Source organism: Rattus rattus, chromosome 11 (assembly GCF_011064425.1).
Source record: "Rattus rattus isolate New Zealand chromosome 11, Rrattus_CSIRO_v1, whole genome shotgun sequence".
Taxonomy (NCBI): Eukaryota; Metazoa; Chordata; class Mammalia; order Rodentia; family Muridae; genus Rattus; species Rattus rattus.
In genome coordinates this window covers 60,607,801-60,896,158 of record NC_046164.1, presented here as the reverse complement: position 1 = coordinate 60,896,158, position 288,358 = coordinate 60,607,801, and positions in this window count along the sequence as shown.

Sequence of the window (288,358 nt, the reverse complement as noted above, 5' to 3'; positions counted from 1 at the left end):
CAATATCCATAAGGGAAAATGGTCTGAAGTTATCTTTCTATGTTGAGTCTTTGTGTGGTTTAGGTATAAGAGTAATTGTGGCTTCATCTAAGGAATCCAGTAGCACTGTGTCTGTTTCAATTTTGTGCAATAGTTTGTACAGTATTGGTATGAGGTCTTCTATGAGTGTCTGATAGAATTCTGCACTGAATCCTTCTGGACCTGGGCTCTTTTTCGTTGGGAAACTTTTAATAACTGCTTCTATTTCTTTAGGAGTTATGGGGTTGTTTAACTGGTTTATCTGTTCCTGATTTAACTTCAGTACCTGGTATCTGTCTAGGAAATCTGATGATTATTTGAATTTCCTCTTATTCTGTTGTTATGTCTCCTGTTTCATTTCTGATTTTATTAATTTGGACACACTCTCTGTGTCCTCTAGTTAATCTGTCTAAGTGTTTATCTGTGTTGTTGATTTTCTCAAAGAACCAACTTTTGGTTCTGTTGATTCTTTGTATAGGCCTTTTGCTTTCTACTTGGTTGATTTCAGCTCTGAGTTTGATTATTTCCTGCCTTCTACTCCTCCTGGGTGTATTTTCTTCTTTTTGTTCTAGAGCTTTTAGGTGTGCTGTCAAGCTGCTGACATATGCTCTCTCCTGTTTCTTTCTGCAGGCACTCAGAGCTATGAGTTTTCCTCTTAGCACAGCTTTCATTGTGTCCCATAAATGTGGGTATGTTGTACCTTCATTTTCATTAAATTCTAAGAAGTCTTTTAATTCTTTTATTTCTTTCTTGACCATGTTATCATTGAGTAGAGTATTGTTCAACTTCCATGTATGTGGGCAATCTTTCCTTATTGTTATTGAAGGCCAGCTTTATCCCATGGTGTTCTGATAGGACACATGGGATTATTTCTATCTTTCTGTATTTGTTGAGGCCTGTTTTATGCCTGGTTATATGGTCAGTTTTGGAGAAAGTACCATGATGTGGTGAGAAGAAGGTATATCCTTTTGTTTTAGGATAGAATGTTTTATAAATATCTGCTAAGTCCATTTGGTTCATAACTTCTGTTAGTCTGTCTATGTCTCCATTTAATTTGGTTCCATGTCCCTTGATGAGAGTGGGGTGTTACAATCTCCTACTATTATTGTGTGAGGTGCAATGTGTGCTTTGAGCTTTATTAAGGTTCCCTTTATGTATGTAGTTGCCCTTGTATTTGGAGCATAGATATTTAGGATTGAGGGTTCATCTTGGTGGATTTTTCCTTTGATGAATATGAAGTGTCCTTCCTTGTCTTTTTTGATGAGTTTTGGTTGAAAATCGATTTTATTCGATATTAGAATGGCTACACCAGCTTGCTTCTTCAGACCATTTGCTTGGAAAGTTGTTTTCCATCCTTTTACTGTGAGGTAGTGTCTCTCTTTGTCTCTGAGGTGTGTTTACTGTAGGCAGAAAAATGCTGGGTCCTCATTGCATATCCAGTTTGTTAATCTGTGTCTTTTTATTGGGGAATTGAGTCCATTGATGTTGAGAGATATTAAGGAATAGTGATTGTTGCTTCCTGTTATATTCATATTTGGATGTGACATTATGTTTGTGTGCTTGTCTTCTCTTTGTTTTGTTGCAAAATGATTATTTTCTTGCTTTTTCTAGGGTGTAGCTTGCCTCCTTATGTTGGGCTTTACCATTTATTATCCTTTGTAGTGCTGGATTTGTAGAAAGATATTGTGTAAATTTGGTTTTGTCATGGAATATCTTGGTTTCTCCATCTATGTTAATTGAGAGTTTTGTTGGATACAGTAACTTGGGCTAGCAGTTGTGTTCTCTTGGGGTCTGTATGACATCTGTCCAGGATCTTCTGGCTTTCATAGTCTCTGGTGAGGAGTCTGGTGTAATTCTGATAGGTCTGTCTTTATATGTTACTTGACCTTTTTCCCTTACTACTTTTGATATTTTTTCTTTGTTTTGTGCATTTGATGTTTTGACTATTATGTGATGGGAGGAGTTTTTTTTTCTGGTCCAATCTATTTGGAGTTCTGTAGGCTTCTTGTATGTTTATGGGCATCTCTTTCTTTAGGTTAGGGAAAATTTCTTTTATGATTTTGTTGAAGATTTTTACTGGTCCTTTGAACTGGGAGTCTTCACTCTCTTCTATACCTATTATCCTTAGGTTTGATCTTCTCACTGAGTCCAGGATTTCCTGTGTTTTGAACCAGTAGCTTTTTCCATTTTACCTTATCTTTGACAGTTGTGTCAATGATTTCTTTGGAATCTTCTGCTCCTGAGATTCTCTCTTCTATCTTTTGTATTCTGTTGGTGATGCTTGTATTTATGGCTCCTTGTCTCTTCCTTTGGTTTTCTATATACAGGTCGTCTCCCTTTGTGCTTTCTTTATTGTTTCTATTTTCATTTCCTTCACTTGTTTGATTGTATTTTCCTGTAATTCTTTCAGGGATTTTTGTGTTTCCTCTCTAAGTGTTTCTGCTTGTTTACTTGTGTTTTCCTGCATTTCTCTAAGGGAGTTCTTTATGTCTTTCTTAAAGTCCTCCATCATCATGATCAAATTTGATTTTAAGTCTAGATCTTGCTTTTCTGGTGTGTTTGGATATTCAGTGTTTGCTTTGGTGGGAGAATTGTGCTCTGATGATGCCATGTAGCTTGGTTTCTGTTGCTTTGGTTCCTGTGCTTGCCTCTCACCAACAGGTTGTCTCCTTTGTTACCTTGTTCTGCTATTTCTGACAGTCACTTCATTGTCCTATAGGACTGTGTGTCAGGAGTGCTGTAGACCTATTTTCCTGTTTTCTTTCAGCCAGTTATGGGAACACAGTGTTCTGCTTTCAGGCCTGTAGTCGTTCCTGTCCACTGGCTTTCAGCTGTTCCTGTGGGTGTGTGTCCTGAGTTTACCAGGCAGGTCACTTGGAGCAGAAAAGTTCATCTTACCTCTGGTATTGGGCCTGAAGTTGCTCCTCAGGACTCGGTTTCAGCTCTTAGTGAGGGCAGAAACCAGAAGGGCCTGCCCCTACTTCTGGGTCCCTTTGCTCAGGGGGCCCTGATGGCGCTAGGTGTTTTCCTCTAGAGTCAGAAATGTGGGCAGAGAGTAGTCTCCTCTGGTGTCCCAGGCATGTCTGTCCCTCTGAAGGTCTAGTTCTCCCTCCCACGGGATTGGGGTGCAGGGATCTGTTTGACCAGGACCGTTCAGATCCCAGCACAGTCTGGACCGCAGGGCTCCTGCAGCTTGACTGCCCCTATTCCCTGTTCCCAGAGGCCCTATACAGTTTCCTCTTGGGCCAGGGATGTGGGCAAAGGTGGGCAGAAGTGGAAGTCTCTCCTGCCCTGCAGTCTCAGGATTGCCCACATGTCTGGGCAATGAGCTATATCTTCCACGGGGTTTGGGAGCAGGGAGCTGTGGGCTGGGATCAGCGAGGTTCGGGCGCCAAGGTCCTATTTCTTTCTTTTCTTTTCTTTTTTCTTTTTTCCGGGGCTGGGGACCGAACCCAGGACCTTGCGCTTCCTAGGCAAGCGCTCTACCACTGAGCCAAATCCCCAACCCCCAAGGTCCTATTTCTTAATTGTTGGTCCTAATAGCTATACTAATTTAAGTCCTATTCAGAAAGACTTTTCCTGTGCTGACGAGTTCATATGTATCCCTTACTTTATCCTTTATCAGATTCAGATGATCAGGTCTCATTTTGAGATCCTCACTATATTTGGAGTTGAATTTTGTGCAGGGTAAAAGAAAATGATCCAGGAACAGGAAGAGTTAGATGGGAGTTCAGGATGCAAGAAGGAAAAAAGGAGATACATGATCCAAAAGACCATTGAAAAAAAGCCATAGAGAAACTCACTACACAAGGAACTTGCTTAAATCTATGGACACATACTAAAAGAGTTAAAATAGAATTGTCTTTTAATTGGGCAGTAATCTTTCTACTAGATACAACATGCTAATCAATGATAACCCAGTACCAGGCACGGGAACGTTTCCAAGAAGAGTGAAGCTCAGTCTTGCCCAGGAAGAAAAGGATGATGTATTGAGAGAAGAACCATGTGAAAGACCCTTTGCAGAGGGCATATAACAAACCTTTTTTTGTTGATGAATTGGGTAGATGGCATCCCAGAGAAAAAGAAGATTCAAGGAATATTCCCAAATTTGTGTATCAACTAGGATGGATAAAGAACCACCCAATGAGGTTAAAGGAATGGAGAAGACCAGTTGGCATGGGGTGACACACTGGGTCTACACTGGGACAAGAGTTCTAATTTGTCATTGTTGATATACTAGGTATATAAGGTTTACCCATTTTAAATTTGAGGCATTTCATCTCATGAGACTATTTGGCTTGTAGTGAGAGATAACATATGCTGCTCCTTCAGAATGTGAAGGTATGGCACTGCCCATCAAGACCAGGAATTTAATTTACTGCCCTGTGAATATGACTTTAGATGTGTGCTTTGCTCTAGCCTCATAGGATACCAGAAAATATGACTAAGCACAGTCTTGGAAAATCTCCCTGGTTGTTGCCATGATCATCACCCATGGAGACCAATTGGGGCTAGCTTCTCAGTGACAGTTAACATGTACCACAATGATGTCATTCCAACCACTAGACATGAGTCAGGATACCTTGTGTCATACAGATTGCTGAAGCCAGCCCAGAGTGGAATGTGGCAAGCAAAGGAAAAAGTATTGGAGTCATTAAGTCACATAAGCAACATCTAAATGATGTATATGCCTATATCCAGGAAAGAAGAGATTCCAAGTCAGGGACTATAGGTTTTTTTTCACCTAAATTCCAAGTTCACAGCTTTCCCATAATTCCCAGGTTAGGTTATATTCATATATTAGTAGACTTAGGACCAGGAGCTGCTTTCTTAAAAGATGTGAGTCTGAAGACCGATTTATTTGGTAAAAATAAAATTCCCTCCCTCCTTACCTCCCCTTTTCTCTCCTTTCCTAGTTGATGAGACAAGGTTGCTGTAAAAGCAACCAACAGAAATCCAATTCAGTCTCCAGGGAAATTTATAGAAAAAATTTTTGCTATGCCAGTGTTTTTCCATGGCAATAGGAAGCACATGGGACCTCAGGAGGAACATCTATCACAGTGTGTTGCATTGCAGCGCAGGACTTGGCATTTTCTCCAATTCTTCAAAGCATAGTTAAGGGCAAAATAAATGTAAAGATATGAAATCCAGGCTACTGCTGACATGCTGTCCCTTTAGAAGCAGACCACTGGCTTAAGAAAAAGCAAGAAAAGCAAAGTCCAAAACTAACCTCCAGAAAGTAAGGGACATTGGGTTTCAGAGGTCTCTGGGCTAAACACACTCAAAGCAAGGTTCAAAGTTATACATAGAGTGAATAGGCTCAGCCACTGAAGCTCACACAGACAAGGAAGCAGGAAAGTGTGACTACCCAGTCTGGCTAAAGTAAACTCGGGTCCTGATCTCTGGACCCTGTTCTGTCACTGTGAGTATATGACACTGGACATGTCATGTCATAGCCATCAAAGGAAAACCCATTGAGGTCTTGATGAACCATGAACATTTCCACACTCAACTCATTGTTTATAGCCACAATGAGTGCCCAAAGGGCACAATTCACTGAACCATGGTGCCATGACATGCAGAAAAGTAACAGAGTAGGGTAGCCTCTCTGACTTTCTTCTGTCTGTCTCTCCCAAGCAAACCATGAATGAATCCTTTGACACTTCTAAAGTAGATATTAAGATCCTCATTCTAGAGGTTCTTCCCTTTGTATAGAAGAATGGAACACACTTATATCTGAGCTTGTAGAGGCACCAAGAAGAATCTGAACAGGCAGCACTTGCTAAGGTCTGATTACCCCCAGTTTATTCCTATTGGACATTCCCCTTCTCCAGACATGCATACCTACAACTATCTACTTTTCTACTGGATTTAACATAATGACATGTCTCTTCCTGCTATGTGGGCTTTATTTCTTAAGTTTGTGTCCTTTAATTTCTTAAATATGTCTTCACACTTTTGTTTATCTTCCATTATGGGAAAATTTAGCCATAGCTTAACGATAGTCAAAAAAAAGGTGTACCCCTTTTTACAATAAAAAGGGTCTAGTGGTCCACTAAGCACAAGGGTACAGTGAGTACCCCTTATCAGCCAGGGACCAGAGGAACATGTCAGGTGACTGGAATTTAGACATTGAAAAGAGACAAATTCTAGAGGACGAGATCTGTCATTCATTGTAAGTGGCTCTACATAGTAGTAAGTGACTCTCATTCAATCCGCATCCATGGCACAAAGGGTTTCTCTACATTACTTACTAAAGCCTGACCACAGTACTACAGGGTGAAGGCCAGTCCTTTGGTACCTCTGCTGCCTGTGGTGAGATTGAAATGAAAGGGTCATGTGGCTTCTCAAGCCCCACAACCAGGAAGGGATGACGCTTAGATTTAAAACCAAGTCTCTTGGAGTCTCCTCCAGCTTTTATATTTTTAATCTTGTTGGAATATAAGACATAAATAGAATATCTTCAATGGTGAAAAGGGTAACATGGTGTTTTCTGGGAGAAAAATAGTAGTCAATTATTAAACACAAGTTTAACTGATAGGATGGATTCCTCCTCTTCTTGAACTTGTGTTTACTTAAGTTTCGTGTGACATGGGAACCTTCATATAGAGGCAAGACAGAGTGAAATAGTGAGACATTTCACCACACTACTCGGAATGCTGCAATTTAAAGCACATGGGTTATTTATTTCTGGAATTTACCATTTACTATTTTTAGATGGTGGCAACAGAAACCACACAAAGCAAAACTGTGTGTAAGGGTGGACTATCATACTGATTTTAGATGTTCTTGAAACATGTTAATAGAAGCTAATGCTAAATTAAAAAAAAATTCTCTGACATTCCTAGGAATCAGGAGGAGACTGATTATTAACACACAGAGAACATGAGCAGAAGCCTGTGGCACTTGTCCTTGTCTCCTCTTGAACAAGGCTGTCCCCATCTAAGCCACCTACCACAATACTGCCTACCAAGGTCCATAAACAACGAAGGTCTGCCCATAAACAAAATGGTATGCATGTAGGGATAGTGGGGTCCAGTGTCTTCTCTGCAGCAGGTCATGCCTGCTGTGGGAGGCAGGACTCAGGAAGTTGACCAGCTTACCCTATGCTGTGGCCAGGGATGATGGACTATAGGGAAGCCACAGGACACTGCTTCTGGGGTGGGGAAGCGCAATCTTAGAGACAACTGGAGGTGGTTGCGGTCTCCGAGCTTATGACAAGGCTGAAGCCCATGGTCATTTGGTTCTCAGGCGCTCAGACACCCAGGTACCTCTGTGATTCAACAAAATGCTGAGAACAGAGTGGGGGCCTAGTGGGTGTTGAATCTAGCCCATGGCCGGGGGAAAAAGGGGGAGAAGCTCCAGCTGGTCCTATAGGGGAGTTATTGGCTTGATAGTTTCAGGCTTGGGCTTGGCTTGGTGGGGGTCGTGCCTGGGAACACAGTCTACAGGATATTAGGCTGTGGCTTTATAGGTGAAGGCCTTCTCCACGACTCCCCATGATGGATCCCAATGAAAAGAGACATTTAAGACATTTATTGTCATGGCGGAAAGTGGATGAATAAAACCATATCCCACTTATCAGGGTGGGCCTGAAAATAAATACCTTTTGCAGGGAGGAGTGTCTGAGAAGGAAAGCTTATTGGCTAAGCCCTTCAGGCCTTTAGCTACTTCATTAGAATGGAGATTTGAGCTTACATGATGTCTTCTACCTGTGGAGGGGCTTACGTGACTGTTGGCCACAAATCTATGGAGGGCTGCAGCTAGTGACAGGAGCCTGGTGCCTGGGAATCAGATGAAGTGCCTACCGTCCCTTCAGGGTTTCTGGGGCTTCTAGCCTTAGCTCAACTGGGGACCAAGCTACCTTTCACAGTCCCACATATGCGTAAGGGACTTAGCTCATTGAGCACACAGGGACTCAATGTAATGTATGACTCTTTCCAAAGTCTCTTGAAACACCTCTGAATCTATTCTATGGATGGTGATAGGCCATTTTGTAACCTTCATTGCTAGCCTTCCAGATGTAGCTGCAAGGAAGCTCCAGATTTAAGCTACTATTACCTGTAAGCATAGCAACCATTCCTCTTAGTATGTAAATTTGGATCCTTTAATAATTGGTGGGGGCTTTTCTTTATCAATCTAGGATCTCACTTGCAGGAGCTAGTCTCCAATGTCTCTGACAACCAGACCTCAGATCCTCAATGTAATCCACCAACAAACACTCTAGGCTTTAGCATGCAATACTCCCATGTGAAAGCTATCTCTAAATCCATTAGGGGGATACCCTCTTAAAAGCCAGAAACCACCCCCCATTTAGGGGAGCCGCTTACTGCAGATGAGAGCCTGTGAGCCAGCCTAGCTTGGGGATCCCCCATTAGGTACTGCCAAATTGCCTTTAGGTGAAAGAAAGACAAAGAAATCTGAGGAACCCATGCTGTTTCCGGGCACTCTGGTGCTTGGGTCTTCAAAGCACTCTACACAAATCAACTAATGAACACTTCATCACACAGCATGTTGTTTCTCCAGGGATGGCAAGGCACTAGGCCTCAATTCTGCAGCAGCCACTGGAAAGGGGTTGGGTGATTTGCAGTTAACAATTATGCCCATGATTGTGACTCCCAAAAGAGAGACTTTCAAACCGTGAACCTTTCTCTAAAGAAATGTTTGCTGTATGTTTGTTGAATGACTATCAGAGACGTACTGAAGGCAGATCATTAATAAGGCCTTATCTGGACCCTCCACTTTCCCTAGGTCTCATCAAGGCCAACTTCATTCTATGATGCTCTTTCCAGTAGTGCCTTAGGTCATCTAGTGTAAAATACACAGGACATGGGGTTTCTTATGAGAGTGTGTCAGGAGCTCCCTGGAGAAATGCTCTATCACACGCAGTGAAGGTGTGTGTCCTTCTTTTCAGAACCTCTCCGAAATGCACAGTAAGGCCCTCTGCTAAAGGCATTGTTTGGAACAAGTAAATTCAAAAGTTGGAATATTCTGCTTTCAGAGAAAGATTTGGTTTTTCTTTTCCTTCAAGAAAACATTATTTGTGCAGATAGACAGGCAAAAGTTGGAGGTATAGGTACCTTTTCAGACTGGACATCAAGAACATTTAAAACCATGTGAAAAATATGTTTCTTCTTAAAGCATTAGAAATGATAGTATACTTCCTGGTTGCACCCATTTGTAGTGACTTAGGGAGTTTGTCTTAGGTCCAATTAATGATACATTTTGATATTTGGGAAAATAGGAAGTGAACTGCCTGTCTCCTCAAGGACAGGCTGTGTAGCCAGGGATCAGTTTTCTGAACATCTCCCCTTCAGATCCTATTTATTGATATTGTTCACAAATATCCAATAAATACCCTCCCAACCAAAGTAAACAAGATGTGTTGCCAAGTCTTTGAAAGTCTAGAAGAAACTAGCTTGTGGGCAATCAAATGGAAATAGCTTGCTGTCTGGGAAAACTGAATATCTTGAGAATCAGGCTGGGAGAGAAGAAGTCCTGTTGTTGACCTTCCTTCCAGCAATAGCTCACAGTTCAGAGGATTGAGCTACAGGAGCCTGGAGTGCCCCTGCAAAGTCCTGTGCTGGTCACAAATGCTACTACCATCTCAGGACACTTATAGAGGGTTGCTTTTCCTGAGCTCACCTACCTCAGGGTTGGGTGCTCACTTCCTGGTGACATTTTTGATGGAAAAGGAAAAATTAGAAAGTCTTGGGAGAGTGTGGGGACTGTGAAAGCCAAGGGTAAGGGATTTGGTTGTACCTATAAAGTATTGCACACATTTAATTCCAGAACTGAGGAGGCAGAAGCTAGTGCACCTCCATGAATTTTAAGTGAGCTTGCTGTATATAGGAAGTTCCAGGTCAGACAGAGTTACATAGTGAGACAGTGTCTCAATAATAATAATGAAGGAAACATTTTCCATTCTACTTAACAATCCATCTGAAAATATGCAGCTTTACCCAGGGCCAGACATCTTTAAATGATCCTACTGTTCCATCTACAACAAAAGCCCTGAAGTTCAAGCTTAAGCATTGAAGTGAGGTGAGAAGCCAGGAGGGCATGCATGTCAAATATCTGAGATCCTTCCTCTAACCCACCCTTCTTGCCTAGGTAGACTCAGCCTCCTCTCTATGGTCAAAATGGCTAACTGTGAATGTCAGCATCGGTAGCATTTGAATGTTAAGCCCAGGCCACCTGGCCTGTCCTTCCTGTAGCTATTCGAAAGGCTATGGTTTGATCAAGTTCCTTCCTTATTTTGAATTGAGAGCTGAGGTCAGATTTAGATTTAGGATTTTCATAGACTTTTAGATCCTGGCTCCACAGGCCTACAGTTTAGACAGAGGTAAGTCACACTACAGGAATTCCTATTCTTGATGTTTTCATAATGAAAGGGGATTATGGTGTTCATGTCCAACCTAATGGGGACAGAAGGACTTGGTTATGAAGCCACTCTCCGATCACGAATGGCTTTTCAGTGGTGTTCCAGTAACCATGATCAGTGCTCTGTGGGGACCCAGTAGAGAAAGCTACTTGTCTGGCCAGGGTGGAGATTTAACATTCAAAGCAATCAGAACATCCAGTTGGACTGGTCAATCACCTAGCTAAGGGAATACCCCTTCAGGAAGGCAGAACCATCCCTAGCCATGCTTAGAAGGTAGGTAGAGTATTCAGTTCTTCAGGAGATATTCTATTGCTTATTCCTAGAACATTCTAGCACAGTCTAGTGAGTACCACTTGGTTCATCTGGCTCTGCCTATCTTTCTGAGTTCTGCCTCAGAAAGTTGTGATTATTTCTTTTTCTCCATTTCTGCCAGATTCTGGCAAGAGTCAAAGCATTTTTTGTTTGTTTGTTTTCATGTTTGATACTTAGCACTTTCATACTCTCTGTCAAGCCTGTTCCTCACCACGCCTCTACCCACCACCACGTGGCTTACCTTCATGATGGCCTAAGTTGAATAGCATCGTTTTGTTTATTTTCTTCTCATCTCTAGTCTCTCCAGGTAGCTACCAATATGTATTTTTGCTGCCCCGGAGTTTCAGTTTTAAACCCTAATACATTATCCTTGGGCTTCTGCTTGGTCCATTCTTAAATTTGTTTATTAATAAGACTAAGAATCCCAAGAAGAGATTTCTCTTCCAATTTCTCTGGTATTATTGGCACACACATATACAAATACTCATTGAAATAGGGAGGGAGGGAGGGAGGATGGAAGGGAAGGAAGAAGAAAGGAAGGGAGGAGGAGAGGGAAGGGAGAGGGAGGAAAAAAGGGGGGAAATGAAATAAATGAGAAGGTAAAATATTTTTGTTCATTAAAAAATAAATTAGCATCATAGATTTTGAATGCTGCCTCTGGCCAAGTATTATTATTAGATTATTAGAGGTAATCTATGATTAATCTAAACATATAAACAAATACATTTTGCCCATTAAGCAATATTCTTGAATTCTGTCATTTTAATGTGAATAAAAATCTGAAAGCAACCTTACTTGTATATTCTGAGAAAAAAGTGTAAGAAGGTTGTGTTCAAATTATACGCTATTAATTTTCCTTTGTCAATTTCTGCTATCATGGCTAGATAATCATTCTGGACATGGAGCCAGGTGCCTCATGTATCTGGTGTCACAAAGCCTCACAACAGCCTATGGGGCAAGCACTCTTATCTCCCCGGGTTCTCCAGTGAAGCCACTGTGGTTGAATGAGAGTGGGTCACTCCATATGAGAGCAGCATGCAGTGGAGCTGATCCAAATCCAGCAGCTTCCCACTCTTAAGCCTGTTCAGTATCACACCACACTTTATTGCTTTCTCTGCTCCATATAAAGAAACTACTTAAGATTCCAGGGTAGTTGGCAATATATTGGTTTTTCATAATGCAAGGTTTGGGTTACTGTGAAGGAAATAGACAGCACAGAGACCCTTACCCATCTTAGCCTTCCCCTTGGAAAAACAAGTGACCATACATACACCTTTTACATTTAGGTATTATAAGGCAGACACCATGGAGGCCAGACCTGATTATGATGTAATTTTTAGGAATGACAGTTTTGTAGGAGACAAGGAATGCGGAAGATTGCATTCTTATTTCGGAATATGACAGACACACGAGGCCAGAGGAAATAAATAACCCTAAGGATGTCAGAATGATTCTCTTGAAGAGGGGTCTTTTTAAAGTGGCTTTGGAACATCACATCCTGAAGAATAGGGTCATCTCACTGATGAGTCTGGCAAGGCAGGAGGTTGAACCGATGTGGATGTGTATGTATGATATCCAAGTCGGAGGGCAGAGACATGCTTTGGAGATGGTGGCTTGTGTCAGAGAAGAAAGAGTTTCTCTTCTTTGTATTATAATTACTAACTGAACTCTGCTGGAATTCATGCCATAAAAGAGCGCAGCAATTTTGTTCCCTCCAAAATATGATCATCAACGTTAAAATGTTTCTGTCACATGATAGGTGTCTTAATAAGACTTGATTCCTCAAAAAGGACAAAGCTGTACACAACAGGATCCCCCTTTCTCTCTGTTTTCCACATCCTAACCTTCGGGAGAGATCTCAATGCTTAGAATTCCCTGTTTGCATGTCATTCACAAAGAATGACATACTCAAAGAATTTAACAACTAATGATGAAGGCACCCGTCAATTAAGGGAAGCTGGCGCGTGCTGCCTATGTCTAGCCTAGGGACAATGATACTTGCTTTGTGGTGTGCAGGAAGTTCTGGCCACAGAGATGCTCAGGAATGGTCCAGCAGGCCAAGAGAGGGAACTATGTGTTTCTTTTCTAATCTCGAATCATTTTCTTCAGTGTTGCATCTTTGTACAAGTCCCTCTTCCCAGCCTCAATGGGTTCTAAGGACACATAGCCATGATACAGTTGAAGTGGGGCCATTTTATTCACAAAGATACACATTTTCAGAGGTAGCAGAGAAAGAATTGGGGGCAGAGCTTGGAAAACTTCAGATTACGAATAATTAAAAATACATATCCTTTTTGTATAAAAGACTAAATTTTTCTTATATTTCTAGTGTTCCTTCCTGACAGTAGAGTGTGGAGAGCTACAGACCTCTTAGACCCTCTTACAGATAACATCTCAAACACCAATTTGATTCCATCCATTAGGAGCAATGTTTGAGAATTGCTTGTGGTTGCCAGTCTGTGAGTGGAAGATCAGGGCTTGAAACATCCATTTTACCAGAACAGGCAAATCTTGAATAGCAACAGCTTTGGGAGCCTCCCTAGGTTCTAATCTTAGTCCATTCTCATCATAACTTTGTGCTTATGTTATTTGAGGAGCTTCCGTGGTTTATAAATCATTCCAAAAAGACAACACACAAAAACTAAGCCCTTTTTTCCTAGTACAGCTGCAGGTGACATTTTTCTTTCTCTGTTTCTGCTACCAAGGGTGACAATAACTCTGAGCAGGGAGTGTGTGTACCCTGTGTCATGAAGCCTCACAACAGCCTTTATTTTATGGGTTTATTAATTAGTTTTTTTCATGCAATGATCGAATACCTGTGTGAGGGAACAACCTATCATGCGGGAGAGGCTTTATTCACAATGTGAGAAAACAGAAAAAGGAGAATGCTAGTTTCCCCTTCTCCCTTTTTAATTCAGCCCATGAAACCAGCCTGTGGGGTGCAGCCACTCCTATCCAGGGCAGGTCCTTATCCCTACTGAATCCTCTCTGGGAATTTTATCACAGAGACACCCAAAGGCATGCCTCACTAGTGCTGTGAATGTTTCCTGACCCAAACAAGTTGGCAATGAAGATTATCTATTAGAGTAGACAAACTCTGACTCCTCAATGTTCACACTGGAGTCCTCACCCTCTGAAGTATATCTGGCACTTTATTCCTAATGCTCATTAAATTCTTGAACCAATCTCTTGAGAATGTAGTCAGTAGCTATATCTATATTTCATATATATGCAATAGTTTGTGCCCGATATTCAATGGGGCACCATTTTAAATCAGGATAGACAGATACCATGCAAATACTCACTAGCATGGAATTGGCAAAATAAAGTATTGACATGATTTAATCCTATAGCGACATATTTCCAAATGAAATAGATCCACCTGTCTTGTCATGTGGAGATGTGTGTAATTAATGTTAAGTGCTGAATTTATTACTTGGATAAGTGTATCTACATTCACTTGGACAATGTTACAGGGGACAACTCTACCCCTGCTTCTAGGTGGGTCTGTCCTTGATTTAAGCCTAACAAATCCATGAAGCTCTCTCTCTGAAGAGGCTTGCTTTGATGGGGATGCATGGTCTAGTTTTCTGATATACATTCTAGACATTGTCTTCTTGCTCTGCCTTGATATAGCCATGTGGACATACAACCTGGGGATGTAAGCAAGTGTCTTCTTGCAGTCAATGGAAATCCAGCTTCAGTGTGCACACCAGAAAGGCAGACCTGAATGAGGGAAAAGCCAGAACTCTGAAAACACAGCAGCTAGTCTACTGAGTCAGAGAGCGAACCAAGCTCTTCCTTTGAACCCCACTGACTTTAGTAAACAAATGCTGTTTCACATTCAGGGCAATTGAGCTTGGTTTTTTTTCACAACTTTCAAAGTAATGTGTGCTATAATCAAGTACAGGGGGAAGAAAGAACAAAAAATAAGAGATTGCATTATGCTATTCATTTGAAAAAATACAGTATTAGTAATAGACATGCATATTATATATTTAGCAAAATTATATTTTCTATTACAACATTTTTGTTGATTCTTTGGAAATTTCACATCATGCAATCTGACCACAAACACCATTCCCAGCTGCAGTGGGACTATGGGTCCAGGTATGGCCCTCAGAAACAGCCTGGACACTGGATCTCAATATAGCATCAGTGACAGCACGGGTCATTCAGATAACATAGCTCCCAGTGACAACACAGATCACTAATACCAATGCAGATTCAAGTGGCACCACAGATCATGGACATCTGGCCTTTAGGGGTAGCATAGGTCACAGACATCAACACAAACCCCCACTGCAGCAGAACCATGATAAAGTAATATTTTTATAGATTCATTTTTAATCTCTATCCCTCCCCCTGCCGTGGTGTGTGTGTGTGTGTGTGTGTGTGTGTGTGTGTGTGTGTGTGTGTGTGTGTGCATGTTCACACACACATGCATAGGACATAAGTGCAGTGCCTACTCATGTCAGAAAAGGGTGTTGGAACCCCAGGAACTGCAGGTACACAAGGTTGTGAGCAGCATGTGATTGTTGGGAAGGGAATTGAACCTGGGTCTTCTATAAGACTAGCAAGTGCCTTTAACTTCTGAGCCATATCTTCAGAATCCAAACATTTTTTAAATGATATATACAAATGCACTGGAATATGCACAGGACATTTTTTTAAACACGCACAAGGCTGTTTGTGAGAATTATCTCCAAAGGGTGGGTTAGGAAGAAATAATGTTATAGAGTACAACTTCATTGGTGTTTGTTCTGCTTTGGCTTGGTATTTAAACTAGTCAAGTAAGCCTGTGTTAGTTCTAGTTTTAACACAGACCATTTTCTCACCCAGAAATACCTGAATATAGCCTAAGTCTTCTAACTAACTGCTTGCACAGATGAAAGAAATGCAAAAGGCAGGAAAAGTAGCCGCTCTCCAGATCACATTACTTCTTTACAGATAAGAGACAAGTTAGGCATGGTGTATATACATGGCCCTCAATCAAGAACAATCAGGAGAAGGCAGCAGGCACAAGCCTGAGTTCAGGTACTGCTCTGGTTGCCAAGCAACCAAACCTATATGACCTCATGTCTAAAAACGTCTCACTGAGAAACAGAGCAGGCTACTGACCAGAGGCTGGCAGGGGAGAAAGAGGGAAGGTTTTGCCATAGGACATATATTGTCAGTTATTGTTGTTGTTAATATTGACAAGGTCTCACACCATCTCCAAACTTACTGTAATAACAAATGGCCTTGAGCTTATGGAAATCCTCCTGACTCAGTCCCCTAAGTGTTGGGATTACAGGTGAGAGCCACAGTACCTGGCCATTCCACTTTCATTTTGTAGAATCAGTGTCCAGCATGATGTGCTTAATTATAAACACCCATTATTAACCTTAAACTTGCTAAGAATGTGCACCTTAAATATTCTGACTACATCCACAAAAAAGCTAATTATGGTAATTACTATGATGTGCCAATCACTCCATAATATATACATATATAAAAATGTCACATCGTATACATTTAATATATGAACACTCTGTATGTCAATCACGCCTCAATAAAGGTATGCTCTCTTAATCCATTATCCGTGATTATCATAGACTTTCGGAGACTAGGTTACTTATAAGAAAAGACATGATTATGGCTGTCCCTGTTCTCACATGCCAGCGAATCTCCCTACTTTCCTCTAAACCTGCTCTTGCAAATAGTTCTCTGACATAACCTTTGGAGTTTTGCTTTCTATTTTTATCCGTATGTTTTCCTGCTGTTTCTCAAAGGGAGTGCATGAACTGCCTCTGCACAGCACTTCACATCCATCTTTTCATTTAAGAGCTCAGACTACATTGCGGTCAGAACTACATTGTTTCCCTGTTATAGGTGAGGAATCTGTGTCTCCATCAGCAAATACAGTATGCCATAGACTTGTTTGCCCTTTCTTTCTCTCTTTGTTTCTTCCTTCCTTCCTTCCTTCCTTCCTTCCTTCCTTCCTTCCTTCCTCCCTTCCTTCCTTCTTTCCTTCCTTATTTTATTTTATTTTGTTTTTGAAGCAGAGTCTCCTGTGTAACCCAGACTGGTCTAGAACTCTCTATATAGATAATGATGACTTTGATCTTCGAATCCACTTGCCTCCAGCCCAGACTGCTGGTTTTACCCCTGTGGGCCACCACTTCCTGTTTGTGCTATTCTGGAGATCTGACCCAAGGCTTCATGTACGAGAAGCAAGCACCTTACCAAGCGACCCCTACTTCCACCCACTCAAATGGGTTTTCCTAACAACACTGCTTGTCTCCTTCCACAGGATGTTAAGTGAAGTCACAAAGGAGCAGCCTGAGGAGTTTGGTATAAAAGAAAAGCCTATCACAGTGCAGCATTTGGAGGGCAGCATTGGGCTGTTTCTATTCTGAAGCATGCAGGCAGAAGTAAAACATCCCTTAGTCCTGTGCCCTCATCCTCAGACTCAAGACTGGCCAGAACCATCCCTGCCCCAGCCCTCCTGGATCTGGAGGGAGGGAATAAAACTCAAAGACACTGAGATGTAGGCATTTGTACCACAGATATTAAATAGGACCCTAGTCCGGATTTTGTTTCTTCACACAAGCTCTTTCTAAGATGATGTCTTTGTTACTTATTACTGTAACCAAAATGACTCCATAGAAACCTCTTAAAAGAGGAATGACTGATTTGGGCTCCTGGTTTCAGAGGATTTTTCCCACCATGGAGGGAAGGCATGGTGGAGCAGTAGAAACATGTGGTAGAGACTTAGCCACATTGCACTGGCCAGGAGGCAGAGAAGGCAGAATGAGAACCGAAGGTGGCTCGTCCCCAGTGCTGACAGCCGGGCACATCTCCTGAAGGCTCCACAGTCTTTAAAATGATGCTGCCAGAGGAGAAACAAGCATTCCAAATGAGCCAGCGGGGACATTTCAGATTTACACCAGAACAGGGAATATTTTTTTAAAAAATCACTATTAAATATAACTTGCCTGTAATCTGACAATTCTACTTCTGGGTATGTAGCCAAGGAAAATGGAACGAATTATGTCAAAGGCATTTCCATGTTTATTGTAGCACCATTCAAAATAGCCAGGGGATAGAAACACCCTGTCTGTCAAGTGATGAATAAATTATAAAACACTGTGGTAAATACACACCATGGAATACAATTCAGCCATAAGAAATGAAAGCCTGTCATATAGGATCATAAAAGAATTAAATATTATTAAGTAAAATGGACAAGGCGCAGAATGAAAATTGCCTGTGATCCCACTCATATGTGGAATCTAAAAACATCAGTCTTGTAGAGGACAGTAAGAGTAGAATGGTGGTGACTCTTGCCCAAGGCTTGGGTGGGAGGCCAAGGGAAATGGACTAATGGGTACAATGTTACAGGATAATTAAATTTTTATGTTCTATTGAAGAGCTGCCGCTGAATACACTTTAAAAGTTGTATGAAAGGGATTTGAAGATTTTCAACACAAAGAAATGATGAGAAGGTGGACATGTTTGCCTTGAGCAGTACGCAGGACACACCTGCATTAAAACATCATGCGCAAACACAGATGTTGACTTCTGGTGTCTAGTAAAAAATAAACAAATAAAAGTTCATAAGTGCTAGAGTGTGGAGAGGAGTGCTATGACCCAGGGTCAGGACCCGCAGAGGCTGTGGTTGCCTCCACCGAGACCTGCATAAGATGAAGCTAGTAGGCAGAGGGAGGACTCCCAAAACCCTCACCCCAACAGAGGAGCCATTGGTGGGGATGGATGCCAGAGGGGGAGTGAGCTTTCTTCACCAGTGAAGCTCACAGTAGGTTGCTCGTACCTCATTGAATGGCCCTGTACTTGCAGACATTTAGGCTACAGTGAGTGTACTTGGTCAGTTATTTTAAAACAGGAGGAGAGGAAGAGGAGGTGATGGAGGAGGATAAAGAGAAGAGTAGAAGGGTGAGGAAGAGGAAAAGGGGAGAGGAGGAAGATGGGGAGGAAGAGAGGAGGAAGAAAAGAAGGAAGAGGAGGATGAGGAGGATGAGCGGGAAGATGAGGAGGAGAAGGAAGAGGAGGAAGAGGATGAGGAGGATGAGCAGGAGGATGAGGAGGAGAAAGAAGAGGAGGAAGAGGATGAGGAGGATGAGCAGGAGGATGAGGAGGAGAAGGAAGAGGAGGAAGAAGAGAGGAGAAAGAAAAGAGGAAGAGGAAGAAAGCAGGAGGAAGAGGAGGAGGGAGAGGAGAAAGAGGAGGAAGAGGAGGAGGAGGAAGAGGAGGAAGAGGAGGAAAAGGAGGAGGAGGAAGAGGAGGAGGAAGAGGAGGAGGAGGAAGAGGAGGAGGAGAACTGAGAGAAGAATGTGAGAGGATAGGGAGGGGTGGATGAAGACGTAAGATGGATGTGGTCTAAATATATCGCACTGATGTATGACATTATCAAAGAATCTATAATAATACAAATGAAATAAAATTAACTTTACAGTGCACAATAATATAGCTTTAGGTTAGATAAGGCTATCTACAAAGCTAAGGTGCTGCAAGCAGATCCCCCCCACCCACACCTGTGTGGGAGTTAGAGAGGTCAGGGGGCTAAGGCAGTGAGACCGACAGACTGCAGTTGTTGCACCTATTTCTAAACAGACAGGAAAGAAAAAGAAGCCCGAATGGCACTATTATGGTGGCTAATTAAATTTCTTCTTTGACGTTACAATGCCTTCTGTTTTGAGGATCATTACTTTTCTTGTAGCCTCTTTCAAGAGCTCAGTTTAAGGTTTTAAGTTAAGAAAACCACAAAGCAAGCCTTAAAGCCGCAGGCTGCCCTGCTGCCCAGATGGAAACCGCTCCGGGAGCAGAGGGAGGAAAACAACGCATGAGCTGCTGTATCTTTGGAAATCCATGAACCGCGAAGGAAAAGGAAATAAGGGCTGTTTTACAGGAGGCCATCCCACACATTTATAGTGTTTACAGCTGCGGGCGTGCTTGCACGTGACCTTCAGCTAATATTGAAATGCCAAGATGTTCGTCTCCTATTTAATATTCATTTATGCAGCCAGACATTAGGTTCTGCCTGAGATGGGCCAGGATTCTTATGTATGTGTAGGAAAGCGGGCACAAAATGAGTAAGGCTAGGATGGCATTGGGGTAGCCAGGAGCTGGACAGAGTAGAACGGGAGGTAGCAGATAGCGCAGCCCGGTGTAGTTCCTTGTTTGTAACTTGAAATGGGCTGTTGTCATGGCTTCTTTCCTTTGCCCTTAGAAAGCTGGGCAAAGAAAGCAAAACTTATTTTGCTCACAGGGTGACAAGATTATCTGACAGAAGCAACTTAAGGGAAGCAGGGTTTATGTGGGCATGATAGCATGACTTCCCATCGGAGTACAAAGGCATTCTAGGAAAAGCATCCTGGAACCACCCATAGCATATTGGTGCTGGAAAGATAGCAGGACCCCTAACATCGGCAGGAACAGGGAGCAGAGATCAGACAGACCCCTGTTCAGTTCAGTTAGGCCCAGTGTCCCAAGGATTCTATTACTTCCCCAGACAGTGCCGGCTGGAGATGGAACATTTCAGACATGTGCCCTTGTTCAGGACACTTGATCTATACCAGTCAAGCAATCAGCATCCCGTTGGACACTGAGGCAGAGAAAGAAAGGGTGTCTCATTCAGATCTTTGGTCTGTCACCATACTGCTGACATTTGGTGAATAAAGGTTGTTGACTGACAAAGCTGAGGACTTCCCCAATTACTCTCCTCTTTTTTCAGTTATCAGTAAATGTAAACAATAAGCAATGATACTCAACTAAAACACAGCTGCAGAAACAGGTACCGAAAGCCTAGAGAAACAGCAGAGAAAGCACACTGCAAGCATAGAGCCCTGTGCTGCCTAAGGTTTCATGTGACCATAGATAGTTGTCACGCGATTATAACGGAGCTGTAAATTTTCTCAACTCTTTCAGCGTGTGTGTTTGTGGCAACGCATGGGCTAACCTGAGCTCTTCAGAGGTGTTCAGATACACAGATAAAAATTGGAGTACTTTTCTCCTTGCTGTGATAAGACACTCAACGAAAGCAACTTAAGGAAGGAAAGGATTGTTCTGGGTAAGCAAAGGACAGAATATGGAGGGGAAAGCCTAGTGGCAAGAGCATTGAAGTGGCTGGTCACATTGTATCTGCCATCCGGAAGCAGAGAGATTGATAAGAAGTGGGGCCAGAATATAAAACTCTAAGGTCTGTGCCCGATGGCCCACTCACTACATTGAAGAGCTAGCTAGCCTGTAGAGCAGTGGTTCTCAACCTGTGCGGCAGGACCCCTCTGGAGGTCAAACAGCCCTTTCCCGGGAGTAACCTAAGACTATCATTAGAATACACAGATATTTACACCACGGTTTACAACAATAGCAAAATTACAGTTATGAAGTAGCAATGAAAATAATTTTATTTTGGGAGTCACCACATAAAATGGCCATGGCATTATAAGGATTGAGAAACACTGTCTTAAAGTCTCCACAATTTTCCAGAACAGCACCACCAGCCGGGACCAAGCATTCAAGCATGGGAGCCCACAGGGAACAATTTACATTCAAACCACAAGCGAGTCATGTTCCAGTTCCCTGTAGGATCCAGACAACTATCTGTATCCTAGAGGCCACGGCTAATGCCTTATATTCAAGGCACATAGTAGTCTATGCCATGTGCGTTTCTGTAAGTCCATTTTATGGTATTCACACAGCGTGAAACTCCCTGCCGACAAGCATCTCAGAACCCACCTGCATCAGCACCAAGCAGCCTTCCTCCACAGCAGGTGGGGTTCCCACTTCAGCCGTCTACTTGACAAATTAGGGACCACCTAAGCGGCCTGTAAGGTGGCTCTGTGGGTAAAGGTGCTTGCTACCAAGTCTGATGACATAATTTTGAGTCATAAAACCCACATGGTAGAGATAACTGACCCCAGCGGGTTGTCTCCTGACCTCCATATGTGCACCACGTCATAGATAAATGCCAAGAGGAAAGTTTCAAAAGCATACAGCTTTCATGATGCACACCTTGGTGTGAGAATTCAAAGGCTTTTCAGACAGGAAAACTGAAGAAGATTGTGCCTGAAGTGGGTCGCACCGTCCCATAATCAGAATTAGTAAAAGAGAAAGGCGAAAGCCAACTCAGTCCTGGGATGCCCATCATCTGCTTCTTGGTGCCAAGGAACTAAGCTGTCCCATTATGCCTTCTCCACCATGAAGGCCTGTGTTCCTCTGAACAGAGAGACAAAATATACCCTTGCTCCCTTAAGCTGTTTTTTGATGATGTTTGGTCTCAGTCATGAGAGAAGTTGACCAATACAGTCAGTTTTTATTAACTATTTGCATTTTATTTTCAGCACTGGTGATGGATTCCAGTACTTTAACTAGGTGTGAACTGACCAAGTTCCCCCAGCCTTCGATCCGGTCTCTACCGGGCAGCTCAGAGACTGCAAAGGGCGTTTTGGGTGAAGGTTCCCGATTTTGAACTAAAAATCCTTGCTCACTCTACGGGGTCCTTCAGGATAGCGCAGGGCTCCAAAGCAAAAGTGAAATTCTCTATAGCCAACCAGGTAGAGGCCAGACACTATTTCAGCAGATGATAAGTGCAGTTGAAGCATTTTTTAAAAAAATCTGCTGACACTTGGAAACGTGTATTGCCTTAAGTGAATAAGAACAAAAGTGTGTTTCCCATTAGAAATCGAGAGGAGTTGAACACGGGGCTTGAATAATAAGGATCACCCTTATTAAAGTTCCTCCGGCTCGGCTTTACCCTCTCCGAAGCATCCCATTAAAAAGAAAGCATTAAGGAAAGTATTTGGGGGTGGGGATAAAGGATGCAATACACTCACCCATACTACGCTCCACCAACACTGTGCAGCCAACGTACGGGCAGAGCCCGTTCTGAGCCTTCCGTGTGTGGCTCGTGTTTCTCTAGTTCACCAGCCCCCATCCTTTATGCTGTAGCTATGAGAATGCACCAAAGTCAAGACTAGGTTAAGAGGGGACCAAAAGGAATGTTTTAGATGAAATCAGATGTGACCTCTGGCTTTAGGAGCATTTGCTGAGCATGGTTTTAATTACAGGACTCGGGCGGCTTCCCTGTCCCTACCATTGCTGTAGCCAGTGTAGCTCTATAGTTGCGCACAGCCTGCCAGGAGGAAGGGTTTACAGCCTCGCACTCCATTAAAAAAATAAATAAATCAGAAGGCCCCGGGCCATCCACGTGGTTGGGAGCAATGAAACTACAGCCCATTTACCTCTCCTAAGACATTTCAAGTCCCAGCCCAGGCATGGCCTTACAAGCCGCAGCAAACCTTACTGCAAAGGAATTAACATTCTTTTGCTCTGAGGCAGTCTGGTTTAGGGCAAATGGCCCAGAGCTGAAACCCAAGGGCTCATCCCGTGTTTTCTGAGTCTCATAAAATTGTTTTTGCCTTAATGGAAGGGAAAGTTTTGTCTCTTTAAGACCTGTAGATACTTCAGGCCAAGCTCCAGTTCTTTAACGATGCAGTCACTGGAGCGCTAAGGGTTAGGCTACTTCTGATACAAGGGAAATGAAGTTCATGAATGTGGAAGTCAGGGCTGAGTATCACAAGGAGTATAGTCTAAGTCACTGGAAATAAAGACACAAGGGAGCTACGAACCAGGAGTCAAACATTGCCTTCAAGACTAAGAAAAGTTTCAGCACTGGGAAAGAGCAGGCCTAGCCGTGAAAGGTCCACCGTAAGCAGCTGAAGCACTGGTGTGATGGTGATTCCAGTGTTACCTTATTGAGCCCGCAGCACCCAGCAATTTAATCAGATGCCTTCTACTTGATGCCAAGGGTGTTTTGTGTTGCTTTTCTTTGGTTGTTTATGTTTTAAGAGCTAGGGATCAAATAGAGGGCTTTGCTCAGGGTAGGCAAGCAGTCTACCAGTCACGAAAAACTCAACAAATTCCTTTTGCTTTGACTTTTTTCTGGAGTCCTGAAAGTAAGGTGGTGTACATGCATTCCATGAAGTTTTATTCTCTTAAGAATTCTTTTTTGAAAGACAGATCTATCTATCTATCTATCTATCTATCTATCTATCTATCTATCTATCATCTATCACTCATCATCTATCACCTATCTATCTCTCCATTCATCCATCTATCCATCCATCCATCCATCCATACATACATACATCTATCCATCCATCAATCCATTTATTTATTTGATTGTGTAGGTGCATACATGCATGTGTCATGGCACACATATGGAGGTCAGAGGACAACTTAGAGGCCTCAGTTCTCTCTTTTCTCCATGTGAGTCCTAGGAATTCAACTTAAGTCATCTGCCTGGCAACATGTGCTTTTACTGAATGAGCCACCTCACAGGCCTTCCGTGAGTTATTTTAACTGCATTTATTCACTCTTCATGCATGTGCTCACACAGACATGTGTATGTATGCGTATGCATGTGCACATGCAGTTACAGACATAACACAACCCATGGATAGAGGTCAGAGATAACCTTTGGGAGTTGGTTCTCCTACTATGTGAAGCCCAGAAATTTAATTCAAGTCCTTAAGTCTGTTACTATCATGGAAAAGATTGTTTCTTTTTCAATTATGATTGATAGGTTTGCTGGGTATAGTTGTCTGGGCTAGCATCTATGGTCTCTCAAAACTTGTAAAAATATTATTCCAGCCTCTTCGGGCTTGCAATGTCTTCACTAAAAAGTCATGTGTCATTCCAATGGGATTGGCTTTATAAGTTACTCAGTTCATCTGTCTTACGGTTTTCAATACTCTTCGTTGTTGTTCTGTATATCTAATGATTTTATTAGTATGTGATGTGAGAAGCTCATTCTCTAGTCCTGTCTGTTTGATCTGCGTACCTTTTGCATCTTGATAGGTTTCTCTTCACTTAGATTCAGGATTTTTTTCCCCATAATTTTGTCAAAAATTTTTTACATATGATGTATAGGTTTGTTTTAATACAGTTGCAACATGTTTTGTATTTGAGGTTTTGTTTTTGTTTTGTTTCATTCCTCTATCTTGTCTTCAAGATCTGATTGATATTCTCTATCCCACTTGACTCGATCTAATGGTGAGGCTTTCCTTTGAGTTTTTTATTCGACTTCCTGAGGTTTTTTGGCTTGTTTGGTTGGTTTTGTTTTGTTTGTTTGTTTGTTTGTTTTTTAGTTTTATTTCAGTTTGGCTTTTCTTTGGCGATTCTATCTCTACTAATTTCTATATTCATATCTTGAATTGTTTTCATGATCTCATTAAAATTTTTGTGTTTCTACAGCCTTCGTTCAGATATTTACTCATATTCTCTTTGAGATCCTTGAATGCACTTGTAATTGCTATTTTGAAATAACTGTTTTATATATCAGCTATTACAATATTATAATTGGGGTGATGATTTTTAGAGGAGATATATTGTACTGGTTACTCTTGTTTCTATTTTTGCAGTGAGCCCTATGCATCTGGAATTAAGTCATTAGTGTTTCTTAGTATTGGTGCCCGCTCTTGCCTTTAATGAGAGGGTCCTTGGATCTTTGATTTCTGTGATCCCAACTCAACAGGATGTAGGACAGCTTGAGTGGAGTTTAGTTTCCACTTTGATGTTTGGGCCACTCTGTGTTGATGTGAAAATGGGGTGCCATCAGTGGTCTCAGCTCAGTAAAGGAACAGTACAACTTCTGGACCAAGCGTGACTCCACACAGTCCTGCATTAGTAATGTGTGTGTGAGGGCTGACAGAGAGGCAGGTAGGTGAACTGAGTTTGGGATTCTTTACCTAGAATTTTGGTTGTACTCTATGTAGTCCCACATTGGTACTATGGATGATGGATAGGCGAACAGGTTGACTTCTGTTAGGTTTTGTCTCCCATAGTTACCTGCATAGAGACAAGAAACTTTGTTCTCTTTGTAACATAAAACAAAATGAAAAACAACATAATCTTATGGCCCTGCCTTGTACCCTAAAACAGACACAATCCCGAGGTCTCACATAACTAGGAATAAACAATGTTTCCCAAACCAAATTGCTTCTGAAAAGAATAACAAAACCACATTTTTATAAGGCAGCATGTTTTCTTCTTTTATGGCACTTGAGATCTCATTGGAGAGTCAAGATCCTGACAGTAAAACAAGCAGAGCAAGGCCCTTTGTAATTCACAGCCAGGTCTGGCTAAAACGCTCTGCAGGATTCCAAAGAGGCTGGACCTCAGGCAGTACTAGGCAGTGCTTCCTGCCCACTCCTCTCCTCCCTTCATCCCTCTCTCCCTCCCCTCTCCCCTTTCCTTCCTCTCTTTTCTACATTTCAGATTTACTTTGTACCTAATCCAACTCCATTCCTTTGTCAGCACAGGATAAAGGCTTGATTCAAACAAGGTCCTTGACCCTAGAGTGCCTAAGGAGGGAAACTGGCTTTGAAGAATGGAGACTTGAGCTAGGCCTTGAAAGACAACAGCTGAAGGCTACATTTGTATGAGAAACAATAGATTTAACACATTTATTGTAGCATGAATTATGCTGTTGCTTGGAAACCTTGAAGTTTTTAAGTCTTCCATTTTATCTTTGTTAGTAAAGAAGAGTGCTTGTTGTTTGGGTCTTTTTGTTTGTTTGCTTGGTTTGGTTTTGTTTGTTTTGGTTTTCTCCTACAATCAAGTCATAAGCACACAAAGGATCAGGAGCAAGGACATTCTGTGGCAGGGAGGAAACCACTCTCATCATATGTCTACAGTCACTTTGGCTTTTTTTTTAGTCTCTTTTTTATATTATGTGGTAGATACATGCATAAAATTGTATAGTCTGATCTTCTCTTAATAGCTTCTCCAGAATTTTTATTTTATACAATCTTGTGTAAACACATTTTTAAAAAGTTTAAATGGTTAAAAACTACTGATTTAATTTTTTTATCATTTTATGTTGAGATTTTTCCTTGTTTTCCCTTATTAAAACTGGGCTAAGAAAAGCTTTTTATAATCTCAGTATTTATGAGTTTTAGTGTTTCATAAATGAAAAGGGCTTTTAGAGCTCACTGAGTCCAACAATGTCAATTTTCCAAAAAAAAGAAAGAATATATATGGGCAGTTTGCTGGATACCTCCAAGCTGTGCTCATTGGCATTTCCTGTATATGGGAATTGTCTCAGAGTTTTATTAAAATACAGATTGTGATTTAGTGCATCTGGGGTGGCGATTCTGACAAGCTTTGAAGTGATGATCAAGATATAATTTATGCATCAGATAGGAGGATTTGAGGCTGACTGTATCTATTGAAAGCCCCAGTATAAATACATACTCCATACTGCTTCTGCTCCCAAGGGGAAGGCTTCAGTAGCCATCCAGACCATTGTGTAGAAGCTTTCAAAAGTAAGTGAAGTTTAATTCTATTACCTAAGTTTAAAGATATTTTTTCTACCAGCCATTGGAGACATGCAGACCCTTGATGATTAACCAATGGGTAGAAAGATTGAATGGAAACTCACTGATAATGAGGATCATCTAATATCTGCTGACCTTGAGGGTCTAGTGAGGTCAAGGTCAAGGTTTCAGAATTAATATTAAATAATTTGAATGTTTAACTGAACAACTAGTGCCTTGTCTCAATTTTAAGACCTTCTCAGCAAAGTAGCATTGCCAGGCAGAAATACCTGATAACTGGTCTCTTTTGCTAGCCTCGATAGAAGTTATAGATCCAGGAGATAGCCAGCATTGTCATCTGAGAGAAGTGCCCCTCTCTTGGAAAAATAAAATATCACATTTGTGAAATTTTCAGAAACATCATTTGCATTTGAAGAAAATGTCAGAATTCTTGAGCATGAGACAGGAAGCAAAAGTAAAAAAAAAAATGTAGATGATTTGGGTGTCTTGACAAAAGGAAGAGAGCTTTGATAGCTTCTGCTACAGACATACTTTCCTGCGCAAGGTTTTCAGATGCTAATGTTCGTCTTGAAACACACTAAATGCCTAAACCATAAGCTTCAAATGGTTACTGTAGAAGGAGCTTCAGCAACTGTGAGCAAGGAAAGACAGCCTTTCCCTCATGTAAGCCACAATAGAATCCTCCCCTCTCTTAAAATTTTACCTTGGGTTTTCCAAAAGATAGGGGTGCTCCGGCTGTGGAATCAGAATGTCAGAGAAATGTTTGAGAGACACTTCCGGTGTGTAGGAAAGCCAGCGTCAGACTTGATGTTGTACTCTCTTTCCTAGGTGCAGTCAGTTTTGTTTCTCTGAGCTTGACATCTTGAGCAGTCTATCTGTAACCAAGCAGGTTACTGACCTTCCCCTGCTGTTATGGTTTAAACATGTAATATCTCCTACAGGCTCAAGTGTTGAATGCTTGGTCCCCAGATGGTGGCTCTAAGGTTCTAGATGATTTGGAAGGATCCTATCTGGGAGAAGTAGATCACTGTCCTCAGCAACTTGTCTGTCATGGAGTGAGCATCTCTTCCTGCCACATGTCTCTACTGTCAAGCCACTCCTCTTCTATGCATGGGCCCAAATAACGATAGGACAAAGTAGCTAAAACCAGGAAGAAAATAAATCTTTCTTCCTGGAGGTTGTTTATGTCGGGTATGACCCCTAAGAAGGTCCCTCTCATGCTTTGGAATAAATTCATTTTATGTCACCATCCTCTTCCTCAAAGCATTACACTCTGCTCTTGACCCTCATATCAAGACCTGTTGATGTTTCTGCTCCATTGGTTCAAAAATTTAATCCACATGTTCACTGATCAAATTCTAACAGCCTTGGCATTCAGAAAATAATTATTACATTATCAAAAGTTATTTATTTATTGTGTGTAAAAATGCCACAGTGCTTGTACGATAGGAGATCAGATGGCAAACTTTTGAAAGTTGCCTCATTCTTTGTACCATGAAGATCCAGGGAATCGAACTCAGGCTGTCAGGCTTAGCAACAAGTACCTTAATCTACTGAGACATCTCACCAGCCTCTGCCCCAGTGTCATGCTATTTATTCTTCCTAAAGACGAAATATTTTTAAGTGCCAGCTTGCCTTAGACAGGAATCTTTAGTATAGCTCAAAGACCATACATTGTCACTTGGTATTAGGTGTTTTTCAATGCTCCTGGTTTTTCTGGTCCACTTCACCCTCATTGATCTTGCAATACAACCTCACTCAAACACTCCATTCCTGAAAGACACACAAAGGAAGGCATTTTGCACAGTGCTTACAAGGCTTTGATTCATGTTCTAGCTCAAAAATTTCTATGTATGATCTTAAATTTAGGGTAGATGCCTCACTTTTAAATAAGAATATGAATAGTGGCTGCCTTTTATGGTCTATGGTCACTCCAAGGTTTACTTTCAGCTCAGTAGGTTAAGATCTAGAAAGGAGGTTACTTCTGATTGGAGGGAGGGAGAGAGAGAGAGAGAGAGAGAGAGAGAGAGAGAGAGAGAGAGAGAGAGAGAGATCAAGCCATCTACAAATTCACAGCCTATCAGTAATTAGCCAAAGGTGGGAGGGAATTGGGTAGGAGAGGGAATAAGGAGAGGAGGGAGGGACCATCAGGTATAGGGAGAGCAGGAGAGAGAGAATGGAAATCAATGGGGAGGGTGGCATCTTTAGGATGTGCCAAAGACCTGGGCTGGGGGAGGCCCCAGAGTATCTATGAGGGGTGACTGAGAATCCTAGAATCCAGGATATGGATCCTGAAATGGGCACTTCCTGTAGCCAGGCAGGACTCTCAGTGGAGGGATATGGACCACACCTTTAACCCAAAATTTGTCCTGCCTACAAGATGTGCAGGGACAAAAATGGAGCAGAGGCTGAGGGAATGGCCAACTAATGACTGCCCCAAATTGAGACCCGTCCCATGGGCAAAAACCAATCCCTGAAAGTATTAATGACACTCTGTTAATGCTTGTGACTGGAGCTTAGCATAACTGTCCTCTGAGAGGCTCCATCCAGCAGCAGAGACTCACATCCAAACATTAGATGGAGCTCAGGGAGTTTTGTGGAAGCGTTGGGGGAAGGATTGAGGGATCCAAAGAGGACAGGTCCTCTACAGGAAGATCATCAGGGTCAGTTAACTTGGATCCCTAGGGCCTCCCAAGACTGAACCATATATGTAGCAGATGTGCAGCTTGGTCTTCACGCAGGTCTTCCCAACAACTCGAGCAAGGGCTGTCCCTGAATCTGTGGCCTGCCTGTGGATCCTATTCCCCTAGCTAGGCTTCCTTGTCTGGCCTCAGTGGGAGAGGATGTGCCGAGTCCTGAAGTGACTTGATGAAGGGGGTGGAAATGAAACAGGGAGGGCTCCCCCTTCTCAGAGAAGAGGAGGGAGAAATAGGGGAAGGATCTGTGTGAGAGGGTACTGGAAGGAGAGGGGGTGGCGATACTAGGATATAAAATGAATAAATAAATTCATTTTAAAAAAGGAATAAAGTATACTTCAGCATACTGACCAGAGACTTGCAGACCTTGCAAGATGGACATTAAATACACACATTTAAGAACACATAGATGGCACTGATGAGATAGCCTAGCAGGTTAAAAAAACTATTGCATGCAAGTGTGAAGCCTAAAGTCTGTATGAGTCCCAGATAACACAGTGGAAGGAAGGAAGGAACTAGTGCTCAGACTGTCTCTCACCTACACACACACACACACACACACACACACACACACACACACACACACACACACACAAACACACACACACAAACACAAACACAGAGAGAGAGAGAGAGAGAGAGAGAGAGAGAGAGAGAGAGAGAGAGAACAAAGACAGATTTTTGTGGTACACCTATAATCCCATACTTGAGAGACTGAGGCAGGAGAACTATGAGTTTGAGGTCAGCTTAAAACACATAGCCAGACTGTCTCAAAACAAATAAAACCCCAGGCAGATGTGAGCTGTTATGTGTTTTGGTTACACTTTTTGTTTGCTTGTTTGTCTGTCTGTCTTTCTTCCTTTCTTTCTTTCTTTCTTTCTTTCTTTCTTTTTCTTTCTTTCTCTTTCTTTCTTTTTCTTTTCTTCCTTCCTTCCTTCCTTTTTTCTTCTTTTCTCTCTTTCTTTCCTTATTTCTTTCTTCCTTCATTCCTTTCTTTCTGTCTTTCTTTTGTTCTTTCTTTCTTTTTGAGACAGGGTTGCCCATAGCTCTACGCTGGCTTCCAATTCTTAATTTTATTTCCTTCATCTCCCAACTGCTGGGGTAACTGAATCTAATTTTAAAATGATGCCATCCTTTATGGTACATTTCTGTATTCATTTGTAGATGTTCCCGTTCCCCTCCCTGACTTGACACCCACAAGAAGCATGACATCCATACTCTGGCTCTGGGGTCCAAGTGAGAGCATTTCCAGGGTCCATCTCTGGCTACTGTCAGGTGCACTGCTTGTGATATACACTTTGCAGCTCCAGACAAGACCAACAAGTCTCAGTTTATAGCTTCTTATTTTAAAACACATTTCCGCTGCTTTGGAAATAGAGATGACACTACTCAAGGAGAAGAAACCTACCTACTTAAGAAGACACTGGGTCTAGAGATGAGCCCCAGGAAGGTTTTCAACCTAAATCAAACTTTTTATCCAATTCCTCTTCCCCCCTATATCCTCTGTTTTCTTCTTCTCAAGCTATTTAAATTGTATTTTTAAAAACTGCATTGGACATACATTTAACAAGTCTCTTAACTATTAAGTAAGCAGAACCATAAAAATGATATTTGATATTTTGGCAAGAAATGGAAAATGGGCTCTATTCTAATGTTACAGATTTAAGAGTGAACATTTTTTTGTGTCTATGTATGTTCTTGTTAAGTAATATTTTACTTTTAAAATATTATTTTGAAGTCTTTATTACACAATATTTTTAAAGTATTTATTGAATATATTGTATGAGTATGTCCATGCCATAGTACACATGTGGAGGTTAGAGAATGACTTGATGAGATTAATTCTCTCCTCTCACCATGTAGGTCCTGGGAATCAAACTCAAGTCATCAGGATTAGTGGTAGGTATCTTTACCTTGTGAGCCATCTCACCAGTGCTCTATAAATAGTCTTAAAATTGCACATACCCCAACACTCATCCTTCATGATTCTTAAGTAATCATGGATTTGTGGGGAAAGATAGTTAACAGGAACATCAAAACTTGGAAACATGCCAAAGAGAAACTAGATAGTGATATATTTTTACAAAAACAATGAAGCAGATTTACATAATATTATAGATATTGGTGTGATAGAATTTTCATGAATTATTACTAAAGAAAACATAGATTACAAATTTTAGGTATAATGTAGTTTTATTTTTGCACATAAAAGTGTAGATTTGTATGCATGTGGAGAAAAAAATGGTATAATTGTGACCCAGTGCATTATCAGGGGCAAGAATATTGGCACATTTCTTTCTTCGTGTGTATATGTGTGTGGTGTGTGTTTGTGTGTGGATGTTCACATGTGTTGATGCAAGTGCTTGTGTAGGTGTTGTCTGTATGGAGACCAAGACTATTTGGGGAGTCTCCCTTGATCAGTGTCTACCTTATCCTTGGAGGCTGAATCTTTCAATTGAACCCAGAGTTCACCCATACTGAAGAGTCTAGCAAGCTAGCTTGCTCCAGAATTTCTGTCTCCACCTTGCAAGCTAGAATTATAGGCAGACCATCTGCTTACCTGACTTTCATGTCAGTTCTGGGGATCTGAACTTAACCTCTGAGCCCCATCCAATAATAGTCCGTGTCTAAGATTTTTATTACATTACAATGATTATCATGAATTACAAAGTATCATTTAATATTGTTATCAAATTATTAACAAATAATCAATTTTAAATATTTGATATTATAAATTATTTATATTTTAAATATTATTAAATTTGTAATGTAAATATTAATATAAATAAAATTTATAATATAAGTATTATAAGATGTTTATGTTTTATATATATAAATCTTGCATTGTAGAAGTTAGATAAACAAAGGGGGGAAGCACAGCCATTATCAGCCACTGCAATGCAATGTATGATGTAATTGCAATTGCAATACAATTGAACATCTTCCTTTATAGTCTATCTCTAGCTGTTGTTTTTTCCTTTACATTTTAACTACTAGAATAAACATATTTCTACATCTTGCCTCCATCCCATAAATTTTGTTTAATTTTCCTAGCATTGCTATATATCTGTATCGAACATTCATAATGGATAATATTTCACATATTTACTGCATTTCTTTGTCTAACCATTCCCACAGGGTGGACATCCAGGTAGTGTCCAATTATTCAAAAACAATCCATGTTGCTGTGTGTTGTGGACAATCATCTTCTGAGAACAACCTCAGATAAAGACCCACTTTGTCCTAAAAGGAAAAAAACTCTTCTAAAGGTGAAGGACAACTGATTGCACGAAGCTGTCACCTCCTTCTTCCCAGTCCCCACCACATACCTCCGTGTTCCACCTGTCTCTCACCAGTGTTCTTCCAGACTGCAAACATTTTGCAAGCATCCACCTCTGCCCAACCACTGACAAAGATCAATCTTTCAAGCTGGAGGAAGTGGGCAGCTCCTGATACCTGGAAAAAGGCTGGGACCAGGGCCAAGAACATTTGGTAGACACAGCCCTTTCCAGTTACTTTTAAGTACAGCCCAAGGCCTGTGGCCATCATGGAAATCAATATCTGTTCCAGAGCCTGATTTTAAGAGGCACTAAGCCATCTTCTTCCAAGACTAGAAGCTGAGGCTCTATAATGGATGTGACAGAGGCTGGCCTATAGGACAGAATACCACAGTTCCACCTGCTGGATATACACAGTGGGGGGACATAAGGAGAAATTACCCTGCCTGAAAGGTAGAAGTGTTTGAGAGAGGAAAAGGGAGGAGTCCTTTGTAACTCTGGAGTGCTGTACACTTGTGAGGTCCCAAGATCTTTCTCCTTTATGAAGTTGAGAAGTAGCAATGTACTCTGATTGCTATGCTCAAGACAAGAAGTTATTGTTTTATTCTCTATTGCATATTTTACTGAGTATCTGCTGGATACTAGGTCAAATTTTAGGCACACAGGATACAACAGTGAATTAAAAAATAAAACCCCAAAATCTTTCATCAAACCTTACCTTCTAGTGGGAGACAATGATATAAGGACACGATTGAATGAGGTGACTTCAGAAAAATTATATAAGGGAATAGATGATAAAGTAGACTGTGGTGACAGAATATAAAAGAGTGAGCTGTTTGCTAGAGGGTGAACAGGAAGTCCCCAGAGGCAAACATGGTACAGCGGCCTAAGAGTATAAAGGAATGAGCTCCCTGAAGATCTTCTGCTACTAGAAGAAAAGCTGGCACCAGAGAGAAAGAGAACACATCTAACTTACAGGACTCTGAGAAAGAAATGATTACTGTTTAAGTCTCCCAGTCCTTGATATTTTGTTATAGCAACTCCAGAGGGTAAGGCAAATATAATAAGCCCATGGGCCTTTATGGGGGTTTTAAAAACAAACTTCATCATTCCTTGTTCTGCAAAGAACCCTCAATTTGGCAATATATGCTGTATTGGGAGTAATAAACTTTTCCAGTGAAAAGCAGAAAAGCAGAATTACACACAAAAATATCAAAAAAAAGGATTCTTTGAGAATAATGAAAAGCCATTTGAAGAACGCTGAGTTATGTTCAGTCAGTATCTACTATGGGGTCATTCTCCAAGATAAGTGAGAAGCCCCCTTTCACAGGAAATGACCTTGGATTCCAGGCTCTTAGATTCTGTCCTGCACTGGTACTTACTGGGAATGCCTGAGGACCATATAGGAAGGGTTCATCCAGTAGATGGTTTGTTGACAACTAAATCCTTAATCTTCAAAACTCATTTGTGTCAAGAGATGCAATAATAAATACATGGATAGAAAAATTACTACTTTTAATAGATGGGTTAATACCATCTCCATAACAACAGTAGGCTCTTACCTAGCATCTGTGACCTTTCTGGTCACAGGTCTTTGGCCCCATTATTGGTATCAAATATGAGTTCTTGTGGAGTGGGCCTTAAATCCTATTACATCTAGTTGGCTACTTGTATAGCATTCATGCCACTATTGCATCAGTGAGCATATCTTACCAGACCACTCACTATTATAGTTTGCAGAGTTCACCACTGGGTAAGACTGTTGATTGCTTTACTCTCCTCGTAGCATGAACAGCACATTTCAGGACTATGAAAGCTGGCCAATAGGCATTAAATTTCCGGTTTGGTACCAGCTTGATATTTCTAAGTTCTGTGGCTTGAGTGGTATCTTCAGCAACGTGGTCTTATGGTGAAATTATAGAACGTAGCCAAGAGCAATAGCCATACTGTATAATGTACGATAGTTAAAACAGAGGACCAAGGCTAGCCACCATGAAGAGCAGAAGATCCTATGGAGTACTCAGTCCTCCATGGGATGTCATTATCATTCTCACTCCTCCCAAGACTCAGCGATCATCAGAGAACAGAATTAGAATGGTTTTAAGAGCCAGAGCACTGGATGACTATAGCTAGGTAGTGTTTTCTTGAAGTGACACATGAATTCAGTGGTGGTCTATGTGCACAAGAACAAACTAGATAAAACCACAGCACAGATGGGGGAGGGGTTTGGGAAATCCCACCCCCAGGTGAAGAGCTATTGGAAATTGATGATTGTTGGTAGAGAGCAAGTTGGATTTTTACAGGGATGAGGCTGCTGGGAGGCTATGCTCCAGTGGACTTGCACCCACCCATGGGCTAAGAGGACTCAGTGAGTTTAAAAATAAAGGATACATCACTCTTGGAGAAAATATTGGGGGAAATAAAGGAACAGTTAGAGGAGAGGAAATGTGGGATGAATTTGATCATGTCTGCCCCATGAAATCCAGGACTGTCTCTAGTCTTTCTTATTTTCTGGTCCTATTTTAGAAACAAAATTAATTTGCATAGAGTATCAAAGTCTAGATGCTTTGAAGTCTGGAAAGTGAATCGTAGACAGCGCTCCATGACTTAAGTTGCCTTAAAAGTTGTAGATTTATGCTCTCTCTTTGGGGATAATAATCCCAGCACCAGCGACTCTGTCATTAGCCATGCCCTGAGAAATTCTGTCCAAAGGATACCGTGATCCCTCTTCTCGTGGCGCCAGGGAGACAACCAACTCCCTGTATAATTCCCAGGATCTCCTTTCAACCATGCTTTGTTCATTTCCAAGTACAAATGAGCAAAGATAATTTATGTCCTGTTCTCTATACAAAGCCACACTCGGCACTGGAAAGTACTGAGTTGGGAGAAATGTGGTGAAGCATGAAGTTGTTTGACAGAGTGGAGAGCTAGGAATTAGAAGCTTCCAGTCACACCTCTGGTCATGCTTTAATGTAGACACCATAGTGATGACAGCACCTTTCCAATGTGCCTTCACAAACATGATGTCATTCATTCTTATGCTCAAAGTAGGTGAATAAAAATGTCCACAGTCGAGATCTCAATCTGAGCCTTATTTTTTTTCCCTGCCAGCTTACACACATGAATACACAGCTTGCTGTCTTTAAAATGAATTTAAAAAATAAGATCTCACAGGCTACTGGAGACCCTAAAATGTATGCAAAGAGTAAGACAATGTTCTCTCAGGATCTCTTCCCTTCATCAAGACACGAGTCAGCAGCGACGACTTTCTCTCTAAGGTCCCACTATGTGTGACTTTACTTCCCATTTGAGAACCTTAGAATGGTGCCAACTAATCTTACTGATGTCTGTGCTCTCTCAATCTCATAGAGTGAATGAAAGAAAATGTAAACTTTTAGCAGATATAGTCATTTTGATTTTGTTTCATACCCCTATATTTGGTGAACACTCTTCATGTGCCTTGAGGTTTCCTTCCCTGATTGTATGAAATGCTGCTCAAAACGGAAAAGTGTGCTTAGTGAAAGGAAACTTAACATTCTACTGTATTCTTAGATTTCTCACCCTGAAACCCAACTATAAATCTCTCTCTCTACCTTGTGTTATGTGTATGCATACCTTTCCGTCTCTCTCCCTCCATCCTTCTTTCTCTCCCTCCCCTTTCTTTCTGTTTCTGTCTCTCCCTCCATCCTTCTTTCTCTCCCTCCCCTTTCTTTCTGTTTCTGTCTCTTCCTCCATTCTTCCCTCTGTCTCTCTCAATTTCTCTCAGTTTCTGTCTCATCCGCCCTCCTTCTCTTTCTTCCTCTCTTTGTGTGCATGCCTTTCTGTCTCTCTCTCCATTCTTTCCCTCCCCCCTTTCTCTCTTTGTCTCTGTTTCTCTGTTTCCCTCCCCTCCTCTCTGCCTTTCTGTTTCGCTCTCTCTCCCTCCATCCCTGTCTCCCATGGTCTCTCTCATTTTCTTTCTCTGTCTCTCCCTCCTCTCTCTCTCTCTCTCTCTCTCTCTCTCTCTCTCTCTCTCTCTCTCTCTGTCACACACACGTACACACATACACATCTTAGTTTGCTTTCTGTTGCTGCAATAAAGATCATAACTAAAATAAATTTGTGAAGGAAAGAGGCTGTTTGGTAGTCCTGATCACAGTCCATAACTAAAGGAAGCCAAGACAGGAACTTGGAGATAGGAGCAGAAGTTGAGACCATGAAGAAACACTGCCTACTGGCTTGATCCCTTTAGTTCACTCTCCTTGCCTTTTCTGTGTAACTGAGGACTACCTGTCCAAGGGTGACACTACCCACAATGGGTTTTGTTCCCCCTTGTCAGTCACCAATCAAAAAAGTGCCCAAGGACTTGTCACCAAGGCATTCTAAGGGAGGCATCTTCTCTCTTCCCAGATAACTCCAACTTTTGTTGACAACCAACCAGCTGCCCAGCATAGCATGTATAAAGATGGAATAATTATTCTGAGGAAAGCTGAGGGCATGGCTCCGAATCTGACTATGAAGCAGTGAGTCCTTGTTGTGCTAGAAAAGAGCTGGAAACTATTCAGTTTGCCAAGCTTTTTTTTTTCTTTCTGAAATTGACCTGCAAGTGTTCCATAGTTATAGTCATCATTTGAGAAGGTGAAGTGTGAACTTTTGCTTTATGTTAGGGATTGTTGCTCTTCCCCTCCTTCCAAGAAGATCCCTCAGTTCATGTACTGGCCTACTCCTCTCACACATTTTGATTTAGAAGCTGAGGCTTGCCTCCAGCCCATAAAAGCAACCTGTCACTGTGGAATAATTCACCCACAGGTGGGGGATGGGGAAAAAGCAAGTGAAGAAGAAGCCAGATGAGTAAGACCAGGGTTTGCAGAGTCTACTGCACAATCTGTTCAGGCATGGTGCATGCACACTGGCTGGAAATCGGGACTCAGGGATGCATAATGTTTCTCAGACACTTTGGACTCTCTGCATATCAAGAAGCTTCACTGCCAGCTACTCACGCCCCTTGCCTGTTGACCTTTTATGGGCCAAGCCCGCATGCCTGACTAACTGATTTGTTCCAGCTGCAGCTATATTTTCTACCTTCCTTGTTACTTAATTGATCCTGGCTGTGCCTGGTCCTGCAAGGAGCCCTCCCAGACCTTGCAACATGTGCTATATATCCTGTGTGTACTCCTGTGTCCTGACAAGGAACATAAAAAATCAGAGATGGCAGGAGACAAGGGGAGGGGAAAGCGGGACAGAACATTGTGAATGCAAATAACTTGGCTCTCTGTGGATTTCCTCAACCGCTGTCCACCGTGTCTGGGATCAACTGACTTTCTTCCCACTGGAAGCTCATCTCCTGAGATTTGAATTTTTCCCTTTAAACTTTAAAAGCTGTAATCATCAGCAGAGATTTAAAGACAACAGGGAAAAAAACAACTCAGAACAACAAATGTTTCCTTTACTCATTCTTTGTTCTTGTGGCCACATGTATTAAGATCTTTCTAAATCCTTGGCAGAGTCCTGGCCTCCAGGGAAGCAGGTGAACTCAAGAGTCCCTGGCTTGGGCGCAGCTTTCAGTCTTAGAGAAAAGCACAGGCACAAAAACAAATAGCAAAAGTGTTGTCGTCCTTGCAGCAGCCTAGTGCAGAAGTTCCTGATGTAGGGATAGGGGACCTCAGATATTGCCCAGACCCTCTGAGAGGATCTGTGAGGTCCAAACTCTTTTCGCAATAAATCAATCAAGTCATCTGTCTCTCTGCCTTCATTCTCCCACATGTGCAAAGGGAAGTCTCTGGGGATCGTATGCCCTGCAAAATCACCACTGATGGAATCTAGAACCAGAGGGAAGAACACAGCTGTCCTCTACAAAGCCCAAATCAGACTTTACTCTCAACACCTTTGCCTTAGAAAATAGTTGTTCCTCCCAGCATGTGTTATTTTATCATTGATAGTCTTGCTGTATTTAGATGAGTAAACAAATATGCAATGAATTCTCAGAACTAACTTCTAATACAGTGAATACTGACAGATATAGCACAAATCAGCAAAGAGAGCATGCAAACAAACATCTGGGAAGAATCTCAATAATTCTGTCAAGAAGCAACAAAAATAAACAAATAAAGCGGCATGGAGAGAACCTATGTATCTTTTGCCCAGCATATCCAATAGTTCTTTGTCACAGTTTGCAGTTTGACACCAATTCAATACTATAAGCTATATATCCTATTTGTCTGGGTTTATAATACATACATATATACAAATGTATATATGTTTGCGCACGTGCGTGCGCACACACACGTATGCGTCCACTGAATGGACACACCAATTTCTTTGCTCATCACCAATTAATAGACATATAAATGGGTTTTGGTGTTTGATTGCTAGGAATAATTGACTCTGAATATTTATTTATAGATTCTCATGTTTGTTTTCTAGACTAAATGCCCAGAACATGTATTCCATGGCTCATGTGGAAGAATGACTGATGTTTCCAGCATAGTTTTAGTGTTTCTTTCCCCACTGCACTGTGTAAGAGACACACTGGCTTCACATTCTCTTTAATACCTTCTTATCGTCAGTGTGTTTTAATTTGGCTATTCTAGTGAGAATGTGATGATATCTCACTGAAACTGCACCCTGAATACCTAAAAGCTAATCTTACTGGATTTCTTTTCATATGTTTATCCATATCTACTTTGAACAAGTGTTGGGACAAGGCCTTTGCCCACATTTTATCCAATTGTTTATTAACTTACTGCATAGTTCAAAGGGTTCTTTTATATTTGGGATACAAGCATTTTGAAAGACACCATTTGCAACTATTTTCTTCCAGCCATTGGGCTTTTTCAGAAATCCAGCTTTTTGACTATTTCAGTGAATCATGCCTTTGTCATCAAGCCTAAGAATTCTCTGCCTAGCCCTATGTTGTGATGATTTTCTTATAAATGTTTTTTTTAAAGCATGTGAAATATCTTTTTAAAAAGGGTCCAAAAGCTACAAGCCTAAGTATGTGTGTAACACTTTCAAAGTGTAGACGTGGGACCTTGAATTAGAACTTGTTTGTGAAGAAGGAAATGTAGTAAGAGAAGAGGTGAAACCAGGCTTCTCAGAAAAGCAGACTCCCTAGTCACAGAATGATACTTATACAGGCAAGAAATGGCCTCCCTTTTCTGTCTCTGTCTCTCTCCCTCTTTCTCCTCTCTGTCTCTCTGTTTCTGTCTCTATCTTTCTATCTCTGTCTCTGTTTTTCTTTCTCCTCGAGTTCCCTTGGCATTAGATGGGACAAAGGCATCTTAGATCAAACAGTGGAGCAAAGGCCAATGGAGATGAGAACCCATGCTGCATCAGGAGAGCTGTGTCAGAGATACGGAAGCAGATGTCAGAGAGGCAGAGCAGAGGTGGGAGATGGGATTGGTGTGGTGGGGAGGAGAGGTCAGCTCTAAACAGGCTAATCCATATCTCCTTTAGAATAATTTTCCATTGGAGTCAGCCTTATTGCAACTAGTTAATTCCAACAACCATTATTTTTGTCAGATCACAATGATTTTCCAACACTAACTACAGAGTCAATCCTATTTACTTTCTGACATGACTGAAGAGTAGGAGGTAAGCTAAGGAACAGCGTTTAACTTCTATGCACCAGACTCAATATAGCAAACAATTCACAGCTCCCCTGGAAGACCAGTGAGCTTTTCCCCCTGAATGCCATCCCCGTCAGCCTTACTTTTCAGGTTGGTGTGGCAGTGGTCAGGTGACAGTTAAGTCAGGTGACACACACAGACATCTACACTAGCTTCTCTGTTCTCTCTCTTCTGACTTTAAGCATTTCAGTTGGATGACTCTGGTTGTCACAAGACTAGTGGGCCTCTTGCTCTGTTGAGGAGAATAGCTGCTCATGTGAGGAATACCTGTTTGGAGATTTATGTAATCCATCAAGTTTCTAAAAGGCCACTCACAATAGGAATTTTGTTACAGGGACTAGCATGGTAATGCTAAAGTTCCTAGAGAAAAGTGGTCTACTCTGTGTCTCTAGAGGAAAGGGGTCTACTGTGTGTCTCTCCTTCCATACCCACTAGAACTATCTTCACAAGTAAATAACACTGTTTGGTTTGCTTTTTGTCTTTAAAGATCGTTCGTTAGGCATCATGATCATGATCAAACTATCACATGAAATAACAACATAGAGACTAAGAAACCCTACATTAAACCCCACTTTTTGGAGGAGGATCTTTTACATTTGCACAGAGCAAAAGCCAAAACAACTGGTTAGACCTTTAGTACCTATTGCCTGAAACAGCACTGCAGCATCTAGGTCCTGCTCCACTGTGACTGGATGAACTCACAAGCCAGCTGACACTAATATTCCCAATACAGGCAACTGTTCTCCAAAATACAGACCGAGGCCAGCTTTTTTCCAATCTTATGGCAACCAGGATCACTGGACTGAGGTGCTTCAAGTCAGAGGAGAGGGGCAAACAGATGAGTTAATGCAGATGTCTGTATCTGTGTTTGTCACCTGATGGAACCTCCATCCAGATGCCCCTTTCCATACCTACTTGGCTGGCAGAGATAGCATTCTGAGGAAACTCTTGCTAGACCTCGGAGAGAGCTTTGACTTATTTCCTATATTGAGTCTGGTGCACAGGAAGCAAACATGTTGGTTTGTTCCATGTCCTAGGGCCCAATCCTTTTTTTTTTTTAACAGTAAACCCCCCAATTCTCTGGCTCTTACAATCTTTCTGCTCTGGCTTCCACAGTGCTCCCTGAGCCTTGGGAGTGCCTTGTAGATGTATCCATTGGAATTGGTCTTCACAACTTTTAATTTTGACTTGTTGAGTTTTTCTGTAGTGGTCTTGGTCTATTGAACAAAGAGAAGTTTCCTTGAGGAGGGGTGAAGACTACACTTATCTCTGGTGATAAGGGCCAGTTTTTACATATTGTTGGTAGGGATTGTACTGGTTTAGTAAGTTAGTGGCTGTAGATTCTCCTTCAATAACTACAACTTAACTAGCATTGAGAGAGATTAGCTAAGTTTCTAGTTCCACACACTGTTTCTCCGTTGCCTTAAGCAAAGTGCCTTAAGTCCAACTAGAGAGTTATTGGCTACCAGTGAGGTATGCACATGACTGCTGCCCTCTTAGGGTTATCTTTCCATGATGGTTGCTGATATGGTTTATAGGGATCAAAGCTGGAGAGCACTGCTGGTTACCGCCCTCCTTTGGAAGCCTGCATGGTGTCCTCTGGTACCATAAAAAAAAAGCTAGTCCTCAGCGAGGGAGCATTCAGGTCAGTTCCAGATAAGGGTTCTCTGTGGCTCTGAAGTACATGGCGTCTTCAGCAATAGAGACCTACCTTCCACATCTGTACAACCAAAGGCAGCAACAATAAGTTGCATGTTTTTGGAGTTTCACAAACGTCCCTGAACTTAACTCAAAAGAATGTTTCTCATGTTTGTTATTGGGGTTTGTTAGCCTAGTACCCACTCTTTATCAATGACACAAATCCAATGAGATCTTGGCTCTATAACTAGTGTTGGGCAAAACTCAAGTTCAAAATCAAAAGGGCTACAGAAAAATATAAAGATATCTATCACGAGATACAAACGACTTCATATACTCATGCTTTTAATTATCTACTAGCACTTTGTGGTTAAACCTGATTTTGTGATTCTCTATAAGAAGAAAAAGATTATCCTGGTACCCCCGTCAAAGAGTTTCTGTTCAGAGAGAGACAAGCAGTGATAGTGTGTTCTGCAGTCACAGGTGACAGGCAAGCACTTCAAGGGAGTTTGAAGAAAGCTGTGGTTCCAAGTCTATGTCCGTCTTCAATCTTATGTAGCATTAATGCTGAAGACATTATGATGTTTGTTTTAGTTAGTGTATTATAGAACAAAGATATGCAAACAGAGAGCTCTGACGTATCAGAAAAACAGCCTAACTGATGACTGGAGGACCAAGAAAGCTTAACAAAAACAGGGATATTTAGGGTGAATTCCGAACAATAAATGGAAGTCACCAGAGAGGATAGTTCATTCCAAATAGCATGCTCAGTGACATAGTGTGAAGAAAAAGGTGAGTGAACAATTCCTGCAGGACAAGGAAAAGTTGGTTACTGCTCGTGTAATGCTGCAAGGGGGAGCATGAGAAATGCAGAGGTTTAGGGCATCGGTGTGAACTCAGAGAAGACTGCACAGGGAAGGTAAAGTTTGCATCAAAGAACAAAGTAGCTGCAAAGATGTTTGAAGTGCTTTACTTCATTGGGATAAAATTCTTTAATTCTGAGAATTGGAAAAGGTGTCTTGGGACATTTGCTAACATGTGGAGTAGAAATGAGAAGAGATGCTGAGATCAACCAAGGAATGCCAGGGAAGACATCAGGAGAATGAAGTCAGGCTGAACTGAGGCAAAAAGACCAGACTCTTTCACCACAGTCAGAGAGGTAAAAACTTGAGGAAAAGTGCAGCTCATGTGGATAAAGCAAGGGACAATGTGTTATTTCTTTACAGTCACAAATGGCTTCCAACACCTAAAGCAAAAGAGAATCCTTCTGAGGGAAGAGAGAATATTGGTAGATAACCAGAGGCCAGAGGTTCTCAGCTTTGGCAGTTGTGGGTCACAGAAGCAGTGTGTCCACTCAGGATCTGGCAAGAAACTGAAAACATCAGTGGAAACAAAATAGTCACAGAGTAGGCTCAATGTATGACTAGGAATCTAAGCATTAAGAACCTAGAGGTACCGCTGGGCCTGAAACCACAGTGCGGGGGTTGGGGGAGGGAGGAGATTTAAGGCTGTTGAGAAAATGGATTGTCAATTAGAAGATATTGTTAGAAAGGGGCCTATCCATGTCTGATATCTTGCACATACCCTATCTTCTATCTTCCTGCCTTCTCTCCACCTAGTACTTTTATAATGGCTAATATAGATTGTTAATTTGCTAAGACCCAAATGCCTGTGGAAGATTATCTAAATTATGTTAGCCTCTGGGCATGTCTGTGAGGGACCCTCTAGATTAGGTTAATCTACCTAGAAAGACATTGCTTTAACTCTGCTTGGCACCATTCCTTAACCTGAGGTCTTAAACTGAGCAAGGACAAAGCAAGCTAAGCATGAATAGTGCTTGCTCTCAGATCCCTGATTACAGATGCAATATGACTTTAAAATCCTGCTGTCACACCTTCCCTGCTAGGGAGGGCTATTCCCTTGAACTATGCTAGAAATAAATCCTTTCTTCCTAAGTGGCTTTTGCCAGGTGTTTTGGTATAGCAATGAGACAAGTAGCTGATACAATTTCCAGTTAGGAAAAATTGGCCAAGAGCCACAATGCAATGGTGTCCTAAGGTCAGAACTCATGATGAAGGCTTCCTCTTTACTGGCCCTATATCTGAAGTGTAGATGAGTCCACACTCACTTTCATGGAGCTATGCAGGACAACAGTTAAAAATTTTCAAATCACAAATACCTCTGTGAGACAAGATGTTTAGATACATATTACAAAGAGGCAAATTCCATTATGAGAAGAATTCATATAATAGTGGACTTGTTTTTCCACATTTTGTTAGAAGCAGTTCCATTGATAAAAATTGTCTTTGAGAGAATGAGATGACTCAGTGGGTAAAGTCACCTGTGGCCAACCCTGATGACCTGAGTTCAATCCCCAGGACCCACAAAATAGAAGGAGAGAATGGATACTCATATGTTGTCCTTTGAGCTTTATACCACATGCTCACACAGAGACACACACCCCACTAAAGTATAATTTAAAACGTTCACCTTCGTAGACTTTCAAATCTAGAACTAGTCTTTTGAAAGGCCCTGAGTTACTAATTAGATCCACAAAATGGTTCATGGAAATTTAGTTGAGTTTCCTTGAGTGACATATAGGTTCAGATGAGGGACTCGAGAGATGATGGTGGAGGAACAAAGAGGGAGACAAAGAGCATTGCAGAGGACTTGTAGAAGCCTGTCATCTGAAGCTCTGTACAGCCGCCATACTTCTTTGAGCATGCTACAGACAAGGATCCATCAGAAACCCACTAGACAATGGATCCGGACTTCAAACTGATGTTCTTCTAACTCCAATATCCATACTATTTTTACAAATACCACCATGTCTTTGTGTACATGCAATTTCAGCACTACATTTAAAAGCTCCTCTTAGAAAGAAGGCAAAAATAGTTTTTCCTTTTCTCCCTTTGCTGCTCCTAGTCCCAAATTCTATGTGTGCTCAGTTTCTGAAGCATTTCTGGGAAAAATCAACCTTATATGATAAACCATGTATCCTTTAGTTTTCCAATAACTCTTGAATAAATGATTTTATTAAAAAACATTTTTCTATAGGCCCTAACTATACAAAGCATTTCTATAATAAGACAACAAAACCTTGCTTTTATAGCTCCTAGGAAAAAAACAGCTGTAGCATAAAGAGTTATTTCATCTCACCAATATACAATAAAATGTGATCTAAAGGAATGCAAAAATGAGGCATATAAATTCTCTCTTACCTGTTTTAGTTCAAGAGCCATCTGAGAAACTTCTGGAAATTGTTGTCACCCCTGGACTCTTGTGCTGTCATGGAATCCAGTTCTTCCTCACAGGGTTCCCCAGAAGACCACCAATGCAACTATGGTAGGAGAAAGAATCATTTCCACGACACAACGATTTCCACAGGCCAGTAAGAGCCAGCTCTGAACAGCCAAGTCCTCATTAAATCAGGTGCTTCCATAGACTTTTCCTACATCCTCAATCACTCAAGTTCAACTTCTAGGGACTCTATGAAGTAGTCACTCTAAAACTTCTCCTGAGCTTCCCTGTATGGCTTCAAATTAAAAGAACTGACACATGTTGAGGGCTTAGTCTAATTCTATTGTCATTTTTGTTTATCAACTAAATGTTCTTTGGACTTTTTCATCCTTGTGTTTACTGTATTCTAATGCTCTCATCCTACCTTTTTTAATTACCTTCCCTCCCTGCCTACACATCTTCTTCCTGACCAATCTGGTTCCCATAGTCAGATCTTTTTCTTTTGTTTGTGTCCCTAAGTTTGACCATGGCCATCTGTATGTCCTTGGGATTGGAACTGTCCATTAGTACCTGGTGGGTTCAGCAGTAGATACCCAACTGAAGACAATGCCCCCTCCCTTCTCCCAGAGCCTAGAAATATGTAATAGCTCAGAAGTAAGGACAAAGGTCCTGAGCCCCTCTTCCCACCCATGACTGAATATTGAACCCTGACATGTGCAGTCTCAGGATAAGTACTGGAAGCTGCTGTGAGTTCAAGATTGTGTTAGTGATATCATGTTGAGAAGACCGGATGTGACTGTCTCCCCTTCTGTTTGGATCTTATATTCTTTTTACACTTATGCCACAACATTTCCTGAGCCTTAACAATAATGATAGAAATAGCTTGTTTAGGGCTGAGCGTGTACCCATCAATTATTCTCAGAGTCTTTGGCAGCCACTATCCCTCTGCCTCCACTGCTGTCCACTGAAAACAGAGATTTTCTGATTAGGTTATGAGTACCCTTTGTTGTGTTAGCCATGTGGCGTGATGCTGTGGGTGGGGGTCTTCTTGTTCAATGATGTGACCAGGTACTAGAGCATACAATGTACATGAATCCTTCTTGTTACTACTGTTGTCTAGCTCCCTCTAAAAGGTAGCTAGAAAACTCCAAAATTCTTCTGCCTGACTCTATTCTTATTTCATAGATGAGAAATTCTTCCTTCTATCTGGTGCACTTGTTTATCCAATCATCAACTACATTGCATATTTTATGTCCCTTCTCCACACTTATCTTCTGGAGTTCTCACACCAAACTCGAGATACCCTGTACTACAGTGGTCCTGAGTCAGTGCTGTTATGTCTTTGTTACATGCATTAAAATATAGCTTTGATGTGCTATGAGTACATGAGCTGATAGCTATGTTGACAAAATTGACATTAACTGTGCAGGCCAACATAACCAAGTGTCAGTAAAGCCAGGAGATTGTAAAAGGTCTTTGATTAGCACACAACCATTCTTTACTTTTGTTCTTAAACACAGGTAAGAGTAGAAATAACACCAATGAATCTCTGCATCCTACCATCAGCTCACTTCAACACTATCATCTCATGTTCCAGTCTCTTTTTCTCTTGGAGAATAAGCTACACAAGTTGTTCAGACTCTATCCAAAAGGGTCAGGGTGAGTTGCTGATAGGAGTAAAAACGAAAAATGGCAGTTGGGTTTGTTTTTGAGCCAAGTCTCACTGGTCTTTGAGTGTGAGAGAGACAAGAAGAGAGCAAGATGAACTTTACGGGTACCAGGAAGGTAGTACAGGAAAATAGATGGAATCGTAAAGTGCAAAAGTGGAAGCAAGCAATTCTAACTGTATTCCAGGGCAAGCAGAGTTTATCCAGAAAAGAATGCTCTTTATAATGCATTCTTGGCCCTTCATTCACCATGACCCACTGACCTTCAGAGGGGAGGACTAAGCAGATATGTGTTGTCATTTTAAAGGTTGGTTTGTTTGTTTGTTTGTTTGTTTATTTATTTATTATATATAAGTACACTGTAGCTGTCTTCAGACACACCAGAAGAGGGCATCACGTCTCATTACAGATGGTTGTGAGCCACCATGTGATTGCTGCGATTTGAACTCAGTCCTCTGGAAGAGCAGCCAGTGCTCTTAACCACTGAGTCATCTCTCCAGCCCCTGTGTGTTGTGTTGTTATTTTAATGAGCACTATTTATACACACACACACACACACACACACACACACACACACACACACACACATCTCCCACAAATCCAAGCAAATCTAATATGGTCTTTAAGAGTTATTACCGTGGGTGCTCACGCTTTCAGAATAAAAGATCAATGTTTCTCATAGCCATCTTGCTTACTCATTGAGGCTATTCAAATGTCAGAGGTCTTGCACCAAGCTTAACCTTTACAAGTCTGTACCAGAGTTTCCCCCAACACAGCCTTGCTGACTATCTCTCTTCCAGTGGTCAGTGGAAATGTTTAACGCACAGAACAAAGAGTCCGGGCATCAATGTTAGACAGCTTTTGAGACACCCTCTGTGTCTGAGTACTTGCACTTAGCCAATGAGGCTTGCCCATACTCAAATGTTAAGCAAGGAACAGTCACTCATCTCCTCACTTGCTAAACAGAATATTTAGGGGAATACGTAAGGACAAGTGCTATGGAAGCAATAGGGATCAAGACAGAAGAAAAATGAAGAATCTGCCTCCATACAGTTTCTACTCCAAAGGGAGAGAAGATCCACAAAACAAATAATAGATGAAATGGTGGTTAGAGCTGTAGAGAAAAATTAATCATGAAGTGAAGCCTAGAGAACATAGGAATGAACAGAATCCGTGTGCCTGGGGATCACTGAGGAGGAGGGGATCCTATTTTATGTGAGTGAGGAGGAAAGAGCTGCAGCTTTGTCTTTTTGTTTTTCTTTCCCACTTCAGAAATACTGGAGAAACTGGTCTAAATGCTGACGAAGTGCAGATGATCATTATTTGCAGAGTCCATAGTTGTGATTTTTGCCTGCTAGGTAAAATGCATTTCTAACTCCCATGCTATGCTACTTTTTCTGTTCCTGGGATAAAACACTCGAACCAAAAGCAACTTAGGGGAGGAAAGGACTTATTTGGCTTTCACTTTTAGGTCATAGTCATCATTGAGGAATGACTTTTTCAAACAGATGAAGCTTTTGGTTCAGGTTCAGGGACATGGCTTGATGGTCCCCTCACCTATGGTCATGATCAGCTAGTTTATTCATCCTAAAAACACCTGCCCAGGGATGGTGCTGTCTGCAACGAGTTGGGTCTTCATACATCAATTAATAATTAAGAATGTCTTTCCACATGCATGCCCACAGGTGGATCAAACTAACAAATCATTCTTGTGGTACTGTCATGGTCACCTAACGACCTGTGCAGAGTAGCAAAAGTTTTGAGTCCAGGTGTGCACATTGTCAGTCAGGCTCCAGTGAGTGATGCTTTGCCTTGGTGCCTCTCCTATTGTATCATGAGCAAATGTCTTTTTCAGTCTATTTTTAATTAGTTTCAATTAGTTTTCTGTGACAGAGGTACAATTTTAAAATGAACATTGCCCACAGACTAGCTAGTATAGATACACATTGTCCAAGGGCAGGCTAGTATAGAGGCACATCCCCTATAGCTTAGCTAGTAAATACATATTGTCTATGGGCGGGCTAGTAGAGATGAACATTGCCTATGGGTTGGCTAGCAAAAATACACATTGCCTCTGGGAAGGCTAGTAGAGTTGCACATTGACTATGCTAGCTAGTGTAGAAGTTGCATGCACCTTAAAGAGAAAGTGTACATGTTAGGGTAATATGTCAATAACCAACAACATGTCTTTAAGGAAGTAGTTTTTAACCTGTGGGTTGCAATTCCCTTGGGAGTCAAACTATGCTTTCACAAGGGTCACCAAAAACTATTGGAAAACATAGATATTTTCATTACAAATTAGCAAAATTACAACAATATGAGGAACTGCATTAAAGGAATGCAAGATTCAGAAGACTGAGAGTCACAGCTCTAAAGGGTGATGTTTAAAGGGAATAGAGAGATAGCTCAGCGGTTAAGAACACTTATTGGTCTTTCAAAAGACCCAGGTTCCATTTCTCATACCAACACGCTGCATTACAACCCCAGTTACAAGGGGTCCTTGACTTCTGTGGGCTACTGCATTCACATAGAGAACCTACCTACACTCGAGCATATGCGTGAACATAATAAAATAAAAAAATTGTTTAAAGCTGTGTCTTCAAACAAAACTAAATGCAAAAAAAAAATTTGTATGTCGGTGAGTTACCTAAAGAAAAACCAGATCCTAAGTTTTGCCTAGAAAGAGTGGTCTGTCTGTGGTCTCCATGTCATTCTGAAGTGACTTCACAGGATACCATACGGGCAATACTGAAGACCAACTGCAGCACCTCCATTCCCTTCCTATGCTGAGAGGAAGCATTATGTTTTTTAAAAAGCCAGACACTTTTAAGCTCAGCAGATCCAGATCTTAACCTGAGCTCTGCTGTTTATGTCCATGTAATTTGTGGCCAGGTTGTTAATCTTATTGGCCTCAGTTTTATGATCTGTAAAATAGATAAAATGGTGCCCACCTTGCAGGGTCACTGTGAAGGATAAATGCAATAACACATGGACTCTGATTTGAGGGCACGTAGTAGACAACATTTTAATTAAAACCATTTAAAATACCTCAATTTTCTATTTGGTTGCATCTTGCTATTGCAGATTATGTAAGGGAAAACAATCACTTGCATAAATTTTTAAAATCAATCATATTTTAATTGAAAGGTATTGCATGCCCCTCCACAGAAAAAAAATCAAAGGTTACATAGAGTGCCCATGACCACCTTTATCTCACAGATTTTCCTCTAAAAGTTAAGAGTTGTGGCTCATGTTATAGATTTCTAGATGTGTGTACAAACCTAGGTATTCATATAAATACTTCCAGGGGGAGTGTAATTTAGAACCCATAAGCCTTTTCATCTTAGTTACTTTGTGATTGCTATGACAAAGTACTTGACTTCAACAGCCAGAGAGAGGAAGGATTGATTTTTACTCATGACTTCAAAGAGCTCAAAACATGGTCGCGTAGCCCCATATGCTTAGGCAGAACAAGATTATGATGGGACTATGTTGGGAAAGACAGCTGTTCATTTCAGGGCAGACAGGAAGCAGACCACAAAACATGAAAGGGCCAAAGACAAGATATCCACAAGCATCCATCCCCAAGGTTCTAATTTCAACAGCTAAGCCTCATTTTCCAAAGTGTCTAAAACCTCCCAACCAGCTGGGGACCAAGAATTTAACACATGAGCTGTGTGGGGACAGTTCACATCCAGAACATAACATGTTTCTTCATATTTTCAAACCAATGCCCTGAGCAATTCTAGCTCCACAGTTTGGTTTCATCTGTGTCTTACAGTTGCTGGAAGTAACAGAAAGACTTGGCCATTGGATGCAAATGTCTGTTGGTAGTAAAGATAAGTGACATCATGAAATTCACAGATAGAACTGGAAAATATTATGCTGAATGAGGTAACCTAGACCCAGAAAGCCAAATGTCTTATGTTCTCTCTTATGTGCAGATCCTAGCTCTGAATCTTTTAGACTTGAGCATATAAGCAGTAGTAGGCCACAGAAGCCAGAAAAATAGGAAGGTACAATGGGGGGGGGGTGAGTGGGAGGAGAAAGAGCTCTAAAGAGGTGGATAGTAGGATACAAATGCTAGGAAGGGGGAATGTGGGATATGAGGGTTCTTAGGGAGAGAAAGGTAAAACAAAGGGGAGAGAGAAGAGAGACAAAACCAAAGATGGTTGAAATAAATATGTTTGAAACATATTATTCTATACATTTACACACACACACACACACACACACACACACACACACACACACACACACACACACCCCAAAGAGAAGAGATGGGGAGTTATGACACATACTTATGACACATGGTGATCATATCCTCCAAAAAGTCATAGATTATCTAACAAAACTCTACTGCCAGAGACAGGAAACCCCTTTAGAGGTTGTGGTGAGTTTCCAAGGGACTGCCAAAATAATATAGGCTATTTACATTGCCCTTAGTTACCTCCCAGAACTTGACAGTAAGACTCATTGCTGAGTTTTAGACACAGGATTTGAAGAAATCAAGCTGGAATTAACCTGGAAGTCTCCCCACGGACTAGCTCCAACATCACCAGAAGGAATTCTGCAACTGCCAAGGCAGGAAAGGAATCAGTACTCCTGCTCAGCTGTAAGGACTATGAGTCACAGTGAATAGCCTAGCAAGGTATTTCATAAGATGCAATGGTAGCACTTTTATATTGGGGAGCTGTTTAATTATACCTAAGACCCTTTCAGGTAGGAAGATAACCAGAGGATGGAGGTAACTATGAAATGTCTTCTAGATACACCAGGGATGCTGTGAAATCCCAACACCATGAAATCCCAACAATACGATTGCCTAAAAATCAGTACCCCCGCCAGGGACGACTGCAATGGCTTATTCAGTCTCAAGGAGTCAACCCTAAGCATATGTACTTACAAACAACACTAAATGGACACAGTAGGGGTGTGTGTGTGTGTGTGTGTGTGTGTGTGTGTGTGTGTGTGTGTGTGTGTTTACAATTATAACAGAACATTCATTAATTTGAAAGGAAATTAAGGATATAGAAAGAGTTGGAAAGGATATAAATACAGAACTCATGAATGAATTTCTCAGAATAATAAATATTTAAATCTAAATTGAATCATGATTCAATGATTGATTTGTTAGTGGATTTTTTATTCGTTGAGATAACTGAGAGAGTTACTAAGACACAATGACATCAGCAACCCTTCTTCCTTTCTCCATGTCTCCAGAAACACATATATGAGTTGTCACAGATGCTGGGGCTCAGAAAGGGGATTGGGAAGGCAGAAACTGAGCATTTCTCTTGAGAATGAAGCAATGTCCTATTGGTAGGAAGATGTAGTGGAACATTCCTTAAAACATTTCTCCTCTGTAGTTCCAGAAAGTGGTACCAGGACTTGTGAGTATCTGGACACTGGACCCCAGGAGCTGGAAGAGCCCCAGTACTGTGCCTCTGTGTTCCAAAAGCACATTATGGAGGAGAAGACCTGCTGAGTTGGGAAAATGATCTTCATGGCAGAGATGTGATGTCACCAAGTAAGATTGAGTGAAAAGGACATGTGCAGCCTCCGTGATATTAAAAGAAATAATGTGTTATGTTTTATATCCAAATACTGCTGCTAAATTAAACTTCTGTCTGCTTTACTAGAAGCTGAAGGTTGGCTAGTACGAGTTAATTGAGTATAGCTCAAGGGGACAGTGTTATACTTACCAGTCAGTTATATGCAGCAGGGTGTGGGAACTTATGCCTCAAATCCCAGTACTTAAGGGGCTGAGACCGAAGGAGTGACACAAGGCTAGCTTGGGCTACAAAATAATCTCCAGGCCAGCCTGGGATGCCAAGTAACCCTTATCTCATATAAACAAACCAGCCTACCAATCCTCAGCAAAGCATACCTTAGGCATGGGGTCTGTAAGTATAGTCCCAAATATTAGAAGGTAGAGGTTGGAGGATCAGGAGTTTGTGGTCATCCTTGGTACCATCTAGTGGTGTCAAATCTGCCCTGGGTATATGAGACTCTACCTCAAAACAAAGTAAAACAAAAACAGGAAGTCAAATGGTATATACCCGGATGCCCACATACCTCAATTCTGCTCCTTGACAGACATTACTAGTCCTTCACGGCAGTCACCTTGAACTATCTGTTCTTAGAAATCACCATTCAAGATACAACCCGTAAGCTAATGCTGAACGCTGAACTCCTGGACCCTTGAAGTTCCTACAGCTTTGCCATCTCATTGTTGTCTGAAATAAAAATGTCCTGATGTCTTTAGGTTTTCAAGTGTCTGTTTCTCAATATCTTCACTCAACTCCAAGTCTAGACCCTTGGCCTGAAGGACCTATCTTTTCTTCAGCTTACAAGACAAGAATAGAAAATGCAAGAAAAAAAGGAATCCTACTTGTTCAGGCATCTGACATTGATACTACTGTGGTGACTGGAGGCCGCGTGCAGCTGTCAGCAGCATCCTTAATGAGAGGCCTTCCCATGTTCCCTTACATTCCCAGAGTTCTCAGAAGCAATCGGCTTTTTCTGATGTTCTTGTCAGCATTCTTCTCTCCTTAAATTTGTTTTCCTTCAGTTTGTCCACAGCTGCTATCAACCTGGACCAAACAAACCAAATGTAAGGGGCTCTTGCAGACTCCTTCAACCTCTGCGACCCCCTGGGATGTCTAACCTTTCCTTCCTTTTTGTATCTCTGAGCAGCTGTGCACTATGACTTTAAGAAGTGTTTGACCGGACACACATTTTAAACAGCTCTGGATATACTTTTCACCATCTGCTTTTAAGTACTTCAACAAAAATGCCTTTGAGCATCATTTCATATTCTCCTCCCACGTCCCTCTCAACACTGAATCAGACCTATCACCAACTCTAAATGAACTAAGAATAACAGTATTTACAATACAGTTGCATGGATATAAACAATGACCCAACAAAATGGGCACTGCCACCAACCACCATCCTTGACACCAGGGTCTAGCCTTATTATAGGGACTTGGCAAAGTGGGCTGGACCAGGAAACTGTTTACTAGACCTGTTCCTAAGGCAGTATCATCACCACTCAGATCCAAGGGTTTCTTTATCCAGTAAGTGCTTCCATGGATGCTGTTTCCTCAACAGCTACAGGGACAAGACCCAGTATGATCTGAAGAAAAGAAGTGATTGGAAAAGACCAACAGGAAGTAAACAACATCTTTGGGGCCCTCATCTTGAGGAAAGGAATGCAGTGGCTTAGTAGGCTCCTCAGGCTTGGAACTTCTGGGGCTCTATTGGTTAGGAACTGGGATTGAAATATGTCTCGTGTCTGACTGGGAGACACTTATTGCTTCTGGGTCCTTTCAGATGGCCCCTGGAAGATGCGACAGTCAGGGTGATTCAGTGATCTCCCTGCAGTTAGTTCCTTCCTGTCTTCCCTCTTAAATGTGTCAGCTCAAAGTCCGTAGAATCGTGACCTTTCATCTCCCAGGGTATAATGTTCAGAAGTAAACCCTATCAGCTTTGTCCTGTTTGCCCTTTGGTTTGAAGCAAGACAGATTCCAACTGTACTCATGAAGAGAGGGTTATACAGAGGTATGATTCCTGGAGTGTCAAGTAGAATCCTGCCTGTTACAAATACCCCATTTTCCTTTCTGTCTGTGAGAATCCTGACTTCTTTGCAGCCCAGGGGAAAGAGACTAAGGGCGCTACTTGCAGTCAGTGACCTCCAATCAATAAATCTAGAAATATTTGATGACAACATTATATAGTGTATGGATTTTTATGATTGTAATGATGATCATTATGGAAACATCTATGCTGAGCTTTGCTGTTTATAAAAGTTTTCTTCCTGTCCTTTGGTTCGATCCTTACAGCAACCAATGAGGGGAACGTCTTTATCCCTTCTCTTTAATGTGAGGAAAGCGGATGTCGGGAAGTCTTGATGGCAATGTCAAGATGGTACAATTAAGAAGTACAGCTCCATGATGAGACTCAGGAGTGTGTATTTGGAAATAAAACCAATGTACAGTTTCATGGCAAGGCTAGTAACTCTAATAACAATGCATGGGATAAGAACTCTGAGCTGTATGAAGACGGCAGGAGTAAAGGGTTTTGCAAAAGTCTTGTCTAGCAGAGGAGGATTTCGTAGAAAAAAAAAACATGAATTAGATCTCAAAGAACAAAATTCATAAACCTGGCAAGTTGGATAAGGATGTAAGAGATTAAGAAGAGAACGTGATGGATAGACTGGGAATATGGGTACCTGAGTTACTGGGCATGGGAGAAAGATGCCCAGATAGAGAAAAGAGTCTCCTGAACAAAAGTAGAAAATCCATGTGGAATTGTGGATGTTTCTTTAGGGATCTCAAAGTCGTGGTGTTCATGGGCTCCTAAACCTCACTGCTATTCTGAAAAATCTCTTCCATAAGGACAGTCCATGGACCTAGCCACCTCAAGCTAAGGTGATGATGTCCAGTGAAACTTAGACATGTGTCTTACCTGGAGAAGTAACAGTGCAGTAATTATTAAGTAGATCTGTCTAACCATCTGCTTCCTAGGTAGGTTACGTTGATATCGTTGAAACCGTATCTATACACACACACAAAATTTAAAAAGTAGGGTTCTGGGAACTGATTTCCCAATATTCCTCTTATGGGCACAGCCAAATAGATGTTCCACACAGTTACTCTGTATGACTTTTTTCCATTATCGACCCCTAAAAGTCTTCTAAAAAGGTAATTGATATTAAAATTGTTGCTTTTACTATTTGGTCATCAGTGGAAAAAGTGAAAATAAATCCATATGTAGCTTAGGATGGGAGAAATTTCCATAGAGCAGAGTATCACTTCTTATCCTGGAATGTCTGGCTCCCTGCACACATTCTTATTTGTCATGGTTTGGGAGAACTCCAGGCATTTAATGGGTTGAGATCAAGAATATTGCCAAACAGATGACAATGCCTAGAACAGCCCCATCTCTGCAAAATTGACTTGATCCCAAATGTCATCTGCTTGATATGGAGAAACTCTTGGGCCAGAAAGAAAGTCAGGTTCTAGTCTTTGCTCTGACTTGAATCAAGTTTGGGGTAGTCACTGTATTGCAGGGTGTATGTGTATGGTACAGAGTATGTGGGAGTGGCTTCATTCTCATTTCCTGGAATATAACTTCTAAAATACTTGAATACTCCAAGGTAAAGTGATAATACCTTCTTGTATGCTGTGGGGCTGACAGATTGACTGCCAAGAGGTACCCTTCAAGCAAGATGGGAACTGATCATTGTAAAGACCAAAAGATGAGAAGGTTGGGGTTTCCAGTGGGATTCCCCAACCTCTGAGAACAGAAAAGAAAAGCCTCAGGGTAAATTGATCATCCAAGGCCAATCAATGGGTTTAATCAATCATTTCTAGAGACTTAGGGATTATAAACACATGGAGGCTTCCAGGACAGTGAAACAAACACATCTACGTACCTAGAGGCAGACTTTCCCTAACGCATAGACAGGAATTTCTGTGCTTGGAGAGCCAGACAGATCTCTCCATTTATCTATTCATCTAACCTTTCTTTAAATGTTTAAAAATATCCTTTATAAGAAACCAGTAGGCATATTCTCCTGATTTCCAAGAGGCACTGTAACAGATTCCCCAAACCTAAGAAAGAAATTGTAGGAGCCCTGGATTATAGAGGGTTCTCAGAAACACACATAAAAGCTGGTATCTGAAGTGGGGAGAAAGTGGTCAGTATAGGGACCCTCAGCCTAGCAGATAGACAGTGTCAGGGGACACTAAATTGGTGGACACCCAGTTTATTCTCACTTCTTTAGAGCTGCCAGTTTGCTTGCTGATCAGGGGAGAAGTACTCATACCCCCAAGTAGGTGAAGTCTTTATGTTGCTTGGTATGTAGGAATAGCAGATGAAATACAGTATGTTTTTCCTGTACAGTGATATGTTTGACAGAGACTTTAATCGGAGGAAGACTCCAGCTCAGATCTGCCTGCAAATAAAGGAAAAAATCTGTAATAAGTTTCTCAAGACACGTAATGTTTTGCCTTTACATTAATATTCCTTAGATTGATATGATATTGTTCACTTTGTGCAAAAAAGTGATGCCCTTAAATACCCTTTCTTTTAAAAATCTTTGCAAGTTAAAATGAAAAGCTAAAAAAAATAGAAAAATAAAATTGTTTAGAAATTTCAAATTTAGAGAATGTAGCAGTCTACGTGGTTTCAAAGGTCTCTTTCTCCTTCAACAAACTATGATCCTGTCAGAAATAATAAAAGAAAACTATTATTAGGCTGCCTTTCCAGAAAACGTACCGACTGAACCAACATTCACCCAGCAATCCAGAAGCTGCATGACAGATTCCAAAGATCAGAATAACAATGTTCAGCAACTATTGAGACCTGGGCAGTAAAGACCAGAGAAGCAGCATTGAAGACCTCAACCTACTACAAACATACCAGCATGTGCATCACAGTTCATATCTATGTCTAAGGCCCACATGTTAGAGGCTTGAGAAGTATGGGAAAGAAAGCCCTGAGAGGTGTGGCCTACTGGGAGTTTTGGCTTTACCGGGGATTACTAGGGCTTTGTCTTCCTTTCCTTTTTTACTTCTTTGTCAGGTGGCCTATGATTTTACTTGGTAGCTCCCTACCAACACGATATGCTACCTCACCCTAAGTCCAAACCAATGGGACCAACCAATCATGGAACTGTGGGCCCAAAGAAACTTTTCCTCTTTATAAGTTGATTCCTTCAGGTATTTGTTATAGTAACAAAAAGCTATCTCACACAAGGTATTTTTCACTTCTGAGCACACCTGACTCATGTTAAGTAGATATATTGGGTGGGTGGGGCATAAGATATGTGTAATCCCTATTTTTGTATGATGTGGGAATTTTGGAAGATGGTGTGAGGAAGACTGCTAGGTTGACCAAGCCAAAAATCGCCATACATTCACTAAGCAAACCTACTGTATCACTTCTGTGGCCCTATCCACATCCTTCTTCCCTTACTACTGAAGAATTCTGGGAGTCACTCAAGCTTGGGCAACTTATTTCTTAAGGTGTGCTAAGAGAAGGAGGAATCTGGAAGAAGAGGGCTACAATGAGTTAAGGAAATCATCACTGTTTATGTAAATGTTTGATTTAAAAAAAAAAGTTCCTGGCCTGATTTGCAAAAGATCATGGGATGCTTTTTGTAGTTTTTAATTCCCTATTAGCGTTTGACAAGCCAACAAGTCTCTGAGATTCAAAGCCTGTGACCATCACATTAAGCTATAAAACAGAGTTCTGCTGAGGCAGTAATTGCCTGACATGGCTACCTGGTTCAAACTTGTGCTTAGCATGCAAATCTGCTCCAAGAATGTGTTTGACAATCACTTTTCTGTCCACTGAAACTGCCCCTTGACAGACTGAGTTCCAAAAAAAAAAAAAAAAAAAAAAAAAAGGGCGGGCTTTCTATTTTTTGCCTTTTGCAAGTCGGGTGGTAGCTGGGAGCAACACCATATGCTTATAATTAGGATTACCATCAGGGAATTCAACCTTACTGAGAGAAGGGAAAGAGGCCCGCCAAGGGGGAAGCACAAAAGCCCTTGGAAAAACAGCACATGAAACGAGCTTGCTCCATTCCCGGGTAATGGGAGAAACTGGATTGTGAAAAACAGTGCTGGGTCCACTCCAGACTCCCAAGAAAGGTTGCACGGGCAGAACGAGAAATGCTGACAAACAAAATCGAGTTCCAGGCCCTGATTTCCATGCAGGCTGAGGGAGGCTCACAAAGAACCAGGTCTGCAGCCATCAGCTGGCCTAGCAAGGACTTTGAATCCAGGCTGGTGACTTGCTCCAGGCCCTTGTGACCTCATCACTTTCCTCTTGAAGGAGAGGAGAAAATGAGACCCTCTTGTTTTGCCCTTCTCTAATGTTTACTGGATCGAAAGCAGAAATTCGTAAGGATGCAAGCTTCGGATCCCTGCTCTGATTTTGCATGACTTGGGAAAGTGATTTACTTTCTCTGTCAGCCTCTCGAGTTGAAAAGAGGATGCCCTCCTCACAGAACCACTGTGAAAATTACACAATATCGTGCAATGTGTAGAGGAAGATCGGCTACTATCCATTCGTCAAGCAAGACTATAATTATACCTGTTTGGTGTGCTTCTGGGTACTGCTTATGGCTGTGAGTTTTAAACATGTATGAATTAACTTATTTCACCATAAGTGTTTGAATTCCTACTTTGTACCTGGTAATTCTGAGCTGCAGTGGTTCAGAGAACAAATATCTGCCTTCTGGTAGGAGAAAAGGGAGCAATAAATGGGACAGGAAATGAGCAGGATGCTAGAGAAGCACCTAGGAGAGAAACTTTACCCTTTCCTGGGGGATCAAGGAAGGTTCCTGGACAAAGGGTTCTCTGAGACATCTATCATGAGTCTGATCAAGATAAATGATGATGTTGAGGAGAAAAGAAAGGACAGGAGACAATGTAGCTTTAGTTCACAGCAAATGACAAGTCTCTCACTGAAAGACACAGTGGTTCCAGATAAATTAGTCAACAGAAGCCTGGAGAAGGCCAGCAACCAGTCTGTGGGTCACACGGCCAACTAATGGACACATGGGATTAAAAGACACTAGCCTTTCCCAAGTTTGTATACCTGCGGAGTCCTTTTTATCCTAGGAGACTCTCTTCTTCATGCTGTACACTTCATGGTGTTCTTGTAGTAAACCTTGCTTTATTCTCAATGTGTGACATTGAATGCTTTTTTTTCTTTTCATTGTCAGAACTTACATTTTCTATGCTGTTGTGAAAAGATTGGCTACCTTTTATCAGTGAAAATATTCTGAAGAATCAAAAGTAATAACCACATGACAAGTGCTACCAAGGTGAGGAGACAGATGGAGATGACAGGAGGCAGACTTGTTGCTCAAGGTCTATAAATAGACTATAGAGCCCACTGTCTACAAATATTTAAAAGGAATTATCAACTATTGTCACAGACTTATCTTGGCCCCAAGGGTCACTCAAGTAATCTTTATATGCTATTATATAATGCCATTGCACTAAGGCTAATTAGAATTGAAACCCCATTCATAGGAAATCAAGGTCAAGCTACTGACCTAACAAGTGAAGGTCCCTTACTATGTGAGCTGAAAAAAGTACAATGTGTTTAAGAAGCCCAAAGTGTAAGCAATGATCTATGTAAAACGCCGAACACACAGTAGACATGAAGTGAACAAATGACCCCTTATTCTTACCTCTACATTAGGTAAAACCAAAGAAAATAATTTTAAAAAATCATAGTGCCATCTTGGGTATGCATATGGTATCATATGATAGGTAGCATATGATGATAATTTCAACATGAACTTGGAAGCCTGAAGCAGGATGATGGTGAGTTTCAGGTCAGTCTGAGCTATATAATGAAACCCCATCTCAGAAAACAATACCCAAGATAGTATAAAGCCATAATTATTGTCACCTTTTAATTTACTTTCTCCAGCATGTCTAGAATAATCTTCTTTCCCCTTACAGATCACCAATACATTTAGTGTAGATGGTCCACCAAGCCTTCTGTTTCACAAGATGGGACAGATTTGTTTCCTTTAACTTGTGAACAGATTTTTATTATGAACATGCAAATTAGAAGATGAAAAGAAGGAATCTTGGCTGTTTAGCAGGGCAGCATTGAAAGTCATCAGGCCTTGCAGACTTGGGATCAGAAACCAACAGCTCTCAGAATTGAAACCATTTCTTGGCTGCACTGTGTCTCACCAGCAGAGGAGAATCCACTGCCCCTTAGACCCTGCTCACTATGATAATGTGTTTTACCTTCTTGGTTTTCTCTGGGTTTATTTGGTCATTGGATTTCCTCAATGGTTTCCCAAGGCTCTAAATCAAAGTTTAGCTCTGTCAGTGAAAAGGTGTAATTAGCTAGCAAGCCTTTGATGCCCTTGTTGGACCAGCTTCCAAGCCAAGATTGGTTGTCATTATAACCATTGCCTTCTCTAGACTCCTGAAGCCAAAACTGGAGTCCTGGAATTCTGGACTAATAAACTCATTCCTGTTTATCTCAAACTTTCTTGACTTAGTCAATGAAAGTCCTACATCCCAAGAGAATCTTAAACCAGACTTAAAACTAAAAGATCCATATCCTGGGAACTCCTTCAGCCGAGTGCAAATTAGAACAACCAGGGACCCTCTACAGTCCCAAAATTGGGATTTTTGCCCAGGAGATGTGAGTGAAACAGGACTTCTCACAGCAAAAGGATGAAGAGCTCAGTAGTCTGCCAAGGTCTTCCTGACTCCCATAGTCCATCTGTCTTAGAGGACTGTCCTGGAGGTATGTGGATTCAAGTGATCTTTCAAATAAAAATTTTAGAAATATAAATCTCTCATATCTACAAAATTGGAATTTTTTATTATGTTTACTACATTCCAAATTTCTAGGCTTGTATCTAAAAATACTCACTCCCGGTCTCAAATCAAATACACTGTTTGGGTTCAAAAGAAAACTTGCTGACCAAGTCAAGTAAAAAAAAATCAAAAGCAGTTTTAAGGTCTAAGGAACCCATATACACAATACTTCTCAGACTGTGCAAACTGGTAGCTGTGCTGAGTTCCAATATTCATTTTTTTCATTGACTCCTTAAATTGTCATTTGGTAGGGAATTTTGTGTAGATGTCATAGTATATGAAGCTACCCAGAGTTGTCCACAGTACAAGATTGGAGTCTTCTGTCAATTCAACATAAGGCTTAAACACTATTATCAGCTCAAAGGGGATAAGAAATCATATGTTCTGAACCAAACCAATGTAGGTTTTTAGATGATTTGCTTAGCTTTGGGGTTTGAAGAAGCTAGTGCTATGTTAAGTTCATATATTCCAAAGTTTTAACTGCACAGTTGAAATGCAGAAGTGGCCAATTAGTGGCTAAAATGGGCACAAAAAATAGCAAAAGGTAATTTGACTCTAAATCTGTAACATTCCAACTCCACAATCACAAGTTTCAGCCAAATGAACCTTGCAGGATCTTTAACGTAGGTTAGGTTTTCCCTGGAGAATTTCAGTTCACAGGTCTCCGTGTTGACCATGTATCACATTCTGTGCACACAGGGGCTAAATGTTGTTTTATGTCCCAATGTGCTAGGGACTTCATTGCTTGGATCTAGTCAATATGAGACTCAGTAGTGAATTGAACAGTCTTTAAGAGAGAAGATTAGTTGGTAAAGCCATTGGAGAAAATATCACCTTGATCATATTAATTTTATTAACCATCATGATCTAGGTTTGTTGTTTTTTTCCCTACCCTCCATATCTGACATAGCATTTGCATGTGACATATATTAGGAACTCTACAACTAAAATAGAATAGCATAGCCTAAAGAAGTAAAGGGAGGTGACTAGGGAGGCACCATCCCACTCTTAGGAAACCTTCTACTTATCATCATGCTCCTGCATCAGATTAACTATGTTTTCACCAGTGTACACACCCATCTCTACTCTGTTAAGTATTTCTTTAATATTTGGAGGAGTATATTTTAGTTTCTCTTTTGGCCAGTTTGACTTTGTAGTCACAACTTCATGTAAAGTGGCTTGCTCTAATTTAAGAAGGACTGGTCTTTTGTGTTGAAATTATTGTACCTATTATTTGTGGCTAATATTCGTATTTGTCCTGCAATTTAAGTGCTAGACCAATTTTAGCTTGGGGGAGGTTAAGTGGACAGTTGTATTGCAAAAGAAATCATAAAATACTCTATTATTTTATGTTTTTTTCTACTCGAATTATCTCTATTTTATGTATCAAGTATGATGGGGTCAGATTTGTAAGAAATCAAGATTTTGTGCTTTTTGTGGGAATAACCAAATCTTATTCCTTATTTTATAATTATGGTGCTCCTACAAAAGTCATGTTGTGGCAGTGCCTATAACTTCTTAGTGGCAAAATATGAGAATTATTTAGTATTTTTCCCATTTCAATTAACTGAACTATAGACCCTTAATACATCCTCTCTTATGTTACAATTCTTTTTATTTTTTAAATCTTTTATAACATTTTCTACATTAATGATTTTTAAGGTTATGGCTTTAAAATTTTTCTTATAATAGTTACATTTTAACATAAAATTCCTAGTCCAGTATCTATGTCCCTAGAGAATTCTCTTTTGGCTTCAGCATTTGGACAGTTTTCACTCAACAATAAAACAATCTCCTACTGTGTGTATTGTCACTATTTAATAGTGATTACTTTGGTATAATTTGGATAAATGAGTCAACTAAAATATTCTCAAAACCTTGGGTATCACCCATAAGTGCCAGTAGAGCCAAAATTACTCTATAATATACAGAAGTTTGATCAGGTTTCTGGAGGGGAAACCAGAACATGGGGTAACATTTAAAATGTAAATTAAAAAATCCAATCAAAGAAAAATAAAAAAATAAAGTTAAGGCAATGCTAACTTAAAGTATAAAAGACTCTTAAGTTTATTTCCTGAAGTCTGTGGTGCTTGGAAATACAAGGTAGATTTCTTCATACTAAGGAGTTTCTGGTGCAGCATTTTATCCTAAGTAACAAAACCAGTAGTTAGAATTCTCTTCCTCCTGTTTCCCATTACCTTCAACTCACCATGGAAAGACTGTGCAACCAGTTCTTAATTTTTAGTTGTCATTTTCAAAAGTCGTTACAATGGTTTAAACTGTCTCCCTTTAACGGATATGAACTCAGACATTATGGTTGATTACTATGGAAGCCAAAATCTTTAGCCAATGTTAATAATTCACATTTTTTAGTATTCATTTAACTACTAATTCAGAGGACTGGGATTCATAAGGAAAAGAAAAAAATCTATACAATATACCAACTTTATAGACACTTGAATATTTGTCCACAAAAATAAGTTTCATTATTACTGTATGAAATAACTCTAATACAAATTTTTATTGCTAATATGGGAGTTTGTGACAATGGAAAATTTTTACTGCAATGAGAAAATATATAAATAGCACCAAGATACGTTATATCTTGGTGGTTAAAGATATTTAAATAAAATTTAATTATGAGATTTAAAAAATTACATTTGGTAAAAATTAACCAGAAAATCTTTTTAAACAAAATTTTCTGCAATCCTGTAATTTGTTACTAAGATCAGATAAATATTTTATGATATTTTATTTATGTAAATAGAAACAGTCTCTGTATATGGGAGGATTCTAAGCATGATATTTCTCTTGTTCCCTGAATGTCTTTCCCTAACAGAGTTCATACAGTGCATACATATATGCCTTACAATAGTCTGGGAAGCTCACCTCCTATTTCACTCCATTTTATTAGGGCAAATTAAAAATTTATTATACTGTGATTTACCACACTATAGAGGAAAACTATTATTCTGTGGTTACCCTCGTCTCCAGGTAGCTTCCTCTGTGGTCATATAGACTAATGGGTCCAATGGAAGCCATATCATTAGCATAATAAACTATCAGGTGTGGTCCAGGGACCTCCTATGATTTACAAAGTAAGTTAAGTAAATGTTTACTACACACAACCAAGTAATTAACATTTCGTCTTCACCTTACTATTAGTTTTCAAAAATCTGTGGGCAATGGCAAGTGGCCAAGAAAGATATGCTCCTTGGTGCAATACTGAGATGAATGTTATGGGGATAACCAACTACTATCTGATTGAATATAAGGCCCATTCCAGAAAATGGAATTTATGTCTGTTAATGGGTCAAGAACCTGAAGCCGGTTAGGTCATAGGTCTTAGTAAAGAATCTATTGTTGTTATTTTACAAGAAATAGAAACTGTCCATTAAGCACTTATATTTGTACTCATAAATTAATGCATCTCACAATCCTCCTTAGAGAAGCTTCCCCCATACGTATGCACATACAGGTGGTGCTATGTGTATCTAGTGAGTCTAAAATATAATAGAATACATGAAACTGGGAGCAAAGAGTGGTGGGGAAATAGGGGCAGAATAGGAAGGGAGGACATGAGGGATATACATGATCAAAACACATTATCTACATATATGTAATTTCAAATGATAAAAAAAATCTGTGGTTAAACTCTACCGTTATTCTTTTGTGTGTTGAAGGGTTGGAAGCACAGGCTCACAGAGATGAAAATCAGCTCTAACCTAGAGTCAGACTAACCTAGAGTATGAGCTTTTAGTTTTTCTAGAATAGAGTGTCTCATAGCCAGGATTTGTGAGATACTAAAATCAGGAGAGCAGGGGCCCTTTATCCATCAGGGGACTGGCAGAAAACAGAACATCTATACATTTGTTAGTCTTTGATTTTGGAAAAATGTGAAACACAGCAAAAAATGGCACAGAAGCCTTGTATTGAGTAACAGAAGTGGAGGCTGGAATTGTTATTCTAGAGGTCTGATCATCAGGGAGTCTGTGAGAACCAGACCAGGACAATAGAGGCAGCCCTTGGATAGAGAACACAGTAGAAATAGCTCTCCAACAACGTAACACATAAAAAGTAAATGCACAGATTGGGTATCAGGGAAGGAAGTTATGGCAAAACCACCCCTTGCCCATTTGTCTCCAACTTGAGTCCTCCCATTGGTTGAAACTACTAAGATGTTTGAAGCAAGAATGTTCATGGAAACATCTGGAGACATAACACTATGGGAAAGGGTGGAGAGGCAACCTAGAGAGATAAATGGAATGCATTTCACCCTTCTGTTCTCCAAAACTAAGTATAGTAATAAAAAGAAATGAAGAGACACATTATTGCAACAAGAAAATGAAAGTTGGGGAGGGGAAAACTAAAGTATCAGGAGATACTTGAGTCAGTTAGAAAATCTTGAGTCTTTAATAAGAGTGAAGGCATCACAGTAGAACACTGGAAACATAGACATGCCCAAAGAATTTCATTCCAATGGGTTTGTCATAGAAGCCAGAAATAGTACAGAGAAACCCACATCATTCATTGGGCTTGATATGGTCTGAAAGGGAAAGCAGATGCTGATGAGGCTGGGAGGTCAGACAGAGGTCAATACATATCAAGATCTCAAATAAAATATTAAGTAAAATGTGTGTGGGTACTACTGAAATACTGTAAGTAGGTTCAGTAATTGTCTGATACCATTTTTATTTATGGGAGTTCTTTGAGCTGTTCATGGTAGTTCATGCCCATAATGAGACTGAAGTAGGCCACCTCGGCTGTGTTGTGAGGTGCAGGCTAGCCTGTGCTATGGAATGAGACACTGTCTCAAAATAAACACAAAAATGCATCAGGTAAAGTTTCTTCTAGTAGGATGATGAAGTACAAAAATTATGATTTGGTGGCCAAAGATGAGCTAGGGAACTACTATAATGGTCTAGGTGAAGACAATGGAAGGGGCATCTAATAGAGCTCCCTGGGTGCAAAGATAGAGTATGTTAAGAATGTTAGTACTGGGATTGGGGATTTAGCTCAGTGGTAGAGCGCTTGCCTAGCAAGTGCGAGGCCCTGGGTTCGGTCCTCAGCTCTGAAAAAGAAAAAGAAAGAATGTTAGTACCACATAGGAGGGTCATGACACAACAAAAGGGACATCACCAAAAGCTCATTCATATTTGTTGACCATAGGAAGTATCTGAGAAACAATCATTCTTCCAACGTCACATCATAAGATATTCTTTATTTACTTATCTCCTGAGAGAGAAGCCTGAAGGAGAGTATTATTAAGTGATGTCGAATATAAACAGTAGAAGGCTAGTTGGCCACAGGTTCCCAAAACTGTTAAGCCAATAAGAAAAGGAAAAGCGATAGAATGAGAAAACAATGAATAATAAAGGAAGTATAACCTTTCCTTCATTTCTTTCTTCCTTTAATATTGAATCCCCTGTGGTTATGAACAAAATACAATCTTAGTGTTGGGGTAAGCTTTGACGATAACCTACTGTGAACCATTGACTTTGAACTTGCTGTGTACCAGGCTGTATATAGTATTACATTATATTAATTATATTATATTATTAGTCTATTATGATTGGTTTAATCTTTCTCTTCTGAGCTGTACAAAGCTTTTACATACTGTTACTCTGATGCCAATAACATGAAAGGATTCTGTTCCCATTTCCTCTCATTATCTAGGCAATATTTCTATGTGCACAGACATAGTAGTTTAAGGCGAATTTTTGTGGACTAACAATATATGATTGTCTTAGGGAAAAGTTCAGTTTCCAGGGGAAGTTGACACAGTCTAAGAATTTATTTTCTATGTAGAGGGTAGAAGAAAGTCTTTCTAGGAAAACTACCTTTTTCTAATTCCCACAAAGACCCCTGCAGTGGTCTAGATTTAAGGAAGTTGCACTGAGAGACCATTTTCTTAAGATTCCATCCACTATCATCTCCACAGCACATCTCTAGCTCTCTTCTGCTAGATGACACAGCATTTCTTTATTTTTCTTGTTTCTTTTATTAAAAGTTGATTTTTTTCCATCCAGGCAGTGATGACATATACCTTTAACCCAGAACTCAGGGGCAGAGGCAGGCAGATCTCTGAGTTCAAGGTCAACATTGTCTACAGAGTGAATTCTAGGACAGACATTGTTTCCCAGAAATCCTGTCTTAACAAACAAACAAACAAACAAACAAACAAAAGAACAACAAAAACCAACAAAACTATGGGAAAAATAAGAAAAAATTATATTTTTTTTCATACAATGTAATTCTGATTATGTCTTCCTCTCCCAGAATGCCTCTCAGGTGCTCCCTGCCTCTTTTTCCAGCCAAATACATTCCAATTTTTATCTCTTTCATTAGAAAGTAAACAGGTATGTAAAAAAAATAAAATAAGATAAAATAAAAATAAAACTTATTAGGACAAGAAGATGAAGAGGTAGGGGGAGGAGGAAGAGAGAAGGGAGAAAGAAAGGAAGGAGGAGAAGGAGGAGGAGGGTAATAAGGAGAAGGAAGAGGGGGAGGAGAGGGAGGGGAGGAAGAGGAAGAAGAAGAAGAAGGAGAAGAAGAAGAAGAAGAAGAAGAAGAAGAAGAAGAAGAAGAGGAAGAGGAAGAGGAAGAGGAAGAGGAAGAGGAAGAGGAAGAGGAAGAAGAGGAAGAAGACATGTTTGCACACACAGAAATCACCAAATCAGAAAACATAACATATCTATATCTATCTATATCTATCTGTCTATCTATCTGTCTGTCTGTCTATCTATCTATCTATCTATCTCTCTATCTATCTACATACATACATACACACACACACACACACACACACACACACACACACACACACACACACACACACACACAAAGGACTTGTAAGATTAGGGAAAAAAAGGCATTGAGTTCAATTTGTCTCAGTCATCTATTGCTGGGCATTAGACCTGTCCTTAAGAGTGGTTTGTGTATCTAGTGAGACTGTTGCAGTGTTTTCCTTCATGAGTGGTTATCAACTGGAGATAGTTTCTGAGTTAGGGATGGAGCCTTGTGTCTACTCCCTCTGTCAGTGCTGTGACCCCCATCTGGCTGAGGCCCATGCTAGCCCTGAGTATGCTGCCATAGTCTCTGTGAGTTCATATGAGCTTCTGTACTACCGTGTGTAGAAAGTCTTGTTTCCTTGGTGTTCTCAATCTCTTTTGGTTCTTATAATCTTTCTGTATCCTCTTCTGCAGAGTTCCCTGACCCCTGAGTGGAGTGGTTTGGTGGCTACATACCTTTTAGTACTCTCTGCACATCATCCAGTTTGTGGGTCTCTGTATTTGTTCCCATCTACAGAGAAAGAAAGCTTCTCTGATGATGGGTAAGCAAGACACTGCTCTATGGGGTATAGCAGAATGTCATTAAAAGTCATTTTATTGTTATGTTTCGTTAGCAGAACAGTAATATTACCTCTTCCCCTAGATCCATTACCTATTTAGTATCAACTTCTTGGTCACCTGATCAATTTTAGGAGTGGGTTCAACTCACAGGATAGGCCTTAAACCCAGTTGGTTGGTGACTCCTACAATTTTTGCACGATTGCAGCAGCATTTCTTTTAAACAGGTCACCATTGTAGAATCGAGAATTTATAGCTGAGTTGGTTTTTACCTTTTTCCTTTGGTAGTGTGAAAAATACCTTCTAGTATAGTGAACAGTAGTCAGTAGGGCTGTAGGCTCTAGATAAACACCAACTTGACCTCTCCATGTTCAATATGACATTTGGGTGCTGTTTTCACCAGTAAAGCCTTGCCATCAGTTTGTGGAGAACAAAAAATAGCCTTGGCAAAAGCCTGGGTTATTTGTAGGTGTCTATTGGTCCCCTTTGGCCAATAATAAATTATGAACTGAAGGTTATATTTGGGGGCAAAAGGCTTTGTCTCCTCCATTATTTGGTGATCCATTGAGATTTTTTTTATATATGTATATGAAAGAAACTTTAAGAAGCTTTTATTGTATTGGCTTATCATATGACCCTGAAAATGACTCTTAGTTCTAGCTGTCTGTCTCCCTATTTCCTCCTTTACCCCTTTACCCTCTCCCCCTGATTTGATTCTTTCATTTCAGTCCTTGCCCCCTCATCCATCTATAACTATCTATTTTATTTCCCCTTCCTAGAGAGATCCGTCCTCCCCATAATCCTTTGCTCTAGACCCAAACTCTGTGGTCATATGAGTTGTAGCCTATTTATCAAAGACTTACAAGCTAAAATCCACACACAAACTAATATGTAATATGACCTTTGTCCTTTTTGATGACCAAGAGTTTCAAAAATGAGGCCCTAGTGGCTTTGACTACTGGTTGACCTCTTCCCAGTGGACTGGCCACCTCAACTCACCAAGCTGGGCAGGATCTCATGGTCTCTGCTACACTTAAAGCATTTATGCTATTTTAGAACCTTCTGAAATGCTTCTGCCTAAGAGAGGGAGCTAGGACAGTGATGTGAAATCTCATTGGATTTCACCTTGTCCACCTTTCCCTACATTTGGAAACGTAAAGCACAGCCTGTTAAGACTTCTGTCTTTGGGAGACTACAATGCAGGTCATGGATCCATGGACTTCATTAAGCCTCCTCCTTGTCCTCATCCCAAACTGAACTTGTGAAGCCCCATCTAGGTGACCTTTACCCTTTTATGACTCATCTGAAGTATCAGAAAATTTGGTTCTGATCAGACAACAGACAGACGCTGATGAGTTTAAGACTCTTCTTAGGTAAACTGGCAAATCAAGGTACACATCTCGTCTCATGAGAAACAATGGGGAGTGAATACAACACAAACAAGGGTTGGTTAGAAGGTCAGATAGGATCAAGTCCAGGGCCATGAATAGCTGGCCTTGATTCTTGAATGAGTCACTTTGCATCTCTACATCTTAATTGCAAAAAAAAATGTAATACTGAAGATGCCTTTAATTACCACTAAAAGAGGTTATAAAGTGAAATAGACACCCCTCAAGAATACCTACAAAGTGTTTAAAAAGTTCTTGTTCTTGTTGTTCTTCCTCCACCTCCTCCTCTTCCTCCTCCCCTCCTCCCCCTCTTCCTCCTCATCCTCCTCTTCTCCTCCCTTCCCCTTCCTCCTCCTCCTTTTCTTCCTCCTCCTCTTTTTTATTTTTTTCTGAAGACAGTCTCAATATGAGTCTTGGATAGTCTGGTACTCACTAGGAAGAAAAAGACGACATTGAACTCATTGAAATCCACCTGCCTCAGCCTTGTGAGAGCTAGGATTAACATGTCACTCTTGATGTGCCAGGATGGAATCTCTCCCCTATCATTGGACAAGGGGGACGGAGGGAAAGGCTATGTGAGAGGGGTATTGGGAGGCAAGGGGACTGTGATTGGGATGTAAAGAGAATAAATAAATAACGTAATTAATGGAAAAATTAAAAAAAAAAACATGTGTCTATATCCAGTACAAGGAATTTTTAATCAATGCCTTGTAAAGAAGGTAAGCACATGCCCATCTGGTTTATTTCCATTTCTAAATATAATTTCCTCTCACATAGTTAGATATATGATAAAAGGAAGACTTTTCTAAACACTTACCCTAGCCTCTCATATGGTTCCAGGCTATAACAGAGTAAATATATTTGAATGGGCTATGGGTGCCATTTGCCATCAAAATCAGGATAAAGGGCCTCTTACTCATCTGCCTCGTGGAGAAAAGACATTTTGAAATTGAATATTGAGTTCAGCATCTTGGTCTGCTATGTTCATCCAAGTGACCTCTTGAACCCCTTTGAACCTCAGTTTCCCCATGTGTTGTGAAATCAGTGATATGTGCCACAGAGTAGAGGCTGAGCCGAATACATTAAGAATTCTCTTCATTCATTTGAAGGAGGCCACATCAGTTCTGCCACAAAAACTGGGAGAGGATTGCAATGGCACCCTCCACTGTTGTTTCTGATCCTTTCTTCCTGAGAAAGTTCTGGGAAAGGGAATTGTTGATATGCCCGACAAGTTAACAGCACAGTTTTATGAGCTGCCAGTGTTAAACATTGTCTATGCACTTTCGTCCTGTTTTTATTTGAGTTTTTGCATAAACTTCTCTTCTGTGTTGATTTGACCTTTTCAAACCTGCGTTCTCCAAGTGTTTGAGACAAGATGAGGAAATGTGTGGTGACAGTGCTGAACTCCCTCCCTCTGAATGGAGAGGAGAATGAGCCCAGGCATCCCGCTCTCGTGCCAAGGAAGCCTATTAAAATATTAAATGAGGAGTTACTGACAGGTTTAACTAGCCTCTATGGCAAGCCTCCAAATCTTAACTTAGTAAGGTTGGGTTGAGGCTGTAACAAACCAGCTGTCACAAGCTGCATGAGCCCATTAATGATGTCTGTGAGCACTGATAAATTAACACCTGACAGCCATGAAAGATCAGAGGTTTTTACCTTCTTTAGGCTTCTCTTTTTTATAGGAAATTATCAATGGACTAGTTGTATGTGTGTAGGTGAAAAAGTTAAATGAAATTAATGCATGGGCATAGAGTTTACACAAAGAGTACAGGGACATTGGTGACCTCAGCAAACTATTCTCATGATGGGTTATCTTTCCTGACATTTTATAATCCTGTCCTGGGAGACCATGATCAATGGGGCAGATGGACTTAGAAGATCTTTCTTGTACTTTTCTAACCAAGAAATTATTCCGTATATCTGCATTTTAATGATGATGGCTGTTTTTATCGAACAGTTACAAAGTGCTAGCCATCCAATTGTTATGATTACCAGTTTAATTTTCCTACCAGTCCAAATATGATATTAATAAGATGAATAAAATGTCACAGCAAGAATGACTTGCTGTGATCTTAACTCAAAAAATATAGAAAAAAAGGAAGGAAGTTTGAGAATTTCCATTGTGCCCAACACCCTCAAAATAAAGCTGTCTTAGAAACATCTCCAGCTGGCATGGTACCCAATAAAAGATTAGAGGTCTAAAGCAGGATAAAATGGCTCTAGTGATTATGTTTGATTAATTAATACTATGGATGGTTGCCAGCTTACATAGGTAGGCTGGAGATAGGAGATCTCGTGCTGGTAATCAGGAGCATTGGTAGATTGACTGTAGTGATGGCTCCTGTTCTCTCTCCTCAGTGTGATCATTCCTCTTGACATGTTCCTTTACTGTTCTCTTCTCTGTCTTGTTCACAAGTTGAATTATGGACTGGCTTGGTAACATTTGTTAGCTATTGACCTTCTAGCCACAGAAATGAGTTTACCTCAGTTTCTAGCTCAAGTCTTAGGACCTACTCTTATAGTCAGGAAACTGCCAGGGCCAAGTCACTGAAGAAGGAGACAAAGCAGAGCTGAGTCACTTCAGTCATCTTAGTTAGTGCCACCTAAAATTGACCAGCAGTCATCAAACTGCACAATTTGAATTTAGTTCAGCCAATATCTACAGAGGCATTCAACAGACCAGCCAAGATTGAAGGAACCCTGGAAATCCATGAGCCAAATATTCCTTATTTATATTTGTCAGGAAGGACTTATGACTTGCTCTGAAGCATTACTGTGCACACGAATAAATCATATTCTTCTAGAAGCTACTATTTCATTCAAAAGTAACAAAAACAAATTCATGTTTGAAGACCTGCATATGGTTCAGGTCAGAGCATCAAAGAGAGGGATCTTAACATTCATTTGGTTTGTTGGTCCAATCTGAAATACTGGTCCTAGAGCATTCAATTCCACTTAAGAAGTACACATTGGGCATCTATTTATTATATGTACAACAACTTCTTAAGCACAATTCTTATGCTTGGAAATTTGACTCTTAATGAACCTATAACACTAAGGAGACAGAGGAGAATGACCACATTGTAATTTATATAGCTTGCCTCACCTAAATACACTGAGATTCTCTCCTGATATTTCCCTTATCAACTCTGTAAATAACTAACCTCTGTTACTAATGGGAAGAACTGTGTCCTTCAGCTGAACTGGTTGCGAAACATTTGAGACCTGTCAACTTTTAAAGTCGGAGCTAACTTTCTGTTGTCAAACATAACCCTCATTTGTAGAAAAAGGAGGACCCATGTGTGTTATTACAGCCCTGCCTGCCAGGCAGTCAGGAAACAAGTGGCAGCATTCACAAGTGCCTGTGATTTGCAGCCTTGCTCTCCAGCTAAACCCCTCTCAGTCAATGACAATTCACAGATAGGTACAAGCTCTTTTTTGAGCTGAGAGACAATTATTCATCCAAAACACTATACATGGGGCTCTTGTTAATGGATTTGTTCTTTATACCGTAACATGAACACAGCATCACATGGTTTGTTTATGTCGTGTCTTCCTTAAAGTCAAGCAATACAATGAGATTCCTAACTTGGGCATGGACTAGAAGTGAAAATTGGTTTTTCAGTTCACACATGTATCTGAATAACAACCAGAAAAATCAGTAGGGAAACTCTCTAAAATTTCTAGGATGTATTGCTAAGACCTACAAAATCCACTGAAGTATTATACATAATTGTTAGGTTTCAATGTCACACATGTACCCAATAATTTAACAAAGCATGAATCTAGATTCTTGGCTTGAAATTACTTGGGATGTGGCTAGCTTCTGATGACAGGTAACCATCAATAAAAGTTACGTTTGGTAACAGGTGAGCCCACTTCAATTAGGTCAGTATTTTAAGAACACAGAACTAAGGTTTACCAGAAAAGAAAAATTCTCTGTCAAAAATCATGCCTGCTTCAAGCCTTCTCAGTTGTCTTACTTTTTTTTTTTTTTTGATTTGTCAACCCTGTAACTGCATTAGCCAATTCATTAAAATAAGGCCATTCTCTAACTTAGTATGAAATATAGACAGATATCACATGAAATATGTGTCCATATACATATATATCTTAATGTGTTTTCCATGTGTCTGTAGGTGTGTATCCATGTGTATTCATACTTGTGTGCAAGTGCACATTAACATGCATGTACACATATCTACCTATAGAGAGGCTTGAGACTGTCACCAACTGTTATTCTCAAGCAAGTGTCCAGTTTGCTTTATTTTTAATCTGTAAAGTGTTATTTTATTTTTAATTTATGTGTGTGTAGGTGTGCATGTGTGTGTACGTGTGTATGTGCGCGTGCGCACGCGCGCGTGTGTGTGTGTGTGTGTGCGTGCGTGTGCATACATGTATGTACACAGGGCTATGGACAGTAGCAAAACCAGTTGTTAATTCAACTCCTTGCTCTGGTGAAAAGGGCAACATGAATGCTACATCATCATTCCCTCCTCAATGCTCCATTCTTCATGCTATCTCCCAGTTGCTGCCCCTCAAACATGCCTGTCACAGAAGGTTCATGCTTTGTGTTTGCTTTCTCCCTAAAAAGATCCTCCCCTATCTCCATGGCACCTTTCCTTCTCAGAAGCCTTTGATCCAAGTCTTTCTTAGTAGTTAATACCCATTCTGTATATCCTTCATTCTTCTGCACAGTGACTATCACCTCCATGTCCATAGGCTGCTTTATGCACAGTTTTGCTTCTACCAGACTAGATTCACAAGGAATTTTCAGGTATTATCTTTTATTCACATCAACACTAATTACTATTGCTAATACAGAATGTAATATTTCAATAAATATCTTGATGAGAAAGTAAATTTATGTAATGCCAAAGCCTACAAATTCGGATTATTTATTTGTAGTATTTTTGCTAGGATTATGAATGTCTGTTATCTCATTTTCCAGCCTCCCAGTTCCCTTCCCTTCACGGGTAAGCAACATGATGATTTTCATATATGTCACATCACAGAAACATTTAGCATACGTAAGAAAATGTACTTTGTTTTAATATACTTTAATGTACTTTGCATTAATTTTGATGGTTTCACTCAAGTGGACACATACTATGTACACTGTTTTAGTAGCTGAATATTATAACATGGAGTTATTTCAGATAATTCTAAGTGGAAATATTTCATATAAAGAAAATAATACCTACATGAAATGATCTACCATAATTTAATTTGTCCTCCATTCATGAGCACAGAGTTTGTTCCTAGTATGTGCTATATTTGTTGCACTAGCTGGTTTTGTTTATCAACTTGACATACGTTTAGAGTCTTCAGAGAGAAAGGAGTCTCAGTTGAGAAAATGCCTCCATGAGATGCAGCTGTAATGCATTTTCTGAATTAGTGATCAATGGGAGATACACAGCCCATTGTGTATGGTGCCATACCTGGGCTAGGGGTCCAGCATTCTATAAAACAGCAGATTGAACAAGCAAGCCATGAAGAGCAATCTATTAAGCAGCACCCCTCCATGGCCTCTGCATCAGCTTCTGCCTCCAGGTTCCTGCCCTCCTTGACTTCCTCTCCTGACTTCTTCCAATGGTGGACTATGATCTGGATGTGCAAGCTGACTAAACCCTTTCCTCCCCAACTTGCTGTTTGGTCATGGTGTTTTCATCACAGCAACAGAAACCATAACTAAAGAAATTTGTACACTCCTTGATTTGGTCATTTTCAAGAACTGCATATGATCATAAAATTGCACATATTGAGGGTGGGGAATACAGCCCAGTGGTAGAGCATTTGTCTATAATTGCAGATATTCTAGTAATTTTGGCCAACAGTTTCATTTGATTCAATTTACATTAAAAGAATAAATTTCTAGAGATGGAATCCTTAGACTAAAGGTTATGAACATCTATATAAGTGTGGTAGTATTGTCAAATTTCCTTCAAGGACTATGTGCCAATTATACCCTACTCTAGGAGAACTCATATTTTCCCCACACCCCACTGGCTCATAATGTTATAAAATGTTCTTAATTTTACAAACTTGATAGGTAGAAAAATGATACCTCATTGTAGTTTTAATTTGCATTTTCTTTATATTGGGCAAATATTCTTTCTACAGTTATAAGAAGCATTTATATTTCCTATTATATTAACTTTCTATTGAAATAATTGGTCTGTTTTTCTTTCAAGTTCCAATCCTTTTTGTTCATTGATTTGTATATGCTCTCTAAAACACAATGATCTCCATGTTTATAATAAGTACTGCAATATCTGTCCCTTTGTCTTTGACATTATTTTTCTGTGGACAATTCTGTTCTTACATATATGTGGTTAAATTTGTATGGTTTTCATGTTAGTTTTATGTGTTAGGAAATGGCTTCCTACCTCCAAGATTATTTTTAAAGAATTGTTCAATATTTTCTTATAGTATTTTATGGTTTCAATTTGTAGAGAACCATTAAAAATGATATGGGACTCATTTTTTATCTGTGTGGAAAAGTTAGGTTCTGTGTGGGGAACTGTATGAATGAATGAGTGAGTGTGTGAGTGTGTGTGTGTGTGTGTGTGTGTGTGTGTGTGTGTGTTGGGTTTGTGTGTTGTGTGTGTGTATGCAAGAGAAAGACAAAGAGAATATTTTATGTGGCTACCCTATCTTTTCACTTATACCTTTTGAATGTTTTCCCCTGTTTTATTCATACATTATATTTTGTATGAAACTGAGTTTACATTCTAGAACATTCTCTTTATCTCATGGCAATAGTTATACCTACATGTAGCAAAATCATAGAGTTTTAATTAATGAAGATGCACATGTTCTAATATGTCTAATACCCAGAATGTGTCTAAAATTCACCTTTCTGTTTTAACTCTACCCATTTGCCTAATTTCTGTGTTTCTTATATTCATTTATCCACATCTTGCCAAAATTCTATCTCAACTGAACTTAACAAGTCTGTTGTTTATTCATTGATGATGATCTTGACTTTGAAGGAAAAGTGTATTTGACACACATGGTACTATAGTTGTCTGTCATATAACGAAGTACTCAACTCATCCTTTTTATTCACATATTTATTATGATAGACCCTTGAATCTTGTTGAATAGTTCATCATCTCAAGATAATCACACAATTGTTCTCTTTTGATACATTTCTATGATAAATTATATGAGCAGCTTTTCTAACATTTAGCATCCTGGAGTTAATTCCCACTTGATTGTAGTGCATTCACCTCTTAATGCACTTCTGAATTCTGTTAGCTATTCATACAGGTGAATCAGTTTGTTCTGCAATTTGTTTTATTTCTCTGTTTATACCTGGTTCAAGTTCAAATGCGACCAACTTCATAAAATGTGAATTTTGAAGGTTTCCTTATACAGCTATGTTCTGGAACAGTTTCAGCAGCAATGGATCCTTTAATGTTTGCTGGTCTTCGTCTTTGAAGCCACCTGGGATGCTTGCTTCTGGGGTATCACACTTTGAAAAAACTCCTAAGTTTATTGGATATCAGTGAAACTTCAACTCCAGAGCTCATTTCCCTGGTGCCTAATTCATGCTCCAAGAGCTCTCACAATTTGCACATACAGTCCTAGGTCACAGTTTTTGTGACCTCTGCATTGGAAGATGGTTTCTATCTTAACTAGCTCAGGCCACTGTCTCTTCCCTTGAAAGTTGCTGATTGGAGGGGAGGTGTCAACCACAGATATTTGGAGCAGGAGAACTAGCTAAAGATAATTTGAAGGTTCCCAAGTGTACACACAGACAACCTATAGCCATCATTTACTTTGCCATCTTGTTTAGATCTTTTGAGCCACCTTGCTGAGGCAAGCATTCTAGTTATCCACACCCCCTCCCATTTGGTAGCTATTTGAAGAGAATGTAAAGGCTTAGGTGCTTCAGGTCATCTCAGAGATGCACTCCCACCCTGAGTACTGAGGCTGCTCTAAGTTTCTTAGTATTAGAAACTAATGTCTTCTTTAAGGCGGCCCTACTTTGCGCTTTCTTCCAAGCCAGCTGTTGATACCAAATGACTAACCTATACCCTAAAATGCCTCCTTATATTTTCTAGACAACCTGAGCTGCAAGAAGAATGATGACTTTGGTATATTTAACCTTTTTAAAAATGTGATACTATAAATATATACAAACATACATGCTTTTTCATAATTTCTGAAGTGTTTTGTTACTTTGACAGATTTGGAGAATAATAGTGATTTCCAAGTCTAATCTTCCCCACACACTGGCTTTGGTCATCTGTAATTACAACATGAAAGCAGAAATCCGGAGGTTTTCCTAAAAGATAAAATTGCCTTGGGGCACGCAGCTTTAGAAATTTTGCAAGCAGAGGACAAAGTTTGAAGTGTATTGGACCCAAAGGTTAACCTGTAGAAAGCTTCCACTTACAACAAATATAAATATGCAAATGAATAGTGTCTGATTAATATTCAGTCAAATTGGAAGATTTTACTGGGGAGGAAAATTATCAATATAGAACACATCTACTTAATTTAAGTGTCACTACGAAACTAAATTGTGTAGAAAAAAATTAAAGCCTCACCTATGGGGCAAGAGTCTGCTACAGTACTGAAAGTAACAGATAAATTTGTATGTGCAGCCACACACTGCCTATTTATTTATTTCTGAATCTCTGTGCATTGAATTGTACCTTAGTACATCTTAGAAATTCCACATGAAGGGCAGGCCAAATTGCTACCCCAAATTGAAAGAGCTTGAATAAACAAGTATTCCAGTGAGAAAACCACATGTATTTATCAATATCTCAATGCATGTACTTTATGAGTAATTTGATTACACAATTATGCAGTTCAATACAACATAGTAGCAATTTAGAAATGCATTTAAATTGCTCTGGATAATGAGCAACATTCATTCAAATAGTATTTAAGATTAGACACTGCACAAGAAAACATAAAATACCTGAAAATACATCACATCTGTGAAAGAAACTCAATAGTGTTTTCCCCAAATTTGCCAACAATACTATCATGTTTTTATATTATCAGTAATGAGCTGTGAAGTTGAAAGAGTCTATAAAGGAATAACAATAAAAAATTAATTCTTTTGACTATTGCCAGAGGATGGACTTAATTGTCTTTTTCAACTTTCTATGGGAAATAGTGTTCAAAATGCATGATTAAATAAAGAAATAAAAAATATAGGCAGCTGAGAACTCTTGGTGGAAATCTATTAGATATGTATTAATATTCAAAATTGCATTATTTTCCTGGGCTTTATAATATTTCATTGACTTTAGAGTTTTCTTCAGCATCTGTCTTTATGTATTTTAATTCTAAATAAAAATTCATTTCGCTAACATCTGCAAATAAAGACCTCGTCTGTTTTGGTAGGGTGGTCACAAAAGTTTTTAAGCATTAATACAAAAATCCATTTTATGTCCCATATGTGTGTATACATCTTGTGTGTTTTGGACTTTGTAGATTTTTCCATCTCTTCTATGGTCAATTTTAGCAACATGTGTTTCCCTGGGTAGTCCTTCAATCCCTCTCAATTGCTCTTGCTACCTTTCTAGGCTCATACGTTTTGTATTAAAGTTCATTCTTCATCAACCTCCTACATAGTCTTTGCCTGTGCCCTTTGTTCTTCTCCTCCAGCCCAGCTTCAGTTTGTTCACTGAGACCAGACACTGGGGTCTAGTTAGCGGCACTGCTTCGTCCTTGTCTGCTCTTACCTTGCAGGGCAAGAGACCCATGTGTATAACTGCATGCTTAATTAACACAGAGCCTTGGCCAGAGTCCTGCATTCATTTCCCCTCATGTGTCCATGCTTTGACATCTGTGTTCCTTTTCAGGGTCTCTCAAACTAGCTTCTTGATTTTAATTTGCTTCTCATTTGGTCTCTCTGAGTGACTAAGCTGCCACCTTCTTTCTTCCCTGGGAGAGGGAATCTGCCTTAATTATTTCTAAATGGAATTCATCTTTCCTTATAAAACTAATTAATTTTGCAACTACATCTTCGGGATGCTGAGACATATGCCTGGAAGTTCAGTCAATTGCTGAGTAGCCAATTTTCAGCACCTACTCTGTATGTTTTTTAAAAAGCAAGCAAATGAAACTATAGAATTTGGAGGAAAATGATCCTGGCTTCATCACTTGCCTGTTTTTTAGGAGACAATGTTGACTTGCTGAGATCTGATTTCCTCTCTGGAAAATTCTTGTATACTTACTTGAATTATTATGGGAACTAGAAAAATTGATGAGAGTGAAAAATGTTTAAAATTTTAATGTATTATACCAACAGTAGTTTTAATCACCTATGAAATATCAAATTGAATCAAACTCAACCATTGATCTGTTTTAAACAATCAGTATCTTTCTAGAAAATATCAAATATAACCAACCACTGATTTCCTAGCACCCAAATCAACAAAGGTCACAATTTATATTTCTAATATATCCTAAACTTGTTATCTCCCTTTTTCCTAGAAACTTTTTTTGACAACTTCTCTCCCAATACCAGAAAGTGTGAGTTGAGATTGTGATTAGGCTTACAGAATTCAGAATCATACTCAGCAAATGGTAAGACAGAAAGCTAAGCTTACTGCTACCCACTTGTCTTTTCATGTATGAATTTAGGATACTCTTCCCAGTTATAGCCCATAGGAAGCTGTGTATCCGGTCCTGAAAAAGAACCAGACATCCCATTCAATCTGGTGACAGTGGGACACGGGAAATATAAGGTTTATTTTGTGTTGGTCTTTATCATAAGGCCCTGGTGTTCAATTTCTTTTTTTTTCATTCAGGGATAGTAAATTCTAATAAGTAACAATAACTGTTATATTCAAAATATTTTTACAGCTACGCCTTTTAATAAATTAACAAAATTTATATGTTTTAGATTTTTTAAAAAATGCCATGTGGCTCCAATATATAAATATCCAAACTATATGCCAAGTATTTATATTAGTACCACCTTACTTCAGTATAGAAAGAATTTTATTCCTTTCTTGTTAGAATTTTTTAATTTTCAGTCATATTTTTTTACTGTTTCAAAAGTGAATATTAACTGAATTGCATTAACTCTACAAAAGCATAAAGGTACTTAATGTTTATAATATTTGTATAGTAGCTTTAAAAATATTGAAGGAGTCTAATTAAACACAAAGGCACATATGTACTTACATTTTCTAATAAAGCTATGGTTAATATTTCACATGAGACATTTAATATTTTTCTATTTTTTCCATATATACTTATAGAAACTTTGACAAGGAAGATATTTTTAGTCATCGATTCCACATTAAAGGATGCAGAACAACACATTGCTAACTGGAAGAATGCCTCTGTAAAATGACTCGTGGACAAATGCCTAGAATCAACAATGTTCAGAAAGTTCATTTAGATGCATAATGAACAGACTAACACCCAAATGAAAACTGGACTTTAGAAGACTAAGCAGGGATCAGATGCAAAATTACAACTAGCTAAAAATATATACAGAGATATCCAACATCCATAGTAAGTGGAAAAATATAACTCAAGACAAAAACACAATCTCAGAGCCAATTGATTGACAATGAAATTTTTAATATTTTGATTGATATCAAATTTTAATGATGAGAATCAAAGGGAATTTTTTCCCTCTTTGGTCCTTGAGCTTGAACCCTGGAACTTGCACATGAAAGAGATGACATCTATCACTAAGCTACGTTCTCACATACCCCAAATTCTTATGCATAGTCCTTTAGAATAAAACTTCTAGAAACAAGTTCAGCAGTGAGTCAGTACACTTCTTTACTTTTTTTTTTTTATTAACTTGAGTATTTCTTATTTACATTTCAATTGTTATTACCCTTCCCGGTTTCTAGGCCAACATCCTCCTAGCCCCTCCCCTTCTTTATGGGTGTTCCCTTCCACATCCTCCCCCCCATTGCCACCCTCCCCCCAAAATCTAGTTCACTGGGGGTTCAGTCTTAGCATGACCCAGGGCTTACCCTTCCACTGGTGCTCTTACTAGGATATTCATTGCTACCTATGAGGTCAGAGTCCAGGGTCAGTCCATGTATAGTCTTTAGGTAGTGGCTTAGTCCCTGGAAGCTCTGGTTGCTTGGCATTGTTGTACATATGGGGTCGAGTCAGAGCACTTCTAATAATACTTGTAATAAGTAAATAAGTAAAATAAACTTGTAAGAATCAGCAGACTTTCTATACATCAATAACAAACACACTGAAGATGCACTTTTATTTACAACAGCATCGATGACAATAAAATATCTTGGAATAAAACTAACCAAGGAGGTGAAAGACCTCTACAATGAAATTACAAATCTTTGAAGAAAGATTGATAAATCCATTAGAATCAGTTGTGAAAACAATGTAAAATAACCATCCTACTAAAAGAAATGTACAGATACAGTGCAACCTTAAAATATCCACATTCTTGACAGAAAACAATTCTAAAATTCATATGAAATTAGAAAGGATCATAGAGAGCCAAACCAATCCTGAGCCAAAAACAGAATTCTCGGGGAATTGTTAGTCCAGAGTTCCAGAAATAAAGCCATAGTAATAAAACTAGATGAACTAGTACAAAACACATATGTAGGACAGTGGAATAAATTAGAAGTCCCATATATGAGTTCTAATAACTTTATCCATCTGATATTTGACAATGAGGAAAAACTCACTGGAGAAAAAGCATCTAAATGGCACTGGAAAAACTGGATGTCCACATGCAGAAGAATGAAATTAGACCCATCTCTATGACTCTGTACAAAAATTAGATCCAAGTAGATCAAAGGCCTCATTTTGGGATTTTTATTATTTTTTAAATTTACTTATTTGTTCACTTTACAACCCAATATCTACCCTTTCTCTCCTCCCAGTACTCTTCAGGAAAGCCCTCCCTCCCTATTCCACCTTCCCCTTTTTAAAAGAGGAGGGGAAACCCTCTCTGGATATCAAACACCTACCCCAACCCCTGAACATCAAATAGCTGTTGGACTAGATATACTCTCTCCCACTGAGGCCAGACATGGCTGTCCACTTAGTGGCATGGGATCCACAGGCAGGCAACTGACTCAGGAACAGCCCCGCTCCAGTTGTTTTGGGGACCCACATGAAGACCAAGCTGCTCATCTTCTACATATGTGCAGAGGACCTAGCCCAGCCCATGCTCACTTTTTGGTTGGTGATTCAGTCTCTGGGAGTCCCCAGAAGTCCAGGTTAGTTGACTCTGTTGGTTTTTCTGTGAGGTCTATGTCCTCTTCAGGTCCCCCAAGCCTCCCAATTCTTCCTTAAGGCTTCTCAAGCTCCATCTAATGTTTGAGTGTGGGCCTCTCTGTTTTGATTGGCTGCTGAGTGAAACCTCTCATAGGACAGTTATGTTATGTACCTGTCTATAAAAACAACAGAGCATCATTAATAGTGTCAGAGATTGGTTCTTGCCCATGGGATGCGACTTAATTTGGGACAATCATTGGCTGGCGATTCCTCAGTCTCTGCTCTAGCTTTGTCCCTGCACTTCTTATAGGCAGGACACATTTTGGGTCTAAAGTTTTGTGGGTGGGTTGCTGTCTTTATCTTTCTACTGGGAGTCCTGCCTGGCTATAGGAAGTGGCTGCTTCCGGATCCATATCCCTCACTGCTAGGCATCTCAGTCAGCATAGTCAGTCCCATAGACCCTCTATGGCCTCTCCCTGTGATGGTCTGTGTATGTTCAGCCCAGAGAATGGCACTATTAGAAGTTGTGGCCTTGTTGGAGTAGGTGTGTCACTGTGGGTGTGGGCTCTAAGACCCTCATCCTAGCTGCCTGGAAGTCAGTATTCTGCTAGTAGCCTTCAGAGAAAGATATAGAACTCTCAGCTCCTCCTGCTTCATGCATGCCTGGATGTTGTCATATTCCCACTTTGATGATAACAGATTGAACCTCTAAAGCCGTAAGCAGCCCCAATTAACTGTGGTCCTTATAAGAGTTGCCTTGGTTATAATGTCTGTTCACAGCAATAGAATCCTAACTAAGACACTCACCATCCTAGGTCTCAGGTACATTCTAGAGATTGTTCCCCTACCTCAACTTTTCCTTCTCTCTCCCCTGCTCTCCCTACATATGCTCTCTCCCTCCCCTCCCCATCCACTCTTCCACCCAGCTACCTCCTTCTATTGACCTCCAACATCTACTTTATTTCCACTTCTGGAAAAGATTTAGTCATCCTCCCTTGGGCCCTATTTATTTGGCTTCTTTCAATCTGTTGATTATAGCACGGTTATCGTTAACCTTGCAGCTAATATCCACTTATAAGTGAGTATATACAATGAACTAGAAAATATTGTCATGAGTGAAATAACCCAGACCCTAATGACCTCATTTTGAGACATAAAACAGTGTAACATCTAGAGGAAAAATATAGGCCGTCCTGTATAAGAGACAGATGTAGAAAAAAGACTTTCTGAACAGAACACCATTTGCCCAGGAATTAAGGCAACAGTTGACAATCAGGACTAAAAAGGAAAACTATAAAACTTCTATATAGCTAAGGAAACAAATGAATGAAAAAAATCACAAAATGGAAGAGAATATTTGCCACCTATATATCTGATAGGGGATCAATATTCAGAATAGAAGAGTACTGAAAAAACGTCGAGGAAACAAGTCACCCAATTGAAATATTGTCTATGAATCTAAACAGAGAGTGGTTGCCAGCTTACATAGGTAGACTGGAAGCAGGAGACCTTGTGCTGATAATCGGGAACATTGGTGGATTGACTGTAGAGATGGCTTCTGTTCTCACTCCTCAGTGTGATCATTCCTCTTGACATGTTCCTTTACTGTTCTCTGTCCTGTTCACACGTTGAATTATGTGCTGTCTTTGTAACATTTGTTAGCTACTGACCTTCTGGCCACAGAAATGAGCTTGCTTCAGTTCCTAGCTCAAGTCTTAGTAGGCCTAGCTTTTGATAGAAGAAATAAGAATGGCTAAGAAATACCTCAAAGTGTCCATCATCCTTAGCAATCAGGAAAGTAAAAATTAAAACAACTTTGAGATGTCATCTCACCTCAGTCACAATGACCCAGGTCAACAAAACAACTGACAACAAATACTGGTGCGATTGTGCAGAAAGAATCCTTCATTTACTGTTGGTAAAAATGCAACTTAGTACCAGTCATTCTAGAAATCAGTATGAAAAGTGCCCTCCCCCAAAAAAATAACCCTAAAAATAAATCTAACATGTGACGCAACTGCACAACTCATTGGCTTGTGTCCAAAAGGACTCAACATCTTTCTCCATGGATATTGACTCAGCGTTGTTCATAGGCATTCTCTTCAGGATAGCCAGGGAGTGGGAAAAACCTAAATGTTCTTCAGCTGACCATAGACAACAAAATGTGGTACAGATAACACATTGGACCTCATGAAATTTGTAGGTAAATGGATGGACCTAGAATAGATAATACTAAATGAGGAAACACGGGCTAAGAAAGAGAAACAAACATTGCATGTTCTCACTCCTCTGGTTCTTAGATTCAAACCCTCAGATGTGAGTATACTGCACGGAGTAACCACATAAAGCAGAAAGTATAAGTAGATCATAGGTGTGTGTGTGGGGGAGGTGATTAAAAAGAAAATAGCAGCATAAAGATTATGTGATTTAGGGAACAGTAAAATGAGGAAGGTCCCCAACTGATGAGGAGCAAGGGAGGTCAATACAGAATGAGGAAAATAACAAGGGGAAAATAACACCAACGTTTTTTGGTAAAGCCTCAATGAATCATTTTAAATTTACCTAAAATTATATATAATGCATATATATAAATATAATATGTATATTTTAAAAGAATAGTTACACCACTTGGGTTTACTATGTTCTCCACCAGAATCATAGACTAACAAAAGCACTAGGACCAGATATCAGAAACAAGAGACACCCACATGTTAACAGCTATCTAATTGGTTTTAAGGGCCAATCAAGAGGGTGCTGGAAACATAGCCAGCTTCCTAGACCTAGTTAGGTCATGGACCTTAGAAAAGAATCTATTATTACCATGCAAAACAGCATAATCCCCTATCCTTACACCCACAGATAAGTGTAGCTACCATCTGCTGTCAAAAACTCCTCTTTACAACAAATGGAGACCATCACAGAATACCACAACTGGGCACAGGGAATTGATAATAGATCATGGGGAGCGCAGGCCCAGCAAATACATCTATCTCACAACTCCTGGATCTGTGTCTCGGAGCATATCACAGAACAGAGGATGGAAAAATTAAAACCCAGAATAGCAGACTCTTAAAAATGGCTGCATAAACAAGTCTTGAACAATGGCAACACCAGTGGACATGTTAATGTGGAAGGTGGAAAAGTTGGTGGAGGTTGAACTGGAGACAAAAAGTACAGGCAACTAATGACTGGTGTGTGTGTGTGTGTGTGTGTGTGTGTGTGTGTAAGTGTGTAACAATAATAAAGATATAAGGACTGCCAACCTGAGAGGGGGGCATAAGAGGGATTGAAGGGAGGGTACCTGGAAGGAGTAGAGGGGGAAAGGGGGGGAGTGACGTAATTCTATCTCATCTAAAATATATTTTTTGAAAAAGAATAAAAGCTGCCACAAACCTTCAGGAGTTAATTTGGAAATCTCTGACACACATAAACATTTGTCATCTTCCATCAATGTCCTATTTCTCTTCTTTTCCATACTCAAGTGAAGCTCATTCACATGTGTACCAAGAGAGGTGTATAACTGGACAACAGTGTTCTGAAAATGCAATTTGAAGTAGCAAAATGTTGGGAATGAACCAAACTTTCATTGCAAAGTAAACAGATAAACTGTGGTTTAACACACACAAAAAATTTTTTATAGCAACGAAGATGGGTGAGGCATATGTATTTGTTATTCTGGATACTGCACTCTACCGCATTTCAGAACAAAACCAGAGTGGAAAAAAAGGAGTGGAAGTAATAACATAAATAAATAAAAACTAAGTGAGATAAATAATCTGGGTCATGCACAGTCTGTGCCATAGTCAATCGACTTTCTTCTTGCTACAAACACATTTCCAAAGACAAATTACTTCATTATATATGTTTTAATAAAATAAGAAAATTTAACTTCACTTCAGAGGTCAATTTTAAAATTACACACAGAATATATAAATATAAATTACATCTAATGCATATACTATATACCCATAAAATATATATACTGCACACATGGATTTTGTATAGGTTCTATACCTAAAATACACAGTATACATCTTTTATATACACTGCTTGCATACATTTTTATTATTTCTTGAAGAAAATCAGAGGTACTTAATAAATGGTTCTTCCTAGGCTTCTCATAGTTTTTCTGTTGGATTCTCACAAGCCCTTGCCCTTCCTAGACGCAGTCTTACTCTATGGTTATTCTCCATGCTCGCCCTGTTGGAATCTTATCCTGGGATATTGTTGACACTGATTCCCAGGATGTCATCTGACCCTCCACATCCCAGCTCACAATGGTCCACACTCATTTCCCATAGTACAGAACTTCAGGCTCATCACCATCCTAGACTGCTCCTTTCTATTCTTTTAGTTTTCCCTTTCAAAGTCCTTTTTATTCATTAAGATCTACCTCATTCTGATCTCTAGAACATTTTAATAACAACAACAGCAAAATCTGCCTCCTAAAAATACACAGACTCGTGTAATAGAAACTAGAGACATGATATCATAGCAGAAAGAACACAGGAATCAAAACCAACAGAGAGTTGATGGACACCGATTCTAAGTGTTTTCTGTGTGGCTTTAGATTTAGTGCAGTCCTCCCTTCCCCATTCCTTCCTTGCTGTCTTTACTGATCCCTCATTTCCTTTGCATTTTCAGCTTGTTTCTCTTCTATTTCCGGTGATCTCTCTCATTGTACATAAAAAGCCATCTGTGCACTGCTTCAAATACTGCATTCCATCTTCTTGTGAGTTCAGTCTGCTACGGACTGGTGATGGTTTAATTGTGTCCCCTCAAAGTTTCTTGAGATCAGAGGCTAGGTTTCCTGGGTAACAATTTGGGGGTGTCGTATAACCTTTTATGAGTAGTGCCTAATGGAAGAGCTTAGGTCACTAGGACATGTTGTAGTCTTCTTGTGGTCCCATGGTAGTTTCCCAGAGTGGATTGCTACAAAGGAGCAACCCTGGGCCCACTCATCTCTGTTCTGGAATCAGACTGTCACCAGGGGGCTGGATAGGGAGCTTAGCAGTTAACACTGCATATCGCTTTTAAAGAGGACATGAGTTCATATCTGGGTAGCTCAAACCTGTATGTAACTCTAGATCCATGGGATATGATACCTCTCCTATCACACACACACACACACACACACACACACACACACACACACGAAAGGGAAAGAGTGAGACAGAGACAAAGAGAGTCAGACAGAGACAGACAGACAGACAGACAGATAATTAAATCTTAAAAACAGATGTCACCAGTTTGCTCCCACTGCTATCTGCCATGAGTTCAACAGAAATGAGTGGCCCTCACGAGGACCACAAAATGTCAGTTTGGACTTTGAACCGCCACAATTGTCAAAATAGATTTCTTCTTCATCAGGAGTTCAGGTCAGTTATTTCATTTGGGCTGTGAAAAGCTAACATCCTTTTTTAAAAGTAGCCGCATGTGAACCTCGAAGACCATTCTTCCTGCTCAATAGATGAAATTCCAAGGCCCATTGCTCTATGAAGTAACCAAGCTTAGGGTTGAGATACTAAAACCAGAATCCTCTTAGGATCGTGTCTCTTGGAGAAAGAAGTGTGGTGTACTGGACAATGAATGCCATAATCATCTATGTAGATCACTCTACATTGTTTCTGTGGTATCTAGAGAAAGAGACTTGATTGACAGCAGATATTTATTTTCAATTTGCATGCTACGTTTTTTTTAATCGTCTACTTATTTCGTTTTTTCCAGCTGCCACCATTACTATACCTCTAACCTAGACTTAGGTCAGAGAGTTTAAGGCCCTCACTGACCCTCTTGAAGAATTCTTGCCCTGAGTCCTAACCTTCAGAGGGTATTTACTATGAGATACTTCCCTGTAAGAGTCTACATCTCCCTCCAGTACCTGAAACCAGCCTGGATGGGCAGTGAGCAATGCCTAGGCACTCTGGACTGGATGTGGTCCTTAGCATGACCTTACTTGTAATGGTCTGAGCTCCACTACTGTTCCCTGTGTTTCTTTCCCCCTTGCATAACATGCCCTGATCCTTTGTATAAATAAGGGTAACTAGATGCTCCCAGGGACACCAGATCTCCCTTCTTATGAGGGTTTCCTAGGCTCCTCCTATACCTAACATTGGCTTGATGAGAACACATAAAATGTTTCTTCTAGTCGGCAGGACATTTCTTCATAGGATTGTACAAAATTGGCTCTTCAGTGGTTCCTGTCTCCTGGGTACTAACAATAATTTTTTCATGGGTTTGGTTTTTTGTTTGTTTGTTTGTTTTTTCTTACCAGAAATGCATTTAAAAACATATTGATAAGTAACTCCAGAACAATTTTTGCATTGAACTGTGTACCCATTATGGACAGCCAAGCCTCAGACACACCCTTACAGACAGCCAAGCCCCAGCCACATTCCTCATTAACCAAATCATCTCCTATCCTTTACTTTATCACAGAAACCACAGTCAATATTTTACAACTGCTTCTCAAAACAATCTGACTCTGGATGATCACCTGGCCCAATGACAGGGAAATAATAGGTTGATGATTGAGAATAAGTAGTGGCAGATTCCTTAAGATTCCTTAGCACTCCTCCACAGAGGGGATGAAGGTGATCCACTGAATCTGTGATGGCTTTAACAGAACTCTTCAGGGAAGATGTTGCTATGCCAGCTGCCAAAATGAGGCCCTGGAACATTGGCCATCTCTTCTTATCTCTTAAGAACCCACTTCCCATGCAAAATATATTCACAGGACTACTGTATTGTGGCCTTTGAAACCCAATTTTTAAACCATAATCTAAGATTTTTTAATCACCAGAAAAGAATATTATAGGAACCTTCATCCTCCCATTGCGTAGTGTGGTATCCACTGGTCCTTTGCAGATGCTCTTTGTCTAAAGGTCATCATGGTTATGTGTCCCTCAACTTCCCCACTTCACGTAGGCCCTGAGCTTTATCCCTACAATTGAATTGATTTGGAGCATCGCAAAGCTGATTTACAGGCCACACAAAGCAGCCCTCAGACCCACAAATCAAGAGCCAGATTTACAAATCTTCGAAAATGTATAATAAATGCCAAATAAAAACTTTCAATTTACCAATCTTTATTTGTGTGAAGTATAAATCAGCAGTGCAGATGGAATACCGTAGGCTTTATTATGATTAAGTTTCTAAATTCTAATATTTTGTCTTCGATTTATTTTTTCTTTTCAAATATGACCCCTTTACATGAATACACTTCTGATCTTAACAACGGTAAAAATAGAACCTTTGTTACAACTTCGAGCAGAGGCTTGGCTGGCAGATGTTCCACTTAGGTATTAAAGCTCACATGACGTGGTTAACCTTTGTTTTCAACTTGGTTGCATTTGGAATCCCCTAGGAGACACACCTCGGGGCAGGAGAAAGCTGTAGGGTATTTCCACAGAGGTTTAACAGAGATGCCTAGACCCACCCTGAATGTGAGTCTGGAGTCCTAGATTGAATAAAAAGGACAAAAAAGCATGAACTTAACTGAGTGCTGCACTTTAGCATGTTCTGCTTCCTGACTAGAGATGCAACACAACCGTCCATCTCAACCTCTTGCCACCATGCTCCCTCCACCATGATGAACAGTACCCTCAAACTGTGAACTGAGGCAGCCTTTGCCCCTTTAATTTTTTTTTTTGAGTATGTTGTCACAACACTGAGAGTAGTATCTACCACAGAACACTATTTTTAATTTAGAGGACCAATAGGTGCTTTTTCAATTTCTGACCACTGGCTCACTCACCAAGAAGATGTCTTAGATATAGGGTAACCTTAGCCAGGTAAAGCCAAGGACATCCCCACAAGAGTCCTCTACTTTCCTTTAATCGGTTTGTTGCATAGTGACTTCTAATACTCTCCTTGGTTTAATATGATGTTGACTTTAAGGTGTATTTTCTTTAGAAAGAATTTGCAATCTTGGGCTCAGAAGTCATTACGAACCCAACTTCTGCATGGGAGGAGGTAAAAATGTTAGAGGTGCTGGGCAGTCTTGAGTGATCAGCAGCTCTAGTATTGTCCTGGTCAAGGTTCCATGCATTGTGTGTCTGAAACTCTGTTGTAAGTCTCACACACACACACACACACACACACACACACACACACACACACACAGAGAGAGAGAGAGAGACAGAGAGAGAGACAGAGACAGAGAGAGACAGAGAGACAGAGAGGCAGAGAGACAGAGAGAGCGAGAGGCAGGCAGGCAGACAGATGGAGAGATGCAAAATTAAAATTAAATCTTTTTAAAAATGATGATCATCTTAGCATATTATCAACAGGCGGACTTTTATCATCTGGTGACGTCAACGAATATTGTGAAAGGAAAAGAAAAGGCAAAGCAGAAAGAATTTGAGGAGCTCAAATGAGTCTCCCCACCCCTTGCTCATTTTAAGCCAACACCAGAGAAAAACACCACCTCAATGAAGAGGGGCTGTGCAGAACGTCACACATGTTTCAAAATAAAAGCTTCTTGAATATTTTAATTGCAAAAATATAATTTTCAGCCCATGAAACAATATCCATCCATGAATGTCTCCAATTCAAAGTTAATAATTTTATGGACTCCCTATTAAAAATGATGTTTACTAGCTGGGAGAAAATGGCTCAGATGATGCTATCACAGTTTATTCTAGCACGAATGAGCTGTTGTTCTGTTAGTATTAATTGACTGTCAAATTCAGAGTGGGAAACAGCTGTTATGAATTTGTCAATGGGTATTTGGAATGTAAGATATTTGGAATGTAACAGTGCCTGGACATAGGTGGCTTTTCCAGACTGAAAGATGAGGTTTTGCTACATATTTCTTTACCATGCAGTGTCTCCCTTCCCTTTAGCAACTCCCTACAAAATGTATTATTTTATCTGTACAGTACTATGCCAGGATTACAGTGTGGTTGAGTAAATGCAGGTAAAAACATTAATGAAAAATATGAGCTGGGAAAATGGCTTGGCATTTTGCTCTTGCCATACAAGTATGAGACCCAGAGTTTGGATCCCCAAACCAGGTAAATGCCAGCTGGACATGGTAGCATGTCTATAAAGTTCCAACTCTACCCATACACATCTACGTGCCCACACACCTATAGACACACACACACACACACACACACACACACACACACACACACACACAAATTCTCCCAACAACTGGAGCAGGGGCTTAGCCTGACTCTTGCACCCATACCTGGGCTGCCATGTCCTCAGTGCTGGAACTACAAACATGCCTAGTTTCACACTGTCTTGAGGACTGAACCAAAGACTTCATACATGTTATACAGACATTCTACCAACTAAGCTATGTCCTGTATACCTGTAGCCCTTTCTGTATTACATCTGAGGCTTTGACCTAGACCTTGGGCAAATCCTTATGGAGAGAAAATTCAAGTATAGTTATCTGTGCTTTAATTCTACTGGGGGGAGACGTGACTCACAAGTGAAGTATTTCACAAATGATTTTGCTACAAATCAAGTTTTCAAATATGTAGATGATTACATTTTTTTAAAAAATGAATTAGAGTAGGTAGTACTTTGTTTGTGTGCGTGTGTGTGTGTATGTCTTTCTTTCTTTCTTTCTTTCTTTCTTTGTTTTATTTTATTTTTGGTAGTAGCTCCCACTGCCCATTTGAATTTGCCAAGTAAGAGAGAAAAGAAGTGATGGTGAAGTTTCAGTAGTCCTTATAAAATTGTAAGTAATTATTCTGGGGCCCAGTGGCCTGTACCTGAATATTGTTTGTCAGAACTCTTTGTTATACTGGACCAGGAAAAAAATAACAAGAAGCTGGGCTTTGAAGAATTCATCATAATAGGTGGTTCTGTATACAGACATGGTACCTACAGAACGGGCTCTGGGCTTGCTGCAAATAGGTTTTTGTAGTAGTTGTGGAACTGAAAGGACTGTCTTTGCGTTTCAGAAAGAAGAGATCAAAGAGGTATGACCCTGATTCTCACAAGCACAGTACACCCTTATAGGGAATCTCGTGTGCTGGGCACAGGCTCAGTTACAGGAGTGAGCTCTCACTCCTGACAGGAGCTCCCAGGTACAAGGGTAAGAGAGAACCAAACAACTATGCCACAGACACAATGGAAAACATTCAGTACCTGGAGCAAACGGTAGAAGAACAAAGAAACCTTTGCGGATGGTCTGTCTGGGAAAGAAAAAAAGTAAAAGAAAACACAGATCCTGGAAGGTCAAGATGTGTATATTGTGAAGATTTCAGGGAGTCTAACAAATCAAGCAGGGTGGGGGAGCCTAGACAGGTAAATGTGGGCAATTGAAATGACCCAGTACTATGTTGTGTTTGAACTGAATCCTCGTGTTTCCAAAGAAGAACATGTATGGATCCTTGTTGGTGTAAGAGATTATTTTTAAATCTTTTTATTACATTTTGCTTATTCTGTATGGGCATGGGGAAGTGAATGGGCATGGGTGTATATATGCCATGGGATACATGTGGAGGTCAAAGGACTAGCTATAGAAACCAATTTTCTTCTTCTAACCAAGCAGGCTCCAGGGATTGAGCTCCTTTCACTAGGCTTGGCAGCACATGCTTCTGCCCTCTAAGCCATCTTCCTGGCTGTAGAACGTTATGATCATTTCTAAAGCAGTCTTAAAATCATTATTTAATAGCCTCAATTTTCCTTCCCATTGTTTAAAAAAAAAAAACCCTTGAAATCTTCAATTTAAGGATTAATGAAGTCTATTCTTAGGACAAGGGCAAGATACAAACATGAGTAAGTAAATTTATAGGAAATATAGAAGAAAGCACACTATGGAAAACAGCATAAAGTTGGGAAGCTTATGAAAGAAGTCTGGGAGACTCTGTGGTGTAGAGGGAGCCAGAAGTTGCAGTGATAGCACCACAGGACACTATCTATGGGCTTTACAAAGGTCATTCAAGCAGCAGCGAGGCATTGTGGACCAAAGGAGGAAAAGGACGGAGCTCTGAGCTAAGGGGAAAAAAAACCGCAAAAAAAAAAAAAAAAAAAAAAGAAAGAAAATGGAAGCTAGGGACACCTATTTGCAGCAGGACCAGTGTTGACAAAGACTGAGGGAACAGATGTAAATGTGTTGCTGCTGCTTCCTGTCAAATCCATGCATGGCAAACAGGCAGGAAATGAGGAGAGATGGCTTTTTCCCAGGTTGTTATCATTTATGCTTCCTTGTCCAATTACTGGCATTAGAATCATAATGCTGTGTGATGGTGGTGTTTTCTCCCGGTGCCCGGAAGCTGCCTCCCTAAGTGCTCATAAACATCTTTGGGAATGAGTGAGCCACAGACTATGAAAAACACTTCCTGAGTCTGTCATTACGGCATCTGGCCTTAACTGTGAGCCCACTTACAAGTGGCCGCATGCAAAGAAATGACACTTTGAAGTTGATAGCCGCCATCGAGTAGCAAACGGGAGCTAATTCGTACCAGGTAGGTTGATGGTCTTTTAATGTCACTCTCTCTCTCTCTCTCTCTCTCTCTCTCTCTCTCACGACCTGGCTAACCCAAGATTCAATCCTTCCAGCAAAGATGGTCAGTGGGGAGTAAAGAGGTTCACGAGGGGAAAGGAAAAGCACCATTCAAGTCTTCCTGCTGACACATATCTTTATTTCCATTTCCTTTGGCCTTCCAACTTTTTGCAAAAGAATTGCTTTGCCTCTTTTTTCCCAGCGGTATTCACATATTACAGATGCCCTTTCATACTCCACTCTCACAGCCATAAGGAGTAGTGAGCTCTCACATAGGCAGTGGTGTAAGGCCTGGCAAGTAGACTGAGCCCGGGTCTGTTTCTTGTCATTATTCAACCAAGACACACTTTGCGTGGTGTTTAAATGGAAGCCTGGAAAGCTGTAGGAGTCATCAAAGGGAGCAAGAACAAGCCCTGTCTGAAGAAAATGAAGTCAAGATCCTTTTAGCACCAACTGGCCCTTTGGATCTAGTTTCTTTGCCTTGAATGTCCAGTTTGCAGAGAAAATACCTTCCCCAACTTTCTTCTAAAGGCCATTTTAAGTGAGTCTCTGTCACCTGTATAATTCATCACACAGTGAAGCCTAGCTGGGCAGTCCAAATCGATCTGGGGCAGGATGAGTATGTCTCCATAGGAAGGAAACAATAAGGACAGTTTAGCTCATATTTTAATCCAACCCTGTAAGTGTTCACTGCTGATTTGCAGTGTGAAATGAAGTGAGCTGAACAATAGTACACAGGGGAATAGGAATATAGAGGATTTAGAAAAATAAGAACTTGGGAGATAGCTCAGTTAGTTGATCAAGTGCTTGCCTAATATACTTGGGGCACTGAGTACAATACTCAGTATAAGAAGAGAAGGAGGTGAGGTGATGGTGATGCTGGAGGAGGGAGAAGAAGAGGGAGTGGGGAGGATGGAAGGAAGGAAAGAAGGAAGAAAGGAAGAAGGAAGAAAGGAAATGACTTATGTCCTTAAGATGGTTAGAACCCATTAAACCGGAACCAAATGTGTTACCCCTTGATTTGCCCTACTCAAACCTATGCCTTTACCCCCTGCTCTTTCTTTCCGTGCTGCTCTCTCTAACGTGAACAAAGAGCTTGAGACCTCTGTCAAAGGCTCCCTCAATGTCTTTCCCACCGTATTACTCCATGTATGGGTACAATTGGGTCACAGAGAATTATTTTTGTAAGTGCATATGGAAAAACAGACTCTTGAACTGAATGGTCAGAAAGCAGGTTGAGTGGTAAAGTATAAAGGCCACCCTGTAGCCTTCCCTCTTCCCATGTCCTCTTCACTGCATCGTGCTTGGCCTTCTGGGAACTACCCTTTAGAGAGCTGCATAAATTGAGTGTTGCCTGAAATGCTTAGAAAGAAGGTGGGGGGAGAGGGAGGGAGGGAGGGAATATTGGCTGCTTCTTGGAGTTTGTTGGCATGGAAACACAATATACCTCTCTCTGAGCAAAGATTCTAGCACACTGCAATATTACTGTGTGCCAGTCGCACAAAATAAGCACTGGGCAGGGATCTCAAAGTACTAGCAAGGAAAGGCTGAACATAGTCTAGGTAAAAAGTTGGGCAGGTCTCGCCTAGAAATTCTCAGAAAAGCATCCAGGCTGTATTTTGAACTCCGGAAGTGATATCCCAGAGCTAGCAGGAAGAGGCTTTTCCTTGTCTGCTGATCAACCATCAGAAATCAGGTCATCTGCAGATCTAGCCTGTCCTTTGCTCAAGCTCTAAGAGATTTACGCCATTTGTCATTTCTGTATGTGTTGAGGTCTTTTCTCCCTCCCTGAATGCAACAATAAGGTCTGTAAACACAGAGAGAATTTCAGATGCAAGACATCAGGACAACCGCCCCCTTCTTGCTCTTAGCCTAGTGAGGTAAAGGAGCACTTTGTTTGGAACTGTGATCTTCCATCCCAGCCAGGGAGGTACCAGGGGAGGCTGAAAAGCAAGCAGTACTATTATATGACACAATGTTTTTGGAGAAGTCACTTTTGAGACAGTAACAGCACGAAGAATCCCAGAATAAGCAACCCAGGAAACAAACATGACCTTTTTTTTTTTTTTTTTTTTTTAACCATTACCTGTAGACTAACAAGAGACCAATTTTTGCTAGTCTTTAATCATTGCATGCACCACCATGGCTTTGCAGGGCTCTCCACTTCTGACCTGTTTTCAGTTTCCTCAACTTTCTCCTCAGGAGTGAGTTGCCAAAAACATCACAGTAGAGGCCGAAACAGCTATTCACAGAGAACCATCATCCCTCACACAGCCCAGCCAAAAGGTAGGTCAATCAATAACATCATGAAACATTTATATTGAGGGGGAAAAGGTGGGGAGCTGCTATTTTGTTTCTTGTAGCCCAACAGGGTGTAACACTACTTAGGAATGGGGTCTAGTTTCATAATTGCTCTTACTCTCTGTTTCAAGACCCAGTGAGACCCTGAGCTTCTAGAACCTTAGAACCCTCAACAACAGTGAAGTCCAGCCTCATGTCAACAAGGAAATCCACGACTATGATCTCACTTTAGTGCCCAAACCACTGTCTTCTTTGGCAGATTTTGCCCTGTACTACTTCAAAAATTCCCTTGAACTAGTGAAGCTCAGCTATACCCATCAGTCTTCAGATCCACTAATCTCCCCTCAGCTGTCTTGATCTAGCCTCGGCTAGCCTAGATTACCCTTGCATATATTTATCTTCTTTCAACTACCCTCATTCACACCCAATGTACCTTACCTATGTACCAAGTATCCTCCTCTGCCATTATCATTCCCAGCACCCACTTCAAGTCTGTAGTAGTCTTGCCTTCTTCTGTGGCGCATACACGGTCAGGGTCATTATGTCTGTCCTGGTGTGGGAGTGGTAACAGGATTACCATGACGGTACTGTCTCTAGCACACTGCACGTTTTCAAGAACTGTTGTTAGTCTGGTGGACTTACAGAGACCTCCTGACTTAACGGTGGTCAACTTAATGGGTTTTCAGCTTTACAGGGATCAAAAAGAGAGATGTGTTCAGTAAAGCAAGGGCCCACCATGCTGCATTCTTCATTCGGGTCTCATACTCATTATGAGAGATGCTTGGCATTTCACTACGAATAGATTTTCCTTCCATGACTTCACCCCACTGAATAGAACTATTCCTACTGGGTTTAACATAGGCTGGGCTAAGATATAATATGGGTATATTAGGTATATAAATGTATTTCTGCTAACATTTTCAACTTTGACAATATATTATCAATACATGACTCCATTGTAAGATGAGGACACCTTTATGTTTACTGATCGCTTGTGCCTTCCATGGCATTGCCTAGCATTATCATTTAATCTTGCTAAGAAGCTTGCAGAAAATGTGAGATGTTTTTCCCCAAATGAATAAATTTCATGGCTTATGAGAGTGGAGTTGCTCCCCTAAGTTTAGGGGCATATCGCAGTCCCCGTTTGCACTACTGTGACAGATACCATCCAGAATCACACCGAAGTGCATCCAAGTGAGGCGCACACATTTACGCTTGTGCTGTTTTGTCCCCTCTGTCAAAAGAGGAAGCAATCTTGATACAAAAGAACCTGGAGCTCAGAAAGCCACCCAGCCTGCCACTGCCAGGATGAGGCCCCAGCAGAAACATCCTCTAACTTAGGCCAGCTTTTCATATCAGAAACAACCTCATTTCTATTCTTATCAAAGTCATATGTGCTTTTTCTTTTTCATAGACTTTGCATTTGTAAAGGGAAAGGAACATTTTGGCTTCGACATTTTCAATTGGAGGAACTGGCTGAACGAACGTGTGCACAGAATGATGAAGGTCTGTGTCCCCCCCCCCCTTTAAATTCCTCCTTTTACTTCTAACATCGAAAGGAAAATAGGTCAGATATTGAAGTTTTCTGCCTCTGCTACATTCCCCTCTATCTCGGGCCTTTCTCCTGCAGAGCACATTGAGCTCCCTTGAGTTAAAGCACAAGAAATGTGAGATGCTCTGTTATGCAAATCACAGGAGGAACAAGCAGGCTGGAGGAGGGGTAGGTGGAGCATGCTCTGCGGAAGGGTTTTGAATTATTGAGTCGTAAGATAAGTAGAAAGACTAAATGTTGACCTACTTTGACCTCCACAGCAGATGGAAGAATCTTAAGAAATTTCACTATAGAGGGGGGAGAAAACAGAAAGGAAATGGCGATAGTATGAATTAAGGACAGACCTTACAGTAGTTAGAGTGTGAATTCTGCTCCAAGACTGCTTCTTCAACTCCCAGGGCCACGCCCTTGCCCCAACTTACATACCTCTACAAAGAAAATACTGGAAGAAATAGTCCTTGCCTCAAGCAGTGTGTACAACCTCTTCCAAATAAACACCACAGTGTATTTTAAATGCACCACAAAAGCCATCCTTTGTGAGGCCCCTTGTGGCTCTTGGTCACTTCCCAAATGGATAAATAAGGCTGCTTTGCCTCCACAGTGCAACATCTCATTCAGACTGAAGTGTGGGAGAAGAACATCTCATAAAATTCTGTAGAAATGAAAATGAGGAAACAGTGGTGCAGCTGAAACACAAGGGACCTGGGTGTAATTGAGGGTTTTGGAAACACTCATACTGAATGGATGCATTTTTGCATTGCATCTTCGTCTTCCAAAGGGCTGTTAGGTCAGTGAAGGGACTCTAGTGGTAGTGCTTTCAACCCCATTAGAAAGAGGCTCTTGGGGGCTAGGAAGAAGGCTCAGTGGATAGAGTGTCACACAAAGGAAAGGAGTGGTTTATTATCCCTAGCACTCACATGAAAGCTAGGTACACAGCCCCAAGCATCTGTGACCTCAGCACTGGGTTAAGAATTCCTGGAGTTCATTGAGCACTAGATTAGCTAATCGATAAGCTCCTAGTTCAATAAGAGACTCTGACTGAAAAAATAAAACGTGGAGAATGATCAAGGAAAACACGAATGCATTGGGCATTCATGTGTGTACTAACACAGGCATGCATGCACATCCACACACAAATGTGGATATATAGCACATATACATGTACAGACACAAAGGAAAGAAAAATGACCGATGTTGGCTCAATGAGTCAATGAACTGAAGCTTGACAGGGGAGGGTTTCAGAGCCAATTGAGTCAGGACAAAGTATGACAGGTACACAGAGTGCAGTAGATTTCCATCTAAGATGAGGAGTTAATTCGTTGTATCTTACACAGTCCAGTGAAGTAACTATGATGGCAAGTTTCAAAGCTCATTTTACTACTGTATTGATTATTTTCAAGACCATTCTCATCCATTGGATCCAATGAGAAGTGAGGCTGAAAATTATAATTCTCTAAGAGATTATTTTTAACACTGGAGTGTTTTCATTTCACTAATTCTTAAGTGACCCTAATAAATACTTTACAAAAATGTTTGTGACATTCTGACTTTTACCACCTGTTACTGATTTTATTATTACCTTGTCTGATGAAAAAAACCAAACACTTTTATATGCAAGGACAGTGACATTTGAGGGGCAGGGAGGGAGTGCAAAATAGCATTCTCAAAATGGGCTTCTCCAAGTTTGTTATATATTAAAATCACCTGGAAAGTTTGCTTTACATAGAATTTTCTTGTGGCCGTATTTACATGCCATGAAATTTCATGACTTTTATCTATGATTCAATATTCAATAAATGTACACAGCATTGCAAACATTCCCACAATGCAGCTGGAACATGCATAGGACTCTGGGAATTCTCCGACACATCAGAAAAGCTTTTCATTTTGGTTTGGATTTTTTAAACCATTTTAATCTCAAATTAAAATATGAACTACTGGTGACAGAACCATCAATATTTTGCCTTGAATTTATCAATGAAGTTATTCATTTATAAACTGACTTAGTTCCATCCCGGCTGCTAAAACAAAAATACTGTATGAAGGATATATTTTATGAGCAACAAGCTCTTTCTCATAATTCTGGATGCTAGAAAGTCCAAAGTCAAGATCTGGTGCTGCTGAGGGCTGCTTCCTTACAGATGATGCTTCACACTGTGTTCAGCAAAAGGGGCAACACAGCTCTCCTGGATGTCATTTATGAGGGCACCAATCCCTGTCAGAAGGGCTCCATCCTCATGACCAAATCATTTGCAAAAATTTGCCTCCTAATCATAATGTAAAGATTCTCATTGCTTTGTGGATTAAGATTTCAAAATATGAATGGAGATAGAGTCACAAACCTTCAGTCTACAATACATATAGAAAATATTAGTTACTGCATAAGTAATAGCTTCCATAGGACAGATTTGTAATTTTTTAATACAAGGTCTCACTTACATTGACTATTCTTTAACTCAGTTAAGAATGTGTCTATATAATGGTGTTCTACCCAAAAATGAAAACAGATTTTATATATATATGTATATATATGTATGTGTGTATATGAATTAATGTATAATAAACTTTATATGTACATATATGTATACATAATAAACTTTATATATATGCATACATATATATGAATTTTTAAATTATTTTCCTCAAGTAATTAAAGGTCATTATTTCAGAGTGTAAATTTGTATTGCTATGAGAGGGAATTCTGTAAATAGAATTTTTAGTAATAAGACAGATGATTGGCTCTTGGAACCAAGATTGTTGGGGCAAGAAAAATGTATGGGAAATAATGACAATTGAATTTAATTAATTTACATTACATCCTGACATCAGTCTCCCCTCCAACTCCTCCCCGTCTTTCTGCCCCCTTTCCCACTCCTCCCTTTCTTTTTAGAAGGGACATCCTCTCATGGATGGCAACCTGCCTTGGCATATCAAGTTGCAGTAAGACTGGGTGCATCTTCTCCTTTTGAGGTTATAAGAAGCAGTCCAGCAGAGGGAAAGATTCCCAAAGGCAGGCAACGTAGTCAGAGACAGCCCCCTGCTCCTGATGTTAGGAATCACATGTGAAGGTTATATTATACAGCTGCTACATGTACATAGAGTAGGTCAGTCCCATGCAGGCTTCCTGGTTGGTGAGTCAGCCTCTGTGGGCCCCTATGGTCCCAGGTTAGTTGATTAATTTCTTGTGGTGTCCTTGGCCCCTGTGGCTTCTACAATCCTTCCTCCCCATCTTCAGCAAGCTGTGGGTCTCTGCATCCATTTCCATCAGCTGCTGGATGAAACTTCTCTGATGATGGTTTTGCTAAGCTCCTATCCCTGCACATTTGTAGGCAGGACAAATTGTAGGTTAAAGATTTTGTGGCTGGGTTAAGAGATGGCTAGTACCATATTCCACATGGCTAGGAGTCTTAGAGTCACACTCATAGATTCTGGGGAGTTTCCAATGTCCTAGGTTTACTAGTTTGTCCCAGAGATGCTCTCCCCTTCACCCTGATTCCAGCAGTCTCTCCCAGTACTCTCTTCTTTCTTCCTATCCCCACCTGATCCCTCCTGTTTTGATCTAAACATCCTCCCCAATCCAGTCCTTTCCTCCCCATCCACCTTCTAATTCTAAATATTCTAATTCTCCTTCTTAGACAGATTCAACTCTCCTCCTCCATTTAGCACTCCTTGTTACTTAGCTTCTTTGGGTCTGTGGATTGGAGCATGGTTATCCTTTACTTTATGGCCAAGATTCCCTTATAGAGGTGAGTACATATTGTGTTTATCTTTCTGGATTTGGCTTATCTTACTCAGGATGATCGCTTCTAGTTCTGTCCATTTCCCTGCAAAGTTCATGATGTCACCATTTTTAATAGCTGAATAGTACTCCATTGTGCAAACGTACCACATTTTCTTTATCCACTCTTTGACTGAGGGACATCTAGGTTGTTTCTGGTTTCTGGTTATTAGTGAATAAATCCACTATGAATATAATTGAGCAGGTATCCTTATGGTATGGTGGAGTATCCGTTGAGTATATTTCCAAGAATGGTATATCTGGATCTTGGGGTAGATCTATTTCTAGTTTTCTGAGAAATCACCAAATTGATTTCCAAGGTGGCTGTACAAAAACTTGTACTTCCACCAGCAATAGAGGAGTATTCTCCTTCCTCCTTGGCAGCATGAGCTCTTCCTTGAGTTTTTGATCTTAGTCATTCTGACAGGTATGAGATGGAATTTCAGAGTTGTTTTAATTTGCATTTCCCTGATGACGGAGGATGTTGGACATTTCTTTAAGAGTGTCTCAGCCATTAGATTCCTCTGTTGAGAATTTTCTGTTTAGCTCTGAAGTTAATTTAACTTCATTAATTGGGTTATTTGGTTCATTGGTGTATAGTTTCTTGAGTTCTTTATATTTTGGACATCAGCCCTCTGTCATTTGTGTAGTTGGTGAAAACCCTTTCCCATTCTGTTTTGGTCCTTTTGACAGTGTCCTTTACCTTACAGAAGCTTTTCAGTTTCATAAGTCACATCTATTCATTGTTTGCCTTAGTGCCTGAGCTATTGGTGCTATATAATTATAATAAATTATATAAATGATAAAAATATTATGTCATGTGTTCTTTTTCATGTCAATTTATATTTCTCATTTTCTTCTAATCTCTCTACTCCAGAGTATGAATATAACATAATTCATTTTATCCTCATTCTCCTATTAGATAAAAATATAGATTGTTTATAATTTTACCATCTCCAGCAGTTGGCAGCAACCCTCTTGAACCATATCCACCTGCATCTAGATACAAATGTCTGTGTAAGCAGCCATCCTAACACCCTCTCTCCTTCCTACATTCACTACTAAGGATTTGACTTACTAGGTGTAGGCTGAGCCCAGGATTCTGTAATTTTGCCACGCATCTGCCCTGAAGATTCGGATCTAGCCATCCACTCACCATTGGCAATTACTAACATCTAGTCATTGTTTAAGGCAAGCATTAATCACTGGAGTCAGAGAACTATGTGGGTTACATCCCAGCTCTGTCACTGAAGTAGTGTAGTCTTGAAGGTCACTTATTCCTGTCCATGCCATACAGTCATTTATTCATTCCTACCCATGTCCTTGCATATATTTAATCATTCTTTCATTCATGATTGAGTAAACAAGCATTGAGCATCCTTTATATGCTTAAAGTAATTGTCATTCAATGGAGGAGCCAAAGGAAAACAAACAAGTAAATGCAACAGAGTATCATAGATTCTACATTAGAGGGCCAGTATACTGTATATTCAGTTCAGAGTAATAACTAGAAAAGTCTGAAGTCATATAGGAAAAGACACACATAAGGGACCCTTGAATTAAGTGTCGATTTTGGCCTTTTGATTAGGGATGATTCATGAGAGAAAACAAGGGGAGCAATGCCTGGATGGCAGCATGCATATCGTGAGTTCATATTGTGTAAGGTCCAGGGATATGGCCAGAGGGAGGCAGGATTACAGCAGGCTTGCAATGTGTGCCAGAGGTCTCTGAAAGATTTGTACATGAGTATACCATGATGTACTCACATCCTAGTACAGTCTTGGGGCTGAATGCAAAGGAAGGAATAAAGAAAAGAAAAAAAAAAGAAAAAGAAAAAAAAAAGAAATTGGGTGGTGAGATCAGAGTATGAAATTAGTGTGTAGACTTGCCTTCCTGGCCCTGCTCTAAAGGGTGAGAACCATTAAGAAACCAGATGAGGTCTCTTTGGTCTTTTCACTTGTTTAAATAATGGGCTGATAGGTCTTGGCCTTGCTTTAATGTATCACAAAATCCTGTATTGGGTAGTCTTCCTGAAATTGAAAATTCTCACTCAGAAGACAGGTGTACTGGTTAATGTATGTGTCAACTTGGTCAGACCATGCATGTACTCAAACTTCATACCATGGATGTTTCTGTGTGCTTTGGATGAAATTAACATACAAGCTAATGAACTTGAAACAGATTAACCATTTTAATGTAGGAGAGTCTCATCCAGTCAGTTGAAGGGTGATGGAAATGAAGATTGACCTTCCCTAAGAAAAAGGAAAAGGAACAAATTTTGCTGGCAGGTAGAACTGCAACATCTACTCTTCCATGTAGGTCTCTAGCCTACAAGACCTTCCCTCAGAATTGGAACTTCTTACTTCCCATTTCCTTGAGAATTCTCTGTCTATGCCTTTGTCTTTTGCCTGCTCTCTCTCTCTCTCTCTCTCTCTCTCTCTCTCTCTCTCTCTCTCTCTCTCTCTCCCCCTCCCCTCTCCCCTCCCCTCCCTCCCCTCCCCTCCTCCTCCCTCCCTCTCTCTCTCTCTCTCTCTCTCTCTCTCTCTCTCTCTCTCTCTCTCTCTCTCTGTATGGTGTATCTCCTATCTCCCCGTGTGCATCTGTGTTTGTGTGTTTCTTTGAGGGCATGTTTATGAAGGCCACAGGTCAATGTCAAGTGTGATTCCTTATATGCTATCCACCTTGTTTTAGAACTATTATCTCTCATTAGCGAAGTGCTCACCAAGTGGGCTAGGCAGGCTGGCTAGCAAGCCGCAGAGATTTGCCCATCTCTTTCATCCTAACAGAACTACTATGCTTGTCCCACTTTTAAAGCATGGAACTATGGACTTGAACTCTGTTCCTTATCTTTGTATGACAAGCACTTACTGACACAACTATCGTGCTAGTCCCCTCTGACTCATTCCCTTGCCTCTACTGGTTCCATTTCTCCAGAGAACAGAGATCAATGCATCATTGTCCTGAATGGTTCTTTCTATGACTATAAGTAGCCCTCAGGGCCTGATAGGAGTGCTTCTCATGACAGGAACAGCATCTAGAGAAGGCCTTTTCTCGTCATGCTCTAAAGACCTTCATGTTTCCTTAGCAACCAATTTGGAAGAAGAATATTGATGCTGTCTACACAACTCTAACCAGGCCCAAGCATTCCAAGGTTTAGGGACACCAGCTTTCTGCAACATCTTACAGATGTCTCCTTTGCCATCAGGCTTTCACTTTCTTTCCAAGACTGATGCTGGCCTGACCCAGCACAGAGTACCACTTTGTCTGCTATTGTTGTTTGTGGTGTTTACTGCATTTTGTTTTTCTTGTTCAAATAACTAAAGAGTATTCCAGTCTTGTCTCAGAAGACGGGGTCCATTTATTGAAATATTTTACATATCCCAACTAGAGCAAAGATCATAACCATTCTGACATTTTCCTTTTGAGGATCACTTTACAGTTTACCAAATCATACTGAATTTCATCAGCTTTTAGTCTCCATGATGAAATCTGCAGACAGTCAGTATTGTAACTGATAATAACACTATGATAATAGTGTCATGGTGCCTTGAAATATTCAAGGGATTAAGTGAAAATATGCACATCAAATGCTTAGAAGCACATGTGACATCTAATTGTTAGATCTTTCCTCTACATTGGCTCATAAGATTATTCCTATGAAATAATCAAGATGTGACAAGTTAACTCTGTTTTATCAATGAGGATAATGTTGGGAGTGAAGTTCCTTCCTCAGGGCTATCAGGAGTTAATGAGCTAGAACTTGAATTCAGGACTTCTGACAACAATGCCCTTGTTAATTTACACACTTGAGTTATAAGGCAAGCCTTGACTTAGAAAATACGCAAAAATATCTCTGTAGATTAAGGAATAAAAACTGTATATCATAGCACTTTCTAAATGGTGACACACAAATAACAGATGTTAGGTAAAATTCAGTGAAGGGAAAGACTCAATTAATAACTCTTGATTTTGTTAAATTTCTCTATCAAACCCCTCCCTTTAGAGCTCAGAAAACCTGTGGGAGAAGAAACAGAAAGACTCTAAGAGTCAGAGGGGATGGAGGACACCAAGGAAACAAGGCCCTCTAAACACAGCAGGACCAATGCACATCTGAACTCATAGAGACTCAGGCAGCAAGCACAGGGTCCACCCTGATCTGCACCAAATGGGACACCAAATGGAAAAGTGGACTCATGTCTCCATCACTAACCCAGAAGCTATCTCCAATTGATAACCACTTGCAAATGAAATGTTAGTTTTCTCCAAGGGAGTCTCAACGGGGAAACAAACTACTTAGAAGAGTAGGATACATGCCAAGCAGCAGACAGCCAACAAGCAATAAACTCAATGGTATTTTTGGTACTTACTTGTCTGATAAAGTCAGGTCATGGCTTGTTTAAAATAAATAAGTGTTATGTCTATATGTAATTCATATGTATAACTATGTAAATTTAAATATATATGTATATATGTGTGTGCATATATATGCATATTCACATACTCCTTTTTAGCATATAGGTCTTTTGAGTATATATTATGGTTACCAGATTAGTGTTTTTATGGGATTCCTGGATATATGACTGAATGTGTCTCTGTGTATATATTTGTTTCTTGTGCCTTTTGGGGGGGGGGCTTTGTTTCTTCTGTTGGTTTGTTTTGTCCTATTCTGATATGTTAGTTTTTCTAATTTTATTTTAGTATTATTCCTTAGAAGCCTGTTTGTTTTCTAACAAAAGGCAGGATGGAGGTAGATCTGGATGGGAGGGAAAGTGAGGGGGAACTGGGGGGAGTAAAAGAGGAGAAAAATGTAATCAGGATATATGCTGTGTGAAGGAGAAAAAGAAAAAATTCAAATAGATCATCAATTTTTCAAAATTTCCACAGATCTACAAGTTTAGTGTGATCCCTGCTTAGGTCTCAGGTAAGCATATGTTCCAGAAAGCCCAGAACTGCAACTTCCTCTCTGTTGAAATTCTTCATTCACTTCCTGTTACCCGTATCTACTCTCTCTCTTTATTTCTCCTAGTTTCATAGTTGTTTCCCTCATATCACATCACAACCTGCACCTGCTCATAAAAGATTGTTTTCTTCCAAGCCTTTGGAGTAAAGGTCAACTACTCTCCCGCAAGGCCATTCTTCATCCATTCAATCAACAAGTATTTATGGAGCCCTGCAATGTACTAGCTAGGACTCTGCCCTGGTGAAGTCAAAGCTCCCGCCTCTCTGGCATTTATTCCCTAAGGAAATAAAATAAAAAATGCAGTTACTTTCACAATATAGTCCTAGACCATCCCCTGCCTCCACTCTTCCACCCTCCAAGCCACAGCATTTCTCTAGACCTGAGTACAGTGTGTTCCTTCCTACCTCCGTGCTGTTGTCTTTGCTGGTTGTTTTGTTAGAAACACCTTGACTTGTGTCTACTTTTCAATGCATTCTCATCTTCTCAGCTATCTTTCACACCTTCTCCTGTATGAAGGGTTTCATTTTTATTTCCTTATTCTTACATATGCTTCTGTATATCTAGAACTTTCATAGAATGGTCATATTTTTGTTTGTCATCATTTTACTAGGAAGGGAGTACAGTGGAGGCACTGTAGGTTGATTATCAATAATCTCTAGGATTTTGCCCTTCCCATAATATAGATGTCAATGTCAACTTACCTTAATTTAAAAAAACTGTACCAAATAATAGAGAATAAAAAACAGTACCTAGTACTAAAGTATCATTTGGGGTTCATCTGTGAGGGTGCTTCTGGAAGACACTCACATTTCATCAATGGATTAAGCAAGAAAGATTCACATTCACCAGTGTCTACGAGACCTGAGCAATAATGGGATGAAACTTAGATAGAACAAAACGGCAGAACGAAAGTATGTTCTCATTCAGGATACAATAGAATGGCAGAATGTTCTCTCTCTCATGTCTCTCTCTCTCTCTCTCTCTCTCTCTCTCTCCACTCTCTCTCTCTCTGTCTCTGTCTCTCTCTCTGTCTCTCTGTCTCTGTCTCTCTCTCTCTCTCTCCCCCTCACTCTGTCTCTGTCTCTGTCTCTCTGTCTCTGTCTCTGTCTCTCTCCCTCTATTTCTCTCTCTCTCTTTACCTCTCTCTATCTCTCTTCTCCTCCCTTCTCCTTCTTGCCTCCCTCAGTCTTTCCCTGATCTTATACATCCACTGTTTTCTGACGTTTACTCCATGGACCTTATCCGATTCCATAATCCTATCTCAGGTCTTTGGCTTCAGGCTGAGAATTATGTTCTCAGTTCCTTGGTTCTGAGGCCTTTAAGCATGGACTGAATTATACCCTACCAGTTTCCCTGGGATCCCAGCTTTTGGATAGTCTCTTCTCCATGATTGCCTGAGCAATTCCTCTCTTAGTTATCTAATTATCTGTGATTCCTATTGGTTCTGGTTTTCTGGGGGAACCTCAGTTGCAAGCTTCACAATATGATTAAGCAGTCCTTTCTGATCCATAGATGGAGTCATTTCCCATATGTTAAATCTGATATAGCCCTGAACTTGCTTTGGTCTGGAGAAGAGCACAAGGTTCCATTCTTCTTAGCTTTTGCTCTCTTAGGCGTCTACTTTCTCTATGAGAACCCCATACTTGGAAACTTCTGGGAAAGAGACCTCGTGAATCAGAGTCAAAATAGCCTAGTTCTGCCAGTTGCCCAAGGCAGAAGCAAAAATGGCACTTAGCTAACTTGTGGATCCATGGGAAGAATTAAATGCTTATCCTTCTATGAGATTAAGGCTTGTAATTGTCTGATCCATAGCATTAATGTGGTCCCAGAACATTAGAACAAATTCTTTAGGGAATCACCAACTCTTCCTCTCCTTAAATCTAACCATAGCTACCACATCACTGGCTCATTTCACTCCCTCATCATTCATCTGTCTTTTAAGCAGGTTTGTCTACCTACTATGTACTAGGCACTAGAGTATATTTTTTATCGCTCTTTTTTTTCATTTTTTCCTCAATCTTTATTAACTTGGGTATTTCTTATTTACATTTCAATTGTTATTCCCTTTCCTGGTTTCTGGGCCAACATCCCCTTAACCCCTCCCCCTCCCCTTCTAAGTGGGTGTTCCCCTCCCCAGCCTCCCCCATTACCGCCCTGGTACTAGAGTATTTTAAAGATTTGTTTGACACATTCTCTGCCACCAAATGTCAATAAGGTGACTAGCGCGTTTCTTTCTTCTTTAGTGCTCTTGAGTTAGGACCTTGGTAACTGCTCCATCGAGCCTGTTTAGTCTCCCCATGGGTTGCAAAGTTTCTCTTCTTGTTCACCCAACTCTGTTTCTTCTTTCTTTCTTTTTTTTCTTCTGAGTATCCATTTTCTTGTTCAGCTGCCCACGAACCTGGGAAATGATGTTCAGCATTTGCTTCATAAAACTTTTTTTCATAAATTTAAATTCAGTCATTAAGTTAAGGAAACAGTTAAGCCACTTTACATGTGCTGAGGAATTTATTTTGGGATATCTCTGTGGGAAGGGATGTTTAGGATTAATTGAGCTTTCTGGATATCTGCACATGAGCACCAGGGTTTTATATATAGAACCGGAACACCTGATCACAGCACCTGCAAGAGAAATTACTCCCTTAATCTCCCAAACTCCAATCAGAGGGAGGAGGGTCCTGAGGCTCTGGAAGAGAGCCTGCAGTGAAAATCAGGATCCCAAGCTAGAGGCAAAAGGGACCTTGTCATTCCTTAAGTCCCTTTCCACTGCTGTCATTTGAAAGCCACTCTGGGACTGGGTTCTTAATCATATATTAATGCCAGTATTTTTTCTCTGATTCATGTGGGTTCTGTCTTCTATAATATCTAAGAGATTGGCTTTCTAGGATTTTTTTCATAGATTAGTAAGAATAACCTGGTTCTTTTTTTCTGGTTTCTGCCACCATTGCATCTAGAAAGCTATCTTCTGCAGAGATTTTGGTGAACACTCACTTTCCTCTTGCTGCAATAACCATATTCAAATTGCTCCCCACTGGTCTGAGCATGGCACTGTGTCATTTTTTTTTTTTTAAACCTTATATACATTTCAGTTTCCGGTTTCCGGGAAACATCCCCCCCCCCCCTTCTTTATGGGTGTTCCTCCCCATCCTCCCCATTGGTCTAGCTCACTGGGGTTCATCTCCCCAGGGCTTCCCCACTTCCACTGGTGCTCTTATTTTTACCTATGAGGTTGGAGCTCAGGATCAATGCTCAGTCCCTGGAAGCCTTTTCTCATTGTTGTACAGTTCTTCCAGTTCTTTCTCTGATTCCTCAGCCTGTCACTGGCTGTGTCTCTCAGGATCCATCTACATCCGTCCTGTCGGCCTGCACTTCTTTGCTTCATCCATCTTGTCTAATTGGGTGGCTGTATATGTATGTTCATTCCCCATTTTTTATTCACAATGCTGTTTTTCTCACAGTTCTTGTCCTCAGTTGCCCATCACCGTGTATGTTTCATTGTGCTGTTGCTTCTTTGTTGCCATTAGAGCTTAAAACTTATTTTGTGGGCATTTTAACCAAATTTTAGATTTTTTAAATTGAAACACCTATAAGACATTAAAATCTATTTTTGTTAAATTATGTAAATTTTGACAAATATATAGAGTTATATAACTGTCACTATAATCAAGACACAGGGCAAGTTTATCATGGCCTTACACATCCCCTCTGCCCAATTCCTATGTCCCTTAGTAGCCAACCCTTCCTCCCAGCCCTTCCCTGGCATCTAGCTTTACCCCATCCCAGAATATGATAAGAATGAACTCATATGCAATGTAGTCCTTATTAATGTTTTTCCTGTGCCAAAATGCATCTGGGATTCTTCCCTGCCTCATATTGTCAACATATTTTCTCATTTTTTAATGCTAAGAAATATGTCATTTGCATAGATAGTTCCATAGTAAGTTTGAGGGCATTTGCGTTGTTTACAGTTTGGTTTATTACAAACAAAGCTGTTGTAAATATTAGCATACAACTGTTTTATAAACATAAGCTTTCATTCCTCTGGGGTAGATACCTGGGTGTGGGATAGCGATTTCAGAGAGTAAGCATATGTTTAGTCTTAGAAAAAAACCTGCCAAACCATTTTCTGAAACTGCTGTGCTGCTTTGCAATCTCAGTGGCAGTCAGTACGGAAGAGTTAGTCCATAACCTTAATCAGCACTGGCGTTCATTGTTAGTTGTCAATTTTCTTTTGCTTCTTCATGTTCTTTGCAGATACGTTTGTTGAATTTCTTGTCAGTTTTTAATTGGAGTGCTTAATTCCTCATTTCTATGAATATTGAGAGCTTTTTATAGATAGTTTTTTTTTACAGGATACACATAGGTCTTCCATTAGTTATAATTTAAGAATTATTTCAGTACATAGTTTGCCTTTTATTCATTTGATGATGCCAATAAAAATGTTTGTAATTTCGATAAAGTTCAAATTATCAATTCGTTTTTTGGCCATGGTTTTGCTGTTACGCCTAATAAATATTTGCCTAAGCAAGGTTACAAATATTTCCAACCTAGTTTCATATAGCCGTGTTTATAGATTTAAGATTTAATATTATGTATGTGCTCCATTTGGGGAATATTTTTTGTATTATGATGCAAGATATGGATTGGAGTCCATTCCAGGAATGTCCAAATATTTCAGCACCAATTGTTGATAAGACCAGTTTCACTGTTTGGCTTTTCACTGCTGTGTCCAGATATCCGAAAAGGGAGTGCTTAAAGGAGGAAAAGTTGGTTTGTGCTCTTGATTACAAAGGTTTCAAACAATGATCAGCTTTTCCATGGTTGTGCACCTAAGATGAGGAGGGCAAACATCATGTAGGAAGCAGATATGTGTTGGAACAAAGCAGACAGGAGACAGAGTGACACTCAGAGAGGAAGAGGCAGGAGCTAAGACACAGGCTTGAAAGGCACTCCAGCAATGGCCTACTTCCTCCAAGGTGGGCTCATCTCCCGCTGTTTCCATCACTTCCCAATAATGCCAGTGTATTGGCCAATTCATAAGCCTGCATGGTTCAATCGCTGCCACGGAGCCCCATCTGTAAACACTACTGGCATTAGATACCAAGCTTTCAATACATGAGCCTTCGGGGGAACATTTCAAGTACAAACCATAACATCTGGAAATTTGCTTCTTTTTATTGCTATAGTTCACTAACTATAGCCATGTCTGGCACATATCAGATAATCTAATAAATATATGAAAAATTAATGAATTGTTAATTTGGTTTTTTCCTGTATAACCCTTTAAATCATTTACAAATTATTTGATATACTGTAAGAACTATGAATTTAAATGGATTTATTTGCCAAATTATATACATTATATCCACTTGAATAATTTAGATAAAATATGTTTCATTGACCAGCAATTACTCAATCTAGTAATTTTATCGGCCATATATTTCACTGACGAAACTTTGAACTACATGCCAAGTTAAGTACTACAGAAGGAATTCCTTTGGTGAACTCTATAAACTCTGTTGTAAGATCATGCATTGACAAGCATGAATAAAAGCAAGATCACAAAGGAGGTAGATTATATGAAATAGAGCTTTTGAAACATGTTTAAAAGGCCGTGAACAGTAGCATATAGGTTGATTTCTTTAAGTCTCACGATATAGTTTAACAAAAAGTCTAGCAGCTCCCACAGTGTCAGAGCACTGATGAGCTCAAGATATTTTGAGATGACGGCAACAACTTGAAATGTGATAGGAGAACATGGGAGATTTCTGATTCTGTGGTGTGTTTGTTGTCTGTTCTCATGATTGAAGGACATGCTAACTTTCTGTTAAAGATTGGTACAAAGAAAGAAACATTCTGTCTTTGTTCAAACTCCCAGTCTCGTGTATTTCAATTGCAGTGAAAAAAAAAAAAAACCAAATTCCTGAGCTAGAGAGATGCATACATGAATAAAATGCAATTTCTGCTCCTAAAGAAATGGAATTCCAGTGAGTGGCAGAAGACACACCAGCACAAGATGAACAAGCCTTAGCTGAACAATCTGGAAGAGTATGGTGAAGGCTTCAAAAGAATGGAGTTAATCTAAGTCAGCCCTGGAGGAACAAAGCAAGTCCTGCGGTTGCATGAGAAAGAATAATCAAATCTGAAGAAAGGATAGGGAAGAGAGAGAAAGATAAGAACTTCAATAACCAGTATCACCTTTCTCCCCCAAGCCCACCATTACATAATGAGAAGTATTATGCCTGTGTTTTAGGAAGCTTGGCCATTTGCTAAACAATAAAAACAAAATAAGAAAAGCATAAACCATTATTTGAGGCAGGAGGTAGACAAGATGAATAGGTTTTTCTGGGACACAGAAAAGTTTTCTCTCCTTAAGAGGGAGTATTAGGCCCCAGAGTTGTAAGGGGAAGATTTTCTAGCCTCATTTCTGGGGCCCTTTCTTGTAAGAAAGCCCACACCAGGCAATGGAAAGAACGGAGACCCTATATCATCCAGCTGCATCATCAAACTAGTTGTCAGCCTGTATGTTTTAGGCAAGTGATATAATCTCATTTGGTAACTCTTTGCTAAGAAAAATGAATTTTATACCCCTATAGTAATTCCAGAAGAAGAAGAAGAAGAAGAAGAGAAAGACCAAGGTGATGACACACCCAGAATCTCAGTATTTTTTTTTTCCAGCAGAGAACTGGTACACAGAATTCCAGTCTTTTTGATTCCATCTTGCCTCTTGGCTTAAGGATAATCTTGCCCATATCTAGGGCAGACATTGACTGTGGATTGGGGGAGATGACATGGGAAGGGTTAGAGTTCTTTATCTGCCCTCCATCCCGTGTGTATTTATGTAAGTGTGAATCAAAGCACACTCGGGGAAAAGAAATCACACCAGTTATTTGAAAAGGGAGAGTTTAATACAAAGAATTATGAGGCTGTTGCCTAGGTAACTGACAGGATAACAGAATACAGGAGCATTACAGAGGTAGTAACTGCCACCCACAGGCCAGGGCGACAAGAAGAGACTGCTGTATCAATACAACTCAAAAATCTGGAAGAGACTCATGGAGCTGGGATAAAGACCTCTACAGAATGGCACCTATTGGCCTGAGATGATAGGGTCATGGGGAGTATGATGAGACAAGCTGCACAAATGTTAGAAATAGCTTCAGGTTGGAGTTCAGCCCATTCCAGAATAAAAATCTGAGGGTGGGTGGTGCTCATAGGAATGAGAAGACAGAAAGCCCTAGACAGGTCTGGTCTGCCCCTTCTCCCTCTGGCCCTCACCCCTCTCTCTGTCTCTATATCTCTGTCTCTGTATTTCAGCCTCTATCTCTGTCTCACCCCGCCCCCTTCAGTTTCTCTCGCTCTCTCCTCATCTCTCCCCTCCTCCTACCATGGAGCCTCTGACAGTCAAATCACAGACCTAGCTTCATTATCAGAGCTGAAACATAAAGACAAATTTGCACCCACAAACAATAGTAATTCAATGAAGCATGTCATGTGTCATGCCTGTGCCTGTGTGTGTGTGTGTGTGTGTGTGTGTGTGTGTGTGTGTGTGTGTGTGTCCCTATGGTGCTGGTATGAGCTAGGGATGGAACGTAGGAAATTACCTTAATTTACCCTGTTTTAAGGCATTTGGTTTCCTTATGGGACTACTTTATGTTTCTCAGTTAATTAAAAATACAAAAGGATCATGTGACATATCACTCCTCCCAAATCCCAAGAGACTCTCTTGTCCCTTTAAAAACACAGGGAATCAACAAAGGTAGATCTTACTTTCTTCTTTCCTTCCCTCTTCTCTGTATGCTTGATAAAATGGATAGAAAAATTTCTCCCAACAAACTACTTATATTAATAATAACTAATAGAGAGTTAATGCTGGGAAAAGGTTTCTTTTATTTATTCCATTTAATCCTTGCAATAATCTTGCAGGCAAATATTATTTATTTATTATTCATCATTATTACTTATTCCCATTTTACTAAGGTATCTGCAGCTCAGAATAGATGGCAATGAAGCCCAAACCAACCCGCTGAACTAAAATCAAACAGCTGTACTATGTACTTAATTCTTTATCAGTCTTTTTACTGCTGGGCTCAGAAACCCTCCTGAAATTTGATGAGATGCATATGTCTGAAACCTCTGGATTCAGAATATCTAATATTCTCCAGGACCTTGTAGTCTTCACAAACTTTCCACAAAAAGATTCAAAATGAAGTTGAGACTCACTGTTCTTGCTATGTATCTCTTTAATTGGTGATATAAATGTATTCTGGGGTAGGGGAGCAGTTAATTGATTCCCTGATGTATAAGATGCTATTTCTGACAAGATTATTAGAGATTTCAATACCTCTGTTGGTGCTAATTGGAATCATTCTCAAAGTATATCTTGGACCAACAGCATCAGGCTGCCAGGAGAGTGTGTTGTGATAAAGATGGTGGACTGACAGACACAGGAAGGCAAGAGAATGGAAGGCCTAGTGCAATAGACACTAAAGGTTGAGTGAGTAATCCTAATGAATCTTCTAGTAACTATCATCCCACTTCCTAAACTCTTCTCCTTGGATGATCAACTCCCCTATCTATGTCAGCTACCCAAGCCACTAGTTACCTTCCGGTAGGTTCTGACCTTACCAATACCCACACTCATCATCCAGCTATCTCTGCCTTCTCAAGTCATCCTGTTCATCCCTACAGGCACAATCCTTTAGGCCAGTGAGAACATCTATTCAACCATTTCTTCCCCATTTTCATTCTCTTTCATACCACATTCTGATCTAAATTGCTAGATATGTGATCCATGAGGTCCATCACTCACATGTCTTCTTAGTTTCCTTACATTCATTCCTTTGCTATGCTGTGTTCTCAAATCCACAACACTGACAATCTCCACTACTACACTCTCCTGAGCTTGCACGTTCATAGTAAATACACTAAGACAAAGTTCTTACCAAGCTGTTAAGCCTCACATTAAATTCTGTCCTTGAACCATATTTCTTCTGTATCTGTGTCTGTACTTACTCTGAGATATCTTTAAGTTCCCCTTTCTTTATATTGTATGTGCCACTTATCTCCAAATTTGTGTTTATAATTCAAATTTTCCTGACTAAACTCTAGGATCATGTGAAATATTCACTTATGTGTCTACTGGAGAACTCAAACTTCTCTCCAAAATTCCCAATTTCTCTTCTTCAATGCATAATGAGAATATCAGAAATAAAAGACAGAGAAATATAAACATAAAAACATGCTTAAACCACCATTGGAGAGATGGCTCAGCAGGTGAGAACACTCCTCTTTCTTGCAGAGGACCCAGACTTGGTTTCCAGTACCCACATGGTGGTTTACAACCATCCTTAACCCCAGTTTCAGGGAATCTGATGCCGTATTCTACCCTTTGCAGGCACTGTGCACATGTGGTACATAGATATACACACAGATGAAACACCCACACTTATTTATAAATAATATCTTAGTATTTGAAACAATGACTGAGAACTCCTTCAAACTCATTGTAGACAAAAAAACACAGTGATCTAAGAAAGTTAATTAAACCCAAGAAGAATAAATGCAAAAGAAAATAATATTCAAATTAAAGAAAGAAAGAAAAAACAAAGAAAGGCAGGCAGAAAGAAAGAAAGGAAGGAAGGAAGGAAGGAAGGAAGGAAGGAAGGAAGGAAGGAAGGAAGGAAGGAATTTGACAGAAACCTATGCAAGGACTTTCTGGAACCATGAGCAATTAAATAACACAGGAACTTAATACTATTTAAAAGTTTAGGCCTTTAGCTGGGCATGCTCTCAGCTAGCTCAGTCTAAATTTAACTAGACTAACTAAGGTTATGACCTACCATGAGGCTAGCTCTTTACCTCTCTGCTCTGCTCCCTCTGAGTCCTCCTCTCGAATCTCCTGCCTCTGATTTCTTCTCCCAGAGTCCCAATCGCTACATTCAAGTTCCTCCTTCCATTTCTTGCCTAGCTGTTGACCATGAGATCTTTATTAAAGGCAATCAGCAAATGAGGAAGGTGAATGTTTATAAAATATAGGCCAGTGATGGACCATTAGAACAATACCAAGGTCTAAATAGTACTCAGTTCTCTGCCTGTTCAGCAATGAACAATCCACACAATGTATCACACAACAGAAACCTAGGTGAGAAAACACTTTACTGACAGAAAAAAAATTAATCATATCAAGTTTCTTTTGGACACCCAGGTAACAAAAAAATATAATAGCAATGGACTGGAGTAGGGGTTTGAGAGGGAAAATCCCTACCAACATAAAATTCTGCAGCAAGAAAAATTCACTCCATACATAAAGAAAAAACAAAAACTTTCTTAGACACGTAAAACTTGAAGCAATTTGATTCCAGGTCACCTACCTGGCAGAGGGTATTCAGGACCAAACAAAACAGCACTAACAAAATATTACACGTCTTTTCAAGATTAAGAAAAATTATGCCAGAGAATTGTATCTACATGAAAATGACAAAGAAAGAACAGGAAAGACAAAGGCAAATGCTCCTTTTGTTCTTCTTACTTGGTTTGATAGACAGCAGGTTCTTTAGATTACAGCAATAAAATGCGTGAGTGTCTGCACATGAGTATGTGCTTCCACATACATGTGCTTATGTATGGATTTGAATGACAGCAAACATACAGGGAAGGAGGGAGAAATTCCCGTTTGTTTGGTAGGAGGTTCTTTAAAAGTGAGCTTGAGTAGTATCTTCCTCATCCTAGAGCTCCTATGGAAGCTGAAAAAATATAATGTATATGTTTAAAAGGGGGAGGGGAGAATCCAACCAAATAACAATATTCAGTTAAAACTGCAGGAAGCAGAAAAAAGATTACTAGTTTCTTAACAAGGCTATAGTAAAATACCACAAACTGGATTATCTATGAACAACAGAAAATTGTTTGTCCTAGTTCTGGAGGTTGGAAAGTCCAAGGTCAAAGCATCAACAGGTTCAGTGCCTACCAACAGCTATTTCCTGCTTACAACTTAGCCCCTGGCTGCTGCATTTTCAGAAGGAAATAAATGTCAGGTCTTCATAGAGTAGAAGGAATGAAGGGAGTCAGCTCCATACCAAGGGCCTTATCTAACAGATTAGTCTATGTATATGGACTTCATTGCTTCCTAAAAGCCTCACTGTTGAATACTCTTAGGATTTACATAGAAGACATAGAATATTCAATCTACAGTAGAGAAAAAGAAAAAAGGAGGAGGAAGAAAAGAAGAAGAAGAAGAAGAAGAAGAAGAAGAAGAAGAAGAAGAAGAAGAAGAAGAAGAAGAAGAAGGAAGAAGAAGAAGAAGAAGAAGGAAGAAGAAGAAGAAGAGGAGGAGGAGGAGGAGGAGGAGGAAGGAAAGAAGAAGAAGAAGAAGAAGAAGAAGAAGAAGAAGAAGAAGAAGAAGAAGAAGAAGAAGAAGAAGAAGAAGAAGAAGAAGAAGAAAAGAACAACAACAACCAGGGAAACAATAAACGTGTAACAGATATAACTTCTAATAAAAACAATATTAACAATAGTTTTTAACATTGCTGCTCTAAAGTATAATTAAGATAGAGTTAGAGTAGATTAAAACCACACTCTGAGTATATACTGTCCGTAAGAAACTCACTTTAGATATACAAACCGGTGAAGAATAAGTAAATGGATGTATAAATGCCATGATAATACTAAGTCCTTGGAAGGAAGATTAATGATGTTGATTTCATACAGAGTAGGCTTCAGAACAAGAAATATTACCAAAAAGAGGAAGATTACATAATGGTGGTGGGAATTCCATGTTTCCCAACACAACAGAAACCTCTACAGCATAGCCAGCCCCCAATTGACCAGGATTACAATGTCAAACACTAATATAAAATTCATAGAAGATAATGCAGGAGGACATTTAAATTGACTTTAGTTTGGAAATGTCTTTTTAGATAAAATAGCAAGTACACAACACATGGAAGAAGGACCTGGTGAGAAGGAGATTTTTAACATTAATATCTACTGTGTAAAGGTACTGCCTAGAGAATGAACAGCCATTCACCAACTGGGATTATTTATTTATTTATTTATTTATTTATTTATTTATTTATTTATTTACTTTAGTGTCTATTTATTTCAGTTTATATCACCCAGAGCAAGAGAAAATCGGGTTTACATTACCCTCCTTCCCACCCTAGCAACAGGCCTTCTGCGTCTTTATTTCCCCATTAATGTATTTATTTATTCACTTAACATCCAATATCAGCCCTCCTCCTTCCAGTCCTCCCTCACACACAGCTCCTTACCCAACCACTGAAGCAGGGTCTGTCCCTCACTCTGTTGCCTGCCTGAGGAGTTCATTCCTCTAACGGGGCCGGCTTGTCTGGCCTCAGTGAGAGAGGATGTACCTAGCCCTGGAGTGACTTGATATACCAGGCTGGGGTGATACCCAGGGGGGATATTCCCCTGCTCAGGAGATAAAATATTTTAAAAGTATAACTAAAAAAACAAAACTTAACATCCAAATATGCAAGGAACTTTTAAAACACAATAGCAAATTATAAATAACCCACTTTAAAAAAATAAACCAAAGGTCTTAACATATTCCCCAAAAGGCATATGATTGGGAAATATGCACAGGAAAGATGTTGTAAACTACGTGCCATCGGGGAAACATAGACAAGCATGATGTACCATTCTATGCCTATAAGAATGGCCCAAATTCAGAACCCCAATGAAAGCAAATGTGGAGGAAATGTGGCGATGGGAGCTCTTCTTTATTGGTGGTAGGAATAAAAATGGTCAATTACCAAAATACTTTGGCAGCTTTTTTTTTTCTTTTTACCAAATGAAGCATACCATATAATCCTAAAAGCATGCTCCTGTTATTATTTGAACTTCAAAGGAGTTCAAATCTTATGCCCATACAAATCCTACACAAAAATGATGATAGAGGTTTTGTTGATAATTCCCCAAACTTGGAGACAACCAAGGTACTGCTCAATAGACTATGGTGCACACAGACAACAAAATATTACTCAGTGCTCCAAAGAAATGAGCTATTAAGAGAGAAAATGTGTGAAGAGACCGTAAATATGTATTACTGAGGGTAAGAAGCAGATCTGAAATACACAGACACACCCAAAACTGAGCTCTCATGCAAACTATGGGTATTAGGTGAAAATATGTCTGTGAATGTTCATAGATCATAACAAATGTGCTGTGCTGGTAGAGGTCAGTAGCAGTGGAGGAGGAGTGTGTGGTGGTTAAATGGGGATGCAGGAGATTGGGGAGGAATCTTTGTACTTGTCCTTCAATTTTGCTGTGAATTGATTTAAAAAAAATTGACACAAAGCCTATTCAAATGAAAACAAAACAAAAATCTTTCCCCTGTAAGCTCTACCCTAAATCAACTAAAACCAAATACGTAGAAGGGTAACATCCTGGCAAACCCATTCACACCCCTGGTTAGCATCAGAAGGGCCAAGCTGCGAACCCTGATCTAAGCCTCTCAATAAGAAACTCTGGAGATGAGGACCAGCAACGGGTGTTTCACGGCCCTCCCAGGTGACTCTGACCCGCTCTCAAATAGCAGACTCTGCACTGATGATAGAGAGGGAAGCATGTGGGTGGCTGCATTCGGAGGTGTGCAGAGGCTCCAAATCCCTTTTCTCTTTAAAACACTGTCACACCCGAACCTTCCTGTACTCTGTCCACTGTACTGAGGCTACTCTATGTGTTAGCACAGCAGTTCTCAACCTGTGGGTCACAACCCTTTGGGGATCGATCACATATCAGAGACTTACATTATGATTCATAAGTAATTTTTCGTTTGGGGGGGTCACCACAACATGAAGGACTGTGTGAAAGTGTTGCAGTGTTAGGAAAGTGGACAACCACCATGTTAGAGGATCAACAAGTATTGGCTTTCCAGAAAGAGAATACAGGGATTTTCCTTCTGCCTCACAGACCCACCTCAGACAGGGCCTGTCACTGTCACTGTCTTTGCACAGCTGTGGCCAGCAGCCTCTTGCTTTACTGCCATCACCTGCTCAGATGTCCTTTCCAGGCCACTGGACCCTGAGCCTCTCAAGGACAGAGATAATGTCTTTGCTGTCCCAGCATCTAGTGAGGCTCTGACAGTTAAGCAAAAGGTCGATAAATATGAATGAGGTTTAAGTGAGTGGAGATGAGTAAAGTCACCTGACACAAACTGTTATAGTCATCATAATTTATTGACCAGCTTTACCTTCTCGGCGAAGAGCCCTTTAATGATTAGCATACACCATTCACCCACTTAAATCTCCCAACCATACTCAGGTAGTCTTGTTGCTTTTTTTACTTATGTTATTTTTACATCAATGAAGAATTCACTCAAAAATGTCAAGGCTGCCACCATAGGAGGAAGAGATGGAATTCGCATTTCCGGGACTGGGCTGAAATACTGGAAAAATACCAGTGATTGTCAGGAAGGGATTGTCCACTGATGGCTGTTTATACTGTCCTCCAACACAGATTGCCAGTACAGGCCCTTGAGCCTTCTTTTGTTCTTTCATTACCTATAAATCTATTTTGAGACAAGATACATAACCCTTGCTATTCTAGAACTGTCATGTAGACCAGGCTAGCCTCAAACACACACTGATCCTCTTGCCTCAGCCTCCGCAGTGCTGGGATTAAAAGTGAGTGCTACCACACCCGGGATCACTCACTACCTTTAAATATTAACTAATTGTTTTAATAGACCACTGAGTCCACTCTGCACTGCTCATATATTAATGGGTGTGAGTTCTAATGAAAGAGAACATGGAGTTGTGGGGTTGTAGGTGGATAAGGTATACATACCTTAGAGGAGTTAGGAGGGAAAGTGGGATCAAACATGATCATAATTTATTATATGAAATGCTCAAACAATTGATAAACATATTTATAAAAAACTAACATAAATAAAAGTTCAAAAATGTAAATAAAATTTATTTCTAAATGATTTTTAAAACGCTTTTAAAGTGGAACCTAACTTGCAGTCCCCCCTTTTATACATTTTTAATTGAAAACAATTTTTCATACAACATATCCTGCATAGTTTTCTTTTCCCCTTCTCCCAGATCCTTCCCTACTGTCTGCTCACCCAACTCCATAACCTTTTTTACTCTCTCTCTCCCTTTAGAAAACAGACAACAAAAAGCATCAAAAATAAGAAAAGCAGAATTAAAAAAAACACAAGAAACACACATACATAAAAACCATAAAAACACACAATGGAATGAATGGAAACAATATATATATATATATTTTCAACTGCTGAATGACCTCATGGGAAGTAACAGAAATAGGGACTGGAGTTAAATGTCTCTAGAGCCTGCTTACCCACTGATGTCCTGCAGTATGTATGGGAAGAGTGGGCAGCCACTCTTGGACAAGTTCTTTTTCTCTGAGTCTCAACAATGCTATGTGCTATATGAGCTTGTCTGACTATACCAATGTCTCTACTCTTTGGCCCAAAAATTTCCAAAAGCTATTGATTTAAAATAAGAAATCAATGAGTCAATCTATATAGCAAGCAGTGCCTAAGTATTACTTTTAGACACACAGAGAATTTTGGGAGCATTTGTTTCTCAACAAATATTTACTGAGCACCCAGCCTAGGTCAGACTCTGCTAAGAGTTTGATGTGCAGTGAGAGTTACCCTGCCACCGTGCCTTCCTTCAAGTACTTACATTAAAAGCAGGAGTCTCTGTGAGCACACAGGTAAACGCTGAACCTGATGTTGCTTCAAGTGCTATGAAGAAAGCCATCCCTCTGTCCCTACCTCCTACCTGTGTGGGGACAGTACGGTATGTGGAGGCTACTTAGCTAGATTGATGGTCAGGGGAGGTATCTTTGAGTTAGGATGATTAAGCCAAGACTTGAAAGATGAAAAATTGCCAGCCAGCTGTGCGGGGGAAAATGCTCTCAGCATGAGAAAATGCCTCGAAGCTATTGAATTTAAGCAAGCTTATTTTTCCTAAACACTAAAAATAAAATTTCTATCATTTGAGGGCCAGGAATATTTTTTAAGATAGCAAGGAGCCTGACCATATATTTTTCTGGAAAGTAATGTTAGTGCCTATAAAAATCAAGAGCCAAATCACAATAAACTGCTCCTGACCCTATCTCTTGCCTCTATCACAGTCGAATGTGAATAGGAGGTCTCTGCTCTGCACAGTCATCCAGGACCCCGGAACCTTCCACATGCCTCTCCCTTGCGGTCTGAGACCTATCCAGATCTAAGCCCCTCAGAGCAGAAGTGATAAGAAATTTCTTCAGCTCATGTTCAACTGACAAAAATCAGTAGTTCAGCTATAGTTAACCAAAAGACAAAGAACATTTAGCCAAGCACACTAGAGAAATGCCCAATTCTACAGTTAAGAGTGCAAGTAAGGTAGCCCCAATTAAATGCTGTCATTTATAAGGATTGCCTTGGCATGGTGTCTGTTCACAGCCGTAAATCTCAAACTAAGACACTATCTCTAGTATTTTAATATGAGGAAATACTATGTAAGACCGTACAAGCCCATTCTTCCGTACAAGCCCATTCTTCAGGATTAAGATGAGAGCACATCCACTCTGTAGACCACTAGGTAGCTGTCCAAAGAAATTATCTGCATGAGAGATATTTGTGATACATCATCAAATGCAAAAGTAAAGTACATTGTCGGGCACATTGCTCATAACAGCAATGACAGCGACTATAAGCTTCAGCAACTGGTACTAGAAATAAACAAACTGCTCTACAGTTCCTCGTGATATATATTCTATACTGATTAGTCAAGGTTTCAAATAAATCTTCATGCTGATATAAACTATAACCTTTAGACACAGTGAAACACATGTGAATATATGCACATGCATATACATACACATATGTAAACATATGTATAGTATGATACATATATATACATATATATATAATTAAAATCCTGTGTTCTATTATAACATGTGTAAACCACAAAAATACTTAACAGAAAGCGTACAGTCATGGCCACTTCATTTAAAACTGGCTTCCCCAAAGAACATACCTTTAGATATCTCCAAGCTACTGTTAGATATCACTGAGCTTTCTGTTAGCTCTTCTTGCTACAAGAAAAGCACTTTTGTGGTTAAATTCTAATAAGGTCTACAAAAGCAAGTTAAGGAACTGGAGAGCTAGCTCAGCAGTTAAGACATATTCTGCTCTTCCGGAGGACTCAAGTTGGGTTCTCACCATGCACATTAGGCCACTCACATCACAACTGTTACAACACCATCTCCATTCCAGCTCTAGGTCCATCTTCTGACCTCTTCTGGCTTCCTTGGGCACAGCAGGCACATGCACATATATCTATACACAGACATACACAACTTCATTTTTAGATTTGAATTATTTTTAAATTAGAAATTTTGCCCATAACATGAAGGGCCAGAGGAGAAATTGAAAAAAAAAAAGACTTAAAAAGATGACTGAATTTTAGACAAACACAAATTGGCAAATGGCTGGTGAACAAACTGATTATATTACTCCAGACCAGATTTAGACTCAATGATCTATGTACACTGAGCCTGTAGATGCCATCTTTTAAAATTCTGTTTTTCTACTCTTTCTTATTTTAGTTTCTTCTTTCTTTTGTCTTTTACTTTTTTCTCATTTTTCTATCTAAATGGGACTCTTCTCAAGCAATTCAAGAGAACTTTGACACTCCTCAAAGATGAGGAAATCTGGACTCTACAGTTCGTTCCAACTATGACATCATTTTATGAATCCAGCAGGCAAACCCTACCTAGTATATTCTGGATGTTATCATTTAATGTCAATGTTATCTGAGCAGGCCTTCATTGCAAGAACCTAGCAGGAAGGTACCGCAAGGGTGGCGAGTCTCCTGACCCATTGCAGACAGAGTCCTGGCTTAGTGACCAACTCCTGGGAGTGCTAACTCTGCCCAAAGAATCCATTTAGTTGACAGCATGCTGACTTGTACAGCTTGTACTAGGAGTCTGGGAGTCATTATACACCCCTCATTAGCATTGAAAAACCATCTGTTGGTCATTAGAAAGCAAACATTACATATAATACATTAGGCTCTAAAAACAATTTAATTAACATCAAGTTGTAGTCAAAATCCTCCATATCTAGGGAATTGTAAGATCAGGAGAAACTTGTCTTTTTCCTTTATCTCTGGATCAAATGGGCAATTATATCAGGCCGTAGTCAAGCAGGCTCTGGGCGGTGCCTAGCTGGGATTCAGTGAGCTCAAACAAAGGTCACTGACAGGTGATCATTTCATAGAATTCTATGGTCAGCATTTGCAACTTTGACTGTGGGTAAAACATAGCACAAACAGGACAAATCGGCACTCCCTCTGGCTGGCAGAGGATGTGTGTGTGTGTGTGTGTGTGTGTGTGTGTGTGTGTGTGTGTGTGTGTGTGTGTGTGTGTGTATTCCTTCTTCCTTCCCCTGGCCCCTGGCCATGAGGGTACAATAAGGTAGATATCAGGTTAGACTCAAGGATCCCACCTCACGCTTCCTGCTTTGATCTACACACAAAAGTCTTTTATTGGATGAATTTGTCCCTTTCATAGCTTAGTCCTAAGGCACAAACCCTGCACCCCCTTTTCAGGAATTTTACTCCCTTCTCTAGTCATCTGGAAGGCCTTCCTAGTGCCTACTCTTTTGCTCACCATCCTGCTGACACCAGTTACCCAGAGGCTGAGGATCTGCTTTCCCTAGGAGTCTCAGAGGCCAGTGAAGGAACTATACCAACAGGGAACTAAAATCCAATGCAAGGAGTGCTGAGAAATGACGTGTGCTTCTAGCCTTCGCACACAAACTGTAGTCCTGACTCCACTGCAAGCTTGACAAAAAGCCCAAACTCTCTTGGTTAGAGCCTGAAGCTCAGTGATATATTGCTTGTCTGTTTTATAGAAACCTCTGGACTCAGCCCTAAACAAAGTAGCCTGCAATGTTGGATCAAGTCTGAGTGGTGCTGCTACAGAAGACTGAAGCAGAATAGACAGCCATTCTAGTTTGTGTGGGACTCGAGGTGTCTTGGCATAGTGGAGCTGTAGAGACAGAAACTGCATAGTTCTAGGTGATTCAGAATGGCCAGGCACCCTACACAAGATACACACTGAGCTAGACAACCGTGGAGGAATTGAGCGGATTCAAGAAGGATGATGGGGGTGGGGGGCAGGGAAAAGGCACAAAGGTTATCTCAAAGGTAGCTAAGTGTGTCACTTTAATGGCTATCAGGAGGACCATGTGTGGGAACAAATGATATGGCTCAAAACCTTCCACCCACAACCTCTACGAGCAGAAAGGACTGCTCTGGTTGTTAATTTGCATACTGTAAGTTTTCTTTTACACACAACCCGAAACGGCCTGTAGCTAAAACAAAGAGATTTGGAAATCTCTGTTGTAGAGGGGAAATTAGACTTCAGATTGAGGAAAATCTCATGCCAATCCCAAAGCATTTACTGACTGTATCATCACAAGCATATCACATAAATTCTCTGAGCCCTGGTTTTGTCTCTAAAATCTGGGTCATGTTCAAAGTCCCCAGACCAACCACAAGTTTGGTGACTCACTAGAAGAGCTTAGAAATCAGAAATGCCCTTTTACTTCGGTGTTGGCCAGTTACAGCAATGGGAGGACTGTAAAGACAAATATAAAATATAAAGTCACCAAGGAGGAAGATGTCCCAGGTTGCTCTCTCCTCCACAAAAGGTAAGAACAGAATTCCAGTGCCCCATCTCACTGGTGCCATACAGACCTCACGTGACTCCTGACAAGACATCGAGCAGCATGTATAAAGCATGTCAACACGAGAAGCTCCCAGCAGCTGTGATGTCGGAGGTTTTTAATGTGTATCAGCCATGTATGCAAACTTTACTCAGTCTTCTGCATCTCTAGTGGTCAAATCAATACAGACAAGGGGAGAACAAAAGCGGCGGATTACCTTAAATGAATGTGTTGGGCATCCAACCCATTATGCAAATGATCTGCCATAGGGGAGATAGGTATAGGTTATCTCAGAAGCTGGTCCCGGACCATTCTTTGAATGCATCGAGTCTGTTGGATTCACCTGTTGCTACACAGGGGGTAACAGCCTTTACCTTTCAGAGTAATCTGGTGTATCCCCACTGAATTAGTGCAAGGTTTTTATAGACGTTCCTGTTTGTCCTCCTCCATTTTCCTCCTCCTTAAGCCTGTCCACATCTTCCTTGGCTACAACTTGCTTCTTTAGAGTTCTTCTTCAAAGACTTCCCCCATGGGATAATTCCACAGCACCAATACTCTTTCTCTCTCACTCTGGGAACTTATAGATACTTATAGATATCAAAAACATAAACAAAAACAAAACAATCCAACCACAGCAAACAAAGATTAGATGTGCTTTGAGAACTCAAAGAAGGAGAAAAGTACCACCACATAAAAACCTAAACTGGATGACATCATCTCAAATGATCACGTTCTGTGGGTGGTTTGAAGGAGAAAGGTCCCTCCTGGGTTCTCCTAGGTGAACGCTTGATCCTGTTGGTGGAGCTGTTTGGGGAGGCCGTCAAGTAGTGTTGGAGGAAGCATTCCCCTGCAGAGGCAGGGGATGTAACTTTGAGAGGTCATAGTGGCATCTCACTTCCAGTTCTGTCTCTACTTCATTTTCTGTGGCTGTAGATGTGATCTTTCAGCCTCCTGCCCTGACCAGCTGCTGCTACACATCCTCCTTTAGAGTGGATGTCAATCACCCTAGAACCATAATCCAAAGAAAATCTTTCTTCTGTTAGTCGCTTTCGGACATGGTGTTCTATCACAGCAATAGAAGAGTAACCTCTACACACCCTGAACTCATCATTAGTGCTGCAGTTAATAATAGTTCCCCATGGTTTCCTATGTGTAAATTCATAATGCTAGAATGGCAGATTTTCTAAAAATAGAATGATGCTATAAGCGTCACTTCCCCTAAAATGTGTACTCTTATTTGAATTTATCCAAACAAAGAGATTAAAATGAAGCGACATTGTGTTTTTAGGTCCATCAATTTTAGGGAACAAACAGGATTGTCACTTGCAACATTAGGTGTTTCTAACTTACAGGTTTGGGTTTTACAAAGTATTAGCTGACTCTCTGGAACAAGGAGTCTTTAGTATTTTCACGCTTCCTCCCACCAAGCCTCCTACCATCTCCTGGCTTTTGTTAAGGTGTCTGTCACTCTTATATTATCGAGGCTTGTAGTATTTGCATTCTGTTCCATAAGAATAACTCACAGTTGTTTGTATTAGATCTATACTCAAAGATATCCAATCCTCCCTTTCACTGCATCCATCATTCCTGAGTTGAATGCTTTGATTCATCTTGTAAGCAACCCGATTTCATTTTCAAGTAACTCTACCCCCAGTAGTTGTTAACCCTTTCCTGAGCTTGGTGAGTTATATGAGAATACCTGTCCTGTTACTTTGTTTCTGAACAGATGTTTCTTGGGTACATCTGACATGTGTTTTAAAGACCCCTTGTTATTGACTGAGTGTATGTGAGCAGCTACATGTATGTGTGGGCACCACGGGTACATCTGGTTTCTTCAGGGGCCAGAAGAGGGAGTCTGATTCCTTAGAACTGGAGTAACAGGCAGGATAAGGTACCGATGTGAATGCTGAGAATTAATCCAGAGTCCTCTGCAAGAGCAGCAAGCAAGTGCTTTTAGCCAATGAGCCATCTCCTCAGCCCTGTGTGATTCTTGACTCATGCCTCACGCCAGAAAATGCAGTCATTAGCCTGTTCCCTTCACCTACAGAATGCTGCTGTGGTCAGGCTTCTTGTCTCCTTTCTCTGTGACTTAATTCTTCTTGGATGCTGGACAAGCATATTCTTCTTCCTGGAAGCCCAGCAATTGAACAAAGGTATTTTTACATGCTGGCTCTCTTTGCATAGATGTCCTGCATCAAATTGCTTTGGAGCACAGAACATTGATTCAATCTACAGTCTTGTACCTTTTTTATTATTTTTTATATATTTGAATAAATTCTCAGTTCTATTTATTATAGTCTCTCTTTTGAGGACTTCAATTTACATTCACTGATAAGCCTCCAATTTATCTCTTCAGTCAGACTTCCCTTTGAAATCCATCTGCACATCCAACGATCTCCTTGTATCTTTGCATGAATCAGAGTTTAACAGAAGTTAAAAACACACTCTGGTTCCCATCACAAACTTGCTTTTACTACATTCTTCTCAATCTCATGAGAACACAATCCATCCAGACATTCAGGCAAAGCCTTATAGTTATTTGTAAAAATAACTTTTGTTCTCGTGCTCTAATTGTTGTCAAAGGATTGTATTGCTTCAGTTTGCTAACCTAAGCCTAGTCCTGGAAGCCTCTAGCCTCCGGACAATCTAATCTCGGCCTAGAATGTTTTCAGCCTCTGAGACTTGCTACTGAGTAAGATCACCATTCTTGTTCTTTCTGAACTCTGGCTGGCTGGTCAACTCAGCTGTTTTGGCTCAAAACTCCTCTCCGTGCTAACCAATTCAATCTGGCTTCTCCCAACTTCTCCTGAATTCCTCTGCTTGACCTCAAACCAATTGTAGCAACCTGTTCTAGTCTTCTGTCTTATTTTTGTGTTTGTTTGTTTATTTGTTTTTAGGAGTCGGGGTTTCTCTGTGTGGTCCTGGCTGTCCTGGAGTTCAGTCTGTAGACCAGGCTAGCCTCCTCTCCACGGTTATTGTGGTTTCTCTCCAGTTTCTTTACCCCATATCAGATCATTCTGCAAATCCTTATCTTATCCTTCAAACTATTCAGACTTTCTCCAATCCCCATGTATTAGTTCATTTTCTGTTGTAAAAACAGAATTTCATAAACTGGGTTTTTATAAGTAACAGAGGCTGATTACTTGCTTCTGTATCACCATAATCAAATACCTGACAGAATCAACTTAAAAGAATTAAGTTTTATATATGTTGTACATTCGGGGTGGTTCCATCTATCCTAGTGGGTTTGGGTAAGAGGGGCTTAGTCTATTCTGATTGAAAAACTTCCCATCGTGGAAGGACGGGAAGCAAGTATGTAGGCAAGAACCAGGAGGCACACTACAGCCTTCAAAAATCCAGCCCTACTGACCTACTTTCTCCAGCCAGACCCTATGGCTTAAATGGTTCACAGCCTTCACAATAGCACCACAAGCAGAGGATCAAACACTCAAACCATGAGCCGTAGGAAGCACATTTATCTTGTTTTAGCTTGGGTTGTAGAAGCAGGGAGGTCCAAATATGTAGTGTCAACATCTGTGGGCCTTCTTACCGTGTCATAACATGGCAGCAGGGGTTGGGGGAGGTATCACAGGGGAAGCGGGTGCAAGAGGGTTGGGATCCATTCCCTGTTCTGGACCAAGCCTCTGCCCCCTTCTGTAACTGACTTTCCAGTAATGTTGGCCCTGTCTTTACTTATTGAACTTTGCTTCTGGACCTTTAGTGAAAATATTTTATCCTACCATTTCCCCTCTGGGGTGTTATATTCCTTTGGGTGATGGTTTGCTCTTTTGTTTTTTAATTCTCTCATCCTTGAGCCTACTTATTGTATAATGAATTCTCATTTACTGGGCTGTGCAACACCTATAAACACTTGCTCGGGATTGCTTCCTCTTCTTGTGCTGCCTTGTCTTCTTGACTGGATTTCCTATCTGATTTTGAATCTTTTTTTCCTATAATTTATTTGTAGAATGGTCATGCCTCATCTCTCTCTCTCTCTCTCTCTCTCTCCCTCCTCCTCCCTCCCTCCTCCCTCCCTCCTCCTCCCTCCCTCCTCCCCTCCCTCCCTCCCTCCCTTGCTCTTACTAACTAGAACAGAACATCTCTTAGTTCATCCTGGACAGAATCACTCTTAGCTCAGCCAGTCGTGGTCATTTTTTTTCTGTCAAAAACATCCTCTGAGGGTCGCCATCATATATATTCTTTTCAGCACATCCTTTCCCGCTCACACAGGAGCCTGAGGTCTTGTGTGAGTATGAGCAGAGGAGAGGAGTCATCAGTATGCAAACACTTCTGCCAGGTGAAGCATTGCTAGGATCTCTGGTGACATCTCTTATTCCCAAGGGATTGTCAAATGTCCTCTCCTAGCATTGACATAAACACAGAAAGGAAGCCTTCCATGGCTGAGAGGATACCCCAGGCTTCTTCCTTCATCATGGATTCCTGTTACTGGACTTGGTTGACTTGCTTTGGCTGTTTGTTTTGATGGACACACATGATGGGTGGTGCACAGGAGAATTCTGTATTGTGAATTCTGATTCAACACTGATTTTTGTTTTCTGCTACTAGTCTACTTTCAGTATACCAAAAATTAGGCAGTGTGCTCTTGGGCTAATTGTTGGTTTGTGGCATAAAGAAGATTGGTATCTATGTTCCCCTACTGCCCATATTACTGGTCTCTTGTCCTTTTCCCAAAATGATTATAAATTAATAGAAAATTTCTTCTTATTCTTTCTTCTTAGCTTCCATGCTGCCCTAAGTTCTTTGTCTAAATTTATGTATGTTGGGTTAAAATTATTCAGAAATACTTCTCTAAAATACACTGTCATGATGAAATTTACTCTTTGCTAGTAAGAGAGAGAAGAAAAAAGGAAAGAAGGAAGGAAAGAAGGGAGAAAGGAGAGAAGAGAAAACCTGCTCACTGTTCAATTTTCTTATTTTAAGAAAAAAAAAAAAGACTCACATCTGGCCAAGTTTTAACTCTGAACACTTTGCATAATCAGTTAGAAACCTTTTGTTAGCAGGCCAGATGGCTGCTGCACCCACCCTGCAAAAGGAAATTAAATATGTAGGCAGTGACAGCTCTAGGGACGAATTAGAAACTCCTTTCTAAAGAGAAAGAATCTCATCTAAAGCTACCCTGTAGGTGTGGTTCTCAGTGGCTAATGGTTTCCTACAACCAAAGCCCTTTCCCAACTAGAGTCTTTCAGTACAAGATCCTTAAATGATCTCCACAGGCACTGGAGAACAGAATCCACACCCACACAGCCTTTCAGAAGAACAAGAAAGTCCATTCCCACGAATGTAGGAGGATTGACTGCACTTGCAACCTGGTTGGCCTGATGCCACTGATGCATTCACTGATGCATTCATGTTTAACACCAGCCCCCATTCTTATAATCTACAGAGTCCAGGATCCTGGAATATTCTCTCTCTCTCTCTCTCTCTCTCTCTCTCTCTCTCTCTCTCTCTCTCTCTCTCACACACACACACACACACACACACACACACACACACACATGTATATGTGTGTGTATACACACACACACAGACAGACATACAGACATATATTTTTTTCATTCTATTGAAATGATTAAAAAAACAATTAGACCCCACAGAAGGGTTATAGTCTCTAGTTAATTTGTCTTATCTAAGCCCTATATACTGTATTTTTTTAATCTTAGAATGCAAATGATTCCTAGAATCACAAATAGATGAGTTTTCAGGAGAAAAAGATGGAGCGCTGTGAGCTTTCTGAAATGTAGTTCATTCTATACTTAAACCAATTTATTAGAGCCTGGTATTGTGGTGGCCCATGCCTATAATCCTAGCACTAGGAAGACTATGACTGGGGGGATTACTATGAAGGGAGACCAGGATGGGCTACATTATGAGTTTCAGGCAGGCAAGGCTACATAAACCCTGTCTCAAAACCTGATGGTTCATATTGATTGTCAACTTGATGTGCTCTAGAATTATACTAGAGACAAGTCTCTGAATATGCCTGTTAGGAATTTTCTATATGGTTTCTACATCCAAAGTATTTTATGTTCATATGCTCATAATTCAGAGGCTTCATCAAACACAGCTGCTCAACCATTAATATTTTCCCTTAGATGATAGTGACTAACTCAGAATTGATTGGAGATAAGGATCTCTAGAATTTTGGGGCCAATTAATTTAGCTAAATGAGTGAATTTGAGGCTCAGTGAAAGACTTTATCTCAAAGAATAGTGTGAAGAATGACCAAGGAAAACACTTGACTTTGGTTGACTTGTTCCTCTCCATGTACATACATGTGTATAAATATTTGTACATACTCACAAGAGCATGAATATAGCACATGTGCATGTGCACATATGCATACACACACATTCATTCACACATGCACACATGCTTGTGCTGTTCATACACATGTCTGGAAATTTGGGTACAGAAAAGCCAGAGTCTCTGGCTTCCTTCTTTGACATCTGTGCCCTCATACACACATTCACCCTGATGCTATATGCCACGATGTGATATAATACAGGGGCCATCACCAGAACTAGTGCTCTGCCACCTAGACATTCAGACCTACAAATTGTGAGCTAAATAAGTCCCTTTTAAGTATCTCTCATTTGATGACTGTTACAGCACCAAAACATATCAAACTAAGTCCAAATTACCATTTTTGCACACTAGAAAATTCTTATCCTCCTGCAAGTTACAGCATAGCTTCACTTCTAAAATTCTTCCTAACTTCCTGAGCCTAGGTTTCTTTGGATTGTTTCCATCTCCACCGCTTCAGTACTTGGTTTATGCCTAGCTCAATACTAAGAAAAAATGAAATATAAACACAGACTTAGACTTAGTTATCTGTGGCCCAACATACATGGTCCTTTAAGAACAGGGACCATTTATGTTCTTCCATATTCTCCATACTGAGAAGAGCATCGAGTCCAGAGCTAAACAACCGCACAAGGGACAGATGACTGGATGACAAGGTGGTCAGTATGATTGGCTTGGTTCCTGCCCATGGCTTCACATGTTTCCAGTTATTCTCTAAAGTATAATCCTGTTGTTATGAGATGTCCTCTTTACACTACAGAAAGAAGTATAAATACTGACTTTACACTGAAGACAATGAGGTCCATTTTCCATTGAAAATCTGCAATGGTTTCACATCTAGAAGGAGATGGGTATCGTTATAAATGACTCTGGTGGCGTGTTTAAATGCTTCTCATTGTCATGAGCATGAACCTATCTTATTGTTGAAACTAAGAAAAGCTGGGAATGAACCATGTCTTTCTTAATTATAAAATCTAATGTTTGTGTGCAGTGATTATAGCCCTTTGTACATAAAAGATATCTCTCTTTTAAAATTGGTTGAGATGTGCTTCCTTCTGCCTTCAACATCGTAGTTTGAACTCTGTCCTTTCTAGCAGTCCAGGCAAAGTGTTCTTTCTTGAGCATCACTCTTCAAAGATTAGAAGACTCCTTTTATGCTCTCCCTTGGCCTTTTGTTCTCTACATTAAATTCTTTGAGTCCTTTCAACTGCTGCTCATGAGACATGGTCACCAGCCTTTGTGTTTTTTATCACGTATACCATTTTTGATTGAAAAAAAAAAGAAAAAAGAAAGAAATATGTCAAGACTGTAAATGACTAAGATTTTTGTAGCCTTTCCAAGTTAGAATTTAAAGGATCCAGTCAGAATTTAAAGGATGCAGATGGAAGACACAAGATCTCCTGATCAGAATCAAGAAAGTACAGCTAAAATGAACAGCAGGGGTGTTATCATATTCTTGGGTCAGTTTTTTAATTTCTAATTTACAATGATAAATGATTAGGACCAGGAACATCCATACTTGGAGAACACTGCATCAAAGACAAAGAATAACAGGCATGAGGTTCCCAGTCTGTATTATTCTGCAAGCAAGTCTGCCTGAAGGTTGGTTAAAGGAGGACATTATCTTCATCTTCCAAGCCTGTACTATACAAACTTGCTCAGAGATCACTCAGAAAAGTCTGCAAAGGTCTCCGCTTTCACAATGTCCAGAAATGTGAAAACACCATAAAGAATCGCCTTCCAGTACCCACTACACACACCAGCATTCAGGAAATGAAACAGTTATATGGCCGTAAATGGGCCATACAAAGGAGACAAATTGGAAACAGCTTCAGCCCCAGAAAATAACAGTTTGAGCCTCGTCTTCAAGTTCATAGAGCAGAAAGAACCAAACCTCTGAGAAGCCATGGCCTTGAATTATAGAAAACAATAGTCAGTGGACATGCATCTGTTCATTAATTATATATGAACCCTTTCCCCCCAACCCCTAATGAAAAGTGTATTTAGTGAACAGGGTCAGGACCTATGGAATCCCCTTAGGAATGAATTCCAAGTCCCCAGCGGATAGTGACACTTTTATTTATTATTTTAATTACGCTGTTGCAATCAGTACATAAGTAAAGCAAAAGACATGTGTCTGTGAGCTGATACTGTTATAGAAATGGCTGGTGGCTTTTTATGAGCATAATGGTCAAGAAACACCTAAGTCCTAGGCAGAATGATTATAAAATTAAATCAAAGTTCCATCAAGATTTTCAGGATCACTCAGTCACATGCCTCTAGGTTCTATGTATCTGCTTATTCAATAACTATATTGGGCACTAGTAAAAGTGGTGAATGTCAAAGGAAATAAAAACTTCAGTTCCCCGCATAGAGTCTATTTCCTAAAGTTAAATGTCAAACCAAACAAGAAAATACAGGGATGAACAATATTAGGTTCAATGAGTCTATGGAACTAAAATTTCCATTGTGTCTCTCATGTCAAAAGCATCCATTTGAGTAACCATCTTTTATGGAAGAGATACGGACTCCAGATGGTGAGAGGCTGAATCCCCTTCGTGCAGCCCAGAAATGATGACAGAAGGTAGCAAGGACAATTCCTCTTCATACTCTTCTTTCTCCATGCCCCATGCCCACAAAGTGCACTACCAAGGAGATACACTCAGCACAGGAAAGGAGAGTGGAGTGAGCTTGCAGTTTTATTGTGCGCTCCAGGATCAGCTCTCCTCAGCACAAGGATGTCTCTCACACTCCAGGACTAGGCCAGCACACATTTCTCCTGGCTTTCCACCAACTCTACACCAGGCTGGCTCCTAAAAGTCTAAACATCAGCAAACCCTCACAATGGCCCATTCCCTATCACCAAACTGTGTATTCATGGCAGTGCCAGGCCCACTCCAATAACCCTGACTCTGGGGTACAACTCACAGACCCAGGCAATAGCCTGGCACTCACAGATTCAGATTCTGAGGAAACACTTGTAGAGCCAACCTCTAGACTTGTTTCAGCCTTGGCTGTCCCTTGCATCTCCAGGTAAAAGGTATAAATCTGAGAACCCACTAGGCCCATTCCTGTGGATTTCATATCCAGGCTTACTCAAGTGGAACCCAACTCTAAGCTTGCCTCAATCTAATGAAGTGGGTACCAGGCAAGCCCACTTGAGAAGTAAAGCAGAAAATTCACCCAAATACCCTGCTAGTCAGCTCCTGAATAATCACTAAATATTCATCAAAGATGTTCACACTAACATAAGTCAAAAGAACGGTGAATGAACACAGAAACACTGAAGCACCAAAGGGACATAGGGAAGTACCAGAAACTTACCCTATAGAGAGATCTGTGAAATTCCCAACAGAGAATTAAAATTGACAGTCTTTAGGAAACTCAGCGAGCTGTAGAAAACATAGGTACACAGCAAAATGAGATCAGGAAAACAACAAAGCAACAAAATTGAAAAGTTCAACAATGTAGAACTACATAAAAAGAACCACGCAGACATTTTGATATTGACAACAAACATGTCCAAATTGAAAAAAAAAAAAACAGAAACGGAACAAACAAACAAACAAAAACTTTGGAGAGTTTTAGCAGCTGACTAAATCGACCACAGGAAAGAATTTACAAACTGGGTGACAGCTCATCTGCAGCCACCCAGTCTGAAAAATGAACTCAAACAGAAAGAATGGAAAAAGGGAAGAGATCCTATGAGACTCACAGAATGCCACCAAAACGACCATATACTAGACACAGAAAGAGGAATGATTCATGGTCTTGATGATGCATGGAAGCTGTAAACGTCTAAATGCCAGAAACAGGTTATTATAAGGTGCTGCTTATCGGGATGTGGGAGTGAGGAAAGTAAGGAGATGGTGGCCAGCAGTATAAGGTTTGGATTACACAGAATCAATATGTTCTGGCAATCTAATGCATAGTGTGGTGCTAATACAACTCAATATTGATACAGTATTTCCAAAATGGCAACTATGTGAGGGAGTTAGCTTAAATATGGTAATTACCTCAGCGTATACAGATGTCAAGACATCAGCTTGCATGTCTTAAATATATATAACATTTGTCAGTTACACCTTAATTAATCCGTGGGTGACAATTAAGCATTGGTAAGCACAGCATAGGTCATAAAGGACAAGAAGTGGGTAATAAAAGAGGAAAGCTTGATGGTTAAGCCTAGGAGTTATCAGCAACCCTTCTGAGACAGCTGAGTGGACTGCAGGACCCAGCCTGCCTGCAAGACAGAGCATCAGTACAATGATGTGGGTTCGACAAACATTGACCAAGATCAAGGTGGTTAATGTGGAAGAAGACGGAGTGTGTTTGAAGCTGAGGTTGTTTATATTTGTTTGTTTTTCTGTGTTTTGTTGTTGTTTGATCATTTGTTTTTTGAGATAGTATTATTAAAACACATTGGAAAACAGAAGTTTCCCTCCCCACCACCACCACACACACACCCTCCCATGTTAGGAGACAAGTATTTGTTTCTTTTTCCTTACCTGCATCCTCACACACAATTTAAAACATGGAAACTATCACATAATGGTTTAAGATAGTTTCATAAAACTGCTTATATTCCAATATTAAAACTTTTCACTGACTCCCCATTTATTAGCTCAACATATAATCATTTTAGCAACTTGGGCAGCTCTCCAATCTCATCTTCGATGCTACACAAATGTTGTGCCATTGAGTTCAGCTATGACCAAGTACTTACAAATCTTTCACCAAACTACACCCCAGGCTTTCCTTCTAACAACTTTTCTTCCCAAAGTACCTTTGTCTTCTCTTCTCTATGTTTTTCCAAGACAGCCTTCAAGATTTAGCTTGCCTATCACCTCTCTGAAAACTTAGGCATAAGCATCCAGTGTTTGTGATATACCTTGCTATGCCTTCACTACTTTCCTATGTCTTTCAAATTTCAATTTAATTGCTTATTTATTGCTTACCATATTTGTTATTGTGTTCCAAGAAGGAATAGACTCTTGATAAATATTTTTTCTTATGTAGACATTCTTATATACATATGCATTCTTATATATATTCTTTCATGTTAAAAGAGATTTAAAAACTCATTATGAACATGTGTGTGTGTCTTGGTGGGAGTGTGTGTGAGTACAGGTGCCACTGGGGACCAGAAGAGGAATGCCAGACTCCCTGGAGCTTGTGTTATCGGTAGTCGTGAGCCACTTGGTACAAGTGCTGGAAACTGAACCTAGGTTCTCTGGAAGAGCAGCAAGTACTCTTAACCTCTGAGCCATCCCTCCAGCTCCTATATCAAGTCTTAACATGGTGTGTTTCCTTTAAACTCCAAACTCCAAACTGTTTTTGGCAAAAATAAATCAATGAGTGGATGCCACACCTCAGAATGCTTTCTCTATTAGCAGGAAACATTTGAATGTACTCTGGACCGTGGCAGCAGTTTCTCTGATCACACTGACAACACTGCTGAGCTATGTAGAACATAATCCACTAAGCTGTGTTTTGAGAATGTATTAGTTACCTTCTCACTGCTGTAACAAAATACCTCGACAAAGGCAATTTAAGAGGGAAAGGACTTATTTTGGCTCACGGTTGGGGGTGCAGTTCATCATGGCTGCTGTATCTTAAGGTAGCTGGTCATATGGTATCCAGAGTCAGGAATCAGTAAGCTATGAATGCTGGTCCTCAGCTCACATTTTTCTTCGTATTCAGTTCAAGACCACAATAGGATGATACTGTCAAAGGTTGGTCTTTCCACCTCTACTAACCTCATATAGACAATCCCTAACAGGCATATCCAGAGACTTGTCTCTGAGATAATTCTAGAGCACAATTAGCATAAACAATCACAGCAAGATATTTGGTTTTAAGACAAGGTCTATGTAGCACAGCCTGCCTGAAACTCATGATCTAGCCCATCCTGGTCTACCTTCATAGTAATCCCCCTACCCCCGGTCATAGTCTTCCTAATGTTAGGATTATAGTCATAGGCCACCATGCCAGGCTTTAATAAATGGTTTAAGTCTACAGTGAACTACATTTCAGAAAGTTCATACTGCTCTCAGCATCAGTAGTCTTTCTGGACATTTTTCCCCCCTCTGGAAAATTTATCTATTTGTGATTCCAGGAATCATTTACAGTCTGTGATTTAAACAAATAAACAAAACAGTAAATAGGGCTTAGATAAAACAAATTAACTAGAGACTATAATCCTTCTGTGGGTCTAATTGTTTTTTTAAACCACTTCTATAGGACTTAAAACTGTGTCTTTATAGTATTCAAAAGGAAAATGGAAGTCCCTGCCAATGAGCGTGTTAAGTGGTTAAACAACATGTCCCGGAATTACTGCTTAGTAAACAAGACGGGGGTTTTTATTTATGCTTGTTTATTTTGTTTTGTTTTGTTTCAATTTTTGGTCATTTTAGAAACAAAGCTTGAAATAAGGACTTCAGTCGGGAAATTGTTTCCAATATGCTAGGAACCAAGAGATTCTCTCAGGAAGAGAAGGTCCCCGCTAAAGTATGTGCTCTTTGACCAGCTTCCTAAGTGGAGAGTCAGAGCTTCATCCAGGGAAATGACAAGACACAAATATCCTGCTGCAAAAATAAGGAGTCAGATACTGTACAGACAGCCACACCCAAAAGTCATTGGCTAGATTTTTTCAACCTCTAAGTTGATCGTTTTTGCTTCTCACTGTGGCTGGTCTACCTGGGGGAAAGATAGAAAACGTTCTATGCACAGAGGTAGACACTGCTCTACGTATATGGATATGATGCTGCAGTGACTCAGACTCTTAAATTATGAAGAGAAATATGAAGGTTTACTCGAAGCCTATATCTTTCAGCCATACACAACAGTGAGTTTCAGGAGCCAGCACTCTGGTGAGGGAGAAAGTGCTAGCACTCAGCAAACAAAAGCTTTCCATACAATTAGCCAAAACTGAAACAAAACAACAAGGACAAAAACAAATGGGCACCTGGAGATTTACAGAGCCCATCAAAAGCGTTTGGCAAAATGGGAAGAAACATAAATTGGTAAAGATTCAACTGAAAGTGAGCAGTGATTAATCACAGGAGCAATAGCTGGAAAAAAATCAGAGGGCAAGAATGGCAGAGGGCATACACATGTGACCAGGGGCGTGGAGAGACGAAGGGGTGCAAGAGTGTCCGTGCATTCTCGAGATCCTCGGTCAAGCAGACTCAAGGCTACCTCTAACTTTTCACACAAGAGGATATGATGATGGTTGCGAACATCAGAAAGGAGAAATGGGAAAAATGGCGCTTTGGAATGTTAAGTACTTTGTAACAAAAGACATTCAAAGGTCTCAGAAGCAACCACAGTGTCAGGATCTCGCTCACCATGCCTGGTCCTCCTGGCCTTGGCTCATTCTCACTGAAAAGCAGTAACAAAAACCAGATTCTTCTCTAAAACAGAACTTGGAAACTCAGAACCTTCTTCCTCTTAAAAAGAAAAAGCCAGTCGTTTAAAACCATCACCACCAGTGTAACCTTCACCCACCTGTCACAGAGTTGCTCCAAAAGAAACTTTTTCATCTGCTCTTGTCCATTAGTGGGCCAAGAGACCCTTCAGGGGATTTGTGAACCAACCCTGAGAGGAACAAATGCTGTACCTCAGTGATCAGAAGTTTCTAAACAAAGAGGCCTTGCTTAATTCTTAATTTTCTAGGAGGCTCTTCCTCCTAGACAATGCTCATTCTGTCTGGTCATAGCTATGCATAGCTATCTGTGCTTTACTGAACAAGCAGGCTTTCCACTGTGATTAAGTTTTAATTCTGAGGGCTGGCACATCTACTTATTGTGTCTTCTACCTTTTCAACCTGCTCCTTTGTCATAGCAATTTTCACTGTGACCCTTATGGTAAGCCGTATGACAGCAGATCTCCCCCTATCTTCTCCAATATCAATATTAGAACATCTCTTTCTACCTTATCACATGTGTTCGTTCTCTTTCCATGAGGAAGAATGGATCTTGTTCAGCTAATCTTTTATGTTAGCACTAGACTAGAGAATCCTGAAGTCAACAACATACCCAGGTATTGCTATATTAAGATACTGGGTCTTTGAGAACACTGTGATTTTTACCAAGTCAAGAGTCTAGCACCCAGAAGGTACAAACCTTGAAAGTACCTTCTGAACACACACACACACACACACACACACACACACACACACACACACACACACACACACAGAGTTCTTCTGAGCATGCTGGCTTCACATCACAAAGGTTTCCTGAACAGCAGGAATTTTAATTAAATAGGAGAAATCTAATTTGGCCTAAATTGGCTTGCAACAAAAGGTGTTAAGAGGAGCAGAAATTGTTCGGCGACATGGGTGTTTTTGGAAGTGGTGGGCTAAATCCATTGACAACTGTAATGAAAAGTGATGTCAAAAATATGAAGGTACAGAACTTGCTGGAAATTTTATTGATTCTCATCTGTGTATTTTTATAGCAGAAGATATCATATTATAAACATCCATTCCTGGAAATAATTTCCCAGGAAGCAAACCCAGATACCAACGGTTGACCCTTCGAAGAAAAAAATACATATAAACCTGTCATTGTTTAGACTGAATGCCAAGGCTTGAACAGACAATGCTGTGTATTGGCTTCTTTATCTAAGCCATGGGGAGTGCTAGACTGGTAAAAGAATCTTTGCCAGGAGGGAGGAAAGAATGACTAAGTACAACTAGAGAAGTCAAGTAAGAGAATGTGGGTAAATTGAGTACCAGCAGTGGGAATTGATGAAGTTCATGCCATTCAACCAAGACTTAACAAAAGAGAAAGTGAAACTCCAAGAAAAGGAGGGGTGACTTTGGTAGCAATGGGGAACCAGGGAAGAGAGCAGCTGCAACAGAGCTGAGATTTCAAAATATTATCAAAACGGCAATTTAAAAAGAAAACAGGTTAGGTGTTAAAAGAAACAAGTTACTGTGGGACACAGTGCTTGCCATGTTGCAGGTGTAGGATTCCTGGCATCAGATGAATGAAGGGAAGTAAATAGAAAGATCACACAAAGAGACATGATCATGGTGGTCTGGCTGTTGGGTGGTTCATCTGCCCAGAGGCTTCCCATAGTGACTGAAGGAATTGAAATGGAGATGATGAGAGGGTTTGCACAATGGCTAGGGTCTTCTGTGTATACAGGAAAAAGGTAAGGAGTTAAGAAACAAAGACAATAAAGAAGGGTCTGGAAAGGTATCATTTACTCTTGCAGAAACAGGGGCTTTATGTCCACAATTATAAGAGTCCTGATCTAGAAGCAGAAAAAAAAAATCTATAATTGGATCCCCCTGCGTCTTCAAATATAAGAGAAACTCGGCCTTCAGTCAAAGAGGAAGCAAGACTCCTTGCAGGTCCGACTGCTGTGGAGGAGAGATGGGACTCCCCAGTGTGCTCGGCGTGGACTTGTTCCCTCAGCTGTTAGAGGAGAGAACCAAAAGCAAATTTCGTGACTGTGTAAGTCTGAGATACACTGTGCCTTGTTGCTCTCTCCAAGAAGACCATACCACAGTCTAAAGCATTAGGAATGCTTATGGTAGATACAGGCTACCCTATTTTTTATATTTGTTTGTTTATGATCACTGAACCATTGTCTTCAGAGAAATATCTAGCAATTCTGTGCTAAACAGGCATCCTATATGTTCTGTTCGGTGTTTGTCAACTCGACCCAAACTAGAGTCACCTGGAAAGAGAGAAACTCAGTGGAGGAATGGCTTCTATCAGACTGACCTGTGGACATGTCTATGAGGTATTTGCACGATGAATGTATAATATGGGATGTTGCCACCCCTGAGCAGGAGCTCAAAAGTCTGAACAATACATTGAGATCAAGCCAGCAAGAAGCACTCCTGCCCCCAGCTTCCTGCCTTGAGTTCCTGCCCTGGCTTCTCCTCATGATTGGTATCATTTTAAAATGTCAGATGAAGTAAACCCTTTCCTACCCAAATTGCTCTTGGTCAGTGTTTTATCACAACAACAAGGAAGCAAACTAAGATTCTATTGCATGAGGAAACATGAAGGTAAGGGGAGAATAAATACGGCCTTCATGGAAAGGTAAAAAGGTTGAAGCCAGGAAGGCCTGTATGGAATGCCAGTCAGCTTGGCTGGATTTGAACTCAGCTCTGGCACTTGAAGGATCTTTAACCTCGGATAAGCCATTTTACCACATTATGCCTCTGTAACTTTTCTACAGAAGAAAGAGGAGGATGAGAGCCAGGAGCCATGTGACAGGGCGATGATAGAAATTTGATTCATGAACACACAGCAGCTTAGAAAATGCCTAGCATGTGGCATGTGTCCCTCCAGATAAGAGATGCTATTACGGAGTCTATCTGCAGCAGCAGTTATTCTGAATGACAAACTGTTTTCCAAGCAGCAAGAGCTCCTAGGCAGGAGCAACTGCAGCTGCAAAGCGAGGCTGCAGGAGGCCCAGCTCTCAGACGGACCTGAACTGTATAGGAACCCAGATCCCAAGTGCTAGGCTCCAGAAAGATAATTAAAAATCTTAGCTGCCTGCATAGCCTAAAGGCGCACAGTGTAACCGTTTCATACTCACTGCTGCATGGACTGTCGAAGACAAGAGAGATACTTCCCAGTGTCCTGGTCATGGAAACTTCCTCCCACATGAAGCTTTTGTGCATTTTCTTGGCCCATTAGTACAGAAGGCTCCTTAGCGATCTTTCATCTGAAGTAGAGATAGCTCTCCCAATCCTCCACAGTGCCTCTTTCTCTTTCCAGAGCCAAGAGCTGGTCTAGCCCTTCTAGTTGGGTGAATGCCTTCTTCAGAATAGTAAGAGGTAAAGTCTATCAATTATGTGTGTGTGTGTGTGTGTGTGTGTGTGTGTGTGTACATGTGTGTTGTTTCTATGCTCTGTATGACAGACTAGCTTGTCACGAACTTCTGGAGAGTCTCCTGCCTCTACTCTCCATCTTTCTGTAGAAGTGTGACGATTACAGAGGTCTAAGTTCTGCATCTGTTACATGGGTTCTGTGGATTTGAACTCCGGTCCTCATGCTTGTATAGCAAGTTGTTTTATCCACTGAGCCATCTCTCCATCCCTTCAGCCTACTTTGTAATAAGGAAAGTGAGTAATAGATACAGAGATATTTCTAATCAGTCTCTCTTCAGACATTTAATAGTCATTTTTCCTGTTTTTTTTTTACTATATTTTCCCAAGACATTATTGTGGACATCAAGAACTGGCTTTATAGTCAGGAACTGGTTTTAAGGTTGCAGATCACCTCCAAATCCAGTGATGATCGTGACGTCCCCCATAGGTGTCTTAACCCATATGAGACTTTATCGAAATCTCCCGCCTTCCTGTTGGTTGTATATGACAGCCGTATTCCTCTTCCTGTTGGTTGTATATGACAGCTGTATTCCTCTTCCTGATGGTTGTATATAACGGCTGTATTCCCCTTCCTGTTGGTTGTGTATGACAGCTGTATTCCCCTTCCTGTTGGTTGTGTATAACAGCTGTATTCCCCTTCCTGTTGGTTGTGTATGACAGCTGTATTCCCCTTCCTGTTGGTTGTATATGACAGCTGTATTCCCCTTCCTGTTGGTTGTATATGACAGCTGTATTCCTTCCTGTTGGTTGTATATGACAGCTGTATTCCCTTCCTGTTGGTTGTATATGACAGCTGTATTCCCCTGTTGGTTGTATATGACAGCTCTATTCCCCTTCCTGTTGGTTGTATATGACAACTGTATTCCCCTTCCTGTTGGTTGTATATGACAACTGTATTTCCACGGGCAGACCTCTGTTGGTGAGATAATACCTGACTTCAGTATTTCTTTATGCATCAGGACATCTGAAATGGAATAATCTGGGCTTTGGGAAACAGTCAGGGGACTACTTACTGTCTTTACAGAACTGATCACAATAAAGGTGCTGGTTCACTTGGTGATCTGATGTTTAACACCTGCCAGGCGGCCTATTGAAGCACTAATTACCTTTTATTTGGTATTGATGAAGTAGACCATCAATCCTGGGCTTACCAGCCTTTGTACTTGGGTTTATTCTTAGAGTGGATAGAAAACCACAATGAGGAGAGAAAGGAAGATATGGAAGAGGAGTTAAAGAGAATTTAAGTGATGGGAAGGAAGGTGCATAGGTCTATAAAGGAGAAAAAAAAGTCTTTTGTCAACTAAACAAGATTCATCCCTGGTACTCACATAATGTGGTACTCACATAATGAAACAGAAAAACATAGTAAATTTACCAATATTGTTTTTACCGCACAGGAATTTTAGAAATTAAGACATAAAGACCGGAGGAAAACTTCTTGATATAGACACTGTTGCAGAAGGAAAACGGGTTAACAAAAGAAACAGCTGATTTTGAAAGAATTCAGCAAGGCTGTGGCTTGGGCTGTGCACCTCCTATTTTCCTTCCCCAGTCCCCCTGAGAGAGAGGAGGGAAACCCTTGAGACTAAAGTAGCTTTAAAAAAGTGAGAATTGCAAGATGCAGGAAAGTCAGAAAGCCAGCAGACGCTGGAGGTCCCCAGCAGAGCTGATGCAAGCAGAAAATGGCTATTGCAGAAGGGGAGTTGTTAGGGCACAACAACAGTGGGCAGAGAGCTGCTGGATGCAGCATTCATGAGTTGTCACCTGTGATGGGTGGGGCTTTGGTGATGCAGATGTCTCTGAATCATCCAGTGTCCTAAGTAACCCAATAAACACTGGTTCCCTAATTTGACCTTGAATGGAATTTGTTTCCTTGCTCTGCTGCCAGTACCTCTCTGAGGGAAAGCACAATTGTTCAATTCTCTCCAGGATTAGTATCACAGCAGTGGTTTGCTCAGATTCTCCTTGGTCTCCTGTGTGACCTCTTGGGGGTTGGGGGGTAAATGTCTTATGAGGGTGATCAAGAGACAATAAGAGACGGGTCCATGAGAAAACTTCCTAAAATCCCTGGGCCTGCTGTGGAACCAGATTTGGAATTAACATCTTTGAAACCCTAGTAAGACTAAGCCAGATTTTTGGACAAGACTTCTCTAGTCATTTTGTCTCCTTGGTATTATATAGAAAGCCATATCAGCACTTTGAGGCCTGTACATGTCATTTTTTTTTCCTCAGAAGGCCCTCTGATAGATGTCTCTCGATTTTGAGCACAAAATCTACAAAGCAGTAGAGATCTCACTTTGCTTTAAAAGCTAATGCAACACTTCCAACGACCTTTGTCTTGTATTCTCCTCACCACAGCTTTGCAAGTATATACTCTGTTGATGGACTGGGGCCAAGATTTTTATCCACCAAGGCTGTAAGGGAAACTTAATACCAGTTTGTTCAGCTTGTAGGCTCAGTCACTCTGTGGATCCACAAACAAGAGGCTGAATGTGAGAACTTTTGGGCTCCCTTTCACATCTTACCAAGAGCTATCACACAACTCATGTCTGTAATATTAACTGGGGTTCTGTATTGTTATATCACCAAAGGCTTCCATTGCTAAAGAAAAAAAAATCAAAGTCTAGAAACCATAACACTGCACTATGCTGGAAAGACTAGAAAGTGCTTCTCTCCGTAAAGTTGTTGTCAAGGGAAAGTGGTTGTCATCATCCTCAATGAAGTTAGAGTTCCTTAGTTAGAAGTATTTGAGCTCCTCTACTTTGGGGGTTTTAATGTGTAGTCTAGTGATCAAGGACCTCACAGCCCAGTTGATAATGGGCATGTCTATAGAATATTAATCTGGGCAATAAAAACTAGTCAGTCCTTCAAGAGGAATGTTCACATATGGTGGTTTGAAAAAGAATGGCCTGCATAGGCTCAAGGTTTCAAATACCTGGTCATTAGGCTGTGCCATTACTTGACAGGGGTTAGGTAATACGTGGCGTTGTTGAAGGAAGTGTGTCACTGGGGATGGCTGTGAGGTTTCAAATACTTAAGCCAGGTCCAGCTTTCTTCCATGACAACAATGGACTCAGCCCTTGTATGTAAGCAAGCCCCAATCAAATGTTATGCGTTATAAGAGTTGCCAGGGACATGGTATCTTTTCACAGCAATAGAACACTGTCTAAGACACCACCCAAACGTCTATTGAAAAAAAGAGGTCTTTCTAGAAGTTACAGTTTAAAAATGGGTTCTCCAGAATTTTTTTTCTGTGTATATAACTGCATAGGTGGGCTACATGAGTACTTTTGTATGTCTTTCCACATTTGCATGGGATATCTCCCAGAATCTACCCATCTTTAATTTGAAATAAGGTTTTCAAATATGCCAAGTAGACTAGTCTGGCTAGAAAGTAAGCTGTAGGAGTTTACCCACCCCCACCTCACAGTTCTTAGATTAAAAGTCCATGCCAGTACACCCGGATTCTCTCATGAGTTCTGGTGATTGATCAGAGGTCCTTGTGCTTGGAAGGAAAGCACTTTTCCAGCTAAGCTACCCTAGCCTGCTTACCTGAATTTCATGAATTACTTATGTACTATGAGAGAAAAAATAGAAAAAAGTGAAGATGCTCATTCATATAAGATATATTCATGTAAACATATACATATTCATATAAAATATACACATATATGTATATATTCATATAAAAAGTATACTGTGGAAAATAAAATAAGAAAGGCAGTTTAATAGTGTCCACCTTCATTATACCATGTATTATTTATGAACGGCTGTAATTTCATTCTTTAACACATTTAATAACTTGAAACATTTCAGAGACTGAGGTGTGAGAACCCCAAGTTCAAAGACAGCTTGGGCTACTTGAAAGAACAATATAAATTAAAAAGCAAACATGTTTGGAGAGTAAGTAGGCCATACACATGACTCTCTGCATGGAGATTACAAATTTTCAACACCATTCACTGATAGTTGCCTCCACAATTTCCAAGGGGAACCAGTTGATACAACATTTAATCACATGTTCCAAGGCTTAAAGGTCTTGAGTTTATTGACCCTGGAGTCATGATAATAATAATCTCTCCAAAAACTGACACTAGACTTTTTTGGGGGGGAGGGTATCTTGGCACATATGTTCAAATTTAAATCCATCATCTTTCTACTTAACTGAACTCACATCTAGTTCTGTCCATAGTTGTAATCCTCTTGATTGGGAACTGGGAATACGACTCAGGTCCTCTGCAAGAGCAGTTCAGCCCTCTCATCTAACAAACCTCTTAAAGTGGAATATTTAAATTGTTTCCAATTCTCTCTATATAAGCTATTACTTATAGTTCTTTCCCTTAAAATGAAATTATAAAGGAGGAAGTCATATCAAAAGACACTTAAAAGTCCATGTTTTATTAATGTTACGGTGTCAAATTTGTTCATGACAAAGCTCCCTACCAGTTTATTTGATGCCAAACTTGAAGGTAAAATGATGTGTCATTATTTCTAATTATACTTCTGTAAGTTATGTTTTTGTATTTTGAATTATTTAAATGAATTCTTTTGTGAATGACCTTTGCTACACTTTCCTACTGATTTTTGAAGATACCTCAATTTATGAATTATATAATTACCCATAGATGTAAAACAATGACCCATTCTTCAAGAGCTAAGCTTGCTAAGCTATGCAACACACATAAAATTTCAACCAACAATTTTGTCAAAAACGGTCCACTGTTATTAATATTCCTATGTATAGACATTCAGAGTTTTTGTTAAGTAACTAAATATATATAACCTTTTTGTTGCCTCTAACATTATATTTAAGATATCTAATCTTGATGGTCAACTTGCTAGGATCTAGCACCAATCAGGAGACATGCTTTTGGATAGGTTGTAAGAGAATTTCTAGGAAGGACTGCATGAGAGGAATTACTTCTCTAGAGTGGCAGCATCTTCTGGCATGTGGTCTAGATACAAAGAAGTCTGGAGAAACGGCAACATTTCTTGCCTACTTGTCTTCACTTCTTGTTGATAAATGTGTCCTTTCCCCTCTTCCTGCTGCTGGCAGGCTACAGTGACATCATAGTCCAGTTCCTTTGGCTTTGCAAAATGAACTGATGATCAGTGACTGTCTCGGGAACATCTTCAAACTTCAGCATCAGATTGGAACTTTTGAGATTTCCAGCTTGTAGACTGAGCATCCTCAGGTTCTCGGGTCCTTCAGCATGCAGACGGCAGATGGTGCTATTGTTAGACACTGAAGAATTACCCATTGTGTACCTTTTCATATATATATATATATATATATATGATAAATATATTACATATATAATCTATATCATATATCTGATGTAGACTATATATATAAAATCTGATATATAAGATAAACACATTCATATATACATTTATATATATATTCATGCATATATATGGATATTTGTATCTCTATATATGTATATATATGCATATACACAGATATACATATATATCTTTTAGAGAACCCTGCTTTCTATTGACTGTAGCACCATGAATGGGGTCTTTCTTTCAAGGCATCTTTTAAATCTTCCCTGTGCATAACACAGGTGTCTCTTTAATACTGCTAATCTCTTTAACAACTGTAGCTGCTCTCTAACCACCCACCTATGCCACAACTTCCAATTCACTCATTTCCCAGTAAAACTACTGTTTTTCATACCTTCCTGCTGTATTTGATGCTCTCTCACTATAGAACTAGATAAGAGCTATTAGCAGTAACCATGACACAGCATGAATATCTTTCACTCGTGTGAAATATTTTCACTCCACAAAACACATTAGTCCATTGAGTCATTCAGCCTCACCAAGTTCTTTGAACACAGGCAGAATGCAGCCACACTGTTTGCTGCTAGACTTTACCATAAATCCAATAGCCCAATTCCAGAGAAGAACATAAGCCAGACTTGATTGTACATATTTCCTGCCATATTCTGATTTTCTGAACATCCATCAAGATGACCCATCAAACTCTGCAAAAAAAGCATTTTAGATGTTTTCTAACCTTAATCCAGACTGTTCCACATTCCTCACACAAAGCAAAGGTCCATACAGTCAGGTTTATCGCAGCATCAATGAATGTCCCCACATACAGAATCAATTTTCGGTATCACTTTGCTCGCTCTTATGACCAAATATCTAAGAAGATGCAATGTAGAGGGGAGAAAGGGTTTCTTTTGGCTTACAGCATAAGGATACACTTTATCATGGTCAGAAAAGTACAGCAACAGGACATGAAGTAGCTGGGAATTGTAGTCAGGAAACAGAGTAGACAGGAAGTAGAGCTAGGCTATTAAACCTCAAGGTTCACCCCTAGTGACTCACTTCCTCCAGTAAACCTGTACCTCTGAAAGATCTCATAATCTTCCAAAACAAGACTGCCATCAGGGTACCAAGTGTTCAAACACCTGAGGCTGTAGGGGAATTTCACATTTAACCCACAACTATATAATATATACCTCTTTGATCCCCTAACTCCATAAGTACTCATGTATTTTCTTCTAATTTTTTTATCTTAATATTTAAATCTTTAATGTGTTGTATAAGTTGCAAATAGAGCAAAGCAGAGACCTAAATTTTCCTCCAGAATGGACAATATTTGTAATAAGCCATTGAATAATTCCTTTTCATACAAAATTTAAATGCTATGTTTACCCTTATGTTAAGTTCTCGGAAGTGACAGAGCCTGGATTTCATTCCTGTCCCAGCCAACTTGTACATTTCCGAACAGTATCAGGCTGCTCGAATTCTTTTCCTTTTTTGTTCTTTGATAGTTATATTTTACCATGTTTATATTTCTTTCTCTTTGTATTATATGCTTATTTTTCTTATCTTTTCCAATGAACTTAAAGAATCTTAGATTTTCATCTCTTTCAAGAACATCACTCAAGTCTTATTTTTAAACTTATTAATTCATTTAGTAAATGTTAATTGATCACTTATTATAAACTAGGGATCAAAGGTTAATGAAGAGTAAGGATTGAGAAAGCAAACAAATACAGCTGTACCTTCAGGCTTATGCCACAGATGGAAGACTGTCACTTTCTAAAATGAATAAAACTCATATTCTCTTAAAATTAATAATAAATAGGAGGAGAGAGAAATGAGGGAAGATGGAGAGTTTATTTTCTAAACCTTTGCCATATTGCTTTATCCTTATTCATTTTGTATTGTTAAGAACAGTCTCACGGAAGCTTTGCTCATTTCTTTGGATAATTTTGCTTTATTTCTTTTCATTATCATTTTCTTCAGTCAGGTTTGAAGTAGAGTGATGATTACAATTATCACCCATTTCACATTCATGAGAACTCTTTGAAGTTTTACCAGGATGGATTATGCTGGACATTCTACACCAAAGAGAGAAGTAGCGGGAGGAGGAGGAAGGAGAGAAGGAGAAATAAGAAGAAGGAGGAAGAAGAGGGGGAAGAGAAGGAGGAGAAAAAGCAAAGAATAAAAGGAGGAGTTAGTTGTAGGAGGAGAAGAAGAATGCAAATCAATTTCCCCAGGAAATTTAAGTGACTGAAGCTAACTCATGAGATGTTGGTCCAGGAACATCTGTGGACAATATGCTCTTTCTTTCCCCCCTTCCTTTGTATCTGGGATTATATCTTTTATCATGTCTATTGTTTATGTGTGGGTTTTACTGTCCTTTTCTCCATGAGGCTTCCAAAAAAAAAAATCCTTCTTTTATGGGTCTCTCCAAAGAACCATCCCATAAACATTCCTATCATCACTGCCTATCTTTTCTAATTGATTAGTTTCTGTTTTTATCTTTAACATTCCTTGATTTGTTCTACTTTCTACAAGATTATAAGTGAGAAAATGTGTAACCCTTTTGCACCTCCTGTTATCACATTTCACAGGATGCTTGGGGTGATGGTCAAAAATGTAGATTCTGGTGTGGTACCAGTGGTCCAATTTCACCACTCAGCTGTGCCCTGAACAACTGTGTCTTCTGAGTACACAGCTCCACATCTGCAAAATGAAGATGATGATTATTATTATAAAGTAGCTCCCAGGGTTAGTGTGAAGATTACTTGAGCAAAGGTCTGTAAAGCTCTTGAAGCAGGGCTTGGCACACAGTCGCTGCTATGTAATACATGAATAAATTACATTGATGCAGGGCTTGATTCTTTACAAAGCTTTCCACATTAATTTTCTCCCTTAGAGAGCAAGACAATCCCATGAGGCAAGAAGTCTTCATCATGACTTTCTGTAAGATAAACCCTAACTCTAAGCAGATTTAAATTAGTGAGCAGGAAAGCCAGGTCTTAGAGCTCTGTGATCACGACTTTGATTTAAGGCCAAGTGAATTCTTATGCTCTCTTATGCTCAGGACACTTAGGTGGGTCAACATTGAGAAGTATGTGTCTGGCTCAAGTCCAGGCATTGGCAACAGTAGCAGTCTAGGAGCTCCTCCTTGGGACTGGGCTGCAATCTACCCAACACTAGGACCGACAGCTCTGTCAACCACTGTGGGGCTGCCTGGTTCTGCCCAAGTATAGGCAGCTATCCCAGGAAGCAGTGGATGGAGATGTCTGTGGGCAGGAGATATGGGTTTCTGTTGTGCTCCTGCCTAGATTTTATTTAGTGAGCCTGAGATGGATAATTTGCTCCTCCAATCTTAATTTTTTCCAATAAGAAAGGGAAAAAATTATGCCCAGCCTCCTTTTTAAATGCACTACAAAATTCACTGGTGTTGGTATCCAGCCTATGGCCTGTAGCCACATATGTTTCAATAGAGCTATGACTTTGTGTATGGCAATGATGACAACATCATATTTGCAATGTCAAAATGTTGGCCATCACCGTTGTTTTTCACACAAGTGACATATCATATACAGAGATGATATCTATATGGGAAATTTCTTTGCTTACCCAACTTAGGAATGGAATGAAACATGGAAGCAGCTTTCGAGCTTCACAATGGACCTTCCAATTGCAGCCTAGGAAACTTCTCAACTCTTGCTCACACTGAGAGCATTGATGTTCTCATGTGAGAGAAAAGAAAAAAATTCTAACCATACAAACAAAACACAACTTCTAATTGTCTTCTACTTCCTGGTAAACTGTATGTACAACACAAGAGAATTTTCCATGAACAGTTTTCCATGGAACCCCTGCAAAACTAAACAAAAAATGGCTAGGTGCAGAGGGCTCAGTGGTAGAGAGCTTACCTAACATGGACAAGGTCCAAGACTCAATTCTTGGTATCACAAGGAAACAAAAAAAAAATAACAATAACTATGTAAGGGGCTAGGGATAAATGTCTGTGAGCAAGACTGCTTGCTATGGAAGCATTAGGACCTAAGTTTAAATCTCAGGGACCTACAAAAGAAGGTAGCTGTGTTATGCCTATAAGCCCAACATTGTGAAGGGGGGCAAGAAAAGAGAATTCCTAGGCTTGAAGGCTGAAAGCCTAGTTCTAAGTTCATTGAGTGACCCTGTCTCAAAGGAGTAACGTGGACAGTAACAAAGCAGGATGCCTGACATCCTTGTCTGGCTTCCACCTGCCCACAGAGGTATGTATGCATCTGTGCACGCGTGTAAGCATGCACACCACAGAGATACAGAGGGAGACATACACAGAGACATATGTGCACATGCATACACACACACACACACATACACACACACACACACGCACACAAAACCAAAAAAAAAAAAAAACTAAACAAGAAAGATAAAGAACCAAAACTTCCCCTAGCTTTTCTTTGTTATTCCAAGAGTATAACAAAGAAAATTAAATTTAGTGGGGAATGAGATTAATCCACATGTGTTCGTCTGCTACCCATCCCAGAACCATGCCCATTGATATTTATGCCTCTGGATTTTGGGAATTGTCCACTGTAATTCTCTGACATTTTAAACTTATATTTTGGTCTTTATTCTTATAACAGGGGCTGAATCTGTTTACTGACTAGCTTATATTTTCTAGATGAACAGTTAGTTTGACTTTCATAAAATTACAGAATAAAAATAGAAGAAGATGTATAAAAGGCTGGTGGGTGTGGGAGGCAGTGCCTGATCTCTAATTTCTATTCCAAGTATTCTTCCTGCTCAAATATGTGAATATGGAATTCAGAATATTTTCTCCATTTGCAAGCACACACATACACACACACACACACACACACACACACACACACACACACGAATAGATGAGGGAGGAGGAGAAGAGGAGAGAGATTTTTTCTGAGAGCTAAAAGGTTTTGCTTTTATTGTTTTATTCTCTTGCTGTATGGGGAGGCACAGAATGGTGGGAAGGGAAAAGATTAAGTAAGAAAAACAAAGAAATGCATGTTCAAATGGTTTGCTGGAGAGGACCTGGGCTAGATGTGCCATTCAAGGAGTGAATACCATTGCCCTGTGTCTACTGATGAATACACCCAAGCCTGCTCAGGCCATCAAAAGAACCCCAGGGTTGCTTCCCCAAAGCTTCTATGAGATAGGATACTCTTAACCAGATTCAATATATGTCCTTAAGGAAGTTCTTGGCTACCCCATTTGCTCTGCCCTCTCAGACCACCTCAGAGTCAGACATCCACTTGGAGGCCAGAAGGTGGAAAGGAATGAATGCTGATTTGATAGCGACTGTTAGATGCTTATCTATACCCCAGATGATCCCAGGGAAATAAAAACAAAACAACATCTCATCGAACCCACTAGAAAACAAAGTTTTGTCCTGTTTTACTCACTTGACATATAAAAAGCATACAAGCAATGTTTGTAAGAGGAATGAGTCTTTACAACTCAATGGAGATAATTATGATGGTATTGCAGTTCATATATGATGCAGCCCCCCAAATACATGGATTGAATATGTGTGGTCTCTAATGCAGCAGTATGCAGAGGTGACAATTTGGGGAACTGATCATGAGGACTCTACCTACAGCAATGAATTAAGCTATTGATGGATCAAACTTTAACTGATTATTACTGTAACAGAACTGTGGACAGTGGAGCTACAGTAATGAAAGTGTCACTGATAGCATGCCCTAGAAAGATATTCTTATCCTAGATCTTCTTCTGTCACTCTGTCTGCTTCAAGGCTACCATGGTGCAAGCAACTCCTTTTCTTCTACATGCCCTGTCCCTGTGGTGCTCTGTCCTGCCCTCTTGTCAGGAACAACTGGGCAAACCAATCATGGGCTGAAACTATGAGTGATGGCGCTAAATTTTTGCCAAGTGTTTATTCTAGCAACAAAAGGGCAGGCAAATAAAACAAGTCTGCAACATTTCAGAAATGCTAGTGAGTAAAGGCACTGGGATGGGAAGCCAGGTATGTCTGGGCTCTACAATCAATGCCTTTAAGGTACCTTATTGTCCTCACAGAACCATTATATTGCAGAGAGCAGTGTGATCTGGAACTTCAACTTACATTCTCCAAAGATTCGGTGAGGAATGAAAATATTTACCTGAGAAAAGAATGTCTCTCTCAAACTATGCCAAGGCCCTAAACTGAAAGGATTAATCCAAGGACAAATAATTGACAGACATATATACTGTCACCCAGCACTGCCAGTCCTATAACAGACTTCCACATGCCTTTCAGCATCCTTCCCTCTGAATATTTTCAGCAACAGTCCCTGCACAGCTATCTAGAGACTGAAGCAAGATGCTTGATAAATGTTCTTTGAAATCACTAGGCTAATTCCCAATGCCCCTCCTTCGAATTTGTTTTTATCCATTGCTGTTTTTTAAATCTTATCCTTGTTCTTGTTTTACAATGTGAAATAAATCATGAAAGTCTTCATTCTACCCCAGAAGCCATGGCACAAAAGTCCTGGTAGACTCTTGGTGTTTCCTAACAGTATTAAAACTGACTTCCAGATTAGTAAACTTTGTATTAACTACAGCTCATACAAAGGTTGATCACACAAAAAGATACACTGAGATTTAGACAATGACACTCATAAGTACTGCCTTGCATGAGCAAGATAAACAAAGGGCTGGGGCACATTATAGAAGTAAAGAACTAGCTCTGAGCATTGACTTAGAGTCAACATTTTCCTGGGTTCCATATACAGTGAAGACAGCCAGGAGACAAATTGACACATTGAAAATAACATTTTCTAAGCAGCATCATGTTTCAATTTTGGCCAAGCTCAAGGACTATAAAATAAGGGTTGCTTTATTTATTTTTATTTTTATTTTTTTGCCTTAATGTGAGTTTCACAGCTGGGTAACAGGCTTTTGATGGCTTAGGAAGAATAAGAGGGAAGATTCCATATTGATTTGTTTCCAAGTTTACTTCTTAATAATTCTACCAATGCTATAACAGCATAAAGTCCAAATCTCTATGTTTGAATTCCTAGCCTATTTTGTTCTACTCAGGGTTGGTAGTTTCAAACAATAGAAATCAACTCCGATTGACTTAAGTATCAAGTAGGAAGTAAATGCATAGGATGGTCAAGGAATGGATCTGATGAGTGAAGAACCAGGCTCAAGAGCCTGAGCATTATGGGAGCTGACCCCAAAGGTAAGAACAAGAGAGCTGACTCTGCTTCTCACCAGCTGCAGCACTTGAGAGAGCTGGCCCTGCACCTCATCTGGTCAGTGCTGGATTGCTGGTCCCAATAATGTGAGCATTGGAGAGGTGTCAGGCTGACCAACTCAGCAGCCATCCAGGCCTAGATCAAGTCCTACCCCAACATCTACCACATTAATGAACTGCTGTAGCATATAAAGGGGGTGGTCCTCCAGAACCAAAGCTTCAGAATCTCCATAACAGAGGACAACGACAGGATACCCAAAAGAGTCCCAGTGAGGATCCAGTACTGATAATGTAGCAGAAGCCAGAGGGCTCAAACAGACTAATGACGCACTGCAATGAGCATTTGCAAGAAAAGCTGTTTGGGCAAAAGGGTATGCTGTGTGACACACAGTGACACACTGCAGCTTCCACGGTGAGATTCTTTGTCTGTCTGTTTGTTTTCTTTGAGGGAGAAGTTGCAAGGGCAGAGGGTAGACATGGAGGGATGAGTGGGATTGGAGTGCATAATGTGAAATTTACAAAGGATCAATAAAAATAAAAAAAAATAAGGAAGTTATTAAGATGTCCGATCACAGCCCAGATCTTGTGGCATCCACAAAGACCCTGATCTTACTACAGACACCACACCATGAATCTTGTCTGTTTATCCCTATCTCTTTGCATTATTTGTCATAATCCACTCAAAGATAATTACACTCAAAGTTTGGTCCAAGATCTCGCTGTCAGCGAGTAAAGACAGAAAATAACTGTCCTCTTCTTTGGCTTCAGTTCCAATAGGAAAGTGTTTAAGAGCTGAACAGTCCAGATGATGAAATCCTGTTAAAATATGCAAATGAATACAAAGTAAATACTTCATGTCAATGAGATGCCTCTATGACAAGTACCTGTAACTTATTAATCTCTTCAAACTAATGCATTATACAGTATATAATATATTATGTATTATATACATTGAGGCAATGCATTATATATCATATATAATATAAATAATCTTCATTACCTCTTTGAACTCTCTCTACATAGCATTTCTAGTGTGGTAGGTATTATCTCGTTAAGTCCAAGAAAGAGAAACTCAAGGTTTCACTGTCAAGGTTACACAATTTCTAAACACAAGAGCCAGAATTCAAAGAAAATCTTGAAGCTCACACTAGTTCCATAACCACTGAGCCGTACTTTTTCTCAGTGTGCACTGTTGTCCTGTCTTGGCTCTGGATATATGATTGCTGTTGGCGCTTGTGTCTCCTTACAGCAGACACTCAGAGAGTGCTTCCTATGTATAAGTCAATGTTACTGGCACTGTGGGACAGATATAAATATGAGTAAAGCATGTACCAGTACCCAACTACAAAGAAATACATGTCAGAGCCAGGGACAAGACACATTCTACAAATGACTCAAGGAGAAGACTTGATCTTTCTAGTTTAGTCTATATTCTCAGTGCTTAGTAGGATAATTGTCCCTTATAAGATCTTCGTAAATGAATGAATAGAAATATCTAACATTCATTAAGCTTTTAATATGAGACACGCACGCTTCTAAGTCATCTATGAGGTAAGACTATTATCTGCCTTGTATTTTTCCCTCAAGAAGCACATGCAGGTGAGGTCCACAGAGGGAATGCAAATCCTATGAAGAATGTGCCCTACGTAGAGAAGGACCTTTGGCCTCAGATGGGCATGGGACAGCTAACTCTATCAGTCTAGGCCATCATATTTGTACCTTTTGACTTCCGTGGAGGACAGGCTCTTCCAAGAATGGAAAAACTCTCCTCCACAAGTCCACCTTGCATTCCAACTTGCCCTTTTGCCACTAAATGGCAGGAGTAACTCATATATGCACTTCTAATCTACCATCTATAACTGAGGTGAAATTGTGAACCAACAGGCTTCAGCCCAAGTAATCAGTCAGATTAGATATAGGGACATGTTAAGAGGTAGTGGGAATAAGGCTTAATGGGGTCCAGCCCTAGAGTAGGAGGCTCAACTTCCCCTAGAGCTACAGACTGTCTGGAGATGGGTATCTAAAACTAAGTTGCGGTTCAATAGTCTTGAAAGTGCACCTTGTCCTAGCCCTTAAATATATAGTTTACCACCTCCATTTACATGTCTATGATCAAATTTATGTTATAGATTAGTCACAATAAGAGAACAGTAATAACCAACAGAAAGATATGGTAATGGTTTATAATAAGAACTACATGAACATGCGCTCTCTCTCTCTCTCTCTCTCTCTCTCTCTCTCTCTCTCTCTCTCTGTGTGTGTGTGTGTGTGTGTGTAAGTGTCCTTCTGCCACACTTCTCCTTTCTGGTGATGTTGTGAAGACTCAGTGCCTGTGTGGCATAGTGAGGTAAGCCTAGTGGTATAGACATGGTGACATGGGGTCAGTCTAATAGTACACTAGAAGTTCTATGCACATCCTGCAACACTGCAACTTTGATCTGGTAGCCATGAAAGCAACCATGGGGCTAACAAGTTGGTGGCATTTACAGTAAGGGATGGTTCATGTCCCATACTGCAAAGCAGGAGTGTGCTGGATGTCATCATGTTGCTCAGACTGGTACAATGTCAGAGCTAGGGATTATTTACTCTAAAAGTTTACATTTAAAATCTGTGGACCATGGTTGACCATGGTTAACTGAAGTTAAGGATTCAGCAGGGAGATCCTCTCCATGTACTAACTACGTACACTATAACCTCAGTTTTTAAATTCCTACAATATTTCTAATGCTCAGCCAAAATACAAAAGCTACCATAGCAAAGCATCCAGTATCCACCCAGTACCCAGCTCCATGTGCCTTCGACCTACTTTTCTTGCCTCATTCCCAGCCACTGGAGATCCCCTGTCCTTCCAGCCTGAAACTAACTATCCTTTCCTTCTAACCTGATTCTTCTCAATTCCATGTGTTTGGTCAAGTTGCCCTTGACCCCGAAGCTTTGCAACACTCTGGAAGAAAGGTAGCACCTTCCACCAGCTCTAAGGCACTCCCCCTCGCTCTGCTGAGAGTGGATGGAGCTGCGGCTCCCGAGCACTGCCCAGCATCTCTATTATGGGGGCCCTGGAAACTGCCATAGTATTCTCCTCTCCAAGCTGCCCTTGTCCCCAAGACCAGGCAGAGCAGCTGAAGGATAGATTTGGGGAGGCTATTTTTAAAATTTCTTTTTAACATATAAGCTAATGGATTTCACTTTAACATTTTCACACATTTAGATCATTACACTTTATTATCCCCCAACTCACCTCTGGTCCCCTCCTCCCCTCTTGCTGGATCCCTGCCTTCAAATCACCCATGCTTTTGCTTTCGAATAAATATATTCCATTAATCTTTTTTCCCCTTCCCCCTGCCAATCTTCAAAAGACTCACACATGAGCGTGCGTGCATGTGCACGCACACACACACACACACACACACACACACACACAGAGAGAGAGAGAGAGAGAGAAAAGAAAGAGAGAGAGAGAGAGAGAGAGAGAGAGAGAGAGAGAGAGAGAGAGAGGAATGAAACCTAATGCTGTATACTCTCAATTTTCTTCACAATTCAAAGGTGGGTATCTGTTGACATAATCATGTTTGTTTTCTATTTCTCCTTTGGAAAAAAAATACAAATTCTTGGGTGGGGGCATATCTCTTGCACAACCCCACCCCACATCTGTCCTTAGGGCTTAATAAATATTTGGTGAATAAATACAACATCTGGGGTTAACAGCTGCCTGCAAAATCACACCAACCATTTTTTTCCATCCATTCTGTCTCCTTCACCAAGGAAATATTACTGGTATTAGAATAAAGGAGAAACCCAGCCTTTTTTTTTTCCAAGCATCTTTTTATAGCTTCAGTTGGTGCAGAGACACAGACCCGAGTCACGTGATTTTGTATTTAGAATATTAATTTTCCCTAGGTCAGGCAGAAGCAGCAATACTTTCCTTAATGAAATGCTCTTGTACTAATTTCTATTTGTATGCAAAAGACGTCATGGATTTAACACATTGAGACAGTCTCTCTCAGCTAGGTCTGCCTCGCAAAGAAGGGAAAGGCATCTGATTTATTACGTATAAACAAAATGAATAAGATAACATTTTATTAGTTAGAAACCATTATAAAAACAGCAATGAAATGGGGTAGTACAAGTGGAAGACGCCCTTATCAATAAATCCTGGGGAAGTTTAGGACCCTGGTACATACTGGAATAATAAAAAAGATAATTAAAAGGATCACATCGCAGACCTATATCATTTCATCAAGAAGCTTTGAAACAATAGGAAACATCGGGGCAGCTATGGTCTGTAAATTGCTAGCATTTTGGCAAAGGAAAGGCGTTTGCCGTTCAAGTTGGTTTAGTACATTCAAGAGGAATCCATTTTTAGGCTCTGTGGTGTTTGAAACATTCAGACGTAAGTAAGCAATCTCAGATCAGTACATTTTAGGGTCTGATTTCTGGTAGAGAGACAATAATGGCTTTATGAAATTAGCTAGCCTGTCAATTACAAGTGTTATAAATAACAGCAGTAGGTGACAAAGAATTGTTTTGTGATTTTCTCTTGGTTTTTCTTCCCTTGTCTAGGAATCTTCATTTCATCCCCGAAAATCTTTATGACATATGGAAAAATACTTTTTTATATATATATACGAAAAGCATGGCAGGGAAACACAGAGATCTAGGAGGATTTTCATTTCCCAGAGAGCTGCAGTCAGTTTTTAGAAAGTAAATTGTGTCCTGTCCTCCCTCCCCCAGGTCGGTGTCTTCCTCCCTCCTCCTGGTCAGTTTAATATGAGTCACTGCCAGGGCTTTGTTGTGTGGAATAACATTTTCTCCTGGGACTCGGTTCATGCAAAACACACCCTGCTGAGAGAGTGGAAATTTACCCATAAGACATTCTCCCAGCAGCAAGACCCTGGAGGAAACCTGATCAGAATGTTTAACAACCTCACTGCCTCCTTCTCCTTTAAATCCCCCAAATTTTTCATAAGGGGAAGAAAAAAATCCTTAATTCAACCACATATTTAAGGCTAATCATATCAAGTGATAACACATAAGGTGAGATATGGTCTGATTTAGAAAGAAAATGAGTGGATTTTTTTTCTATTGTTTTTCTGCCACTCTGTCTTCTTTGGCATTTTCTCTTCTTCTTCTTTTTCCTCACTTTGGTTTATAGTCACTTTGCAGTCATTCAGTTGATCAATGCCTGGATATTCCTAAAAGAGAAAACGTAACTGCCTCAAACTCAATAAGTTACATTAAGCCAAGCAGGTATTATTCTGCAACATTTCTATAAACTCCGATGTATTTTATGTGCTGTGACATGGATTAAGTAATATATGTGTTCATAAGTGGTATAAGCCACAAGCAAGATCTGTTGAGACTGCCTCATAAAAAGTGTTGGAACAAGCTCATCTTAGCAATGCACACAGACAGAACATAGTTAATAATATAATAGGAAGGCACTCCACAATAGTAATACAGTTATAATACTAGCAGAATTCTGTATAACGAATAGTATGATATAACAATGTAAGGTCCAGAATGTATGCATGCACGTGTCTAGGCACATATACACCTACCAATATACACATTGTTGCTTTTAAGGGGTCAACATAACAATTATAGAAAACATAGGAATGGGAGCACAGCCCAAAAATTGTGTTCCTTTGCCATCAACATTTATGGGATGGTTATGTAAAACCTTGGAAAGAAAATAACATTTTCCCCAAGGCAGCTGACATCTTAGAGAAGGACTTGACCGTGCTGGCAAGAACCAGCACACTTGAAAAGGCATCAAAAGGTTGACTTGATGGTCAATCAGCAGAGGCTTGATAGCCTGTGAGCTAGACATTGCACCATCCCTCCCACACCCCACTTTACTGAAAACATTGTTATCTAGGTTTTCAACTGTGTACTTATGATGCACTCCACCATAGTATGTAGAGCTGCACAGTGTACGCCTGTATGAAAGCCCTGTTAAAATTTTCAAAGTTTGCAAACTGGAAGAATAAGTGAGTGGTTCATTTAATTTATTTTAATCAGTTCTATCAGGAAAATGCAACTCTATTGAAGGCAAACCTTTGCAGAAGCAGGGAGCAATTATGTTTTGCGTGTGGAGTGCTCTTTTTAAAAAGACCATGTGTGCAGCATTAAGAGAGAGAGAAAAAAAGGAAAGCTTAGCAATGTCAATCATCTTGATTTCACATTCCTCAGTGCAGTCCTTAAACACTGCAAAAATTATAGGAAGCAAAAGCTTTCTCCCAAGATTCTGTGCGGCTGCTCTGCAGTTCTTGAACAGGTTTCATAGAAATGCTCTTGCACAGGAACCGGTCCTTTAGAGGTAAAAAAGAGCATGGTGACGCTCCCGTCTCCATTTTAGTAGGTATTCTCTCATACCTTCAAGATAATAACTCACCAAAGAGAGCATGAGTGAGCAATACTCTCACCAAATTCAAGTAATGAGATATCCCCCACTCATGACCATCATGCTTTGCAAGAGTCACCCTGAGGTTGAGAAGTAATGGTAACCATTCAAAATGGCGGCTGTTTCTAAGGAAATGTGTTAAAGTGTTGAGGATGCTTGTGAGAGGTAGGAATAGCATTTTTTTGCTACACATATTAACTTCCAAGGACAGATAGAGCTAAGATTCTATCCCCAGAGAGAGCACAGACCAGAAGATATTTCTTCTCTCTCCACTTTCATGGCTCTGAATGTCCCGTGAGCCAACAAGGTGGCTAAACAAATAAATGTTGTCAAGTCCGACAACCACATGGTGGGAAGAGAGAACCAAGTTCCACAAGTTGTTCTCTGACCTCCATACATGCACACATTTTATGCCCCCAACACACACACACACACACACACACACGCACGCACGCACGTACACACACACACACACGTAAAATAAAACTAATACATGTATGTCACAAAGACATTCATGTTTCCTTTCTATCCAATGTAAGTAAATCAACTCTGAGCTCAATATTGAGTCGAAATCTCTTGAGACACAGTGACACGTATCCTGTCTAGGTATGATTAGCAAAGGCCTCCAATTAAAACAGAAATATTGATGGCTCGTAACTGTAGCTGATTGCACAAGTTCTCATCACTACCTAGCGTCTTAGCTTCAGGTCTTCCTGGGTCCGTAGCACAGGAACCTGTATAAAGTTCATTATTATTAGAAATTCAACCAGCAGGTTGAAACTTTGAACAAATACTTCAAATCTTCTGGAGAAATAAATCACCCAAAAGTAGAGTGAGTTTCCTACTTAGACACCCCCCTCCTCTCCTAGAAGCACACTGAGTTCCCAAAGTCGGTTGGTGAGCCAGTGGTTTAGTATTCAGAGCACATTTCCCAACAGAAACAGTTGCAGACATTACCACAGCTTTCCTAAGTTAGAAAAAAAAAAAAAAAGCCTAGTTAACTCCTAATGAGCCAGAAGACAGTGCTAATACAGCAGTGGCACGGATGTAAACACGTCATTCGGCCATCTTTGTTACTATAACTGGAGAGAGAAATATTTTAATTTGAATTTTACATCAGACTCCTGAAAGCATGTCTCTCACCCTGTCCTCTAGAATCAGTGACAGGCAAGTCACTGAGCAGCAGGGAGGCCCAGCAAATACATTTGAGTGTTGGGCTTGGGTGTTTGTTAACTCTCACAGCCCTGGAATTGCACATGAAGCTGATGCTTTATTCTATGCTATTCATTACCCGTGAGTCAGGTAATAAAAAGACTGCATAACAGACTACCCGTTAGCCCTGTGACCTTGGGCTGTTTAGTTACTCTCTGTGTGCTTCAGGGAGTTGCTCTGGAAATAACCATGATTAATTTTTCTGCCACAGACACTGGCTCTCTGTCATCAGTGGTCTCTCCACCACCTTGAGATGCCTTCAACCTGGTTTTGTTGGGGGTTGGGGGTCGAATACCCCCTCTCTCCCCCAGTTCTTATTTATCTTGTGTAGTTGATGTTCCACCTCCAATGCTAGGATGTGATCTGAGCCAACCAATCAGAACTGGCTTCTGGGGTGGCATCACAGAGATAGCTTCAAAGACAGACAACCTCCCCGAACAAATCCAGTAACCATGAATCTTGGGATGTTTTTCCCAGGCAGTTCTATACCAGACATCTTTGTCACTGAAGGGTCTAAACCTGGGAAGATGGCTTCAAGAGCAACCGAAAGTCATCTTCATTCACCCCAATGTTTCCCAGTGACTCACAGGGAACCCTTAGCCATATCTGGAAACATTTTAGGTTGTTACAACTCTGCGGAAGGGACCTCTCTTCTCATCTAATAAGAAGGGCCAGAGATGACTAAATATCCTAAAATTGACCTCCCCAGCAAAGAAAGTCTCCTTCCACAGTGTCAGTACTAGAACTCAGAAGCCGCCTCTATTTCATTGATAAATTTCACAACACCAAAGAAGCAGAGCTGAAGATCAGAAGGATTAGCACTGCTGGTCACTTCTCTCTGGGTGAAATTATTAAGTGCAGGACTCAATGCCTGCCACTCACTAGGCATTCAATCACTAGTGGCTCTGGCCATTAAAAGTTACCACTCACAAGGTCACTATGGAATCCCAGATCTACCCATACTCAAGAAACAGTTACTGTTTATAAAAGAATCATTTGCTTTGTGCCCCATGTCACACATTTGTGCGCTTGGCTGTTCATGGTGCATTCTACATTTGTGATTCATACTCAGAATAATGCAGACTCATAATATGGTGCCATTAGAGTCTGAAATTCATAGTGTTCTCTGATTTAGGGCTCATAGAATTAACTTTGTGCATCTGATGGGAGAGTCAAAAATAAATAAGAAAAGAAAAGCTATAAATGCAGCAATATCTGTACAAGAAGCCATGATTCTGAGAGGGCATGCAGAGAAGGAAGGGTTTGAGAGACAAGGCAAAAGTGGAAACTATCTAAACAAAATGTCCTCGTGTACGAGAACTCTCTCTCTGACTCTCTTTTCTCTGTCTCTGTCTGTCTCTGTCTCTGACTCTGTCTGTCTCTGTCTCCCCTCTGTCTCTCTCTGTATCCCTCTCTGTCTTTGTCTGTCTCTGTCTGCATCTGTCTCTCCCTCTGTCTCTCCCTCTGTCTCCCTCTCTGTCTCCTTCTCTGTCTCCCTCTGTCTCTCTCTCTCTGTGTCTCTGTCTCTCTCTGTCTCTCTGTCTCTGTCTCTCTGTCTCTCTCTCTGTCTCTCTCTCTCTGTCTCTCTCTCTCTTTCTCTCTCTCTGTCGGTCTCTCAAATTTAAAGATTTATGTTCTAGATTTTTCAGCTCTTGTATTTCTTTTTTTTTCCTTTTTTTCGGAGCTGGGGACTGAACCCAGGGCCTTGTGGTTGCTAAGCAAGCACTCTACTACTGAGCTAAATCCCCAACCCTGCTCTTGTATTTCTAAATTATGTCACAGAAGGAGAAATGGTCTCAGAGACTTATCAACAGGATAATTTAAACATCTTTCTCTCTGTTGTTAATGTTGCCAATTCCCCCAAAGGTGGTTAAATTAAAACATACTTGCCAAGTCCAAAGAGTTCTCACATTTCTTGATTTTTGCAAGTCTGTAGCTTTATGGGCATAAGTTTCACAGCATTTCTGTCCTCTTAACAGTTTGTGCATTTTCATTCCTACGTAATATATGAATATCTTACTCTAAGATATATTATAGAAATGAGACCATTATTCAAGAAGAGAATCTTCTGTACTAACAGAATCACTATTTGTAGCATACAAGACTAAATAAATGTCTCCCATGAGTGAGTAAATGCAAAATAAAAAGTAACCACTCAACTTTAATAGTTTAAAAATGCTATTAAACATAATGGCTTCTTGACATTCAAGTAGCACTATGTTTTAAGTGATCTTCCTTCTTAAGAACTACTTTATTTTCATTTTAAATATTGATGGCAAACCAAGTTCTCCAGAGTATGGAGACATGGGAGGAAACTCTGAGCCTAAAACAAATTATCATGAACCCTGAAGTCCCAAGGTGCTAGGGTTTTGTTTGATTTTGCATTTATGGTTGTCTTCTCCTGAGGCTGTATGATACAATCATATATGAACACTTGAATATGGACAGAATGATCTTTATTTTTCAAGATTTCCTTCTTTCTCCATGGTGCATGCTTTGAATCCCTTCTGTACTTTACCTGACTTTGACCTTAAGAGGATGAGCTCTTATCCTTCATATCAGAAGAAGACCATGATGCCCAATGACTCAGTCACAGAATAAGTTGCACACAGAAAGGCTTGGAGAACAGGAAGAAAGAAAGGGTGTGAAGACTTCCATGGGTCTGTGTCACCTCTGCAGAGCTCTGCACTGAAATCAAAGTGCAAGAAAAAAAGAAAACTTTAGGAACATGGCAGGTGTGCCAATCCATGCCCACAGTTAGCCTGGGATTATGTGATGGGCACTTTGAAGTTCTGTATTTTATCCTACCCTGATTTGGCAGAACAATAAGAGAAAGCCCTGGCTAAGAATTGTGTGCATGTACCTGGAGTTCTCTATGTTACAACAAGTGCATGATGTTATGTCAAGATCAGGCTCGACTCAGGGTGAGCTCAGGCAGAAGCAGGCTCAGGTGAGGACCAGAGTAGTTGACTATGGGGTGATGTTAGGAAAAAGACCCCAGTCTATCTTTTAGACCCTGAGTTCTCTGAAGGCAGCCCTGGGTCAGTATCAGCCCACAGTGATGTGATTCCCAGCGCCTAAGAAAGTCCCCACAGCATGGATGATATATACCCCATTAACAACTTTCTGGAAGAGGAAGAAAGAAACCAACTGCCACTCAACGTTTAGAGCAAGTTGCCAAGTTGCCTAGCCTTCTTAGATTTGCCTTCCTCCAAAGAACTGGATTAAATAAATGAACTATCTCACCCCACAATGAATTTACTAAGTATGCCCTCTTTGCTTTTAGACCAGGATTCAAAATTTTACAGAGATCTACTCAACTAACTGCCTTTGCATTGTGTAGCATCACTCAATGTCAGAGATGAGAAAAGTTATTTTTATGAAAATACTTGTTAGGTTAAGTCATATTTGAAATGACTATCCAAGTTTATTCCATGCCATTCCTAAAGATGGTCTATTGGAGTGACCATCCAACTGGGAGTATTTTCATCTATTAGTGGTCAACAACCACTGTTGGTTATGAGTTGTCAAAGATTTCATTGTCAGTTCACTGACCTGCTGCTATAGTTGATATTATGCAATAAAAAATACCAAATCATAAAACATATACAGAGAACTGACAGGCCAAACACAGTAGTCATTAGAGCACAAACCTTGGCATGAGCTCTGTGGGAGCCTGGACATCAGTACCACACTTGTCCTGCTTGGGTCTCAGCATTCTCTTCTGGGATGGGGCAGCAGCTCTTGCTTCATTACATTGCAGGAAATGATACACGAGAAAGGGCCCACAGCTCGTGGTAAAGAGCTGCTATTGTGTAAGACCCTTCACTTGTTCTGACACAGGAGGAGAGAAATGTAAGCGATAAAAGGGCAAACGATAAGTTCTCTTTGGAAGATGGGAAATTGGAAAAAAAAAAACAAAAAAGAGGCATTTAGCAAATATATGATCTGGGGCAACTCATTCTATTTTCCTCTTCTGTAGAAAAAGATTAATCATAAACCTTAGAAAGGATCCTATAATGTGTGTGTGTGTGTGTGTGTGTGTGTGTGTGTGTGTTTGTGTGTACTGTGTGTGGCGGGGGTATTCATATGCATGTAGGTGCACGTGTGCAAACGTAATATGGAAGCAAAGAGGTCTCTCTCAGGTGTTTTTCTCTATTAATGTCTACCTTATGTCTTCAAACAGGGCTTCTCACTAAACCTGAAGCTCACCAATTTGACTAGACTGGTTGGCCAGGGAGTCCTAGAATCCTCCTTTGGTTTCTACTTCCCAAATGCCAGGTTACAGGTACCCTTGAGTGTCTGTACTCAGGTCTTTTTATACAGACCCTAGGTATGAATTTCAGATTTTTAGCAACTGAGCTAACTCCTTAGCTCCACGCTCTCCGTGTTATGAAGCACTATTCAATTGTTAGGTGCAAATACCATGGCATTGTTACAGTAGTGTCATTCACACCAGTGATACAGATTTGCACAAGTGGACACAGCAGTGCACAGATGGCGAGAGGAAGCTCTGGATTTACATGTTCATGCTGTGGATTTGCGGAAAACTGACACAGGGTTTTTTTCCCTATCTTTTGGCACTTATAAAGCAAAGGAAGCAGAACTAGAACAGGAATGGTTTGTAGGCAATCCCAATAGTGCTACCAGGCTCCGCAACAGTCAGGCAAAACCTGCCTGCACAGGGCAGAATTCAGAATTATTTTCTAAGAGGTAATATTATCATGTCTGATTTCAACACAGGTTTTGTGGCCATTCTAAAATGTTTTATGTACATACATTGTTTTCAGAAGGTAACATACTAACGCTGGCCATAGTGACTCGTGTCTAATCCTAATGCACAGGAAGATGAGGCAGGAGGATTGCTGTGAGTCCAAGGTTCATCTCAACTGCACTGTGAATCCTACCCCTCTACAGGTGAAAGAGTGAGATCTTGTCTCATTTTAAAACATCGCATCCCAAAAGACAAGAGAACAAAGCTTTGATAGCAGAAAACATTATTGTAAGATACTTAAAAAAAATCACACAGAAATTCAGAGAGGAGAGAAGCAAGCTCTTTGTGTACACACCGGGTGTATCAAAGGCTGCCTCAGAGGTTAGTCAGGATATCCTCTTCAGCCATGTCAATATTGCCACAGGGTTTCCAAGAATCCACAAATCACTATTCACAAACCAATCCCCACCAGCTTTGACAAACACTGGAATTCCTTAGCAAGCCAAGGTAAGATGAGGGGTGTTTTGCTGAAGATGAATGGCAAGTCGAGAGGAGTTGGTAGTCCACTGAAGGGGCAGTGGAGAGCCATAAAGCCTAGCTAGTCATTAATCTCCAGGAGAAGGCCAGGGCTAAGGTCATTATTGGTATTATAAAGTAAAACAGAAGAGAGAGAAAGAAAAAGAAGGCATGCCGCTCTTTCCATGGGTGACACAGTTTCAGTTGGTGCATATTGAGCATTTCTAGAGATTTAATTAAGCAATCAGATTGCTTGAGTGGTCTCAATATTCAGCGCCTTTTATAGAGTTCTTTAATGACTATGCATAGAATTATTCTGGATACTTTATGGACCATAGCAAGCGAAGCTTTATATCTTCTTCCCAAGAACACAGTGCATCTTTCTACCACCACTCCCACTAAAACAAAGATGGTTATTGTTGTTTTGATCGTTGGGAAGATTTTAGGGTCATGGTTAGAAAAGTTCAGACAATGAATAAAAGAAAGGTGATTTTGGTAAACAAAAGAACATATGGCTTTACCTCCTCACGATTCAACTGTGAAATTCGGGCAATTTATTACAGGGACTGTGCCAGTATCTGAGAAGACAAGGGGAGGCGATGTTTCCAGCACTCTGGACATTGTTTTGTTTCTTCTCCAGTCAAAAAGATGTAAGCAGTATTTTTAGAATGAAGGTTATACAAGAGAACGGAATCCATGAGACTTGTACCCACACAAAGAGCAAGCAGCGTTACTAAAGGACTTGGGATCTTGGGCAATTTGCTTTCTCTATACCCACTCTCTTTGTCTTTAACATGGGATTCAAAGAATTCTTTCCTCATAGGTTCCTATAAAGAATAAGTGGGGAAGTCTACAGAAGAGCCCTCAAAACAGTTCCCAGCATATAATATGAATTACGTAAGTGTCCCTTAGCAGCACTACATTCTTGCCTTCAAAAGCAAGATTGTCTGTACAGGGACAAATAAATGTGCCAGCTATTTCTAAATAGTAATAACTGGTACCACCCACAAAAAACCGTCACACACTCACACATACACACACACACAGACTCTCTCTCACAATACACACACACACACGCATACACACACATTTGGACACACACAAAGTCATCAATGTACTTGGAGCAGAGTGGCTTTTTCACTAAATTCTTCTCTGAGAAATAGTGGTTGTATTTGGCCTTGGACACTGGATTGCAGGGCTATGCTGGAGAATGAGGTGAAATGGCATGGGAGACAAATAAACTGCCTTAACTGATGAAAAATAACACAGGCGAGTTTTAGGAAAAATTAACTTTACATCTTCCGGGTCAGTCAATAACATGATAAATGCTCAAAAATGAACCAAACCATCAAATGACAATGCAATAGGAAAGGTGATCATATATAATCATCTGTGAAATGAATGGGCTATTTCTGTATGATTTCTAAGTTTCAGGAACTCTATGTTTCTGTGGTTCCAGGGCCTTCGTATTTTACTTGATAGAAAATTCACCAGATTCCCAGAGAAATTGGGTCACATACAAAATTACTTCTGTAATTTCTACTTTTCTCAGCCCTTATGAATATGTACAACTTTGTGAGTATCAAGTTTGGATTTAAACATTTCTAACTTATGGATACAAATACAAGTAGTTAGTTATCTATATCTATATCCATATCCATAACCATACCCACACCCTTATCATATCCATACTTGTATGTAATTATAAATACCCTAATCTTTTGGGCAATCTCTGTGGAAAATTGTTAATGAACAATTCTTCGTTGGATACCACTGGTACACAACATTTAACTTAGTATTCCATTACATCACACACACACACGCAACCTAATTTTTGATTAGTCTGTTGGAAATTGTGAAACACACACATACACACACACACACACACACACACACACACACACACATTCAGTAGTAATAAAATGAACCATTCTTTCTTCTTTCTTTCCAACTGAGTTTATTTTAACTCTCTCTCTCTCTCTCTCTCTCTTTCTCTCTCTCTCTCTCTCTCTCTCTCTCACACACACACACACACACACACACACACACACACACACACAGGCTTAATACATTCTGCCTGTAAATATAATGGACTGCTTCTATATCTCTAATAAATCATTATATTCTTAAGGTGTGAGGGAGCTATGGTTTGACTATGTAATGCCCACCATGAATTCATATGTTGGAGGTGTGCGTTGGTCTTTGGAGAAGTGATTGGATCCTGAGAGCTCTGATCTAATCAATGTTTTTGCCTAGAGGTAAACTTTGGAGTGCAAAAAGACCAAGAAGGAAATTTTCACAAGTTAACATAATGATCAGGAAAATGGAAGTGTGGAAATTTTCAGAAGTTGATAGAGTGATTGTGAAAATAGAGGTGTGATCTCATCGGTTGAGCCGGTAACTACAGGTTGATACGTGTAGAATAGATGGTTATTGGCAGGGTGTGTCCTAGTTTTGTTTCTGTTTCTTTGATAAAACAGTATAACCAATAGCAATTTGGGGAGGCAAGGGTATGTGTGACATACAGGTCATAGCCCATTGTCAAGAGAAGTCAGGGCAGGAGCTCAAGCAGAAACCATGGGTAAGGCTATTAATGGTGTCTTCTTGTGGATACCTCAGTTTGCTTTCTTATACAGCCTAGGACCACCTGACTAGGGGTGGCACCAATGGGCCCTCCCTCTTCAATGATCGAAACATGCCCCCACAGACTTGCTTATGGGCCATCTGCTGGAGGCAGTTCCTCAACAAATGTTCTCTCTACCCAGGTGACTCTAGTTGTGTCTAGTTGTCAAAACCTATCACCGAGGTACAAACTATTAACAGAATGCTCCCTGGACTGATATAGTGGCATTGTTAGGAGATGGTAAAAGTGGGAGGTGAGTCATATTTGGGTGAAGTAGGTCATTGAAGATGCTTATTCTGTTTCCTGCCACTTCCTCAACTCTCTCGGCTTCCTCTCTAATATGAGGAAATACGTTCCGGCTGCCATGATGTTATGCCTCATCAGAGCCACTATGAACTGAACCTTCTGAATCCAGAAGCCAAATAAGTAATTCCTCTTTTTGAGTTGCCTTGTTGCATGTTTACTCACAACAACAAAACACAGCTAACTATCTGACTACTATGAAGGGTTAGGCTCAGATAATCTTGGCTTCTTCACAGCCCCTGGTTGTACAATTGATGGTGAGAAAGTATTTCTTTAATAAAATATAAGTCAGGTCCTCCAGAATCATCCCTGAACCTATGTAAAAACACTGAACACTGTGGGAGTCCATGGTCTACACAGGTCACATAAGATTATTTTGTATTTGAATTGGGTAAAATAAACATTTGTTATTCTAGCATCTCACATCTCTATGGTGGAAACACATGCTAACTAAGGTCTCAGAAGGAGATTTATCCAGACTCTTACATTCATTATTCTTAAAAAGAAAAAGAATACATTTTCTGTGCATAGTTTGGGCTGAAGCAGAGGTAACCATCACTTTATGAGAGGGTAAATGGGGACATAGTGGTATCTAGAGACAACATAATACAGTGTTGAAAATACAAAGATTCATAATTACTTCCAGCTGTAGCATTAAGGGACCTTGGGAGAGTCATCCTCTTCTTTCCCTTGACTCACACATATCTTGGCCCTGAGCCTATTTGAGTTTCTCTAAAATGAGTGTTAGAACTCCATTTGTTTTCTTGTGGTGTCCTTTACCCCTCTAGCTCCCTCAATGTTTCCCTTCATTCTTCCATAAGACTCGCCAAGCTCTGCCTATTGTTTGGCTGTGGGTAAACCGACCTGGGCCGATTGGGGCTCACAGAGACTGAACTACCAACCAAAGAGCATGTATGGGCTGGACCTGGCCTCCCTATACATAAGTAGCAAATGTGAAGCTTGGGCTTCGTGTGGGTCCCCCAACAACCGAATCAAGGACTGTCTCTGACTCTGTTGCCTGTGGATCACTTTCCCCTTGCTGGGCTGTCTTGTCTGGCCTCAGCAGGAGAGGATGTGCTTAGCTTCACCTTGACTTGATGAACCAGGGTGTATATTGGTACCCCTGGGAGGCCTCCTCTTCTCTGAGGAGAAGGGGAGGGGAGAGGGAGGGGAGAAGGGTAAGATGGTGGGACTGGATCATGTTGTCTCTAGATACCATTATGTCCCCATTTACCCTCTCATAAAGGGAGGGGGCTGTAATAAGACTGTAAAATGAATGAATGAATGAATGATACATTAATTAATTAATTAAAAACAAGGATTTGCAACATTGTAGTGATAAAATTATGTTCTATTTAAATTGTATAAAATAAACGTTTGTTATTCTATCATCTTAAAAATACCAAGATATTAAAAAAAATTCCATCCATGGCTGGGGCTAGAGAAAAACCTAAGAGCTTGAAAACTCTTAGGGCTCTGAGAACCCCAGTCCAGATCCCAGCACCCACATCCATGCCTGTAACCCCAAAGGATCTGATGTCCCTTCTGAGCTATGTGGGTGCCTTAATACATGCTTACACACACACACACACACACACACACACACACACACAAATAATCTTTTTACAAAAGGCAGGTAGCCCAGGTTGTAGTAGCGAATCCATAACTCTCCCTCAAATAGCCTCCAAGACAATCTGAGACTCGAAGGGAATTTTCCTCCTCAGCGCTACATTTTTTTGCCGTGTGTCCTCAGGCACACTGATCGTGAGCCTGTTGCCTGCACAGCTTCACACCATCTAAAGTGCTCACACACCCCTTCCACCTAATGTAACCCCAGATCACTTCTAAAGAGACCAAAGGTGGGACGCGGTTAGATTTCCAGATATTAATGACCCAGCATGTGGACAAAGCCAAAGGTTCAGCATTCAAAAGAATCAAGGAGAGCAAAATGAGTTTGAGAACTCTAGCCAGCCTGGAACCTGCCCTTTGCAAATGCTTAAAGAATTTACTTAAGCTCTCACTTCATTCTAGTGTAAAAGGGAATGCTATTATTTATAATTACCATGCAAATTACATGAGAACTCAACAGGCTTAGCTAAATATACAAGAAAGCAGCTAATGCATAAAGTCTAGGGAAAATTGAATCCCAGACTATGTCTTTTTATATTTAAAGATGTTTTATACTATAAATAATATATACTCATGACAAAAAGAACAAAGATAAGAATTAGCAGTTTTTGTAATTACTCTTCATGAGTATATGTATCCTTGTGTTTCTACAAAGTATAAACATCTTAACTAAAATTGGACAATATTGAATACATTTTTAAATCTAACTTTTTCCACACAATATCTAATTATCAGTTCAGTTTAAACTGTACACTGTATCACCATTGTTTTTTTGTTTTGTTTTGTTTTGTTTCTTATGCAAGTCTCGTTTTCCATCCATTGACTAGATGATAACTCTCATGAATTCAATCAGCTATTGTTAGAAATATCAGTTATTTCTAATTTTTCCAAGAGCTATGAAAATAGTTCCAACCAGATCTTTGCCTTCCTTGAGGAATATCTGAATCAAAGTATATGCAAATTTCTTGTTAAAAATTTCAATGTATGGGTTCACAAATCCATCCTTACCTTTACTACACTGTGCACCTCTTTTCACTGTCTTAAAAAGCTGGCTAGTATCATTCTCTGTACTTTAAAGCAAGGTTTTAAAGATTACTTTACTGTCTTTCCATCTCTTTACTGGTCCTCATGTCTTGGGTTCTCTCCTCAAAGGGAGGAACTTTTATCGGGATTTAGCATCAACTCAAACTGTGCTCCGGACCTTGAATTTCCTCCTTCCACTCTGTCACCATGGACAATTTAATAGCCTAAGATTTCACCTCACACTCAAGTTGTGCCAATGACTCCCCTAGCCTAATCCATGGGAACAGATTTTGTCCTGGGATCTATGTTGGATAAACAGTGATCCCCCAAAACATGTTATTGAAGAATCTGAGACTGTGCCTTTATTTGGAAAAGAATATTTAAAAAGTTGAGACCCTTTAGATTATCCAGTTTCTGCCTGCTCCAGAGCTGACCCTGAGTCACAGCTCTCTGCATCCAGATCCCCCTGGGAAAGAACTGGTCTCCCAGGAGTGCTGACAGACTTATAGGAGGGTCAAGCCTCTGTGCAAGACAGCAAGACCAACTAATACCAGAGATAACCAGATATTGAGAGGCAAGTGCAAGAACATAAGCAACAGAATTAAGGCCACTTGGCATCTTCAGAACCCAGTTCTCCCTCTACAGCAAGTCCACGATACCCCAAAACACCAGAAAAGCAAGATTCTGATTTAAAATCATATCTCATGATAATGTCAGATGACTTTAAGAAGGACATAAATAACTCCCTTAAAGAAATACAGGACCACACAGGGAAACAAATAGAAGCCCTTAAAGAGGAAACTCAAAAATCCCTTGAATAACAGGAAAACACAAACAAAGAAATTGACCAAAATCATCCAGGATCTAAATATGGAAATAAAACAATAAAGAAATCACAAAGGATTATCTTCATCCCTGGAGATAGAAAACCTAGGAAAGAGATCAGATTTTATAGATGCAAGCATCATCAACAGAGTACAAGAGATAGAAGAGAGAATCTCAGGGGCAGAAGATACCATAGAAAACATTGACACAATAATCAAAGAAAATCCAAAATGCAAAAAGCCCCTAACCCAAAACATCCAAGAAATCCAGGACACAATGAGAAAATCAAACCTAAAGAAAATAGGTATAAAAGAAAGTAAAGATTCACAACTTAAAGGGCCAGTAAATATCTTCAACAAAATTAAAGAAGTAAACTTCCCTAATCTAACGAAAGAGATGCCCATAAGCATACGAGAAGCCTACAGAACTCTAAATGGATTGAAACAGAAAAGAAATTCTTCCCATCATATAATAGTCAACACACAAAATGCACTAAACAAAGAAAGAATATTAAAAACAGTAAGAGAAAAGGTCAAGTAACATATAAGGGAAGACCTATCAGCATTACACCAGGCTTCTCAACAGAGATTGAAAGCCAGAAGATCCTGGGCAGATGTCATACAGACCCTAAGAGAACACAAATGCCAGGCTACTATATCCAGCAAAACTCTCAATAACCGCAGGTGGAGAAATGAAGATATTGCATGACAAAACCAAATTTATGCAATATCTTTCCACAAATCCAGCCTTAGAAAGGTTAATAGATAGAAAACTCCAATAAAACAAGAGAAGTTACACTCTAGAAAAAGCAAGAAAGTAATCTTCTTCCAACCCAAAAGAAGATAGCCACACAAACATAATTCCACTTCTAACAACAGAAATAATAGGAAACAACAATCACTGGTCCCTAACATCTCTCAACATCAATAGACTCAATTCCCCCCCAAAACAGGGGACTAGCAGACTGGATACATGAACAGGACCCAACATTTTGCTGCATACAGAAAACGCGCCTCAGTGACAATGACAGACACTTATCCAGAGTAAAATGTTGGGGAAAAGTTTCCAAGCAAATGGTCTCAAGAAACAAGCTGGAGTAGCCATTCTAATATTCAATAAAATTGACTTTCAACCAAAAGTTATCAAAAAAAGATGAGGCAGGATACTTCATACTCATCAAAGGAAAAATCTGCCAATATGAACTCTCAATTCTGAATATCTATGCTCCAAATGCAAGGACACCCAAATATACGAAAGACACTTTACTAAAACTCAAAGCACATTGCACCTCACAAAATAGTATTAGGAGACTTCAACACCCTGCTCTCATCAGTGGACAGATCTTGGAAACAGAAACTAAACAGAGACACCACGAAACTAACAGAAATTATGAACCAAATGGATTTAACAGATATCTATAGAACATTCCCTCCTAAAACAAAAGAATGTACCTTCTTCGCAGCACCTCATGGTACCTTCTCCAAAGTTGACCATATAATCAGTCACAAAACAGGCCTCAACAGATACAAGATGATAGAGATAATCCCATGCATCCTATCAAATAACCATGGACTAAAGCTAGCCTTCAATAACAACAAAAACAACAGAAGCCCATATACACATGGAAGTTGAACAATGCTCTGCTCAATGATAACTTGGTCAAGAAAAAAATAAAGAAAGAAATTAAAGACTTTTTAGAATTTAATAATAATGAAGGCACAACATACCCAAACTTATGGATCACAATGAAAACAGTGCTAAGAGGAAACTCAGCTTGGAGTGCCTCCAAAAAGAAACTGGAGAGAACATACACTAGCATCTTGACAACATACCTGAAAGTTCTAGAACAAAAAGAAGCAAATACACGCAAGAGGAGTAGATGGCTGGAAATAATCAAACTCAGGGCTGAAATCAACCAAGTAGAAACAAAAAGGACTATATAAAGAATCAACAAACTGGAGCTGGTTCTTTGAGAAAATCAACAAGATAGATAAATCCTTAGCCAGACTGACCATAGGGCACAGAGACATTATCCAAATTAACAAAATCAGAAATGAAAAGGGAGACATAATAACAGGAACTGAGGAAATTAAAAAAAATCATCAGATCTTATTTAAAAAGCCTATACTCAACAAAACTGGAAAATCTGGATGAAATGGAAAATTTTCTAGACAGAAACCAGGTACCAAAGTTAAAGTCAGGATCAGGTAAGCCATCTAAACAGATAACTCCTAAAGAAATAGAAGCATTCATTAAAAGTCTCTCAATCAAAAGAAGCCCAGGACCAGATGGGTTTAGTGCTGAATTCTATCAGACCTGCATAGAAGACCAAATATAATACTGTCAAAACTATTCCACAAAATAGAAACAGAAAGAAAACTACTTAATTCCTTCTATGAAGTCACAATTACGCTTATACATAAACCACACAGACCGAACAATGAAAGAGAACTTTAGACCAATTTCCCTTATAAATATCAATGCCAAAATACTCAATAAGATTCTCACAAACTGAATCCAAGAACACATCAAAATGATCATCTATCATGATCAAGTAGGCTTCATCCCAGAGATTCAGGAATGGTTCACCATATGGACATACATCAACGCAATCCACTATATAAACAACTCAAAGAAAAAAACCACATGATCATCTCATTAGATGCTGAGAAAGCATTTGATAAAATTCAACACCCCTTCATGTTAAAAGTCTTAGGAAGATCAGAAATTCAAGGCATCTTTTGTGATTGGGTTACCTCACGATTACACTTAAACCTAAACCACACAGACCCAACAAAGAAAGAGAACTTCAGACTATTTCCCTTATAATTACCTCAAGGAATACCCAGAGCCACTAAATACTGAAGACAAAAAGGGGGGCTTAAGGGAATACATGTCTGCTGTTTTCAGCCCCTATATTTTGGTAATTACGGCAGCCCTTTAAAACCTATACAGGAACCTATAAGAAAGCCCTGTCCTGAGTGGTTCTTAGTCACTAAGGGATTGTTAACAAGCAAATGCCACAGCAGTTGATAACCATCTTGGTTAGCCTATCTCACTCGTTAGGTGTGTATTGAGTCTTGTTCTAGGTGCTCAAAATGGAGACAAAAGTGAAGAAGATACACTCATTTCCTTTGAGAAACAAACATTAGATAAATAGCCACTTGTTGTTGTAAAAATATATAAAAATGAAATGGTAAACGTTTTTTGGTCTTTTATCCTGCTAGGTCCTACTCCTCAGTACCCCAGATATCTGCTAGATATCTTGGCGGAAACACAGCCCAGCCACACACTTTCTTACACTCAAACTCTCACATAAAAGAACACACCACACAATAATCTTAGATCCAATTGGTGAGATATAATTGCCCACTTACACATACAAAGCCCGGTACCATCCATCCCTTGCACCTTTTATTTGCCAGGTCTCCAGCTTCTCCTTCTCCCACAACGACTCCTCACTTCTCCCCTCTCTCCATCTTTTTTCTTTACTCACTCTCCCAACTATATCAACTCTTCTATGCTTTAGTTTCTCCTTCTCCTACAACGACTCCTAGCTTCTCTCCTCTCTCCATCTCCTATCTCCTCTAACTCTTCTCAGTTCCCCATCATCTCTCTAAACTGTCCCCTTTTTTCACCTATCTTCATTTCTCCTCTCTCTCCTTCTCCTGTCTCCTCTAACTCTTCTCAGTTCCCCATCGTGTCTCTAAACTGTCCCCTTTTCCACCTAGCTTCATTTCTTCTCCCTCACTCTCTCCTGTCTCCTCTAACTCTTCTCAGTTCCCCATCGTGTCTCTAAACTGTCCCCTTTTCCACCTAGCTTCATTTCTTCTCCCTCACTCTCTCCTGTCTCCTCTAACTCTTCTCAGTTCCCCATCGTGTCTCTAAACTGTCCCCTTTTCCACCTAACTTCCTTCTCCTCCCCTTACTCTCTCAACTGTTCCATCCTTTCCCCCCCTGCTCAGGTTCCACTGGCTCAACTGTCACCAACTGTCCTCTCTCAACCTATTCTCTGAATCTAATCCCCCTCTCGCTCCTGACTCCTCCCTCTGCCCAAATCTAGCGTTCTTCCTTTATTCCACAAATTCAGAGAGAACTCCAAGGCAAACCACAACAGCCACTATATTGCCTATTTCCTGCTATAGGCTGAGTGTATAGGTTAAGTCCATATAGAGTAGCAAGTGTAAAGCTTGCCTTGCCCTAATAGTTGATGGAACTTTAGAGGATTCAATCAACTGTTGCCAACCAGGCTCCTGTCAGACTGAATTTCCTTGACATCTACTCTAAAGCCAGCCTTTGCCCGTGCCCATAGCTCTTAGTTGGACTCATCTGATTCTACATCTACCTACTCTGACTTTCTTTATGGCTAAAACTCGTTCATTCTATCTCCAAGTCTCCACGGTCATGCACAGGGCCAAGTAAAGAGCTAGTTTTAGCATCTGGCCTTGTGTAAGTGCCCATCTGAGTCCAAGTCGCCACATTCATTCATTTAGATTTGTTTATTTAGCACATATTATTTTCCAGTCTCTGATAGTTCAGAAACTAGTAAAATGTAATGGTTGTCTTGAAGATGCTTGCCATCTACATTTTGATTCCTTAGGGTGCCATAATAAAATCCTATAGAACGGATAGCTTGAGTAATAGAAATTTATCTTCTCACCATTCTGGAGATAAGACCAAGCACACAGTGCTGGAGGGCTGGGTCTGGTGATGCATTGAGTGGTAGAAAATCACCTTATCTACTTATATAGAACCATACATCCTTTTCTCTCAGCCTGCATTCTTTTGGCTCTCCTCTTCCATCTATCAGGATACTAATTACCTCACTGAACTAAGGTCCTGTCCTTCTAATCTCACAGAAACTTAATTGTCTCCTCAAAGGCTCTGTTTCTCCAAATACAATCACAACAGCCTCAAAATGAAGTCCTAATTGCCATGGTTGTCTTCCTCTCACTGTAAATAAACACCATGATCAAAGCAACTTGGAGGGAAAATGGTTTATTTATTTCGTCTTACAATGTACAGTCAACCAAAAAGAAGTCAGGGTAAGAACTCAAGGTAGGAACCTGAGTCAGGAACTGAAGCAGAAGCCATCGAGGAGTTCCCTTCCTTACTCCTGACTTACCCCTCATGGTTTGCTCGCTTTGCTTTTTATACAACTTTGGACCATCTGTTCAGTGGTGGCACTGCCCACAGTAGGCTGGGTCCTTGGTCTTCAATCATTAAAATGAAAAATGTCCCATAGGCATAGCCAGTCTTAGGGTGATATTTTATCAGTTTAGATTCCATCTTCCCAGATGATTCTAGTTTGTGTCAAGTTGACAAAAGCTAACCATTCTACTAATAAAATACGAAGCTTGATGGCAAGAATGTCAGAAGACTGTCTACAACCCAAGACAGTCAGGCCACCATCTAAGTTAAAAGGGCAAGCCTAATAACAGACAGCTGCTTTGCAATAGGACAAATACCATAAAGGTGTGGTTACCTCTGTGGTGAAGCATCTCACCCATCAAAGTGTAATTCACAGGGCTGGATGGAGACAGAAAAATCTAAGTGGAGAGAATGATTTCTGTGAAGCACCTATATAAAGCAGCAGCATCTGACGGTGGGTGGCCAATCATTCAAAGTGACCAACAGAAAGTGTCTCTGAGTTCCATGAAGCGTCATGCTGTGTTCTCCCGGAGCCCTTGTTCCTCGGTCACAGCCCAATTGCCATTGCTATAGTAATCATAACTTCTCTTTCTCCAATCATAATACTTATGCCTTGGAGGATTTACATATTTCATAAAGCACTTTAGACTTTGCACACAATTGTTCCATATGACTTGTCCCTCAGTTGCTCCAGTGGAGGACACACATCGCTATTCGCCTCTGTAAGACAAAACTGAGATTCTAATGATAACAAGAGTACCCTAGCTAACAGATGTATTGTTAAAGACCTGACTCGCCCAAAGGCTGGGTTAGAGGTAGCTTAGGGATGAAACCCAGATCGTCCTTTGGACTTAACTGCTTCCTCAGTATTTTTGTGACTTGTGTTCTTCTCTCCTATTTGTTTCAGATGTCATACTTCTCCAGTAATGCATCTATGCAGTCACATCTTGACAGTTTTCTGAAATAACATGTTAATCAAAAGAAAAAAACGTATCTCTCAGAGAGCCCAGAGAGTGTTGGGGTTAAGGTCTTTTTTTTTTTTTTGCCTAGAAGGCCTGTCAAAGTCCATTGACTCACACATCTGCCTCATATAGAGGCAACCCAGAGGGAAGCCCATGGGGATACTTTGCCAAAAGGAGCAAATTAAAGCACTTCTAAGTCAGGAAATGCCAAGTAATGCTTTTCTGTGGTGTTAACTTACAGACCAAAGTAGACCAAATAGTAATTTACCTACAGAGCCTCTCCTGCTTCCCAGAATCCTCCACTGGACCTTTGTGTGTGTTGCCAAGGCAACAGTAACTACTGCCACTATGGCAATTTTTAGTTTCAATCACACATTTTTGTATTGACTTGGCTGAAAGTTTGACACAGAAAGCTTGAAGTCAGTGGAAAGAAAAAGGAAAAAAGTTCCTCCACTTGTAGCAAAACTCTGGTCCACCATCTTGGGTTGGAATTTTTTCAAAAGTCTTCTCTCCTACATGACTTCCTCATACAATCAGTGGGATATAAAATAATTGAACTTTCTTTCTTATGGCTTGGGTGTCAGAGTGACCCTTATAGAGTACAATTCCAACCCTAAAATTATGTCTAAACTTGACTAGTTTGGGCAAGTTCATGCTTCACACTCATTTACCTTTCCAACCTCATATTTCTTAGTCTTTGCACATTCTGTCTGTTCCAGGAACATGGAATGTAACAGGAATTAGGGAACATTTATAGAACATACCATGTTCTTTTATATTTCTGAGTATTCTATACCGGGCAGTCCTTCATCCATCTCTGCTTAGAGCACCGCTTTGCATAGCCTTGTCTCTGAAGCTAAATTACTCTCTCTCTCCTACATACAACCTATCCCAAGTCTTTCAGAAGCCCCTCCCACCATGAGCCCCAGGGCATTTTCCCATAAACTGTGATTCAATATTTACTATTGAAATGCATGATTCTATCCCCTCATCTTGGTTGAGTGACATCTAGTTAGAACAACTGTGTGATCATGTAGGTGCTAAGCTCATAATTAACATTATTGTCAAATAAAACCACAATAATCTCTGATTCATAAACACCATTTATGTGATGTATGTACTATGTGTCAAATGCTGTCATGGGAGCTTCTATATATTTTTCACTTAATTCTACAACAATCCAGTGAAATCATGCTCCAAATTGCACTGGTACATCCCATTTTCCAAATCCATGCAACAGAATAAATAAATCAGCATGCTAAACTAAAAGCAATGTAACATGCTTGATGATCAACTGAAGAGTCATTTTGGCGTTACTGCATGTAGCGGTTGAATAGCAAAGAGTAAAGGTAAACTGAGGGAAGCTAGAACCAAGGAATTTACAAGGTAGGAGATTTTGAGCTAGAATTGGAGGTCAGAAAGATGCTATGTAGAGTCAAAGAGGGAACTGGAGTTACAAAGACAAATATACAGAACCCAGCGTCGGCCGGGTAAGAGTTTTCAGATGGCCTCAGAGCTAAGAAAACAATGTAGGAGATTAAAGCAAGTCACACCATTCCACTCAAAACTTCTTTTCCAGTTTCACAGTCACACGATCCTCCGGGTCTAACTTCTATTTCCCTCCTGATAGTGATCTATGTACATGAAGCATTGTACATTGACTGATGTCCACAGTAGGAGAAACAATGATGCATACATGGTGAAAATGGCAGTTGACCCTAGACTTCTAAGCAGATGCTATCACAGGACCTTGACAGGCTCAATTTCAGGAGTAGGGAGGAGTCTGAAAATCATTTTCAGATGGCAGGAATGTGAGGAAAAGCTGAAAAGTTGTATTGTTATGTGAAATCATCTCTTCTTACAAGTCAGAGTCATGTGCAAAACTGCTTAAGACATTATATAAAACCCAGCTAAGTCATCATCCTATGGAGATTTCTAAAACATGCATTCTGGGGCCCCTCTCCAAAAATGTCTGACTTAGTGGACCTTAGTAGATCTGGAATGTCTGCAGTTTCTGCAAGCTCCCAGGCAATGCTACACTGCCATCACTCAGAAGAACACCAAGCTGCAAGCTACATCCAGTCCCAGATATCCTGCTTGGTACCTTGATCCCGAAACCTAAAGAAAGGTTGTAAGAACAGGAGACAGCACATCAGATCCTGGCCCCAGAAAAGCACTTACCATTTACTCTGGTGAGTCTTGTAGGGAAGGCACTTCAGAATAAAAGATAGAGGAAAACAAACCTCTAAAAGAAAGCTTCTCCATTCCATTGTCAACATAGAAAGTGTTCAAGAAACTAAAAGGCGGACTTACACTCAGCTGCAAATTGGAGAGCCCCAGACATTGGAAGATGAGATGGAAAAGGGATGAGTAAAGCACCTGATATACATTGGTGTGGAAAAGTAAAGACCAAACAGTGGCTCACTAACAATCTTCCACATGAGAGCAGGACTTCTGGGAAGATGGTGAACAGCTGCTCTCTGTTCCCAGCGAGGCTCAGCTAATAGAACCTGAGCTTTCAAAACAGCAGGCGAGGTTGAAGTAGAGAGGGAACTCTGGTACCTACCAGCTGTGAAAGGGAGGTGTTGATTGCCATGGGACCCTCCATCTTTCAGAGCTCTAAATCACATAAGTGATGGGCTCTCAGTGTTCAGGGGCCCACCCCTGTTAGTGTTTTTCAAAGTGCAACACTCCAGCTACTGGTGGAGAAGGTTTGCATGCATGGATAGTAAATGATTCGAACATTTTCTTTTTACCTCAGTTCTCTTTAGTACTTGCATGTGTCAAGGAGAAAGTCTCCCTGATGTGCTGACATTTCTCACCCTGTAGGCCTTGCTCACTGCCTCTTTAATGGATACAGAGAAGACCTAAGTTGGATGATTTGCAGCAGACACCAGACTGATCAGCACTGTGTTATGTTATGATTATTTTTATGGTTTCCTTTATGACACATGTTGCTAGTTTTTTGTTCATCAGAGAAATAGTAATTTTCCTTTTGAGGCCATAGTCCATGGAGTTGTAGAGAATATAAAGTAAAAATACTGATAGGTGATGACCATAACAAAAATTGTGCAAATGGTCCCTAGAAGGATAACATTTTGGAACACTGATCAGTTCTAAGCCTCTCATTTCTATATGAGAATCCTGAGGCTTGGAAAATTCAAAAACCTCCTTAATTTCATTCAACTCACACACATAGAACTTGGTGGCTAAAGATGGGCTTGCCCAGGAGATGGGGAATGGAGCACGTTGACTATTTAAGGTACATCTGTAGCAGCCCCCACTCAAGAAGTATCTGGTCAACTTCAGGCTGTGGTTCATATAGACCTGCCTGAAATGACCCAGTCCTTATGCAGAATACTTCTTGTTCTCAAAGCAAAGTGTCATATAGGGCCATACTTCAGTTAGCTCTGCAAGGTCTCCACTTGTAAAAGTATAAAGGACACCATACCATGTTCTGCCACTGCTTCTCCTAATCTTCATACTACTGGTTTAGTAGCCAAAAAGCAACATCAGTTTTCTCATTGAACTTATGCTACTTTAAACAAAACAAACTCACTTAAATGTAACTTGAACTTCTTCTTCTTCTTCTTCTTCTTCTTCTTCTTCTTCTTCTTCTTCTTCTTCTTCTTCTTCTTCTTCTTCTTCTTCTTCTTTTCCCCCCTCCTCCTTCTCCTCTCCTCTTCCTCTTCCTCTCTGAATTAGCCCTCATTATAAACTATTATTCAGCATGGGCCAAAATTATATGCCTTTTTCTTGGCAGTTTATATTTTTCAAGCATATCAAGGTTTTCCTCATTAAGAGGGCAAGAATGCTTCATAATTTGCATACTCAAATATACTAGTTTCACCAGAGGGTTGTGTTCTTAGTAGGCATACATAAGCATTTAAAAGCAGGTAATGTTGCTTAGAAGATGTATGTTCTCCTTGAAATTGGGTTCAAACCATTCTGATGCATGTTTACCTATCATTTAGCTACCACTAAATGTAAGCTTCAACCTAGGATACGACTAAATAACCACAAACTCCTGGGTGACGTGTTCAAATTAGTAAATTTTTGCTATAAGCATATTAATGATATATAATCAATATAAATGCAGTAAATTTTTTGAAATTATTAGAAAGCCTTCAAGTTCAGTGCAATAAGAATTACATTTGCAGTCAGCCTGCCAGAGATATTTCAGAAACGTGTGATTTCTAGCCTCTGGTCATGTAAACTTGCAGCATTCATCGTATTGTACAAATAGATCAGTCAGTAAAGTAAAGGTTGCTGCCAGAAATAATAACTGCATAAAGGTGTTCGGTTCCCCAGCAAATTAAAGATTGCTGCCTCACTCTCGCTTTCCACAGTGAGCCACACACTGCAGCAACCTATTAATGGCATCGTTAGTTTCAAGGAGGCGGCGAGCATCCATGGAATGCGGATCTTAATGTACAGAAATAGATACTCATCTCCTCTCCAGCAATGCAACAGTCGTAATGCAATAAGCTTTGCAAAATGAAAACCCTGCCCTAATGAAAGTTTCCCCTTTCACTGAAATAAGAAAAGGCTGCCACAGAGTCAAGGCTCTTCATTTACATGAATGATCTCACAGCCCCACTAGAAATGTATAGTTAAGCCTGGGGATTATTTGCTGGAAATGTTAATGTTAAACTACCTGCAGAATACATTGAGCTGTAGATAATATAAACCAATAGACATTGAGAAAAACTTTTCCTGAAAATGGAACTTATAAATATTTATTTTAAAGGGTCAATAGGCTAACTTTTCCGCTGCTGAAGAAAATGTATCACTACCAAGTAGAGTAGCTGAAGCTAAAGAAAATCAGTATTTCAAAATCTGTAGTATGTTAGGTCAGGTTGTTGAATGTAGGTACAGCAGACTTCAGTCCGTGTTCGAGAAATGGATTGTGTAGTCAACTAAACTGCCCTTGGGAACAATGTGTCAGTGTGTGTGTGTGTGTGTGTGTGTGTGTGTGTGTGTGTGTGTGTGTGTGTGTGTGTGTGTGTGTGTGTGTGTGTGTATGAGGGCAGCTCTCTACAAGGATAAAAATACCTCCTAGCAAAGAAAATGGATGGATATTTTTCCTAGTGAAACTGAAATATAATATAATTATAATTCTGACTTATAATTGAATATAAGTGAATATAATATAAAACAAACCCCCTGACACTGTGAAAATGCAACCCATACAGGTTGACCTGTGTGGTCAGCCCAAATGTGGTAACTATTGTCCAAATACCAGAAAGAAACAAGGCTCATGTTGAAGAAGTGCATCCATGGGCTGTCACAATGTCTCAAGTCATAAAGGACACATGAAGAGGTCAATCGCCAAGGCCTAAAAGTGGAAAGAGAGAACTCCCTACTGCAAGATGTTCTATGACCTCACACTCACTTTGTTACAAGTATTTACACACACACAGAGAGGCATGCATACAGGTACATACATGTACACACATGTGTGTACACGTAATCAATAATATATTTTTATTTATTCATATGTGTGTGGATGTCTAGTAAGTGGTATCTGTCACATGTGTGCAAAGTTCCCATAAACACCAGGAGTTGTTGTCAGATTCCCCAGACCTAAAGTTACAAGTGCTTGTGAGTTGCCCAAAATGGATACTAGGAATTGAACCAGGGGCCTCTGGAAGAGTAACATGCTCTTAACAACTGAGTCATATCTCTAGCCCAAATTAATATAATAATTTGTAACTGCATCCATGCACTTTTCCAATGATACTTTGCAGACTTGCCCACCAAGAGGAGAGATTTGTGTTCTCAAAGTATGAATACAGACTGACTTGTGGCTTGTGCTTAGAGCCACATTATCCTAGATCCAATCCTAAGCCCCAAGAACTCTTGTATGCTTGTCCTTTTCCTTGTGTAACAATAAGTCCTGGTATGAGAAAGCCCAAACCATCCCTCCGGAAGGTGAGGGATCAAAGAGAAGAAAGTTAAGCCAACTCAGACCATCCCAGACTAACCAGATCCCAGGCATAATCAGCCTATCCTAGGCTGTAAACTAACAAGTCCGTTGCCTCATGGGCAATCACCAATGGTGGTTGTTCGTAGACACTGATTTGGGGTGATAGTTCATACGACAAAATTTGCTACATCTTGTAACAAGTTCAAAGCTAAAGAAAGGGTCAACATTTGCATTTCATGTCAGGCAGATGGATTGTACTTCAGAAGACATGACACTAAATCTGAAAGGCTTAAGGTACCTTGAAAAAGTCGGGATGTGTCCCTCCTAAAGGCCACATGGCTCGTCTTGAGAGACAGAGAGGCAGCAGCCACTGGCAGAAAGAGATTTTTCTGAAGTTTGCTACAGCAGCGCTAATGGGGTAATTGCAGGATAGAAGGAAAAGAAATGGACTCTTTGGAGTTGAAGTGGGATGGACATCTTCCATAACCTGTTAACCTTTCTCCGTCCTCAAGAAGGGCAATGAAAGCCGTTCCCCACCAGCACCCACTGGTCTCCTTGTCAACCAGGTGCATTCAATAAAAGAAATTTTCTCCAAGTTACTTGGATTAGTATAAACATATCCTAAACATGACAGACCCACTCGTACATGTTGCTCAATATAATCTCCCCGAATCTCACTCACCATCTTTGAGCTTGACTGTGTGAGTGATATTAATATTATTATGCTGTCAGTCTTTTGATCACTCACAAATTTGTTAGCCATGTTTTAAAATAATGCACTGTAATGTATACTTAAAAGAGTATGATAACCAGGACCAGCCAGACACTTGGTAGAGAGTGGGCCAAGTGGCAGCACTTAATGAAGCGTGTGCTGTCAATACTCAGCCAAGGCTGAGATCTACTGATCTGCATTTCCTCTATTGATCTCACCCAATGGCAAAGTCCTCAGTACAGATTTACTCTTTCTCTGACCCATCAAGTCCGCCTGGTTTTCTTAACAAGACCTGGAATTTCTCTTCTTCCAGATTGCCTTTTATCCTTTTTCTTAAACAGTATGCTTTTTAGGCTTTGGAAATGATTTCCATTTAATTTCAACCTCATTAATAACAATTATTTAGGCCCAATTATAAGCTCAGTTGGTTCCTCTGCTCATCTGCGTGTTATTTTTGACCTCTTTTGTGAGTTAATGTGCCAATTGACATATTTTCAGCAAGGACCGGGAGTGGTGTGTAAGATGGTGGTGTTTTCCATCTCATACCTGTAAGCCATGGACACAGTGTCTTCCCAAGTTGGAAATGTTGGTGCTTTCACTGTCTCATCAAGGTACCAGGTCATCTAGCTCGCGCTTCTGCTATGCTCAGCCACTGAGTCCCATCATGGTTTTAACATGGCAGTGGCATTTTCTCAATGTCTCCTTCAGGAAAATAGCACCTGGGAGAAGGAAAGATGCCTATTCCCTTAGGGCTCAAGGAAAACCTTCTCCAAAGCCCTAGCTCAACTCCCAAATGGCTTTGTCACTTAAGAAAAACTGCCATTCCTTTTAAGCCTGAATGGCAGTTTGGGTGGTACATTAGCCTAGGTTACACATGATTCTTGGGATGTCTTCTTAATCATTGATCCACGTCAGCCAAAATCTTGAAAGTGGCTTTGAAAAAGTGGTTTTTAACTTTTTTTTAATCTTCTGTATATATAAATGTGAGTGCAGAGGGTACGGAGGCCAGGAGAGCATGAGACACTCCCCTCCCCCAGATGTCAGCAGAGTTGTAGGTTGGTATGAGTCATACGACACGAGAACCAAGCTCTGGTCCTCTACAGCACACACCCTTAGTTGCTGAGCCATCTGTCTAGACCCGGATATTGAGTTTTAAGGAAGTTTTAAAACTAATTTAAAAGTCGACATGGAAACAAAATGTGTATGGAATAAAATTATTATAGACAACATAGCCAAATGACAAAGCAGGAAGAAGAATTTTAAGTAGCATCAAAACTTGAAGGATGGATATTCTAAATATATAAACATCTTTGTAAAACAACACGGCACACTGAGGCATCTAATTACTATTTCCACTAACAGGAACCGAGGATTGCAGGAGCAGTAGCTCTCTCCTACTCTGGGACAGAAATGTGACAGATAAGCCCCAGGGTGGGAGGCACTTAAAGAGGCTCTTACCAGCCAAGTAAGGGATAATGTGAACTTGAGTAAGAGAATTAAATGCAATGGATTGAAACACATCTGTATATTCAAAGCTATAGAGTTCACAATGGTATTGGAAAACAAACCAAAACTGTGTGAACAAAACATTTTGTTTAAGTCATTGGAAGTAGCTAGGGCAAAGGCCATTTAGTCTAAAAACTAATCACTAAAATAGAAAAATAATACCAGTCTGTATCCACTTCTTTATCTAGTTCCTTATTTGTTTCTCCAAGTAACCAAGAGGTTGATAAAGGGAATACTATATATAAATACTTTCTATTTCCTGGTTGTTCTGCAACAAGGAGCCCCTTCTACCAAGCCTCATTGCCATGATATACTGCCACACTCAGACCCAGAAGCATTGGAGCCAACACAGAAAATTGTTCCTGAGAATTCCCCTGCTTCTGTGACTACCTGACCATGTAGTGTAGAACTTTGGAATTAGTTTGTGGGAGGGATTTAGAAAAGTTGGAGATGCAGACTACAGAAGCCAATGGGTGTTGTAAAAACTGCTTAATGAGTGGTGCTGTGGGACAGACACAGAACACAGAGCACAGAGAGAAACATGGCAGAAAATATGATGGCAATAAGGAATCAGGAAGGAACATGGCTATTAGAAATCAGACTCAAGGTCATAAATGTTTCACTATGTAACAACGTGTCTGCATTTAGCACATGTGGTGAGATCAATCAAGTCAAAGAGATTCTAAGGTAGACCAGACTATGGCATGGGTATTGCTGGCTGCTTTTTGCCAGGTTTTGGTTGTTGTTGTTGTTGTTTACGTGGGGGGGGGAAGGGAGGGAGAGAGGGAGAGGGAGGGGGAGAGGGAATGGGAGGGAGAGAAGGAGAGGGAGAGGGAAAGGGAGAGGGACAGGGAGAGAGTCCTTAAAGGCTCAATGATAACTCAAGATAACTCAAGAGTTGGGAATCTATCATCACAGGCTCAAGGGTAGGAAACTGATTGAATGGATTTGAAAGACTAATGATTTTGTCTAATGGAAAAGGTAGGTGGTCCTTTGACAGAATGAAAGAAGTTCCCAGCATGCAATCATGTACTGTAATTATAGGAGTCACATGAAAGACATTCATGCCTTCATTTAGTGCTTTTGATTTCAGGTGCTCTGGCTACTTGGCATTATCAAGACCTTACCTCAGATTTGAGCTTGCTCTGATCTCAAACTTAATAGCATAAGTTAAGAAAACACAGGTACATCATACTCTCTCACATAAGAGATGAATTGTTAGAAGGTTAGGCCAGGGGCATAGAATTCAGTCTGAAAGCACAGGGTGGCCTCCAATATAGTACCCTGATCAGCTTCCCATCATCAGGTATAGAGTTATTTATATAGCTTAGTTTTTAGGTCATATAGTATTAGCTTAGATTTTAGGCCACATAATATTGTTAATCACACCTTTGGTGCCATTTGGGGAGTGTTGCAAAGCTACGAAAATCACTATTCCTGACTTCTACATTTTGTTTTGGAATCTTTTTCTTTTTAATCTTTCTTTCTTGCTTTTATTCAGAGAAGAGGCTGGACAAAAGTTCCTTGAATCCAAAAGTTTCATAATCATTTTGAGATGATCCATTATTTTAATCTGAAATTTAGCTTGTTTTAGATAACGTTTTACATATAAATAAGTACAATAGCAAATGGTATCAAATATGTAGTTATCTCTTGGCCCTCAAATTGTTCTTTACTTTAATTGTTTAAAATACAAATAGGAGGTTTCTCTTATAACTCATCAGCTATTTAGTTAGAGAGAAGGTCTTCTTTAGCTCAGGTTAGCCCCTAACTTGCTGTGCAGCTGAGGCTAGCTTTGAACTTCTAATTCTCCTGTCCCTGCCTTCTAAGTATATTATTTTGTTTAGATGGATTTTGAATGGCATTATTTTAAATTTTTAAAATTTTCATTGTTGGTACATAGAGAAGAAATTGGCTTTCTGTATCTGTTTCTGTATAACTGATCTTGCCGAATTTACTTATTAATTTTAAGAACATTTTTCCTATATTCTTTACTGTGTACTCTATGTAGAAAATCATGTCATATTCAAGTAAGAAAAGTTTTGTTTCTTCTTTCCTAGTCTATTTGGGTGATGTATTTTTCTTCCCTTCTTGCACTGGTGCACTGGTTAGGTTTTGGTTTTTTTGTTCTTTTTTTTTTTATCTGACACTGAATATGCTCGGCATTGATTAGTGCGTACTTTTATACCTGATCCACACTTGAGAGGCAAAGCATTTAGTCCTCACCACTAACAATAATGCCACAGTTGCTCTGTAGGCAATGCTGACAGCTTTTGCCTGAGTGAGTATTAAACTTCGTCGATAGTTTTTTTTAATGTAACAATTGATATAATCCCGTGTTTATTCTCCTACATATTAGTGTCAACTCAGAATTCTACAGAAAAACACAGCCAGTAGGATGTGCATACACACACACACACACACACACAGAGAGAGAGAGAGAGAGAGAGAGAGAGAGAGAGAGAGAGAGAGAGAACTCCTCGTAGGTGTTACTTAGTGTTATTATTAAGACTCACTAGAGTAACTCTGCAGTGTATCTCAGTTCCAGTCTAAAGGTAGACAGCCTATTGCAAAACTAGAAGAATCCTATGCCCTACCCTGAAGGCCATTACAGAAAAAGATCAGATGCTATGATCTAAAGCTTGTCTGATCCCAGCATCCTCTTCCTCTAGAGATGATCAAACCTGTGTCCTATTAGAGCTGTCAATCAGAAACGAGGCCCACTCTGCAACTTGCTTTCCTCAACCAGCTCTCTCACCCAATAAGCACCCCCACAGGAACACATGAAACAATACGTGGTCTGGGCATGCTATGGTCCTGTGCTCCCCTTTGTATGATGCTGCTAGTTTATTACAGGTTGCCTCTACTGACATTGTTTCATCAAGAGCTACTATCATCTTGCTTTAATCCAGCAGATAATCCCAATGGGCCAGGAGGAAAGGCTAGGCTATCACACAGCCTTTATCCTCCTCTTATCCCCACTGCTCCAGCTCTCCCTCCAGCATAGCTTTCCCTTTGTCTAAAGACATCTCATTAGCAATTCCTAACGGAAGCAGGGAATGAATTCTCTCCTATTACTCTGAGCTGGGGCATCTTTTATGTTGAAGAATATTTTCACTCCATTTAGAATTTCTTCCTTTTTTTTTTTTTAAATCTTTTGATACTTTTTAAATGTACTTTAAAACTGCTGTGTCACTGCCTCCTGGACGCCACAGTTGCTACTGAGAACTTGTTTCGCTTGGTTAATTCTGCTTCTCTAAGCAAGGCATCCATTTTTTTTGTCTGCTTTCTTTCCTCTCTCTTTTCATCAATGTTATTGTTATGTTTTTTGTTTTTTGTTTTTTTTGGGCTTTTTTTTTTAGCATAGTTGTCTTTTATTTTGCCCTGCTTGGCAGCATTTACTACTTTTCTTAACTCTATGAATTGATTTTTTTCTCTCAAAATGAGAAAACTCTCAGTCCAGCTGTCCTGCTTAGCTCCACGCTCTTCTTGAGCTTGAAGACACCTTTTAGCATACACTCCCATCACAAATTGTTCACAGTGAACAATTTCTACCCATCCGTCTTCAAGCTCTCTGAAGTCCCTCTCTGGCAAGCCCATCCTCCCACAAAGCCCATTCAGTCAATTACTGTCTTTTTGTTATTGACTTTGCAGTTGTAAATTCTCCCTTTGTTTCTTCTTAGCTTTCTGCTGAGAACTGCTACCTCTTCAGTCATGTTACTGGTATCTCCTGTCAGCTTTCGCAATAGCTGTTTTAAGTCTTTGTCCGATGAACCCCTATGTCACTATGATTTTCTATGTCACTGTGATTTTAAGTGTTTTAAATTATTCTTCTCTACGAAGATGGAAGTTTTTCTGGTTACTCATATGCAAGGGAATTTATTAGATACACAGAAATAGAACATATATTAAAAACATAATAATTAAAACAATTTTTGCTTACAAAACAAATACATCTCCAGTACAGAAGAATATTTAAATCAATAAAAAGGAAAATAAAATAATCTATGACCCAACTGTAGGAATGGTCATTTATTTCTCTTTATATGTATTTGACATTTGCTCTCTACATAACTGGACATTCTAATGCCTATGCTTTCTAAATTATAGATTTTAATCCTTGAATTGGAATATTAGCTTCCTTGCAAGCCACTCCTTTCCTCACCTTGGTCCCCTTCATGCAATCCTGGTCCCTTTGCACTTTCTTCTTTCCTTTTGAACCTATACTGTCATTTCATTTCTCAAGCAAGAAACTCTCTTATCAGCCTCTGTCCCTCTAAGGACTCTCTTGTCATTATTGAGATTTCCAGAAAGATTCTGGTGTGTCCTGTGTCCAGTGATAAGTCACTTTCCACCTGCACTGCCTCTGAATTGTGAGGTGGTCTAAATCTGCAATAACTCCTTTGTTGTTTTTACTGTGAGCTCTTCCTCCCACTCCTGGCAATGACTTCTATAGCAGTGGTGGTCCTGAATTTTATTTATAGAGCACAGTTGATAGGATACAGTCTGTAACCTATTTCAGCATTCTCTAGGCTGTCCTGTACATTACACCTAGATCTGTTGAAAGTGGAAAGTAATGTTTATAATACACACACACACACACACACACACACACACACACACACGGTGGGAAATACCTCTTATGGGGAAGACACTGTGAATTTAACACTCCTCATTTGACCACACATCTGCGCCCACTAGGAAAGGGTTGTTCACCTAGATCTTTGGTACCTAAAATCAGTGGAATTCTTGTTTTTACAACCATTGCTCCCACTTCCAGCATTCTTCATGTGCTATCTCTCAGAGTCTCTCAGCAACTCTTGACTGCATGCAATGTCCTTAATCATCTTACCAACCCCAAGACAATCAGTCTTATGGCTATCAGAAGTTTCATCCCATATCCTAAAAAGTATGCTATCTTTTAAGGTCAATTTCAATTTTGTGCTGGTTCATAAGAAACTGATCCAGGTGCTAGCCATTTAAAACACAAATGATTGAAGTTATTCAAAGGGTTAGTTTATATCAAGCTATCTCATTACATATTTAGTAACACATTTCATATTTCACAAGGAACCTCAAGAATAAGTCAATAAAATAATTAAGAGCTATCTCCCAAGACCATTAAACTTTTTAGGAGATTAAAGTATATTTTTAAAGAATAAAGAATACTATGTAACAAAGCACAGTACTGCAAACCCAACAGACGACTAGAGCAGACACCCTCAGCATTGGGTAAGAACTGTCTTTCCTCCAACTGAACCTGTTTGTCTTTGAAATTTCCAGGACACAGAGGACAAATGAAAATATAGTTCTGTTATTCTCAACTGCCCAACTAAACCCCTTAAAAAATGTTTACTGTGCCTATGGTACTAAATGCTCAGTGGATGCACCATAGGATGTTATAAGAATTGTTCTATCTTCTTTCTCAGTATTTATATAGAAAATTGAATGTGTGACATCTATAATTTTGGCCATAGATCTCAATATACATGGAAATCATTGGAAAGTATAATTACAAATAATTTGATGAGGGCTGGAAAGATGGCTGGAACTGTACAATGCTTGCCATACATTCATAGGCCAGCCAGACTAGACTAATTGTGAGTTCCAAGTCAATCAGACCTCCGTGTCTCAAAGGAGGTGAGTGGTATTCCTGAGGATGACAGCTGATAATGTCCTCTCACTTATACACATGACACACATATACAGAAGCATATGCACATGCCTAACATAGAAAAAGAATTCAGTGAAGATTCCACAAGATGCCATGTCATAGGTGGTAACTATGTAGCTTTTTCAGTTTAATTTGATCCTTGGATGTAATTCTAACATCTTGGTAAATCATTAAACAGAACCTTTCAAATAATCTATTTATTTCTTCACTCATCCCTTGAACAATATTTTGTGGGTTTTCACCCAATATTTCAGTCACCTGAGGTAACACTCTTACTTTTACTAAATTGTATTTGAGGCAGTCGATGCTCTGAGGACAGAAAGAACACTCAGTCAGGAAATAGATCCATAGGGGGTGGTTGTTCTGAGGAAGCCTGTGTTGACCCATTTAATATCAGCCACTTTGTGGTTGATGAACACAATCACACTTCAAGCCAAATCTCACGTAAAACAGGTGAAAGGGGTTACTCCAATCAAAAGAATCATGTCAGTCTGTTTTCTGTTACTATAACAAATTACCTGAGACCAGTTTATTTAAATAATAATAATAATTAACATTAATAAATAATTTCACTGTTCTGGAGCATGGCACCAGCATCAGATAGGGATCTTCTCAATCCATTGTATCAAAACCATCAAATGGAAAGAGAGCAAATACTATTGTTTAGTTCATTCTCTCTCTCTTTCTCTCTCTCTCTCTCTCTCTCTCTCTCTCTCTCTCTCTCTCTTTCTTGTGACAAAGTCACTGATGCTATTATGGGACTCCACTCTCATGAAATCACTTAGTCCCAAGTACTTCCAACATATTTCATCTTCAGACGATGTTAATATATAAATTTGAGGTTTGAGTTTCCAACATAGGAACTTTCAGTGGTCAGCTAAGCCCTAACCACCCACACTGTCACTGTCTCCTTTCTGACCACACCTCCAGATGAACACTGAAGTGCTCCTTAAGAATTGGTGGACTGTGGGTTGGGGATTTAGCTCAGCGGTAGAGCGCTTGCCTAGCGAGCGCAAGGCCCTGGGTTCAGTCCCCAGCTCCGAAAAAAAAGAAAAAAAAAAAAAAAAAAAAGAATTGGTGGACTGATTCTGCCAACCCAGAGGCCAGAGACCCTGGGCTGTATAAAATAGTTGCTTATGGTTACCTCTCTCTGATGGTGACCATGGAGCAAGCTGTTAGCAGCCTCTAGGGAAGCACTCATAATTTACATTTCTGATTCTTTTGTCACCTTCAGTGGTTCAAATGCAGACAAAGCAGCCAGGCTCTGAAAGCTCCGATTAAAAAGAAAATAAAAGAGAGTTCACAGGAATGAACCCTCCCAAGAAAATACCTAGCAATCGTCTAGCCACCATAACAGTACTCGCAAGCCCACCCACCACAGCACCTAATTGAAATATTGATTCTTTGGTTAGGTCTCTAGCTTAAAATTCCAGGGCAGACAGCCCCCACCATCAGACTCCCCTTCACAGAATCACAGTACAGGCTGCACAGTGTTTCCTTAACATTAAGCTTCCCCAGCCTTTCATTTCAATTAGTCATAAAAAAGAAGGAACGCATTGTCGGGAAGATTCCAGTCAGTGTTTTATTGCCTGAAATGCTTCTCAGGCTTAACTATTTCATGGCAAAAGGAGGATGCTGTTTCCTTATAGGTAGGAAGCTAAGCAGAAAACAAACTAAATCTACTCTCTTTTACATGACTTATCCAGTATGTTTGTATTGCCTAATCTCATTTACGACTCTCTTTTCTTTCTTAACAAGCACCCAATTTATGATGAGAAATTATCGCCAATCCAACTTTTGCTATTCTTATTTTTTTTTCATTTAGATTCTAAGAGCAACGAAGTCCCTTGACATCATTATCTCCTGTGAATACTAATTATGTCACTTCAACTGTGTGCCTGCTAATCTTCCAGAAATAATGTGAGAATTACTGGGATGTGATAGGAACAGAATGGAATTAGAAACCTATTTGTGAATTTGGAAAAAAAAAAAGAAAGGAAGAAAAGAAATCCCAGCTTTCTAAGAGTGGTAAAATGTGCATAGCCCAAAATGCTTTCAGAAAGAGACAGATTATCACGATGGAGAAAAATGCTGGATCCTAATACCACACTCTGAGCAGAACAACCACCCTGGCATGGCAGCTTTCTGAAGGCTCTTTCCTCCTTTCTAGAAATGTAGTCCACAGGATTTTTATCTCCGAGACCAGCCTCAACTCCAGATAAGGTCCAGTTTAATCATGTTTCATAGGTTCTGGTTCCTGGGAGAATAAAAATGAACGTAAAAATCTCTCTAGTAGAGAACAGAGTCAGTGCATCAGCACGCAAAGCACCTCTGGGATGGAAGGATGTATTTATTAAGCATGGCGGAGGCCAGATTTGTTGACTGGGTACAACTTGAGCTTCCCTCAGGTAGGCAGAGATGAACCCTATAGCTCCTTGAATGGTTGCAGTAACACCATCTTCTTACGACACTACAATTGTGGAGGCATCTGAGGGGCACTAGGTGAAAGCATTTACCAACACTGTCTACATGGTCACACAGGGCCAAATCACAGTGGTATTCATTCTGCTCATGATTCTTTTCTATGGAATACAGCATCTCACATCACCTTCAAAGCCAGGTCTTGGGTATTTAACTAAATCATTTCCCTTCACTCTCAGCTCACTGAAGTGATCCAGGCAACTGGTCATCTCATTCTCGTCCCCAGATACAGGCTTCTGCTGGTCCCTCGATCCTAAACTAGCTCTTGTCTCACCACGTACACTTTGACCTCAACCATGCTCCAGGCCTTTTCCTCATCTCATCTCTGACACTCATTTTCATATCTCTGTTCTGTATGCACTCACATGCATGGGTGTGGACACACACACACACACACACACACACACACACACACACACACCCTGTTGGTGTATACATCTGGGTCTATTTTTACTTTTGAGGTCTAATTGAACTCACTTCACATCCACCTGGCTCTTCTCGTTCCATGCCATCATTTCTCTTGCACCTGTTCCTCTTCTTCCCTTCCCAATATTCCAACAGAGGTTAGGTTTCTCTATTTCCCCAACATCTACTACTAATTGTCTGTCCTTGTCATTGAACTATACAGGGACATCGAACAAAATCCTCTTACAGCTGTTATGGGTTGATTACAAAAAGGCCCATTAGAAGCAAACCACTGAACTGAGAATAGGACCCCCGTTGAAGGAATCAGAGAAAGAACTGGAAGAGCTTGAAGGAGCTCGAGACCCCATATGTACAAGATGCCAAGCAACCAGAGCTTCCAGGGACTAAGCCACTACCTAAAGACTATACATGGACTGACCCTGGACTCTGACCTCATAGGTAGCAATGAATATCCTAGTAAGAGCACCAGTGGAAGGGGAAGCCCTGGGTCCTGCTAAGACTGAACCCCCAGTGAACTAGATTGTTGGGGGGAGGGCGGCAAGGGGGGAGGATGGGGAGGGGAATGCCTACAGAAGGGGAGGGGGGGGGACTAGGGGATGTTTGCCCGAAACCGGAAAGGAATAACACTAAATGTATATAAGAAATACCAAAAATAAAAAAAAAAAAAGAAGCTCATGTATTTGAATACCTGGTCCCCAGTCTGTAGCACTGTTTGGGAAGGTTATGGAGCCTTTGAGGAGGTGGAGCCTTGCTGGAAGAAGGGGTTGGAATTTAAGGATTCATAGCCCTGTCCTATTTCCTATTTGCTCTCTGCTTTCCTGACTATCTTGCTGGACTCGTGCTTTTGCTTGCCATGCCTTCTCCTTCAGGATGGATTGTAGCCCTCTAGAACTGGAAACCGAAATAAGTCTTCTCTTTAGGTTGCTTTTGTCAGGATATTCTATCACAGGAACAGAAAGGTAACTAATGTGAGAATACTAATACATGCCTGGCTTCTCCCACTTGCTTTAACCAATAAGTATGCAGGCATCCTTTGAAGCTGCATCTGTTGGCTTATAAATATTGACACAAATGGGTGACAGGTAGTTAGGGAGTGTTTATACAACCTTCCCAAAGCTCTAGGCATCAATTACCCCCATCTCTTTTTAGCTCTGTGAATTATTGCAAATACAGTGCACCTGTGTTCTTTCTGATCCTCTCTCCTCATCAAAACGGAAACTCTGACACAACTTGGCTTCGGATTTTTAAAACTTGAAGTTATCTAAGGATAGCAACTGTAGTTTTCTCTAAAAAGCTCCATCATTAGGCTGAAAAGGCTACTCTGTCTGAGAAGAATGAAATTCTTAATTGTGTTTGTGATGAAATATATGAATAAATAAATAGGACACATTAATATTTCAGGAATGCTGTGGCTAGCTTCTAGAATAGTGCACGTTCTGCCAAGTGCAGCTGGTTGTGTTCTAAGTATCTTTTTTATATGTCTATTTCCCACACTTGATTCCAGGCTAATTGCCTGTTCAAATCATGTGGCCAGAATCTAGCATGGTAGTTGGCACATGATAAAAATTCAATACTTTTGAATGAAAGATTTATATGGCCCTAAACCCTCTATTGAACCTTGGCTAGGCTTAACCACTTGTCCTAACATCCCGATCAAAAGTCCATCCACACGTAAATTCAATTCATAGTCCATCACTACTAAAGTTTGTGTCCTATCAAAGGCACTTGTATCCTGTGTGTCTGTCACTCTGGAGCAGATCTCTGACCTCTTCTCTATGAATGTAAGAATGGTGACTTCTCTGTCAGGCTGACATTTCCCTGATCTTCAGACATCTTCAGATGCTACTATTTGACTGCCCTCTAAAGACCTTTGAGAGATCTCTCTCCCACTCAATCTGTGCCATCTAAATTCTATGCTACATTCCCTGGGATTCTGCCCAGAGCAGATGTCAGCAGAGAACAGTTCCTTGGATATAGGTATGATCCCTTTACCTATGTGCTCCAAGTTCATCAGCTTTTCAAATAACTGCTAATCATATTATTGATGTCCCACACCCCCACTCTTTTCCCATTTCCTGTTCCAAGAAGAGAGATCCCTTCTTGGAATGTCAATTCCTCCCACGTGACTCCTAGACCCATCTCTTTCTGTGTCTCCAAGGAGTTTACACCATCACCCACAGCCCTTCTTGTCTATGGCTTCTTCAACATAGCTTTGAGAATACTCAAGAGCCTCTCATCACACATGCGTGATCTTGACTGTACACATGTGTACATCTTCCATGTTATGTTTGTGGCCTCAAAGCATCTTGCACATTGTCTTCCCAGGGTCCCACATGATTTTGTTTTGCTAAATCCAAAGGACAGTCTAGCTTTTGCTTTTAACTACTCCATCAGACACTGAAAAACCCTTCCCCAGAGTACTGTCTCCCCCTGGCTTCCAGAGCATTGCCCTTCCCAGCTTTCCTTCTACCTCTGGCCACTCCTTCCATTCCATAGGTGGGTTCCTTCACCTAAATCCATTCTCCAAATGGCATGTCCTCTGGGCCTGAACTTGTAGTCAATTTTCATTCTCATTTCTGAGGGGAAAATGTTACATTCCATTTTCTTTATTTTTAAGAATGGTTTTTATTGTTCTTGAGTGTTTTATACATGTACATAGTGAAACATGATCATACCATCTCCACTTTGCCCCTCCAGCATGCCCCATACCACCCCCAACACATCCCTCCTTTCATGTTTTGTTTTATTTATTTTTTTATAACATATTAAGTTCAATCAGTGCTGTCCGTGTTTGCATGAGTTTGGCTACCCACTGGAGTAAGGAAACCTATCAGTGGCCACGCCTTCGAAGAAGAATGATACTCTCTCCTGCAGCAGCTATAGTGTTTCCCAAGCTTCACGCTTACAAGAGAAAGTGAGTGCATGCTTGCTGATCATTCTTTCTTTGCATGTGGCATGCAGGGAGTCACCCCACTCTCTATTACTCTCTTCTGTTTGTCCTTCTCATCTGTCAACATCAATCATACACTATGCTCGCAGAGGCTCACAGGTAAAGGCTCTCAGGACGTTTTGAACGGAGGGTCAGGGGAACTGATGCAGGTGCAGTTGTATGTTAGTTTGACCTTTGCCTCTAACAGTGTCCTGCATCAGACACTGCTTCCTTGTTGGGACCCATCCTTGCCCTGGAGGCAAACTTCAAGCACCTTTGGATCACCGTTCAGTTATAAGAGCTTCACTGAGCTCTGTGTTTTGCTTTCATGTGTTTAAAAGTCCAATTTGACTTAATCAAAATTAAATCTCACCGTTTTAATCCTCTTGTACCAGGCACTGCCTCTGTTTAGGTTTGTTCTCTATACCCGGGATCCATACCAAGGAGAAGAGGCAAACTGGAGCTTTTCTCTTTACATTTTCCCCTGTCTTTTCCTGTGATCTCTGCTTCAGGCCCGTCATCTGAGCACGTGCACGTCACTGTGTGCCTTTAGACTATTAGCAACCATCACTTGGCCTCATTTTCTTCAGAATCGAGACTACTACAGGGTACAGCACCTAGGGACGCTTCCAAATCTACTCTCTCAAGGGGCTCAGTTTCTTTTTCTCTGGTGAATGCAGTTCAATTCTTTTCCCATTGCCTTGATAATTTTGAACTCTGAAACACACTGCTTGGCCACAAGCTCATAAAAAGCAGAAGATCAAATAGGGGTGTTTGTCAGTAAAAGGAAGACATGAGGAGGCTGTGGTGGTCGTCCTGTGTTTCCAAAGACTAGCATCAGCAAAGCGTCTTGTTACCGTTCGTATCCCTCCTGATGCTGTTGGGACTAATGCAGCATTTTTCATTCCGTGTCACAAACGGGTCACATATATTTTTTTAAATCATGATCACACTTCAGATAGGAAAGTTTGCAGCCTCACAGAGACATTGGCAGTAAGTGATTCATTTACCTCTGAAATGGTACAAATGGTGACCCATGATTGCATCAAAACCTTTTTTTATTTTTTTCCAAACGCCTTGACTGTCATGTAATAGTTTGGTTGTTTTGTAGCCTTCCTCTTGTCTGATAACATATTTATGCTTTGGGATTACAAATACAAAAATGATGTCGTTGATCAAACTTTTGTCAGCAGTTGTACAGTTTGAAATAAAACCTTTGATAATCTCAGTGCTTCCTCCTGTGCCTTAAATCACAGGCTCCAGTGTGGCAACATTTCATTCTAGGTGATGCTAATCACAAATTATAAATTTGTGTGTGCATGCCTGTGACTTATTTTAATGTAATTTTAACAGAAATAATGCCTGTGCACAATTTACAAGGAAAAATAGCAGTCCCTTCCTCCATTCCCATTGGCAAAATTTTTCAAGCCTTTTAGCTGTTCTTCAATATTTCTAAATAATATCATAACCATTCCTTGTTGATTTGTTCAACTGCAAACATTACTTCCAGTTTCTGAGTTAGGACATGAGTTTAGATACTATGATAGAGACTAAAATGGCCTGGCTTTAAAATAGAAACTTAGCTTTTTTTTATTTATTTATTTATTTATTTATTTATTTATTTATTTATTTATTTATTTATTTTTACACTCTAGATTTTATTCGGCTCCCAGTCCACCCTCTGACTGTTCCACATTCCACATGTCCCTCCCCGTCTACTCCTTCTCCACAAAGATGTCCCCACCCCACCCACCCCACCAGACCTCTAAACACCCTGGGACCTCCAGTCTCTTCAGCTAGGTTTATCTTCTCTGTCTAAACCCAGACCCAGCAGGCCACTGCTGTATATGTATTGGGGGCCTCATCTCAGCTGGTGTATGCTGCCTGGTGGGTGTTCCAGTGTCTGAGAGATCTCGGGGGTCCAGTTTAATTGAGACTGCTGGTCCTTCTACAGGGTTGTCCTCCTCAGCTTCTTCCAGCTTTCCCCTAATTCACCCAGAGGGGTCAGCAGCTTCTGTTGATTGGTTGGGTGCACGTATCTGCATCTGACTCTTTCAGCTGCTTGTTGGGTCTTTTGCAGGGCAGTCATGATAGGTCCCTTTTTTGTGAGTACCCCATAGCCTCAGTAATGGTGTCAGGTCTTAGGACCTTGCCTTGAGCTGGATTCCACTTTGGGCCTGTCATTAGACCTTCTTTTCCTCAGGCTCTTCTCCATTTCCATCGCTCAAAGGTCTCTGGTACATTCTGGAGGGTCCTCCCAACCTTCTTCCTTCTGAAGTAGGCAACCTCAGGCAGTTTCCATTCTTTCTGCTGGCCCTCAGGGATTTAGTCTTTGTTCCTTACCCAATACCAGATTGTGTTCCCCTCTCCCTCAACCCCCATCTATCTATTTTAATTATGTGTATGTGTTTGTGTTTGACTCTTGCCACACACCCATCCTCTTTCCCTTCCCTGTTCCTCCCTCCCTCCCCCCTTGTGGTGGTTTTCTTCTCCCTCCCAAGTGGAACTGAGGCATCCTCACTTGGGCTCTTCAGCTTGTTGACCTTTTCGAGTTCTATGGACTGTATCTTGGGTATTCTGTACTTGTTTTGTTTTGTTTTGTTTGCTAATATCCACTTATTAGTAAAAATATACCATGCATGTCTTTTTGGGTCTGAGTTATCTCACTCTCACTTAGGATGATATTTTCTAGTTCCATTCATTTGCCTGCAAAATTCAGGATGTCCTTGTTCTTAATAGCTGAATAGTGTTCCATTGTTAAAAGAGCCTTGAACTCATTGGCATAAGGGAAAATTTCCTAAACAGAACTCCAATGGTTCACACTCTAAGACCCTGAATTGATAAATGGGACCTCATGAAACTGGAAAGCATCTGTAAGGCAAAGGACATAGAAATCTTCACTAACCCCAATACAATAGAGGGCTAATATCCAAAATATATAAAGAACTCAAGAAGCTCACCACCAAAAAACCAAACAACCCAATCAAAAAATAGGGTATAGTACTAAACCAAGAATTCACAAGAGAAATCTCAAATGGCTGAGTAGCACCTAAAGAAATGTTCAAAATCCTTAGTGATCAGAGAAATGCAAATCAAAATGACCCGGAGAATCCACCTTACACTAATTAGATCAAAACCTCAGTTAACAACACATGTGGAGAAAGAAGAACACTCCTCCATTGCTGGTGGGATTGCAAACTGGTACAACCACCCTGGAAATCAGCTTGGAGGTTCCTCAGAGAATTGGAAATCGATCTACCTAAAGACCCAGCAATATCACTGTTGGGAATATACCCAAAAGATGCCACACTATGCCACAGTGGCATGTGTTCCACTATGTTCATAGAGGCCTTATTTGTTATAGCCAGAAGCTGGAAACAACACAGATGTCCCATGACAGAAGAATGAATACAGAAGCTTAATTTTCTTTAATGAATGACTGGGCGTCCATTTGTTTAGATGCCTTGAAGATCAGTTGCCACTCTATGATTTCATCCCCATATGGTGGAGAGAATGGAACAGAAGAGTTCATAGCTTCATTGTCACGATGTGATCCAGAAAATGTGTGTGTGTGTGTGTGTGTGTGTGATATTTTATATAATATTATGTATATATCAGGTCAACTTCTTTCTATCTCCTTGCCTAGAATTTGGTGTCATTCATGGCCCCAACTAGCTGCAAGGAAGATGAGAATATTGACCATTGTTCTTGGAAACTTTAGTGTCAGCTACAATTCTCTGACTATAGATGAAAATTGTATATTTCTAGACAACCATTAGCTTCTTCTATATGTTCTATTTTGACCCTTATAAGCAAACCACAAACACATACACACACACACACACACACACACACACACTCACACACACACACGGAACCCCCCCCCAACATACTTTGGATTCTATTCTCCAAATATAGCTATTATATCTTAATTTTGATTAGAAGATATTTGGTGTTAAAACTGAGAAACACTACAACTAAATCATCATGTACTTACTCTCTTGGCCATCAGGAATTGAAAACACTTTGATATCTTTACATGTAGTTATTTCTCCAATATAATTTCATTGTCATAAGACATAACCAGGTTCATCTCTGGTTCATCTGTACTTTATTCTCCTCCTAAGACTATTCAGCTAGCAGGAATATCATCTCTACATGGTGATAGAGGCTGAAGAAGGAAATTAGATATATAAAACCTCATAAACCTTGTCCTTTCTTGAGACCAAAAGAAAGGGAAATGGATGGGACAAATGACACAATGACTCAATTCTCTTTCTTCACCCAGCAATTATTCTGCTGTCTTGCCATAAGCTAACATCCTAGGTTTTTTCTCATTTTCTCCATGTGTTTCCAGAATCACATGCCTCCCTGATATTTGGTTTGCTTCTCTTTTGAATCAATGTCTACCATATTCTTGGTTAAGACAGTAAATGTTGAGTGTTCTGTACTATAGGTCTTGAAGGACTCATGTTAAGGCAATCAGCAGAGACCCAATCCTTTGGAAGAGAGAACCCCAAATATCATCATCTATGAGTTCTTTCTTTAAAGTTATCAATTTCCCTCAAAGCGGAATTTTTCACATTTTAATCAGGGGAAGGTGATGGCTGCCAACATTTTCGTAGCAGAGATGGGAAAGTGTGACGATCGTCATTAAAATAACTCTCAGAAGATAATTCAAGGAAAGGAAAAGGCGCCCATATGGGAAGTCTAAAACTCAAGATGGAATAGTAAGCAAGTGGTAGATCTAAAGCGGGAAGGAGGGACGCAGTGCCAAACAGTGTTCAACAACCGCCCAGTTCCTCACTCCTCAGTGTGCTCCCCTCATGGCAGAAATGCTTGTAGCAGTTTTGTTCCTAACTGAAAAGACAAGGTAGGGATGGAGCAGCAGGATACCCACCAGCAAGATAACATAAGAATTAGGGCTGGGAAGGTGGCCTGCCCTTCAAGAGGGCAGTGGATACAGTCATGTTTTCTCACTCAAATTACTATGAAATAGTAGAGAGCAAGGAAGAAAAGCAGCGGCATAGAACAATGTGTATTCTTGGTAATAAAATATCAAGCTTAAAAATCAAGGCAAAGCCCAGGAGAGATTATAACATTTTAACACACCTAGCAAAAGTTTTTAAGCAAGCTTAATTAAAAATAAATGTTATAGCTCAGTGGTTAAGAACACTTGTTTCTTTTCCAGAGGAAATTAGTTCAGTTCCTAGCACCCATATCAGTCTCACAACTACCTATAACTCCAGCTCCAAAGCTTCTGACTCTCTTCAAGAACTTGATCACATAAGGCAGGTATGGGTGCATGAGCATGCGCGAGTGCACGTGCGCATGCGCACGCGTGCGCGCACATGTGCATAATACATACACACAAGAATAAAAATAGAAATAAATCTGTAAAAATGTTTCTATGCTAATTGTGATTAGATAATTAACACAAAATTCAGAGAAGTATTTCCCTCTGTGAAAGGATAGAAAGAGGGTAGGATAGAGTAAAGTATGTAACAGTTTGTAAGTAATGCTTGAACCATACATTTGGAAGTGGGAATGCAATGTTCCTTATATTATTCTGTTTTAAACTTGTATATATCATTAAATATATGGAAATATTTTGAACACATTATCAAAAGTAAAACACAAGCTAGAAATAAATACTAGAACAGAGTTTCAGATGTTTTCAGAAGATGTTTCTAATACCTTTATAATATTCTGGGTAAGTGTAGAAATGCTAATTTGAAGTCTTTGTCTAGAAATACACTTCAAATTGTAGGAAAACAGGTAAGTAGAAAGAGCCTCACCCTGGAGTGGCAGTGCACACCTGTAATCCTAGCAGTCGAGAGGCTAAAGCAGAAGGTTCACAAGCTTGAGGCTAGCTTGGGCTACATAGTGAGATTCGGTCCCTAAACTACGACGAAAGAAAATTTCAAGCTAAGATAAATCATAGAAAAAGTGTACAAAATAACAGAACAAATTAAAATGCAGAGCAAGTAAAATGTAAAAACGGAATCAATCGGTAACGTAAGACTTATACATATGTATGTTCACCAATTGAAAGGGCTACATAAGAGCTTGTAGAACCCTAGCAAAATAGTATATGAGATAAAAGAATACAGAATGATAGGGAGGGACCTATATATCAGGAAAAAGTAAATGAAAGAAACCAGGCTTTATATCCAAGAAAAGATAAAGATCAAAAGCATCCTTAGAATTAAAAAGCATCATTATATAATAGAAACATTTTCCTTTATGTCAAAGATAGAAGAACCCACCATGACTGGTGAGACATAATAATATAGCCACAAAACTTACTGAGAGAAAAATATATGACCCGTAATTAAGGTGGCTCCTTTCAAATCTCCAGAGAGATGTCATTTTTGCCTTAGACTTATCTATCTGAGATCCATCTTTCTCCCCACCTTGTTCCCCATACCTCAGACTTGCTCAGATGTGCTCTTTCTTGCCAATTGTATTCTCCTAGGTTTCCATGACTGCTAACTTAACCCCCAGGTTTAGCTAACAGGAAACATTTTTTTCATTCCCCATCAAATAAGACATCTCCAGCAACAGAACTCGGAACTTCTTCAGATGACGCCTGTTACTCCACCTCAGTTTCAGAGTCCAAACTGTTTCCTTTGTTACTAGACCCAAAGGGTGTAGTCTATCCCCACTCTCAATAAGACACTTCGGTGTCTCCTTTGAGGCTTTGAGGCTCATTTACCCAAGTACACGCATTATTGAGGTGCTAAGAGATATTCCTGCTTTTGTAGGTGGACTGAGCTCCCATAACAAGCTTTTATGTCACAAGCATTTGAGGACTAAAAGCAGGTAGATTCCATGGTTGCTGCACTCCAAGTCTCACTAGGCTGAAGTTAAGGCACTTCCTGGATTGAATTCTCTTTTGGAGACAAGAGAAGAATCCCTTTGTTTACTAGCATTCATGGTACTAGAAGAATTTCCATGCATGCAGTTATTATAGAGCTCCTGGTCCCTTGCTGCCTGTCACCCAGTGACTGTATTCAGCCCTAAGGGCTTCCTGCATGAAGCTCACAGTCCTTGTCTTCATCTTTTAGGCCAGCATACTGAGGGTCACAATACTATGTATTTCTCCAATTGCTTTCAATTATTTCTCTTCTATTACATTTTTTAAATTTTATGTTGCACAAAGTAGAGGACTTCATCTCTATATATGTCTATAGATTACATTTCTATATATTACATAATACTGTTGACCATACCCTATTGGTAGTTGATGAATACTGAGATAGAGAAAGTCAGTTTTCTTGGGTATGGTCACTGAAAGGTTACTCATTCTCCAGTGGATAGAATTACACTCATGTACCTGTAAGTATGGCTACTTGTATGTGAGCATAGTACTACATAATTGAACTTTTTTATATTTCTCTCTTCTCTTCCATAACAACCCCCACCCCTTATCTCTTTGTCCTTTCTGCATGCCACACTTTCATACTTAAGAAAATAAACACAATCCTTGTCCTTGTGAAAACATTCTTTCCTGCAGTGGAATAAAAGCAAGGGTATATATTTACACTTCCTTTATCCATTCATCCACTGATGGACACCAAGACTTAGCCCATAGCTTGCTTCTGGTGAATAACACCACAAGGAATGTGAGTATTCGAGTGTCACTATAGTAAGCTGACTCGGATACGCATGCAGAACTGTTAGAGCTGGATCATATGGTACTTCTACTTTTAGTTTTCTGAGAAGCTCCCATACTGATCTCCATGGCACTGTGCTGAATTCCATTCTGGTAGCTAAGTCCCTCCCCGCCCCCATCCTTCGCAACATTTTCTACTTATATTTTGTGGGGTTCTTTTTTGTTGTTGCTGTTGTTGTTTTTATGATAATCTTTGTGACTGGGGTAAGATGAAATCTTCATGTGCTGATTTGTAATTATTCTTTGGTAATTTCCTACCCTTTTACTCCTCCGGATAGCTCTCATCAACCCTCTCTGACTTCAGGTCTTCTTTGGTAAACTTCCCTCTGAGTCCAATTAGTGCTGACACATGTATATAGTCCTAGGACCACAAAGCAGCAGGCAAACCTAAGTTGCCACAACCATGATGCAAACAGACTTTCCCTCTTAATCATCTTTCATTACCAATAGTTCAACAGAGAGAAGGGAGTTCGGGTAAGCCCCTCTCCCTTAAAGTAGTTTGGATCTGCCATTCCCTAGTGACTAAGGGTACTGAACATTTTTTCATTTACTTACAGACCATTTGTATTTCTTTGCTTGGAAAAAAAATCTATTCTGCTCATCTGACCATTTTTATATCTGATATCTTAGTGTTTAGTGTCTTCAGTTCTTCACATGTTGGACTCAGGCCCCTGTCAGGTGAACATCGATAGCTGTTCTGCCCTCCTCCTCGCCTCTCTCTGACTCCTCTCTTCTCTACTGATTTTAAGTGCTCATGTATTGGGCCTGCTCAAACAACTCAGAACAACTTCCTGATCTCATGTCACGGGGAGCAGCCTTGATTCCAACTGCAAAGGCCACATTGCCAGGGATCCAAGCTGTCATAGACCTAATGTTAGGAGGGAAAGATCCTGGGGTGGAAAAAGTCCACCAACTAGGGGCATCACATCATTCCTTCTATGTCTTGCTTAGTTGATAATGTCTTGAACTATGCAGGTGATTCCTGCTAAGGCTTGATGTTCAGGGAAAATTACCCTGAATATGTAATGTAGGACCAAGTTGTATATTGTTATCCTAGCCCTCTGGATTCCCCAACTCAGTGGTTCAATATTTAACACCCGCCCTCCCGCCACCACCCCAAACAGCCAGCATCAAGGGCAATCGCAGTGATAAAGACTGATTCTATGCTTCTATTCTTTTTTTCAGCATCTTACATAAAGGATGTAAAACAGGGAGACCAAATTACTGCCAAGATCACAAAATCAGTCAATGACAGAGCAACAAAATTATTTTACGTTCATTCACTTATGTGTCTAATAATGCTTGCTGAGCCCCAGGCTGCTAAGTGCTTATACTTGGGAAACAAACATGAAATCAACTTTTTCCCTCATCTTTCAGAGCCTCCTATCTTTCTTGGATCCAAATACAGGGAATGTGTTTGTATGTTTAATGCTGGGTGTGTGAAATTTCCCATGCATTTTTACACAGGAGTCTCATCTGCTGTAGGAATATCTGTGTTTTCTTTATAACAGTTGTCAGAGTGGTGTGATCACACCCAAATAGAGGCTATGTGTCCTCAGACAATTCACTTAGTAATAGTTCTTCCCTAGTAAAGGTGTTGCAAGCAGGATTCAATTGCTACATGCAGATCACTTGGAACTGGCTTATAAGTCCACACTTAATAAGTGAGAACTGCTATAAAGATGATTGCTTAATCTCTCTTGTCCTGCTTTACTATTTACAAAATGGAGACAGGAGAGTAATAATCAATTTATGAGGTAATGGAAGGATTAAATGAAACTATGTATACATACACATATATACACACACTGCAGTTTGAATCTCTACATTCTTAACGTCAAGATACACTTAAAAACTATGGATTTTATACATAATTTGCATAGTATTTATATATAGCAATAAAATGGTGGACTCAGGAGGGCCTCTAGTAGAAAGACATGCAGCAGGGATTATGAGTTAAGGGTTCTTTAGGAAATCTGGAAATAAGGGTTTTGTCCCTTCTTTTCTTCAGTGTCCTCATCCATGTAGGACAGATTAAGATACTAAGTCCTGGTCCTAGTTAGGATTTCTAATGCTTGGATGAAACATCCTGACCAAAAGTAACTTGGGGAGGAAAGGGTTCATTTTTCATCATCTAAGGAAGTCAAGACAGGAACTCAAAACAGAGAAGGAACCTGGACACAGAAGTGAATACAGAAGCCGTGGAGGGGTACTGCTTATTAGCTTTTCCCCCATGGCTTGCACAGCCTGATTTCTAGGAGAACACAGGACCACCAGCCCAAGGGTAGTCTCACCCACCTGGGCTGGGATCTCCCCCATCAATCACTAATAATGAAAATGTCCTGCATCCAGATCTTAGAGAATCGCTTTCTCAATTGTAGGTCCCTCATTTCAGATAACTCTAGTTCGTGTCAGGTTGACTTACAGCTATTCTAGCACAGTCCTAGAATGCAGAGTTCTTCTATTGTTCCAGAAATGAAACTAGAATGAGTTTTGATCAACTCTGCATTAAGGTTTTTAATTCATCAGAGCTAAAGAATTCCTTGAAAATGAAATTACCAATGTGCAATTGATTTGAAAGTCCCTTTCAACACCAATCTCTGGAAGCCACTCTTACTGTTCACTCAGGTTCCTGCTGGTGTAGCTGCTCTCCCCGGGGAGACCTTAAATGATAAAAGAAGCTAGAAGCCATGTGAGAGCTGGAGAAGCACAGGAACAGACGAGGGTGAGCCAGACCAAGAAAGACTAGCTGCTGCCCAGGGAAGAAATAGCTGAGAGTCTGTGTAGCAGCAGAATGGGAACCAAGCCCTAAGATAACAGAGACTCTTGCTAACACCATCTACCTCTTCAATGCCCACCTAGAGCTCAGGAGCCATGTTAGGATCTCAGACTTCTATGTTAAAAATGCCACAGGCCATTTTCTTGCTGTGGATAAGATAAAGAGCAGCAAGCACTAAGGTCCAGCTTAAACAGGACCAAACCCACAATCAGGCCAGATCAGGGTTTGCAGATTAAATCAGTATTCTTGAAGCAGGACCATTCAATTCAGAGAGGATTCCTTTGGCTTTGCTAGAAGCAGAGGTTCTGTTAAGCCCCCACAAACACCAGACATCTTGTCAGTATATGCGCTCAATGAGAGGGGCATAGTCCCAAAAGCAGCTAGTTCTTCAACTCATATAAGAAGAAGCATCATCAATACTGAGACTTGCCTCTTTCTCCCTTTCTATTTGTGTCTTTTTCTTTCTTCTTTCTTATTTCTTCTGGCACATTCTATGCATTTTCCAGCAAGTTTGCAAAAGGAGCTAATATAGTGATCCTTCTGACTTCATTTGCCCTTGCTTTTCAGGCCAGGTTTCCTGATGACTCAATAGCCAGCTTACAAATTGGTTCCCTACAAGTCAAATGGTTGCTGCTAATCTGATAAAGTGCAACACTCTGTTTAGGGAACCCTCTCAGGTCATTCTGGTGTGGCCCTGATGCCTTCTGAGGTGGTGGTGAATTGGCAATTACTCTGATAAATGTGGCTGCTGGAGACCCATCTCTGTTCACACGACAAACATTAATCAAGAGCCTACAATGGACCAGTGTCTACCAAGACCTGAGCCCTTGGGGTAGATCCATTCCTCCCCTCATATTCCAATAAAGGACAATGCTCAGAAGAAAGAGGATTCATCAATGTATGGATACCATAGAAACTTTTTATCCTAACCTTATGCTTGGCGGAAGGAAAAACCAACAATAATGTAGACAGCATCAGCTCTGAAAGGTATAGCTACAGCAGATGACTTGAGTGGATTTTCAATAACCATTTCATTACATTGATTTAGTGTGTGCGTGCTTGAGTGTCTGAATGTATCTCCTTCTAACGTAGGTCCCAGGGATTAAACTGTGATTATTAGGCTTAGCAGCGAATGTATTTACTTGCTAAGCCATCTTACTGGCCCAACCTGTATGGATTTTGCCAGGACCTAGGCTTATTCTTGATGTAGACCCTGGGGTCAAACTCTATATACTCAGGCCTAGCCAAACTGATGTCCCTGTCCCAACTGAAAACAACCAAGATAATATTCACACTTAAACCTCTTTGGGCATCCATCTCTAGTTCTGCTCTGTTCTCTTGAGCAAGCCACTCAGTCCCTTGGGTTTGAGTGTTCTCATCCAAAAATCCGTGCTAAAATAAACCTTGCCTCCTATATTCTTTAGGCATCATTGCTATGTTTGCCTTTTTCTTATTCTTATTATGTGATCGAACTGGTTTGAATCTTAGATACAATGTCTTTTCTCTTGTGACAGAAAGTAAATCTAGGTTTGACAGAGAGGGAGAAAGGACTTACAGGACATCTTATTTAGGGAATCAAAGTGAAGTAAAGGAATCTTGAAATTATGTGCTCCATGATTTTTTTTCTTACATAGCTCTCCTGGAGACTTCCTGGTACTATGGTATAAAAGAATCAACAGTTATAATAGCCAAGTTCAAGCAGCATTGACTCACAAAATCCTTGGCTATTACAACTCAAAGGAGCAGCAGGATCTCCCCCAGAAAATGCCTGTAGAACAGCTTGTCCATTTTATTATTATATTACACAGACCTCTGGAATCCAAAGATTGCACTGTGGATGAAGGACTCTTCCTTCTCTATCCATGCAACCAGATGAATGGGTCTCCAGTAATTAAAAACAAGATCTCTGGTAGACATATCCTTCTGTTTACAGTATTAAAATGATTCAACAGTTATAGATACAACATAGAAGAAAATGAGGCTTGAGAATGGATTTACCACACTGGCAACAAGTTTTCCAAGAATACCTTGCAGCAAGCAAGCAGTGAATCAGTGCAATGGGAACCCTCAGAGCTCTTTAGTAATTCATGAGAGCAGAGATAAGCACGTTGTGTCTCTCTGCTAACCTGGATATATAGTTGTAGACTGCTTTAATAAAAAAAAAAATAAGGTACTGTACCACCTGCGTGTCCTAAGTAAAGATAAGGAAGGGGTCACGTAGATGATTGACTGATGATCATGTTCACGATGAAGATAATGCTCAAGCAGCAACAGGGCAGAGACTGAGACACGTTGATCTTCTGAACTTTGTACACATTTCTGTAGTGGTTGGGGCACACTCGTTGATTTGTAGAGCTTCAGCTGTTTCAGTCTGTTTACAGTGACCAATCGAATGCCTGTGCTTGAGCTGTGATCACCCTTATTAGAAAAACCCAGATGTCTCAGGCATATCAAAGATCCAAGAGTAGAGAATGTAGAGTCAGCCGCTACTGCCTCGTGTAGCACAAGGTTAACACACGGCTTTAAAAATACCAAGACCAATAGAGCATGATCAGAATGGGCCAACTAAGCAAACTAAAAATGAAACATGGTTTCTAGTGAGTATAGAAGATCTTAACATGCTCAACTAAACCCCCCCCCATTCTGAAATCTTACTATGGTAGCTAATTTATCACTTGCTCTATGCCTAAAATGTCATCTTTCTCAGATACTTGAGATACTTATGATAATATTCAATCTCCATGGAGAACAATCATTTCTGAGTTTAAGCCCCAAATTCTTCCCTGTGCACAACCATGCTATGAATGTTGGCATTTCAGCTTTATTCATGAATTATTTAATACCTTGCATAATGAGATGTTTGGGATAATTATAATGAAATTCATATAAAGAAAACAATTTAAATATCAATTCAATTCACATAGATTAACTCAGCTTAAATATAATTTCATTTTCTTGAATTCATATTGCTATTTGAGTTATTGTTTTTTAATTAATTAAATTTGTTCTTAGAGAATTCTACACATATATACAGTGCATTACTGACCACACTTATTCCCTACTCCCTCTAATCTCTCTACTGCATGTGTATCCATCTTCTCCACACAAATCTGTCTCACATATTGATATCTATTTGTATCGTTTTGTGACTACTGTGTATAACAGGGGTCATCTCTGTGACCATGGCTTTGGAGATATCAGTTGGATGTCGCTGATGGGCTCAGAGTGGTTATATAACTGAAGACAGTGATTCTCACTCTCTCAGAATCTACCAATAGCCAATAGCTCGACTGTAAGGGCTAGGATGCTAGGATAGCCTCCCTATCCCACAGCTGATTGTTAATAGGCCAATCTTATGTGGCCCAGCCTAACTGTCGTGAGCTATATTGTTTGCAGTAATTTATAAAGTCTGAAAAATGGCATTTTATAGTCCTGTACCTTACCTTTCAGCTCTTACATACTTCATACCTGCTTTTCTACAATGTTCCCTGAACCTTAGAGGGACTGCTATAAATGTCTTGTTTAGAGCTGTGCCCATACCTGTCAATAACTCTCATTATCTTAAGCAGCCATGGGTCTATATTCTTACTGCCATTCATTGTAAGGAGGAAAAAAAATCTCTAATTATGGTTGCAAGTAGCTTTAGTCTATGGATAAAAGCACAGATATTTAGACAGCAGTTCGATTTTTTTCTTACCCTTCCTGAGCTGTAAAGTAACAGGTCATAAAATGACCATCTCAGACTTCCATCAATGGAAAATTCTAGAAGCTGTCAGTTAATAAAATAGTTCCAATTGAACTGGCTGTTGAATGAAGTAGAAATTGTTCGGGGTTGGGGGTATTTTGGAATGTAGAGAGTTTATGCCAGAATTGGAAACCAGTTGGGGGAGGGCATGCCCATGTCATGTGAGCACGTTAACTGTGCTGGGGTTTGGTTGAACTCATGTTATTTGTGGTTTTGATGAACAAGATATAAAAATTTAAGAGGAAAAACCATAACATGACCTTGTATTTATTAGATGGTAGATACCAAGCACAATATTTTGAATGCAGTGTTAATATTCTACTTGACATTGTCCTTAGGTATATCCTTAGACCCCTAGCCTTAGACCCCTGTTTAACTCTTAAAGATAAACCCCTGTTAATCCTTAGAGTTAATCCCTGTTTCTTCATTTACACAATTGAGAATAATAATAGTACTTGTTTCACAAACTGGTGGGTCTATGCATAGAACAAATTTTAAAGCATTAGGTGTTGTTGGTATGGCTGTTGCAAGTGATGAAGGACTTAATCTTCATAGTAATCTTATAAGGCGAGTTCCATATGACCTGCTCCTGTTTAAAAGCCAGAAAGCAACAGACCCCACAATCAGACCCCGATCTCCAGGCTCTAGACCTTCTACTATTTTTAGCAATATTTCAAGTGTGCACAATAACATTTTCATCCCAAATCAAGGACTAAAACATTTCTCAAGCCTTGAAAAGAAAAGCCAGACAGTGACAAAAGCATTATTTAAGTAAGAATAGTTTTAAGGAAATTGGGAGAAGGCTCAGTTGGTAAAGTACCACACAAAAACTTTAAGTGTAAAAGACCTCTGTTCAAGTCTCTGGTACCCATATAAAAATTTTGGAGAAAGGGTATGGCATGTGTCTAATCATAGTCCTAGAAAGGCAGACTCAAGAGGATACCTTGAGCTTGCTACCCAGCTAGCTTTGCCAGATCAGAGAGTTCCAGGTTCAGTGAAAGATCTTGCCCCCAAAAGTAAGGTGGAGAGCAATGGAGGAAGACATTCAATGTCTACCTCTGGCCTCTACACATGCACACATATACATAGACATGCATACACACACAAAATATGATTTTTAAAAGCCAAGTTTCACTATCTACAGCTAGCTATATGTCCTTGGGCATGTCCTTTAAGCTCTCCAACCCACACATATGTTATCTTGAAAATCAAAACTTCTCTGAGCCTCAATATTGCATTAGTTAAGGAAATACTGATTCTAGAAGGATTCCTAAAACCTCATTAGTATAGAAAAATGTTAATTTATTAATCATGTAATATATTAATAGAAGCAAGGCAAATGAGAGAAGGGAATTGAGAAACTTTTCTATATTGTGATTTAATAATACAAGATAGTACAGTTCCTTATAAACATAGATACCATGTGAAAGAATGAAAGATCCCTTGGTACACTTTTTATTAGCTAACCACATAGGTTGTCTATAATACTTCCCTCCACATTCTATTGGTCAAAACTCAAGACACATCAGCACAACCAATATTGTTTTATTACTATGATGAAACAGCATGATCACGGCAAATACTAGAAGAAAACATTTAATTGGGGCTTGCTTACAGTTTTCGAAGGTTAAATAGTCCATGACTAGCATGGCAGCAGGCAGGTAGGCATAGTACTAGAGTAGTAACTGAGAGCTTACATCCTGATCCACAGGCATCGGTGGTGGTGGTGGGGGTGACTGATTGGGCTTCCCCCGAAGACATACCTCCTCCACTAAGGCCGTACCTCTTAATTCTTCTCTAACAACTAGGAACCAAGCATTCAATCTATGAGCCTATGGAAGCTGCTCTCATTCAAACCACCACAAGCAGAAATTAGAAAGCAAAAGCCCAATGGATGACAAGAGAGGAAAAAGAAAGTGTTTGCTGAGAGCTAGAAGTCTCTGAAGTCATCAGGTTGTCTTCATCATGCATGATACACTCCCAAATTAAATTCAATATTCCTCAAAGTTTATTGTAATGGTTAAATGAAAGAACATTTTACATGATGTTTGAACATGGTAGATATGTACTAATTGGTAGTTGTGTTTCCCATCATCATCACTATTATTATGACTACATATTATTATTACTACTGATGATGATGATGATGATGATGATAAAAATACGTAAGTAGAACCTATGGCATAATCTAATAGTCTAATATTGTCCTTGCTAGTTTTTAATTGACAACTTATTACAACCTAGAGTCACCTGGGAAGACCATCATAGACTCATGATTTGAATGCTTGGTCCCTAGTTCTTAAAGAAGGATTAGGAGGTGTGGACTTAATAGAGGAGTGCTCTCCCCCCACCCTGTGGTGTGTGTGTGTGTGTGTGTGTGTGTGTGTGTGTGTGTGTGTGTGTGTAAGAGAGAGACCTGGGAAGAGAGAAACTCAACTGCCCCCAACAGATGGGCTTGAGGCCTTGTCTGTGAGAGATAGTCTTTATTTTAATTAATATAGTAGGATTCAGCCCACTGTGGGTGGCACCATCCCTAAGCAAATGGGCCAGGGCTATATAAGAAAGCTAGCTGAGCACGAGCCAGTAAGTGAACCAGTAAGCAGTATTCCTCTATGGTTTTGCTTTTCAGCTCCTGCTTGAGCTCCTGCATTGACATCCTTGCATGATGAGTGATGAGCTAAAAATGTAAGCTGAGTTGTTTTTGGTAGTGTTGTTTCATCACAGCAATAGAAAAGTAACTAGAATAAACATAAATATTTAAAAAAATCCCCAAAAGATAGCAAAGTGAGAATGAGGCAAATTAATTGACCAAACTTTCAGTACATGACAAGCTAGCTACCAAAAAGGAAAAAATCAAAACAGAATTAGAGTACAAATTCTCTTCTATGAACAGCTGTGCTATTAATTTTGTCATTTCAGCTTTATTTATGAGCCACTTAACACTCCACACAGCAGGATGTTTTGGGTAAGTATAATAAATTTTATATACAGAAAATAATTTAGATGTTGCTTAATTCAATCTAATGCACACGGAATGATCAAATTCTTCCCTAAATTTGATGAAAAGGATCAAACTGTGCCTAGGACATCATAAACCTATTGAAAATCAAAGAAAAAGATAAAATTTGAAAGCAGCCAGAGCGAAAAGGCACACTGTAATCAAGGGGACAAGGATGCAGTCATTGCCAGCTCTGCACCCTAATCATCACAATGCACAGACAGGAGGAGGCCATCGGTCGGGGTGTTGGGAGCAAGTACATGTCATCACAAACATCACAGAGCACAGACAACAGAATTGCTTCCATGCTTAAAATATCCGTGTCTAGCAAAATTCTCATCTGAAAAATAGGGGGAGGCAGGGTGTAGGTAATTCTAGGTTAGACTGACTGAAAGATTTAGTTACCGTTAGACATACACTAACCAACAACCAAAAAGGTAAACAAACAAACAACAACAACAACAACAAAAAAGGTATTCTTTGGACAGAAGAAAAATAAATCCAGTGTAACCTCAGACCTCCAAAAAGAGGTCAAGAGCATGAGAAGCTGTAAATAAGTGGTTAATTGTGACGTATGGAGTATTTAGCTGTCGCTTTTGGAATTTGGTTCGGGGATTGAACTCAGGGCCTGAAGCATAACAAGCCATTGCGCATGCACTGAGATACACACCCAGACCCAACACTCTGACTTATCTTTCAGTTTGTCTTTGAAATGTTACTTTTAAAGCAAAATGAAACCAAATCATTGTTTTAAACATATTAATTGATTGCAATTTGACATTATTTTATATCAGTAGTATTAGAAGCATAATCTAAGTAGAATCAATAGATCTTTATGTGAACAAGAGCATAAAGGGGTGTGTTGGATAGTCTTATGTCAAGTTGACACAAGCTAAAGTCTCCTGAGAAGAGAAAACTTCATTTAAGAAAATACCTCCATAAAATTGGGTTATAGACAAGTCTGTAGGGCATTTTCTTAATTAGTGATTGATGGGAAAGCGCTCAACCCAACATGGGCTGGTGGTTCAGGGTTCTATAGGAAAGCACAGTTGAACAAGTCATGGAAAGCATTCCTCCATGCCCTCTGCATCAGCTCCTGCCTCTAGGTTCCTGCCATGTTTGAGTTCCTGTCCTGACTTATGAACAAAAATATGGAAGAGTAAGCCAAACAAACCTTTTCTCCACAACTTGATTCATGGTCAAAGTTCCTCACCACAGCAACAGAAACCCTAACTAAGACAGGGGGTAGAGAAAAAAATGCTTCAAGTTATTACAATTAAAAAGTGGGGAAAATGGAAAAGCCAAAAGCAAGAAGTTTTAAGTGGGAGACGGCTCAACATGGACTAGCAGTGTAGTATGTAAGTTAAGACTCCTCAACACTACGGTGTAATTACAAGAGATTAGCCAAAAAAAAAAAAAAATGAAGTTTGTAATCTAAAAGGTATTAAATAATCATGGAGAAAATAAAGAGAAGAAAATACCAATGAGGGGGGAAACAGAGAAGGAATAGAGAAAGATCTGAGAACAAAATAGTCAGAGCAAGACTCGATAAGGACAATGGGGAAGCTGAATGGTGGAAGGAATGATGGCTGAATATGGTCATCCTATACATGTATGCCGTTTTCAAAAATAAACATACAATTTTTAAGGTCCTTATTAGTAAATTATATGTAAATATACTGTAAGAATTAAAGACTAAAATATGAGAGTATCAAGCTAGTGTTTTCACATTGGTTATTTTATTTATTTACATTTCTAATGTTATTCCCCTTCCCCGTTTCCCCTCCACAAACTCCCTAACCCATCTCTCCCTCCTGATTCTATGAGGGTGCTCCCACACCCACCCATCCACTCCTGCCTCACTGCCCTAGCACTCCCCTACACTGGGGCATTGAGTCTTCACAGGACCATGGGCCTCCCCGCCCATTGATGCCAGATAAGGCTATCCTCTGCTACATATGCAGCTGGAGCCATGGGTCCTTCTATGTGTACATCCAATAGAGGGCTAATATCCAATATATATGAAGAACTCAAGAAGTTAGACTCCAGAGAACCAAATAACTCTATTAAAAAATGGGGTACAGAGCTAAACAAAGAATTCTCAACCGAGGAATATCAAATGGCCAAGAAGCACCTAAAGAAATGTTCAACATCCGGGAAATGCAAATCAAAATGACCCTGAGATTCCACCTCACTTCAGTCAGAATGGCTAAGATAAAAAACTCAGGTGACTGTGGAAATCAGTCTGGAGGTTCCTCAGAAAATTGAACATAGAACTACCTGAGGACCCAGCTATACCGCTCCTGGGCATATACCCAAAGAATGTTCCAACATACAACAAAGTCACATGCTCCACTGTGTTCATAGCAGCCTTATTTATAATAGCCAGGAGCTGGAAACAAACTAGTTTCTTAAAGAGAAAAACACAGCATGTTCCATAAAGACCTGTACTTTCTCTGGCATATTTCTCCATTTCCACCACCTTTCCCTCTCTTGCCCCTTCCTCTTCCTGCATACTGTAATACCAAGCAGCCTCCTTGGCAAAGATTCTCTCACTGGTGCAATCCGGGAATGACTATGACTAGGGTAGCCAATCACTTTAGATTAGACTGAGGCCTGGCCTACAGGAGGAAATTTCTGCCTGGTACTGTAAACCAGATCAAACATCCATGGGGTCTGAGTGGAACATACTGTTGTTGTTTTGCTAAGTAGCCATATTATTAAACTGCCTTCTAAGCATTTATGTTTAGAATCACAAATTTATACGCTCTCAACCACGGTCAGAAAAGCTTCGTTTTGCAGTGGGCTGTGGTTTATAGAGTTTCATAACTAACTAAAGTACTAAAAAGTAAGTGAGCATTGAGTGTTCAGCCATAGATGGGAAATCCTTATCAATCCACAGCAAGGCCCAGAGAACATTGCAGAAGAGGAGGTAGGAAGAGTTTAAGAGCCGGCGGACGGGAGGAGTGCTTGGTTACTTCCACAAGACCTGCACAAGATCAAACCAGTTAAGGTTCTAACCTGAACGGGGAAGGTGATCCTGAGGACGCACTCCTATATGAGGCTATAGGCAGTTGATGGCTGACAAGGGAGGGATTGCCACTTTTCTTTGTGGATGTAATTAGTCAGGTTGCCCAGACCCCAGTGACTGGCCTCACATCAAAGGACTTTTGAACAACACTAATTAAACCCAGTGGGCTATTTTAAAAGTTAAAAGTTAGAAAGAATCTTGGGAGTGGGGTATGTATGACCAAGATACATTGTATACATGTATGACCTTTTCAAAAAGAAAACTATACTTTAAAAAGAAAAATAATGTGATCCGTATCATTCTTCAGACTAAATGTAGAGAAAGCATTTGACAGACTGTAGCACGAGTTGCAGATAAAAATCCTTCCTCAAACTAGGAATAGAAGGAAATGATCACAAATAGTTACCAAAAGATTATGTTTCACTAAATACTCAATAGTGAGCAAATATTTTCCTTCTAAAGATGAGGGGAAAATACAGAAGTATATCCCTTCTAAGTAATTCAAATTTGCTAAGGGCTTGGCAGTACAAAAGGTAGCCATGGTTTTGCTTGTCATACTCGGTCAAGATGCCTCACTAGATACCGTCCTGTGCACTTCCACACTATCTTTCAGACTGTCACAGACTTTGGAGTGAATATAGCATTTTTACCTGTAAAGGAACCATCACTCAAAGAAGCTAAGTGCTATGACAAGTAGGAGGAGGGACTAGAGTCCATCCTGTGTGTTTCTACAGAGCAGGAAACTCTATGACCATAAGTCATGTGCCCAGTGAGCCCAACCACCAGACCAGTTCCTGTTAGATTCATGGGGAAAATCATCAGGTCAAAGTAGAGTGACCTTCTGCCATGAAATATCTGTCAGAAGTCTGTCTTGCTGCCCAGAAACAGCCCTACACTGTTCTCCGGATCATCTAAAGTATGTTTAAAGTGAGTTCATGTGTACCTACTGCAAAGTATTGTGGATAAATTTAGGGACAAAGAAAAGTCAGATAGCGGAGGAAGGACTATCGTGCCTGGTGCCCATGAAGTCTGCTCACAAATTAGTATACTAGGATATTAGCTCACTCTTCTCATTTCCACCTTAGTATATCTTAACCTAATGTGTGTTAAAGACACTGGCAATGTATATCATCTTCTCCGAGTAGTGCTGTTCAGGCAATGTGCTATTTTATAACTATTATTCAGGTTTCCTTTCGGCCCTTTCCTTTTGATGGCTAAAGGAAAGGAAGATTCCATATCATAATTTAAAAAGTAACAGTGCTGGCTGCATTTCCTCAACTGTTAGCTCCTATTGTGCCCAGCAGCCCTCACTTCAGGTAGTAAAACGCAGCTGGCAGTTGTAAAATAATTGTCCCAAAATAGCAATAACCAAACTACTGTATATCAAAAGCCTGTGCTGGAAAAGAAGGAGTAGAGACTCAGACTCGTAAATGCCAGGAAGACGGAGTATCAAAATGTAACCTAGAATCTAAATATCAATTGTTTGCCACCTTGTCAAGCATAATGAAATAAAAGTAAAACCACCAGGCATCACCTTCCCATTTTCCTTCAAAAAGAAGAGCACTCAAGATCACTGTTTTGTTTTGTTTTTTAATGATAGAACTGTTTTTATCATTCCTTTCTTAGTGATAATATGACAACATCATTTCCCCCCTTTCCTTTCCTCCCTCCAAATCCTCCCATTTACCCCTCCTTGCTCTCATTTAAATTTATTGCCCTTTTCCAGTAGTTCTTGTTACATACATTTATGTATAAATGTATATGCATGCCCATGTATTCCTAAATATATAAATACACTCTTCTCAGTCTGTGTAATATTACTTGTATGTAACAGCATCCTTCATAGCCCTGGCTGACTTGGAACTCACTATGTAGCCAAGAAGGACCTTGACTTTCCGATCGTCCACCTCCTGAATGCTGGGACTACAATCGTGTACCACTTTATGCAGTGTCTGTGGTGCTGTAGCTCAGGCCCGGGCTTTGCGTGTGCTAGGCAAGGCTCTGTTAGCTCAGCAACATCCCCAGCCTCACTTCTGAAATGTCCTATTTCATCAACGCCCCATGCTCAGTATAGGATTTTATACCTGAGGCACAGTTTGGATCTTAATGGTTCCCCGAAGGGTAAAGGGGAGTCTGCTTTTCTAGCTTGTGATGTTACTTGGGAAGTAGTAGAACCTTTTGGTAGTGGAGCATCATGGGAAAGAGTTAGGTCATTCTGGGCATGTTTAGGAGGCTGATCTTGAGATCCCAACCCTTCCTGTCCCACTCTTGTTTCCTGGCTTCCAGAAGGTAAGCGGCTTGTGCTGCCACACGCTCCCTGCCCCATGAGGCACTTCTTAGTATCATGGGGACGTGTATAAAAACCTGTGAATGTATGAGGACTTTTGTCCTTTCAGTTAGGTCTTTCAAAGAAGCATCCCAGCGACGAAAAGCTAACTCATCAAGGGTGGATTCTAGAACCTTCTCAGATGCCAGCTTTGCACTGCCTTGTTATCCTCCACAGGATCCCAACTTCCTAACCTGAAAACAACCTGTTACATTTCAGAAAGATAATTGGTCACCTAAAAGAAAGTTTGCGAAAGTTGATAATGGAAGAGTATGCAAGAGGAATAGGATTCATGATGAATAGAAACTTACTTGTCCAGGGAAGGAAGTCCAAGCATGTGAGCCATACACCTCCTGAGTGGACTTTGAATGTACAAGCAGAGTGTCTAGAAGCAAAGTACAATGAAATAGTAATAAAGTAAGTGTCTCATGGAGGTCGAATGAGAGCAATGGAATCAGGAGGAAAACACAGTAGAAAGGCCAAAATATCCCTTTGCCTCAAGCCATCTCTTACAGAGACTAAACATCTATCTTTTTCCATAGAGTCTTTACATTTGGTGACTGCTCTACATATCTCTGGTCCCTGGATCTGGCAGGGCTCCTGGGAATACAGCATACTGTGAATTGTGGTAGACGCTCAGTAAAGAGCAATCTGTCAATGCATCCTTCTGAGAAGGCCATTAGATATTCCTCAGTTGAAAATTCTTTGTTTAGCTCTGTACCCCATTTTTAATAGGATTTTTTTTTTATTCTCTGGAGTCTAACTTTTTGAGTTCTTTGTATATATTGGATATGTTGTTGTAAAAATAAAAATAAAAAGGTAAAGTTGTCTGTTACCCCGCTAGGTCCGCACCACGGTGCCCCAAGATATCTGCTAGATATCTTGGCAGAATCACATCCTAACTCCGCAGAGGTCCATTGTCTCCTGCCGCTGCACACTTTCCTACACTCAAACCGTCACATAAAAGAACACACAACACAATAATCTTTGACCCAGTTGGTAAGATATAATTGCCCACTCAAACATTTGTCAATTGCCCAGTACCATCCATCCCTTAGGAACATTGATAACAACCTGTAAATACACAGAGCAGAATCTTAACATCACCTGCCATGGCTTCTTACCCTTTCCTCTTCCTGTCTCTCTCTTTCTGTGCTAGTCTCCTCCTCTTCTTTCTAACTTCTCTCCCACCCATCCTTCCTTCTCCTCCAATGACAGGCCTCCTTCTATCTTGTGCCTGCCCCTCACCTGTACTTTACAAATTCAATGGGGAGAAGTTCCTGGTGAAGTCACCTGATTCCTGAGTACATGACTAGGCAGCTGTCCTTGGAGCAGTGGAATTAGCATCAAAATACAGATAACTTCAAGGCAAACCACAACATGGATATTAGCCCTTTATTGGATGTAGGATTGGTAAAGATCTTTTCCCAATCTATTGGTTGCTATTCTGTCCTATTGACAGTATCCGTTGCCTTTTATGAGGTCCCATAATTTGCAATTTGCAATTTGCAATTTTATGCCTTTGCAATTTTATGAGGTCTTCATTTGTCAATTCTTAGTCTTAGAGCATAAGCCATTGGTGTTCTATTTAGAAAAATTTCCCCTCTGACCATGTGTTTGACACTCTTCTCTCCCTTCTCTTTTATTAGTTTGAGGGGACTGGTTTTATGCGGAGGTCCTTGATCCACTTGGACTTGAGTTTGTACAAGGTAATAAGAATGGATCAATTTGCATTCTTCTACATGCTGACCTCCAATTTAACCAGCACCATTTGTTGAAACTGCTGTCCTTTTTCCACTGGATGGTTTTAGCTCCTTTGTCAAGTGATCATAGGTGTGTGGGTTCATTTCTGGGTCTTCAATTCTATTCCATTGATCTACCTGCCTGTTTCTGTACCAATACTATGCAGTGTTTTGTTGTTGTTGTTGTTTTGGTTTGGTTTTTGTTTTGTTTTGTTTTTTTTAAATCACCATTGCTCTGTTTTGCAGCTTGAGCTCAGGGATGGTGATTCCCCCAGAAGTTCTTTTATTGTTGAGAATAGTTTTCCCTATCCTGAGATTTTTGTTATTCCAAATGAATTTGCAAAATAACTTCATGAAGAATTGAGTTGGAATTTCAATGGGGATTGTATTGAATGTGTAGATTGCTTTTGGCAATATGGCCATTTTATATTAAAACTGGGAATCCATGAGCCTGGGAGATCTTTCCACCTTCTGAGATCTTCTTCAATTTCTTCTTCAGAGACTTGAAGTTCTTGTCATACTGATCTTTCACTTGTTTGGTTAAAGTCACACCAAGGTATTTTATATTATATGTGACTATTGTGAAGGGTGTTGTTTCCCTAATTTCTTCTCACCCTATTTACCCTTTGAGTAGAGGAAAGCTACTGACTTGTTTGAGTTAATTTTATACCCAGCCACTTTGCTGAAGTCATTTATCAAGCTTAGAAGTTCTCTGGTGGAATTTTTGGGGTCACTTAAGTATACTATCATATCATCTGCTAATAGTGATATTTTGACTTCTTCCTTTCAAATTTTTATCCCTTTGACCTCCTTTTGTTGTCTAATTGCTATGGTTAGGACTTTGACTATTCTATTGAATAGGTAGGGAGAGAGTGAGCAGCCTTGTCTAGTCCTGATTTTAGTGGGATTGCTTCAAGTTTCTCTCCATTTAGTTTGAGGTTGGCTACTAGTATATCATACTGAGTGAGGTAACCCAATCACAAAAGAACACACATGGTTCTCACTCACTGATAAGTGGATATTAGCCCAAAAGCTTGGAATACCCAAGATACAATTTACAGACCACACGAAACTCAAGAAGAAGGAAAAGTCTACATGCTTCAGTGCTTCCTAAAAGGGAGAACAAAATACTCAAAAGAGGAAATATGAAGACAAAGTGTGGACCAGAAACTGAAGGAAAGACCATCCAGAGATTACCCCATATGGGTATCCATCCCATATATAGTCATCAAACCCAGACACTATTGTGGATGACAAGAAGTGCATGCTGACAGGAGCCTGATATAGCTGTCTCCTGAGAGGTCATGCCACAGCCTGTCAAATAAAGAGGCAGATGCCCGCAGACAACCACTGGACTGAGCACAGGGTCCCTAACGGAGAAGTTAGAGAAGGGACTGAAGTAGCTGAAGGGGTTTGCAATCTGATAGGAAGAAGAATATCAACAAACCAGACTCCCCAGTGCTCCCAGGGACTAAACTACCAACCAAGGAATACACATGGAGGGACTCATGGCTCCAGCTGCATATGTAGCAGAGGATGGCCTTGTCAGGCATCAATGGGAGGAGAGGGCCTTGGTCCTGTGAAGGCTTGATACCCTAGTGTAGGGGAAATGCCAGCGCAGGGGGACAGGAGGGAGTAGGTAGGTGGGTAGGGAACACCCTTATAGAAGCAACAGGAGGGGGGATGGGATAGGGGGTTTACAGTGGGGAAACCAGGAAAGAGGATAACATTTGAAATGTAAATAAAGAAAATATCCAATAAAAGAAAAGAAAAAGGTAACTTGAAGAAAGGAAGATGGAGGTGGGGCAGAGGTGCTGGAGAGATGGCTTAGCAGATAACAGCACTTTTTGCTCTTCCAGAGGACCTGGGTTTGGTCCCCCAAAACCCTTGCAGTGGCTCACAATCATCTGTAACTCCAGCTCCAGGGATCTGACACCTTCTTCTGTCTTCTACCAGCATCAGGTACACATATGGTATACACAAAGTCATGCAAGCAAAACACTCATATACATCAAGTAAAAAAACCAACATTTTAAAGAAATTAATAGAACTGAGTATAAAAGCCAGTTTATGGATACCATAATGAGATTTCAGTGAAGAGCATTCCCAAAGCTACACAGGATATAGTTTAAAGGGGAATATACATTTGTCAGAATAGGCTGACATACTAAGGGCAGGAAGGAGGGGAAAGACGATCACTGTTCTATATGTAGAAAGGCTTTGGTTCTAAGAAAGAGACTGGTTCATGTGGCTCAAATTGGCACAACTTAGAAACTTCTTTACATCAAAAGTAATATGCTATTATTATAGAAAGTTAGAAAAGAATAAAATAGGAAAGAAAGGCTTACCAATGAGCATTTTTAAGCCATCCTAAAATCTCACTGTATAAAGTTATTTCAAAAGCATTTTTAAAGTTATAAATTTTAATTTTTTTAATCTTGTGCTTTGCCTGCATGTGTATTGGTTTACTCCTGTGTTCTTGGTCTATAAAAGAGTGTGGGACAAGGTATCAGATCTTACAAAACTGGACTTGCAGTTAGCTATGAGCCACCATCTGGGTAGTAGGAACTGAACCTGGGTCCATGCTCTTTACCACTAAGCCATGTCTCCAGCCTTTTTAAAGTCCAGGTGTCATGTTGCCTGTAACCTTCCCCCTAATGTAAAAATAAGGGTGACCATTTTTATTATATCTTCATTAAGTTACTCAGTTTAAACATCAGATAAATTAATGGGTAATCTGGTTGACGGGGAAAAATCTAAACCTTAGTATCACATAATTTATGCTTCGTTGATTACTGAAGAACCGTGGTATTCTCCCACAGTTATTTGTCAGTATTTTCATACCTTTCTTTTTGCTTTATGTTTTTTCTCCACTTATTTACCTCCACTTATAGGAATTTTATATTTATTATAAAATATTACTCTTGGCAATTTCTTCCATAATTTCAGCTCTAATTTTGTTGATTATATTTTAGTCTTAGTGAAATTTTATCTATGAAAGTTTAAAATTTTCACATTGGTCTGTCAATCAAGTGTATCTAAGCTTAGGAAGCTTTCGTCCCTAAAAGGTGTTCCAGTACTCACTACAGTCATAGGATCCATTATGATGGCTACTTTGAGTGTTCAGTGTTAAACCTAACACATAACTCTTAACACATGGAATAAATTTAGACCCAGGAATTCATTCCGGGTAAATAATCATGATAAATATAGAGATTTACTATAAAGCTATTTCTCTCATCATTGTTTATCATCACTATATGTGAGCCTTTTGCCCAAGACCCACATCATTTACTTCTGTATTGTCTAATAACTCAGGGGTTCTTTCTCATGTTTAACTCTTTAATCCATCTGGTACTTATTCCATTGTTATTTATAATGTCAAAAAATGTTCAAAGGATTTTTTTTACTAATAAAAACTTAACACAGTGTATTTAGCCGACCTTGACATCAATTTTGATTGTCAAGAGGTATTCACATCAAAGGCTGCATGCTTCTTAATGGTGTTTAGTGTTCCTCCTCTAACAGCACAGGGCACAAAGCACACGAGCTTGCTGGCCACTGTTCCAAGTGAGTTTATCAGCATGCTGCATGCCCAGCATGTGGCCTCTCTTTCATTATTAAGAAAAGTAACTATTAAATAAGAGCAGGTGCTCCCCCCAATCATTAGCTGATCCTGCAAGGGAATCAAGCAAGGGTTCTTGTCTCACAGACTTACACAATTTCTCTGACTGAATCATTTAACCACAGAAACCTCCCCTTTCTTCCAATTAACTTCTCTCCTTTAGAAGCCCATGGTGACACATCTGAAAGCACAAGGCCTCAAGAATACACCTGTTTCATCTCTCTCCAAACTGAAACACCGCTACCTTTCCCTGCTTTCTAGCCCAAAGGTCTGGTGCTGTATTGAAAAAGATTTGTGGCTTATTGCTCTGATGGATGGCAGGGTAATGGAATAGCTCTGTGCTGTGTTCTGGAAAGATGGCCAACAAGGCATTGAGCTGTTGATGGCTCACATAGTAATGGAGAACTATTGGGGGGGTTGGATATTTCGATAGCCACTCAGAGGAGAAACAATAGCCACAAGACTGCTTCTGAGGAGGGACAAGCAGACATAAAGGAAAGGAGGAGGGTGCTCTAAAGGAGAAACCGTATTTCCGAAGAGGGAATGCCTACTTGGAGCATATGTTGATATAAAGCTGTTTGTTGGTGAGATTATCTACAGAAGAAGAATAATCACACCACGGTGTTAACCCCACACATACATTGTTAATTTCTACAGCTCCACTAAGTGTGTGACAGACTTTAAAGCCAGATTAGAGTTCCTTTTATTATAAACAACTGTGTTCTGTTTCACACATATGCAAAGAAAGACTGGCAAGGGCCAGTTCTGGTAAATATATCTTGTGTGTAAAACCTGGCAGTAGTGTGTTCAGAAGAAAATATGGAGGCTACTACTACTGGGTAGCAATGGAACCAGCAAGGCAGAGCAATAGCAATCTAGTCAGCAAAGAGAGGGAAAAGTAAGGCAAGAGAATTAAGAAGTCCCTCTTACTGGGTCTACATTAGAAACATACAGGTGTTCCAGTACTCACTACAGATGGATCCATTATGATGGCTACTCGGAGTGGTCAGTGTTAAACCCAACACATAACTCTTAACACATGGAATAAACTTAGATCCAGGAATTCATTCTGGGTAAATATGTAGATTTACTACAAAACTTATTTCATCATTGTTTATCATCACAATAAGTGAGCCTTTTGCCTAAAATGTTACATACTTGTATACCGCGTACCAACCCTAAGTAGTCCTCTTCCAACTTCCCCAGTCCTCAATCCACATACCCCAATCTTTCTATCCTCTTTTTTAAAATCAATGACCCTTTAGGTCCAATTAGTGCTGTGTATGCATGTTTGTGCATGGGTGAGGCTATCCATTCCGGCAAAAGCAACCAGCCAAGGGCCAGATGCAAAATAAAAAGGACCCTCCCCCACCCAGCAGCTGTCATGTGCCAATAGCGTCTCAGCTGGGAGAAGGGCCTCACCCCCTCCTCTGTCTATGCTGGAATTTCACCCATGGATCTTGGACAGGTTGTATGCAGGAAAGCACAACTGCTGGGAATCATGCTCGAAATCTCTAATAGATATTTCTAGGCACCCCTTCCCACTCTTCATCTTTTATATTCTTCCCAGCCCCTCTTCCATGATGTTCTCTGAACCTTGGGAGAGAAGAGATCACCATTTTGCTAATAAAAAATTTCCATACATAGAGATATATTTGTCCAGCTTTTTCTTAAACACCATAGAGTTTTTTTCATTGATGAACACATCAGAATTAAGTACATATTATACCTATATGGATTTAAGGTTAACATTGCATATACCCTTCCTTATGTTTACTAAGTTGAAAGAACGCATTAAATAAAAACCATAAATCCTGTGCAATTCATTTCTATTTCCTGCCTGAAGAACCTCTAGGAGCCCACTCTCCAGAAGTTTCAAGATCTTTATAATTTATTTATTTTATTACCAACAGAATGCCTACTCACAAGATGCTCTCATCACATGCAGTTTGTTATTTAAATAATGTAAGTTTAACCAGGCTCTCAATTCATGTTCCTTAGTGATCCACATACCAAAACATTCTTAAGCTATTATTCTCAAGGTTACAGAAGATACACACAAAAATAAAATTATGTAAAGTATACTAGAATTAGACCCAAGGAAAATGTTAAGATGGTATGACAGTTATCCAGTGCTGTTTAACAAATTTTATAAAAATATAGATGCTTAAGGTAAAACACACCAGTGCTTCAGAGAGCCAGCTTCCCTTTACTGTGACTAAAAGTACCTGAGAAGCCATCTAAAGTGATAAGGGATTTGGCTCATGATGACTTCAGAGATAGACTATGATCACTAGGACCCTTTGTTTCTGGGCCATCTGTGGGTATAGAGTTAATAGTGGGACAGAGCTGCTCACCTCATTTTGTGAGTACACTGTGGCTGTCTTCAGACACCAGAAGAAGGCATCGGATCACATTACAGATGGTTGTGAGCCACCATGTGGTTGCTCAGAATTGAACTCAGGACCTCTGGAAGAAGAGCTGCTTACCATATGACCACCAGAAAATAAAACCAATTAAGTTGTAAAGCTATTGAATCATTACATTCAATCAACCCATTGATGAGTCAGAGGTTTCTTGGTCCAACCATGTCTCATTCCTTAGCATTGCTACATTAAGGCTCAAGCCTTCAGTGCTTGGCATGATGAGGAAGACACTTACAAACTATAACACAGTTTCTGAGAATCAGGAAACTGCTCTTGACTCGGCAGAATGCTCTGGCTCTGACCTCTTGGGAGGCTGCCTTACTGTGTGCTACCCCTTTGGTGGGCATCAAAAGTAAACTGGTAATCAGTGCCAGGTATAAGTTCATTCAAGTGGTTGCTGACATGAATCTGCATGTTTCTTGTGAGCTGTTGACTGAGACCCATGTTCCTTCTCTGACATCTAATGTATAGCTCATAACATGGCATCTGCCTCCATTGGAGTGATTGGAAAAGTACAATAAAAGACAAAAGTTATAGTCTTTTATAGCCGAAATAGTCATTTTTAGCAAATAAAATACCATCTGGGCCATAGAGATGCTCAACGGTTAGGGCTACCTGCCACCAAGCTATACAACCTGAGTGTGATCTCTGGGACTAACATGATCAAGAAGAATGCTGATGCCTGAAAATGACCTCGACAAGTTCGCACACAGGTGCGTGTGCATGCATGTGTATGCACACACACACACACACACACACACACACACACACACATATACACACACACATACACACACACACATACAGCTGGCACTATACCAATATATAAATGTAAAAAACAAAAAACAAAAAACAAGAACATAGGACACAAAATGAGTATTGTTTATAATTTAAATATACACATAAAAAAGGGTAAAAAAAGAAATAGGGTCTGGTAGCACATACATACAATAATGAAAGGCAAGTTAAAAGCTTGCCCGAGTTATATATTTACAACCTACCTCAAAAATAAACATTTTCAAAAGATTGAAAAGAGCAAAATCTCTCTATATGGAAATCTAACTTTATGGCATAAGGAATTAAAAAAGAAGAATGAATGTCAGGGAATGTCAGCAGCAGAAGGGAAATAATACAGAGTGGAGCCAAGGTAAATGAGCTGGAGAACAGAAATGAGAGAGAGAAAAAAATCAACAAATGAGACTTTGTTCTGTAAAAGATTTAAAAATATTCACTAATCTTTACCCCGACTAACAAGAAGAAATGGCTCAGTGGTTGAGAGAACTGACTGCTTGTCCAGAGATCCTGAGTTCAATTCCCAGCAACCACATGGTAGCTCACGATCATTGATGGGATCCAATGCCCTCTTCTGGTGTGTCAGAAGACAGCTACAGTGTACTCAAATCACAAGGAAGCAGAGTCAATGCCCATTTCAAGCAATGTTACATAAGTTAGAAGGATATTCAGGGTTGGGAGCCTCAGTAACAGTCTTACCTAGTGAGTGTGAAGACCTGGGTTCAACCTCCAGCACTGCAAAACACGGTAACAAAGAGGACCATAAGAATATATGACAGACAATTATTTATGCAAAATTCAACGACTTTGATGAAGTTGACAATATCTAGAAACAGACAACTAAGAATAAATCAGGAAGATATTCTTAAAAACTCAAATTGAACAAAAACTAGTAAGAGATTGACATAGCTGTTAAATATCTTCAAGTGAAGAAAAGCCAAGAGCCAGGATGATTTTGGTGGTGAAGTCTATCTCATACCTAAAGAAAGACTTCCAGTCAATCTTCCCAAAACAGCTCCATATTAACAGTCCAAATGCAGAAGTAAAATCTAATCATGTTTTGCAAAATTCCATTCATTGAAAGAAAGTGACTGGGCCTAATCTCGTTCAAAGGGGGCAAAGTTACATAGAGTCACAGAGACCAGAAGACAAAGGTTACCAGAGACCATTATAGAAGCCAACTACTTCTATCCATTACTTTTGCACTGCTAGAAACAAATTCTTGACAGTAAAACTAACTTCTGGAAAAGAAATATTTATTTTAGCTCATGATTTCAGTAGAGTTTATTATGATGAAGACTGTGCTACTGCAAAGTAGCTCCCATCTTGGCAATGTGGAAAGCAGAGAAAATGAATACAGGGAGAGCCTGGAGGCAAGTACAGTCCCAAAGAACACATTCTGTTACTTACTGCCCCCAACTATGACTCACCTCCTACCTTTTGCCACTGCCCATAGCGCTATCACATCAGGAATCAATTAGAATGTTAATATCTTCATTAGGTCAGAGTTACCATATTCTAAATGTTTCTGGAAATATCTTTCACAGACATTTCTAAAATTGTAATTGGTTGATCCTCTAGATATTCTTCACCCAATCATGTTTGTATTAAGACTAGCCATCACAATAAAAGACAGTAAGTAGTACAATAAAAGGCAAGGAGAGATGCATGAGAGTTACCTCTCTTACCAGTGAGTGTACAAATCGTTTGAGGATACGTCATAGAGAAGATGAACTGATAATTTATCATTCAAAGCACAACTCTTGAGATCATGAAATGAGAGTAACTATAAATAACCAAACTAGGCCAACAAGTTTAAATAGGACTGTCCCTGTCAATCCACATATATGGAAATACCAACCAAAGATCATGATTCTGGGTATCTTAGCTGGTAGCACAAGCCAACATGCATCAACTATTAAATATCTACTTGTTGATGGCAAAATGACTCCAAAACATACCAAGTGCTAGTGACAGTAAATATGTGGGAATCTCCAAGATTTTGCCTCACATCAGAAAGAAAGAAAGAAAGAAAGAAAGAAAGAAAGAAAGAAAGAAAGAAAGAAAGAAAGAAAGAAAGAAAGAAAGAAAGAAGGAAAGAAAGGAAGAAAGATCTCCAACCTTGTTGTCCTAATTAACTTTAGCTGTCAGCCTGGCGCTCAACTTTCCTAATGTTTCAACTCTTTAATACAGTTCCTCATGTTGTTCTGACTCCCAAACAAAATATTTTCATTGGAACTTTCGTTGCAACTGTAATTTGCTATTGTGAACAGTAATAGTAATGTAAATATCTGTGTTTTCCAAGCGTTTTAGATGATCCCTATGCAAGGGTTATTCAACACTCCCCAGAAAATCTTGACCCGAGGTTGAGAACTACCGGTCTAGAGTCATCTGAGGAAGTCCGGAAGAATTACCCAAATCAGATTGGCCTGAGGCCTCCTTATCTATGAGAGATGGTCTTGATTGATGATGGGTGTGGAAGGACAGCACAGCGTAAGTAGCACTGTCCCTAGGCAGGTAGACCTGGGCTGTAAAGAAAGCTAACTGAGAATAAGACAGGGAATGACCCAGAAATATTCCCCACATTTTAGTTCCTGGTTGCATCTCTACCTTGACTTCCGGTAGTAATTGTCTGTTACCTAAAAATAAAAGCCGAAATGAACCCTTTCCTCCGCTGTTGTCATAGTGTTTACCACAGCAACAGAAACCACATTAGAGTACCCATCAAACTCTACTTTTCAGTCAGAAATAAAATCTGCAGTGACACAGAGACTTTTCTCTAGGAATGAACAGCAGAAGGATTGGCACACGGGTGTAGCCTCTCCTTAACATCTGACTAAATCGACCTGAATTTGTGTGGTGTTCAGCTGAAGAGCTAGCTGAGCCTGTCTCTAATCCAACTTGTAGACACACTAAGCATTCCACTGACACTTTCTGAACCCCAGTGAACTCTTGATAAAGAACATTTGATTAAATGTGACACTACTCACAAACACCTAGCACATATATTCATCACACCAATAAATCTCTGAACATTTCCTACATGACAATATATAATTCCTAGAAAGCAAATGTCCAAGAATATTCTCCATAGAAATGCATATGGCTGTACAATCTGGGAATGCCAAAGAATCCTCAACAAACTAAATTAGAAACCCTAAACTTATAGTCACTTGTCATTTTTGCTGTCAATCACAGCAGTAACTGAATCCCGTATCCAATTTAAGACAGTGTTGTCACTCCATAGATGGAGAACTGTGCTCCCTCCAAATTATGAGAAAGTCAATCATTTGCAGGAGTCCTTTCATTGAAAGAACTTTTCAATTTTGTGCCCAGACAGTGAGATAAAATAATGAGTTCAAATTGCAGTATGTTAAAAATGTTGCCATTTTTAGTGGACAAAGAATTATGCCACCCTTTGTAAGTCAAAGTGACTAACATTATACATAATATGGAATTTTGCCTCTTGTCCCTATAAAACTGGATAAAAGTTGGTTTTAGGAATTTGTGTGTAGTTAGGAAAAACCATAAACCATAAATGATTTAATCATAAATATAAATTTCATGAGTGAGACTAGAACTGCACAGCTTATGACATCATAGCTGTTGCAATAATTCTCTCTTGATGTTACAACAAATTAGCAAAACCTGCGTGTCTTCCAACCTGGACGTCTGGCACCTGACACAGTTTACATGGAGATAAAATTGAGAGCTACCATCCTCTCCAGATCTAGAGCAGAGTTGATTTTCAAGCTTTCTCTAACTTCTCTATTTTACCTGGATTGCAAGAATACCTCCCATTGTTATAATATCACCTATATGATAATGTAGGTGACATTTTCTGCCCACCACAACTGTAATTCCGAAGTTTGTTATATGTAGTTTGAAGCACAGTTTCAGAGCGTTAGAGAGATGCTGTTTGCTGCAGCTCACTCATGGCAAGGCCCAAGGAAATCGAAGAAGCCTGACTGACTAATTTGAAGGTGCAACCCATTTTTCTCTTCAAGCAACTCTTGACATTCCAGTAATTAGGGTTCCAATCCTGCAAATCTCTAGAAATTGAACAGAAGGTGAGACTCATAAGTCACCTGACCTAGCCTTCTGTTTACAAAAGTAACCATTTGACTCCCAGGACTGAGATTTGGTGACTATCTACAGTATTAGTGTGGATGCAGAAAATGAAATGGAGTCCAGAGGCACAGTGATTAAAGACCAAGTCTTCTCTATCCATCGAGGAACATAAGCATAAACAAAATAATTCCCAGGATACCTGGCAGGTACACTAGAAGAAGCAGAATTTTGTTCCAGAGTGCAGAAGTGGTGTGGGAAGTGGGTAGTTAATGTCTATCACGGATGGGGTACAACCCGACAGCAGCAGTCCATCTGAATGAATGGGAGGGACATTCAGTGATTCAAGTCCAACTTCTGGTCAAAAAAGGAAAGATTCTAACAAAAGACTTGTTACTAATACTCAAAACCAGTATTGGCACTGCCATTCATACTGGAATCTATTGATTATCCAAGTGAAAAGATTCCTAAGAAGTGATCCATTCCCATAACTAATATCCGCTGGAAAATTCTACCTGACCATATCACCAAGGGCACTTCCTCCTGGCATCAAGCTCCTCTAGGCAATGAGAAAAGACATTCTTCCACTCTAGAAATGGCCTGGCTGGCACTAAGGAAATAATAGATGTGATTTATTCAACCTAAAAAAATTATACAAAATTATATACTTGCTTTGCATGACTTAAAGGTTTTTTTCAAGTTCGTTTTCAGCAAAGGTAATTTTTTTTCTCTGACCCTGTCATCAACAGCAGAACAAAGAGACCATGAGTGTTTTTAAGACTACATCCTCTTTCATGACTGCAAGGGAAAGCCATGCAGGTCAGATATCTGTAACAATGTGTGAGCACATTTCCCACTCTAAATTGTACACATGTTTTTAAAAAGCATTCCCATTTAGTTGTGGGGTCTTAAAGGAAGACCACCCATGCTTAGTGGTTATTGCCATTGTTTCTAAGCACAGTGAAAAGGATTCTAAGGAGGCAGTAAAAAGTCTTTCTTGTAGAGAGAACTTGGGCAAAACAAGCTGATGAATATAACAATGAAAATGGTGACCCAAAGAGTTAGACCTCAAAGCAATACCCAACGCATCTTCTTGGATATAAGAATACGAACAAAATGGGAGAGGGATGACAAGTGTAAAATTGCTATTTTGTGCCAAGGACCTGTGTTCAATTTAATTCTCCAAGCCAAGCCATTCTCCACAGTAAACCAAAGTCCTGTAAATCAGTCTCTCGAGAGGACATTACACCAGACTAGAAATGTAAACTAATTTCAAACCATTATTAACTCTCATCATGACAGTTTCTGTAGGTCCCTGCACACCCCTTCTATGGCGTCTCTAGAGCCCTGGAGTAATGTCCTTAGAGCTCACAGCCTCCTCAAACCTTGGGAACCCCACGAGGCACTGCCTGTGACAACCCTTAATGTTGGCACTACACTTTAGCCCCCTCTGCAGTCTCTCACTGAGGAGAAACAAGTATATCTGCCAAGTACTGCCATCATCCAACACAGATTCCATTCAGGCCTCAGCTTTTTCTTTCTCTCATTAGGCATCTGCAGAAATCTATGCCCTTCATTTCCTTGAGCCAATGACCCTTGTGACAGGTGACACAGCTATAAATTCATCACATGCACAAAGGCATCCCTAGATTACAACTTTTGCTCCAAGGAGACATTATCTACAAATAAACAAAGCTTTGGAAAGTTAATAAGTTGATGCAGTTTTTTCCAGGTTGGAGTTGGAACCTCAGGTCTGCTTAACTCTAAGTGATCTCATCTTCAGACTTCTTAAACATAGCTTATGCAGCATGCCTAAGAAAGAACATCTTTATGAAAGTGCCAGACTTCTTCTTTTAGTTCTGATGGTTACAGTGCATCCGTCTCATCTCAGGATCTAATTTAGTCTCTCCATATAAGGCTGGGGGATCGAAGTGCAAATATCCCTGAAGTGTTCTTACTCATGGCTTGCTCATGGACCACCCAATAACTGCGTCCTGTACATCTATCACCTTAGAAGGCTTTCCCGTTCCTTTGCTAGGTGTCACATAGAAGCTCTACAATGCTGAAATGTATGTTATCATGAGCCAGGAAGTCAAATCTTCATACTCTATAAAGTTTGAAAATATCTTGAGGTTGTGTGTAGAATGTTGGGAGACATGATGAGGTGTTCCTCAATTAGTAGCAAACCTGCAGCTGTAATCCACTTGACCATGTCTCCCACATATGCTGCTAACACAGCTACAACGATACAGGTAATACTTGGGGCTTAACTTAGTGAAGAAAGTTGCCCCAAGGGAAAATAAATCTTTATTATGTGGAACCTCTCCCAGAATCTCTCTTTCTCTAGTTAATGAAGGCTGTTGTAGGAGCATCCTGATAAGAGACTAAATACCAGAAGTCAAGCAGCCCAACTGTAGAGAATGTGGCCCAGTGAAGACAGGCTCTCAGAAAGTTCTACACTGAAAATGTCAACCAACAGAGAAGAAAATAGAAAAGCACCTTTTGATGGCTACTAATGAACTAACTAACCTAGGCAGTAAGTATCAGTACCAAGAGCCTCAGATGAAAGCTTGGTAGAGGCCTCGGATGTTTCCATGGTGACAAGTGCTGGCTGGGGGTGGGGGTGGGGTTCAGCTCACCCTGTCACAGTCTTACCTGCTTCCTAGAGTGCATACAGAGGACACAGCACTTTGCAGCAAGTGGTTTTGCCAAATGCTTGCCCTGGATCTAATTAAGCACTTATCCAATTTTCAACTTGTGCAGGAATTAGAATTAGAAATCCAAATCCACAGCAAAGTATTCAAAACTTCAGAAAGAAGAGCTCTCTGGGCTAATTAGGCCTGATGTCTCTAAAGTCTTCAACAAATCTGAGTGATAAAATAAAGTAAGTAAATAAATTAATAAATAAATAAAATGGAAGTTGAACTATGTTAAAAGATGCTTAAAGGACATTAACAGGCAACTGTGACAGGAGTTGGATTCCAGTTTGGCTGAATCAACTATGATGATTGGGTAATAAGGGAATCAACTGGTTATTTGATGAATATGGCTGTCATTCTTTACATATTTGTAAGTATTTATGGCTAAAAATATTGTATCTCTAATTTGCTTTTAATTTCAGCATACAAAACTTTACACAACCATACAGTAAAATACAAATATTTGTGTCTACCCAGCAAGTCTAGGATGGCTCCGATAACATACTGCTTTCTCTACTCTTTGACATTTGGCATAACTATTTTTAAAAGAGCTATATCTCACTAGTGGCCTTGGGATGAATTGGGAAGCATGTAGACTCTAAGAAAATCCTTCTCATGTGCTTTGAAAGCCCAATGACAACATCAGGGGCAGTGACTCACCTCTCCCTTATCTTATAGAGGAGAATATCTCCCCAGAGACAAAGTGACTTTGCCCAAGTCCCCCAGCACTAGCAGGCAGACCTAACATCGTCTCAAGTGTGCCTGATTTCTCCCCTCTGTGCCAGGTATTGTGTAGCCTTGCAGTCTTTGAGCTTTTGGCCAAAAGGGAAATAGAGTCAGAACAGGGGTAGCTTGTACTACTATCAGAAATCCAAGGTAAGTAGCCTCAAACGTGCTTTCTCAGCCTCAGTTTAGACTTGCTGGCGAGAGGAAGGGGTGGGTGCAAGCATTTTCAAGTCAGGATGTAATAAGGTCAGTGGAAGGACATCACAGATCAGAACGTATTCTTGAATGAGGAGAAATCCAAAACTCTTCTCTTGGATTTTTTTCTGTACTTTGAATGCGAACTATTTCTCATAAGCTCGTGTGTCTGGGCAGCTGGGCCCCCGCTGATGTTTAGGGAGATGGTGAAGTCTTTAGGAAGTGAAGCTGTAGGAAGTGGGTCACTGAAGATGGGCCTTGGGTCTTTACAACCCAGTCACTTTCTGTTCATGCTCTACTTCCTAAGTGTGGATGGAATGGAACCACCACCCTCCTGCTCCCATTAGTATAGTTCCCTGCCTGCTGCTATGACTTCCCCACCACAGGGGACTGCATCCCTCTGCAATTGTGAGCCGGAATGAACCTTTTCTCCCTTAAGTTGCTTTTATTGTGATATTTTATCATAGCAATGAAGAAGTAACTAAGATGAAAGGTTTTATCCTCGTGACAGAAAGACACAGATAGACTTTGGGGGCTCAGTTACGCCCTGCAGGGCTGTCCTATCCCTCAAAAGGAGCTTCCTGATAGAAAAGATGGCTCCCAGACTTAGCCGAAGCTTAAAGCCTCCATTTTACCTCTCTCTCCAAAAGATACTGATCTGCCTCCGTCATAAACCACAGACCACGGCCTTATCGGCAAGAGGGCCGTTTAATAACAAATTGTGCAGGTTTCCTCACATTTTTCTTTGCCCAGAAAAACATTTGCTTATCAAAATATGTACTTCATATTAGCTCAGGAAACCAAAAAGAGGGGGGAAAAGATCTTCATTCTGTTGCGGCAATAAAGGTTTCCTTCTCGAGCGATAATCAAGTCTGCATAATTAAAACCGCTCCGACTGCTGAACTCATTTTCAGACTGGAGCTTTCTTCCTGTAGCCACACTGACGCGAAAGTTCGGCTGTGAATGAATTTAACCGTGAGTCTAATTACAATTTTAATGAATACCTCCAGCCCTGCATGTAAACGTGCACTCTAAGGCTTAGCTCTCCCCGTTAGGGTGTTTTAAGGTCTTTTCATTTTTAATATAAAGGAATGTGTTTGGCAAAATGATTGTGCAGAAAAGATATACTCTTTTTGGTTCCGTTTGGTTCTGTTTTGATGATCAAGTAGAAAATGCAAAATGCCGGCTATTTTAAAGAGTCTGTGTGGTGTGGAGACTTTTAACCTTTAATTGCCAAATGTTAAAGATGGGCAACACCTGGACATGTTGGTATAGCCTCTCCACTCTGGCGTGAATACTTCAAAATCCCGAAATCCAACAGCATTTTGTAAAATGAGGTAAAAGAAGAGGAGGTATAGACTTTTCTTCTTTAAAAACACTCTTTAAAGAAGAACACAGATGGAGAAATAGCCTCATGCATCACCCACGGCCTAGGAGGGCCTGTGTTCTTCAGAATAGACCTTCATGAATGGCTGTGTTGGGACCCTGAGGTTAACTAAATAAAAAGTAGGATAGAGTAGGGGAGGGAAAGCTCGTTTCTTTCAACAGCACATAATGATGCTACACAGTGTTGTTGCTGCTGCTGCTTGTTGTTGTTGTTGCTGCTGCTGCTGTTGTTGTTGCTGCTGCTGTTGTTGTTGTTGTTGTCGCTGTTGTTGTTGTTGTTGCTGTTGTTGTTGTTGCTGCTGCTGCTGTTGTTGCTCTTGTTTGGCAGAGTCTCCTGTAGCCCAGGTTGGTATACAATATAGCTGTCTGGCCTTGAGCTTCTAATCCTCCTGCTCTACCTCCTTGGTGCTAGGATTATGCCTGGCTCTGTCCCCTTCACCCTTGGTTAGCACATCCACATAAACAGAATTGCCAATGCTTTCCTCTAAGAATCACTGTGAGGATGAGACAAAGTGGGTGTGGGAACAGCAAGCCCTCCGTCCCTCCCACTACGAGGACTGAGCTTCCTCCCTCCCTCTCTTCACAGGCGGTTCCTCCTCTCCTCGAGGTTTACGTGCTACTTGTCTCATGAACTCAATGGCCCAGAACTGAATAGACAAAATGACACTCCCTAGTTCTATGACAACAAAAAAAGAGACATATAATATGCAGTCTTCTTTAAAAATTCATTATTATTATTATTATTACTATTATTATTATTTTTACTTATTTACTTTGAATCATGCTTGCTGAGCCCCTCCTGGTCACCCCTCCCACAGTCCTTCCCCTGTGCCTGCTTCTCCTCTAAGTGAGTGGTGGTATCCCTGCCACCATGGCACATCAAGTCTCTATAAGGCTAGGTGCATCCTCTCCCACCGAGGCCAGACCAGGGAGCCCATCTAGAAGAACATGTCCCATAGACAGACAACAGCTTTTGGGATAGCCCTCAGTCCAGTAGTTTGGGACCCACATAAAGACCAAGTTGTACATCGGCTACATATGTGCAGGGAGGCCTAGGTCTAGTCCATGTATGTTCTTTGATTGTTGTTTTAGTCTCTGACGGCCCCAAGGGTCCAGGTTAGTTGACTTTGTTGGTCTTCCTGTGAAGTTCCTATCCCCTTAGGGGTCCAAATAATTCCTCCTATTCTTCCATAAGAATCCCCAAGGGCCATCCACTGTTTGGCTGTGGATGTCTGTTTCTATCTGAGTCAGTTAATAGGTGGAATCTTAGAGGACAGCTATGCTAGACTCTTTGCTGCAAGTGTAACAGTATTATTAATAGTGTCAGAGATTGGTGCTTCCCCATGGGATGGCTCTCAAGTTGGGCTGGTTACTGGGGTAGCTACTCCCTCCATCTCTGCTCCGTGCCCCATTGATGCATTTCTTGAAAACAGGATAAATTTGGGGTTGAACATTTTGTGAGTGCATTGGTGTCCCTATTGCTCCTTTGAGGTTCCTGCCTGGCAACAGGAGGTGGCCTTTTCAGGTTCCATATCCCCTGTGCTGTGAGTCACAGCTAAGGTCATCCCCCATTGATTCTTGGGCATCTTCCCTTATCTTAAGCCTTTGTCTCTTTCTGGAGATGGCTCCTATATCCCTACTCCCATCAGTTGATTTTTAATAAAGAAGTCAGAACCATACAATAGAAAAAAAAGAAAGCATCTTCAACAAATGGTGCTGGTCTAACTGGATGTCTACATGATATGCAGTCTTATAGGCAGGATTTAAAAAATGGAAGAGCTTATAGCAGAGGCATCTGTAATAGAAAGGATAAGACTAATAACAATGAGTATTTGAAAAGCAAGAAGGATGAGATGCAATTGGTTGATTAGGATCTCTTCCGGTGGGCTTGTCTTTCTGTTCACGTTGTCTGCTTTAATGTTGCATAAGCATTATTATTGTTTGGGAGAGTTTTTGTAGTGTACATTTTAGTGACAAAAGCATGCCACAGAGCAGTAAAAGCAACATGAAACCATTTTGGTACATAAGATATATTTGCATATTATAAATATGTGTTGCATATGTTTATAAATTTGTGTGTTGCATATGTTTTTATATGTAATATGAAATGAATTTTAATAATACTCAACTTCAGGTTATGATAGCATAATAATATTTTCCCAAACACTTATTGACTTAACTATAAGAAAATATATCATATTTCCTAATTTACCTCAAAGGAACACATTACATTTAAACAATAAAATAAAAGCTAAAGTGAGGAAAAACATTGTATTCCTAGCCTTCAAACACATGACACCTTGTTTCTCCTGATGTCTGTGGTGAAGTATTAGGTGTTTTTTCCATATAAAACTCGCTGTTCTTAAGCAAATACAGTTTGTTTTTCTAAATCCAACAACAGAGGAATGGATAAAGTGTGGAGTGTATACATAGTGGACCATAATTCAGACATAAGAAAGAATGAAGACTTGCTGTCTGCAAGAGGAGGGTACAATTGGTAATGATTATATTAAGTGTATTAAGCCAGTCTCAAATGACAACTATGTTTTCTCTCATTTGTAGTTCTAGATTTTCTAAGCACAGAGAGCACATACATATGACGTAAGAGCATAATAGAAAATGTCCAGGGAGTATGACCAAGGGAAAGTAGGAGGGGCAAGAGGAGGGAAGTCTGCTGACTCTGCCCCCTATAAACTTGCACAAATGCTTAAATAAAAACAGGGAGAAATCTTCTCATCTTTCAAGTCTTTACAGTAGAATTTAAAACAAAAATTTTATGTTCAGTTTCAACAGTAAAGCCAAAAACAAGGATGGGGAGCACACATACTTTCCAAAAGGAACTTAGCATAGCAGGGTGAGATGACACAAGCCCAGAATGCCTACTACACGGGAGGGCTATATAGGTGTCAGGTCAGAGATGACTAAGCCTGCCCAGTTTACAGAGTGAATTCAAGATCAGCCTGGAAAATTTAGTAAGACCTCGTTTCAAAATAAAAGGTAAAAGGAGGGTTGTGGATGGAGAATAGTGGTACAAAATTGTCTGATATATGTGAGGGGCCCTAGGTTCTATTCTCAGTATATACAGTACACGTGCACACACACACACACACACACACACACACATACACACACACACACACACACACACACACACACACACACAGACACACACACACACACACACACACACACACACACACACACACACACACACACACACACACGGATTTAATAACTCATTGAATTTGTTTACTGTTCTCAAAAAACCATCCCGGAAAATGCCAACAAGCTGTTGGAGGATTGAACTCTGAAAAGTTTAAGAATGAAAATGAGGTCAATGAAATCAGGGGTTTGGGATAACGTTAAGCCTTTTAAAACTAGAAAGACTGAGGAAAGAAAATAATGCAACTAAAAAAGCATGTGAAATGATCAGGCTGTCACCAAAGGTGTAGGAAATATAGGTGGGACTGAAAAATACTCATCAAGACAAACATACTAAGCATTATGAGATGCATAAATTTTACAATGGTTGACTAAGCTCCCAAGATATCTCTCTCTGTTTCTGTCTCTGTACATATGCATGATATACACAGAAACTTGAATAATGTTTTCAAAATTCTCGTCTTGAGGAAATGGTTCACTGCTCCCAATAACATGCATTGAATTTGCTCTCTTAGTTCATAGCATTGATAATGTTAAGACTGTATGGTTACAGACAGTAAAGGAGCCTGACCCTACATGGAGCTTTTGTATTGAAAAATATACATCTGTCTATATGATTTTTCCAAGGCAAGTTTTGTTTTACTGTAATAGTGTCTTGTTTCGATGAAGGCAAAGCTGTGATGTTCAATTGGAAAGATAGCATGTGTAAAAGTACCTGTCAAGAACAACCCTTTACGAAACACTTAAATGTTTGTAGCTGCTTTGTGAATATTCTCAGGATGGTGAGGGGTGGGAGGGGGCATCTGCAGCCTGTCAACTGGGGAACAATTTACAGACAAATATCACTGTAACCTATTCACATTACAAATCAGAGTAGGTATTTCATGTTGCCAGAGCTGTACCATAAAAGGTGATATTTATATAAATATACATGCACAGAGAGAGAGAGACAGACAGAGACAGAGACAGAGAGAGACAGAAAGAGACAGAGAGACAGAGAGAGACAGAGAGTGAGAGATGTGATATATATGGACACTATGAGAAACCTAGTAATTCATTTCAGCTGGGGCTACAAAGAGCTAAAAGGCTTCATGGAGAAAGTGAACAGAGATGACTCAGGAGGATCGCATGGCACAGATACTTGGATCTTGAAAAATTATGTAATATACTTACCTAAACCATCGCCATTATTTTTATAAGTCAAATATCAGGAGAGTCCCCATACACCTTTAATTTCAAACCTCTGTTCTTCCTAGTCTTTTTATAGGGGTTGAATCATATTGGAAGGAAAATTCCAACCAAAATGAAAAACAGTTCTTGCCAATAGCCAGCCTCAACCTCAGATCCACATCCAGCAAAATTATACAACTTAAAATGCAGTCAGGGTAATGCTTCAAAAAGTGATAATGAGATTCCTCCAAGCTGGACCCGTTTCCCAGTTCTTAAGGACAGCTGCTTTGCCAGGTGGTGTGATGTTGGATCACATAGGGGGCCATGAAAACTGTGCACATAAAAACAGACGTCATAAAGAGCCAGGCTAGGTGCCGGAAGGGTGTGGGGGGAGGGGGAAGGTCAGTCCTCTTCCCTCATTAGAAACTGGGTGACCTTGAATGAGTAAATTAACCTCACCCAGCAATCTTGAACATGCTCGAGACTGGGAAAATGATGCCCCATTTATTTTGATGTAAGATGCATCAAAAATATAAGCTAATGTTAGTATTTTTAACTGACACTATCCTGAGAAAATTCCTAAAGATTCTGGGAACGTTGACAGTGGTTTTTTAGCCCATGCTAGGCAATCTGAAACATATGCTAGAAAAATATTTTGAAAGTTTAAAAAGATCATATCAATTATATTCATGACAAATTTAATGGATCTTGGTGAAAAAGAAATCATTTTTCCGAGCATTTACCATGGACCCAATCCTGTGCTCCATGTTTCAACTGCCTTTTAACTGGATGTAACTAGGGGAGTTTCCAGCTCCCTTTGTCAGAAGGGAAAAGACACCAGGCTGAGGACGACGAAGTGCAGGTCTTGTGGCATACTTAATTCTGGTTTGCAAAGGTGCAACTGTCCGATCTATAAGGTCTGAAGATAAAAGTTCTCTGGCACAAGAGATACAAGGTGACCAAACCCAGAAACCCAGAGGCTCAGAGGAACACAGACACAATCAAGTGACCTTGCTGACCATTAGGAGTCACTACTTAAAGTGGAGCATGATAAAGAAGGATACGTATACACTTTAACAGTTTTTCTTTAAAATATATCAATATTCATTCATTCCATAGAGCTAATCATTAAAACTGCTTCAGAAAAAACAGTACATTGCTCAAAACATTCTCTGAGTCGTAACAAAGGTAGGTACTGGTTCAATCAAATAAAATGCTTCCCACAGTAGCTTGACTTCTGAAATGAGGTACAGGCTCTAGGCTTGACATTGTATCTCCTACCCCCTGATTATTTTATTCATTTCTTTCTGCCATGGTATGAATAACTTTTTCTCATATGCTGGGTGCATACTGCAGTAAGTAGGAATGTTTAGTGCATTGTCTTATACTATCTTTCTGTAAATCACCAGACATTCCCATTTGGGATCTGTTACTAAATTAATTAATTGTTAATTGTTGTCCTGAAGTTCAGATTTTGTCCAGTGTTGTCAATCTGAGGCAGTGGTACTCCTTTTCATAACATAATAAAACTGGAACTGAAAATTTTATTCCCCACAAAATATGACTTAAGAAAGAAAGGTCCCATTAGTGTTAATGATTGCTAATAAGTGCAAGGAACTGTCACATCCGTCTCTTCTTTTTTTTCTAGAATAAGATTCACAACTTATTTTTAAGGTATGTTATAGCCTCTCGATCCATAACTTGGAACAAGGAAGTTGCATTCTGTTATAAAAACCTGGCATTTATTTAAATAAATGTCTTACATTATTCATAATCCAAACCTGAGAAAGCATTATTTTAGTTGAAAATCCCTCAAAGGCTTTTTCCCCCCCAGAAATCAAGGCAAAGAAAAGTTTAGACATCTGCTAGAAATTTCACATCACATAACCATACATGCTCACACACACACATATACACGATTTTCACAAGACATCCTTGAAACATGCAATGCACACCAATCCTTTCTATTTTGTTTTTTTTGTTTTGTTTTGTTTTTTTTCATTCCACTCCCTTTTCCCAATTCAAGAAATTTGTTCTATGGCTCATCAAGAGCCAAGATCCACAACTTGAAAAACACCAATAAAGCAAGCACAAGTCTGTTTCCTCCAAATAGATCTTTAGAGAATGGCTGGCTCATATACAGGTTAGTAATCTATAGAGCACTGCAGAATCTATGCACTCTGGGTTTTGTGAAATGCACTTATCTTGTAAAAACAAACAATTTACATCTCTTTAATTCTGGGCACTCTTTCTTTAGACATTATAAAAAGTCAAAGCTGGGAGTTCCACCTGCATGGCTGCCTGCAGCATCTATGGATGTATGCTTGGATACTGTTGATTCTGATGAATCTTGCTATGCGGTTGCACCATGGTTTTCTAGAAAAGATCTGTTCTACTTGAGAGCTATTCTCTAATCATAATTACCCTATTGATATATGACCTTTAGCATATTTAATTTTTAAATGCCGGATTTTTCAATCAATAATTTCTGCTTTCCAAGACCCAATACCTAGGTATAAGGGTTTTTTCCTATTCAAGCTTCATCAACTCCTGCAAAACTTTCAGAGATACCAGTGATTTGACAAAAGTTTGAGCTCTCTCAGTCTCCCTACTTCCCTGTCCTGTGTGTGTGTGTGTGTGTGTGTGTGTGTGTGTGTGTGTGTATGAGTGTGTGTGTGAGAGAGAGAGAGAGAGAGAGAGAGAGAGAGATCTGTGACCCATCTTTTAGCTGATACCCACACAGAGGCTGAAGAAGGTATCAGATCCCCTGAAGCTAAAGTTATGGACACTTGCGAGCCATCCAGTATGGGTGCCGAGAACTGAACTGTAATCCTGTGAAAGAGCAGCAAATGCTCTTAACAGAGGAACCTTCTCCAGCTCCATAACGGATTCTTAATAAGCACATACTCCCATTAGAAGCACACAGCATCAAGGCAACTGACTCTACAGAAGAATTGGAAAACAGTGGACAACCGGAAGATAGGTTCAGAGATGTGTTAGAATAGCCTCTACTATTGCATCATTGAAGTTATAGACAAGACACAGTGTGGAGTGTCTGAAAGAATCATACATAGCCCGGGGTCTCCTAGAGAGAAGAATCGAAAGCAGTAATTAAAGGGTTGTCATTCTGTACAGGAGAGGCAAACCCTGGGTCCTGAAGGCCATGGGAAAGAGAAGAGGAGGAAAGGGAATATACTGAGAAACGCAGAATGCGTATCCTCTATTTCTCGGTGAAGAGCAGAGATGACTGGCAGCTCAAGAGGCATGCTCACTCACGGTCCAAGATTCCTCTGCAGTGCTTGCCAAGTGAAACTCCAGCTTGCTGTGACTCAAAAAGGAGCAAAAGCAGCTGGAGTTTGGGGGCCCGCCCCATCGCTCATCTCCTGATACATATTGGTAAAGAATCTCATCATAGACAGGACATTGTCCCACACTTCAGGCTGCTCCTTCCAGTCCCTCAGCATCCCTTACGATCCATATCCCATTATCCTTAGTAGGATTGTAAGTTTTGGCTTAAAAGGATGAAATAGCAGGGACTTAGTTTATTAGGTATGAGGGCAATGATGGTTCAAGGCTCCAGTTTAGACACCCAAAAGCTCATGGAATTAACTCACGAGAATGTCAGGAATGAAAGTAATAGCCTTCTGCAGAAGGTGCACAGCGTCTTGGAAAGAAGGAAGTAACTGATAAGACCTAAGAACACGATCAAGGCTGATATACAACAACGAAAACACAACAGAGAAAGTGATACGATTTAGATATTGAGAGTCCACTGTAGTGTTACAGGCTGGGTCTCCAGGGTAACACTAGCAGGTACTGGAATCTTTAAAAGGTGAGACATAAGAAATGACCTTTAGATCACTACTAATATACCCTTGAGGGGGAGAGACTGTGGGAGCTCTGGCTTCTTCATAATCTTTTGTTTCTTGGCTAAGAAGTGAACACTTTTCCATACTACATGTCCTCACCATTGCCAGCTGGCATCCTGACCAGAGGCCCAAAGCAATGAATCCACCCAATCTTAGACTGTCTCTTAGTTACTTTTCTATTGTTATGAAGAAACATCATGAACAAAGTATTACAAAAGAAACAGTTGGATTTTCCTCTTGCTTACAGTTTAAGAGGGCTAGAGACTATGACTATTACAACAGGGAGCAAGGCATAGCAGGCATGGCGTCAGAGCTTACATCCTTATCCACAGTTGGGGGTGAGGGGAGAGGGAGAGAGAGAGAGACAGACAGAGAGAGAAAGGGGGAGGGAGGGGAGAGAGGGAGGGAGGAGAGAGAGAGAGAGAGAGAGAGAGAGAGAGAGAGAGAGCACTAGAATGGCCTGAGATTTTAAAACCTCAAAGCCCAACCCCAGTGACCAACATCCTCCAACAAAGCCACATCTTGTAATTGCTCCCAAAGAGTCCCAACTACTGGGGACCAAGCATTGAAACATATGAGCCTATGCAGGCTAATCTCATCTAAACCATCACTGTGTGTAAACCCTAAAACTGAGCATCAAAGACATTGATTCACATGGCAACTCAATTGTCTTATCATGTCCTTATAGTGAGGAAATGCTAACACAGAAATCTCTTGCCTTCGACATGAGAGAAGTGTGGATCAGGAATCCCAAGAAGAAGGAATGGTGCATTTGGAGCACTGGGTGGCAGGATCTCTACTGCTATGCATTTTAATGAGTGGACAGACTTTCACAAACTCAAGACATAGTGACAAACCATTCTGTGAGCCAAGAAGTGAGTTGAAATGTTGTTATATAAGTAGGTTGGAACTGTACCTATCCTTTAACAAAAAAAAAAAAAAAAAAAAAAAAAAAAAACCAAAACAACAACAACAACAACAAAAAACCATTACATTGTGAACCCAGAAGGTACTTTGCTAAGTGAAATTATCCAAATTTGAAACTCCCATTGTGTGAGTTAACCTCTGTAAGGAATCCAAAATAGTTAAACACATAGAAGAACACAGTACAACAGTGTCCCCAGGGTCCAGAATGAATATTGTCTCAGTTACGCAAAAGAAACATATTAGAATCTACCGTACACAAGAATGCTGCTATCAGGCCATATGTTGTGGTTGATAACACCACAACACAGGCTTTCTGTGTTATAAAAGGAAATAATTTAAGTTTTGCTCATGGTTCTCGTGAAAGGTTGAGATATTTGGTGATAACCTTCTGGCCGAGAGACCACAAATAGTCCAGGATATTGCATGGTATATGCGTCATCAAGAAGTATACATGTGCCCTGCTCTGTTCTTCATGTAGAGCCACAGCCATTCGTCCCATTCATTCCCAGAGGCTCCCACTTTAATATTCTCATATACTCCTAATGACCTATCAAAGCCTTCCCCTTTAAGGACTGGAAATGGTTCCATTTTCACCCTCTTAACACTCAAACAAAAACTGCATTTCAATATGAGTTCCAGAGGTAGTAAACTATATAAAACTATCACAATGCCTCAAGTCAATATTGTATTTTGCACATTGTAAGATGTTTAGAGGGTAGAACCTATGCTAAATGCTCTGACTGCAAACATATAAACTGCACAGAACACAAGGGATACTGGGAGGTAATAGATATATTTGGATATATATGAGAAATCATCTCTAACAGTACATTCCAATGAAGTATTGGAAAGACTCAATGGGAAGTAGTGAGAAGAGTAATATGTAGCAGCATACAATAGATCCTGGGGGATGACAGGGAGAAAGCTCACCACATTTGATGAAAGCACTTCACTTCTATTTACAACTGGTTTACAGAACTTAACAGTAGCTAAAACCTCTCCATTACATTTTTATTCACCATGCCAGATTAACAACACAGTACTGTGATTCTTGATTTCCATCTCCTGTGTTCCATGCCCACCAGAGACTGTTCTCCTCACCAGGAAGGGGCTTATGGGAAAGATGGAATCCAGACAAGGCTTAGAGAAAACACGAGTGCTCATTTCTCTCAAATACTGGAGCTTCCATATTTCCCAGAATTAATGTTGACAGAATTCACAAGGTTTAGGAAAAAGCCAGAGTTAAGAATGCACGTGATTTCTTCCAGCCATTTCAAAGCTTGCAATTTCTTTGCCATTGGTATCCTACCATGGAGAATTCATTTCATGCCTGTCTACTCTGGTAAAACCTTGGAATGAATTGAAATGTTACAAAAAAAAAAGGTGAAAATTAAGGATGCCAAGAGTTATTTGAGGCAGCTAATTAAGAGTCGCCATCGCTGATGTTTCACACACATTGCTGACTTTCTTTACCTGTAAACTTAGTTTCTGAAGTTGCATCTGATAAAGGCATTCTGAGAAACCCCTTTTGTCAGTTGCCAAGGAGAAAGTCGCATCTCTTAACACAGAAGCACTGCAAGAACAAATTCACTTATAAGTGATCTTTTTGATACTGAAATTATTTTGATCACACGGAAAAAACCTCTGCACTAAAAGTTAGTGTGATTACTTATAGTGCTAGATGCAAATAATGAGAAAATGAAAGAAACAGATCTGCCCCTCCAATGGTTAGTAGTATATGTAGATAAAAGTCCAAACTACTTATGCTTGTTAACAGTGCTTGCGATGGTTAAGGTTGATTGACAGTTTGGCAGAATCTAGAATCTAGACAATCCTTTTGGGATGTCTCTGAGGGATTTTCTAGATTAGGTCAATTGAACTGGGAAACCCCACTCTCCACTTAGGTGACACGGTGCCATGGGCTGCAATCCTATACTGCATAAAAGAGAAAGCTGGTAGAACAAATTCATCTGTCTCTGCTTGATGACAGTAGAAGCAGGCTGCCTCTTCAAACTCCTGCAGCCATGACCTTCCCTTCATGTGGGACTGAAGCCGCAAACTGTGAGCAGAATAAACCTTTCGGTCCTTAAGTTGCTTTGACTTGTATTTTGTCACAACGAGATAAGTAACAATTACAGCGCTGCCCCTCTCTGGCCTCTATTTAGGTCCTCACCACTCTTCACAGCACTCTTCCTCCATTATGTCATGGTATTTCCATTCTAGAGTGGCTATACCTTGCAGCCTTCCTCCCCTGAACTCTTCACACACCCTGGCTCCTTTGTCACATTCTTCAGTCAGCTTGAAAGCTGCCTCCTCATCTAGCCCTTTGTGTGTACTATCGGTAAAGATACAACTATCAAACGCAAGCAGGAACAGCCGAAACAAGAAGGAATGTGGCAATGCATAGATTCAGGGTGGTTGTGCGGACAATTTAGCTTCATTAGAATTTCATCAAATGTTTAATTCTTTCCATTTGTTTATTCTGTTATCTTCAACAGATCAGCAGTATATACCCTTCTAGAACAGAGCAACTGCGACTGTTCTAGACTTAAGATTAGAGCTCCATGGTGGGGACTGAGGTGAGAGGTAATTGTTCTCTGACTACTCATTACTTTGCATTGACAAGAACATTTCCTTGGCCCCATGCATAGCCACTCTCTGATCCCAGACACTAGGATCTGACAGTCCAAAACTAACCACTGGTCAGATGGAAGCAATCAGTGTGATTAATGGAGACAAAATTTGATCGTATGACAAAGCTGCGGGATAAAAGTTAATGTGATTAATTATTGTGTTAGATGCAAGGAGTACACAGAAGAAACAGACCTGTACCTCCATGACTTCCACTACATAGAGATAAAAATCCAAACTGCCTACCCTTATTAACACTAACATGACCTGAGGGTAAGAACCCACTCAAACAAAATCAAGACTCTACCAAGTAGTTCAAAGAGAGAGGCCAATGTTTGGGGAAGGAGTGGCTTAAAGGACAAACAGAAACAAATGACCAGAGCATCCCATCCAAAATTTCCCCAGTCAAGAACTATTCCGACAGAAAACTTGACCCCAGGGTTGGGGATTTAGCTCAGTGGTAGAGCGCTTGCCTAGGAAGCGCAAGGCCCTGGGTTCGGTCCCCAGCTCCGGAAAAAAAAATAAAAAGAAAACTTGACCCCTACATAGCATCTTATAATTCTCTTGTTTGTTATTTTTTCTGATGCTACCACACAAATATCAGCTCCATGATGGCACAGACCCTGCATCATTGCAGATACTCCTCAGCCTCAGAATAGAGCCTGGCATACAATCAACACAAAACGAATTCTTTGACATCATACAAGAATGTACCTGCATGCACACTTGTTCTGAACTGATACCCTATGTGGTAGTCTCGTCTTGAACTTGACAAATAAGAGAATTCACCAGCTAAAATTACATACCCATGGCCATAATCTCAGAAGATGCACCTCTCATGGCTACAGTAAGCTTTTACAGAGAACTAAGAAATACACAGGTCTTTTCTTTTTTTTTTCCATGATGAGACTTTTCTATTCAGGGGGAGGTCGCAAGGATGGAGGGTGGATGCTAGGGAGGGAGGGATGAGTTATACTTGGGTGCATGATGTGAAATTCACAAAGAACCAATAAAATGTTTAAAAAAAAAAGACTTGAGTTCAGATCCTCCCTTTGTACCCACATTAAAAGCCAGGGACTTAACATGTACCTGTAATCCCAGTGTGGGGAGGTTTAGAGAGGATTCCTCAGCTTTCTAGCCAGCAAGTCTACCCAATCAGTGAGCATCAAGTTCAGTGAGAGATACTTCCTAAAAATTAGACGGAAAAGTGATTAAGGAAAAGCCCTGATATTGCCATATGGCCTCTGCACACATGTGTGCACATGAATACATCACACACACATACACAAAAACCTGTATACACACAAAAGGTGATATTTAAAATATTAACTAATTAGTATTACATAATTTACATGAATGTTAAATAATTCAAATATTCAATTTATTAATCGTCTCACTATCTTACTCTTCAAATACTTTTCACTTTTTTTTAAAAAATCTTTTCTCTTTAGTCTGTTCTTCCTTGTTCCTGAACTCCATGGTAACATCATTACATGCCTAGTTCTCCAAGGAAGAACCCCAGACATCTTCACTCCTTGAATTGTTTGCACAGCCAATAATCAAGTCCTGAAGACTGCAAAACTCCATCCTACTCCTCCATTTTCACAGCTACCAGTTTAACTAGAGTGTGTTAGATCAACTCTAATACCCTTAACAATAGCAATTTCCAATGGCACTTAGACTTATTTTCCAGGACTCTACATTAATGTACTGCTATCCAAAAAGGATCGAGTTCATTATTATTTTGCAGTGTTTTCACAGAGAGAACATCCCTGTTTTCTTCCAGCTTTAGTGAAGTTCCATTTGAGATGAAAGAGGGAATAGACGATGTTTAAGCCATTTCTTTAAATGGCCATTACTTAACAATGTAAGAGACACTAACACATAACTTGGTGATTTTAGCTTGGCCCTTGGCCAGTTGTACAGAGTCCAGCCTTGTTAAAAAAAAATCCACAAATATATAAAATAAATGAAACAAAGATAGTCCAATACCTTTTATGATTCTGGGATGTTAGCCATGGAAGACTTCTTGCTTTCAAGCACATAATTGCTGGGATGACATTAAAGAAAGTTTATAGACAACATGTGAAGCCTGCCTTTGTCCTCCAATAAAAGAAGCCATTCCACCTTTGAATTCCCAAAAGCACATACATTATAGAGTCCATTGATTCTCCTCCTTTCCATATGTGTTATTTCTGACCTTATTACATCTGCCCTACTCACCTGTGAGCCCACGGAAGACTGAACCACAGTGTCCCAGAGGGTTAATTCATGGGGATATATTCTTATTCTCCTTCTTGCTACTGTTTTTTACTATATATTCTAAGTTCCTCTCTTCCGACTCTTGATGACATTGTGCAGCATACATAACTTCATGATTACTCTCAGATATTAGGAAGAATTTGCATTTTTGTGCTTCCCTTCTATCTCTGATGCACATGGACTAACCCCCTCTGTCTCATGGACTCGACACAGGGTTTGAGAGAATCTGAATGGGAAGGCATTTGACCTGAGTTTTGACTTTCTCTTCTCCCTCCATCAAGACTCTTCGCTGTCATTGGACAGAGAGGGCTGTGGGATGAGGAATAAGGAGAGAGCCAAACAATTGCATGCAGAGGACTTTCTCTTAGTGTTTGCTGCTTCGGACCACAGATATCTTCCTCTTATATGTGTGCCAAAATGTAACTCCACTGAGAGTTTTCCCCCTTCCCCTCTGTGCAGGTCCCTTCCATGGAACACATGCAGTGTTTGCTAAACAAGCCTACTGACCTGAATTCAGATCCCTAGAACTCAAGTAAAAGCCAGACACATTAGCATATAAGCATGTACCCAGAAAACGGGTGGAGGAAACAGCAGAGTCAAAACTCCTATGACCAGCTAGGCTTGTGTGAGAAACATTGCAAACCAAACAAGGTGGAAGATAAGGATCGACACAGGTCATTGCTCCACACCCTTGCTCTGGCATACACATGCCCACATTCACATTCATTCACACACATACACACACACATAGCTGAAGAAGGTGAAGAGTTAGTTTTTCAAATAAACGTAACAAAGACAGGGATGCAGGCAACTGCCCTTGTGATAATGCCAACCTAAAAATTAGTACCAGGTTATGAACTGCATTATACTTATCAAACGACAATGCTTTACACGTTTCAGAAGGGGATAAAAGTCCCTTTCCTTCCATATCTAAGAAGCAGTTTAGGTAGCTAGAGAAAGGGGGCAGAGGAGTGTGGTGGGAGCCAAGGACATGTGAGGGCACACAGGAGCATGAGATAAGGAGTTGGGATGAGGAGGCAGACAGGACCATCTGGAGGCTCCAATTAACACAGATGGGTCTGCATCACCAGAAACAAAAGAAAAATTGTGATGAAGGAAAGATGGAGAGGGTTTGTACTAATCAGTTTGTGAGGTCACTAAGGAAACAGAGGTGGGGCTGGGAAATAGCTCAGTCACTAAAGTGACTAAGGAACTGAATTTGATCCCCATGTTGATCCATGTAAAAATAAACCAGGTAAGACCTCGTGTGATGTACTACAAGGGCTAGGGAAGCAACCAGGTGAGGTCCTGGGGCTTACCAGCCAGTCAAGCCTACTTGGCAAGCTCCAGGCCAGTGAGAATCATATCTCAAAAAGCAAGGTGGAGAACTCCTGGGAAATGACAGTTGAAGCTTCCTCTAATCTTCATGCATATGAGCACATATACATGTTTGTATACCCACATCCATATACCTCCTTACACACACACACACGCACACACACACACACACACACACACACACACCAGAGTCAGACAGACAGACAGAATTTCAACAAAGCAGAATTTATGCATGCCTCAGATTGTTAGCTGGAAATGTGAACTTTGATCAACTCTCATTGCTCCTCTTGAATAACCAGGATGATCAGAAAAATTGCATTGTACTTAGAAAGTCAAGAGGGCTGTACCTATAGGCTTCTTACTTGTATACAACCACATCTCCTCTCTGTCTTCTGTCAGTCACCTACCCCCTGTTCTTTCTCTAAAAAGGAATTCTCTACCATTCTCTACAAAATCACCACTGGTTGCTCAATAAACTGCCACTTTCTTCAGCTCTCCTGGAACACTGAGCTACCTGTACCTGCACCTCCTCGAAGGCAATTCCAAAGCTACCAGTAAAGTTGTTTTTCTGAGTGTGACTTGATCTAAACCAGTGGAATGCAAGAAAGTCCCCTCCTTCCAAAATCTCTACTTTCAGCCAACCTGAATTTTCAAACCGCATACTGACACTATAAACTGCCTTTCATACACCCAAGAAATATTTTCTGGTGTGAGCTGACAGATGAACATTTTGAATTGTTTAATAGTAGTATTCTTCAAGTTCCTTTCAGAAAATGTCACCATCTTGGGCTGTAAAATAGTATTCAGTGCATGCAGATGAATATAACATTAAAAAGATCCTGAAATTAAGTTTGGATAGGCACAGAGCTACCTCTGAGACCTCATTTCCCTCTTCCCACTTCATCAAGGCTGTGTACATCTTGTAAACTGGATCCAGGGTTGATTACACGTGAAGAGAGTCATAATGTCTAATTTGTTCTTTAAAAACGTTTTGTGATGTATCCTTCTAAAAAATAAAATCAAAGAGGAATTAGATAAAATAGATGTCATCAGGTAAGTTGTAGGAAGCCAAATATAAACATTTCAGGCAAAATTAAGATGGGAATCTTTTAGCACATCCAAAGCAGAACAATTTTATTTCAGTCCATTGTTTAAGAAGCTGAGTATGGGTCAATCAGACACATGATTAATTGTGAAGGAAAAGAGCTGTAAGCTAAACGTGTACAAGCTACTATTAATAATATATGGTTGAAGATTGCGACTAAAAGCAGAGATGCAATTATAAGGACCTGGTTGTGTTTCGAGCTCTCTAGAATGTAGCCCTCACCATCCCATGAGTATCTATTAAATCTTTTGCATATTAGAAATTAGCATATGCATGCTTGGGGAAATATGTTTGCATATAAACAGGAAGGCAAATGTCCCCAAACTGAAAGAGTTTTCATTTTAAAATAGTCAGCCCTGCAAACATACATACAGGTAGCATTATTTGGACTGAAATGATTATATTTAGGAATATATACGGGTAGCATAATACATGTATACTATCCCTGAAATAACAATTAGTGGAAAGGGGGCCAGGAATTCGAAAGAGACAGAGGAGAGGCATATAAGAGAGTTTGGGGGTAGGAAAGGGAAGAAAGAAACGTTGAGATTAAGTTATGATCTCAGAAAATAAAATAAAGAAAAAAAACAGTAAGCAAAAAAAGGTTAAATGAAAAAATATCATGAGCTGACCAGCACCCACGGGTGCTGCTTCTCAGATATGCCTTTCTCGATATCTACAAGGCACGGGAGAGCCTTTACCTTGGGTTCGCTGTGCTGGTCTCTGTCTTCCTATCTAGATCTAGTTTCATTCTGAATCTGCTTTATTTGTTTCTAATTCTAGCTTCAGCTTTCACTGGGGATTCTAATCATTATGTTCACATCGTAACAAACGAGGATGCAATCTGTGCATTTGAAATAACACCTGATAGTGGCTCTAAAAGGAAACTTGGCAAAGCTGAGAAGAACAAGTACCCAGATGGATACATATCTTGGTATCTAGGGAAATGGTTCCAGGACACCCTGCAGATATCACAACTTAAAGATACACAAATCCACTATATGGAATAACTTCAATAACTTCGTGTTTGTATAAAAGTGATGTGCAGTTTCAAATTCGTTGTCATCTCTACACCATGCAAATCATATATAAATGGTGGGTACAGATATAATAGTTGTTAAGAAAGCCATGACAAGAGAAAGGTCTGTCCATGTTTAGCATAGATGCAATTCACCATACTCTCCATCAATATTTTCCACCCCTAGTTGGTCAAACCCAATGGCAAGGAACCTAGAAATAAGGAGGGTTGACCAACTGCTAAAGAGTGAGGCCCTAACCTCAAAGAGCTGACATTCTCTTAAGACTCAGGAGGTCATACAGCTTGAAATAAATAAATAGAAATTCCTCTATTTGGAACTCAGATTTAGTCTTTTAATGGTCATGGTATTAAGCAGACTTAGACTGCAATAGCAGTAGGCACTGTTAGCTTCTAAGCCGTCTCTCCAGCCCCAGCCCCCATTACCTTGGTACAATTACCTAAACGAACTAGGATGCTATGAGCTCTGTGTGTTCGCATCTCACCGAGGCTTCAAAACCTTCTTGTCTGGCCTTTTCCAAATCTCACACTAACCAAGACTGTAGAATATGATACTGAGCTACAGTATTTCGCTCAATGATAACCATGGGGCTGACTTTCCACATGATGAGAACATAAGAATATCCAAAGTATTCAGTGTGGCTTAGTACCTGCATTGTGTGCCTCACGATCTTAAAAAAAAAAAAAAAAAGCACTAAAAGTTGTGACACATATCATAGTCGGATCCTGCTTTATCTCGGGTCATTCAAAGTTTACAGAGTCTCTGGATGTGACTCATAATAGTAACAGCAACAGCATAAATACAGCAGGAGAGGCAGCAAACGCAGACATCTCAGGGCTCTCTGGGAAGCTGAAGAAAGAGGATCTACAGGTAGTTGGAGGTAGTGTAGGCTACCCAGAGAATTCCAGGCCAGTCTGAACAAAGACCGTGTGTCAGAAACAAAACCATGCAAAATCACAAGGCAGGGCCCCGTTATCAGGAAATAAATATAACAGAGATCCGATTTTCTATGTCAGTGACAAAATTTTATGAGCATTAAGCAAATAGAATTACTATGCAGAGGACTGGTCTCCTTCAAACACCGCAAGAATGAAAAATTCAACAAGTCTTAATGGGCAAATATTTTAATAACAAGAGCCTTGAACCTGCTCGCCCAAATCCTCCCTGTCTTGCTAGCTGCTCTCCTGTGCTACTTGGGTTTCCAAATCCTTCTCACAGACAGCCTTTCTGCAAACATTTAGTAATTCAACAAAGGAGGCTAAAGTTCATATCGTGAGCAATACACTATCCAAGGCGCTTGGGGAGGCATCATAGAGATCACCCTATGGATTTTCAGCTTAGCAGGGGACTCCTTCATGTATGCCAGCAAAAACACATTTTAAAAAGAGAAGGGTCTTTTGTTGTTGCTGCTGCTGCTTCTGTTTTTGAGAAGGTTAGGCTAGATCAGGTACGGAAGACCTACTGTGCTGTAAGTACACAAAGCTTACAGCATTGTATTGTATTCAGGCTACTGTGCGAAAAAGAGGAGAGTAGAGCTGGAGATGTGGCTTAGTGGTGGAGAGTGACTGCTCACTGTTCTTAGAGAGGACCCAAGTTTGGCTCCTGGCACCTATGTCACACAGCCCATAACCACCTGCATCTCTAGCTCGAGGGGATCCAGCACCCTATTCTGGCCTCCTCAAGTTCCCCAAGTGACACGTAAAGGATAAAATGAATGAGTCTTTAAGTGCAGTGAGCTAGAGGGACAGCTTGGTGCTTCAGAGTGGATGCTCACTCGCTAGCAAAGGACCTAGGTTTGATTTTCAGCACTGACATGGTGGCTTGCAAACCCTTTATAACTCCAGTTCTAAGGGACTTGATGCCTTCTTATGGTCTTCATGGGTACTAGTATGTACATGGCACATACATGTATACACAGTAGTGTATACACACACATATACATATATATGCATATATATGCAGGCAAAATACTCATACACATAAAATTAAAAAAAATCAAATGTATATTTTTAAGTGGCACTGTACTGGGGAGGGGGGAGTTAAAATACCAGAAGTTTATCCTCACAGTTCTGGAAGCTGAGAAATCAAAGATCAAAGCATTCACAGATATGGTCGCTTTTGAGGGCCTGTTTCCTGGAAAATAGGTGTCTGGTTTCTCATCATGGAGGAAGGATTGGGGAATGATGGGTGGAATACACGGGGTACTAAGCCTATCCCTGTGGATAAAGTCTAATTCATATCCTAATGGTCTCACTTCCAGATCCCACTCAACAGGAATTTTGACTTCAAGGTGCCAATGTGGAGGAGGAAGGTCACAAACATTTGGTTTATTGAAGTTTCCAAAAAAAGGAACCTGGGATAGACATTCCACAAGGGCAAGGTACAAAATGGCTTGGAAATGAAACAGGAATTTGTGCTCTAGATACCAGCAGGGTTTTAATCTGAACCCCACGGGATCCTATGTTCAGTGTTTACCAACCACCTGGGAACACTACTTAAGGAGTTTCTGACTACATTTAAAAAGTAGCTTATTGGGAACATATGACCTTTATTCTTCTTAAGTATTGTCTTAACTCTGTCCTTCCTGTCTGTCATCAGCAAAAAATATAGCCTAGTCCTCCATACATTCTACCACCAAAATGTGCCACCAGGACTTGGACTGATATCCCTGCAACTATTAACTGAAATTACATAGGAACTGAAAAATTCAGATTCAAACTCCAGATGGTCAAGGCAGTTCAAGCATCTTAGGAGTCATGAAGCAGTTACTCCCCTCTTTCCTTTGTAGAAATATGATGTTGAAATATAAGTGTTGGTATGTTGTGTTGGCACATTTTCCCACAATACCCCCTTCCTTCTTACCATCTTACTTACGTCATCTTGTCCTTATGCTCAATTACCCAGACATGTTAAGGGCATACACACTCTGGATCCTAGATTTAAACTGCAATCTCTTCACTTCAAAGTCCTCAGTCAGCCAAGATCAGCTGCCTACCACCCTCTCCCACCCCCAACTAGATTCTGTCACTTCTTGTTTTAACCATGCTGGAAGCTTAGCATATATGCATGAACCTGTAACTTGTTAAGCAACCAGGACACTAGGTAACAAAGGAAACCCAGGCCAGACATAATTCTACCAAACTGATCTTTGTTCTTCTTATTTCTCAGTGTCTGTTAAAACAATAAACAAAGTCACTCGGCCACAGTTTGACTCCCAGGACTCACATGGCAGAGAGAATAGACTCCTGCTCATTGTCCTATGACCTCCACATGCTCCCACCCACACCCAATAAATAAATAAAATATCCTAAAATAATAAATTTGTAGCCATCATATGTATTGCCAGAGTCTATTATACTGTTCATCTGCGTTGATTTGTAATAATGCATAAACAAGCAAGCAAAAATAACTATACACCTCTTTAGTGTTCAGTGATTTACAAATACAGTCTCACTAACTTTTCAGGCCAGCCTCTATCCTGACTGGTCAAAATCATGCTATCCTGAAGTTAAACATGAGTTAACTGAAGTTAAATACATGGGATAGGACTGTGAGAGATGCATAAATGACCTAAAAGAGGTGAGATGACATTGGGGTTCACATTATTGGAAAGCAACAATGAGAAGATCCAAACCCAGGTCATTTCAGTGATAAAGCCATACCCTGCTTCTCACCTCACACTTCTCTACAGACTCTGGACACTGTGAAGGGACCTGAATTGAGTAGATATAAAACCAACCATAGATTTAGATGACTACCTAGCTTATTTGAGTCTAATTTTCCTTTCTGTAAAAGAGAATTACAATATTCAATTCAAATATTTGTCATGGCAGGGGTAGGGGGGTGAGAGTGCTAAACCCAAACAACATGGTCATGGGAACAGTTGGTGGTAGCAGACACTAAGCTATTAAGTTGGATTATATTATATTGATCATAGTGCTTTGCTATTGGCATTGAAGAAAAGCCCTGTCCAAAAGATTTTGAGACTATACCAGCATCTCCTCTCACAGTTCCTTAACTCTGTTTATGTCATGTCAGTCTCAGTACTCACATAAATATAAACACAGTCTCATTCCTTGTGCTTGTGCCCATGGAAAAGTTTCTAGGATGTGTGAAAACTAAGCTTTTAAGGCTACCTTCAAAGAGGTCTTCTACAGTTCCGGCACCAGAATCCATCCCCTCAAACTACTGGTGTATGTTCCCTGTGAGTCTAATGAGCAATGTTGTCTTCTTTTTTTATTAGCTATTAACAAGTTACAACTTGTTTCCCCATTTCTCTGAAGGTCTAGAATCCCTTGGACTCCTGGGTCCCCATAGTATCTAAGCGAATGCACAAAAGAAGGGGAAGAGAAGAGAATTAGTGAGAGAAGAAGAAAGGGAAGTGTGTGGGGGGGAGCTGGTCTAGAGCTGAGCTCGGTGGAAAACATGAAGGGAGAGTAACAGGTCAGAAGCCAAGCAGGCACTCTGAATGGTCAGGGAAATCAATACTGGATATCACACAACAGGATGGGCCTTATGGGTCCTTAGAGTCCCACATGGATTTCAGTGAATTGGGTGATGTTAGTAAAGCTGACTTATGTCTCTGGGTTTCTATAGTCTTCTTGTAGACGGAAGGCAGTAGAGTCAGTATAAAAAAGGTTCATCCAACCCTGCAGTCCGTGCATCTCCAGCCTACTTCCTACACCTTGCTATTGCCTGAGAACGCAATGCTATTATGCTATTAGTCCATCTGGCTCCTTCCCTAAAGCCAGGGCTGCATCCAGAGCCTGCATAACACAGGAATTCTAGTAGTCGCTTTATGGTATGCTGGATTTGGGTCTCTCTGCTGAGCAAAAGCAAGGACATGTGAGTGAATAAGTTGTCCAAAGAAGTGTGGCAATCTGAGCGAAAGTCCAAGCCCAGGCCAAATGACAACAACTGTGACATCAGTGGCTTCTAGAAGAGTGAAGTGTGCACAGGTGACCATATGTCCTCACTTGAGTGGGGAGGTTCCAGTCTCCAATGGCTGTCCCCGGGTATTGACTGCAGCATCCTCTCCTATCCTCACATGTGGCTCCTTCAGATCATCAGTTGGATAATCAAGCTGGAAAGGGGGAAACCCTGTGCTTTGCACACTCACTGTGCCTCCGTGAGCTCCTTTCACATGTGATCTTCACTAAGCAGTCCACAAGGCTTCACTCAAAGAGTAGTATATTCACGTTACCACAGGAGTTATCTGAATGGCTAACTTCCTCAGAGCCATTCTCCAGTAGAGGCTATATTTGTATTCAGGACCTGTTTTTTTCCTATTCTACTGCATAGTTGGATGGTAAAAAGAATTGGAAATGGGGAGAGTCCTAATTCCCTTTCATTTCTCTTGCTATAACCTTACACTCCTTATTTTCTTCATGGGTCCTCTACCCTCTCCAGATCTGAGAACTGTTTCATTTTGATTACGGTAAAATGAACATCTCTCTCTTCTTCCCATCATGCTTTTCCTCTGCTATGTCCATAGTCTAAACATGTAAGAAGGTACTGTGCTCTGTAACTCAGAAAGAATCTCAAGCTCCCTTAGATTCATACACAGCGGGAGTCAGCCTTCATCTTGCTCAGCCCCTACACTCTTGCATGGTTTCAGGGATTAGCCTAACTGGGGTGTCAAGGGAATGAAGGAATGATAGACACTAAAGAAACAACAGATACATGAACATAAGTGCAAAGAAAGCTAGGATCAGGTAGACTGTGTTCTCTAATGGAGAGGTCACAATACCCCCAGATGCCCAGCGTCTTCATTATACACAGTTGAGCATGGTGGCCCAGTTATTGAACACAGCTGAACAAGAAGTTGGGATTATTGCATACAGATGAAAAGGAGGCAAGGATATTATACACGGTGGAACAAGGAGACAGGTTTAGCTTGTCTAGGTAGGAGCAGTCTCCAGTGGGAGTAGTCTTCAAGCTGTAAACCTCTCTAGGTAAGGAAAAAATACTACAGTAATACACTCAGACTTGAGGAAGACTTTCCATCCTATGAGCCCCACCCAGGCTCCCTTGGAGCTGAGGCATTTGTCCTTGACATGACCCTGCATTCACTCAAGACTTTGCCTGTTCCCTCTATGTGGCAAACTCAGGGGCAGCACCCACACTGCCGTTTCTTAGGCACTCCACAATAAAAACTAATACAGGCACGGCAAGTGAAGGTCAACCACCGCCAATTATGTAACATTGTTAGGCTAATTATTTAACCCTTACTGCCTCCATTTCTTCATCTGTAGCAGTATGTGGCAATGAGAAGTCTTGTAATCCTTGATGGCTTATCGAGAGTGACAATAAACAGTAGGGTTCAGGGGGTTCTAACACATCTAAATGCATATCTATCCCTCCATAAACTAGATCTTTGATAAAAAATCCCCCCATTAACCCTCTGGGCCTCTCATGCATCCTCTTGACAGTCCTAGGTACCCACATGTCCCCTTTCTGTACCCATCACCCACTACTGAGCTCTGTGTCCCTCCCCTTCCCTCTACCAATATCCTCAACTATGACTCCAGATGGATTTCTTTTAAAGTGCAAATCTATTCATATCACTTGTCTACTTAAAATTCTCCAATCATTTCCCCTTGCCCCCAGAATCAAGTTGGAGCTCCTTGGAGAGAATTATATATTCTAGACCTCATCCTACCCTAACCCCACCCTTCCCTACTTTCCAGCCACAAAGAACTTCTCTTGGTTCCATCATGAGGACATACCCCTCTCCTCAGAGCTCTTGTAATGGTTCCCCTCTGGACATCCCCTCAACATTCACCCACTCTTCATCTGGTTAATTTTTGGGGGATGGTGTGGGTGGTGCAGTGTGGTGTGGTGTGGTGTGGTGTGGTGTGGTAACTCTCTGCCTCATCTCTTACTAAACGTAGAGCTCAGTCTTTTGTGACTAAGCTGGTTGTTTAGTGATCCCCAGTGATTCCCCAGGGATCCGCTTGTCTCTGCACGTTCTCTCCTTTACCACCCAGCACTAGAGTAAGGAGGGTGTGTCTTTGCTTAGCTCTTTTACATAGGTGCACGATCTAAACTCAGATCCTCCTGCTTATGCAACAAGTACACATGCCCAGTTGGCCATCTCCCCAGGCCGGGTTAATTCTCATTCTTTAAGTCTTTGTTTGAACTTCTCTTTAAAAGATAACCTGTTACTTGTTCTTCATGATAACCTAGTTCACTCAATTACTGGTGTCAAATCTATTACTCCTTTCCTTCTGAATATTAGGCTATTCATAATGTCCAGCTAGGGCTCATCTCACTACCACAGTAGAGCAGCAGCCACATATGGCTTGCCCTCTTCTATAACCCCATACATTATTTTATTCATTCATTCATTCATTCATCATCCATCCATCCATCCATCCATTCCTTTTCCCATTCACTTATACAATTCTTTTCATTACTCAAGGCAGACATTTCTGTTCAGTGATCTTTCTCTCTGCTACCCACAAAGCTTAATAAGTCTGTGAGAGAGAACTTTATGTTGTATCCATAAGACAGACAGCCCCCATCTGTGCGCATAATATCCAGCAGTGGTGGATTCTTGAAGTACAAGATGTTAGGAGTCTCAAAGGTCCTCTTCTCTGAAACTTTGGCAAGAACCTTTTCTCTTTCTTCTCTGATCTAGAGATATAAAGGCCCTTACTGTCTCTTACATTTGTTACCATGTGTTGAACAAAAGAGAGCAAAAACGACTGACAACATAGGTTTAAGTTAAATCACTGGAGAAGACAGAGGCTTTTCAAAGGCTTAGTACATTATTTATTCAGGGTAGCATGGGACACATTGCATATATGGTCAGAGAATAATGTGTGATAGTTTCTCTCTGACCATGTGAATCTCAGACTCCCAAGTCTGAGCTGCTGAGCCATCTCTTCAGCCCAAGGCACAGTTAGATGAAATAAGGAACAGGATGAAAAATAATAAACAGGTTTGAGAGAGAAGGTACAAGAGGAGAGACGATGGTGTCAGTAAATCATGATAAACCAAGACTAACCCTTCCCACCTTAGTTCCACTGGACTAAATAAGCATCCAAATCCCTTTTACTCTTTGGATTCTGGATCATCTGATTGGATGTTTGCTAAAGGTCCCTGGGTAGGCTCCCAATGGCTAACTGTTTCACATACAGCTGTCTCCTCTGTAGACAACTGTAATTACCAACTAGAATCCATTTCTTCCTTTGTCATTCAGAATAGACCTGAAGCCAGGTGGTGACAAGGCTTTCACAGGGTCCCTTCTACAGGATGTATAGGTGCACTATTATCTAAAAAAGATGGGAATGACAAAACATGTCAGATGTCTGCTCCATTTCCAAGTCACTTGCCCTAGAGATCCTGTAGTCCACTTGAGCTTCCCACAGAGGGACAACAGACATTGGAGAAATAAGGATTAAAGGATATCCACATGAAGTTCACCCAGGACAACAGTCTTGACCACTGGCCTCATGAATAATACAAGAGACTACAAGGAACTCCCTCTTAAATTATCCTTTACAGTGTTATCTTTGTTACAGCAGATTAACCTATACCTGAATTAACAGATAGGCTCTTATTTTCCATGTCAAAATGCAGAGGGCTGGGTTTTCTGTGACTGGATCTATGATACAGCAAAGAACTTTCCAAACGAATGTTGTCTCTTACTTAGCAGCGTACAGTAATTCTAACATTATTCCCTTTGGACTTATTAGACAGGCAAAGCAATGCACATTAAATATCACGCACACTGAATTTAGACGAGTTTTGAAGTGTCTAAAAATACAGTCAACTCCCCTTAGGATTTTTCTTTCCACATGTTCAGTCACCTGGAGTCAGCTGCAGTCTGGCAATATTAAATAGAAAACTCTAAGAATAAATAATTCATAAATTTTAAATAGTGCCACCTTCTAGGTAATATGATCAATTATTGCACCAACCAATTTTGTCCTAACCATGTTGTCAGGCATCCTTTTGTCCAGAGTATCCACATTGTATTTGCTACTTGTCTGTTTGCCACAGAAGTCATCTCGGTTATGAGATCAACCATGGAAGCGTCATTAGTTTTGTTTTCAAATAACCCAGATTTTACTTAATAATGGCCCCAAAGCACAAGAGACCGGCAGCTCAGCTATGTGGAAGAGAAGTTGTAGCATGTCTCCTTTAAATACAAATGTGAGGATACCGCTGAAATATGGAAGAGAAAATTAGACCATGGTCATATAACTTTTAGTTTAGTACATTGGTCTAGTGTACATGTGGCCCAGTTTCATTACTAGTCATCATTATTGATCTCTTCACATATAAACTAAATCGTATGCTGGTGTGTATATGCGGAGGTGCATAAAATAAATAGGGTTCATTCCCATTAGTGGTTTCAAGCGTCCACTGGGACTCGTGACAAATTTCCTTGGATGGCTGGGGGAGAGTCTATTTATTTCCTTCTGTACATTGAGGAGCAAGCACATGGTTTGAACTTTTGTCTCAAGTTCTATCTCCCCTAATGATGCTCTCTGACTCTTCCCTGGCTCTGGTGTCCTTTCTTAAGCATCCTATGTCACTATAATGCCTCTTTTACTTGCCCAAAGTAGCACATGACCCACTTCTCTCTTTCCAGCCACCTGGTCAGAGATATCTTGTTTGTATCATTTTCACACACTGCATGCACACTCCGTGTCCATTACTGTGCTAGGTGCTAGGACTAGAAAGCCAGGTGAGAAGGAATGTTAGACCTGAGTCTGAGAGAAGAAGAGAAGCACATCTGTTCAAAACGACAATATCATTTTCCACTGCCAGGTCAGATGGTGAACGCTACCATAAAATTGCAGGGGTAGTGGCTCCAGAGTTTGTTTTGTTTGAAGGTTGGGGTTATTGTTGTTTTGCTTTGGGTTTGCTTGTGTTTGTTTTTGTAGCTCTGGCTGCTGTGTAGACCAGGCTAGACTCCTCTTTCCTTATCAGTTAATTCTTCCCAGAAATATCCTCACAGACACATCAATTTGATGAGCAAAGTTAACCATCACACTCCCCAAAGTTGAAACTGGATAGCACACCACCATCCCTGTGCACAGAGAATCTCTAACATGCAGAAGGAAATATGGTGTGTCTGGGTTTAGTGGGCTTGAGTTCAGAGTATGCAGCAGAGAAAGGACCTCTTCTCCCCTTAGCCTTATTAACATTTTTAAAGAAAAGATCTTACAAAATATTTCCATATTACAAAGGAAATTTTTAAAATTTAAGTCCAGACAAAACACAAGACCAAGAAACCTATAAATTCAATTAAACTGTAATTGAAAAGGCAAACAGTTATGGAAAGTCACGTGGCCGAAGGGACCTTGTTATCTATTTAACTGCCTTTTTTATTTCCTTTTTATACAGGCATTGTGGTGAATGGAAGATGAGATTTAAAGTAGAACAGAAGCAGTTATCCACAAATTTAGCAAAGAAAACGACCGAAGGGGGCCTCAAAAATTAAATAAATAAATGAAAAATACTTGGGAATCCACACTGATTCCCTGCGGAGCTCACTTTTCTCCCCGCCTCCTTAACCAGAGGCTGTGGAGATAGCAAAGTTAATTAGGAACAGCCAAACTTCACATAATGACTAGATTTGGGGTTTCACCTACAAAAAAAGTTCATGTCCTCTAAGCTTCGTATTCCATGGGAAAAGGAACAGGTAGGGGTGGGTGAGGGATGTGGTGTCACCCCAAACATTTGTGCCATGGCTTGCATAGAATTGGGGTATGGGGTGGGCCAGAAAGATTCTCATCCCATCACTGAGAACAGCCATGTTTTCAGGGGAGCTTTATTTCTAGTTCAAAGGATTCCAAGAGGAGAATATGCCAAGGCGGTTTCTGAATGAAATAAGCCACGCTTCCTGTCCCAGCTCCACATTCTCACTTCCCACTGGTTTGGCAGAAAAAAGAACACAAAAGACATTGACAATAATTACTTGGGCAATTAACTGAGGGTTTCCCCCTGGAAGAGTCTGAAACAGGAGCTTCGAAGAAGCCCATCCTCTCCAGCTAACATCCCTCACTGGATCAATACTCTCATTAGCAGGAGTTCCCTGAAGTAAGTTGCCCAGTACAGAGCTGACATTTAATCTGCCTAGGGTGGCACACATGTAAACATGTAAAGAAGCAAGATCCAAGGGATGGAGGATTGGGAAAAAGTAGAAAACTAGCCCAGCCTAGGCAAATAGGAGGAGGAAGAAAAGCAACAATCAAATTACTTATGAGAATTAATAATTGCAGCCAAGCCACGGGGTACTCAAAGAGTTCAGGGCCTACCTTCAAAGAAGAAAGTCCTTGCCTCTGTGGACACTGGATAATAATATCTATCATGTCATGTCCCCATCACTGGAGGAAAGATCATTGCTGTCTTGGAGTATGAGTATGGAGCTAGGAACAGCTCAGTAGGCAGCATTGAGCCTACAAGACAGGGCGGTAATCTGGTTCTATGTTTTACTTTCTCCAGAGGACTAGAGAACTCTGGCTAATAGTAAGGGCCAAGAGTTCCATGGTTGCAGGCAATTCCTCTGATGCCATTTAGAGGACAGGCAAGCTCAATGGCTCTACAAAGTGCTCAGTCTCTTAGTGAGGCTGTCAGAGGATTCGTTTATACACGAGAGCTTCTTAGACATACACGTTCTCAGATTCCACCCTTGACTTAGTGCCGAGTCTAGATAAAAGACCAGACATGGGAGGTGTGTAGGTGGGTTGGTTTGTTTTTGTTGTTGTTGTTGTTGTTGTTGTTGTTTGTTTGTTTGTTTTTCTTTTTTTGGCACAGATTCTCTTGTATCCCAAGCTGTCTTCAACATTGAAGGATGATGATGAACTTCTGATCCTTCTGCTGCTACCTGAAAGTGCTACGACTACGGGTATATCACAGGTATGTTGCACCATGACTAGTTTACCAATGTTGGGGATGGAACCCCAGGGCTTTATGTTAGCTAGACAAGCTCTCTACCAACTGAGCTGCCTCCTTAGCCAATCTTTAACAACCTTGAGAAGCACCACTTAGACCAGCAGAGCAGTTACCAATGGCCAGGTAGTTCATCTGCATTGTGTTCTCACACTGAACCCAGAAAGAACGAACCAAAAATGGATTCGCTAGCACTAAAGTTTGACATCACCACGCTAAAATTAAGCTGTTTATCTGACCTTCCAAGAAATCTGGAGAGAAAGTTGCCATAGCAGCCAGATCTAGCAAACAGACCTGTTTTAGTCACCGTGCTAGGACAGGGCTCTCTGCTTTAACTCTTACAGGGAAAGATGCTTTGGAGCCAGCAGTCTATGCTCTGTTCCCCTTTTCTGCTGTCTTCAGCCTTTTGCTGTCTATAAATACTCACTGGCCACGCTACAGAGCACAGTTCTCTGATTTGTATTCTAAGAGTTGCTTCATTCATGAATCATCCTCTGTTCCAACAAACGCTGCCAAATCTGTTTTGCCTAAAGTTCTGCTTTTATCATTGGTTTTCTGATTTCTGTCCTTTCTAACCTATGCACCAGCTGAGGGGACCTTGAGAAAACTGCCCAGCCTTTGTTTGCTTGTCTATGAAATGGGGACACTAGGTAAATAAAACTATACATATGTTTGGGGGTTGTCATAAATATAAGGTCAATTACTACACATAAAACCCTTGGAACAGTTCCCACAATGCTGTTAGTATCAATCATTGGCTGCTATTATCAGTGTTCTTGCTATTTTTGTAATGCATAAAGGCAGGGAAATTTGAGAAACACTAGATCCCAGGAAGTAGGGGGATTAAAGGATCCCTCACTGAAGTCTTTTTGAGTAGAGTTCACTCCTGCCATTAGCCCACCTCCTCCTTTGTTTCTCTTGAGCTAAAGTTGTCACACAGGATCGCAGGACATGTTCAGAAAGTAGCTGGGCTTTGGGAACAAATCTTCAAGAGGGTAAGAATATCTCTCATCCATATATCTGTTGTACCTCTGATGGGCCCTCAGGCCTGAGAGACAAGGTCCCAGCCTCCAAGCACACTAGAGGTGAAGAATTGAAACACAGTTGTGTGACAGTCCAGTTCAGTACTCACAGAGAACTAAGGTGACACAGAGAACAGTGAATTAAGGTGGTTCTCACTTACAACACCCCATATTGTGCATAACTTGCATTGTTGCTCTGGGACTCTTGAAACCTAAGAAAACATCTCTCCGAAACAGGGAACACTAAGAGAGCATTAAAAATTTTTTAAAATAATTTTTTATAAATTCCCCATTTTTCTAGACTGGCTTTTGGAAACTGGATCCACTGGCAAGAGACAAGAAAATCATCAAGCTTTGAGCAGGCAGTTCTCCCAGAGCATGATGGGAAACAGAAAATATCAGCCCCAAACCAGAACAACATGGGAAAAGCCAAACAAATGCCCTGAGCAGGTCTTCTACGTTGGTGCTGATTTAAAAATCTTCTATTTTCCACTACGGTCACTTAGATAGATGGACGGACTCAGACAGAGTCTCTGTAGGAGTTTTGAGAACCAAACAGAGAGAGAACAGCCTGGAGCCATGCTCAGAAATCCTTGGAGATGCAAAAGCTTGTGGAGAGAGAAAGTGGAATTTTGAGAATCGAGGAGTGGGCGGGGGAAAGACGCAAAATGAGAGAGCATCAAAAGAGGAGGGGTCTTGGAGCAGACCGAATGATGGAGAGGCCTCATAACATCTGTTTGAGCCAGTCCAAGGGAGTAGAGAAATTTGATCATGAAAATTTCAGCAGGAAGCTAGAAGGATCAAAGAAGAGAGTGGATCTAATGACCCAGCCCTAGGCTTGTAACTTCATGATGATTCTCCAAACACATAACACAGAGAGGAAGACTCCCTGACTGGGAAAACTGTGTTCAGTAACCTCTGAGGGAAGACAGCTCCTTTACTGTTTTTCCAAACCACATGGACCCGTCCCCCTTACACACAGACACACACACACACACACACACACACACACACGCGCGCGCGCGCGCGCGCGTGCGCCATTGCCTTCATCCTCTGGAGTCTCAATCACTCACAGAAAGGCAGTAACCCATGCGAGCAAGGCAACCTTCAAGAGGGTCTCATAAAGCACAGGTTCTTTATATGGGAAAAGTAATGAAACACCTTACTGCGGAGGCAAACTTCAAAGTGTAAAAGTATTGCTCAGGCAGAGAACAAAGGAAAGCACTTCCTTCTGCAGCCAACTCATGAATACAGGCCTCTTCCATGTCGGGGCTTTTGGAAGAACGGGGTAGGGGCAGTTGTCAGTCTTGTTTTTGTTTAGCATTTAGGAATTACATAAGGCAGATGTTACTTTCAACAGGAACACGTGTTCAGGTATCTGATAGTGTTGATTGTCAACTTGACAGAACCTAGAATCCCCTGTGAAATGGGCCTTTTAGCACGTGTGTAGGAGATTAGCTTGATAGTACTAATTGACTTGGGAAGACCCATCCTGACTGTGGGTAGGACTTTTCACTCAGTAGGCAATGCTGGACTATCTAAAATGGAGAAAGCAAGATGAACATTAGCAAGAATTCATGTATCTGAATGCTTGGCCCATAGGGAGTGACACTATTAGAAGGTGTAGCCTTGTGAAGTATGTATGACCTTGTTAGAATAAATGTGTCACTGCAGGGGGGGTGGGGCTTTGAGGGCTTAAATGATGAAGCTAGGCCCAGTGTGAAACACATCCATGCGAGCAAGGCAACCTTCAAAAGGGTCTCTGCCTGGCTGCCTTCAGATCAAGATTTAGAACTTGGCTCCTCCAGCACCATGTCTGCCTTAGACACTGTCATGCTTCCTGCCCTGGCGATAATGGGACTAAATCTGTAAAAAAAAAATTGTCAGGCAGTCCCAATTAAATGTTGTCCTTTATAATGTTGCCTTGGTCATAGTGTCTTTTAACAGCAACAGAAACCTTAAGACAGACTCCTTTTTATTTCCTTTCTTACATGCACTTTTTAGGGTATATTGAGGTTCCCTTAACACTATCCTGCATCAAGGTGGGTTTCTTTTGCTTCTGTCAGGCAGAGAGAGAGAGAGACAGAGACAGACAGAGAGACAGAGACAGACAGAGAGACAGACACAGACACAGACAGACAGAGACAGAGAGACAGAGACAGAGAGACAGAGGGGGGTATGTTTACTTCTAGTCCTTTCTTATTCCCAATAAGAGCATCACAGTGCAAACATTTTGAACAAAAACATTGTAGGGAAGCTATTGTAGCATCCTTAGCTCCTACTTCCTAGATCCCCATGCTTCTTTTCACTGTAGCAACAAGATTTCCCAAATATTATCAATTGTCCCTTGAAGACGTAAAAGAATCCCCATTGAGAATTGTTGTTCTAGAGTATGGCTCTGTAGGATTCCAAATAAAATTTCCCAAGAGTGGTCTGTCTTAGTTTTTATTCCTGTTGTTGGGACGAAAGCAACATAAGGGAGAAAATGTTTATTCTCTAGCTGACAGTTCAAGTCACCATCCATCATGATGAAGAAACCAAGGTAGCAGAAGCTTGAAGCAATAGGACACAGCACATCTACAGTCAAAACAAGAGAGCAATGAATGCATGGGGTGGCTCTGCCCCCTTTCTCTCCTTATACCCTCCAGGATCCCAGCCAGGGAATGCGCTACCCACAGTGGGAGAGTCTTTAAACCTCACTGAGTGTAATCAAGATAATCCCACCAGAGGCCCAGCTCCCAGGCAATTCTAGTCCGGGCCAAACAGAGGAATGACACTAACCATCACACTGTTCAAATGCCACTCCCTTCTCGGTGTTTTTGTTGCCACATTGGATGGAGGGAAACCTGCTCCTAACATGTGCTATTTCGCATTGTTTCTGCATCTCTCAGGGCTGAAGCCATAGGACTCTCCTGGTTTTGTTAACCTGGCCAGCACCTTCAGACAGATGTGTATATGTGTATTTCCTTTGCCAGTTCTCAACAGACACATAGATTTCAAGTGCCTCACTTCTCATTAAAGAACTAATGAATCTCAGTGACTTGGCAGCAAAATGTTAAATAATCTCCATTGAATACAGATGCATATGTTCTCTACAGAAGTCTTTGGAGTAGTGCCCAAGTAGGAGCGAGTTAGAAGAATCAGTTTGTTCTTAAAGGCGTTTCAGCCTAGAGAGTTATCTGGTATGAAGCCTTGGAGCATTAGAGGATGTTTGACAGGGTCTTGAACTTCAGCACCCACCTTAGAAAAGTTCATATGACAGTCAATATCACTAGAGTATGTGTACATTTATTTATTACTCAATTTTAGGTGTCCAAGTGTTTTGCCTGAATGTGTAACTGTATATTAAGTGCCTGCCTGGTACTCTCTGAGGCCAGAGAGGGTATTAGATTCCCCAGAACTAGAGTTATACACAGTCATGAGCTGTCAAATGAGTGCTGGGAATTAAACCCAGGTCCTCTGCTTTTAACCACTAGGCCACACCTTTATCCCCAAAGTATATGTACATTTTAAAACACAACAAAACCATTGACTGGAGGGGCAATTTGGCTGTTAAGACACTGTACTGCTCTTGCAGGGGATCCAAGTTTGGTTCCTAGTACCCACACGGAGTAACTCACAACTACCTTTAACCCTGCTCCAGGGGATCTGATCTGACCTCCATGGGTACCTGGACTTACATATGTGAATGAATATGTATGCATACACATACATACATGCTGAGAGGCACAGCCAGAGCATGTCAAATACAGAAGTGAATGCTAGCAGCAAACCATTGTACTAAGAATGGGACCCCCATTGAAGGAATTAGAGAAAGGATTGAAAGAGCTAAAGGGGCTTACAACCCCATAAGAACAACAATGCCAACCAACCAGAGCTCCCAGGGACTAAACCACTACCCAAAGACTATACATGGACTGACCCATGGCTCCAGCTGCATATGTAGCAGAGGATGGCCTTGTTGGCCACAATGGAAGGAGAAGCCCTTGGTCCTGCCAATGCTGGAACCCCCAGTGTAGAAGAATGTCAGAGGGCAGGGGCAGGAAGGAATGTGCTTGGGGAGGGGAACACCCTTATAAAAGAAGGGTGGGGGATGGGTAAGGGGCTTATGTCCAGGAAATTGAGAAAGGGAATAACATTGGAAATGTAAATAAAAATATCCAATAAAAAATATATGCAAAAAAAAAGAAAATAGATTTTTTTCAAATGATGTATTCTGATTATGGTTTCTCCTCTCCCTTCCCCTTCCTAATTTCTTCCTGTCTCCCCCCTCATATGGATCCTTTTTGCCTCTGGTTAAAAAATAAGAAATAATAATAATAATATAATAATAATAATAATACAATAAATCAAAAGCAAACAAATCAGAACATGACAAAACAACCAAACAAAATAGGAGCCAAGGGAAAAAAGCACAAGAAACATATAGATGCAGAGACACACGTATGTTTACACTCAAGAATCCCATTACAAACCCAAAACCAAAACAGGACCTGTAAGGTATACAAAGGGTGTTTTTAAAAAATAAAAAGACTTCAAGTGAACTACAACATGCATACACGTTTAAGTATAATAGGAAACTGTAGAAGATACTTATTATGAGCTAAATCCAACCCCTGAATCTTTACTGGATGTGTGACCTTAGCCAAGTCAGAGCTCAGGGTCTGCTCCAAAATGAGATTGTGGGATAAGAGAATTGATCACGCCATTGCTCCCAGCCCAAATTGGCAGAAAAGTCTATCAGAAAACAGATGTGTGATCCTTTTAGAATGTCAACAACAGCTGAAGGGAAGCAGTGTGCTCATGAAAAAAACCAACCCTCTATTTAACTGACCCACTCCTCTATGATTGGCATTCTTCATCCAGGAAGTGAGGGGACCTTTGGGACCTGAGGCATCTGGTGATGACCAGTATGCCACAGGGAAACAGAAGCACGGGCTGTAGGGTGCATAACTTAGATGGCTTGTGCCTCTCTTCCTCTGAATCCCCATCACAGTCGGATGCAGATCTGTAAGACCTATATGGGGCAGAATGCTCCTTAGTAAAGCAGGCTCTTGCCACTTGGGAATCCATCAAGTCTATGGGTGTTTCCAAATGAAAGGAGATAGGTAAATGCTAAGTCACTTCCCTGCTCTCTCTCTCCATGGCCCACTTCTTGAGAAGAAAGTGTTCCTTCCTCTTCCATATCTGAGTCAGCCTCACTGGTGTCTCTCTGACTCCCAAGACTGCATCCTTCTCTCTCTCGTCACCGCCCTCACACAACAAAGCTCACTCTTTGTTATCCACATTATCACAGACATGAGACAGTTGTAGAGAGCAGATATCTGCTGAAGTTGGGGAGACAGCTAAGAAGTTCTATATAGAGCAGAAAATAGCTTCAATTGAAATGTTAAACACTGAACAAGAAAGGCATTTTGCAACCCGTGCTGTGGGGCACCAGGTCACTTTGTCATTGCTGTCTTTGTTAGCACCCCCAAGAAGCCACATACTTCATCTCCTACTCTAAGCTTCCAGACTCCAGAAACTTCCTGTCTTACCTACTTGTCTGCACTGTGCTCATCATGACCCCTTCAGTGAGCTGGGTGATATAGGAAGGGCATTAGAGGGAGCTTGCCTTCACCAACTAATATGTCCACTCATTCCTTAAAACCACAGACTCGTTTATGCAAGTCTGTCTTTTTACAGACTGCACATCCCATTTTCCTCATAACTTTGTCCATTCCTTCTCTGCAATTAAAAAAAAATAGATATTTGCCATCCATGATGGCACTCACTTTTAATCCCAGCACTCAAGAGGCAGAGGCAGGCAGATTTCTATGAAGGCAAAAACCAGCCTGGTCTACTATAGTGAAGTCCAGGATATGTAGAAAGACCCTGTCTAAAAAATAAAAGATAAATACTTAAAACAAAGTGATTATTTCCAAATTACCTATTTCCGGAGTTCTATGATCCTATGGCCTCATCTGATTTGTCTTTGTTGAAATTCCAGTGCTCACATGAACTGGCAGTACTGTCAGAAGGTTATAGAACCTGTAGGAGGTAGAGCTGTACTGAAAGAATTGAGTGACTGTGGTTGGACTTTGAGGTTTAGTAACCTCTTTACTCCTTGCTTCCTGACTGTGAATGGTATGTGTCCAGGTGACTCCCATGCTTTCCTCACCATGATAGGCTGCATCCCCTTAAACCGTGAGCCCTTCCTCCCGGAAGTTCCTACTTGTCAAGTTTTCATCTACGCACTTAGTATTGACATAGAAACTAAGACAGTCTTTAGATGGATAATTGCCTGAGAAACAAAGAGCACTAACCTACCACTCAGCCAACAAGGATGTGATGGTTTGTATATGCTCAGCCCAGGAAGGGGCACTATTAGGAGGTGTGGCCTTGTTGGAGTAGGTGTGTCTCTATAGGTGTGGGCTTTAAGACCCTCCTCCTAGCTGCCTGGAAGTCAGTCTTTCACTAGCAGCCTTCAGATGAAGAGGTAGAACTCTCAGCTCTGCCTACACCTACCTGGATGCTGCCATGCTCCTGCCTTGATGATAATGGACTGAACCTCTGAACCTGTAAGCCAGCCTCAAATATATGTTGTCCTTACAAGAGTTGCCTTGGTCATGGTGTCTCTTCACAGCAGTAAAACCCTAAGACAGAGGATCAAGGCTTACAAGGATCAAAACTTCACAGAATACATCTCTGATTGTCATGGATTAACAAATCCTTTGTTCAGTTGTGTTACACTCTCATCTGCATTCAATAAACAGAAGTTTGAAATTCAGTAGCAGCATGAAATAGTGACAGAAGATGAAAACGAGTAAAAATTATTTGAAGAAAAAAAGGGAAATATATACAGACACTGATCTGTAGCCTAGGGGAATGAAGTGCCTATGCCAGAAATGGAAATGGACAAATGAGATTCAAAAGTATCCTGCTCTGTTTAGTGCTGGTGGGGAGCTGCAAGCAGTCCACATATTTGCATGTTCCTGGTGTTCTGATAGGAAGTGGGAGGGATCAGGACAGATGGCTCTAGGAAGTGTGGGTGATCTGATATCAAGTATATGAGTCAAATGGTATTTTCCAAGTTCCATCTCTCCCAAATCCATCACGGAAACACACAACCTAGATCGAAGGCCCACGCCACTCTACTGCTCCCTTAAACACCGAGCTTTTTTCCCCCATAATTATTTAATCATTTAAAAATGATCATGTAGTGCCCTATTAAATGTGGTTTCATCCATCAGGTAGCTCTTTGAGGGCCACCCCCAGGTCTTCCCTTTGTATCTGTCTACCCTGATAGTCTTCCATGTACTGAGCCCACCTTTACCTGCCAGTTTCCAGTTTCCCTGTGCTATGCCATAGAGGTTTGCATTGGCAGCAGACCATAGGAAAGTCTTTATCTCCATGATGATTTTACTCCAGAGAAGAAACACAATGAACACATAAATAAGAATGTGGAATCTTTCTCCTATTTAAAGTCTATGACTCTAGACGTGGGCATAGACAATCACTGAGAAACTGCACTGGGAGAAGTGAAGAGCACTAATGCTCACTCTCCAGTGTTTGGCACTCTTCTGCCTATATCTTAATTCCTGGACCATAGCTTTCACTCCTAGCTTCTCTTTCTAAGGTCACATTCCTCCCTGGAAATCCCTTTTATAGATAGTGTGGTGGTTAATGTTCATTGTCAACATGATTGAATTTGGAATCACCTAGGAGACACACCTTTGGTTATATCTCTTAGAGTATGTCCTAAAAGGCTTAACTGAGGAGGGAAGACCCATCCTGAATGTGGGAGACACCATCTTGTGCTGTCAAAGGAAGCAGAGAAAGAAAAAGGCAGGCTGAGTATGAGCACTGATCTCACTCTGCTTCCTATGGCAAGTGCAATGCATCCAGCTCCTCACATTCTCGCCTCCATCTTTCCACACCGCAATGGGCTGTATCCTCCAACAGAAGCCAAATTCATTGCTCCTCCTTTAGGTCAGTGTTGGCTCTCTGTCAGGTGTTTTGTCACAGTAACAAGAAATTTGCTAACACAATGCCCAGGATATTTTCACTTCCATCCTCACCAACCCCCAGGGTTCATAAAATTATGCTCCAAGTCGGCAAATATGGCCAGGCTTGACTGTTAAACTTTGGACTATTTCACAGGACAGCAGGGGGAGAAGGTACTCCTTCCTGGCTTACCCTCTTGCTTATGCACTTTCACTGAGCTGTGGCTCTGTGTATCAACTCAACACCAAATGTAATTTTTTAATTGACTTCAAATTTTCAAAGGAACACCAAACTAAGAATAACACATAAGACTTGCTAGCTTATTTTACCCCAAACAAATTCTGAGGGAACATATGAAGGTACAGACTTTGGTCATGTGAGTCTCCCTTGTAGCCATGACCTGGGAGAATTATAAAGAGGAAGGTATAGGAGGACCTCATGGAAAAAGAGAAGCTGTGGGTCTTCAGTTGTACAATGAAATCAGAGGAAAGTGAGAGGGAGATTCCTCAGAGAGGTTTCCCAGCTCAGCTCACAGAGACCACAAAACTAGAGAACCTAGCTTAGGCAGCTGCAATGGCAGAGCAGAGAGCCAGCTACCTGAGTGGCATCCTGGCCTTCTAAGAAAAAGAGTCAAATGGAAAATGTTTCTAGTGGGCAGAATAGACACAATACACTATTCAGAGATGCCTGGTGTCCTAGGTAGGGTCACTATGCCTGTAATGAAACACCAGGACCAAGCCTGATCCTGGATTTCAGGGTTGGGCAGAGGATCAAAGTAGAAAAGGACCAAATTGAAGAGGATTCTTGTGCTCCTACTGGTCAAGCTCAAGCCTGGAGGGAGGGAAAATATCTAAACTAGATGAGGAACTGAAGTTGGGACATTACGTTGGATTAAACCAGTAACTAAAAGCAAATTGACTTTAATATTTATAAATTATCTTCTAAAATGGGATTTTCTTTTACTCCCATCATTGGCAAAGCTTTCTCAAGCAGGCTGAAAGCTGTGCTAAGTAAAAATAGTTATTTCCTATCTCACCTCATGTATCTCATCAGATATTTTTGTTCAGGAGCCAGCTACAAAGGAAAACAGAGCAAAGAGAAAGAGACTGAGACAGAAGACAGAAGACAGAGACAAAGAGACAGAGAGATAGAGACAAAGAGACAGAGATAGAGAGGGGGTGGGTCGAGATGAAATCTGCTTTTGAAACTCCTTCTTGGGAAGAATGAGAAGACAAACATCAGTGAGAGAGGGGCCATCCCTGATGACGAGTAGGAAGAACACATGGAAGGATCTTGTAGCAAGAAGGAAGCAATTATAGGGCAGGAGGTCCTGAGCAGGACAAAGTCTGGGAAATATCCAGGCTGAAACTGTCACAGTGCAGAATTTGGGTTGCCTGGCTGGGCATTCTGGAGTTTAAACAGCAAATTGACATAGTCTGACTTACATATTTAGAATCAATTTTACAGTTGTCTCAAGAATGATTATGGAAGAGGAATGGTGGCAGCCCATTAGAATGACACAGTACGAGTTAGAAAAATTACATCAATTAATCAATCCCAGTGGTTGATTTTTCTCAAGTATATAGATTCTGGAAAACCAGAACCCTGGCCCTAGGTATCTCTGGACCTTCATGACTACAGCAATCTACTGGAATTAGCAAAAGAAAATCACAAAAAGAGGGACTCTCCTTGAAGAACAAGCTTTCCTGAGGTCTACACAATGTGCTTCTGCATATTTATTGCATGTATGCTTATATTAGCACACTGTCCAGAGCAAACTGTATATCCTTCTAACCTCTCCTTTAATAGAGCTTCATCATGAAAATGTGCTTCTTAGTGATTCTTATGCATCTCAGATCCACTTTTGTACCAGATGTCAAAATAAACTTGAGAAACAGATTGCAGTTTGGAAGATAGGGGAAAAAAGATACCAAAACGTCTGTTTACTCATTTCCCACCAATAACTCCATTGAACAGTCCACCTCTGGCCTGACTCTTGGGCTGTTTCATCCCTCCAGATCTACTTGGAAAAGATCTTCCAATTTGTGAGACTGTTTCTAGGAAACATCATTTATTCCCATGTATCCCCACCTTCTTTTAATTCTGCTATACACGAGTATAATGCCAGGCACCACAGTAAGTACTTTACAAGCGTTCTAAGAACCCATCATTATAAAGCCTTTTGGAAATAGGAGACATTATTTACAATCATCCTGTTGGGCTTTGCTTATGGTGTTTCAGTTACTCTAGGGCATTGCAAAATGAAGGTCTGTGGCAGCTGTCATGAGTAAGTCCTATGAACACAATTTCCTCCCAACAGCTAAGTGGTTTTAATGTTATTTTAGCAATAAAGTCTTTTAAATTTAGGTTAGTTTGTGCATTGTGTTTTAGACAAGATGCTATTGTACCATTACCAAGTTAGAGAACAGATTAAGAACAACTTTGATATACACGGAGAAACCGAAAACACTAGCGTGACTCATCCTATTGAAATAATTGTGTTGATACACTGGTCTAGAACAAAACCCACTAGGTCTCTCAGGTGTGCCTACATAGCCCTATATTAAAGCTAAAGCAACTGCATTCATTCTAAAGCAACCATTTCGTTCACACAGGTGGTCAGTGGTACTAGCCTCCAGTGATAAACCTGGAGAAATGGCTTGGCGGGTAAGAAGAGCATTTGCCCTTCTTGCAGAGGACTTTTTGTTTCATGGTGGCTCACACCTATCCTCAATTCCAGTTCCTCAGGATCTGTGCCTTCTTCTATATTCTCTGGCTACCAGGCCCATGTGCACATATACATAATTGCAGGCAAAGCACTCATGCATTTAAAATTTAAAAAACACTGTGTTGACCCTCACCTTGGATTCTCACCAGAGCTTAGCCTTGCCTTACATGACAAGATGTCAGCCTCTGCATCTCTAGCTCATTGCTATGTGCTTTTCTCTCTACCCTACGCACTGTTTTGGTTCATTGCTTACCCCCACAACCCAGGATCTCCTATGAGAAACCCAGAGCCTAACTCACGGCTTTACCCAGCCTCTCTGCTTCCCTAGAGGTACTGACTGAATCAGGAAAGACACTGACATTCTGGGTTCACTCCTACTGGCTGATGAAAGCCAATGATAAACATTATCTGCCAACTTAATATCAGCCATGATGGGAAAATTTACACCAGTGAAGTTGGCAAGCATCAAAAACCAAGGATATGGAGAGGGACACTGAGTTGACCAGCACACAGCTGTGACAGACTATAAAGTAACAATGAAACTGTCTCTTGCCTTACCCAGGCAAACTTCACAGCTCTTGATCAGCAAGACTTTAATACTCAAGACCCCAACCAAAGAAGCTCCATTGAAATTATCCTCTCAGAAACCCGTTCTTCTTGCTGAAAATATGAGTATTCTTCCCAACCTGCTCTGCTTCTCAACTCCATTAAGGGAAGTAGGCTAGGAAACTTTTTTTTTATGCTTTACTACATTCTGTTGAGCTTGCAGTCTTGCTGGAAGGAGAAAGCCAATCTCAGGTGCTGAGCATCAAATTGCTTATTGGGACAGCTGTTACTCTCAGCTGAGTAAGCAGGACACTCACAAGTTGCACTTTCTTGCCATGTGCTACAGCCAGTTAAAAATCAGTGTCAGGCTAGAAAGAGAAGGAGACCCATTTGATGGTGTCATATGAGCCACAACGAGAAGCCCCCCTGATGCTCTGGCATACACTGTGGGATAAAGGGAAGGATTCAGAAAGAGGATGAGAAGGATCTGCCTTTGAGCTACAGGTACGAGGGTTCTAGAAGGAAAAGATGTAGTGAATAGGAGAGAGAGTTCTAGAGGCTGAAGGAGAAAAAAAAACATAAACTTGGTGATCATTTTAGCCCATTCGCTTGCTTATTGAATGGACACCTACTGTGTGTCCTTTGCATATTTGTGAAAGACAGTGACAGAGCTAGTTAATGAAACATCAATTACATATATATATATATATATATATATATATATACATACTACTACTATTACTATGACTACTACTAAATTTAGGGTTTCTTATGATAAAGAAGATCAGTACATCATGGAAAATAACAGGAAGGAGTAACTGGGGCTGAACTCACCCAGGAAACAGAATAAAACCCTCAAATCCCCATCACCTTACAGAATCCTGCCCTAGAAGGAAAAGATAAATGACTTCAAATCCATAGCAGATGGGTTGGCAGCATGCTGAGCCTCCTGGGAAAGTGTGGATAATCGAGGTGAAACATCCTGGTTTTTGGAAGTCCCAGGCCGGTGTTCAAATCCTAACTCAGCCTTTGAAATACTGAGCAAACAACTTAACCTTTCTGAACTTAGAACTTTCATCCCCTACAGGGGCAGCTTGAATGCTGAACTTACCTTCCAGATTTTCAATTTGAATAAAATTGACTGGAGGCAGAGGACCCACAAACCTATAGCAACTTCTCAGTAGATGACCACTTTATATAGAGATACATTGTGATAATGTTATCTTAGGAATTCAGACTCTCTTAAACTGTACGCTGGCTACTTGGTGAGAATGTGTCAAACTATCAGTCAGCAAAAGAACTTAATGAGGATGACCAGCCCAGCTCCATAAGGACACTTGAGGATCTGCACAGCAAGAGACTTTGAAAGTGCTTGTGCTGAACATAGTATTTATAGTCAGCATTCGCTTGAGGCAGCAGCAAGATGCACACAGTCTCTGCCCCATTGCTATTTCACCCCCAACGCAGCCCTCACCTGCACTAATTCTCTAAGTTCCCGGGTCATCCCTGGGACTTTCCATTTCACTGTTTTCAATAAATACCAACAGGATACATGGCACTTAATTTGTTTACCTTTGTCAATACTTCCTTTAAAATGAATTTATTAAACAGAAAAAGATGTATAGCCATTGCCCATGATATGTCAAATTGGTATTAGGAAACATATGGCCATCCCTGAAAGTCTGAGTCAGAATAAAGCGATTTGATTGCTACCAATCGCTTCACTAAAATGCGCCACCCTGCTGCTCCTCCATCTGCTGGCGTCTCTAAGTGTTCACATCTGCAACACTTCTTTCCACGTGCTGAATTGGCAGTGGGGGTAAGAAGCTGTGATGCCTGCAACTCGTGCTCTTCTGCTCACCTTTAGCGTATATTATCAAAGAATGTCGAAAGTGTAAGTATATCAGTCGGCCCACAACAGGCTTTAAATTAGCACGGCAGGTCATAATGGATTTGTTCCTCTGCCAGACCTTCCAGGAAACTAGTTCACATAGTAATGTGACATGACTTAGAGACTCATAATCACTATGACAACATAAAGGGAATCCGTTAAAACCTAATTAAAGCCATGCGGGTAACAAGCAGAACTGTGCGTTTAGCATCTTGTGTTCTTTGTTGCTGGGTTGACAAAAGGGAAGAAGATGCTTCGTGGCAAACACAAGGGCACCAATTAATACAGAGCATCTCACCCTGGTCTGAGATCATCTCATCAAAATAGGGATCGAAAGGAGATGAGAGCTGGTGAGATGGCTGAGCAGGCGAAGGTAGTAGCCGTCGAGCCTGATGACCTGTGTCCAGTCCCTGAAACCCATACTAACTCCTTCACGTTATCCTCTGACCTCCACACAGAAGCCATGGCATGCGTGTGCCCACACATGTACACATAATAAGTAAGTAAATGCAATACGAATATCTAAAAAGGAAATGAGACTTGTAATACTGATACCTGAAAGTTTCTACTCAGGAACCAACCTCATGAGACTCAGAGGAAGGGGAGAAACGTGGAGGGCTTGGGAACTTAGTGGGTGAGCACTAAGTTACTGTCCTGCTTTGTGTTCTATTGCTGTGATAAACCAACATAGCCAAAGCAACTTAGGAAGAACAGGCTTTACTTCATCCTAAAGCTCACTGTCCATCATGATGCAAGGTCTGGACAGGAACCCAGAAGCAGGAACTTAAGCGAAGACTAGAGGAACATGGATTACCACCTTGCTTGGTGACATTTCTTTCATAACCCGGGACCACATGCTCGCAGTGGTCTTGGCCTTTCCACATCAATCATTAATCAAGAAAATGCCCCACAGAAAGACAAACTTAATAGAGGCAATTCCTTAGTGTGTTATTTCTTCCCAGATGACTCTAACTAGTGCCAAGTTAACAAAAACATCAGCACAGTCTGTGGTTATTTCTTAGTGCATGGCTAGGACCACAAATCTGACAGAAACTGTGGAAAGATGGAGAGATTTGATTAGGAGGACAGTTCCAGAAGCTTTTGGTTCATCATGGCACTTGGTGAGTGGCAATTGGTAGCAGAAGAAGCTGTTCACATCATTGCAAATCAGGAAGTTTACTGACTCGAAAACTGGGGGCTGGGTACAACCTTTAGAAGCCTGCCTCTAGAGTCCTACCAAAGAGGTCTCCAGCTTCTCCATATAGTACTACTAAGCAGAGAACGGATGTTCAAACCATGGGACTGTGAGGACCACTTAATATCCTCGTGGAGTACCAGGTAACCACACTTCTCCATGCTTAAGATGTTTCTTGGAGCTCTCAATGAAAAGCTGCTGTGGGTCAATCTGCCATCACAGACTTCAATCTTCACATTTCAGCACTGAAGTTATTTCCAATCGACGTGTGTTTGCTTACAATAGAAGACGGCAGGAGATATTTTGATATCACGTAACTAGTCTGTCCCTCATGAACATTTACTCCCTACTTTGAGCATCCAGGGACGAGGCTTCCTGAACCAAATGATGCCTATCACAATTATAAAGTGGTACTGTTCTGACTCCTACATTTGTTGGTATTTACTATTTCTGTCTTCTGTGTTTATTAGTTGTGTCTCTCTTGCCCCTTTTTATATGCACTACTTGAGATGTCGCCCTTGAAAAGAGCTGATTAATCACAAGTATTTATTTTATTTAGTGAATAAGTGACTGTTACTGTTGTTTGTATGTAACACTCATATTGTCCTCTATTTGACCACAGATAGCCCCTTCAAAACGATTTCCCTATCTTTTAAGTATTTCCTTACTTTCCAGGCATTACGGTGTTCCAAACTGCACTGGTCCCTTCTCTATGTAGCCCTGGAACCAGACATTTCTCTATGGATCCTCCTAGTGTGGAAAAGTCAAACACTACAAATGCAGAGAAACCATCATTGCTATAACACTCCCACCAAAAACACATCCCCAAACTCAAGCCTGAGAAGCTTTAGACAAACTGATACAGAGGACTTCTCAAACAAACAAGCCGAAATCCCACCCCCCGACAAATTCTCAATGTTCTGTAAGGCAAAGAAAAGGTAAGAAAGTGTCCCCAATAAAGAGGAACCCCTTCAAGGCATAAACAAAAATGGCACTGATTCTAGCTAGGATTGTGGTCAGATTTTTTAAATTCTCTATTGAGAATATTTTTGGACGGGAGGTCAAATGTGAATGGAGACTACAGATTAGATAATTATACTGTTAATGCTAATATTTCACAGGGAAAGCATAATAAGGCAAATGTTTTGGTATATGCTAAAGGGTATGTAGGAACTCTCTGTGGACTTCTGGTAAATTTTCTTTAAGTTTCTATTTATCTCCAAATATAAAGTTTAAAAACTTGGCAACAGTCAAGGCAAGTGACTAACACAACTATGATCCAGGTATAAATCATGTTTTACCCATGTGCATCAAGTTCAATATGCTCACTTTAATATCTTTAATAATATATCTTAAGT